Below are 220,818 nucleotides of genomic sequence, written 5' to 3'. Positions count from 1 at the left end.
AGAGGAGAGGTCAGCCTCCCCTGTGATTGCCCAACCACTCAGAAAGTGGGTGGAGCCTGTGTGCAATGTGATTCCCTGAGTGGTTGCACAATCACAGGGGACTCTGAGGCTACTTTCTTTGGATGACAGGTGAGGCTCTGCCTCCCCTAACCACACTCCCGGATGCACAAGTTATACTGCATTTAGATTCCTGTTCCCTTCAGAGAAGTGTTAATTCACAGCTCAGGCTCTCAGGCACTGTGCTGTATGAGTTCTTCACACAAGAGCCCCAAATTCCTAGTGGTGGCCGTCTGCCTGTCCACCATCATCACTGCAGTGTACAATAATATACAATACAATATAGGTATTTATATACCGCCTTTCTATGTCCTCAGATTTCTCCTCGGACTTTGTTCAAGGCGGTTTACAAAGGCAGGCAATTTAAATCCCAGTAGGGATTTTTACAATTTGAAAGAAGGCTTCTATCTTTCAAGAAACCACAACATTCAGGTGTTTCTTTCTTGGTCTGGCCGCATATTCTGGCCTCCATCCTCCCACGCTCAGAGCAGATGGAATAGCTCTGCTCAGCTTGTCAGCTGCTTCAAGGTCGCACGGTGCCAGTGGCCTCAAACTGGCGACCTTTGGATGTTATCTTCAGGCAAATGGAGGCTCTACCCTCTAGACCAGACCTCCTGCCCTACAACCTATTGGGGTATTCAAGCCATGAACTCACAAAGACTCACAGATGATGCCGTGGTTGTACAGAAGCCATCTGAACAGTGGTGTAGCGAGAGCGGGTGCAGAGCACTAAGTTTTGGGGGGAGCCTCACCACAGCATGCAAGCAGCCCCTCCCCTTGCATACCTGATGAGGCTCTGTGAGAAACTTAGTGCTTTGCACCCCCTCTAGCTACGCCATTGCATCTGAGTCTTCAAAAATGGATCGGTTGTCAGCCTGGGGTAGAGCATTCTCCCCCTTCCTCCGCCGTGGCCCTGTGAGCTATTAAATTCTCTGGTAGAAAGGCTGCTGCAGGGTTGATGTTTCCATTTCCAGCGACAGCGATCTGGATCAGATTTACTGTCCTGTCCAATAAAACAGCCATGGCAGCATCATTGCTGGTGCGGCAGGAGACAGGCAGAGTGATGTGATCGGGAGGCACCCAGAGGGTGAACAGGGAAGGAAAAAGTCCCCTAATGCCTAAAATGAAAGATGTGGACGACTCAAGGTGGGCAGCTCTCATTTTAATTGGCATTCTTGCTGTCAGAACAAATTGCAATCTTCCTGCAGATTCTGGAATAATCAACCCTCGAGGAACTCCTAGGCATGATTAGTCAGATGTATCCTTGTACTATTCTTTTTTTTTTATCAGTGTACATGGCACACATCTTACAGGAGGTGGGCGGGGGGGGGCAAGGAAGCGAGGTCACTCACTCATGGATGGTTCTCATTGCTAAGGGAGAAGTAGCACACTATAGCTCAAGGCCAGAGATCACAAGGCTCTGTGGTGTTTTAAGGTCTGCCGGCATCACTTTTGAACACGAGACACACATCAGTTTGCCTTTCTGTCATGCATTGGTCACAGGTCTCTGTAGGTTGCTCATGACTGCTTTTCCCATATGGTAAAGACAGCAATTACTGCTTTGTGTGGAATTCAAAGACAGATTGACATCTAGCCTTTTGTTTCCCTAACAGCTAAAGAAACCTCTTTAGTGGACACTGTTGGCTAGAAGGCGCTTGGCTTGTGTGAACACTGTTGGCGCACGTACCACTACTGAGATCTGTGTGACACACATATCTGCGCTGATGAGGGGTTCAAGAGAACATCTTATGCTCTGTTCACAAATAGGCACTAGAGCAGGGGTGCTCAATAGGTGGATCGCGATCTACCGGTAGATCGCGAGGCAAAATGAGTAGATCGCGGAGTGCCGACCCCCCCTTCAGGTGCCTCTGGGAGGAAACGCCGGGAGTAAGGCCCATTGTACTCAATGGGGCTTACTCCCAGGTAAGTGTGGCTAGGATTGCAGCCTCACAGCCTAATCCTAGGCATGTCTACTCAGGAGTAAGTCCTGTTATACTCAGTGGGGCTTAAGGTACACCAACATACATTGTACACTTAAATGTTATATGTTATGATGGCGCGAACATTGTAAAAAAAACTCTGGTAGATCTCCGGGGCTTGCTGGGTTTCAAAGTAGCTCTTGAGCCAAAAAAGTATGAGCACCCCTGCACTAGAGAGCCCACTGGCAGTTATTCTCCGAAGGGTCGTTGGCAAAACCACATGTGTGTATTTTCCTGGGTTGGAATCATGGGAGTCTAGTGCAGTGGTTTTCAACCAGTGTGCCATGAAAAGTCGATGGGAGTTTGGAGCACATCAGTTGAAAAATAGCTGAAAAACTCTTCTGGGTTCTGTGGCTCTGTTTCGAGGGCAACTGTCTTTAGTCACAGATTGTCTATCCCATAGTGTGGCAGATGGAATGTAGCGAGCAAGGAAGAGCAAAACAGTTGCTTTTGGGGGGAGGGGCTTGACAGGGGTAGGATGCTTTGAGATTAGGCTGTTGGCCTTCGTGTGGCTGAAGCCACCTTCGATCCTAGCCAGGCCTGTCTGATCTCTCCTTCTCAGCTCTGTCTAAACAAGCAGAGTTTACAAAAATCCCTCAACTTCCAAGGAAGCGGACCAGGTTTCAGTTGCCCTGGGAACAGCTGACCCAGGGAAGCAGGACCTGTGAAACTGTATTGAGTAGAATTTTTAAAAAATTGCATTAATGATGTGTTCACCCTCGCCACTCTCTGTGAGCCCCTTTTATGTAGAGAAGCTTGAGGCTGAGAGAGAGAAAGAGAAAAACAGAGAGAGATTTGCTTGTGGCAGCACAATAGCATCTATCAATCCTCATCTTGACTATCAATCTGCTAATCCCTGCTGGGTTATCAGTCCATAAAAATACAGAGCAGAACTCCAGATCTGGGTTCCGGACAACAGGCTACTTGCATATTACTGCAATAAAGAATTTTTGAACTCTGCTGAGCCGCCTTTCATCACCTGCTCACCCTTTCTCTCGAAGGTGAAGCAGAGACACTATTGTCACTGAATATGGGGAAAATAATCTCTTCTGGAATGCAGTTTGACCCCTGGTGCCCTCTTCATTGCAATTTCTCTTTGAGCCTGTTCCAGATAGCAGCAGCAGAAAGAGAGAGGCTGGACTCTGGTGCAGTGAAAGCAGAGAGCAGTTTGAGGATTAACTCTGTGTGTCCCAGGCGCTGATCTAACTGGGGGGAAAAAAATCAAGCTTTGCGAAACAATGACTTGGAACTGGGTGCAAAATTAGTACATAAGAACAGCCCCACTGGATCAGGCCATAGGCCCATCTAGTCCAGCTTCCTGTATCTCACAGCTGCCCACCAAATGCCCCAGGGAGCACACCAGATAACAAGAGACCTGCATCCTGGTGCCCTCCCCTGCATCTGACATAGCCCATTTCTAAAATCAGGAGGTTGCACATACACATCATGGCTTGTACCCCGTAATGGATTTTTCCTCCAGAAACTTGTCCAATCCCCATTTAAAGGTGTCCAGGCCAGATGCCGTCACCACATCCTGTGGCAAGGAGTGCCACAGACCAACCACATGCTGAGTAAAGTAATATTTTCTTTTGTCTGTCCTAACTCTCCCAACACTCAATTTTAGAGGATGTCCCCTGGTTCTGGTGTTATGTGATTAGACTGGTGAAAATATTCTTGCAACTTTAATTATCTGACAGGCAAAGCTTTGCTTGATTCTAACTCTTGGGTTGCTGTTAAAGGCCTAGCAATGGAGTCAGTAAAAACCCAACTCATTTGGGTTTTTCTCATTTAAGTTCCATTTCTGGGCTTTTCTAGAGCATCTCATTGGAAAACCACTAGTTTTCTCACAGCACCCCTCACTGTGTTTTTGCACATACCCAGTCATCGGTGCAAACAGCCCTTCCAACAGCCCAAGCATGCAGCTAGATCTCATCATGCAGCAAAATGATGGGGTGGAGTTCTGAAGTGGCAGCATGGACTATACCAGTTCAGAGTGGAGGAGGGGATGCTATTTTTAAATGCTCCTCACATAAACATGTCCTCTGTCAGAACAGTTCTGCATAGCAAAGAGAACTACTAATTTCCTACTTGTGGGATGTTTCCTCAACATAGGTGAACACTTAAAAAAAAAAAAAAAAAAGCCCCCCCCCCCCCCCCGCTGTACTGAATACTAATTCTCAGTCTGGGCACAAGGTAAGAGACACCTTCAGTCCCAATCTACATCTTCTCTGCTAAGCCACTGTTTTATGCCTGCTTCTGGCTGGTGAGCCAGAATAACCAAAGTCAATCTCACAAACCAGAAGTCTGCCCTGAGGAACCCCAGGGGGGCTGATTTAAATGGGAGGGGGGAGAGGCCAGGCTTGTTCGACTGTTCAGATAAGAATTGTGAAGTTCCTGCAGAAGTTTTTAGGTCAGAGATAATTGGGAACCTGTCGGGCTCTGCTATAAAGCATCTATTAATACGCTGGAACTATCTAGTTAAATGCCAATTATGAAGACCCATAAGCTTCCCGGCTGCAGCGTATTAATAACACAATTAAGCGTTTTGCGCTTAATGCAAATTTAAAATATTAAGCTAATCGGGTGGCAGGACAACTCCAGGAAGTGACCATTGAGCAAACTAATCTGTGACTAATGAGTGCCCCCTCCCCAATAATACTCGGGCATGGGATTTTTCCTCCACATTTGAATTGTAATGTTTGTTTGAGGGATCCGTCTCAGCTTTCCAAAGTTGGCAGTGACTCAAACTCCTAGACAGCTGTTGGGATTAGCAACCCCGAATAGTCCCTGGTCTGTGCTTCTTTCTCTGCAAGCTCCAGCTGTGAACAGCTGAATGGAACACATCTTCCCACCAGCAGTTCCTCTTGTGATATTTGAAGCGGGCACGTCCCATTTCAGCCTCTGGGGCCTGTTGCGCTGTCTGGCGGAGGTGCTCCCACTGAAATATAGGGGGCACCTCCTCAGTGCTAGGGCATTGCTCTGAAACCAGAGTCAGAGCCAAAACAACACATTCAGACGCATCACCTGGTGAAGTTCTCTTGGAGACTGTTTCCCAGTGATACAGGGAGTCTGAATGGGTGGCACTGCCATTCTCCCTCCAGCATGTGGCAAGCTGGGTGGGAAGCTTTGCTTCACAAGCCGAGCTATGCACAGCCACCTCTGGGTGCTCAGCAACCTAAAGATTTGGCTTGCGGATCTGCTTTAGGGGATCTCTCTCTCCACACGCACACACACACATACTGTTTACACATATGTACCCACACCTGTGTTGCTGCTGTAGCACTTTCGGGGGATTGATTTAGATGGGGGAAATAGCATAGCTGGGGAATCCCATTTGCCACACCCTGGGGCTTGTCTAATTTTTATTCTTTTAATTGAATCATGGCCTTCCCTCATTCCTTATGGTTTGGCCCTTAGTTGAATCCAGCTTGAAGGTTGGGTTTCAGAATAAAATGAGACAATCCCATCTGTAGTGGAATGGGATTGTGGAAAGAGAGTGGAAAGAAATCCAGGTGCCAATGCTATGAGCAAATCCTTCTAAAGATTATACCCCCTGCACATTGGTGCCTGAGACAGGCATTTCAGAAACAAACCTAGTGGTGAAATAATAATCATAAGCAAAATGATATATTGTTTGATGGTCTTTGGTGGTGCCCTAAAATTTGTGGCTTGACACTGCCTCTTAGAGTTGGCTCTTTCTCCTGACCATCTAGTTCAGCTCTGCAGAAATACAGTACTTGGGAAAGCAAGTGAAAAGTGCCAGGAATTTCTTGAACGAGAGTGATTGCTTGTCTTCCCCAAGGGAGGGCATGGCAGAAGTTGATCAAATTACTGTTTAGTTGAAAACATTGCTTAGGAAAAAGACTGTGCAGGAAGGGGAGCTGATAACAGTTTATCACTATGCACAGTGCACAGGAATTGGATGGAGAAAGCCTTTCCTTTCTCAGCCACAATGCTAGAATGGAGCAAAACAGATTGGCGATATTCACAGCAGAAATGAGAAAAGATGTCTTCATGCAAATGCATAATTTACCTATGAAACTGCCAGCCACAAGATATGGTGATGGCCATTGGTTTAGCTGGCTGTCAGAGGATATTAGTGACATTTGTGCAGGAGAAGAGGACTGTCTGTGGTTTTTAATTATGATTAGAGGTGTTTGTTTCCGGTGAGTAAGATAGGATTACAGCCTAGGGGTCCAAGCCTAACCAGGTCTACTCAGAAGTAAGACCTATTTTGTTCAATGGGACTTATTCTCAGGGACGTGTGGTTAGGATTGCAGCCTAGGTCTTGCTGAACACAATGGGCTTACTCCTAGGTAAAATAAACAAGACCATTTTCAAACACCTCTAGTTATGATGAATTTATGGAACCAAGTGTGTCTCTGGGCACTGGCTTGGGGAGGCAAAAAGGAGGGTCTGGCTGTAGTCTTCATGCCCTGATCGTGGGCTTCTTGAAGGCATTTGGTTAGGAAGCAGCAACATGCTAGACTAGATGGCCATTTGGTCCAATTAACACACCCTCCCTCCCATTGTTGCAGTGGTCTTTTTCCATCAATCCAAGTCATCATCTAAAAGTGGTTGTGAGATCTGAACCATTAAAATGGTTCACCATGTATGTATTCAGGTTGCTGGTCAGTGCACAAGGCTCAATGCACGGAAATGTGGATCACCTCACTCTTGACTGGCTGACGATCAAAAACTGTGGTCTGCCACTTGGCCGGCTAGTTTGCCATGTCCTAATGTCAACTGCTAACCCTGTTCCAAGCCACATTCTGGCATGTTCCAACAGCCATACACATCAACCCATGTAATTGTGAACCTGGCACATGTTCTAACTCCTTGGGGAGACGGAGCAATTTCCCTGCAGAAGGCACAAAAGCTTGTGAGGTCAGGGCCGGCTGGAGTCTCTCTGTGATGGGTGATCAGCCCAGGCTGACAGGTGTGAAGTTGGCAATTTTCTCTGCAAAAATAGCCAGATAAACAGGCTGGCGGTCAGAGGAGATGGAGTGGGGCGTAAAGATAACCGAGGGAATGGAAACATAAAAGACGGGCAGCTGGAGCTGATCACTCAGCCAGGTCTGTCACACAGCCGAGGGAGAGAAGAGGATTAACCCTACACTGACTGGCCCACCCACCTCAAATGGCATAAGCTGAAGGAGGGACGGATCATGGATCCAGCACCCCAACAAAGAGAGTATTCTCCTTTGGATTTCATGCCAGAAGTCAACTGGAAACCCAGTTTCAATCCTGCATTGAAAGGAAGTAGTTACTTCAAAAATTTAAGATTTTCCATGTTGCTATAAAACCATAGAGTTGGAAGGGACCCATAAGGTCATCTAGTCCATCCCTCTGCTTTTAGCAGGCAATCCTCTTAGAGCATTTCCAGCAAGTTCCTGTCACTCCTCTGCTTGAAGTTCTCCGGTGAGGAAGAATCCACTACCTCCCTCCGCAATCTGTTCTACTGCCCTGACCATAGAGTATTTCTTGATTGGTTGGATGTCCAACCAATCAAAGTTTCCATTTGCAAAACCTGTTTTATTTATGTAATGTGTGTGTGTGTGTGTGTGTGTGTGTGTGTGTGTAAAATATGCATTTTATATAAATGTATTTGTATCAGTATTTAAAACCACTTTTTTTTAATACTCCCCACCAGGGAAGAGTTTCTAGTCTGGTTTACCCCTTGTTCCTTAAAGAAGTATTTAGAAATCTGAAGTGGTGCAATCCACCTGCCACCTCAGGACTCTACCACATCATTCCGTTGCATGTGTCAACCAGACCTGAGTCAGTGTCTCAGGCTCTGTGTTTGCAACACAAGATTCCTGACTTCTAGATCTCTAGATTGTCCCTGCAGAGGCTGCAAAAGCAAGGCTGAGACTCTACTGAAAGTTAACCAGAGCTGCGAAGGCACCGAGTGACGTGAGAACAGGGGGTGGGGGGTGGGTCTGTGCCTACAGCCTCTCTCTGCTTCCCCCCCCCCCAAGTCCTTTGTTAAAACCCATTTCTGCCCAGCCCACAGGTGTACACATTTGATCCCTGTTGATATTGTGCAATGCTGGGCAGATATGGCTTAAAAAGAATGGATGCTGAGAGAAAGGCAGACACGGAGTTCCTGGGTATCCTCTCACCCTCCCCCCCAGCTGCTCTTTTGATCATGGTGAAGCTGCCTGTCACTGCCAGCATAAACCCTGATGGAAGGGAACTGAGGGGGAATGCACACCCAGGTTGCCCAGGTCCTTAACCTGCTGAACTGTGCAAGAGAGAGGCATTGTGAAGGGACAACAACACTATTGACTTTCAAAAGGGAGGGAGGACGGTGCATCTCTTACACAGGAGCCAGGATGATGTAGTGGTTGGACTTAGACCTGGAAGATTCAGGTTCAAATCCCCTCTCAGTCACGAAGCTGCCTGGGTGACCTTAGGCCAATCACTCTCTCTCAGCCTCAACCTACCTCACAGAGTTGTCGTGAGGACAAATGTAGAAGAGGAACCATGTATACCACCTGGAGCTCCTAGGAGGAAGGGCAGTATAAAAACATGAACAATAAATAAAACTGTTACCCTGCACATGCCTAATTTTGTCTGATCTCGGAAGCTAAGCAGGGTCAGGCCTGGTTAGTACTTGGATGGGAGACTGCCTGGGAATACCGGGTGCTGTAGGCTTATACCATGATCTCGGAAGCTAAGCAGGGTCAGGCCTGGTTAGTACTTGGATGGGAGACCACCTGGGAATACCGGGGGCTGTAGGCTTATACCATGATCTCGGAAGCTAAGCAGGGTCAGGCCTGGTTAGTACCTGGATGGGAGACCGCCTGGGAATACCGGGTGCTGTAGGCTTATACCATGATCTCGGAAGCTAAGCAGGGTCAGGCCTGGTTAGTACTTGGATGGGAGACCACCTGGGAATACCGGGGGCTGTAGGCTTATACCATGATCTCGGAAGCTAAGCAGGGTCAGGCCTGGTTAGTACCTGGATGGGAGACCGCCTGGGAATACCGGGTGCTGTAGGCTTATACCATGATCTCGGAAGCTAAGCAGGGTCAGGCCTGGTTAGTACTTGGATGGGAGACCGCCTGGGAATACCAGGTGCTGTAGGCTTATACCATAGTCTTTCGAGACTGAAGGTTGCCAACCAAATAGAATAACTGTGCCACCGATGTTGTGGAATTGTTGCAAAGGGGAAGGCGAGATGTGGATGGGTCTTCCTCCAGGAAAAGGGATTTGTGCCTTTTTGTAATGGGTAATGAGAGCAGCCAGGGACCACAGAAATTGCTGGGCTACCTCGCTGTCCCCGCAGCAGTCTCTATCCTGGCTGGGGGGTGGGTGGGGAAAGACTCTACTGGTGCAGGTTGGAGCCTGAACTCCATTTCAACCCAATCAGTCCAACGCTTGAAGCAAAGCAAGCATTCGCTCAAACTGTATTGTACAATTATTGTTCTTGTACATGCTTAGAATTACACGATGGTGCAACAAGGCCCTGCTGTGTAGGAGCTGCAGACGTGACTGGAGGAGCCCCCCAGCCCCTCAGCGGGAATGCCAGGAGCACACCTGTTTCGCGTTCGTTCCAGGGAAACCAAAGCTTTGCGGACACGCACTCCTGCTCCCCACCGCTCAGACAGGCTCCGTGTCCTGGTTTTATCCATCATCGTTCCGCTGCAAGCAGCAAGCCTGGGAAAATAAAGGCCAGAATTCCCTGGGGTTGCGGCGGCCAATGCCATGTGCCAAACAGCCCGGCTCTCCCTCCTGCCTCCCTCTCCTTTCCAGTTCAGAGCCCCAGCTGTGTCTTTGTTCTTCATTCTGCACTTGGCTGGCTGGGCCAAACCAGCTGTTGGCACTCAAGATTGATACCTACGGGCACCTCCTTCCTCCAAGTTTTCTGAGTCTTATCCAAATGCGATAAAGGGAATTGGCAAATTGGTGGGTGGTAGCTCTTAAAAATGACAACTAAATGAAACCTTCATGTTCAGGAGCAGACGCTGGGATGCAAAGGCAGGATAGGATGGTTGCCCTCATGAACTCTGGGCCTCCTCTAGGAGCAGCTCAAAGACAGACAGTGCTGCTCCATCAACTGTTCCATTTCTCTGCCGGAACGCCCCCCTCCATTGGCTGCTAGAGCACCTTTAGGGTGCAAGAGAGGAGTCCTCCCCAGCCCTAACTGAAGAGCCCAACAATCAAGTATGAGGCCTTCCCTGTGCCTCTAAGCCAAAGCTAGCCCCCTCCCTAAAGATACAATCACCCTTACAGACATCCAGGCTTATAGCCATGGATAGACCAATCCTCTTCCATGAATTTATTTCATCCCCTTCAAACGACATTTCAGGCTAGTGGCCATCACTTGGTGGAGACTTTCATTCATTCATTCACCATGACTGTGAAGCAGTTCAGAGGTCTGCCTTGAACCTGCTGCACCTCCACTTCACTGGGTGACCCTGACTATCATCACTGTCCACTGATGAACACTGAGCATCATTTTATAAGCCTCTGTACTCACCTTGTCCCTATACTAAAAAGCCCCCAGTGTGCCGGCCTTGCAGGAAAGGTAACTCCAGCCCCTCTGTCATTTGGATCATCCTTTCTGTCCATTTTCAGTTCAATGATTTCTGCAACTGTTTTCCCGTCTGATCTTGGAAGCTAAGCAGGGTCAGACCTGGTTAGTACTTGGATGGGAGACCGCTTGGGAATACCGGGTGCTGTAGGCTTATACCATGATCTTGGAAGCTAAGCAGGGTCAGGCCTGGTTAGTACTTGGATGGGAAACCGCTTGGGAATACCGGGTGCTGTAGGCTTATACCATGATCTCGGAAGCTAAGCAAGGTCAGGCCTGGTTAGTACTTGGATGGGAGACCGCTTGGGAATACCGGGTGCTGTAGGCTTATACCATAGTCTTTCGAGACTGAAGGTTGCCAATCATCATCTTTTTTTTTTTTTTAGCGCGGACAACTGAAGAATAAGAGAAGCCATTGCCCCCATCCCTTCCCACTTGCCCCACTGTCTCAACACAAACACCCCTTCCGCCAGTGATTTTTGTCTAACCCCAACTGGATGCAGGAAAAATTTGGTACTAAGTTCCCAAAACGAGACACACACAGCCGAATCGACTGCCTTGTTTTAAAATTCTTTATTTATAAAAAAGTACATTTTTTTTCCACAGTTGAACCACTATTTCTGTTTTAAAATTTTTATACAAGTAAAAGAGGGTGAAGCCGTCGCTTCCTCCAAATGAAAATTCCCCAAATGGCCCCAAACAAAAAGGAAAAAAAAAAGTTATTACAAAGAATGGGAAAAAAAATATAACAACAACAAAAAAAAAACATAAAGTAACTTTGAGTTCATTACATTGTTCATAATAGTCTTCTCTCTGTTTTTACAAAAGCACTGACAACACAGATTACCAAAAAAGTAGATGTTTCTCATTTTGTGTGTGTCTTTTTTTAAATTAATTTTATGCGACAATGATAATTACAGTGAGGATTGGGGTGTGGGGAGGAGAATGGGGGTGAATACAGTCATCGGAGTTGAGGAAACACATTGGGGAAAAAACAAAATAAAAACAATCCAGGTTTTCATCCTGTGTGCAACCAATCCCCGTTGAGCTATCTACACCAGTTGAGTATCTCTCCTTTGATAGTAGTTACATATACATTTAGCGACTGAGAGAACTCACGGAATGTTCTAGAAAACAGAATCCCCCCTCCCCGTTTAGCACCACGTACACAAGATCATATCCTTGTACTTTGGGTTACTTTCATCACTGTGCTCGAGTATCGACTAGGGACCCGAGATTTAAAGCAGGAACTTCAGTAAATGTAGCGCAGAGCCTTATCCGCTAAACTACTTTAGGATTGTGTAGGCTGAAGCCTCGGCACTGCCTTCAGGTGAGTGAAGTAAGAGTCTTATGCAGCATTGGCCTCTCTGATTAGCAGGCAGCACGAAGACTCAGGATTGGCCCGGCCTGATATAAATATGAATTGTACTGCAACTACCGTTTAAGTCAGGGGTTCCCAAAAGTGTGGCAGCACACTCACAGGGGCACGGCGGGATGTCCCTGGTGACCTCTTACCTGTTCTCCTGACCCTCATGAATATCTTGCAAGATCCAAGATGGTGGCTCCCAAATGTCTCCTGGGTCTCATTAAATCTTATGAGAATTGGGCATTGTCATCTTGGATCCAGTAAGATTTTGCACGATCCAAGATGGTGGTGCGTGATTGAGGAGGCTGCAGGGGCGTCGTGACCCAGGTTAAGTCAATGTCCACGACGATCTTGTGTGACAAGGTTTCGATTTGGGTGCAGCTTCCCATGAGTGTGGTGGCCCTGGCAAGCATCTACTGGGGTTCCCAATCCCAATGACTGTCCTGACAAAACGGACAGGGGCGCCGTGCATTGCCATCTGCATGTTTTAACAGTCTTGTTAATCCAAATCGTTTTTCTGTTTTGCATGATTTGAGCAAATCTCCCAGCAAATCTCTTGGAGGTTCTACCCAAGCAATGAAGGAGGGGTCTCCAGCCCCTTAAAAAACAACACAGCTCCTTCATCCCCAGAGAGTATTTTGCTTGGTTGCTCTTTGCAATCAAGCCTACCCTAAGGACTGTGTGTGTTTTCCTAGCAGAAACCCCTGGCTTTATTTTCTTCCCCTCCAATTGAATAAAAATGATTCAAAAGGAGGCAAAAAAACCAAACAAAAATCAGGCTTGACATTTAAAAATAAGAGAAGTAAAATTGCTGTGCTAAATTGCAGAGGGTAATCCCAGACTTAAATCCCATCAGAAAATGCCTGCCTGTTTTTCATTCAACCCAATCTGATTTGGTCTGCAGCACAAACCTAGCTGTTGCTGAATGGGGTGGGGGCCGAGCACAGGCGCAAGGCCATTCTCCTCCATCTTTGTCACTGATCACAAATTATTCAAATCAGAGAAATGCCTGATTTCCTTGCCTGCTAGAAAAGGGAAATGAGTTCACCCACAAAACTGGAGAATAGGTCCCTAGCATGTATGCACTGCTGAAACAGAGACGCCTGCGTTGGCTCGGTCATGTCGTGAGAATGGATGATGGCCGGATCCCAAAGGATCTCCTCTATGGAGAACTCGTGCAAGGAAAGCGCCCTACAGGTAGACCACAGCTGCGATACAAGGACATCTGCAAGAGGGATCTGAAGGCCTTAGGAGTGGACCTCAACAGGTGGGAAACCCTGGCCTCTGAGCGGCCCGCTTGGAGGCAGGCTGTGCAGCACGGCCTTTCCCAGTTTGAAGAGACACTTGGCCACCAGTCCGAGGCAAAGAGGCAAAGAAGGAAGGCCCATAGCCAGGGAGACAGACCAGGGACAGACTGCACTTGCTTCCCGGTGTGGAAGGGACTGCACTTGATCCCGGTGTGGTCATTCCCGAATCGGCCTTTTCAGCCACACTAGACGCTGTTCCAGAACCACCATTCAGAGTGCGATGCCAGAGTCTTTCGGGACTGAAGGTTGCCAACAACAAGGTCTACTGACAGCCATTTACCATAATAGCTTAATGGAACTTCCATGGACAGTGGAAGTCTACCCCTGATTACAAGATACCAGGGGACAAGTAAGAGGGGATAGTGATGGCCTTCAAGTGATGCTCATGGACTTTGTGGTGGCATTTGGCTGATTGCTGTTGGAAACAGAAAGAGGGGTCTTTGGGTTCTTCTCCCACTAACTCATGGTTGACGATAGACTATTGTTTTTAAGTGATTCGAAAGGGACATGACTGAGAGTCCACTGTCCAGACTGTACATGCAGCCTGGAGCACTGGGCTGGCGCACTAGAGAACAGAAGTGGAACTCAGGTGCGGGGAAATTCAGGTAGGTTTAGCAGAGGTGCCTATGAGGAGTTGGAAAGCAAGCAGGCAGAGAGGCCAGGGAAAAGGTAAAAATAGGGGAGAGCAAGGAAGTTGGCAAGCCCCTGGAGAGCCGCACAGAACAAGGCCAGAATCTGGGGAACCAATAGTCAGATCCAGGGGAACCAATGTATTGCTTGAGTGGGAGAAGCAATGTTACAGTCTGAAAGGGACAAAATTGTCCCAGACACGGCCATGGATATTTTATTTATTTTTATTTTATTTTTCACATTTTTATACCGCCCTTCCTCCAAAGAGCTCAAGGCGGTTTACACAGCTGCTCCTCCCCTCTTTCTTGTCCTCACAACAACCCTGTGAGGTAGGTGAGGCTGAGAGAAGGTGACTGGATACTCCAATCAGAACCCTCAGGGTCTCTTCCTGACCATTCCTGGTATTACCAACTTTTCTTCCAGGTTAGTTTTCAAGTTCAACTCACCTTACAGCCTTTTAACCCTATTCTAACCTTGGATACATTGAGAGTAAGGGGCACTGTCATCAAATGAGTCGCCTGCACTGAACAGGGGATGGGACTAGATGACCTCCAATTAAAAGCTGGCTTGCAGAAGGTTCCACTTGAGCAATGGACTGATATGAATTCTGAATGAAACCCAAAGAGGGCTCAACTGCAGGCGTTAATAAAGCGCCCATTAATTCTGCTGAAAGTCAAATTTGAAGTGAGTACAGAACAGTGTGTAGTTGATAAAGTGGCTGTAGGAATTTCACTGCCAGCTGAAATGGGTAATACTGGAAGAGCCTTTGCTGAATGTTGGCACGTTTTGGTACCTGTCAATCTTCCCAAAAGCACCTGACGTGGCAGGGCCAGGTTTGCTGCGTTGGGGTTCCGCACAAGAGAAAAGGGAGTCTCAGGGACAAAACAGCACACTGCAATGACCACAGCTGCTTCTGCTGTATTGGAACTTTGGCAGACAAAAGCCTTGATCCATGATTTTTTTTTTCTCCTTTTTTGCTGGTGTCTTATTTCATGGTATAGATTAACTGTGAATCGTTTAGCTTTGCTAATTAGGGTCCCGGGAGGGTCTGGCATCCAATTCAGGGCTGTTTAATACATGATGAATTTCCTATACAGATTATCAATGCTGCATTGAGAACAGCAGCTCCCCAACATAGCTCTGCAAGGCAGACCAAATCAAGACCTTGTTCCCCTGCTTAGGTGGGAAGCTCCTACTTTGCTGAGGGGGGTGGGTGGGTGTTGTGGCATTTTCTTGATATGCGACATTTGGGGGGGGTGCTGCTGTCATTTCCTTGATCTGGCATGGATGTCATAACCCTGATGTTACACAGCTAGGCTGAAATCCTATCTGCAACTTACCTGGGAGTAAGCCCCATTGACTACAGTGCAGCTTACATCTGAGTAAACATGCACAGGATTGGGCTCGCACAGCCTCTTGCAGGAAGAAAAGCCATTCTCCACCTTCCCAAGGTAACACCTGCTTATGCCCCAGAGCTCTCCGCTCACGTTTGTGGTCACTCATCGCTTACCACCATGCTAACTTGCTGGATGGCAGTGTTTGAGATCTTGGACACATCAGATTTCATAAAAGGGAAAACAATATCACCCTAGACTTTTAGTATCCATGGATACAGAACATGCTTAGATCAAAGAGTGGTAAGATCTACCCCCCACACCTATGCACATGCAGTATTCATGGATATTAGAGACCCGTAAAGGGTTCAAGTTTCTAGCTCTCAGGATTGCTGCAAAGGTACCTTTTGTCTTTCCCTATTTCTCACTCCTTCCTTGGCAGGCCAACAGGAAAAAAGTCCCTTCAGTCCAATTTTTTTTGAAAACCTGAGCCCCAGAAGCAGCCTAAAACAAGGCAGATCTGGGCCTATGGATACAATTTTTGGGATGGGTGCAATGTATTCAAGTTGTGAAATTTTGGCTTCTCAAATGCGGAATGTTGGGGTTTACTTTCGCCAGAACGCCAGGTCAGGTTTTGACCTCCTGCTTTCTCAAGCTGTGCCGTGCTAGGAAAGACTTTCCACCACTATGCTACTTGCGAGATGCTATGAGCACGGTGTCTATGAACACATCCTGAGTTGTCTCCAGGCATTCCACATTCACTCGATCAACAGAAATGGAAACTGTGAATTACAGTCACAAAGATTCCTGGGACCCTGGCTGATCGAGAAGTCTGATCAAGCTGAAATGATCCCTCAAAGCTCACCCCCTTGCCAAGCAGAAGAAAAGGGAGATTTTGGTGACTCTTCAGGGTGGGGTTGTTTAATTACCTACTGGAGGCAGCAAAAACACTGCTCCTGGTGGCTGCTGTTTTTCCCCAGCACCTCCTCTCTGATCAATAATATACCATTACACAGCATCCTTCCAATTGTATTCTGGGGGCAAAAATGGTGGTCCCTGCTATTTCACCCAGAAGACCCCTCGGAATGATGCTAAGTTATGACACAGTGTCATTCTTGGCCCGATTGGGGAGAGCAAAGGCACTGATCCTGTGAAGGAAGGTGACAAAAATGGATAAGTTGGGGAGGTGGCTGCTTCCAGCCGCTTTTTCATCTCCCACAGGCTTTGGTGGCTGAGAAGAGAATTTCTGCCTCAGCAGAAACACCTTGTGTGAAGCAGCCCTTGAAGATCTCTCAGTCTCTCTCAGAGCTTGAGTTAGGACCACAGGCTTCGGCCTTATACCAAGTCAGACCCAGTGGTCTATCTGGCCCTTTGTGGGCTGCTCTTGCTAGGAGTAGCTCTCTGGGGTTTCAGATGGTGCCTAGTGGACACAGTGCTAGAGAGCAAACAGGGCCATGCAACCCTCTCACAGGGTCCGGGCTATGTGAGAGGAAGCCAGGGTAGGTTCTTACTTTGCCAAACGGACATGGGAGCCTGTACAGTCAGAGCTGTGCTCCGGCTTGTGGAACGGGGTCTGTAAAACCGAACACGTAGTGGGGAGGCAGCCCCATGGAGTTCAGGGGAATTTAATCTGCAGCTGAACATGGGTGCGTCATGAGGTCCAGGCAGAAGCCCACACTCCCCTTAGAGACACCCAGGGAACCACACATTCCCTTCTGTTGGGGGAGCCTTAATAGCAGAACTACTGAAAAGGACGGAACAGGAAGAAAGTTAGGGCCAGAGGTATGACGGCGGGGAGACGAGATGTAGAGATCTGTCCCAGATCTGGCAGGGAAGGCGGCATTTTCACATTCTCTTGGGCTACTCAAAAACCTAAGGTCTGATTCACACTTGCAGGTCCACTGAGCACTTGGTGATGGACAGCTGAGCACCTGAGCAGGCTACGTTGAAAAGCACTTTTGCCTGGGGCAGTGTGAACACCCCCCCCCACCTGACCTGGGGCAACCCACCCACACGTGCAAGTCAGCTTGGTCGTGGCTCTCCAGCAGTTCAGATGGGGGCGCTGCTCAGCTCCGCTATCTGAAATCCTTGAGCAGGAGAATTTGCAAGGACTGGACCCGGGACCTTCTGCATACCACGGACCCTTCTCCAGTGGTCTTCCAGCCACAAACGTGTGCGTGTGAAACAAACCCTTACCCGTTGCTACCCCTGCTCACTGACTTGCGGCCGGGGGGGGGGAGCGGACAGGTGATAACCAGCGGAGCAGCCACGGATTCTGACCCGGCCGTGGCTGCAGCTACGTTGGGGGGCCAGGAGTCCATTTGGGCCACGCTAACTCTGTGCTCACTCTCTCTCCTTCTAGACGTGTGTGTGTGAAAAGCAAACTTGGAACAAATGCAAAGAAGTTAAACAATCCCAGGGCGCCACTCGCATGCTCATTGTGGTGGACGCCACATCCCGTTGTAATTAAAAAAAAAGAACAACAACAAAAGCCCACAGGAGGAAAATCACAACACTTGCCTTCCCGTGGGTCTCATGCACTTTCCCGCTGACTTTCAGGAGTATTCTTGTCTCGCTCAAGTCATTTGTTATGCATCTTTTTTAAAGGCAGGTGGACCGCCCTCCCCCAGCACAGTGCATTGTGGGAAAGGGCAAGATAAGCTCAAAGAGATATACAGGTACAGATACAGATATGCAACTGGGTTGAGAGCAGTGACTTATGGGTCGCTGCCTGTGCTTTTGTGCTTTGTGTCTCCACAATCCCCCCCCCCCAAAAAAAAGTTCATTGGTGTGCCTCTGGCTTGTCCCCTGCACAACGTTAAGACTACATACAAATTCCAGTGTTTTGGGGAGGGTGCAAGGAAGGGGAAACCCGAGGGTCGACAGAGACACCTTAAGACACAAACAGGAGGTGGGGGATACTATACAAGGATGGGCAGTAGTCATTAAAGCAAAGAATTTCAACACCGAAAAGCCACTCATCGATACAAACAACACTGTAGGGGACAAAAAATAAAATCGGTGGGGGGAACTTAAGCAAAGGCAAAGAAAAAGAGAAACACACCCCCACCCTCTCCCCATCCTCCCCTCCGCAGAAAGACGGATGCCAAGCAACCGGGCCTCCCCCCCGGCCTCTTCCTGGTGGCCTCGGAGCAGGGGCAGCGCTTGTGGGAAAAGTCTCTGCTGCGCCTTGCCCCCCTGCCCTGCTCCCAAGGCTGGCATGTGCATTTGTGTGCGTGCAATCGCGCCTGTTTGTGAAGACACGCGGGGCCGTGCGAGGCGGCAGCCGGCGGCCTTGGAGCACGGAGACAGGGCCTGGCAGGTGAGAGGGGCGAGAAGGAAGGGGGCGGAGCAAGCTACACATACCACTCTTTTTTGGAAATAAAAGATCCGTCGTTCTGAGAGACCATGTTCTCCGCTATGTCCAGCTGCTCGGGGTCATACTGGAAGCCGAGTGTCCTTTCGTCGTAGGCCTCAGAGCGGGCCTCGCCCTCGTCCACCGTGAAGTAAGGCCGCTTGGAGTCATCGTCGTACTTGCTGGGGCCCCCTCCCAGCTTGCGCTCCCCTCCGGCGCGGTCATCCTCCTCGTCCTCATAGCTGTTGCCCCCGAGCGGGCCGGCCTTCTTCTCGTCGTCCGAGTCGTCGGGGTACTGGAGGTTCTGGGCCATGGGCGGGTGATGCTGGGGGATGCCCGCTTTGCTGTAGCCGTTGCCGTAGACGTGCTTCTTTGTGCTGTAGTCACCCTTGAAGGTGTGACGCCGGTGCCGGAGCACCACAAAGACCACCACGGCCACCACCACGACCAACGAGACTCCGCCCACCACGCCCCCAATCACGGCTGTGGGGATGTTCGACTGCGCCACGGATGTGCCAGGTGGAGACGGGGTGTAGGGGAATTCTGGGTAGGAAAAGACAGATGGAAGGGGGAACAAGCGTCAATCTGTGAGGAACTGCCACGTCATGCTTTTAAAAATAAAAATAAAAAAACTGGGGGGAGATGAGGAGAAGGAAAAAGGGAGGGAAAAGTCAGGGGAGGGGAGGGGAGGGGAGGTGCCTGCCTACAGAAACCTTGGTGCAGAATCAGTGCTCGGCTCTATGCGTCAATTAAGTCTTGCCACTGCACACAGTCCTGGAGCATTAACTCCTCACCAGCTCAAGCAAACAGTGTCATGCGTAAGCCCAGTGCACCAGAACATCCCAACTCCAGGTTCTTCCTGCACCACATGCCTAGGTCGCCATGAATTCCCTGGAGACGTCTGCAGCTTGTGGGTCCCACAGCAGAAATGCATCAGCTCCCCAAATTCCCCCCCCCCCCCTCCAAACACTGACAATGAATTTTCACCATCAAGGTCTGCCGAACATCCACGGAAAACCAGGCAATTGACCCATTGCTGAGATGTGACAGTATCTGAGAGCTTTACACGGCATGCTATTTCATATTGGAAACATTGGATTTGATGCGCATTCAACTTAAGATTTTTTTTAAAGATGCTGATGAATTTGACTTTGCAGATTAATACCGGTGAACCTTTTTTTTTTCCTGTTTTATTGGCATCCTACTTGTGAACCAGCCGCCATAACTTGGCTGGCAGGTGTCCACCTGGGAGAAATATGTTTCCCAGGAACATGGTATACAAGCCCTTCTCTCTCCTATCGTGCAGATAACACCATATCTGATGCGGGCCGTTTCGCACAGATGCCCAATTCATGAATTTTTTTCCCCTGCAAAAGTGAAGGGGGCGGCAGCTGAGTGAATCAAGAATCCACATCGAGTGCTTGCATAACTCAAGTTGCTACCTGTGTGGTGGGAAGGAGCTGCGCTGCCCCACTCCTGCAAAAGTGTCCTTGGGTGGGTGGGAGGTCAGGCAATTAATGAAAATCGGCACCAACGCAATTAAAGAAAGGTGCTTCCAATTTATTTATTTATATTTGCATTTTTATACCTCCTTTCTTCCAAGAAGCTCAGGGTGGCGTAGCTGGTCCCTCTTTTTGTCCTCACAATGGGCCTGTGAGGTAGGTGAGGCTGAGAGAGTGTGACTGGCCCAAGATCACCCAGGAAGCTTCATAGCTAAGCAGGGGTCTTGCAGGTCTAAGTCCAACACCAGAACCACTACAGCATCCTGCTTCTCAATACAACTCTGTACCCTAACTCCGATCTTGACATCATGCGGCACTGAACATGGTAAGTTACTTATATACTGTGTGAAGAGGTGCTATTTTTTGGTCTTCCTCAAATCAACTGCCCATCAATTTTGCTGGAGTGTCCTGAGTTCTGGTGCTACAGGCAAAGGAGGGGGGAACAGACAGCCCTGCTGATCTGTCCACAATGCTCCTCATTTTACAAACCTCATTTTACAAACCTCTGCCATTCCCCTCTGGTCTGTTTCCTCCTGAAGCACCAAATCCGTGCCTCTCTTCACAGTGGTCAAAGAGAGTATTGGTTTTCCTGCTGCAAAATGGGAGGAAAAAAGCCCCCGCCTTGCCAAAGGGGGATGAAAGAGGGGGGTTTGCGACCAAGGAAGGTCACACAGTAACTCAGGACTAGGAGACAGAGCCCTGGCAATGGGCCAAAGGTATAACCATAACTGTAAATTACCCCAAGTAAACAGTGGGAAGGGGAGACAGAGAGAGCGAGAAAGGCAGAGGACATTGGTGAAGGCAGAGAGAGGGAGAGTGTTCTCTTGTCTTGGACACATCACACTTCAAAGCACACCCCGGCATCTATCACCACTAAGCCTCCCCCCTTCAGCAGAGAATGACTCATAGAATGTGGTTCACTGAAAAACCACAACACCGTCTCTGGCCCCCTTCCCAATCGCCAAGCTCTGTTCCATCAAGACTTGCAGAAGCCACCTTCTGCTCTGGGCAAAACTCAGGGCTTCATTTCATTCCAAAAGTCACTGGCCTGGGAGGCTAGGCGTACTCTCTGACCTGGAAACACTGCCTTCCAACTTCCGCGCACGGGTGGATGTGTGCCTGCCGTCTTTCGATGTGGTGAGGAAAAAATACTCTGCATATGCTCAGAAGTGTTTGTGTCTCTCACTTGTTGCAGGGCTCAGCTCACACCCCAAGTCAGGCTCTGAAGGGACAGAGCACCCTGGTTAGGAAAGTGTCCTACACGTCAGCTAAATCTTCCTGCGATGCTCACAGCAGTGAGGAAAATTCAGTGGGTGCGCATGTGTGGCATTCCCCCAGTGTTAACACCACCGAATGAGTTTGCTTTCAGCTATGGTTCTAAACCAGGGTGTTGTGTGGGAATGTGGTGCTGACATCTTATCAGGGCAGCCCCCCCCCCTGCACCATTCAGGACCTACCAAGTGGAAAGAGCGGCACACCAGACTAAGTTTGTGTTTCTTGCTCCCTGTTCAGAATGACAAAAACGTAGGACTGTCAGGTGCCTGATGTGCCATGGAACATGGCTGGCAAGCTGCACTGAGCATGGTGGGCTGTCCGCTTTGCAGGCCTGCACCACAAGGTTGTCAGGGGAGCCCCGACAGGTCAGACCAGACATCCATGTAGTCCAGCATCCAGCTTCCCACAAGAGTCCCCATGGAAAGTCCATGCATGATCTGAATACAACAGCACCCCCCCCAATACTTTTTGAGGTATGGCACCCTAAGGTATCCTTTGCAAACTGCTTTAATCAGAGGGGAAATGGAAGGTCACCACATCCCCGGTGCATCTATATTTCTCCCAGTATGCAAGTTGGGTAAAGGTCCCTGGGAGAGACAATCCTCACGCCCAGACCCTGCCCTTATCATACTTCCCATTGTTAACAGTTCAATCACAGGATATGGCTTGCTTTCACACAATCCCCTGACACTTGTGTGCTTGTCCTGTGACACCCAGTTGCCATAACACCACAACAGATCTCTCTTTCCCCCAATAGAACCTGAAAAGTATATGTGATAGGGGCAAAATCCAGATTTTATTCTCTCTTTCTCTCTTAAAAAAAGGGGAAAAAAAGAAACTATTTCTTCAGTTAGTCCCTTGGCTCTAAAGTTTCCCTTTTTTTACTGGCTTTGCTCTGAGGCTGGACATGCAGAAAGGCAGCAAGTGACATTTTTTCCCCATCACACCTCAGAGAAGAAAAAAGAAATTTATCAAATCTCTGCAAAGGCTGTTGCCTTTGTTTAACAAAACTGCTGTTTAATGCATAGGAGCCAGAGCCAGTTAGAAATCTTGCATTGTTCAGGGTTCAGTTAGAAATCTAACCTTGCATTGTTCAGGGTTCAATGACTTGAGTGTGGGACTCCAGAAAAGCTGCCCCCCCCCAATAGGGAATCCAAATGCCCCAATTCTGGCAACATATGCAGGGCAAGGGAATGCACAGAGAGAAGGATCACTATAGTTGTCTCCCCCTCCCCAATGCAGATGCTTTGAAATCAATGAAACTGATTTCAGTTGAAATCAATTGAAATCAATGCATGGCCAAGTGAATAGAGCCTGACTGAGTCACAGGAGGGCAACTCCACAAAGACATTTGAGCGAATGCACCTGGATCACGGCTATGTGTGTTCCCTATTAACTCACCCTGGATATCTTATGAGAACGGAACTAACTGGCTGTAGGTAGACTGGGGAGAAGGAAGAAGGGAAGGAACAGAGGAAGAAATAAGAGACACAGAGATTTTCAAGGAAAAGGAACAGAATGACAGGCAGAAGAGAGGAACAGTGAAAAGATATGTTCTCAACACTGCCACTTGGTGGCGGTAGAGACCAGCTCTGGACTCCAGAGTCTGGTTGGGGAGGAGACGTGCAAGCCTTTTGAGAGTTTGAAGCCCATTTGCCCTCTGAGATCTTGTGAAGTCAGCTTGCCCTTCCTCTTCATCAAAGCACAGGGTTGTTTCCTAGGGAAGCACCCCCCCCCCTTTAAGAAGAGAGTCCCAGAATGCTGAGTTCCTTTGTAAAGAACAGAAGACCATCAGGCAGTAATGAAGTTCTCCTGACCCTTCTCCCTCTCGACCAGTTTGATTCTGCAAATTCTTACTGGGAGACTGCAGGAAGATGCTTGGAAATCTATATCAGACACTGGACTGCAACTGGGATGTTAAGTGGCATGGAAGGCATGTGAGGGGGGTGGTCCTCCTGCAAGGAACATGCCTTTGTGCGTGGAGTGGTGGAGGCACTACCTCCCTGTAGCGCCAGCTCCAAGTTACAGGGCGTTCTTCTGCACGATGCCATTTCCTCGATTTTGGCAATCCACTTGCTGGATACTGCTCTGCAACCTGGATTAGTTGCAGTCGTATTGGTTATTTAACGCTCCCCCCCCCCAGGTCCCTGTCTATGGTCTGCAGGTACAGGATCAAGAATATTCTCATGTACAACCTCAGTTGCACTTGGACCCTGTCTGCTTGCCTTTCTCCATCTCCATGTCCAACAGGCCTCTCCTGCTATCTGGCCTCTCCTCAGTCATGACCACCAAGTGACACAAAGCCCCAGATCCAGCCCCCCCCCACCTCATGGTGTCTTCTTTCCATTCAGCTCTGCTGGCCACAGGTTCACCTCAGCAGCCCATAAATTACTGATCAAACTCTTTGGCTCAGGTCCCCTCCTGTCTGCTCCAGTTTACGTGGGTTTTTCTGCACATTTGCGTAGCTACAAACATGCCCTTTCTGACTTTTCTCATGGGCCTCCCGTTCCCTCGGAGGAATCCTGCATTTAGAGGCACTTCCTGCAACACAACAAGCCAGCAGGCCAGGATAGGTGCGTCTGAAGCCACTTTCTGCCGACTCAGACCGCTTGGTCCATCCAGTTCCTTACTCTTTGCTGTGTCTGGAAGCCTTAGGCAGAGAGAGAGGATCCCAGCCCTGCTACACCAGATCTTTCAACTGGAGATACTGCCAATGGACCCGACCACCTTCTCCATGCAAAACACGTACTCTCCCCTTGACTGCCCCATAAGCCAATGCACTTTCCTGGTGGACTGTGACCCAGACCTGAGCGAGGCTGTGGTCACATGAGTCCCAGGGTTCACCCACATCCTGCAGCAGGTAGCTCAGGTCAGCCTTGCCAAGAACTGCAGCCGCCTCAGAAGTTATTGGTAGAGGTGCTTTTTCTTTCGGATTTCAGTGTTTTCCAAACTTAGAAGTGCAGAAAGCGGCGTTGTGTGTTTTTATTCAAAATTTGCATTATAATTATAAATTTTAATTGCTTTAAAAGTGTACTAGGTAGGTGATATAGGGGGTGTAGTGTCAGCAGATGAATCCACATGCGACCCATGGTTACCCATGCGACCTCCCATTAAATAATAAGTAAAAACCAAAAAAGCTTTTTTTTAAAAAAAAGATTTTGGGTTTTTTTTGGTTTTAACAAAAATAAGAAGCGCAGAAAGCGGTGCTATGTGTTTATTTCCATTTTCTCCCATCTTTAGTTATTGGGGACCCCGACTTGGGAGCTTGGGAGGAACTGGCTGGCTGAGAAGCTGCGCTGGGTTCGAGGGTGTGTGCGTGAGTCAGAGCATGCGGACGCCACAGCTGAGAAACCCATTAGGAAGAAAACAATCTGGAGAGGATTAAAGTGCTGCTGTGACGGGGAAGGAAGCAGGAGCAGGGGATGGGCAAGGGCAGGGAAGGGGCTTAAAGAGAAGCCAGTCCTCGCTTGCTTTCCCCCTAGTGTCTTAACTGCTTCCATCCCCGTCCCCAATAAAAACAAGAGCTCAGGCCTGAACAGCGGCGACTCGGGGCTCCCTCCCTGCTGCCCCCCCATCCAGGGCTGGGCTCCAACAGCTGTTGCATGCAGGCCGAGCTTCCTGTCCTTGTGCCAGCAGCTCAGTCTCCTGGGGCAGCAGCTGGAAGCCAAGTGAAGAGCGGGATTGCTCTGGATTCTGCCCTGGAACTGAGCGGAGCCCCCAGCCTGCCTTTGATCCCACAAAAGCAGAAGACAATGGGGGCCTTTTCTTGCCAGCAGCCGGCCTGGGCACTGGGGGTCCCCTTGCTTAGGTTGGGAGGTTTCCAGGATCCATTCCAGGGTCCCACCTGTCGCCGACAGACAGCTGGAGAGGACACGTCAATGATGGATTTGGGGCTTTCTCCCTCTCTTCCCACGCAGCTGGAAATTAGCAGTAACGTCTCCGCACCAATGAGGAAAAATATGGTGTCTATAATCTGGGTGGTTGGCTGGGCCGGATCACACACTTATTTCTGGCACCCAGCAGAGGTTCAGGGGCAGATTTTCCAGCCACCCTGATTCTGAGCTCTTGCATCAGCAATCCCCATTTGGGACACGGAACTGTGGACCTGCTTCACATGTTAGAATTTCATACCCGAGTGAGGTTTTTTCATGTGAAGGAGGCAAGGACCGGGTGTTGTGTGAGAACATCACACAAGGATTCTTCAAGCAACAACAAAACACAATCATACATCATGAGCAGAGTTTGGTTTCCAGACCATGTTGGTTCAGTTTTATACATATACATATACTCAGAAATCCCATGAGATTTATTCTCATATAAGTGTGTACAAGGTAGAAGCCTTGGTGTGACCATGCACACATTACAAAATACCAGTGTCTTCATACACAAGTGTGGATCCTTATATAAACTATTAATGGCAGCCTTTGCTAGCTAATATTGAAGCCTGCCTGCCTGCATTCTAGTCCTCTAGTCCTCCTGCCATTTGCTTTTTCCGATACATGGATATACAAGCTCGCTTTTGGCCACTGACAAGCTTAGCCACTGAAAAAGCTAATTCTTGCCGCCGCCAGAGTCCAACATCTCCCTGCTGCAATAGCCACAAGATTGGAACCAGAGCAGGACTGGAACCTGAGGTGCCCGTCACTGTCTTCAATGTCCACCAAACACAGCTTTAGATCACCACTGGATTGGGACAGATCAGGGATCTGAGACTGGAGGCGAACCTACCAGATACAGAGGTTGTGCTAGAGCAGGCGTCTCCAAACTTTTTGGCCAGAGGGCCGCACGAAATATCTGGCGCAGTGCTGAGGGCCAGAAAAAATTTAAATATAAAATTTAAATTAAAAAAAAATTAGAGATGGAACTTAGATGAATGAATAAATGAATGAGTGGGTTCGTTCACTCAGCCTCTCTGGCCCTCTGAACACCCTCCAGATGCAATCGGAGCACAGCTCTGGTCATGTTCGGTCGAGTGGGCCAGAGGCTTTCAGGGGACAAGAGGCTGCTGCGGGCTGGACAGAGGCTTGCTGAGGGCCGCATCTGACCCCCGGGCTGGGGTTTGGAGACCCCTGTGCTAGAGCAAGGATTTCCACTGTGAAAGAGGGAGAGAAGGGGGGAAGCTCGGGCACGATGAGCCTTCCCGTGTCTAAAACCCCTGGAAGCTCACCCAGAGGTTCACAGCAGCTGCTGTCGGCATTTCAGGCGGTTACAGCCTTTGGGACAGATGCCAGACGGGTCTTAGGAATTAATCTTGCTGCTGGGTCACCTACTGCTTGTCAGTCAACCACTTCCTGGTGGGGAGGAGTGGAGGGGCTGGGGGTGGGATTCTGTCTTGCAGGCTACAAAGCCAACACGGGTCATCCAGTCTGAAACTGTTTCCATTTCAAAGTACCCAAGGTTGCTGCTGAAGGAGGGGTTGCGCTCTCTGGCCTGTCATTCATCTATCCATTCATTTGCTGAAATGTGTCACTTCCCTTCACCTTGGAAGCGAAGGGACAGGCAGCCGTCCCTGGGAAGGAGCTCTCAATGTGCTTTGCATAACAGCCCCAAGTGCAGTCCGTGAAATCTCTGGGGGATAAAAGGCCTTCAGGGAGCAAATGCTGGGCAAGACCCCTGTCTAGGATCCCAGAGAGCCACTAGCAGCCTATGCTGGGCCCAGTGGTCTAGCTTTTCTTCATGGAGAAGCCTGGTAGAGCATCTGCCCTGCTTGCAAGGGACAGGAATGAAAGATGCTTATCTGAAAACCAGCAGAATCGCTGCCAGTCAGTGCAGGAATCCTGAGTGAGCTGGACCCATGTCCTGACTCAGCACTAAGGCTGCTTCCCACATTCATTAACACACCATTTCAAAATTGTATCTCCTGGTGAGTAGTCATATTCCATTTCCAGTCTCCCACCATGTCTCAATGTCTTTTGCTATAGGCTGGAGTTTCTAGCTTGGTCCAGTTTCTTAAAATACTGGGCCAAAGTGTGCTTCAGGGCTGACCAAAACCCACTGTTAAAGGGGTTATTGACTGACTCGCTGTTGTCTCCTTGCTTAGCTCTATTCAATAAGAAAATTAGACAAATGGGTCTCGAGGAAGATCTACAAGCAGCTGCTACACTTGAGGTTTCTATCAGGCTCTTGACAACAAGACTAACTGACATAGAAAGGCAAGAGATTTTGGTTGCAGCACAAAAAAAATGTTCGCCCCTAAATTTCCATCTTAACAATACCTTTGGTCAACAACCAAAGTACCTGACCTTCTTAGAGTGCCCCTTTGCAAGGAGGGCTTTTACATTAGCCCGATGCAACGTGTTGCCTTCTAATGACCTACTTGGTAGGTTTAGAAATGCCCCGAAAGAAGAACGATTTTGCAATTGTGGCCTCAGAGAGGTAGACTCTCTTCCACACATTGTTCTGCGTTGTGCTTTTAATCAAGTGCTCAGAGACCAGCATCTCCCCTCGTTGTCAGGAAACAAAAAAGGTCTCTCTGAGATCACCTCTTTACAATTTTTGCTGGTGGGTGAATTCGAATTTGTGACCCTTCCAGTTGCTAAATTTTTACATTTGAGCAACTTGAAGCGGGCTAAGCTGCTGGTTCTAAGCAACTTGGAGTAACTGTGTAAGCAAATTGTTGTGTTTTAACCCTTATTTCTTATCTCTCTTTTAATATATACCTTCATACATGACTGTTTGGAGATATTAGTTGTAAAACTATATGCCTAATAAAGGTTTGTTGTATGTTGTATGTCTTTTGCTCCAGAGGGCTCTTTCTTATTTTGGCTTCACTGCTCCCTGACCATCACTGGCTACACACTCTGATGAGGATCGTCAGCCACTCGGAGCTGTTTTCGTGGGCTAAATCACCTACCTCTTATGCAAATAATCTATTCATTAATCATTGCCATTGACAACAAAGGCACGTAGACCCCAAACTTAAAGCTCAGTGGTTACTGAAGGGCGAGTGCGCAAACCAGCCATCTCAGCCATTTCTGCCCAGTGTTGCGCATACGCAACAGGGATCAAATGTGGGCTGGGCAAAAATGGGTTTTAATAAGGGAAGGCTGCTGCTTATTCCAAGAAGGAAAAAGCCATCATTCAGAACATCTTTTTCGTGTTCTATCGCCATGCTGCTCTGGAACATGTGACAGAACATGTGACAAAGTGACAAGTCTGCCCTGCCAGCTTCAGATGCGCTCTTGCAAGCAGGCTCCTCCCCAGACGGAGCCAAGAGGGCTTTGTAGAACGTTTTCAGTGAAAATGGTGCTTCCTAGGAGCCAAAGGGCTCTGCAAGCCCACAGACTCCATGTGCCTTTTTGGTGCTGCTGATGTTGCAGCTACTGGGAGTCCTGGGAAGTGGCAATCACCCTGTCTCCTTGCAAGAGTCTTCCAGGCAAGGGAAGGAAGCATCCCCCTTACTGACACTGGCTTCATGATTGTGCCATGAGATACAGAAGCATCAAGACACCAATCCACGATCCTTGCTGCCAAGAACTGGTGTCAAGCCCTTGCGGGCACTGGGAAACTTCAGCTGGGGCAGAAGTAGGACTCAGGACAGCGGTAGGAGCCAGGCAGGACAATAAAATAACACCCACTTGGTATCAGCAGGTTGCTGGTTCATAGCTGGACTTAATCAAGGTGCTGGTCTGGACCTTGAAGCTCTCCGTGATCTGGATCCAGGAGACCTCAAGGACTGCTGCTGCCCCTATGAGACCCTCCCCCCAGATTTAGGAGCACCCTCCCAAGTTCGACAAGCCAGACAGGCAGAAACCAGGGACAACTCTTCGGAACTCGCTCCCCAGAGAAGCCCACTAGAGCTCTACACTGGCTGAATCTCATCAGATGGGAATTCTGCAAGGTTTTTCAAGGGCATCTGCCAGGCTCCTGAGTGTGTCACTGCTGCTGGTGCCACCTTTGCCACTCTGCCCATCCATTCCCTCCTTTCCCCCAACCTCTGGAATGTCTCCCCGATTCTGTAGTATGTGAAAATAGGGGCAAAGTCGGAGCAGACACTTGATTCAGCCCCAGACATCTGCTGATCATCAACCACAGCTTGAGTTGCTTGCAGTCTAAACATGCATATCTACCCAGAAGTAAATATCCACTGAGTATTCAGTTCTGAGTCCAACAAGCTTACTTTCAGGTAGGGTTTTACAGAACTGCTGCCAGGCAGCACAACCTTAGAGATGTATATCCAGCACTAAGTCCCTTTGTCTTCCATGGAACTGACCCCAGATTAGTGTTTACACAGGATTCCGGTGTTACTCTACCAATTAAGCCAGAGAGCTTTCAGCCTTGGAGATTGCAGGTCCATCTGAAAGCAAACTGCGGTGGGGGGGGGGGGGAGAAGCATAGATTATGCTATGGGGAGAATCTGGGGCCCTGCAAGACTGCTAGCATTCCATTTGGATGTCTGAGTTGCAAAGATTTGCCTGCCGCTGACTGCGGCGCTTCAGTTGATTGCATCTGTGCGACCGTGCGTGAGTCTGAACTGCGCATGCATGAGCTCTTGTGCCCGTACATGCTTGACGGAGCGTGCTCCCCTGCAGGGCAACATGCACATCCCGGAGAAAGCCCGTGGATCCACGTGTGGGCAAAGCTGAGCCTGTCCTCAGAGTCTCCTTACCGGGTCCTTCCGACAAGCCAGCTCTAATATAGTCACACAGTGGGCTGCACGGATTCACCTCACCTGACAAATGTCCTGCAACGCCAGGAAGGCTATTACGTGAACAGATTGCAGGAATAAAATATTAAACTTCCACTTATCCATCTTTTTAATGCGCTGTAACTCTAATGCCAGATGATTCCGGCCTTTGCTCGGAGCAAATCACTGCAGAGAATGAGTCAAGCATGCATGCGCACTGGAATTGCAGGGCACTGAGCTGTGGGGTGGGAGCACATGGAGGAAGGCAGGAATTGTGGGCAGCAGGAAGACAGGGCCTCACATGCAGATATGGGTTCCTCCAATGCTTGTACCCAAATGACAGCTGATCCCTAGACGTTTTATCCATTATATGTACACACAGATTTGTGTCACACTCCTAAAACACATTCATTTTTATCCTTTTTTTAATTCCCAAATATGTTGTGAGGGTTGCTTCCAAAACCTGCAAGCTCTCTCACGCCACCTTTGAGCATCTGAAAATGATGTTCCAGACACCGTCTACTTCTGCTTCCCAGGGCAGACTGGCGGATTGGCGGGCTGAGCCGCCTTTGCTTCAAGCCGCCGTGAGAGATTTTGCGCTCTGCCAACAATGGCTAAATTGCCTGCAAGCCCCAAACAAATCTACCTGTAATCGCTGGCGAGGCAGGCTGTGCCCGCTCCATTGCGAGCCTAATAGGCCCTTGGGGAGTGCCGGATAAACATATTCCAAGGCCATGAATGATTAACAAGGATTTTACTTTGCGTATTCCGGCCTAACGAGGCAGCGGCTAATCCCCCCTCGAACCCGGCGTCTCCCGGTGAGCGCTGCGGACCTGCGCCTCCCCGCCGCCTGGGCTGTTCCCCCCTGGTGCAAGGTGCCATCAACCCATCCTAGGGAGTTCTCTGCCTTTCTGCTTAATTCTTCACCCACAATTATTCTGATTAGGAGTGTCAGCTGATCAAAGAGACTTTAATTGATTAATCATTTGCCTTTCCAACTGATGAATCCATTAACTAACCGATTAAACGGTGAAGCACATTTGCATATCACCCAAATCTCCATTTCAGGGCCCAGGCCGGATGCTGAAAGAAGCCCGAGACCGTCTGCTTTCAAATAAGCAGTGCCCAAAGAAGCATTTACAAGGAACCCTGATCGCAAATATTCCTTTCTCATGCTCTACGGACACACTGCGGAAGCAGAGCAGCCACAAGAGAACAAAGATGATTAAAATTTGCTCTCTACCAATTAAAGGACGGAGCCGTAATTGCAGAAAGTCACTACAATGGCCGCGCCACCCACCACCACTCCTCTAATTCCCACCCATTTTTGGGGCCTCCATCATTCTGCTGCGATCTTCCCTCTTTGCTCGGTGCCAGAATCTGGATGTTATATTTACATACTACACGAAGAAATACTTTATTCGGCCTCTCTGCTCTGAACCAGTCAGCTGGCTTGGGTGACCTGAGTTGTAGACAGTGGTGCAGCTCGGGGGGGGAGGGCGGGGGCTACATTGTCCTGGGTACCATGCCTTGAGGGAATGCCAACCCACATCCCGATGGTGGATCTCAAGGCAGGCAGGCCATGTGCAGACACCTTGAGCCTTAGAAGGCACTTCCAGTTTTTTGAAAGGCACTTCCAGTTTTCTGAAAGGCACTTCCAGTTTTTTGGGGGGGATGCCAAAAATTTATGTGCCCCTGGATTCCAGAGGTTCCGATTATGCTATGTGTTGTAGAAAGGCCAAGATGGAACTTTCAGCTTAAAATTATGGGGAGAAATATAGGGGAGGCAAATCCCCCCCCCCCACACACACACACCTCACATCATTCTGTGTTATCTGTTTCATAATGGTTGCAGTAGCAGTTCTCCTGTGCAGGTGGAATCCCCCCCCCCAACCCTTCTCAAAAGAATGCTATGAAGATGCTTGAAAATGAAGCATCTTTGAGAGGGGCATTCTGGAGAAAAAAATGTTCGCTGCCAGTTCAAGCTCTCTGACGCTACATTTTCACCAAAAAAATGCCTCCATGTGTCAACACTGCCCCTCCCACATATGTACCCTTGAAGAAGGGATTTTAGGGGGATTTTAGTTTGGCCCTAAGAAAGGGGAAAGAACCATTTCTATCCTTGATGTCCAACATTCTGCAAACATCCCTTCTGAATGAAACAAACACACAAAAACAACCCACTGGTGTTATTGTTGTCTTGAAGGATTTGTCTTCAGATTCACTCACTGTTGTACGAGGAATGGCTCCCAGATCCCCTGAAGCCTGGGCCCATCTTACACCCTCATCTCCCCCCTGGTTTGTGCTCTCCATCACATGAGCCCTGGAAGACTTGACAACTGGCCAAGTGCCTCATTAACCATCAGCCTGAGTGTTTGCTCTACATTGTTGAGCAAGGAGTGTGTCATTTGTACAGGGGAAGTAAAACCACTATCTTCTCACTCTCCTTGTTCCAACCCACACAAGCCCCACAGGGTCCAACTTCCATCATAAGTCATGCATCAGATACCCACTGAGCATCCCCCCCATTGAGCAAGGAGTGGCCACTGCGGATCAATATGTCTGGCCTGAATAGATGGCAAATCCAGCTTTGTAGGAGCAGGACTGCTCAACCAACAGCAGCTCTCTTCCTGCCCAGCCCTCTGGATCGTCCTGCCAAACTTTGCCCCAGGTTTCATCACCAACCCAAAAAGCCTTTGCGTATGACAATACAAAAACTTACAGCCTGGGCCAGGTGACAAATTACCTGAGAGGCAGAGAGTAAACTTAGACTTTGGAAGGTACAAGGATTTGGTGACAACAGGCCACTGTCCCACTGCCTTTCCCCTCTGAGCCTCTTCTGCTATTCACCAGAAGGCAAAACCACAACCTCCAAATGATGCTGAGGAGAGATGGTCTCCCTACTGTCCCAGCATACAACTTCTTCCCAATGATGTCACTGCATTCCCAACTGCCATTGGTTTCTAACTGCATGATGTCATTTAATTCACTTGCAGTATCATAAGAAGATTAGGTCAAAGGCCCATCTAGTTCAGCTTCCTGTATCTCACAGTGGCCCACCACATGCCCCAGGGAGTGCGCCAGATAACAAGAAGACCTGCAAGGCCTCCTGGGAATTGTAGTTTAAGAACATAAGAGCAGCCCCTCTGGATCAGGCCAAAGGCCCATCTAGTCCAGCTTCCTGTATCTCACAGTGGCCCACCACATGCCTTAGGGAGCCTACAAGACAACAGGATACCTGCATCCTCTTGCCACTCCCTTGCATCTGGCATTCAGATATAGCCTACTTCTAGGAGGTGTACACATAATAGTCCAGCTTCCTGTATCTCACAGCGGCCCACCAAATGCCCCAGGGAGCACACCAGATCACCAGAGACCTGCAAGGCTTCCTGGGAATTGTAGTTAAGAACATAAGAACAGCCTCACTGGATCAGGCCATAGGCCCATCTAGTCCAGCTTCCTGTATCTCACAGCGGCCCACCAAATGCCCCAGGGAGCACACCAGATAACAAGAGACCTGCAAGGCCTCCTGGGAATTGTAGTTAAGAACATAAGAACAGCCCCACTGGATCAGGCCAAAGGCCCATCTAGTCCAGCTTCCTGTATCTCACAGTGGCCCACCACATGCCTTAGGGAGCCTACAAGACAACAGGATACCTGCATCCTCTTGCCACTCCCTTGCATCTGGCATTCAGATATAGCCTACTTCTAGGAGGTGTACACATAATAGTTTGTAACCTGTTATGAACTTTTCCTCCAGAAATCTGTCCAATCCATCTAGGCCAGATGCCATCACCACATCCTGAAGCAAGGAGTTCCACAGATTAATGACACACTGGGTAAAGAAATTTTTTTTCTTCTTGTCCGTATCACTAACTCTTGATGTAATTTCCTTTCGCCCTTTTGTCAACTCAACCTCTTCAGAAGCCTCTCCCTTTACTTCTGGCTAGAACACATTCTTTCCCTCTCATTATAGCTTCCTACAAGGACTTGGGACCTCACTTCCTCAATGCCTATATGGCTTATTTTGTCATCCTTCTGTAGCTCACAGGAAGTTGTTCACATCCATGAGCCTATGCCCCAGGCTTCTGCAATCAGGGGTCTTGAACAACCAAGCTGACAAGTGGCAAGACAGAAAGCAAGACAACTTACTGAAACAAAACATTAACATAAAAAAACCCCTAAACCACATCCAGCCAGAACAAACAATAATATTTCCAATGCTTTGCAACAATCCCCAGGGTACCCTTTTTCCTTGTCCTTGCCCCATTCCCTTTAGTTCTCCCCCTCCCCCTCATTCATTCTCCCAGCACATAGGCCACCTTTCATGTTGTCACTGCTTACTTTGAACCAGACGTGGAAAGGAAAAAAAAAAAAGGGAAATAAGATGAAAACAAAAGCTTTGGTGAACAAAAGGCGGAAAAGCACAAGAGAGGAAATGAAGCAAGGTACTCCAGAAGAAGAGAAAAAACATGGCCAAGTGGAGTGCATACCCAGAGGTGTCAAGAGATCCCTGACTGCCTTATTGGTTTTGCCCAAGAGGAAGCGAAGACTCAAGGGGCTGATACAGAGATGGCCAAATGTGGTGCACAGCTTGATTAAGTTCCCCCCTGCAACCCAATCCCTTAGAGGTGACTTTTTGGGGATTCCTACCTGTGACATTGACTTCCACCAAGCCAGAACGTGTGCCGACAGTGTTGGTGGCCTCGCAGACGTACGTCCCGGCCAGGCTGTAGGTGACGGGTCCTTTGAAGAACAAGGTGCTGTTCTGAACCTCCACGCTGTCCGGGAGTGAACCATTCAATCTGTGGCAAAAGAATGACCTCTTGGTTAGTGATGTGTTTCTTTCTTGTGGCCAGTGAGTTCTGGCTAACTGGATGTTCTACCTGCTCCTCCAGAATCTGGTGTCACTCTGGAGACAACCCTCAAGTTGAGCCATTGACCAATGGGATGAATATTTGACAAAGGGTCCACTCCAGCAAGCCAAGAACTGCAGTTTTAACCCCACAATGCTTATTAGGATTACCTATAATGCAATGGGATTAAAAACCCGTTCACACATTTTGTTCAATGCACACGTTCTCATGACTGTCCATCTCTACATATCTACAGTGGTTCACATGTTATATCTGATATGGGTAAAAGAAGGCATGATCTTGGAAATCTGCTAGATTTCCAAGGGGCCCACCCCCCCCCCCCCACTGACTTTTAAAATGAATATGTGTACTGTCGTCCACACAGAAGGGCACATGTTTGTGCAGACACCTGGACAAGCGCACAGCATGATGCGTGAATAGCCCTTGTGTCAGTGGCGAGTCAACCCCAAACTGTTTTGAAAATGCTCTCGAACAAAGAAAAATCCAGTACATGGAGGAAAAGAATTATGCAGCTCAGTCATTTTCAATTACCAATACAAGGTAAAGCAATTACTTTCGCTAAAGCAATTGGGAAGGCCCATACATCAGTGGCAGAGTGTATGCGTAGCATGCAGAACATCCCAGGAAGCAGCTCCGCTAAAAATCTCAGGTTGCAGGGACTCAGAAAGACCTGGAGAACTGTGTTCCAAGAGCACAGTGTTATCTGGAAAGATTGGCCAGTGCACCTACCAAACCATGGGGAGCAAAGGCAATTCTCAGAGATGTTTCCCAATTTCCTTTGCACCAGCAATGCAAGAAAACATCAGTGTGATGAAAAAGCCACTCTAGGAATGAGAAGTCTTGGGGACAAAATCTCACGGAGTGAACATGGGCCCACTGGTAATCTCTACATATGTTACATTTGACATGAGTAAAAGAGGACACAGGGTTATTGAAAGGACAGGATGGGGCAAGTCACACCTGTGTGTGCCACTTTGAGCTCAACAGCGTGAGTGTGGGATGTGAGTGTGAACAGTTGTCCCTTGCCATTTGATAGAGAGAGGGCCAGACTGTCTCGGACTCTGCCTGCCCTGGTACTTGTGGATCAATCCCTTGAGGTCAAATCCTATCCAACTTGCCAGTGTTGATACAGCAGTGCCAACCGGGCATTCATAAGAACATAAGAACAGCCCCACTGGATCAGGCCATAGGCCCATCTAGTCCAGCTTCCTGTATCTCACAGCGGCCCACCAAATGCCCCAGAGAGCACACCAGATAACAAGAGACCTCATCCTGGTGCCCTCCCCTGCATCTGGCATTCTGACATAACCCATTTCTAAAATCAGGAGGTTGCGCATACACATCATGGCTTGTACCCTGTAATGGATTTTTCCTCCAGAAACTTGTCCAATCCCCTTTTAAAGGCATTCAATGCATCCTGAGGTGGTGGGGCAGTCATGGAAGCCTCCTCAAGGTAAGGGAACGTTTGTTCCCTTACCTTGGGGCTTCCCTGCATCAGTACTGGAAAGTTGGGAGAGGATTGGGCCCTTGGAGTCGTGAATCAGCTGACCACTTCTGCTTTCCAGCAACGTTTTACATAAAGCACAAACTCAAAGAAAATGTCAGGATTCCTCCCAAGGCAAAAACATAAGAGAATTTTCAAGGGAAGCACACACATTTCTATAAAGCAAGTGAAATTTCTTAGGGGGGTTTCTGTACAGTACATCCCTATCTCCAAACCCGCCTTGCTTTCTTTCATCATTCCCTCTCTTCACACATCCCCCCTCAGTCTCTCTCTCTCTCTCTCTCTCCCCCTGCGGCATCTCTCTCGCCTCCCTTGCCAGTCAACAAATCCAGTGCTGGCCTTAATTCACCTGCAAATCCCCCGGAGGCCCTTCCATGCTACAGCGGTTTTTGTCTTCTGTCTGTTTCCAGCTCCTTCACCCAAAGTATCCTCTCCCCTTTGAAATGATGTGGTCCTAGAATCACGGCCACTGAGCAGCCCCCTGGGCAAGAGGACATGGGGAAGATGCACACAGGGATGTGATGCACAGGGTAACATCAACTCTCTGCTTGGATCTTAAAATAATCTGCACAGAGGGTCAAACAGAGGCTTGGCAAGAAGAGGGTGCCACTGCTGGAGAACGCTGCTGAATTTACCCTCCACTGAGCTCATCACACAGGACTGCACGTGAAAGGCGGTTCATGTGGTAGACGAGATACACTGAGGCCATGCCGCATCACGTGGTGCTCTTGTGAACTGTCCTTTTCAGTTCTTATTCCGATCATGGTCCTTCTATGTGTTGGCATCCTTCAGTCTCGAAAGACACTGGTATCACGCTCTGAATGGTGGTTCTGGCACAGCGTCTAGTGCGGCTGCAAAGGCCGATTCGGGAGTGACAGTCCCTTCCACGCCGGGAGCAAGTGCAGACTGTCCCTGGTCTGTCTCCCTGGCGATGGGCCTTCCTGCTTTGCCTCTTTGCCTCAGACTGTTGGCCAAGTGTCTCTTCAAACTGGGAAAGGCCATGCTGCACAGCCTGCCTCCAAGCGGGCCGCACAGAGGCCAGGGGTTCCCATGTGTTGAGGTCCACTCCTAAGGCCTTCAGATTCCTCTTGCAGATGTCCTTGTATTGCAGCTGTGGTCTACCTGTAGGGCGCTTTCCGTGCACAAGTTCTCCATAGAGGAGATCCTTTGGGATCCGGCCATCATCCATTCTCACGACATGACCGAGCCAACGCAGGCGTCTCTGTTTCAGCAGTGCATACATGCTAGGGATTCCAGCTCGTTCCAGGACTGTGTTGTTAGGAACTTTGTCCTGCCAGGTGATGCCGAGGATACGTCGGAGGCAGCGCATGTGGAATGCGTTCAGTTTCCTCTCCTGTTGTGAGCAGAGAGTCCATGACTCGCTGCAGTACAGAAGTGTACTCTGGACGCAAGCTCTGTAGACCTGGATCTTGGTATGTTCCGTCAGCTTCTTGTTGGACCAGGCTCTCTTCTAAATCCGTGGTTTTCCAGATTCCTTCCAAGGGAAGTTGTGGACTGAACTTGGGGCCTTCTGCATGCAGATCAGGTGTTCCTAGCATAGGGTATGGTTCTAAAACACACCACTTCCCACAGGTTTCTCTCCAGCTACAAGTGCGTGGGGGAAGGTGCAGGGTGCAATTGGGATCAGAACTGCAGGAGGGGCAAAGTCCTAGCTCCTCCTCCACACTCTGCTATGGTTTAGCCACACTCCATGGCTGCTATTTGTAAACAAAAACACCCCTCCCCCCAACCAGGGATGTTGTGCAATTACGCCCATGTCTGATTTGGCCCCAAAAGCCACTTGGGACTCACAGGGTTATCAGAACTGTTGAGTTCAGAGCATTTCCACAGGGCTTGGGAAACGGAAGTTTGGTACCTGCACACTGTAAGAACCTCACAAAAGCCTGGCTGGATCAGGCCAAAAGCTCATCTAGTCCAGCCTCCTGTATCTCACAGGGGCCCACCAAATGCCTCAGGAAGCACTCAAGACAACAGGAGACCTGCATCCTGGTGCCCTCCCTCACACCTGGCATTCTGAGGTAGCCTACCTCTAAAGTCAGGAAGTTGCACACACCCATTAAGGCTTATAACCCGTCATGGACTGCGATACACATTTCGATTGCTAGAAAAATCTGAGAATTAGATTGCTCAGCATCTTTACCCTCAAAATGGAAGGTTCAAAGCACCCTGTCAAATGACTAAAGTACTTCTATACCACAACTGAAAACAATGTTTTGTGCACCCTTAGTCAAGCGCCCTGTTTACTCAAAAGTCTGGTTCAGAAATCATGACAAACCATGGTTTCTTGGTGCATGAACAAGCAGGCGTGACTCTGGGCTGGCGTGCACAATCCTTCTTTGTACGAAGGGAGAAAGTTAAAAACATCCCTTGGTAGTTTGTAATGAAATGACATTTCTCACTAGGTCTAGCACGGGAAACTGTGGTTTGTACAAACCATACTCGGTTTGCCAACGAGGATCACCCCAAGATCAGACTATCTGCATGTAAGAAGAAACTGTGGTTTGATAAAAGTTGCAAGTGGGGCTTCCAATCTCCTCTCCACACATATGGAGGAAGAGGGAGAACAGGAGTTGGGAACAGGCAAGCTGGAAGGGAACCTTTTGTAGAACGGTCAATCTATTCTCTTGCACAGGGAATACCACTTTAAAGAAGAAGCTAAAGCGACTCTCCGTGTTGGGAAACACCCAGGATAATTATGCTGGCATCACCCTGTCACTTTGTTGGCATAAGGATATAATTTACCCCGAAGCTTAACCTGGAACTCATTCTGCCTGCTCAATAACTTGCAGGCCTTAAAATACTGGTCGTGCCACCTTCTCTTTCAGCAAGGCCAAACATGGAGCCTTTTGAGCTTCAGTTAGATCTGTCAGCACCAGAAGGGGAGGGAGAGGGGTGGGGTGGGAATGACCTTGTCTCTTACAGACCAGGTTGGCTTGATCTGGGACACCAAGATGAGACAGAAAAGCAACTTGTCCCAGGCTTGGACCTATCTTCCCATCGGTGAAGACTGCCTGAATAAGACATTATCTGATCAGGTTTTGCCTTCAAAAGTGAACATGACTTTAAAAGCACAACAGCAACAGATCAGCAACAGTGGCCTTGGATGAAACCTGGATTGAGTAATAGAAGGGACGGGACACACAAGGTCATCTAGACCAACTCTCTGCCTACAGTAAGAAATCTCCCTTGAGCATCTCAGAGCAGGTGCCTGTTGTCTGCTTGAAGATCTCCAGTGAGGGTTATTTCACCACCTTCCTCTGCAATCCGTTCCACTGCTAAACAACCCTGACCGCCAAGAATTTTTTCCTGATGTCCAAGCAGAATCTCTTCTTTTGCAATTCGTACCCATTGGATCAAGCTCTGCTCTCACAGGCAGCTGAGAACAAAATTGTCCCTTCTTCCATATGAGGCCCATTCAGGGATTTGAAGAGTGCTATCAAATCCCCTCTCAGCTATCACATCCCCTTCTCTTCTCCAGGCTAAACAAACAAAGTTCCCTCAACTTTTCTTCCTTGTTCTCCAGCCCTCTGATCACCTTTGTTGCTCTTCTCTGAATCCACTCCAGTTTGGCTGCATCTTTCTTAAAGTGAGGTGCCCAGAAATGGACATAGGTGAGGTCCGTACTCCAGGTGAGGTCTGACCAATGTGGAATAAAGTGGAACCACAACCTTGGGATGGTTCAACAAAAGCAGGCTACAACTGCATTCCCCTTCTTCTTTTGCCTTTCAGTAAAAGTTGAAACTCTTGGAAAGCTAAACTGGTTCAAATGAATGATGGAAACTGGATTCTCTGGAGGGGAGGCAGCACTGTTGAAAAGTCAGGACAGCAATTCTGATACAGTGGCCTTTGGGATGTGCGATCCACATCGGGATTTCAGGTGACTAGGATGAAAAGGACAGGGGAAAAATGCTGAAGACCTCTTCAGAGCAACAAGTTAGAGGTGCAGCACCTAATTCCTGTCTCTTCTTACACAAAAGGAAAGGCCTGGAGCCCTTAGCACCAAGCACTGGCTATCAGCACCATCCCGTCCAGAGGCAGTTCCAGCTCAGCCACTCATAGGACAGTCCAGAATCCTCCTTGCCCAGGGACTCAGGGAACATGAGAGGGTCACTCCAGTGTTAGTCCCAGGTCTGCTGTCCTCCCTCTGCCTGCAGAGCTTGTTGCTGAGAGAGAAGAATACCAAGCACTCCATCTGTGTTGCTGGTCAATTGGACTTCAGTCAGCCTGTGGCCTACAGTACTTGCCTGACCTTTCATGTTCTTTTCTTATACTCACTTAAGGGAAGGAACATGGGTCCTTCCTCCTCTTTCCACCCAGAAGGAGCCACCCTACTGGATTCGTTCTCATAAGCAGCAGAAGTGATGGTCAACCTGTGTCTGGGTTATACCACATGAAGGGCTCACATGACTGAATGTTCCTCCATTCATCCATCCCTCCATATATGTTAGCACACTGGAAAATTGGCTGGTCAGTTATAAAGATACACTAAAACCCTTCCCACTCAGTTTTCCACAGGATATTTTTCAGAGGGAAGAGCTTTCTGCCCTAAGATCTGCCCCTTGTATTCTGGAGTGGTGCAGTCCAGTCCTTGATTTATTGGCTCCTGCACTGTGGCTGAGAGCTGGACCATTTGCCTTTGTGCCTGACTTCATCCCGTCATTCCAGGTGACGAGGCTTGTGTGTTGCTGACTGCAGATCAAGGCTGTCTGCCTGGAAACACACATGCACTAACACTCTCTCTCTCTCTCTCTCTCTCTCTCTCTCTCTCTCTCACACACACACACACACACACACAGCAGCTGGTCATGCTCTTCTAGGCAGAAACAGAGCCTCTTCAGCATCAAATTAAGTCATGAATGAGGATGAAGAGGCATTGGAAAAACAAGGAACAGCATTTTAGGATAGTTGATGTGGTGGCTGTGAAGTCCAGATAGGTTTTCCTCTGGTTAAGGTGGATTTTTTTTAGGGGGGGGTGGCAGCAGGAATGGAGCAGGTCTAAGCTCAGTTTGCAGCCTGTCACCATCATCACCCCTTGACTTAGTTCTCTCTGAAGTGATAAACATACGCTCAAGCTTTAGGTAGGGAGTCATGTGACTGAATGCTTCCAGCATTTTAAAAAAAATATTCTCGCCCATAGAAAGCTAGTGTATCAGGGAACAAACTAGGCTAGAGCCACTCTTCTGAACATTCTAGCTTCCAAAGTGCTGAATACTTGTTGTTTTTAAAAAAAAAAAAAATCCAGGAGTGTTCATTTGTATCTCCATCTGAGATAGTTTAATCTCAGTTCTAGATCTACCACCTCAGTGAGAAACAGGCTCCAATTAGAGATGGACCTCAGTATCCATGGGGGTTCTGTTCCAGTACCCTCAGTGAATACCAGAAACTGCAGATGCATTCAGATGCAATGCTGGGAGGAGCTAGGATCCTCTGTGCAACCTGGAAGTGGGTCATTCAGACCTAGAAACAGCTGCAGAGGCTGGGAAATGGCATGGTTTGACTGCGCAAAGGTAAAACAAAAAGTGATTTTGGCACTTTTTTCTTGTTAAAGCCATTTAAATTGGGATCCCAGTATCTGCTGACATCTGCAGTGAGCTAAATCCACCGTTGAAAGCATTTGGGAGTAAATTCGGTGTGGCATAGTCAGTGCGTGGAAACTTCCCCCGCTCTACTTGCTCCCCTTCTTGGATTAATGGGCAGTCAGAGTTCCTGGCACCCCACAGCTCGAAACCCCCAGCATCGTACACAGCTACTTACAGCTTCCACTGGTAGAGGGTAGCCGGTGGGTTGGCATCCGCGATGCACGTCAGCTTCACGTCCTTCCGGTTGAGATACCAGTTGCCATCAAAGCCGTCAATCCTCACTTCTGGCTCATCTGTAAGGGGAGCCACGGGAAGAATGGGGGGGAAGGATTGGGAAGGACAGGCGGGCAGGAAAAGGGGAGGATAATGGCAGAAGGGATGCGGAAGGGGAGGGATGGGGAAGGGTTTTGAGAAAAAGGATGGACAGGAGAGGAACACGTGAAGAGCAAAAGAGAATTTGTAAAGGATGGGTGAGTCAAGGAGAAAGGGAAGATAGACAGGAGGGAGGAGAGGATATGGAAGTGGACGAGAGGGGGAACAGGAGGTCATTAATATGCACCCTGGACTGCTTCATCCAGTAGCTGAATGACCTCAAGGAATGCCAGAGCAATGGACACTAATCTTAGGAAAGAACAACCAGGGGGCTGTCTAGATTCCTGCTTCCCAGTGGCCAAGCAGGTGCCTCCCAGTGGCATATCTATGGCATTCAGGGGTGCAATTTTTTTAACACCCCCCCAAGCAGGTGTTAGAGAAGCACATCCAGTTTTTTTTTGCAAAAACCAGAAGTGCCATTCTAATTTTGAGACTGTGAGTAGCCTCCCTGGGCCTTGGAAGACCTCCAAAAGGTACCCCCTGGCACTCCCCCCATGCATTGTGCTTGGGGCAATTGACCCCCCAAACCCCTCTTAGCTAAACCACTGCCCGGAGGTCCACATGTTGGTCAATCATTCTTTCCTGCCATGGCTCCCTTGCCATGGGTACTTAGAGCTGGACTGCCCCTGAAGATGGAGGTGGCACACAGCCTTGGGGACTAGCGGCCATCGACAGGCATCTCCTCCTCTGTGAATCTGTCCACTCCCCTTCCAAAATCATCCAAGATAGTGAAAACCATCACGCATCACGGTTTGGGCATGAGCCCAAGGGAGAATCCTGACACTGAAAACACGCGAGTCAAGCCATGCTCTGAAGAACGCTTGAGTCCCAACTCTGCCAGAGGTGTTCAGGCATCCCTCCACAGCCCTCCCAGCCCCTCCCACTCACACAGCACGTTGAGGGTCATGCTGTCGGTGAAGCGGTCCAGCTGATAGTTGACCACGCACACAAGCTGCTGCCGGTGGGCCTCGCGGCTCGGCAGCAAGCGGTACCGGCTGATCACTGTGATGGTGCCATTGCCGTTACGGATTTCCTGGAACTCCGCCTCCCCTTTCAGCTTGGTTTCCCAGGAGACGGTGCTGGAGGGCTTCCCGTTGGAGGACGTGCAGGTGGCCACCGAGATCTTCTCCATCTTGCCGGCCCTGGCCACGAGCGGACTGGAGGTACCCACCATCCGGTTAGTGGGTTTGGCTAAGAAGAAAAGGTCGCAAGGAGAAGGTGAGAAAGAGGGAAGATGCGTGGAGCAGTTTAGAGATTGCGCTGAGACTGGAGAAGCCCTGGGTTCGAATCCCTACTTCGCCTCACCTTGGGTTAGTCATCATTGCTCCGCCTACCGTGCAGGGCTGTTAAGAAGATAAAATGTGTGTGCGCGGGGGGGGGGTGTCATGTGCATTTTCCCAAGTTCCTTGGACTAGAGGAGAGATAGGCACATAGAAAATAAATGAACTGTCACAAGCCTGTTGTGAAGTGTCAGTCTGGTAGCCCTGGACTTATTTCCCTTGGGCCAGACCCAGGAGAGGGTCAGAACCCAAGTGGCTTCACCATCTTGCTTCAAAATACATCTTGGGATTTTGGTCTTTGCTAAGAGCCATGTAGCCAGTACTATGCAACTTACAACATTCTGCAGACACATCATGCGGACAGGGTGTGTTGCAGAATCTAGATCCACTAAAATTACATTTTTTTTAAAAAAAAGAAACAAGGTTCTAGATCTCATTGAGCTCAACATATATATTTGGCAATGTGCAAACCATGATATGAGTTCTCCAGTGAGTAAGAGTGAGCAGTTCTGTGCCCCATTCAGTTACCGGCCCTGTCCCTCTCTCAAGAACTCTAATCACTGCTTCTTCTTCTCATGCCCCATGCTTGACATCCAACAAACGTTCACTGCGACTGACAACCAAGGGAGGGCAACAGACTTTCCACCACAGAGCTGGGCCAGGGGAGCAAGGAGCAGATCAGCCCAGCATATCCCTGCCTCCGTCTCGCTCATCAGACAATTCTCTCGGGAGAATTGCTATGGTTTGGGTCTGTCCTTTGCTGCATGTCCAGAAAGGCAACAACCTTCATGCCAGGAAAACACACAACTGCACCATGTTGAAATCTGGTTCCTCCAAAGTTGCCCGAGGAACTTACCCAAGACAGTGAGGTTGAGCTGGTTCTCCCGATTGCCGGTGGGGAACGTTGCAAACTCGCAGATGTAGACGCCTTCGTCCTCCAGCTCCAGGCGTGAGAGCTTGATGGTGCCATCCTTGTTGGAGGAGTTCTGGAACTTCACCCGGTCCTTGTAAGGGTCCAGAATAGACACACCCATGTTGGGGTTGAAGATGGCCACATTCTGCTTTGAGCCATTGGTGGTCTTCTGCCAGGTGACCTGGGTAATCTTCACGTTGGGGAAGGGGTTGGCCAAAGTGCAGTGCAGGGTCACGTCCGTCCCGATGAAGCCCGAGACGGTATCGTTGACGAGCACTGTCTGAGCCCAAAGGCCTGCAATGAGAGTAAAAGGGGGGGGGGAGTCAAGCAGGAGAAGGAAACGCAATTGTGTTGTTGGAATTCCAACACATCATTTGTCGAGTTAACTCTCTTGGGAGAAGGAGGATTCCACAAGTCGTTCTAAACATGGTTCATAGCTCCATAGGTAATCCTGGGAGGCACACTATGGGAGGGTTTTCCTCTCTCCATGGATAAATGAGTTTGGGCTGCATTTCTGAGCCAGAAAGGAAACTCACTGGAGTGCACAGCAGTTTTGTGAAGTGGCTCCACAAAGTTAATAGTCCACATTTTCACTAGCCTGATTGCTGATGTATATTACTTACAGTGGGTCCACAGTATCCGTGGGAGATCCTCTCCAGGACCCTCCTGCAGATACGAAATTCTGCAAATAATGGGGGGGGGGTGGGGGTTCAGAACACCTCCAGACACAACGGGAAGTCACCGGTGCAAACCGGAAGTTGTGGTAGGATCCAAAAGGTCCTCTGTGGCCCTCCAGTCGTGGGCTCAGCGTCCACTGATTCTGAAATCCATGGAAGCTGAGCCTATGGACAAGAAAGGCCCATAAGAACAGCCCCACTGGATCAGGCCATGGGCCCATCTAGTCCAGCTTCCTTTATCTCACAGCAGCCCACCAAATGCCCCAGGGAGCACACCAGATAACAAGAGACCTGCAAGGCCTCCTGGGAATTGTAGTTTAAGAACATAAGAACAGCCCCACTGGATCAGGCCATAGGCCCATCTAGTCATAAGAACATAAGAACATAAGAACAGCCCCACTGGATCAGGCCAGAGGCCCATCTAGTCCAGCTTCCTGTATCTCACAGCGGCCCACCAAATGCCCCAGGGAGCACACCAGATAACAAGAGACCTGCAAGGCTTCCTGGGAATTGTAGTTAAGAACATAAGAACAGCCCCACTGGATCAGGCCATAGGCCCATCTAGTCCAGCTTCCTGTATCTCACAGCGGCCCACCAAATGCCCCAGGGAGCACACCAGATAACAAGAGACCTGCAAGGCCTCCTGGGAATTGTAGTTTAAGAACATAAGAGCAGCCCCACTGGATCAGGCCATAGGCCCATCTAGTCCAGCTTCCTGTATCTCACAGCGGCCCACCAAATGCCCCAGGGAGCACACCAGATAACAAGAGACCCGCAAGGCCTCCTGGGAATTGTAGTTTAAGAACATAAGAACAGCCCCACTGGATCAGGCCATGGGCCCATCTAGTCCAGCTTCCTGTATCTCACAGCGGCCCACGGTTTAGGCCCAGAGTATGTGTGCCTAAAACTGGAGAGGAACAAAATGAACCCAACAACATTTCTGTGAAATTCTCCTGCTTGGTAGCCGATACGTGAAGATTCTTACAAACAGATAAGTGGCATCTTATCTACAGGCTGGTTTGAACATGTATGTTCATCACCTGATGACTGCAGGATCAAGCAGCAACTTGTATGTGCTGATGAGCCTTCGGAGATCCAACACAGCCAGCAGAGCTGTCAGATCGTAGCACCTCTGACCTGAGGGATTTGCAGGGACAGGACTGGAACTACTCAGTACTGTGCAACCAGAGGGTGGCACATGAACATGTGAACCAGAGCCGTACATTCAGTAATCCTGAGATGGGACACCATACACTGCGCCTGCACGTGTGAACCAGGTCTACCTTATCTGCAGGTGCTGGGTTTGGGGCATGAAGCACAGCCCCAAACCCACTGTGGGTTCCTCCTACCCACTCTAGACCTTACAGTGGGATAGAAATGTATAAAATAAAGTAAAAATCCGAATGGACAATGGCTGGTGGTTCTCTGAAGGTGAAGGGATGGGTAAAGACGTTTTGGCTGGTGTCAGGATACAGGGATTTGGTGCCCCACACGGCTTGGAGATGTTCCCCATAACTAACAGCAGAAGAACGATTCACACAGAAATGTGAAAGCTGCAGAAAAGTATGTGCAACTGTACATCATTTGCATAATCTATGCAGGGTGCAAAATTTAGCTGCACGCATGTATCCCTCCCTCCCTCCCTCACACACCCCTAAATATAATCAGGAAGCCATTTATGGCATGGGGGTATCCTTGGATATGAGCTACACAGGTGACATGTTTTCAAATTCTTACATAAGAACATAAGAACAGCCCCACTGGATCAGGCCATAGGCCCATCTAGTCCAGCTTCCTGTATCTCACAGCGGCCCACCAAATGCCCCAGGGAGCGCACCAGATAACAAGAGACCTGCAAGGCCTCCTGGGAATTGTAGTTAAGAACATAAGAACAGCCCCACTGGATCAGGCCATAGGCCCATCTAGTCCAGCTTCCTGTATCTCACAGCGGCCCACCAAATGCCCCAGGGAGCACACCAGACAACAAGAAGACCTGCATCCTGGTGCCCTCCCCTGCATCTGACATGGCCCATTTCTAAAATCAGGAGGTTGCACAGACACATCATGGCTTGTAACCCGTAATGGACTTTTCCCCCAGAAACTTGTCCAATCCCCTTTTCAAGGCATCCAGGCCAGATGCCGTTACCACATCCTGTGGCAAGGAGTTCCACAGACCAACCACACGCTGAGTCAAGAAATATTTTCTTTTGTCTGTCCTAACTCTCCCAACACTCAATTTGAGTGGATGTCCCCTGCTTCTGGTGTTATGTGAGAGTGTTCTCTCTCAGCTGATGCCCTTCCTTCCATGCAAAGGAGATAAGCCTTTTGCAGAAATAATCAACACTTAAATTCAGCTTTTAAACACACAGACACACAGGGCCCCACATCTTTAGTCTAATCTACATGTTTACAGATAACACTCCAATAATTATACAGCTGGTATTTATATTTAAAACAGGGTGGGGGGAACACAACAGGGACTGCACAGGCAAGGCAGTGAACTGGAAAAGCAGGTCCTCCCAGATAGGAGAAGAAGCTTGGGGAGAGGCGGAAGGGCTGCAAGAACCAGGAAAGGAGGAACCCTGCAAGGAAGCGAACAAAGGCTGGTGGGGAAGGAGGGGCTGAGGCCACTGATGCGGGGACATGGCACAAAGGAGCGATTCTGGTTGAGCGCAGGGGCAGGAAAGCAAGGCTCTTGTTCATCCCTTTTCCACACCTACATTCCAGGGACTCTCTCCACATCAAAGAGCTTCTGCCCATCCATGACTGAGCCCTGGTGCAAGCCACACTGGGTTGTCTTTTAAGGGCAAGAAGGGGCTGGTTGGGCCCTGTGGAAAACAGGATATTGGACCCGATGGCGTCTGAGTCAGAAGGCAAGCCCTTGTGGAAGAGGGAACCTTCATGCTCAGGGGTAGTCTATTTCTAAATACCAATTCTTGGGGGACAGCAATGCAGGACGGTGGCTGGTTTTCTGCCCTCTTTGGGGGGCATCTGGATGGCCACTGTAGGGACAGCAAGCTGGACTGGGAGGGTCTTGGATCCGATACAACACACGCCCCATAGCTACACATGGCAGGCAAAGGTCAGAAGCGGGCAGGTCAGGCTGCCTTACAAGAAAACGTGTCCATTGGTACAAATTTTGATGCAGGCCCCATGGGCAGCTTCTGCAGAAGCCCAGGGCTCCCTGGGACATTCCTTGAAAACCACTGATCTAGAGTTACAAAAGAGAACAAAAACCAATTGTTGACTTGCAGTCTAGCAAAGGATATTGGGGGTGAGAAGAGGAAATGTACTTGCACAGGTTAACAATCCATCCTGCCTCTTGTGGGCCAGTTCACACATGCAGGTAAAGCTCTCCTGATTACTCAACCTTTACCCACTGAAACAAACGTCTTCTGTTCTGTGGCTGAGTGAGATACAGCACATGGATTAACAAGCACACAAGCGCGCTTGCAGGCATACAAACGCATCCCTCGGCACATCCAGGCCCAAGTGAACTGATTTGAACTCCGGCTAGGATGACTCTCCAGCTCCGCGTTCCAAGCTACCATCTGCAGAGGCCTCCTCCGCCGCTCACCTCTGCATCGCTGCTCTCAGCTGCAAGCCCAGCAAAACTCGGACAACACGCAGATGCCATCTGGTGCCCATGGCACTGCATCAGTCCTGCCTGAACCCCTGCCTGCTCCACTGAGCTTGGCCAGCTGCAGGTTGACTACACACAGAAGCTGGGTGTGAGGCCAGGGCAGCAGGGAACCACTGTCCCAGGGCTACCATTGCTGCAGGTGCTTGGAAAGGGGGGTTCTGGCCAAATTATGAATCCTCCAGCTGGGGGTTGAGGGCTGGGACACTGAGCTAGATGGCTGAGGGCTCTGATGCACGATAAGACAGATATTCTTCTCTCAGATATTTATTTCCAAGCGCTTGGACTGGCAGAGTAAGAAATGTTGTGTGTAGGATCCTCCACAACCTTCTTGCTTCCCAAGAAAAGCAATGGTTGGCAACCTTCCTTCAGTCTCGAAAGACTATGGTAGAAGCCTACAGCACCCAGTATTCCCAAGCGGTCTCCCATCCAAGTACTAACCAGGCCTGACTCTGCTTAGCTTCCGAGATCATGGTAGAAGCCTACAGCACCCAGTATTCCCAAGCGGTCTCCCATCCAAGTACTAACCAGGCCTGACTCTGCTTAGCTTCCGAGATCATGGTATAAGCCTACAGCACCCAGTATTCCCAAGCGGTCTCCCATCCAAGTACTAACCAGGCCTGACCCTGCTTAGCTTCCGAGATCATGGTAGAAGCCTACAGCACCCAGTATTCCCAGGAGGTCTCCCATCCAAGTACTAACCAGGCCTGACCCTGCTTAGCTTCCGAGATCGGGCATGTGCAGGGTAACAGTTGCTATACAAGAGGGTCAAGTGGTGCAGTGGTTAGAATGCCGGCCTGGGGGGGGAACCAGGTTCAGACTCCCCCCCAACTTAGCTATGGAGACTTTGAGGAGCCAATCCTATCCCATTTTCCAGTGCCGGTGCAGCTGTGCCAATGGGGCATGCACCGCATCCTGTGGAAGGGAGGCAGTCAGAGGCCTCCTTAAGGTAGGGGAACATTTGTTCCCTTACCTTGGGGTTGCATTGCAGCAGCACTGGTGCTGGAAAATTAGATAGGACTGGGATCTGGGTAAGTCCAAGTCTATGAGGCCAACCGCAGCAAGTCCCTCAGGTGGTGCATCTATTTTAAAGTATCTAAATCCCCTCTTTTCCCCCTCCCCAGCACTGGGGTATATTAGAGGGGGGGAAGACTGCCTCCACCCACTCACTATTGCTCTTCCACCTTCCTCATCCTGGATTTGAAAAGGGGCTAGAAGTGGAAGCCTGAAGGACAGTGCTGTTCTAGTTCACCACTTTCCTCGTCCACACTCCTCTTCCACTATTTCCTTCTCTTTCTTTCCGAACCCAGGCAGGAGGCAAAGGGGGGGGGTGACATTTGGTCCATGGTCTTAGGTTGCAGGAGGTTCTGGGTGCTCGCTGTCTTATAGTTTAACCTACCTCACAGGGCTGTTGTGCATTAGGAGGGAAAGAACCTTGCAGGTGGGTCTAGAGCTCTTAGCAGGATGACAAATACTATTACAACAGTCATAATCAAATTTTGCAGGATAAGACACATCTTGCCAAGGGAGTCAGTCAGCAAGACTAATGCAGGATTCAGTCTAACTAGTTGTGAAATTTTGAAATAATCTTTTTTTTTTTTTTTTTTTAAGTGCAGAGAGATCTGGTGGGGATACAGCAGTGGGGCTTTCAGCAAACAAGGAAGCCCCCTAGATGAGTGTTGCCAGAGACCAGAAGCACGCTGCCATTCCCTTCCCCTTTGCTAAGGAGCAAGCACTGTCTACAGCAATGCCCGCACCTGCACCAGGTGAGCGAGCGCCTGCCAGGCGTCCTGGCTCTGGAGTGCTTTGTGGCTCTCCAAGCGAGCATGTGAGAGCTTGCCGGCAAGCGGGAGCCGTCACGTAGCAGAGGGCCTGGGAACAGCCTCCCAAACAGCGCTTGCTTTGCATGTCCTCCTTGCACTCCCAGGCTTTGCAGAGATGGCGTTCAGCAGCACTGGCACCACCCCGTTTCTTGACACCTGGCCAAGCAGGCAGAGTCAAGGCGGCCACTTGGGTACAGTACCACCAAGACGCGCTGCGCTCAAGCAGGACTAGCCGCTTTGGGGCTTGGGAAAGGACATTTTCTGCTCTACATTTTATTTGTTTTAAACCCTGTCCACACTAATCTATGCAATTCCATGCTGGAGGCTGTGGGGGTGGGGACCCGGTTTTGGAGGCCATAAAAATTAAATCCAAACAGCAAAAAACCTACATTAAAGCAGCCAAGGCAGTTTACTAAAGTTACTTAAATTACTCAGTGATATTAATATAATAGTTAATAAATAAAATATTAAAAACTGTATTAATAAATACAAAAATAAAATACAGGTGTTGTTTCCCCCCCCCCCCTAAGTACTTGTTAATCACCCCAGTGCCTCTGCATTCACTGGGTAGAGCTCAAGGGGGAGGGAAGAGGTGGGCATCTTGGGCAGCCTGCTTCCCCCCATTTATTCCTGATATATCTGCTATATCCAAATATTTGGGAAGGGACCTGGAGTAATTGGAGTAGGGTAGGCACCCACAGCTCCTGCATCATCATTGCTTCAGCCCCACATAGGCAACTAGGCTCCCTGCAGAGTCTAGTCTGCAGCCAGATCTACAAGTGGTGCAGGAGAGGTTACCTTGACAAAGGCTGCCAACACAACCCACGTGCCAGCTGAGGAATGGGGCCTGCAAACAACTCATCTCTGCCAGGCTGCCTTGCACAGGCTACGTCAAGCTCTTGCATGCGCCTGCTCCGAAAACAACACATTCCACAGTTTGAGACTGGAGGGGAAAGGGAGATGAGGAATGTAACCAGCTTCCTGCTGGAAATCGAGCTTCCACCCAATGCACCCACACCATGTGGGGCTCCCTGAAGGGTAAGGTGGTAAGGGGGGGGGGCAACTAGTGTCCTGGCTTATAGGATCTGAAATCCAGGAGGGTACGTGCAAAGAAGTTAAGTCAAACTCACATGCCAAACCCCAATGGGAATCTCCAGGAAAGAGAACCACATAAATAAGAGCAAGAAGGTCTTATCGGGATCTGGGTGCACAGTTTGAATTCAAGCAAGAGAAAGACCAGACTGTTTCAGGTCTCATTCATACACACAAAGGGAAAAGCACACACTGCCTGCATTTTCTGTGTGAGCTGTCCACACCTGAGCCTGGTTCACACACACACACACACACACACACACCACAACACTTGATGATTCTACAAGTGGGATGAATGGCTGCTGAATGTGTGAATGGGTTCTACACAAATATGCTCCATTTCGAGGTATGGGAAACCTGTGGTGGCTTGTCCATACAAGCCTGCAGCCATCTTTGACGTCACAGCCACTGAGCGATCCATGAGCTCGTGTAAACTACTCTGTGTGACTAACCTCTGATGCGCTACAACTCCCTCCGCCGCTGGTGTGCTCTGTGAGTCACAAGGACAAGCCCAGAAATTGTCCCTGGGAACAGGAAAGAGGGAAAGAGCTCAACTTCCTGGAAAACTCAAAGAACCTACCCAGTGCTATGCGCGTGTGAGAATGTGCAAAGTAGAGTTCTGGAAAGAATGAGGGGACAGGCAGTTCCGCCCCCCAGCAGCATTTCTGAGCCTCCACTGGTTGTTCTTCTCCTGCCCTCGTGGGGGGGTCAACCAGCCAACAGAGCACTTAACGAAATTAGACCTGCGCATCAGAGCAATGCCAAGCCAAACTCGTCTCCTTCTCTCTGTGGTGTTCAGGGCCAAAAAGCAGCTGAGCACTAGAGACAGGTTGGTGCCAAGGTTTCATTAGTGGAGACCTCGGCCCTCCTTCCTCTGGCTTTGCATTTGAAGTGGTTTGCTTGTAGCAGGGCCTGTGCCAGGGAGATTGGCTGGTTCATGCAACTGTAGGTCTTAGGTGTGTTCAGAAGAATGCGGGCCACCCTCCTGCTGTCTGGGGTGCCAGCTGTTAAGTGTGAGGAGGGCAAAGGAGACACAAAGGGAGTTTTTTGCATGACAGTAGCTACTCTGCCCATAATGCATCCCCCCCCCCCCGCCGCCAGCAACATGTTCAGCTCTGAAAAAACTTGCACTGTCAATTTCAACCACGTCAAGCAAGGCCAGGGCAATCTTGGCAAGCGTGTTTGTTCTTTGATCCAACCTGCTAGACAAGCCTGTTCCCTTTGGAACTCATGAGCTGGGACTTCTGCAGGATGGTCGGAAGTGGCATTGGATGGACAAACAGAGACCCCTGACTTTGTGCCCAGTTGTCCTTTGGGATGAGTCACGGCGGGATACATAGCAGAAGGCCAAGCAAGGTCAGACATGCCCTCAGTGTCTGCACCAGTGATTTTCAAAGTCTCACAGCACACTGATCTCTATGATCTTCTCTATGGTCTTTGCCCCTTGTGATGTCACCTCCGGATTCCAGGGGACTTTTTTTGTGGCTCTGCTTCTAGGGCAACTATCCATAGAAATGAATTGTCTGTCAACAAGAGGAAGAGCCAGAAGGGCGAGAGGGACAGACAATTCATTTCTACGGACAGTTGCCCCAGAAACAGAGTCGCAGAACCCAGAAAGGTTTTTCAGAGATTTTCAACTGTTTTGCTCCAAACTCTTGCAACGCACCTGTGGACCTTTTACAGCACCAATAAGGCAAAGTACACCAGATGAAAATCACTGGCCCTCTGCAGTGATTCCAACCAATGCTGGCACTACAAAAAAGCATCCCAAAAGAGAAGGGTCTCCAGGGCCCCTATTATGCCCCGTCTGCTTTCCTATAGCATCTGTGGGGCCTTTCACAGCTTTGAGACACAATCAGCAAGCGTGATTTACCCCTGTCACATGACAATAAATTTGCACCCCTGGATCTGTAAATCTGTGCCTGTGCATGCTGTAATATAAAGCAAATCAAAACGAATGCGCTCCCTCCGATCTCTGAGAAACATTTTCATCTTCATAGTAATGACTGAACTGCTCAGTGCCTTCCAAGCCTGGAAAGAGATTTTCGGCAATTTTCAACCACTGTGCTCCAAGCATGCAGCACACCTGCAGAACTTTAGGGGCACACCAGACAGCCACCTAGGACAGTCACCTGACACCCACCTGCCCAGTGCTCCATTCTTTCCCTTGATCTGGCAGGTCTGCAAAAGTCTACAGATCAAGTCTGGGCTTTGCCTGGGAAACAGGTAGTCCAGACTGTGCCTACCAGGCTATTACACTCAATCCCTGCTACATTGCTCACCTGCCACCTCAGGCACTGGTCTCAGCACCTCCTGACACCTGGTTCCCACCTTACTGGTTATTCAGCTTTTCTGCAGCCTGGTATACTGGTGAGAATGTCTAACCATTTGTCCCGGGTCGCACGATAGCAGCAAGAGGGGCGTGAATTAACGTGGAGAAGCTGAAGAGCATCAATGGATTTGAAGCTCCAACCCACGACTGGTCTTTGCACTTAAAGTCCACATGATCCCAATTGTACCCTCACCACCTCCACCATGAGGACTAGGAACGCCTTCAAATGAGAGCGTATGGGGGAGGAATGCCAAGTTTCTCAGAAATTTAAATAATGGATTTCTCCCTGGATTTTGAATAGTATTTTATATACACAGAACTACGGAAGACAAAACAACCTTGGGGTTGTTCTGCTATGGAGATAAAGAAGCAAGGTTACCTACTTGCAGCGCAAGGAAGATTAGTTCTTTTTCTCCCTGCCTATCTCCAAAACCCCATTTATATTTATTTATCTTAAATACACGCTGCTTTTCTATTAAAAAAAAATGTCCCAAGCAATTTGAATGAAATAACTTTCCTTATTACAATAAACACACAGAATTCTTTTTCCATCACCAGCCTTCGCCGCATACAAGCTACCACAACTTGCATACAATGTACCGCATACAATTCGCCGCATACAATGTACCACAACTTGCATGTACAGCAAGCTGTACCATGAAAGCCACAAACAGCACAAGCACCAGGTACCTGCAGCACACCTGGCTGGGACACAGGGGTTGCGGGTCACATCCAGGGCAGAGTCAGGCCTCCATTCTTCCTTGCCATACAGTGGCATGATCGCATATTTTTGACTCTAGCGGCAAAAGGGGTCAGCTACCACTGACGTGATCGAGTGCTGAACTTATTCTCTCTCTCCCCCCACCCATGTTTACAGTTCAACTGGTTTCATGCAACTGACATTTTCCAATGCGAGCATGGAGCTCAAAGCCAGAACCCTCTGCAGTCACAGTCTAGATCAGTGCTTTTGAACCTTTTTCATCTCCTCCTCCTTCCCTACAATCCTGCCCGTGCTCTTAGATCATCTGGGGGGGGCCCTTTTGACTGTGCCGCCACGAAGAGATGTGAGAGGGGCAGCGGCCAGGAAGAGGGCCTTCTCGGTGGTGGCCCCCAAACTGTGGAATACCCTCCCCTTAGAACTGCTCCCTCGTTGCTAATGTTTCGGCGTGGACTGAAGACCTTTTTATTTCAAAAAGCTTTTAATTGTTGACAGGCTGGCTGGCGTTCTTGCTTTTTATATGAAAATCCACGGGGTTTGTTTGTCTTTAGATTTTTTAATTATTGTAAATTGTTTTTAATGATTGTTTTTAATGTTGTATTTTTTAAAGTCTGTGTAAGCCGCCTTGTGTGCCCGTTGGGCAAAAAGGTGGGGTATAAATTAAAATCATCATCATCATCATCATCTCACAACATACTGACAAGGCACTAAAATTGTCAAGGCGCACCATCAGTTTTTTTAACAACTGACAAGGCACACCATGCTGTCAATGGGGGCTTACATCCCACATTGGCCCTACTAATAAATGACCCTCTCCCAATTCTCACGGCACACCTGGGGACCATTCGTGGCACACCAGTGTGCCACGGCACAGTGGCTGAAAATGGCTGGTCTAGATGCACCGATTTCAAAAGGTTTCATTCTCTCCCACTCAAAATACCCACATCTTTGCCCTGTGACATGAAACCGGAGGCTCCCAAATTCAACAGTGCCTGGGGAGACTGCTATGAATCCCACTTCCTTAAGAATCATCACCCACACTCCTGCAGCTCAATCAACCTGGGGGATTTTTCTCAACAATTCTGTAGTATGTGAGTTTTACTTCCTCTCAACACAAATCATGAAGATTAGGATTGTCACTTTTTCTCTTTTTAAGCACAGTGCTGTTAGTCCGACGCCCCCACAGCACCTACGCAATGGTTGAAAAACACAAACCAAAATTAGCTGAGAAACAAAATATATTACTTTTTCTCTCCAGCATTGTTAATTAACATGTTGCTTTAAAAAAAAAAGAAAAAAAAAGTTCCGTAGAACTTACTGCATTTATATAGGTCTCAATAAAGTTTTTTTGGAAATAATGTTCAGGGAAGTTAGGAAAATGGGGAGGGGGAGAAGAACTGAATTATTTCATTGCAACGGCATACAACTTCACCCACAGAGCACCAAGGGTGTTCCCCCACCTGGCCACCCATATTTCCTCCTCACCACAATTCTGCCAAGAATGATGCATCATTCCAAGAGAACTGGGAGAGGGGTGGCACTCCCCACTGCTTCAGTCACTATTTTAGCCCCCAATCTTGCCACTTGGGAGTGAGGTGACATTTCAGCTTATCCTTCCTAGCTCTTTGTCCAAGTCCCTCAGACAGCCATAAAGGTGATCGGGGGGGGGGGGGGTAGACCCTCCCCTGGCAATGCTCCAGGTTGAAGCCTATGAGCAACAACTGTTCAACCAGACACTTAAGAACATAAGAACAGTCCCACTGGATCAGGCCATAGGCCCATCTAGTCCAGCTTCCTGTATTTCACAGCGGCCCACCAAATGCCCCAGGGAGCACACCAGATAACAAGAGACCTGCATCCTGGTGCCTTCCCTTGCATCCGACATAGCCCATTTCTAAAATCAGGAGGTTGCACAGACACATCATGGCTTGTAACCCGTAATGGATTTTTCCTCCAGAAACTTGTCCAATCCCCTTTTAAAGGCGTCCAGGCCAGACGCCATCACCACATCCTGTGGCAAGGAGTTCCACAGACCAACCACACGCTGAGTCAAGAAATATTTTCTTTTGTCTGTCCTGACTCTCCCAACACTCAATTTGAGTGGATGTCCCCTGGTTCTGGTGTTATGTGAGAGTGTAAAGAGCATCTCCCTATCCACTCTGTCCATCCCCTGCATAATTTTTTATGTCTCAATCATGGCCCCCTCAGGCGCCTCTTTTCTAGGGTGAAGGGGCCCAAACGCCATAGCCTTTCCTCATAAGGAAGGTGCCCCAGCCCCGTAATCATCTTAGTCGCTCTCTTTTGCACCTTTGGCACTTTCACATTATTGCTCTAACCCAGGTGTGTCAAACATAAGGCCCGGAGGCCGAATGCGGCCTGCAGAGAGCTTTTTATCCGGCCCTCAGGCTGTCAGCTGCTGAGTAGTGCTGAGGTGCTACTGCTGAAAACTGGGCTGAGGTTTTACACATGCAAATTGGGCTGTCCAGTTTCTTGAAATATGATCAAGCTTTGCATATTTTCTCTTCTGTCATTTGCAGCGAATGAGTTCCTAAATCAGAAAATCATTATTTTGGGTTATGACCTGTTTAATGACATCACCTCCTGCCTAATGACATCACTTCTGGCCCTTAGCAGGCATCATGAATGCCATTCGGCCCTTGGTACGACACAAGTTTGACAACCCTGCTCTAACCATTAAGCAAGAAAAGCTTCAGTGTGGAGTATTAGCCCTGGGCTGATCTACGCATCCTGACTTGGGGCCTCGTGTCCAGCAAACACAATGACAACCTACCCCAACACTAACCAACTTTCCAGTGCTTACTGTGACTGCCCCCCCCTCCCGCAGGATGCAGTGCACACCCCTCTGGTACGGCTGCATCAGCACTAGTTAGTTAGGATTCAGCTATGAGACTTATTTCTGAGCACAAATGCAAAGTCTGAGGCTGTGAGTGTTATAAGAGGGTCCTATACTTAAGAATATAAGAGCCCCGCTGGATCAGGCCAAAGGCCCGTGTAGTTCAGTTTCTTGTATTTCACAGTGACCCACCAAATGCCTCAGTGAGCATACAATACAACAAGATACCAGCAACCTGTTGCCTGGTCCCTTGCATCTGGCCTAAAATCAGGAGGTGCTTCTACCCATCATGGCTTGCAACCTGTGATGAACTTTTGCAAACAGTAAAAGGAAAAAGAAAAAGATGCTGACTCTTGCTGTCCAATCAACTGCGGTTGACCAGGGTGGTGACCCATAACTGACAGTGGTTGAATGCACTTTACTGTGTTAGGATCCACAGGGCCAACGAGAGGCTACAATTTTATCATTCTGCCTGGCCACCTGCCCCCACTGAGCCTCCAACAACAGGCTTTCTGTCTGCCACCCCAAGAACTTAATGATTCCTTAGTGGGCAGAAAATGTTGAACAACTGGATGTCATCAATACATTGGAATGAATCCCATTTTGCATCCTCTCCGGATTGCACCTACGACTGGATCCTGCCCCCCCCCCCCAGCACATCACTCCACCATTGCCCACTCTTGAAAGGGCTGGTTTCTTGTTGGCATCCTTCAGTTTCGGAAGACTATGGTGTCACACTCTGAATGGTGGTTCTGGAACAGAGTGTCCTCTCCAGTGCGCGAAGCCTGGGTAAAGTAGATATGGAGGATAGACTGTTACCCATGCAGCAAATCCCCCCTCTCCACGTCGCTGAAATGGTCCAACGGAAAGGCAGAGGCCAATACGGTTGGTTCCAGCGGCGTCGCAGGAGTTGCCAGAATGTGCCTGTGTTCAGCCATGAACTGCCTCAGGGACTCCGGCTCTGGATTTTGCCTCGAGGTTGACTCCTGAAGCCTTTTCCATAACTGGATGTAGCCACAAGGCAGTGGAGGTTTGGGATCAGAGTTTTCCTTCTCTCAGATGAGCTGCCTTCCCAGGCTCACAAGTTCCATCTACCTGGTGGCTGTTCAGTCGCCTCTTATGGACAAGTATAGCCAAACTGAGGGCCTATTTTTATCCCCAGCCCTCAGGTGAAAGGGCTGGTTAACTGTCCACATTTCCAATGGCCTGGATACAGCAGCTCTAAATTCAGTAGGTGCAAACCACAACTCTGAATGGGGAGGGGGCAACAGGGCTAAAGGTGTCCTGACTACCTAGGCTGGGGGGGGGCAGTACTGGTCTCTCCAAATGTCACAACCAGAAGCTAAATGCTCCAGAGTTTCTAAGCCCGACGGATGATCTCCGATCACCAGGAAAGAGGAGATTTATGCCCCCCCCCCAGCCAAGCAACAAATCAAAGCCTTTCTGTCCAAAGAAACCATGTGGGCCTAATGCCACTTTACACCACATCCCACAGGTTCAGCCTGCTGCTGATTTCTCTGATTCTCACAGAACACCTCGGCCTGCCAGCCTTCACCCCCCCCCCCCAAGGTACTGAATACAGCACTGGAACACTTCCTTGGCATCCCTGCAGTGGTGATGGCAAGAAAAGACTTGCTGATGGACAGGTCAGGGGGTGCAAAGACATTAAAAGGGTGGGAAGTGCTGGTGACACAGCCCTAGGCAAAATGGGTGCGGCTTCCTCATCAGTAAGCCGTCTCCCCCCACCCCCACATTCCCACATTCCCCACGTACCGTCATCATGACTCTTCCATGTGCTTTTTGTGGACTGCGGACTTATGGGCCAGAAAGGGAAATCAACCCATGCCTGAGTACGGCCTGAGTAATGGCACACGGAGTGGGGCGAGAGGCAGGCAGCGGGCTCTGAAGCCAGGAAAAGCTGAAGGGGGAATGTTGCAGCTGCCAGCACTGGTACACAGCCAAGGCCGCCCTTCCTTTGCTTCTGGGAAGTCTGCCATGGGGGGGGGGGGGGTTTGCTACTGATTGCTTCCCAGAGAGCCGGAAAAGAAAAAGGCACCCTTGTTTCGATGTTGCTCCCGAAAGGCGACACCCTCGCCACACCTGTGCTTCGTCGGAGGAGGCTGGGTGCCCACCAAGGCAGCGCAGTTTCCCTCTTGAGTCAGCAGTGCTCGGTGGCTCTGCCTTGTCATCTGAATCCCAAATCCTGTTCTCACGCTGCTTAGCCAGCAGGATTCAGAGGCCAAAAGGTGAGACGCGGCTGCTTGAGCAACAGGGTGGAAAGGCAGCCTTAAAATACGATGGGGAGCACTTTTGAGTAGATCGTCATCAGCACAATGGAGCCAGGGGGTGCGTGTGGGATTCCAGCGGCAAACCTCCCACCCCCACCCCCACCTGCAGGCCACTGGACCAACCTTACAGTGACACTTGCGCACCAGTTCCTGCGCTCTGTCACTTGGCAAATCCATGAAGTGTGAGCAACGGAGGCCAATGTTGTACACATGCTGGAAAGCATGGCTTGATCCTAGAAGAAAAGTCCCAGGATCCAGAGGCTGAAGGATATTGTCTGCAGAGTTTAGAGCCTACCACAGGCTTTGCGGCAGCTTCACCTACTGTACCACTGTTTCCCCTACGTCCACTAAAATTGAGTGTCAGGAGAGTTAGAACAGACCTAAGAAAATATTTCTTTACTCGGCGTGTCATTAGTCTGTGGAACTCCTTGCCACAGGATGTTGTGATGGTGCCTGGCCTAGATGCCTTTAAAGGGGGATTGCACCTGATTTCTGGAGGAAAAGTCCATCACAGTTTGCAAGCCATGAAGGGTATGTGCAACCTCCTGGTTCTAGTAGAGGGCTGCCTCAGAGTGCCAGGTGCAAGGGAGTAGCGAAAAGACGCAGGTCTCTTGTTGTTTTGTGTGCTCCCTGAGGTATGTGGTGGGACACTGTGAGCTACAGGAAGCTGGACTAGATGGGCTTTAGGCCTGATGCAGTGGCACTCCTCTTATGTATATACCGAGGACTACTGGAAAAAGGCCTGGGGGGGAAGAAGCTTTTGCTTGAACTGGCCCTGGAGGAAGAGGAAAGGCGAGGATTCTGCTGATGTAGCCTGGGAGAGGCTCTCCTGTTGTAACACAGCAAAATCCAAAGCTCAGCAAGATGTTCCCGCCACAGCCCTGACTCCCAAGGGGTTGGGCTCCACCCCATGAGTAAATCCCACAGCAAATCAGCACCATGCCTGGCCTCTGCTGGAGCCAACAGGAACTACTTTTGCAACTAATCTGGAGTACTATATATTGGCAACCTTCAGTCTCGAAAGACTAGGGTATCGCGCTCTGAAAGGAGTGAGGATGCAGTTTCAACTACCCCCCTCCCCACCCCCAGCTGTGAGTAAAACCGTTTGCGGTTATTGCTAGTTAAAACAGATCAAACAAAACCAGCTTGCAGGCGTTGGGGGACTTTGGACATTGACTTTGCTCAAACAATTCTTCTCCTTGGGCAACCAAGTCCTGGAAGCAGCCAATTCCACCAGGGCTTCTCATTTGCCTGTCACACCCGATGGACCTGCAAGAATATCCTGAGTGAAGTCTGTCCACTGAGAAATGTGGCACACTGAGCATGCCACACTTGGAGTGGTAGTGATTAATTGCTTTAAAAAAATTGATTCCATCGTTCTCTCCTTAGGGACTCCCGGCAGCTTAAAATGTGATAACAATGCACCAATACAAAAGGCATTGAAACAATAGCAGCAATAAAACAAAGGGCAGAAGCAACATCCATCAGCATGTGCAACAGATAATAAAAATGCAGAAAATGTGTTTTCTTAATCCCAGATTAAACTCTGGCAAGGAGGGAGGCAGAGAATGTCACCGTGTTGGGGGGCAGTTCTTGAGAAGGCCCCCTTGTGTGGGCCACCATCTCTAGCCCACAAGTGACAGGATACACCAAAGAGTGCTCCCTCCTCCAGATCTTATAGGACAGCAGGTTCATAGAGAAGAAGGCAGTCCTTCAATATCCTTGACCCCAAGATGTTTCAGGTAGGTAACCACCAACAGCAGAACCTCTCTGGTAGCCAAAACAGCAGGACTTGTGGGCAGCTGTGCTTAAGCATTGGCTGAACTTTCCAAAGGGTCTCCAAGGGTGACCCCATGTAAAGCACATTGCAGCAATCCAATCACAAGGTGAAAAGGGCATGGATCACTGCACTTGAGACAGAGAGGGGTGCAGTCGGCATAACTAGTGAAGGTCGCCAAAAGCACTCCAGGCCACATCTGCCACCAGACACATCCCACAACAGACCTGGATCTAGGAGAGCCCAAACTGGGAACCAGCTCCTTCATAGAGAGTGCAACTGCATCCAGGACAGGTTGGCACACCATCACTGAGTCAGCAGGTCTCTTGACCACGCATACCACTGCCTTGTTGGGTTTAATTTCACCCTGTTTGCCCAGCCCTTTGCCAACTCCAGACACCCATTCAGAACCTCCAGGCACGTCTACGTTCTTCTTCATGACTGAGCTGCTATTTTGTGTTTGCTATGTATATGACATTTGCAGTATGACAGTAAATGCCTACTTTAAATAACGATGAGGGTTCTTTATTCTTGTGGGTGAAAGTCATTGTCATGGTTAGTACTTAATCTAGAGTCAATAACCATTGAAAAAAAAGTAGTTTTTCCAACCTAGTTTGAGTTATTTTCATAACGTAGCTGTGATTTCCGTTCCACTGCAAAAGAAGTGGGTTCGCTGCTGGGTAGTTTTAATTACTGACCATCCCCAAGGACGTGTTTTGGTGTTAATACGGAAATGTGCCATACTCGGGCTCAGCCACAGTCTGTGGTAGATGTTGGGTTTGAACCCAGGCCTCAAAGAGCCATCCATAAGGCATCTCAACTTCCGAACTTCCAGCTCACCTTTCCATTCCAGGAGGCAACCAGTTCGGATTTCCATTCTGACTGCATCAAATCCAAACATCTTCCTCCCTTACTCCTGCTCCTGCCACCTAAGCTTATGGCTGAACTCTTGTCATGCAACACCTCTTCCTGCTCATAACCACTCCAACTTTCCTGCTTTGAGCAACAAAGAGATTGGAGGTTGGGTGAGAAGCCGCAAAAAAACTTCTAATCCATGAAACTAATTTGCTTCCAAAAGAAAGGAAGTCGAGACCTCACAGCTCACACTCACACACAAAACCCAATGAAAAAAACACACACACAGCCCTGAGCGGGCAGATTACAGAGGGAGCTGGAAGCTGGGAACTTGCAACACTTGGCTGTGAGAGGTGATGAGTCACCAGCAGCACAATGAAAGCATGACAAAAGCCGAAACTGTGCTGACTCAACTTCTGGGCTGGATGGCAGGGGGAAAGAGAAGAGGAGGGGGGGAACTCCTTATTCCCATCCCCTGCCTCAACTGAGCAGCCTTAAACTGTCATCATCACTTTGAGAAGGGTGTCTGGAGAGTTCTGAGATTGGGAAGAGCTTCTCTTCCATTCCCTGGGATTTGCCTGAGACTGGAACCCTGCGTATGGCCCTCTGCAATGAGACACCAATCTGTGGTCTGCGTCCTGGAGCTCTGCGTCCAGTTTGGTTTAACTCATGTTAAAAAAGGGTTCAGATATGAGGGGTGCGAGCACAGGCTGGTCAAAGGAAGTTGACTTATCCATCTTAGAGAATCAGAAGGTTATGGAGTGAAGGCAACACCACGGAAGCTTTCTAAGCCCCCCCCCCCCCATGGCTGCCAGAAGACCATGCTCGGGTAGCAGTCTACTGGGGCCATGGAAGGAAGGCCAGGAAACCAGAAATGCAATTCAGTGCACTTAAATCCCACTGAAATCGTGTCCACTTGAAACCAAGCACTGCCTCCTTGAGATCAAAGTAACCTCCGCGCACAGTTTAAGCCCATAAAGCTCGCCGATTTCAGAGTGACTTAAGTTTTGCCTGGATGGGATCCAAGGAGTTCAAGTTACAGCAGAAGAGGCTGAGATGTGATCGGAAGGGAGCGCTTCCTCCTGACTGTACAAAGAACCGTTGAGCAATGGAAAGAGGTTGGTCAAGGAGGTGGTGGCCACTCCTTTACCTGCACTCGGGTCACCTGTGTAGTTTCACAATTGGAATGTCTGTAGGCTGACCCTTGAGAAGAAACATGCTCTCCTTGAAACGCATTAGGGAACAAATGGGATCACTGCTGCACTTAGAATTTGGGGGTGGGGGTGTTGTACAGTGGGCCCTTGTTATCCATGGGGGATATGGGATTCAGTGGATACTAGAATCCGGGGGGGGGGGCAGCACGTGGCCTCCCTGTGCCTCAGAACACATCCCAGATGTGATTGGAAGTCAACAGTACAAATCAGAAGTGGCATCCAGGAAGCCCTCTGTGGCATGGTCTCAACAACCGTGGATGCTTAAATCCGCAGATGTTGGACCCATGGTTAAGAAGGGCCCACTGTACTCTAAGAAGGAGGCCTGCTGGATCAGACCAGAGGCCCGCCAGCCCAGCATACTGCTTCTCATAGAGGACAAGTCCATTACCCCAATGGGAAGCCCCTATGCAGGGCATGTAGGCAGCAGGCCCTCTCCAGCTGGCGCTCCTCAGGAAGCGGAATCCAGAGGCAGTCTGGGGAGCTCAACAGCTGGAAAGAGGGCTAGCGAGTTTTGTGCTCCCAACTCTCAACGTTCCCAAATATCCCAAACACCCCTCATTTTTCTAACAAGGGCAGTGAAATCAACAAACTGTGCTTAGGCACATGTTAACAGCAGCACGAGAACCACAGCTGAGGCACTGGGATTGGGCAGGCTGAAGAAGGTGACATGATTATTCTGAAAGTTGTCTCTACTTTGCTTCCCCCACCCCACCTTTTATCCTGGTCTGCACAGGTGAGATTAGCTACTGTGTCAATGTCTTCTCAAGCTTCCTTTGAACTGTGGCCTGCAAGACCGGTCTCGAGCATCAGTCCAGAGCCATTTCCAGGTTCCTTGTCAGTTCCCCTACCTGACTGGCTGCCTCCCTCCACAGAGGATGGCTGCTGGAAGGCAGTCCCTGCCCGTCCTATTCTGGGCCTCACCCAGAAGAATAACATGCATTTTTATTTACAGAAAGCTTTGCATCTTTCAAAAGACTTTTACACCCCCCCCCCTAAAATGAACTCATTAATCCGCCCGGCCTCTGAGAGAGACACCAAAATGCTCGTCACCCTGTTTAACAATCATGGAAACTCAACACCCAGGGAGGTGAAACTTTGCACCCCTAGGCCACCCAAGGAGTCAAGCAGGAGTCAAATCCAAAGAGCCACCCTGTTGGCTTGTGTGGATGGCCCCTCTTTGTGACCTGCAGGGATACAGGGATCAGGCAGAAAAACTTCCCAAACTTCTGGTGGATTCTGGAGATCTTTAGTGAGAAGACTGGGAATGGTGGCCGGGCTCCTTCAAACACTTGAAATTTGATTCCATCACCTCTCTGATCTCGACCTCCCACCAGACATTGCCCACACACTTCTAAGCAACCCTTTGCAGCTACCAAGTCTCATTAACTGCCAGGGAGCATAAGGTCTTTGGAGGTCCATGGAGGGGCTGATGTTGTGGGTGACCCCAAACCCTGATCATCCCAGCCAGCCCTCACATCCATGGGCATCCCTTACTGCTCCTTCCTCCCTGCTAGAGGGAAGACTCAAGACCTCCGGACAATGTCATCAACCTCCAGGAACCAGAAGCCTCTGCCATAAATCACTCTGTGGTTTGCTCACGCATTGTGCTGTTCTGTGCATTTTAATGGCAAGCCTCTTCACAAGACACCTTTGGCTACAGATATAAAATAAAAACCACACTTGCTTTAAAAAAATGAACACTGATGGTCTCTGGAACCTGGATACTGGCCTCAGGTTCATATTTCATGCTCTTCATGTGCTTCTGGGAAGTCACTGCCTACTCAGTTCCGACTATCATTGCTACAGGACACAGAACGAGGAAAAAAGGTTCAAATGGAATGCCAGAAAATAAACCCTGAAAACAATCCTCATTCTCAAGAGAGTACATTGTGTGTTTGTGTGTGTGTGTGTGCATGCGTGCGTGTGTGTTTGTTTTTTCTGCCTCAGCCCCAACATCATGCACGCCTCCCATGCTCGACAGAGGCCATGAGGAGATCCCTGAGAGCAAACTCAACCCTACAGGAAGCACTGACTGTATTTCTATCCCAAATCAAATAGGCAATTCAGGAAATAAGACCCCCAAAATGGCAGTTCTGTTTTATTTATTGACTGAGATCTCTGTATGACTTGAGGCTTGGCTGGGCACAGCGATCTCTGCATTCAGAACAAACCAAACCATCCAGCGGCTTAACATGTCAAGACAAGGCTGCACTTCCTGTTCCAAAGCTCTCGACCAGAAGCAGCCTTGCTGGAGTGTTTTACTACATGCAAGCGTGATTTGGGACATGCTGGTGGTGGAGTGTGTGATTATTGGGGGGAGGCATCTTCATGCTCAGAGTGACCTGGCTGCATAAATCGTGTTGGATGAGCTCCATACACTTTCAGCAGCTATCAATCTGGGTCTCCGAGAGCTTGCATTGGGACTGCAGCGTAGCGGAATCTTGTACCAGGAAGTGATCTGGGCAGGGACTGGGCACAGGAGAAACTCTTCTGCTGAGTCAGGCTCTTGATCTATCTAGGTCAGTGCTATCAACTTTGACAGGCAGGTTGCATCAGGACGGTCATTTGCCGTCTTTCCCGGAGATGCTGCCAAGGGATTCAGTCTGGGACGTTATATAAGCAAAGCAAGGCCTCCTCCCTAGAGAAGCTATCTCAGTAGCCGCCGGTCTTTCCAGGGTTAGGACCCACCTCAAAGGTGGGACCCAGTTCAGTATACTAGTTTTAGCATACACCCTCCCACTTCTGCTTTCTCTCCCTTTCTGGGCTGCATGTTCACTACAGATATGCTGCTTAACGATAATTTCTTCTCTGTGGGGACCAAGGGAATTGCAGTTTTTAGGGGGAAGGGAGTTTGATATCTTTCAGACATCTGAGTCCTTGTACTGATTTCCAGGGTTGGATGGGGGGGGGGGGTAGCCATTACACTTATCCTTCCTTAAGGCTATGGTACCAATGGTTCCACCCAACTTGGGTCAACCTGAGACTCACTTGGGGGGCTCCAATTCATTCGATGTAGACTGGTGCCCTAGCCAGAGATCCTGATGTGAACTGCCATAACATTATAATACTTTTTGGCATATTTTTATGAAGGGGGTGAGCTCTGGCATGGAAAGATGCTGGAACTGTGCCTAGACTGAGATCAAGTCCAGTCTTGTGTCCACCAACCACACCAACGACATCCGGTCCTAGCTACACTTGAAGCACCACCTTCCTAAGCCCCCAGCTTCCTAGGCTGCTTGGTTTCTTCCACTTTTCCTTCACTAGGTAGCTCTGGTTTTTCCCTTCTGCCTGTCTTGCAGATGAGAAAGGATGAGAACAGCTCAGACAATGGCACCCAGAGACCTACTTGCCCCACCCCACCCTTCTGTGACATCACAATGGTTGGCAACCTTCAGTCTCAAAAGACTACGGTATAAGCCTACAGCACCAGGTATTCCCAGGCGGTCTCCCATCCAAGTCACATCAGCTCAGCTTATTGCTGCTCAAGGCTTCATCATACCCACACCCTCTTAGTGCAGTAACATAAAACTGATTCCATAGAAAAAGAGAAAGACAAGGGGAATCTCATGCTTTCCCCTTACATCCATGGTTTTTAGACAGTGTTCTGGGGAACTCCATGGTGCATAAACTTCCTTGAATGTCTGCTGGCTGTTACTGATCTTCCCTTGTAATGTGGAGGTCCAGGGGAGCACTGGACATGTTCACATGTCACTCTCCAGGCACAAAGAGCAACACTGAGGCCCAGCTGATTCTTCTAGCCAAATCCCAGAATGCAGAAATATTTAAGACTTTGCCATTTAGACCAATGATAAATTTAGACCATTTAGACCAAGGTATCTAGACCAATAGGGAGGGCGTGAACAGTGGGGAGATGATATAAGTGCACAAAATTATGCACTAGATCAGGGGTGTCCAAAGTTTTTGGCAGGAGGGCCACATCATCTCTCTGACACTGTGTTGGGGGCCGGGGAAAAAATAATTAATTTACATTTTAATTTTGAATAAATTTGCTTAAGTTTACATAAATGAATATATTAAAGATGAACTTATATGAATGAATGAATGAAGGTCTTGCAATAGCTCAAGGCCTTTAAAAGGCCTTGCACAAAGCAAGGCCGGCCTTTCCTTTGCTTCTGCTACTGCATCACAGACGTGAAACAGCAAGCAGTGGAGGGAGCCCTCATCCCACAGCTCACGCAAGAGGTCAAACAGTCACCCTTATGCTGAGAGCAGTTGCGTCGGGCCAGTGCAGACTCCAACAAATCTCCGGAGGGCCAGAGGCTCATTGGAGACTGGGGGCTTCCTGAGGGCCTCATTGAGAGGCCTCAAGGGCCGCATGTGGCCCCAGGGCCGGGGTTTGGGCACCCCTGCACTAGATGGAGAAACTGAGCAGAGAAGTTTCTCCCCTTTCATAAAACTTGAACTCAAGATCATCGTACACAATAGATGGATTTGGGACAGAGGAAAAAAAATACTTCACAGGATACATAATTAGTTTCTGGAAAGCCTCTTATGCCCAAGTACTAGAAGTTCATGCCCAGGAAAAACTGAATGGGCAAATAAAATGTGGGATCTGATCAAATTGATTAAATTAACTGACTATCAAAATACTGTCCTTTCTAAACAAACTAGCTGCAGAGCAGGGAGACCAGCTATTCATTACCTGGCAAATTTTGGTAGAGTAAATGATGGTGCTGTTGGCAACCTTCAGTCTCGAAAGACTCTGGTTTCTGAATGGTGGTTCTGGCACAGTGTCTAGTGTGGCTGAAAAGGCCGATTCAGGAGTGACAATCCCTTCCACACTGGGAGCAAGTGCAGCCTGTCCCTGGTCTGTCTCCCTGGCTGTGGGCCTTCCTTCTTTGCCTCTTTGCCTCAGCCTGTTGGCCAAGTGTCTCTTCAAACTGGGAAAGGCCATGCTGCACAGCCTGCCTCCAAGCGGGCCGCTCAGAGGTTTCCCACTTGTTGAGGTCCACTCCTAAGGCCTTCAGGTGCTGGGGGCTTTATGAATGTACATACTTAGTCCATTAAGACCTAATGTCCTTCCAACATGATGACTTGTGTTAAGTCTGACCATGTTTCCTACATTTGCCTGCATATTTTCCAGTTTCGTTTTGGTTTTTTTTTAAAGCAAAAATTATGACAACAGATGGGCTGATATTTGCTGGCTCAGATGGTTTTAGGACATGAGATGCATTCATGGAGAATAAGTCTACCAGCAGCTATTAGCCATGGAGGCTAAACGGAACCTCCTTGTACAAGGACACTATACCACTGACTACCTGTTGCTGTGGTGTGACAGCAGGAGAGGTCTTTATGCTACGTGTGTGAGCTCCTCAGAGGCCTTGGTTGCTCATCACTGAAGCAAGCAAGATGTTGGACTAGATGGGCCTTTGGTCAGATCCAGCCGGGCTCTTTTTAGAGTGTGTGTTTCCTATGGCCTGCCCCCAAATCTGTGCCAGTTCTCCATGACAGATGCTTAGAGATTCCCGAGAAGACCCACTGATCTGCAAGCATTCCCTGCAGATAGAAAGTTGGAGCATCACCACTTGAGATGCCAAGAGAAATTAAACTCTTACTCTTTGTTCTAAACTCTAATGTTTGCGCTGGACCAAACCCAACGTCCTTGGGACTCATTCTGCCAAGCTGCCGCTCGGGAAAAACGTGCTCACTTGTGTGTGTGTGTTTCTCCTGAGCAGCGATTCGCCAGACAATCTTCCCAGGCTCCTGGCCCAGCCTGCTAATTATTCCAGATCCCCTTGTGAGACGCCTGCCGGGGGCACAATCCATCATTTGGAAGAGAGGAAAATTGGTAAATGGTGGTAATTTGGGGTTTGCCTAATGGGATTTTGCATGCTTAGGGTCTGAGCCAGAAGCCGTGAGTAACGGAAAGGCAGCGCAAGAAGAGAGGGCGATGGGCTGAGATCAGAGCCAGCCCTGCGGCATCGTGGTGCCCCATTATCCCCCGGAGAGACAGCTGTCTTTGCTCTCCCAGGCAGCCCGGAGCCCCAAGAGATCAACGGTGAGAAAAGCAAAGCTGAAGATGGACCAGACGGAGCTGGAATTACAGGTTGCGCCAAGTGACTCAACAAGAGCATTAGCAACTGCGTAACGCACCATCTCAGAGTAGTGTGTGTGTGTGTGTCTACATGTGTTCATGCACACAAAACACGTAAGGATGCACAACAGAGCATCACCTGCCAGTTGCGCTCTTTTCTGGCATGTGAACTCAACCTTCCACGCTGGGTGTGATCCCAACAGCACACATGGCCTAGCAACAGGCAGCAGCTCAAGGTATTTTGATGCCTGTCCTGTTAACGTTGCAGCCTCCCGTCGCGCTTGTTGATTGTAAGTCATTTCTTTGCATGGCTTCTAGCCGTGGTGACTCTGTGGACCCTCCATGTTCAGGAACAGTATACCTCTGAATACCAATCGCTGACAAATGCAACAGCAGGTGGGAGCTCTTGATTTCGTGCCTGAATTGTGGGCTTCCCGAGAGGCGCCTGGTTGTCCACCGTTTCAAACAGCATGCTGGGCTCACAGAGCAAGCCTAGGCATGTCTACTCAGAAGTAGGGCCCACTGGGTTCAATGGGGCTTACTCTTAGGGAGGTGTTACAAGATAGCAGCCTGTTACAAATAGGCTTTTTTTCAAGTTTGCAGTAGGCTGCAATCCTTATACGCACTTTTCTGGGAGTAAGCCCCACTGAATCCGGCGGGCCCTACTTCTGGGTAGACATGCATAGGCTTGCACTGCAAAAAAAGGGCATTTGGGCTGCTCCACAGGGCTTTCAAGACATCCTGACTTCTCACCCAGTTGAATGCGGTTTTTTTAAAATTCCTCTCTTTCTCCTCCCAAGTAAAGCTGTCTGGAGAGCTGGCAATGCAAAATACATTTTGTGCAGCTGAAAAGATAGGGGGTTAAAAATGGCACAGACAGCAAAACAACTTTAAAGAGAACACTAGGCAAAAGATTATCAGGTACTGAACATGGGACGGCAGCACTCACAATAATAATAACAGTATTTCAAAAATCAATAATGAACTTTGTCCTTGTCAACTTAGAAAAACCCACTGATCTGGCTCCCGAGGGAGGGGGTCTCCCCCCCCCCCATGTAATGGAAGGGCAGAGAACTGCAGGCCCTTTGCACAGTGGGAACATGTTGCCAGAGCATGGGGGGGAAAGCAAGGAAGCTAAAACACAATGCTGCAAACTTGGCATGTGCCACCCGTGGTGTGTGGCCCACACCCTCACTCATCCATAGGTCTCCCACTCTTTTCAAACCACCCTGCCCTTCTCGGTGGCGTAGCTGGAGGGGGGCAGAGCAGCTAGCTTGGCAAGTGGCCTCTGCCTTCGGAGCCATTCTCGTACGGCTCCGTCCCCCCCCCGCCAGGAATGGCTCCGAAGGGAGGGGCCACTTGCCCGCCCCGCTGAGGTTCCCCACCAGACTAGCTGCTCCGCCCCCCCTCCAGCTACTCCACCGGCCCTTCTTCCCTTACTGCCCTTTATGCCCGGAACTGCTTCCCCGAACACTTCCTTGATGCCAACCTCTTCCTTCTTTCAAATCACTCCTCTACCCCCTGTCCACTCCGTGCAGTCAGCAGCACGACCTTGGAGTCCATGTAGCCTCCCCGCAACCGACTCTAAGAGCCACTCTAAGGGTGTTGGTTCTGGGGTTGGACTTAGACCTGGAAGATCCAGGTTCAAATCCCTGCGCAGCCACAAAGCTTTCTGAATGACCTAGGCCAGTCACTGTCTCTTAGCCTCACCTACCTCACAGGGTTGTTGTGAGGAGAAAAAGCAGGGAAGGAACCATGTAGACCACCCTGAGCTCCTGGGAAGGAAGGGAGGTATTGCAAAAAAAAATGTGAAAAATAAGTATAAGAAACTTAATAATCATAGTTCTCCCCCCCCCCCATTCACCTTTTCATCCATTTCCCTCCCCTGCATTGAATTTTACATTGTATGCTCTTTGGGGCAGGGTCTCTTTTCTTACCCAGAAATAAAAGCATGTTCTTCCTCCCTATCCTTCTGTTGCCTCCTCCCACAGCACCATCAATCAAATTCAAAGGGGTATATTTCCCCCTAAATGAGTATGGGGCTGCAGCCTTAACAGGCAGATCAATCAACCAGCATTTCCTGATTCATGGTCCCAACTTGAATTTCAGTGGGTGGGGTTCAGGGCAAAACTTTGGTTCCAGAGAGCTATTGTAATAGTTGCTGAAAGTAGAACCCATTAAGGCTGACCTTTCCATCTTCATGATAAGAGGTGAACTCTGCTTATTAAATTGTAAGTCATCTCACTCTTTCTTCCATACCTCAGAAAAATAAAGTAAAATAAAGCACTTATCTTGCTGTTTTTGCACAGCGTGCAACACTGGCTGGATGCCACCCTGACCCTTTTTTCTTTACGGTTCAACCCAGACAGCGGGTTGTTTTTATTCCAGTCTCTACTTATTGGAGGAGATGCGGATAATCAACATTACAGCCTCCGCAGTGAAGCACTGAAACATGCCCCCAGCAGCCTCTCCTTCTGGGAGGACTACCTCAGAGGAGGCAGTGGGACCAGAGAAGAAACATCTCAGGACTCCACTGGAAGAAAGAACTCCCTGCACTCAGAAAGCTAGCAGATCAGGAAGAGAGTTAAAGAAGAACCTGTTTCCCCGGAATGTTAGTTTTGCATGTGTATAGACCGCTTGTTACACGGGTGGGGGGGGCACATTCCAAGATTCCATCTCCCCTCCACCCATCACCAGTGGGGCCCCTCAAAAGCTTGAGATGCTATGCAATACAATTGTGCGAGTGGGGCAGACTGTGGGTTTCAGTTCTACACGACGTGTGCCCCTTCTTTTGCTCTGCAAACCTCAAAGCTTGCTCCTAACAGAAATTAGTTTGCAAAAAAATAACTGTATCTATGTTGCTTCTGAGAAGAAAATACTTAATGATGATAATACTTCACATTTGTATAAGGTTTTTTGAGCGTAAAAACCACTCCACATGTTGAAATCCTTGTAAACTAAATATTACCCCCATACTGCAGATGCAGAAGACTGAGGCGAAGAGCGAGGACAGTGAACCCTCCCTGTCTGTGGGTCCAGCATCCACAGATTCCAGTATCTGTTGACCCCACTAGGTTGGATGGCTTCAGAGGACTTCCCAGATCAACTGAAAGTGCTTTCTGGTTGTGTCCAGGAAGAGTTATGAGGTGGAGAGAGGCTTTCCAGGTGAGATTTGAACTGGGGAAGTGCTGATTCACAGCTCAATCTCTTAGCCACTACGTGGCTTTAGCCAGGTTAAAGCCACAATATAAAGGCAGGTCATGAAGGTATGGAGGAACACATCCTGCCTCCAGAATATACAGCCACCCCATTCTCACCCTCTAAAACTCACATATTATTGTCCTTTTCCACCTCCTGTACAGAAGGCTTTTGCTCCCACTTACCCACCTGGCCAACCCGCCTCCCACGGCTCTCTGCGCACTGTTTGTATCGTTCTGATGGGTACATGGGAGATGGTTTGAAAGAACGCATGTTCCTTTTGGTTCGCCTTGTGTTTTGATGAATGCAAATCAACCTGTTCCATTTTTTTTTCCCCCAGTAGAGATGGCAGTTCCAGTGCCATTCATCCAGAAAATGTTTGCATTTTTAATTATCAATTTTAACCCCTCTCAAATGTCAAGTGGTTCTCCAGGCAGAAGGGGAGAAAGAAAGGATTCATTTGCAGGGCTTCCTTCCCTCCCCCAGAAAATTTTTCTTTGCCAAAAAAGATGGTTTGGCATGGAGGAAAAGAGAGGGTGGAAAAAATCTACTCTGCAGTGAGTTCGCCCTAAAGACTTTTATGATTAGCAATTTATGGTCCAAGCTGGGCCCATCTGGGGATGGATAAGATTTGCCAAAACTCATCTACCCTCTTAAGAAGTGCCAACCAGCCTTGAACCCTCCACTTTGTAATAAGGACACCATGGCCACCTTCCCCCCCTCGGATTTCTTACTGGTGTGAACTGCAGAACCGATAAGATCAGAGGTGGGCAACTGTTACCCTGCACATGCCTGATCTTGTCTGATCTCAGAAGCTAAGCAGAGTCAGGCCTGGTTAGTACTTGGATGGGAGACCGCCTGGGAATACGGGTGCTGTAGGCTTATACCAGGGGCGTCCAAAGTTTTTGGCAGGAGGGCCACATCATCTCTCTGACAATGTGTTGGGGGCCGGTGAAAAAATGAATTGATTTACATTTAAAATTTGAACAAATTTACATAAGTTTACATAAATGAATATATTAAAGATGATCTTATATGAATGAATGAAGGTCTTGCAATAGCTCAAGGCCTATAAAAGGCCTTGTACAAAGCAAGGCTGGCCTTTCCTTTGCTGCTGCTACTGCATCATGGACATAAAACAACAAGCAGTGGAGGGAGCCCTCATCCCACAGCTCACGCAAGAGGTCAAACAGTTGCCCTCACACTGAGAGCAGTTGCATCGGGCCAGTGTGGGCTCCAACAAATATTCAGAGGGCCAGAGGCTCATTGGAGACTGGGGTCTCCCTGAGGGCCGCACTGAGAGGCCTCAAGGGCCGCAAGTGGCCCCAGGGCCAGGGTTTGGGCACCCCTGGCTTATACCATAGTCTTTCAAGACTGAAGGTTGCCAGCCACAGAACAGAGACCCCATTAACTTCATTCTCTACTGGAAATCAGACATGCATGATGCGCAGCCTTCCATGAGAATTTCAGGAACTGGCCTATCCAGCCAGACATGATGCAGTTGGCCTGCCGTTGCCTGCATCTATCAAAAGCTCAGTACTGCTTAATTGCAAGGAAAACATTTTATCAGAGAATAAATGTTTTCTAAAAAATATTTACAGGCATTGATTTGGCAGCTGAGTTAATTGGCCCCCAGAGGGATGCTCTGCCAGTATTAATTCCGCTGCTCGGGACTTGGAGAAGGCACCTGGCGCGGACCTGACAGGTGTCTCCAAACTCTGTCAAGGTCATTGGAAGCTATTGTATTAACCAGGCATTGTACTTGGGCCACTGGTCTCCAGCCAGCTGCCTCTTCAGCTCTCAACACATCAATGGCAGAAAACAAAAAATGAAGGCAAGGTTTCATTAATTCAGGGTGGTTCAACATTCACTAACACAAACTTGCTTTTTTCATTACGGTCAGTTCTCATAATCCACTGAGATTAGACTCCTGGAAGCTTCCGTGGATACCGAATCCGCGGCTAGGGAATAAGTGATCTATGAGATCAATGGGGTTAGGTATAAGGATAGTTTACCTGCCAGAAGTAAAGATTCTCAGCAAGCCTGCAGAGTCCTTCAACACAGCACCCATGACTAGTGCGAAGCCCTTACATAAGAACATAAGAACAGCCCCACTGGATCAGGCCATAGGCCCATCTAGTCCAGCTTCCTGTATCTCACAGCGGCCCACCAAATGCCCCAGGGAGCACACCAGATAACAAGAGACCTCATCCTGGTGCCCTCCCTTGCATCTGGCATTCTGACATAGCCCATTTCTAAAATCAGGAGGTTGCGCATTACATCATGGCTTGTACCCCATAATGGATTTTTCCTCCAGAAACTTGTCCAATCCCCTTTTAAAGGCGTCTAGGCTAGATGCCAGCACCACATCCTGTGGCAAGGAGTTCCACAGACCGACCACACGCTGAGTAAAGAAATATTTTCTTTTGTCTGTCCTAACCCGCCCAACACTCAATTTTAGTGGATGTCCCCTGGTTCTGGTGTTATGTGAGAGTGTAAAGAGCATCTCCCTATTCACTCTGTCCATCCCCTGCATAATTTTGTATGTCTCAATCATGTCCCCCCTCAGGCGTCTCTTTTCTAGGCTGAAGAGGCCCAAACGCCGTAGCCTTTCCTCATAAGGAAGGTGCCCCAGTCCCGTAATCATCTTAGTCACTCTTTTTTGCACCTTTTCCATTTCCACTATGTCTTTTTTGAGATGCGGCGACCAGAACTGGACACAATACTCCAGGTGTGGCCTTACCATCGATTTGTACAACAGCATTATAATACTAGCCGTTTTGTTCTCAATACCCTTCCTAACGATCCCAAGCATAGAATTGGCCTTCTTCACTGCCGCCGCACATTGGGTCGATACTTTCATCGAACTGTCCACCACCACCCCAAGATCTCTCTCCTGATCTGTCACAGACAGCTCAGAACCCATCAGCCTATATCTAACGTTTTGATTTTTTGCCCCAATGTGCATGACTTTACACTTACTGACATTGAAGCGCATCTGCCATTTTGCTGCCCATTCTGCCAGTCTGGAGAGATCCTTCTGGAGCTCCTCACAATCACTTCTGGTCTTTACCACTCGGAAAAGTTTGGTGTCGTCTGCAAACTTAGCCACTTCACTGCTCAACCCTGTCTCCAGGTCATTTATGAAGAGGTTGAAAAGCACCGGTCCCAGGACAGATCCTTGGGGCACACCGCTTTTCACCTCTCTCCATTGTGAAAATTGCCCATTGACACCCACTCTCTGCTTCCTGGCCTCCAACCAGTTCTCAATCCACGAGAGGACCTGTCCTCTAATTCCCTGACTGTGGAGTTTTTTCAGTAGCCTTTGGTGAGGGACCGTGTCAAACGCCTTCTGAAAGTCCAGATATATAATGTCCACGGGTTCTCCCACATCCACATGCCTGTTGACCTTTTCAAAGAATTCTATAAGGTTCGTGAGGCAAGACTTACCCTTACAGAAGCCATGCTGACTCTCCCTCAGCAAGGCCTGTTCGTCTATGTGTTTTGAGATCCTATCTTTGATGAGGCATTCCACCATCTTACCCGGTATGGATGTTAGGCCTATAGTTTCCAGGGTCCCCCCTCTTTCCCTTTTTAAAAATAGGCTTGACATTTGCTATCCTCCAATCCTCTGGCACCATGGCCGTTTTGAGGGACAAGTTGCATACCTTAGTCAAGAGATCTGCAACTTCATTCTTCAATTCCTTAATAACCCTTGGGTGGATGCCATCAGGGCCCGGTGACTTATTGATCTTTAATTTATCAATGAGGTCTGAAACATCTTCTCTTTTAACCTCTATCTGACTTAACTCCTCGGTCAGGAGGGGCCGTTCGGGCAGCGGTATCTGCCCGAGGTCTTCTGCCGTGAAGACAGATGCAAAGAACTCATTTAATTTCTCTGCCATCTCTAAGTCTCCTTTTATCTCCCCTTTCCCTCCCTCACCATCCAGAGGGCCAACCGCTTCTCTGGCGGGTTTCCTGCTTCTCTGGCGGGTTTCCTGCTTTTATTATTCCCTTTAAAACACCCGTGCAAATATTCAGAAGGCCAGAAGATAACAGTGGTTTACAGGCATTCTGAAGCTTCCCCAGGCCATTTTCAAGGGCTCCGCAAAGGTGCCATTTTGAAGGAGTCAACTGCCTTCCAAGAGTCTCTGCTGGCTTCCTGATGCCGCAGTCTGCTTCAGGATGGTTACAGATGGCAGAGACCACAAATAGCCGAGAACACCCCACGAATACTGAGAGGTAAGTGGCAATCATACTCTCCATGGATAACCAAATCTGTGGGTAGCAAATCCCATGCGTAGGGAGAACTGACTGTACTTTATTCCTTGACATTCGGGGCTGCTTCATAGTCATCCCTTGATGATGACTGGTGTGTGTGCCACGGATGGTCTGAAGGAGTGCCATGAGAGTCCGGGGGGGGGGGGATTTCTTACTAGGGCCACTGAGGGATGTAAGCCCCTATAAAGTAGATTTTGCTCTCACCAAGGTGCTATGGAAAGCCAAAGGGCCACTGCCAGACTGTCTCTTGAAAGAAATACAAGAGCACAAGAACTGTAGTGCAGGCGTGTCAAACTCATTTCATACAGAGGGTCGAAGTCAGCATTCACGGTGCCAGCTGGGCTGGAAGTGATGCTACCAAGGAGGAAGTGACATCATTAAGCAGATGATGGCCAGAAATAAGCAATTTGTTCTCTCATAGAAACGCATTAGCTGCCAATGACAGAAGAGAAAATGTGCAAATCTTGTCCATATTTTCAAGATATGAGAGAGCCCAATTATCACACTGGGAGAGCCCAGTTATAACTGGAGCTGGATAAATTGCTTCCGCGGGCTTTATCCAGCCCACGGGCCTTATTTTTGACACCCCTGCTCTAGTGGATCAGACCCAGGGCCCATCTAGTCCAGCAGAAAAACCGGCCTCCCGGCTTAGAATAAAAATGGTTAATGAAGATGATGAAGATGACACAGAAGTTTCATGTACTGAAGAAATAAGGAATGGAGGGGGAAAAGCATGTATACAGGCGCACTGCTGAAAGAAAAAAAAGGCTCCTGAGAGTCGTTCAGGAGCAGCTCCAAGAAAATCTGAATAATGTTGCAAAATTCCCTGATCATCAGCAATTTTGGCATTTTGTGCCACCATGAGCTAGCTGACGGTGCAACAGGACTTGTCTCCTTGCCGGCGGTCCAAGGCTCCAGTCCTGAAACCGGCAGTGCAGTTGGCAAACGGCTTTGGCTGTCAAGCCATCAGCAGGCAGTGCTGGGAACGGCACACACCCACCCACTGGAAAAGTCTGTTCCTCGGCATTCACCACCAGCCACTTTCTCCCACAGAAAGAGCCTCTCGGCGAGAAACAACACCCAGCCAGGGAAAGTGCCCCCCCTTCCCGCCCTGCTCAGACAAAGCCAGCCCCAAAGGCAGGGGACGGTCTCCCCAAACCAGTTTGCAGCAGCCTCCAGCGTCAAAGGTGGGTCTGGCAGTGCTGCTCTCCAAACACTGCAGGAAGTGGATCGAGGGAATTCGGCACAGATCCCAAGCAATGCCGTTTCCACCTGCCATCAGTCCCGGTTGGACCGGAATCAGCTCCTTACATTCACAGAGAAAAGATACAGGATGGCCCTGAGCCCCAGGTTCAGTCCAGGAATCTCTCTTCGGTGCCAGCTCACAACCCTTCCACAGAAAAAGCCACCCCTGGCTTCCCCCCACATCAAGTCTTAAAAAGGAAGCAGCCGTGAGGTCTGTTTAAGGACCGGATGTGGGGTAAAGAGGGGGCAGCAGTCACCCTCTCCAGTTCAGCCGTAAGTGTGTGCCAGGCTCTGTATAGAACACTGACAGGCGGAACCTCCATGGACAGCGGCAGTATATAGTGGAGTGTCAGTTCCTGAGAAGAATGTATGGGACAGCTTTGTTTGCAGGCCCTTTCTGTAGGCTTCCTCATTAATCACTGCGGAGAACAGGACGATGGACTAGACCAGGGTTTGCAAAACTTGCTTAACGCCAGAGCCACGTACGATAAACTTCAGGTGTTTGAGAGCCACAGTACTTAAGAAGCATTTAAATTCTTTAAAATATTTACTCGCCACGAACATTAAATTTAAGTTTTGATCCAGTGGACTTTCAATTTATATCTGCTAATATTACTGTTAATAATAATAATAATAATAATAATAATAATAATAATAATAATAATAATAATAATAATAATAATAATAATCTGGTGCTATGTCTCCGAAACTGGACGTGTTGGGGAAAAATGGATGCCATTTTTGGAATCAGCAACCCACATTCATATCAAACCACCATAAAGTTTGGGAAAAACTTTTCTGACCCTCAATTTTGTAGGCCTGTGTTTTCAGGGGAGGAGGTGGCACTTTTCCTAAAGAGAGAGCAAAAGCAAAACTGCAGAGATATGTTTGAAGTGCATGAGTCCACTGATTTGTTTATACAGGTTGATACAGAGGAAGAATCTGAGAGTACCTGGTGGCACAGGCTGGTCTCAACCAGCATTATTTTGATCCATTTGTGTGGATTCTCCTTTTTCCAAAATATTAGGGGATTGGACAAGTTTCTGGAGGAGAAATCCATTACGGGGTACAAGCCATGATGTGTATGCGCAACCTCCTGATTTTAGAAATGGGCTATGTCAGAATGCCAGATGCAAGGGAGGGCACCAGGATGAGGTCTCTTGTTACCTGGCGTGCTCCCTGGGGCATTTGGTGGGCCGCTGTGAGATACAGGAAGCTGGACTAGATGGGCCTATGGCCTGATCCAGTGGGGCTGTTCTTATGTTCTTAACTACAATTCCCAGGAAGCCTTGCAGGTCTCTTGCTATCTGGTGTGCTCCCTGGGGCATTTGGTGGGCCGCTGTGAGATCCAGGAAGCTGGACTAGATGGGCCTAGGGCCTGATCCAGTGGGGCTGTTCTTATGTTCTTAACTACAATTCCCAGGAGGCCTTGCAGGTCTTGTTGTCTGGTGTGCTCCCTGGGGCATTTGGTGGGCCGCTGTGAGATCCAGGAAGCTGGACTAGATGGGCCTATGGCCTGATCCAGTGGGGCTGTTCTTATGTTCTTAATTAACCACATTTTATTTACCTTTTCTATTAATTGTGATGCAAAAAAGGAGTTCAGTCAACCTATTTCTGCGAGCTGCACATTATAGGTCGAAGAGCCACATGTGGCTCGCGAACCAAGTTTTGGTCACTCCTGGACTACAGGGACTTGACCCCGGCACAGAACTCCCCTTATGCAGCTACTCTGCACACTGAGCACATACAGAGTGTTTTGATGAACTTAAGCCTCAACCTTAAGCACACTCACTAGAGCAGGGGTCTTCAAACTTTTTTGTGCCACAACCCCAGTATGTGAATAAATAAAGTCTGAGACTGGGGGCCCCACTGTTGCTTCTGCCCCCTCCCAGGACCCTATCCGTCATCACCCACACCCCGCCCCTGTAATGCCCTCCCAGCACTTCACGGTAACCAAATATTCTTAGAGAGAACAGAAAAAAAGTTACAATGAAGTCAAGCATTGGTGGATCCTACCTCAGCACAATTGCTAAGAACCCGAGCAGGATTCAGAAACAATCTCCTGGTACCTGAAGGGGCACACCAGATGTCTCCCCCTTGACCTGGTGGTGCTCTAGTCCAGTGGTCTTTAACCTTTTATCCATTCTCGTAAGTTGCTGTGACCCCACAACTGAGGCTTTGTGACCCCATCGGGGTCCCAACCCCAAGGTTGAAGAACACTGAACTAGAGAGTTGTTGGCAACCTTCAGTCTCGAAAGACTCTGGTATCGCGCTCTGAAAGGTGGTTCTGGAACAGCGTCTAGTGTGGCTGAAAAGGCAGATTCGGGAGTGACAATCCCTTCCACACTGGGAGCAAGTGCAGTCTGTCTCCCTGGTGTGTCCCTGGTGTGTCCCACTGAACACTCTAGACTCAGTTCTGAATAAATGTGTGCAAGATTGTGCTGTTAACTTGTGCTTTTAACATGCTAGTTCCCATCACTGGACGGAACTTTCATCCACATCCTCACCCTTTCCTGGAATCTTTTTTTTTTAAACCCATCTTTTTATCTCACCCTCTACTGTCTCCCACCCATCCCCTTTAGAAAAGGCATGTTAATCTCACCTCCTCCCCCTTCTGCCCCCAAATTCCTCACCATTTAAGGCAAAACCCTGCCTTGCCCCCACTGCTACCCCTCCCAGATCACTTGAATTACAGGGATTTCTTTTTCTTTTTCCTCTCTGAACCGAGGTCTCCAGCCTAGCCAGGAGAGTTGTCTGCAGACAGCTGTTCGGCTTATAGGGCTGTTAAGCCATTTTAATTACCTAGGATCAGTTTTTTAAAAAAAAAGAAGCAGGCAGTGGATGAGGCAAGCCCGGCTGCCCCCAAAGGGGCCGGGATCTCTCGCTAAGAGCTGCTTGTTGATGGTCTGTTTGATTAAATTCTGACATGAGAGCCAGGGAGGCTCTGACTAGCAGCGGGGAGAACTAATCTAACAAAACCTTTGAGAGGCAGAGACAGAACGAGAGAGACCCATCTCTGAGCCTAGAGCAAGCAAAAACCTGTTTGGGGGGGGCAACAAAAAACAAACAAAGAAAAGGAGATGCTTCAGCCACAGCATTCAAGCCCAGGACTACAAATCCCCTTTTACAAAACGCCCAACAGCTGTTTAGAATTGGAGGGATTCTGGTCTCGGTCTGGCTTGTTTTGGAGAGAAAGAAAGGACAGTAGCTAATGGGTCCCTCCCATCACCGGGGATCATCTGTGCTGGCAAGAAGAGGAGACATCAGTGCAATCTTGCACCATGAAACTCAAAGCCTTGCACCATGAACAGCCAAGTTCTGAGACTGGTATAAATTAAACAAGTTTCAAGCAAATTTGCATCTATTTACACTGTGAATAATTCGCTCTGCTAATCAGGGGCAAACGGCTCCCATCCTTGCTTAGTTCCAGCAGCTGCCTTGCAATTAGTAAGTCCCCAGGATGGGTTCCAGCACTGCCAGGAAAGGACTGCGGCCAGCAAGGCTCTGAAAGGAAGAGCAGGGGAGGCAGGGCTGGGCTTGACCCTTAAGACAATGCTGCAAATCCACTCCATTACTTCTAACTGCCCCCATTTGCCTGGGACCCCTTCCTGGGAAAGCCTATTTCGTTCCCCAGGGTGACAGTGTGAACATATGTGAATGACATCTTTCCCCAGTGTGAGACTCCACATCTAAAGAAGTCACATCTATTCTCTAGTGCACATGTACTAGATGTAGACACAAGACCAATGCACAGCTTCTCATGCCTCTGTCTCGAACAACTGCATCTTGCTTGTCCCAAATCTCCTGCTAATCATTTCCATCAGATGACCCTGAGCAGGGAGAAAAAAGGATTTCTCTATCCAGCTTCTTTGTGACACACACTATCTTAGAAACCTCAATCATGCTCCCCTCCCCCCAAGCAGCAGACCCTTGCTGCACACAGCCTAATCTGCCTTGTCCGTTTCACAACCCACCACAAATTGGGTTGTGACCCACTGGTGGGGTCATGGACCCAGTTTGGGAACCGCTGACCTAGTGAGTTTGTGATCGAGCCAATACTTGAGCCTGCTAGTCCGTAGCTTATGCTCTTAACCGCTACACCAGCTGCCGTGTCTTAAAACAGTGCATCTTCCCTTAAAGTTTTCCTGGGCAGACCAACTCATCGTGTGAAGTTTTGCCACAAGGGAGGAAAAGAAACGACTGTGAAGTAACAGTTCCATCATTTCCCAGGATGTAGAGTGAACCAGATCCCGGTGCTCCGCCTGAAGAGATGCTTCCAGACCTGCAACAATGCAATCGACAAGCAAACCCCTTTGCCAGCGCCAGCTGTAATTAAAGTCCAATTAAAAATCCAAAACTTTTTAACCTGCAATTTAACAAAATTACAGAACTGCATCAATCCAATCAATTAATGTGTTTGGAGCTTAAATAAACCCATTATCTGAAGCCTGGTTTCATGCCATGAGCCAAGGCAGCGCAAACAGAAGGAGCACTTCTGATCAGCCAAACTCCTGACTGCCCCACAGTTCCCCCAGGCTGCCTGGATAAATGAAGGCACGTAAGCAGAGGAGCTGTGCTACACAAACATGTGACCAGCCCTGAGGTCGACAAACAGCCAGTACCCTGTAGGACTCTCTGCTGTCAAGGTGCTTCACAGGCTCTTGCTCATAATTCATCAAAACAATATCCGTCAGCTTGTGTGAGATGCTCCGAACACTTCGGGACATCAAAGGCACCCAAGCGCTCCTCCTCTCCCCAAGTTCCAGGATCCACCTGGTGCCAACAAGCAAACACAAAGTCTTCATGCAAACATCTGTCTGCGTACAAAGTCCCACATTAGCTCGTTTCTGCATCCACGCGCATGCAGACACCAGGCGCCCACACGTGCGAATCCATGCGGGTTCCCAGTCCAGATACTGCATGGGTTTGCAGTTATCTGATAATCCATGGGTTTGATGCTGCTGTTCCCAATCCAGATACTGCCCTTCACACCCCATTCAAGTTATGGATAAGGGGTACTTCCCCCAGCATGTCCCCCAAGGCCAGACCATTCATGAGGCCAACTGAGACACTTGCCTCAGGCAGCAGACTGGAGCGGGGTGCCCAATTCTGTCTACCCGCTCATCTTCACTACTCTTCCTCCTTCTAACTCCCTGTATTAGAAAAAAAAAGAGGTGCTCCTGCATTACTCTTCTCGCGTTTCTCTAGGCACCAAGAGGTTGCGGGCCAGCCTCAACTTCCCCTAACAATTGTTCACACTTCTCTATGAGGACCTGCCTCATGATGAGACCACTGATATTCTACGTAAACCTCCCTGCTTGCTTCCAGTTTGATGCTGAGATGACAACATGGCAGCTGCTGTAGTAGGCCAGGGTGTTAGATGAGGGTTGGGGACAACCAAGCTCCAGAGAAGTGAACCAAAATGCTCTCTGAGTGAGTTTGAACCAGTCCCCAGTCTCTCAGTCTAACTACACTGCAGGATTGTTGTAAGGATAACAGTGGGGGGGGGAGCTATGAATGCTGCCCTGAGCTCCTTCACGAAAGGGAAGGCCGCAGCATAACACATAGTGAGGCATTTCTCTTCAGACTCTCTGAAACTCCTGGCTCATATTTCAGTGTAGTCACATACTCAGCGGACTTGAGCGAGACCCAAAGGTGTTGCTAGAGGCAGCTGCACCCCAGGCAGAGATTTTATGATGTCACTTTCAGGTACTCCTACAGGAGGAGGCTGTGGTGGCTCTCGTTGAGCCTCCAAAAGGAGGACGTGGGGGGGGCAGCCAGATCGTGAAGCTGTCAAAACACGACAAAGTTGCGGCCGTTTCTGCTGTGATGCTGCTGCTTCTGCCCCCTTTGCTGCCCACATCCTGGCCGGGCCTCATACAACACTCCCTTCTGGCCTGGTACTCAGGGAGGACTGCCCCCCCACTGCCCTCTTGCTATGCCACTGGCGAGAACCAGCTCTTTCACCTCTCCCTCTGTAAAATGGGCTAAGTTAGTCTGGCTATACAAGGTTGTTGTATGAACTGATCAGTCAGCACGACAAGCTCTCTGAAATGGGGAGGGGATCAGCTGCATACAGATGAAGCCCTGGTATTAATCCCATAATTAGGCTAGGGCGAGCCTGGTTCCTTTCTTCCCCCTGCCCCACCTCTTCTCCACCAGCTTGGAAACCCTGTTACCTCGGGCCTGCCTACGTGCTTCCATCTTTTCCCCCTCCTCCCCATTCTTCCCCCCCCCAAGCATGAGGAGGGGTGCAGTTTCGATCTCATGGGACCTGGGGTCTCCCACTGCACCTCCTGGTTCCCCCTTCCCCACCCTCAAATCTTGATGCTGCTGTGGGAAGCCGCACCCTGAGCCTTTCCAGCCACAACTTGCAGGCTTTCAAGTGCTGGCTGGGCTCTGGCTGTACATGCTGGGACCTGCTGCTGCTGCTGCTACAACCTCCTCCTCCTCCACCTCCTCTAACTCCCCTTCCTTTTGGACAGGTGCGTAAACTGGCAAGGCACCCCACAAGGAGCGGCAAAGTGTGCAGTTGCCTGCCTGCCGCTTCGGCACACCACCAGGGTCCCACAAACTTTGCTTCCTCTTCCAGGGCACGTACCCCAGGATCTTTGGATGTGGGTTGACTATGTCCCTGTGCCCCATGCAGCCTCTGTGTATGTTCAATAGAGGTGGGGGGAGAAGGAGAAACCCATTTGGCTCTCCTCGCAGGACTTGCTTTTGGGCAAAGGGTGCGTCTGACCTTCCTCAGTGGTTACAGAGGTGGTGATTACTCACCGGAAGAGCAGGGTTGCCCTGCTAGATCAGACCCAAGGCCCAGCTGTTAACCACAACGACCAACCAGATGCCCAAGTGACGAGGCCACAAGCCCAGGAGTGAAGGCAAGGGCCCTCTTCCCCACCCCCACCCCAACCTGATTAACTACTTGCTCCCAAACTGAGGTTTCAGCAGCCCAATCCTTGTCTTTGTCCAGATCCAATTTGTCTCTGAACTCCCAAACCCATCATTTCATTCGGACTGCATTTTGGAAGGTGGCAAATTGCAAGACCGCAGAGTTCCAGTTCCCCAGGCAAAACTCATCCCTATGTCTCATCCACTGAACGTCAGGCACACTTTGGAGACAAGGTGGAATTGACATCCTCGGGCCCCTTCCAAACACGAATCGGAAAGAAACATTTCCCACCCTGCTCCCCCCACCATGGGCACACCTGTCAGCCAGCATTATGTGTGACTGCGCTTCTTCCTGGGTCTCCCAGAGGCTGCTGTGGTACTGTGTGCAGTTAGATCAGCAAGCTAAGCCTAGATCCTGATGGTGCCTCTCTTGGTTTAAATGAAAAGCCATTTCAGGACGCCACAAACTCTCCTTGCTTCTCCCTTCATTTCACAGCTGGTCGCTTTGTTTCCAGCAGGTCCACCAAATTTGACCTCAAAATTCATATGAATTTCAAAGGATAGGAAGAAATGTTGGCTAGGTGCCTCTGGACATTGGTCTAGCATCTAAAATGGCCCAAAAGAACACACACACACACACACACACATCCCCCCTCCCATATCATTGCTACCAGCAACAGTTTGATTTGTTTGCTTGCAAACCACTGGGTCCGAAAATCGGAGCCACTCACTACGAAAACCTCTTGGGCCAAATTAGCAGAGTCTTTATAGACATCAGGTGCAAGGATGCCACTGGACGCACAAGCCTCAGATACAGAAGGTCCCAGGTTCAACACTGCCACCTCCCACCAAAAGAGCTAGGGAACAGATGACAGGAAAGATTCTCACCCAAAGCCACAGAGTGCTCACTGGGACATTTGGTGGGCCGCTGTGAGATACAGGAAGCTGGACTAGATGGGCCTATGGCCTGATCCAGTGGGGCTGTTCTTATGTTCTTAACTACAATTCCCAGGAAGCCTTGCAGGTCTCTTGTTATGTGGTGTGCTCCCTGGGGCATTTGGTGGGCCGCTGTGAGATACAGGAAGCTGGACTAGATGGGCCTATGGCCTGATCCAGTGGGGCTGTTCTTATGTTCTTATGAGTAGGAGCAGATGCACCAATGACAGGACTCGACACAAGGTTGCCTCAGTTTCTACACCAATGATTTTCAATTACTGTGCCACATGGCACATTGGTGTGCCACAAATGGTCTGCAGGTGTGCCATGGGAGTTTGGGGGAGGGTCATTTATCAGTAGGGCCACTGGGGGATGTGAGCCCCTCGCTGGCAGTGCAGGGTGCCTTGTCAAAAAACTGATGGTGCACACTTACAATTTTAGCACCTTGTCAGTGCGCTGGGAGATGAAAAAGCTTGAAAATCACTGGTCCGCACTAGAACATTAAATAAGCTTTACACTCATTTAACTACCATGATTCTTAGGGATCTGAAGATCTACAAACAGGACAAGGATCTCTGACAAAATGTATTAATATGGGGGAATGGGATGGATGATTACAATTGTTCTCCAACTTGCAACACACCTGCAAAACTATAATCCCCAGAACTCACCTTGGAAAAACCAAAGCAATTAAACTGGTTTTAAATGGGATTCAGACTGGCAGTGTAGCAGCACACTGTATTTTAATCTGCATTCTCAAAGCAATTAAAAAGTACTCCAGGCAAGGAGCTGAGGATCAAAATATACATGGGGTGTTTGGTTAGAGAAGTATGTGAAACTGCTAAAATCAAGCAGGTCAAAACAAACGGAGTTGGATCCAGCAGATGTGGCCATTCCCCCACCCCACCCCTTCTGTAATTGCATTCTGCAGGAGGATGGAAAGGAAATTGATGAGGAAGGACAAAGAAAGGAGATGAAAGTAGCTATAGTGGGAAAGGGAGCATCTTCTGCAGACAGAAATAGGCTGGTTTGCTTTCCATTTCGCTCCTTGTGGGTAACAAATGAGGAGCAGGCAAGATGCTGCTGCTGGCACAATTCAGCGGAGGAGTTTTAGAAACCCTGAAAATAATTTGGAAAAATCAATATTCTCACTATTTTTTTCAGGCTTCTACACTGTGGGTTACTAGAGCCAAGTCCAAAAGAGTGACTTCGAGCAGAACAGGTTTAAAACGGTCACTCAGAGGGCCAATGATCTGTTGCACCCAGGGAGCCATATTTTGTCTGGACATCTTCTCTTAAAACAATCCACCTATACAGTGGTGCACTTGCACTTGCTCCCGGTGTGGAAGGGATTGTCACTCCCGAATTGGCCTTTTCAGCCACACTAGACGCTGTTCCAGAACCACCTCTCAGAGCCCGATACCAGAGTCTTTCGAGACTGAAGGTTGCCAACAAACATATACAGTAGACCCTCAGTATCTATGGAAGATCTGTTCCAGGAACCCCTGCAGATACTAAATACAGCAGAGACTGTATCAGCTTCCTGTATCTCACAGTGGCCCACCAGATACCTCAGGGAGCACACAAGACAAGAGACCTGCATCCTGGTGCCATCCCTTGCATCTGGCATTCTGAGGTATGGTCACATCTGGGAGGTTCCCCAGGTGCCTCCAGCTGCAGGTTTGGCATTCGCGGATATCCAAATCTACAGGTCTAGAGCCCAAAGATAAGGAAGGCCCAATGTACTCTGCATTTTTCATCCAAGACCCTGCTCTATGTCCCACCACCACCTGAGGTGCAGTGGGGAGGGGATGTGGGACAGGTTTTGCTCAGGGGCAGACCTCACCTGTGGACCCCTCCCCTGGGAAGTACACCTAGCCCCAACAGTGCCCATTTTTAAACAAGCAGTGAAGGTTTCTCAGTGTCATTGAGGCTTTCCTTGAATCTTTCTGGTGCTCACTGATAGTTTAGGCGGCTGCTCTCGCTGGTATCATATTTTTATTTCACTGGCTTTCATTTTGAAACATACAATCCTTCTGCTCTTTGCGATCTCATTTTGTCATAAACAGCTCTGATGAGATAGAAAGGACACACACACACGCAAAACATTTTACAGAGCAATCCTGTGTGTGTCTGCTTGGAACCAAGTTTTACTACCATGTAATCATGCAAGGTCTGCAGTCTTAACCAAACAGACTCAAGAATAAGGAATGACCAGCATACACAAGAACATATCCACACCTGAGTTGTGACAGATCGGGGATCTGACGAGCAGAATTGTGACCAAGATCTGACTGCATCACACTCATATTTTACAAGCAAGGAACATAGAGACTGAGAGATAAGCGATTAGGATGAAGCCAGCCATGACAGATTGTTATCTCAAGGGTTTGATTCTAAAAATGAAGCAGGATACAGGCTGCTTTATTTATTTATTTGCTGTTTGCTGCTGCTGGGAGGGGTTTATGCCCCCTTTTTATTGACTGATCTGTTACCTGCTAGTTTCCTTGAGTAGCTTTTGTTGTGACTGCTTGTATTTGTGTGTATGTTTAATGTTGTTGGCGGTTTCCTGACTGCAGCTTGCTGATATTTATTGCTCCACACTTTAGTGTTTTCTGTTTTTTTTCCAAGACGACTATGACATAAATCCTTAAAACAAACAAGATCATATAATATTTCAGCAGCCCAAGAAGAACATCTGTTTGGTGAGTTTCTTTTTTTAACAAAAAAGTGATTCATACGTTTCACAAATAAAACGTGGAGGATGATCTATTATTTGTAGGGACCGAGCTGAAAGTTCTCATCAAAAGTGTGTGGCTTGAAACTGGAGGGAGGGGGCAAGAGCCCTCCTCCACTCCTGACACTCACTGCCACCACCTGCTTTGTGGGGGTTCGTGGCAGCCATTTTTTTACCCAGAAGTCCCCACATTCAACTACATGATGATGTGATGTCATGGTAAGATAACTTGTGGTTTGGAAAAAGTCTGGTTGCCACTGTGTTCACACTTGCCACTACTCCCCCCCCCCAAATTCCTGGAATCACAATCAAACGCAAACTCACACTCACAAACACACATGATGCCTGGTGGCAAAATTGGCTCAGCCTTATTTGCTAAGAATTCTGTGTCAACCAGCAAACGGCTTATACACACACACACACACCACAAAAGCACAGCCTGTACCTAAGAACAGCTGGAAGTTGAAGTTGTAGCATCTCCTTTTAATGCCTGTTGTGTGACTTTTTGCAGTGAGGCAAAGGGGGAAGGGGTGCGGCGGAGCCACGGCAGGCCCTGCAAAGATACCAACCACGAGGGGAAGATGTGGTTTTCAGCATGTAAAGACACAAAGGAGACATTCCGAGAATGAAATCATCCCTTCGGCTGACCGCCTCGCATCTCCTCCTCGCTCCGCCTAGGAACAGAACAAAAGGCAGTGTTGACCCTGCAAGACATGAGCCCGGTGGAACTTCTTCGAAATGAGAAGGTGGCTTTTGAGTCCCAGACAAAAGGATAAAAGCCGGAGAGAGAAAGAGCAGGAAGAAGAGGCTGGACGCCACACTCAAGCCGCCCACACTCTGTGGCCGCACTGCTTATTCAAGGGATGCTTGGGGCAGGGGGTCCCAGAGTCTGGGAACCTGGTTGGTTACCTAGCAACCTCAGGCAGCCCAGGATTGGACAAGGGTCTCTGCTCTACCCTCCCCTCCCTCACTATTATTATTTTTTAATTATCTTTTCTAGGACAGGCTTATGGACGGCATCTGTTTGGATGTTACCACTATCTTTCCAGCCCAAAGCAACCTGGCTTGGGAAGGGGAGGGGAGGGGGGAAGGCTGTTGTGGCCTCATTTCCCCTCCCCACTGTGCAGGCACATTGCCTATGGGTGGCCTCCCTGAAACAGCTTAATCTGCCACAAAAGAAGCTTCTCAGCATTCTCCCTCCTCACTTTTTCATCTTGCCGCCTTATCAACCAACAGCTCAGCCTGCCTCCATCATGGAGTTGGGGAGAGAAACTCCATCACTCCAGAGCCCTGACCTAACAATAGCACTACCCCTTCCACCGCAGGAAGCCCCTCTGTAGAGTCACTAAGGCTAAGAGCAAAGTACTCAAGAGAAAAGATTTGGATCTTTGGGGGAAGGAAAGGAGGGAATGGGGGGGGGTCTTCACCGAGCTGCCCAAATGCACCTTGTTTATCACTGTTCTAAGTGATAAACTCTAAGAGAGCCCAAAGGCTTGGCTTCCCAAAAAGCAGCTCCCTATGAGATCAGGAACCTTGTAGATGAATTGGGAACATGGACACTGCAAGTCAGAAGGGACCCCATCACTCAGCTTGCAGGGCTTATGGCTGCCTGGAAGCCTTTGGCCTAGACCTAACTCTAGTGGGAAGGCTCTGCTGGAAACAGCGCACTGCACTCTGCATGTGCTCAGAGGGGACGCACTTCTTTTTGGCATGACCACCCATTCTGGGGCTGGGCCCCAGCGTTCAGAACAGGTTCTCGGGCTCAACCCCAGGCTCCAATTAAGTCCTCTTCTTTCCTTCCCATTCTGCAGAGGTTTCAAAGAGTTCAAGGCTCAGGAGCGGCCGGAGCGGGTTGCAACGCGTCCCTCAGTTCCCAGGCCGCTGCAAGACTCACTTCCCTCCCCCTCCCTCCCCTGCCAAGACCGGCACCAAAAAATCTTGCTCTCTCCCCCCAAGCAGGCACTCAGGTTGCCCAACCTGAAAGTGCGGCCTCCTGTCCCAACTTGCCCAGCAGAAAAAGCAGCCGCAATCCGAAATGTCAGCAAGGAAGGGAGAGGAGCCCAGGAATGCAAAGCCTGGATTGGGACCATCCTGGGTAAACAAGGAAGGAGGGTTTGTCTTGATTTGCAGAGGAATGTGCTGGCTAGTCCTTGCCTTGAAAAAATAAGCTGCAGTTCAGTCGCTGCCTCTCACCTGGGCACAGCAACACACCTGAACTGGCTCTCCCTAAGATGTCCCACTGCAGAAATCAAAACACAGCCCCATGTAAGGATGGGTACTATGGGCCTGAGGGCATCTTGCCAGGCTTATCAAACTCCTCTAGCTTCCTGAGAAACATTTTACTCAAGCAGGAGCATCCAATTTTGCTTCATGGTTCATTTCAGAGGGACTCTTGAAGACATCTTGGGGGAGGGGGGAGAGAGAGAGAACAAACACTCCCCGCCTTCCTGATGCATCACTGTAAGGCAGACAAACCTCTTGCAGATTCCCTTTAAACCCCTCAGTCACTTCGACCAAGCACCCACCTCCAAACCTGCCTTGTCATGCGGCTGTTGGAGAAATCAAGAGGTGGTGGGGTACAGTGTGAAGGTGTGAGATGAAGTCCACTTGCTGAAACTCAATGGGTTTGGTCAGGGGCTAAATGGGACACATGCACGCACTGCCCAGGGACCCCTGATGAAAGAAAATGGGGGCATGAAGGCAACAAGTCAAGAGTGGTGTGTCTGTTCCACATGGATGCAGATTATGCGGCCTACTATGGACACATCTTTTATCTTCAGGGTGGTGAGGACGTTGCAGCTGAACCAACATGCCTCGTGCACTTCCAGCACACTCATGAAGACTGCTCTGACATGGGCAATGGCTGCAAAAGCCAGCTCTCTGCATCCCACGGGCTTCCAACTGACGGATTATAGCCAAGGACTGGTCTAACTACTCCCAATGACAGTGGATCTCTAGCTGGGGAGGGTCTTTCTTTCCCTGCTACCTGAGATGCATGATGTATTAACTGGAAACAAAAAGAAATGGAACCAGGATCATAAGAATATACTCTACCATGGATCTACGGAGGAATCTGATGTCACATGCTAGGGATTTTCCTGTCCTGTCTCACATCACCAGCTGTTGGAGACAGGGAGACACTGGGCCTAGCACAATGACATCCCAGCTTCCACGGGGCCTGACTCTAGACATTCCCAGAAACACACAAAGGGACAGCAGCTTACAACGGCTTGCAGGTTTGGGTTCGAGGTGGGGCCCTCAACCAAGCGACTGAAGGCAATCACACTCTGCACACAAAGCCAGAATATGAGTAGCAGAGCTGCAGGAAAGTTTGGCCTGTGCATTTTTATTTTTTTTTGTGGTCCCAGCCAGGCCACAAGGACAAAATCGAGACTCAAGCTGATCTCACAGCAGACCTCTCTGAGCTTTGCAAGCAAAACCCCCAGGGTGTTCCTAGAACAACTCGCAAATGAAACCAAGACTGATTTATGGTGTCCACATCCAATCAAGTTATGCCATGACTCCAGCAGCATGACAAAGCTTTCTTGCCACAGGAGACATGTGCTGACCCTAGTGGTGTGGGCCAGGGGAGAACCCTCTGAAGTTTGGGGGATACTGAGATCTGATGGCCAGGCCTTTCCTGCCAAACAACCATGTCCCTAACCAGTCTCCTCCTCTCCCTGCCCAAACTCAGTCATACACCTACCCCAGATTGCACAAACATTGATGACGTTACAGTGACTAACAGGTAAACAGCAAAATGGGCAGCAAGCACAGAACTCTGAATCCTGAGAGCCTCATCTCTCTCTCTCCTTCTCCCCTTCCTAGTCACATTCCCTTTCTAGAGCAAGTTTCTAGGTCTGGTGAGTCCTGGAATAGCTCTCAGTAGTTAGGCTGGCATTCAAAGAAGATTCCAGTGGTAAAAGGGGGGACGTGAGTTCCGCGCTCTGCACAATTCCTTAGCTAGGAGAAGCACAAACACATCATGCTGAATAAGCACAGTAATGCATGTTATTCCATCTGCATAACCTAAGAATGTATGCACTGCTTGGATTGTTTTTGGTCTTACCAAGATCTAGATAGAAAAACAAGGAGAGCAGCAGATCTAATCACCTCCAGTGCCTGGAAGCCCAGGACAACACACCCCTCTTTGTTGAGAGCTTCATGGAAAAGGAAAAGGCAGGTCTTACCTTGCTCTGCCTGTTGCAAGAGAAGCCTTAATTGAGCCCCCCCCCCCCCTCCATGGCTGGCCCAAGGCTACATCCCTCTATGACTGTAAAAGCAAATATTTGCCCTCTTCCCTTCATGCTAGGGCTGCAAGCTTGACTTTCTACAGACTCTCACCCAATTTTCACTCATTTGCACAGTGATAAGCAGAGAATTAAATCATGGCTGTGGCCCGGGGAGAGAGAAAGAAGAAGGGTTGCAAGATGCACGTGGCTGACCAGACACTTTTTAATAAGAAAAGAGACAGATCTGGGAAAGGGTGGAAAGGCTCTTTGCTGGGACAGAGAGGGGAGAGCAAGCACCTGAGCCCAATGGGTGGATATGGAGAATAATGATAACGAAGAGAGAGAAAGGAACCAAGAGGTAAGCAATCTCTGCACAAGAGGGAGGGAGGCAGAGCCCAGGGGTGCGGCCAGGCACAATGGAGCTGAAAGAAAAGTGATGTAAAGATGTAAAGCCCTTGGCAGCCCTCCGCGACACACTTCCATGGGAGTCTGTCTCACTCAACAAAATGCTACTTCTTTTTTCCAGTTCCCTGGGGATTCCCACAGGTGTGTTTTTGGGCACCAACCACACTGAGCTTCCTCAATGTTACTGCAAGAGGTGCCTTCAGACCAGGCCCCGGGGAACATTCTAAAGAATAGCATCTGGTTGGGGTGGTGATGAAATCTCAGCCCTTATTCATCAGGGGAGAAGTCTGACCCTTCGCTTGCCTGCAACTTCTCTCCATCACCAGCAAGTTACTCTTCCCCCCCCCCAGTTCCAGTTTCTTCATTGTACCCGAGGAGAACAAAGTTACATTTGCAAGAGAGAGAAAACCATGTAAGACGTTCAGTCTGTAAAGGCTGAAAACAAAACAAATGAAATATTGCAATCAATACCTTGGAACGACAAAAAAAAGCTTTGACATTTCTGAACAAGGTCATTTTGTTTCCCAAATGCCGATTTCGGATTGCTGGGTCAAACCCGACAATCGGCAGTGCTATCTGAAGTTTGGTTCCCACTCCTTCCACTTCTCAAACATCAATTCCAAATAGAAATTGGAATGTCAACTGCATTTAACCTGACATTCAGATAAACTTTCAGAAAGAGAGAAAGATCTGTGGTTTTGGGCTGGCAGTCTGTCCACTTCAGAGTCTTGTGTCTGCTTATCTACACTGACATCTGACGCTGCACCGAGTCAGACCATTGGGCCATTTATCTGACGCTGCACTGAGTCAGACCATTGGGTCATCTATCTAGCCCAGTAACATCTACCTGCTCTGACTGACAACAACACTCCCAAGGTCTTTTTTCATCATGACTACCGGAGACACCAGGACCTTGAGCTGGAGCCTCCGGCATGCAAAAGGTGTGCTCTACAAAGCAAGTTGGAAGCCCCTCCCAGAGCTATGAGAATTCCAGAATCCTCTGAAACACAGTTGAAAAACCGAGAACCCAGGGGCAAAAAATACTGCAAAATTCCAGAGGGGAGCTGCATTTGTAGCGTATTATACTGTAAACTAGGGTGGAAGGAGCAGTAACGCAGCAGTAGTGCTTATGCTCTGCATGCAGAAATTCCCAGCTCCCATCCACAGCATCAGTGGCGCTGCTAGGGAGGGTAGTAGCTAAGATGGGGCAGGACCAGATTGGAGCTCTAGAACAAGAGGAAGAAATAGGAGAATGGGTGAGGGCAGTGATGTAGCTAAGGTATGTGATGGCCGGATCCCAAAGGATCTCCTCTATGGTGAACTCGTGCAAGGAAAGTGCCCTACAGGTAGACCACAGCTGCGACACAAGGACATCTGCAAGAGGGATCTGAAGGCCTTAGGAGTGGACCTCGACAGGTGGGAAACCCTGGCCTCTGAGCGGCCCGCTTGGAGGCAGGCTGTGCAGCATGGCCTTTCCCAGTTTGAAGAGACACTTGGCCAACAGTCTGAGGCAAAGAGGCAAAGAAGGAAGGTCCATAGCCAGGGAGACAGACCAGGGACAGACTGCACTTGCTCCTGGTGTGGAAGGGATTGTCACTCCCGGATTGGCATTTTCAGCCACACTAGATGCTGTGCCAGAACCACTTTTCAGAGCGCGATACCATAGTCTTTCGAGACTGAAGGTTGCCAATACAATACAATACAACGTCCCACACAGGGACACAAACATTTTTAACACACATACCCTCTGCAGCCTCCCTAGGGCTCAGAAGGTCTAGTGGAGGCCTTAGAAAGGCGCTTCCGGTTTTTGCCAACCCACACCCCCTAGGTTGGTCCAGAGGTGAAAAAAGTGGCCTTCTGAGGCCCAGGAAGGCTGCATGAAAACTGCAATTATGGACCTCACTGGGTGATGCACTCTGGGGGGGGGGGGGGGGAGAACTGACTGACACCACTACTAGCCAAAACTGTGAAAATCTTGGTATTTTTGAATTTTAATACCATCATATTGTATATCGTTCAATGGGTAATTTAATGCAGGATGCAATCAGACAAACCATGCTGAAATATCTGTAGTCTATCAAAAGTTATAGCCAAATAACCAGAAAAGGAGAACATCAACTGCCTCATGTAACAAAAAGTGGACTCAAAACTGACCAATGAGACTAAGGGTGCAATCCTAACCCCTTATGTCAGTGCTTTCCCGCTTTCCAGCACTGACATAAGGGCGAAGAAGCTACGAGGTAAGGGAACAAACATTCTGTTGCTTTCAGGAGGACTCAGGATGCAGCACATGTCCCACTGGCAGCGCTATGCCAGTGCTGGAAAGCACTGACATAAGGGGTTAGGATTGCACCCTAATTGTTCCAAGAACCAGAGGAGTGGCTACAACACAGCAGGGAACCAGTAAGGTGTTGGTATGAGTCAGCTCTCGTTTCCAGGTACCTGAGCTCATACTAGAACTCTTGTTCAGTTGTGAGAGTGCCGTCAAGTTGGTCACTGGTTTTTTGTTGATTAGTGATTTGTTGGGTGACCTATACTGTGATATATTGAAATAAATAAAATTGATGGAGGGTTGACACCAACCCTAGTGATGCCACTGCATTTAGGCTGCGTGTGATATTGTCATTTATTGTGCATGGTCTGGTAAAGGACAAGGTCCATCATGAGGGTGACACAATGAGCTCTTGCAATGAGCTCTTGTACCAGGTGATGCAAACCCTAGTGACACCTCTGTCTGCATCTCCTGTTAAAATTATATCAGGGGGCCTGAGACCCTTTGTCTGAGCCTCTGTCAGAGTAGACAACATTGGGCTACACTGGCCGATGGTAGAACTCGGGATAAAGCAGTTCCACATATGTGCCTTCTCTTGCATTGCCAGTTTTCTCACCTGCCTCCTCAATGGGGCTTTTAACAGAAGCACAATCACCCTGCTGTGAAAAGATTCACCAGTTTAACTTCTGTGACACAGGCAGCTGCTAGAGGCAATAAACAGGCCAGAGCAGCATTGACTTTGGTCAACTGGGCAGCTCCGTCTCTGACTCCCAATTTGACTGAGTATCCCATCAAACGGAACATTGGCATTTTATTCTAGGGTGAGGGGAGATCCTACATCTAAAGGGTCTCAGCCAAACCTCAATCACGTCCAATAGGAATTCAACAGAAACATAAAGCAATTCAATGGGATTTCTGGTTTGAAATCTCCTTGTAGGTTCTAAGGAAGCTCTCGCCCTCCCTTCTGCCATTTAAAATATATTGCAAACACATGCCATGCTCTCTTGGGATGCCGTTACCTTCTGGGGTCAGATCCTGCAAGCGGCCAAGCTGAGCCCAGCCAACTTTAATCAGTGGCAAGCAACAGGCCTGGACTTGCCTCTTCCCCAAGTGTGTCTGTGTTCTGTCATTCCCTTTAGAGTTAAAAAAACACAAGGCGTACACCTGAAACATTGTTCATTGTTGCCTATGCAACAATGGTGCTCAGGGAAGAGCAGAGAATGTTCCTTTTGGCCAGAGATAGCTTATTCTTGCAACTATAAAAGGGGCTACTTATCCCCTGCTGGAAATTGGCATGAGATACCCTGCAGGTGAGGAAAGGCATTCCACAAATGACAGCACCAGGGACAAAGCAGCTGCTTGGAGCCAGGATCAACCCCCCCCCCCATTCTGACTCAGGTCCCAGCGTGCCCTTCTGCAACAATGTAAACTTGTATTCAGTGTTCCTGAATGTGTGTGTGTGGGGGGGGGGGGGGTGTTCCTGAACACCCTGGCACATGCCAGAGACGATTGAGAGCACCTGGGTGCCAGTGTCACATGGAAACGATCAATTTATTTAAACTGCACCAGAGAGGAAAATCTAACCAGGTGCAGCAGGTTGGTAGGAAAAGTAGTCCCTGGCAGAATTCTCCCTTTTGTGCCTTTTCTATGAAGCTTTTGACACCACCCCCGTCATCTCCAACTAATCCTATGCACCCAAATCTAAAATAACTGCATGTTCTTCCCCTGTTTGTCATGCCCCTCCCATTTCCTCTGTTGTCCTCTTGTGTTAAATTAAAGATTGTAAGCCCATCAGGGCAGAAACCTGACTTTTCATGCCAGAGAGTTCTCTGCATCTATCCTTGGCAGTTCTTGGAGCAAGGTCTCTCAGCATGTGCAGAGAACATTTCACCCACAACAGATTAGCTATCTGGGTTTAGCAAGAAAGGATTGTAAGGCCCTTTACTGTGTGCCAAGTAATCCAGGTCTCATCTGCTGTGAGTGGGAAATCAGCCTCAGAGCTACAGAATGAGGGGTCTGACAGCCAAGCTTGCCTCCCCTGATTTGCACTACATAGGAAGATGGAGACAAAGGAGGAAGCATTATCCTCTGGAAAGCTGCTCCTCATAATAACTATAGCCAGCTCCAGCATTCCCCCCCCCCACATTGGCAGAGCATCTTCTTTATCCCACCCCCTACCCCCCAGGCTTTCTAACCACTCTGATTGAAAACCCCCTACTGACCAATGCATGTAAAGATGGACAGCAGCATCCTGAAAGCTGGGGATTGAAGTTAGCCTGAAAAAGATCTCAGTCTCCATGCTTTAAGCTTACAATTGCTAACAGCTGCCTGGCAGGGGTCAGTGAGAATCTCTCCATTCTCCAAAACTCCTCCAAGATAGGATGCAGGATTGGCTGGACCACTAAGTATTCACATTGGCCCTCTCTAAGCATACAATTGTTTCTCTGAAGTCATATGAGGCCCATTGAATCTGGGGACAAAAGACAGTAACAGGTCTTTGAATACAATTAAGCACAGGTTCCAATAAGAACAGGTCCCTGCTTAGTGGGAACTGAGCTAGTGGCATGCACCCACAATCATGTGGTTGTTCCTTGGATGCACACACAATGTTCTTCTGCTGCAACTACAGTGAAATACCTACAAACCTGCCTTTATCCAATGCTAAACGTGCAAGAGAGGAGTAAGAATTTGGGGGGAAATTCTGATCTCTAGCATGACCTGGCAAGCAATCACAACTAAAATGACTCCAATTTAAATTTATTTCAAGTGAAAGTTGAAGCAACAGAATGCATGCACCACCTTTTTCCTGTTGAAGGCAACATAAAAAAAAAACAACACAAAAAAACACCGTCATCATAAGAACTATTGCCTAAAAGAAAATTCAAACAGGAATGTCATTTGCTTCACCGATTGGCCAAAACAAATATGGTGTCTTGTTGCTCGCTGGGCACTCATAGATATCTGGTTGCAACATTTTCATGGTTGATTATGGATGTGGGAATTGCATTGAACTGCGAAGACAAGGTGCCTTTGCTAAGTCTGAGCTGCTGAACAGCTCAGATCTAAGGTTCTGCGTGCAGGATTTGAGAACAGATCTTAGACTTTAGCTCTTGGAGGGCAAGCAAACTAACTGAACTCCTTAAAGAGGCTATTTCAACAAGACTCATTCCCAAACATGTCTGATTTTCTAGCCTAAACCACTGCTTTGGAATTCTCTAAAAGTGACATGAGAACTTTCCCCTTATATATCCTCCATCCTGCCTAATGGAAACAGTGTTAATTCTCCTATTGATGACTAAATTTAAAGCTCTGCATCCCGCTTTTTTTTTTTTTTTTTTTTTTTTTTTGACAAACGGTTCTACAGGCAAACTTCTTTTCTGGATTCTGAGCTTTTAACATGAGGACAAGAAGCATCATCCCATATGACTAAATGCCCTGAAATAGCCAGTTCCTTCCAAATGGCAAAGACACATTCTCTGCCATTTTAAATGCTCAGGCTTTCCACTGATACGAAACCCATCTGCAGCCTGTTCAAAGGCTACATTTGGTATCCACTGATACTCAGCTTCCCCTGGGGGCTGGGGATAAGAATAGGCCCTCAGTTTGGCTGCACTTGTCATAAGAGGCGACTAAACAGCCATCAGGTAGATGGGACTCATCAGACTGGGAAGGCAGCTCATCTGAGAGAAGGAAAACTCTGATCCCAAACCTCCACTGCCTTGTGGCTACATCCAGTTATGGGAAAGGCTTCAGGAGTCAACCTCGAGGCAAAATCCGGAGCCAGAGTCCCTGAGGCAGTTCATTGCTGAACACAGTCACGTTCTGGCAACTCCTGCAATGCTGCTGGAACCAACCGTATTGGCTTCTGCCTTTCCACTCGACCATTTCAGCGACGTGGAGAGGGGGGATTTGCTGCATGGGTAACAGTCTATCCTCCATATCTACTTTACCCAAGCTTTGCACACTGGAGAGGACATTCTGTTCCAGAACCACTATTCAGAGCACGATACCATAGTCTTCTGAGGCTGAAGGATGCCAACAATGGATACTCAGCACACACACACACACACACACACACACACACACACACCCAGACTGAGATTCCAGTAGAAGGTATCTTCTACCTTTGCTGTGCTGGGGTGCCACGGGAGGGGGGTTTCATCTCTACAATTCTCTGAGATTGTATTGATGCATAGGAGAACAGGCAAAGAGATGAATGTCCAAAAGGCGGCAATTAGTTCTGAGACATTAATAATCACAATGAAATGAACTTTCACTTATTCACTGCATCAGATTCCTGCTCTTTGCAGGGGTTGGGGGGGGGGAGAGCTTTCTGCCCAACATAGCCCAGAAAATGCCTGGATCAGGGTAAATCATGGTCTTCTCCACCCAGCCTATGCCCAACATCTTGGTAAACTATAGCATGAAGTAGGCACTCCACAAAGCAACAATACTCCAGGTATTCCACCTCTCATTTTCTTCATGTCATTTCCTCACAGCCTGCCCATAAGCACCTAGGAGATGCTGAATGTTGCCCCTTTAAGAACATCTTTCTCTCTCCCTGCAAGCAGACCAAAGGTCATAGTTGTCCAGCCAGCAGGTACCATTTCCAATTGCAGCCAGATGCTTCAAAATATCAGCTGCTATTCACACAACACATAATTAATGTATGGAGTCTATGATCACAAGATATATGGGGACAGCCACGGGCTCAGATGCCTTTCACAGGGGATTAGACATACACATGCATGAAGGAAAGGTCTATTTATTTTCACATTTTTCTACCAACCTTCCTCCAAAGAGCTCAAGGTGGAGTACACGGTTCCCTCCTTCTGTCCTCACAACAACCCTGTAAGGTAGGTGAGGCTGTGAGATCGTGATTGGCCCAAGAACGCCCAGGAAGCTCTGTGGTCAAGCAGGAATTTGAACCTGGATCTTCCAGATCCAACTCCCAAACCGCTACACCATCTTGGCTTTCCCTGGCTATTTCCCTGCCAGCCCACCCTTTTTCCATACTCATGTGTGTTGGCATCCTTCAGTCTCCGAAGACTATGGTATTGCGCTCTGAATGGTGGTTCTGAATGGTAGCCGTCCTGGGTCCCTTTGGGGAGAAGGGCGGGATAAAAATAAAGTTTTATTATTATTATTCTGGAACAGTGTCTAGTGTGGTTGAAAAAGCTTCCACACTAGAACCTCAGATGGTATGTGTGCCCATCTGCCCATAGTTTCGGCAAGATATTTGTACCATGGACCCCCATGTCCACCCCCTGGGGCCCCAGGTCAGCAACAAGCAGTCATAGCGCTCCCTGGGAAGCAACTGCACAAAGAGGTTATGTGACTTGCCTTTCCACGGAGTGTCTTAGTGGTTGGCCTCCGCAGCAGGAAGTGGGACTGACCCCGAAACACTGTCCTTATGCCCCTACAATGGCACCTGTCAACTAGTCAAAGTATGGCAGAGATTTTAAATATCCGTTACCCCCTTTGTGGAAGGTAATGCCTCCCAGAGCAAGATGCAGGGACCAGCTCATCATTTCAAGATGGAGAGACAGGCCCTCCCCCTTGGAACTGCAGAACAACTGCTGTGGCTTCACCCCTCTCCCCTCCCCTTTTACCTCTGCTCTAAGAGAACTTGCCTTGCAGTTCCCCAACTCCAAAGATTAGTGACCATCCAAAGCCCCAGGAGGTGGTTGAGAAGCCACAGTTTACTTGACAAGCTGGCAAAGGGGCAGGGCAGAAAGTGGCTCAAAGGAGGCACCCCGGGGAATGTGGGCGGTGAACCCTGAGGCTGGACTCAAAGAGTGCAACAGAATGTCTCTTTTTTAAGCCTCTGACACCAGGACGTAGCAGCTCTAACTAGAGTTGTCACAGGGACTAAAGGATTGGAAGGAAAGGGGGCAGGAGGATTGGATAGCAGGCAAATAAGGAGCTAGACTAGAGCAGCGGTTCCCAAACTGTTGCAACCCATGATGCACCCCCATGCTACAAACACAGAATGCAGCTCCCGGAAGTTATTGGTGATTATTCCATGGCCAGTTACTTCCAGGTTCAGAGGCTGAAGCACTGCTACAGACAGACAAGGGGACCAGGATTGGGGAGGGGGGGGGAGGCTGTTCCCAGCAAGCAGAAACCATGTACTGGAGCTCTTCCAGCAGCACCAAACCTCCAGCTGCTGTTTCCAGCTGTTTCTGAGTGGCACTGCCTCCTTGCCGGGTTGCTGGTATCCTGCGACACCCTGACAAGTGCCTCACAATGCCCCAGGGTGTTACAATACACAGTTGGGGAACCGCTGGACTAGAAGAAAGCATGGAGGTGGACGAGGCAAATGATGTCTTGCTGAATGCCCCTGTGTCCAGTCCCTTTAATTCCCAGTTTATGATTTAGCCGGGGGGGGGGGGGGCACTTGATAGACTTTCTGTCTAGCTTTGTATCGCCTGACACTGGCTCTACGGAGTCTTTTTCAGTACTAGTACCTGGGAGGTACTGGGGAACCCGGGCCGCTCTCATTCAAAAGTCTGTGCACTACCCAAAAGGCAACACCTCCATCTGAGACTAACTGATCTGCTCAGTCCAGCAGTGGCACTACTGCTGGTTGCAGCTCTTTAGATTTTTAAGCTCCATTCCCAGCCCTGCCAGACGAGATCCTTTCACTGGAGATTACAAGGACTGAACCTGGTTCAAAAGTACACAAGTGAGTTAAGGGAACAGGGGGCGCAAAAATCCCCTGGCTGCAGAAATGGCGATGATCCTGCTTGCCGGCCTCTCTGGACACACCAGGAACAAGATGCTGGAAGAACAGAGCTAGCTTCTCTCAGCATCAGTCACCCACCAAACCTGATCCCTGCTGGCGGCTCTACTATCTGCACAGGTGGCCATCCTAATGCCTAGCTGCGGGTCATCAGGGGGATAAAAGGATTCCTCCTCCCCTGCCCCACCCACTCACTACAATACTCAGCCCATTGCTCACATTCAAGGAGCACAATGGGCTATAGGAGAAGATGAATAGCCCAGCAGAGCAGACTCCCAGGAGCTGGTCACAGCCTCCCTTGGAACTGGAGGACAGATAAAAGCAGAAGCAGAAAGGTTCAAATCACAGGGCAAGCTGGTGCAGCCATTTTTAGCTCCCTTAAGCATGATTTCTGGGCTTGGAAACCAAAGCACAGCACCTCTCCAAACACAGAGTTGCCAAAACACACATTTTTCTTAATTATAATTGAAGGCCTGCTTCACCCTTACACCCCCCAAAGTTTTACTGTAGAGTGTAATGAGGAAGAGGCAGCCACCCTCAGAAGAGGCTGTCTGTCACACCTCTGCGTGAGTCAGCAATCTGGGCACAGTTCCTGACTGAATGGAAGCAGGTTCAAAGGAGAAATGCAATGAACTTCCCTGGCCAGGTTTGGAACCGGATTCAGAAAATTATCTCCCCCCTCCCAAACTCAGAAACAGCTCCAATTAATCAACTTAGCCCCTGTTATGCCCCAATAATATTTGTCAGTAGTCATTTCCTTGATCTCCTGGTGCATGTGCCTGGTTCCCAGCTGTGGTAAGGTCAAAGGGTGGGAACAGGGAGACCGTCCTCCGTTGATTCTGCCAATCCACTACTACTGAAGCAGCAAGGAAATTATAAGTGGCTGGATGAACGGGGGTTTGGAGGTAGCTAAGCAGGCAGAAGAGAGGCCTTAAATCCCTCCCATCTCAGTTTAAAACCTACGTGGAAAAATAATCTTCAAGGCCACAAAGCTCACCCCATTATTATACCAAGCATTACGAGCTGTGGAAGTTTGCATTTCCAAGACAGGACATATAGAATTCGAAAACATCACAGGTTCTGAACAGTGACTCCTGAAGAGCCACACAGGCAGAGAGTGGCTAATTCTGACACCACTGCACTGAGAGTCACTGAATGAACCAATCAGACCTGACACAGGGACCCAGACTGCCGACCAGAAGCTGAGGCTCTCTGCAGGAAAGCAAGGTCAGGCCAGCTAATCAGGCAGGAGCACACTGGCACGCCCCCTCTGTGGAAGCTCTGGGCTCACAGGAACATTCCACTAATGTATGTCTTGCAGCGGATTCTTTGCGGCACAGCTTAGGAATTACTTTTTGAATGGCCCTTTTTAATACCTCTTCACAGGCCAGATGCAACTCCAGTCTCAGGAGGTACAAGTCCCAGCAGAGCTCCTACATTCTAAGCTAAATTTTTCAGGTTCCCCCCCCCTTTGTGTTTCCAAATGATGATGCCCTTGTTTTCTCCTGGGAATTATTCTTAATCAGCTTGCCTTTTATTTTATGATTTTTTTTTCTTTGTGATGGCAAGATGTGACTGTCACCCCTTCCAACAGGGAGAGAGAGAGAGAGAGAGAGAGAGAGAGAGAATGGAACAGCTGTCGAGATTTGGAAACAGCATAATAAAAGTTTGATCGTAATATTTTGCAATGCTAATTCCTTAATGTTCCATTTTGCAACATCGTCAGGCTACCGAGAACAAAGGATCTTTTGCGGGAGATTCTCATGTGCTGGGGGTGGGTGGGTAGGAAGACCAGATTTTGTTCTTGTTCGGGATCCCTGAAACCTTTGAAAAAATGATGCTTGTATTACCCTGTTGCTCCCATTCTGCTTCTGTTTGCACTGGAGAAAGCACTGGACTTGAACCAGGGAGACCCTGTTTTGAATCCTCCCAGCCATCAACTATCCTCTACAACCATCAAGTGAACAAGAGGAATGAATGTACAAAATCGCTTTATGCAGACTTTATACCATTGGTCCATCTTGTCTGAGCATCTCTGCCAGGTCTTCTTCAACCCTGCCTTCTCCCACCTTTTCAACTAGAGATCTTGCAAACTGAATCTGGGCACCTCCCACATGTGCATGGATCGGCTGGATCCTCTCCTTATTTAGCTCTTCAATAATTAACTTTGGACATTTTTTCCCCCCATCGGTGCCCAGATGGAAGGGAGGAGCAAGCCATTGCCAAGCATTACAGATGGAGCCTCAAAGCCTTCCAACTCTGCCCATGACCGAGGAAGGCCTAAACACTGCCCAACACAAGGTCCACAGGCAGCAGTGTGCCAGGCTAATCTTCTAGCAAATAGGGACATGGTTCCCCCCGTAGGCTATGCTGGCATGGAACTGGCTCAGAAGCTCGTAGAGAACTTAATCTAGCAGAAACATGGAGATTCCAATGGTGCTGCAAAGCCTAACTCAAAGAATAGCATCTAGGCAGATTCTCCCCAACTTTTATTTCAACTGAAAAGAGAGAATTCAACATGGGGGTTGCTCCCATTGCCTTGGTGAATGGTTTGGTGCCATCCACTATCTCTTTAGAATTCTCACAACCAGGCTGGGGCCAGCTTGGAATGTGTGTTAGAATGTGTAAAGAAAATATTTATTTACCCAGTGTGTGAATAATCTGTGGAATTCCTTGCCACAGGATGTGATGATTGAATATGGCACAGATGCCTTTAAAAGAGGATTGGACAGATTTCTGGAAGAAATGTCCATCACAAGTTACAAGCCATGACGATGGGTATGTATGACCTCCTGGTTTTAGAAGTAGGATACCTCGGAATGCCAGATGCAAGCGAAAAGCCACAGTGTGCAGGTCTCTTGTTGTCTGGCGTAGCTCCCCGAGACATCTGTTGGGCCACTGTGAGATACAGGAAGCTGGACTAGATGGACCTTTCGCCTGATCCAGCAGGGCTCTTCTTATGTGTGTTCTCCAATGTGTTGGTCCCTGAAATCGACTGCAGGAGATCGTGCGCAGCAGGCAGGATGCCTCACTTCATGCTCTACTGAATACTCCAGAATAAAAGGCCAAGTTCAGAACAGACTAGGAGCCCCACTTGGTCCCAAACCTGGACCTGGGCGGACAAATCCAGAGGCTTTGCACTACCCACACCTATTCCCTCCTTCAGTTTCTGAGCCTGAACTCGCACAGATGTCCAGACTTGTGGGGCTTCCATTTTTGAGGCCTAGAATTCCTTATAATGGTTACATAAGGGCACTCTAGACACGCTCACACTGCCATCTCCAGCCAGGCTGTGGGCTCAGAGCAAGGCGATTCTGCTAGAGGGCACAAGCTGGAAAGGAGAACAAACAAAAATATCCCCCAAAGGGGTCCAGAATGGTTAGCCAGCCCAATTAAAACTACTAGGCATGAATGTTCTGAATTTGCTCTGAATAGAGACCTGTATTTATCCAAAGGGAAGTCAAAAATACTTTGAAAACCCAGCCCTATTGTTATTAATAGAGTAAGAAGAGAAGAAATGGAGGAAAAGCAGAGGGAGGGAAGGAGTTTTGACCAACCAGCCGAGCCTGTTTCAGGAGCCTTATGAAAAATTTACAGCTCAATAGAGACTAGATGAAAAACCCAGTCACTTTGCATCGATTCAAGTCAGAGGGGTGAGCCTTCTCACTTAACAATCTTGGCACCTACATGTCTCTAAAGGCAGACTGGGCTCCAAGACAGTCAAAGGGTTAATTGCATATGCATCTCTTTTCTCCCCCCCCCCACCACCACCACTGACCTCTGCACACACTTTGTGTGACCAGGAAGAGGGAAAAGAAAGCACCCAACTCTGTCACATCCTTGGAATAAATTATGCAAATCGAGGACATCTGCCTGAGACAGCTTAATTTGAATATCTTGTTCTGGTTGCAAAATTGGAGATAATAAGCAAGGTTTGTGTTTTTTGTTTTTTTCCAGGAGACAGCAAGGTTGGACAAGGCCAGCCCTAGGCAGCTGGCTGCCCAAAAAGCAGTGCTGGACAAGAGGCGAGGCTCAGGAACGCTTACAGGGCATGCAAGATTTACTTCTTGAGATGTTCCTCAGCTTTTTCTGCTTCAGTTGATGGTGCCCATGCTGGAGACAGCAGAGGGCTACTGTCTTCATGCTCTTCCTGGGGGATCTCTGGAGCCACCTGCTTGGCCACTGCTGGAAGCAAGATGCTGAACTAGATGGACCTCTGGCTTGACCCAGGGAAGCATTGTTCATGGTCTGCTCTTCAAAAACGACCTTGCAAGGCAGACCAGGTTGACACAGCAACGCCAACTGGCCAGTGAGGGACCAGTCCTATGCAACTTTCCAGTGCTGATGCAGCCCCAAGGTAAGGGAACAAATGTCCCCTTACCTTGAGGAGGCCTCTATGACTGCCCCACCACCATAGGTTTCAGGGCACACCCCATTGGTACAGCTATATCAGCACTGGAAAGCTGGACAGGACTGGGCCTTCAGTTGCATAACTGAGCAAGGACTGGAACCCAGGTCAAGCCCAACACTTTACTTACTATACTCCTCCTGGTTTTTGGAAGCTGCTTCACCCTCCTCTCTAAGACAATGGGATAGGAGAGGGCAGAAGGGCAATCACATCACAAAAAAAGTTTAAGAGAGGTTAGTTCATGCCAATGGCCCTAGTTTGTTCCTCTAAGGCAGGGGTGTCCAAAGTTTTTGGCAGGAGGGTCACATAATCTCTCTGACACCTTGTCGGGGGGGGGGGATTAATTTACATTTCAAATTTGAATAAAATTTACATAAATGAATATATTAAAGATGAACTTATATGAATGAATGAAGGTCTTGCAATAGCTCAAGGCCTCTAAAAGGCCTTGCACAAAGCAAGGCTGGCCTTTCCTTTGCTGCTGCTGCTGCATCACAGACGTGAAACAACAAGCAGTGGAGGGAGCCCTCATCCCACAGCTCACGCAAGAGGCCAAACAGTCGCCCTCACGCTGAAAGCAGTTGCGTTGGGCCAGAGTGGGTTCCAACAAATCTCCGGACAGCCAGAGGCTCATTGGAGACTAGGGGCTCCCTGAGGGCTGCATAGAGAGGACTTGAGGGCCGCAAGTGTCCCCAAGGCCAGGGTTTGGGCACCCCTGCTCTAAGGAATAGGTACAGTGGTAGAGCTCCAGTTTTCCATGCAGGAATCCTCCCGGCTCAATCCTCTGCATCCCCAGGTATGGCAGAGAAAAATCCCTGCCTGAAAACCTTGAAGGCTGTTTTCAGTGAGGGGGTCACTCTGACTTAGTGCTCTGACTCCATCGAGGACATCTTCCTACATTCCTACGGGCAGAGCATCCTTGCACGTAGGCTGAAAGCCATCTGTCACCGTGCAGCAGAGGTACTCCATCCTTCCTTGCCTGCCCTCCTCCCGGCTGATTCCAGTCAAGCTGATTTAGCAAAACAGACGACTGAGAAACACAGAACATAGAAAAACAAGCAACCCGAGGCCTCTGCAGCACAAACATGATGGCATTGGGGGAAAAAAACCACTTTGTACTCTCCGAGCATCACTAAATGTACCCGGTTTGCGGCAACTTAATGTTGCTGGTTCCGGGATGCTGCTTCCATCGAAAATGCCAACATTCTTATCACCTTGATAGCTTTTTTTTTTTTTTGGTCTCTCCCCCCCCCCCCCCACACACACAAGTTCCTCCTAGGGTTTTTGCTGATGTCGTTCGATGCCCTGGAGCAAAGTGACAAAAGACAATTGTCCCTGGTCTTATTTCTAATTATGATGGCAAGCCACAAGGAAGAAAGAAAAGGCAGCTGTTCCTCTCTGATCAGGCAGGGTGCCAATGCCCAACCCTCCCACCTGAGTCCCCAAACACAGATGGGCAACCTCCCTGCCATACAGAGATCAAATAACTCGTCACTCAAAGGCAAAGATATTATCCCTTATTACTATTCGATACCAACTCCAAACAAGCACTCAGCTTCTCAGATTAAAAGCCAATTAAAGAACTTTGCTTTTCAAGGGGAAAAGGAGCCAAATTCCCCTTCTGCTGCTGCTGTTTTGTTTGGTGGGTTGTTTTTTTTTGGGGGGGGGGGCAGAGGGAATTGTCTTGCTTAAGTGCTTATTGATGAACTACTTCAAAAATAAAAATCAATCATATTATTAAAGAACAAGAGGACCAAGCAGTCTTGCATGGAGAGACTGCTTTGCTTTGGGGGAAGGAGGCCACTTGGATGGAAGGGGGAGAGAAAACAAGGGGAGGGGCATCTTGCCAACTTCCAGGCTGCTGCTGAGTGATCCTTGGCTGGACTCAGTCAAGGATGTTTTTGGTTTGCTGTGACCTTTTGCACAACACTGGCACTAAAGAGGGGGAAAAACGCACTCATAACACACAACAAAACTGCAAACATGGAGATGGGACAATTCCGGTTCATATATGTCCCGAAACCTTTTGCAAGGTATGAAGTAAGTTTATATCAAGTTTGATCACTGAGCCATCTAATCCAGGACTGGGAACCCACTGGTCAACTTTCAGGCAGTGAAAAGGGGGGTGGTATTTTGGCAATGCTTTCAAAGATGGAGGGCTAATTTACCACCAGCAGTTTGATGGTACCCCTGGTGGCAGCCCCCCACCCCAGAATGCAGAATGCACCTCCCTGAGAGGTGCTACATCATCTCAGAGGGGTTTTTTGTGGGGAATGGTCATTTGTCCCTGCCACCAAACATGGCAGTGACAAAGGGGATGAGTTTCCTCCCCCCCCCCCACTTCAAAGAAGTACAACAGACTTCACAACATCAAGTGCCATCACACCAATCCTTTGCCTCCTCTCAGACCTACTTGCATTCCTAGCAATCAATACACCTCACAGCAAAGATTCACATGCTGTACAGGTCTGGAAGGCAAAAGGTTAAGAATGAACACAGGCACACAGAAGTGAGCAACAACCAGCAAAGCTATTCCGTGCACTTTTAAGCACTCCCATTGTTTGGTGGGCCTCTTTCCTAGAAGTAATAAAGAACTGGATATCCTGAGAAACTTCAGCATTCATTCAACAAGCTGCCAAAGTTTCTAGCCCTTAGGAAGGAAGTGTCAGCAGGAACCACGGATGGTTACAATTGTGATTTATATATAGATGACAATACATTGCACTAGGCCAGGGGTGCCCAAACCCCGGCCCTGGGGCCACTTGCGTCCCTCGAGGCCTCTCAGTGCGGCCCTCAGGGAGCCCACAGTCTCCAATGAGCCTCTGGCCCTCCGGAGATTTGTTGGAGCCCACACTGGCCCGACGCAACTGCTCTCAGTGTGAGGGCGACTGTTTGACCTCTCATGTGAGCTGTGGGATGAGGGCTCCCTCCACTGCTTCTTGTTTCACATCCGTGATGCAGTAGCGGCAGCAAAGGAAAGGCCAGCCTTGCTTTGTGCAAGGCCTTTTATAGGCCTTGAGCTATTGCAAGACCTTCATTCATTCATATAAGTTCATCTTTAATATATTTGTTTGTGTAAACTTATGTAAATTTATTCAAATTTTAAATGTAAATTAATTATTTTTCCCCCCTGGCCCCCGACACAGTGTCAGAGAGACGATGCGGCCCTCCTGCCAAAAACTTTGGATACCCCTGCACTAGGCAGACAAAATGGTAAGAAGAGGGTGTTTTAATTGAACTAATTCCTTATCAGGTACAAATCGATGGTAAGGCCACACCTGGAGTATTGTGTCCAGTTCTGGTCGCCGCATCTCAAAAAAGACATAGTGGAAATGGAGAAGGTGCAAAAGAGAGCGACTAAGCTGATTACGGGGCTGGGGCACCTTCCTTATGAGGAAAGGCTACAGCGTTTGGGCCTCTTCAGCCTAGAAAAGAGACGCTTGAGGGGGGACATGATTGAGACATACAAAATTATGCAGGGGATGGACAGAGTGGATAGGGAGATGCTCTTTACACTCTCACATAATACCAGAACCAGGGGACATCCACTAAAATTGAGTGTTGGGCGGGTTAGGACAGACAAAAGAAAATATTTCTTTACTCAGCGCGTGGTCAGTCTGTGGAACTCCTTGCCACAGGATGTGGTGCTGGCGTCTAGCCTAGACGCCTTTAAAAGGGGATTGGATGAGTTTCTGGAGGAAAAATCCATTATGGGGTACAAGCCATGATGTGTATGCGCAACCTCCTGATTTTAGGAATGGGTTAAGTCAGAATGCCAGATGTAGGGGAGAGCACCAGGACGAGGTCTCTTGTTATCTGGTGCGCTCCCTGGGGCATTTGGTGGGCCGCTGTGAGATACAGGAAGCTGGACTAGATGGGCCTATGGCCTGATCCAGTGGGGCTGTTCTTATGTTCTTATGTTCTTATCATGAAGAATACAAGCTTCCAAGTCACACAGAGCTCTTACATCAAGTAGATGGAAAGGCAGCTAATTCTCCTCTGTGAAAGCAAGGAAGGTTACTGATCGATGCAAATCCCGAACTGACACGGCATATTAGTCTGTTTGGTTCCTTTTCATTTCCACCTTCTCTCGAGCTTGCATAAATCCACCACATCTAAGCTGCAAAGGCTCTAGGCAAACATACATTTTTCTCTTGCTGGCTTGTTCTCTGACAATGTTTCCACTGAGAAAGAAAAAGGATCTTTTTTCTCCTGTTTTTTTTGCTGGTCTCTGGCAGACTGTGTTACAAGCTTCTTTTGAAGAGAAACTAAATTTGCAGCCTAATCTGGCCTGACAAATGACTCTTTCAATGAAAACAAACAGAGAACAGAGAAAAACACAACCGGACAAATCCAAGTTTAGGATATAGCACGGAAACGGCAAGAAAATGGCTCCAAGTCTCACCATAGAGCGATGCAGGAAGTGGCACACCAGGGTGACCCAGAGAGGCCCACTGCTCAGGACACCTATTTGGCTTGCATACGGTCCTGGGTTCAATCCCTGGCTTCTCCAGCTATAGGATTAGGTAGCAGGCAACAGAAGGGATAGCAGTGGCTCTCAATAGGACCCCCAGGTGAAATGGGGTTGGGACATTCAAGAAACTGGTTTGGGGGCCACTTCAAGCAGGCCACGGTAAGGGCGACAAAGGGGCAACAAGAAGGCAGCTACTGCACACCACTTGGCAACCTGGGAGGCTTGGAGACACCTTTCTAGACTGAGACAATTCATTGAGAGGGAGGGATATCCAGCCACAGACCCACAAGCTCAAAGCCTCATCTGGAACCACAGGTGGTGAAAGCAAACCCAGGCCAAAAACACAAGCGTTCAACTACGTGATCCTGCTTCTCGTTGCCCGGGCACACCGTTTAGAAAACCAGGAATAATCATTCTGTGCGCTCAGGCTAGCAAGCAGGGATTGGGGGAGAAGGAGCCAGCACAGGAACCCCTTTAAAACTACTGTCCTTGCCACGCATGCTGCAGTCAGCTGATTCATGCGCCAAGCTTCAGACCCCAGAGCAGGGCAGAAGATGGCAGGGCACATCGATATAGCCAGCATCCTTCAGAAACACTGCAAGGAGCGGGGGTGGGGAGGAGGAGAAGTGATCTAGCAGTAATCCCAGCGGCCTGATGCCAGACATGTTTGTTCAGAAATAAATCCCCTCAGACAAAGGGACGCTGCCAAGCCAGAGTGCATAAGTTTACCACCTTGGTGAAAAAACTGCGATTGCATCGCAGGGTCCCAAGAAGATACTTAGGGCTGCTCGCTCCACAACCTTCCTTTTCCAAGGTTGTGGTGTGAAGTGGGCATAGCAAGTCTGCCTAAAGCTCAGAGAAGCACAACAACACAGTAGGGGCAAGCGGAAATGAGAGCTCTGTTTGCTTCAGTCAAACTGGTAAGCTCCTTGGGGGCAGAGACTTTTCTTGCTCACAAAAGCCTGCCAAGCCAGGGTCAAGGGCTGGTGTAGCTCGGCGGATAGAAGACTGAGCCAAGTAGCTGCCAGTTTGAATCTTAGCTTTATTGGGAGCTTAGCAGGCATCCTCGAGCAAGCGACACTCTCCCAGCCTCAACTGCCTGTCTGCAATATGGGGATAAACAAGACTGACTCGCATTACAGAGTCTGTAGCAAGGGTGAAGCTACTGGAGTGCTCCAAAGAGCTACGGGAAAGCTAAGCTTTCAAAAGCCACAGACACTGTTGGCTCTGAATTAACTGCTCCTCCAACAGTGAGGTGGGGCTGAATGTGCTGGGAATGCACATGTGTTTAAGGTTTGGCATGCTAACCACTGTACAACACTGCTCTCTATGGAGAAAAATGCCTCACCCACCGCAACAGGTGGACTGGCGTCCCTCGGAAGGAGAAGCAGATGTGTGTCACCCGGTCAGCTTTGTCAGGGCAGATGGGGGAAAGATGCTGGGGTGGGGGAGGGGGCCAAGGAGGAGATAAACCAGGTCACTCCAAGTGTTAGTTAGATTAACGGCTTGCTCTGTGCCCAGGAGTTCCTCTCCATGGCCAGAGCTCAAGCAGCACAACACGTGGGGTGGGGGGGGAGAAGAAAACAGCTTCATTCAGGCCCAACATCAACTGTGCTACTAAGATCAGAGTGCACAAGGAAGAGCGGATAGAGGGATGCTCTTTTCCCTCTCTCGTACAACACCAGAACCAGGAGACATCCACTAAAATTGAGCGTTGGGGAGAGTCAGAACAGACAATAGAAAATATTTCTTTAACCAGCATGTCATTAATCTGTGGGAACTCCTCGCCACAGGATGTGGTGATGGCATCTGCTGTAAATGCTTTTAAAAGGGGATCGGACAGATTTCTGGAAGAAAATTCCATCGTAGGTTGGAAGCCGTGATGGGTCTGCGCAACTTCCTGGTTTTAGAAGTAGGTTATCTCTGCATGCCCAATAAAAGAGAGAGGCAACAAGATATGGGGATATTACGGTCTTGTGTTGTCCCCAAGGCACCTGGTGGGCCTCTGTGAGATACAGGAAGCTGGACTAGATGGGTCCTTGGACTGATTCAACAGATGTTCTTAAGGAAGAAAGTTTCCCCAATCTTCATGGAAGTCCAGTTTGGGGGGAGGGGGGAATCTCAAGGATTCTCCCAGACTGTCCCTGGCTTTGGCACTTTGCCAAGTAAAGCATTGATGGGCAGTTGGAAAAGGGAGGCTTCCTTCCGTCCCGCAGCCCCAATAATCCCCCTCCCATCTTACCACCTGTTCCTTTCCACTGCAACAAACTAGACAGGAAAAAGCCCAAAGATGCCACGTTCCAGACAAACCCCAAGGAGTTAGATCACAAAGCAACACTTCAACCACAGGTCTTGCGGTCCTCCTTAATGCTAAAATTGGCTAACAGGTCTTTAAATGAAGGTCTATGCGCACAGCTGATCACATTCAAAAGGGAGGCAATGCAACCAACAGGCCAGGATGCATTAATTTCACAGTGACTTTGCTGCAGACACAGCTTCTCATTGAGCTCCAGACAGATAATGTCAGGGCCATTTACTTTTCATATTATTCCTGGTTATCAGGACCAACGGGACTCTGTGCTGCTCCGGCTTATGCACAGACACACAGAAAGTCCTGGGAGGAATATGGCATTAAGAGGTTTCTCCATTGGTTGAGACAGCAGGGACTGCTGGAATAATACAGGAACTCTGGATCAACCATCGAAGGCAACTGGTACATTCTGGGCAGGACTTCTTCAACCCACCCAGGATCAGCATACGGAACCCCCTGCCACAAGAAGTGATGCTACCTTAAACAGCTTTGAAAGGGGATTAGACAAACTGGAGAAGGACGAGCCAATTACCACCGTAGGGCAGAACAGTCACGTTCCTCTGGAGATCCAATGGGGGCCCGCAGTGCCATTCTCAGGGCTTCTGACCAGCCATGTCACAGCTCCCTATTGCCAGTGTCCACACATGGCATCCAGACTGCATGTCATCCATCCGTACATAGCCTGGGGGCTAGAAACAGGAACTGCAGCATTTAGACAGGCTAGCAGGTCTTGGGAAGGTTCCTCCTTGGTTCCAGTCCTATTTGGGATGGGTTGCTGCATTAACAGCAGCTACTGCTCCCTTCCCCCCCATTTGTCCTCACCAGGAGGAAGATGCCACCCTTCTGCACTCTCTCTCCCTGAGTTTTGAAACACCAAGGTCAAGGCCTGAGTATGTGGAGGTGAGAGGAGTACCCAGCTGGGACCTGGAGAGAGCTAATGGGAGCCACCGACCTAGCCGTCTCTGACCAAGGAGCCATCCATCACAGCCCAGCAATCCGAGAGAGCCTCCTCAAGTTTTTCCCTCCTCTGCCATAGGCGGCTGCAGGCAGATCCAGCCATCTTTGCCTGAGCTCCCGAGCATCTCTCAGAAAGGAAGGCAATGACCCCAAACAGCAGGAGCTAATAGCTTCGATCTTCTCATCACCCACAAGACAAACACAGCGGTAGACGCGCTAACCCTCTTGTTTTGCCAACTGTTCTGCCGACACAGCTCACCCAGGCAGACTCTTCCCAAGTTCCCCCCCCCCCATGTTAAAAATCAAGGACTGGATTCTTGGAGGAGGCAGTGGGAGAGTGTATTCTCCTCCTCCTCCCAGTGGGGGGAGAGCTCAACATCATGGGAAGCTGAGAACACTGCTCTGGTCAAGAAGGCCAGGTTACAAGCTGTGGTGGGTACGTGCAATGTCCTGGTTTTAGAAGCAGATAGCCTCAGAATGCCAAATGCAAAGGGATCTTATGGTCTTGTAAACCGCTTTGTGAACTTTAGTTGAAAAGCGGTATATAAATACTGTTGTTATTATTTTTGTTGTTGTTGTTGTTGTTGTGTGCTCCCCGTGACATCTGGTGGGCCACTGTGAGATACAGGAAGCTGAACTAGATGCGCCTGTGGCTTGATCCAGCAGGGTTTTTCTTATGTACTTAAGGCACTTGGTCAGGCTCTGGTCTTCATGGTCCCAGGACACAGGCTGAGCAGAGCCACCTTAATACTCCCGAACCTGCCCCTACTGGCTTCAGTGACCAGGACACTGGTGGTGTGCTTATGTTGCTCTTGTTTCCTTTGGTGCGACCTGGAGGGGCGCCTTTGCCCCCAGCAGAAAGGGGAAGTCTGATGGAGACAGCAATTAATCCAATTCAGCTCTGCTATAACTCCGCTCCAGGGTCTTTGTCCTGGATCAGAGTCTTGAAGGCCTTAGTGGATCCCCACTCCCAGCCTACCCCACACTGTTCGTCTCAGATCTCCAGAACTGGGCTCTGCTCCTCCACCAATTCCATGGCCAGGAAGCCCGGATCTTCTCTTCCTTCCCCTCTTCATCTCCTCTTATACTGATGCTAGTCCTCAGTCTCCACCAGCTGTTATCCAGAGTCCATCTGTCACCCTTGGATGGGATGACCAAAAATGCTCCTGTTGGTCAGCACAGCAGTCATCACTCTGACCATCCAATTTGCTGCCTGGCCTTTCCAACTGGTCACCTAAATTTCTGGAACTCCCACGGGTTCTTGCATCTTTCTGGTGGCCTCCAGCACCCAATTCTCAGCCACGTGGCCCAGGCATAATCACAAGAAAACTGGCAGCCTCAAGTAGCGAAACTAGCAATGCAGCCAACTGCAGCGTCTAGCTACTGTAAAACACATCCCAGGGGACCCAGAGGAAATTAACCCACCTTGGCCTCCCAATCTTCCTTTGCTGCCCCACTGCCTCCTCCAGCTCTCTCTTCCCAGATCAAAGCTGCCTCCTCTCCTTACTTTTTATAAACATCTTAAGATGAAAAGTTATCTAGCAGGTCTTTGTTCGTATCATGAGAATCCAAAAAAGGAGGAGAGAGAAACTTGTCAAGACCAGGGCAAGGGCTAACACACAAATTAAACCCCCTCCATGAAAGAAACCTCCTATTTAAATAAGCATGAAATGCTGCTTTGAGATCAAGAGTGTTATTAATCTGAGCGAAGGCCACCTTTGCTTTTACAGCACAAAATCTCCACGTTCCAAGCTGGGTTTTCATGATGACCAAGATGAAAACAGTTCTAGGAGAGGCAAATGGGAGGGCACCCAGGCCAGGTTTTCCTAGAAACTGCAGATTCCGCTGGGCTAGGATATTTCAGGAACTCAGGAGGGAACAGCCTGTTCACAGACAGCAGAGATGTGGACCCCTTCACTGGCAAAGCAGATTAAGAGGGGAATGCATGCATGCATGCATGCATGCATGCAAGCACAGACAGACAGACAGACAGACAGACAGACAGACAGACAGACAGACAGACAGACAGACAGACAGACAGACAGACAGACGAATGGGCCATTATAACAGATGCCTGAACTCTTTTCTACAGCAATTAACAGCATGATCCTAGGCATGTCTACTCAGAAGTAAGTTCCACTGAGTTCAATGGAACTTACTCCCAGATAAGGGTGCATAGGATTGCAGTTTAAGGGCCCAATCCTATCCAACTTTCCAGCACCGGTGCAACCGCAGTGCAGCCCCAGGGAAAGGGAGCAAATGTTCCCACACCTTGAGCAGGGCTCTGTGACTGCCTCCCCACTGTAGGATGCAGTTCACACCCCACTGGCACAGCTGCACTGGTCCTGGAAAACCGGATAGGATTGGGCCCTAAGGCTGCAATCCTAACCACACTTTCTGAAGAGCAAGCCCCATTGAATAAAATAGGACTTAATTTCTGAGTAGACCTGGTTAGGATTGTGCCCTTAGTGCGTAAAGCACTCTGCAAACATCACTGCCTGTGTCGTCACAAGCACCGTGCATTGATCACACTTTATATATGGGGGGACGGGACTCAAAAGACTACGATTTAGCCAATGTGATTACCAAGGCTAAGCAGTCATTTGAACACAGGCTACTTAGGTCCAAACCTACCAGAGCCCGCTGAATTGATGAGCCAGAGAAGGGTGGAAAGATGCACTGCCTGGCTCAGAGGAACATGCGGACCAAGAAGATGCACAGGGAGATAAGGGGCGGAGAAGGAAACACTCCGTGGTATGGAGGTGGGGTCAGGGTGCTGGTGGAGACATTGCTTGCATTGTCTACGTCAGCAGCTACTACAGTGCAGTGCACAAAAACCCACCCACTAACTTGTAAGTTAGTTATGTTGTTCTGGACAGAATGCTGGATTTACATCAGGAAGCCTAGTTCAAATCCCCATCAACCCTGAGGCACCCGAGTCACTTGGAGGCAAGAACCATCAATCAATCTAATCTACCTTGCAGGACTGCTGTGAAGAGGCCCAGCTATGCTGCCCTGAGCTCCCTGGAGCAACAGTGGGGATGTAAGCACACTTGAAACCAGCACCACCAAAGCTGGTATCTGTGATAACTGCAGACCAAGGCAAGATGCACAGCTTCTCAGTACAGCGTACACCCCGTCACAAGCCAATAATGGTGCCTTTGCTGGAATTCAGGCCAAGAGCGCCTCGGTCTGCCCTCCAGGGTACAAGCAAGCCCTCCGTGGACTCTGTGCCCCAGATGCTGCATCAGAGGCCCTCCCCATTTGAACTGGGATCAATAGAACTGTCAGGCTCTGCTCACTGGAATTGCAAGAGGCAGGCAGCAGTGTTTTGCCATCTCTCCTGCACACATCATAACAGAATCCAAATTCCCACCAGCTTGCTCTCTGCTGCGGAGCGCGGTGGGCGCAGAGGGAATCTTCAATTTCCAGAAAGTATGAATGTCCAAGGACTTTTCAGGAAGGCAAAGATGACTGTGAGATTGAGGAGAGTCAGAACTGACAGTACAGTTGGCCCTCAGTATATGTGGGGAGCCCATTCCCTGACTCCTGTAGATCAAATCCATGGGTCAGGTCATCAGAGAACCTCCAGGCGCGATTGGAAGTGACTTCCAATCATGTTCAAAGGTGTCATGAGGTTCAGGGAAGCCACGCACAGCTTCCCCACACCTCAGAAGACCTGCCAGAGCCTTCTGAGACACACTTTTGGTTATTTGGTAAACCAGAAGTATGTCTTAGAAGGCTCTGGCAGGTCTTCAAAGGTGCAGAGGAGGGGTGCACATGGCCTGTCCACACCTCAGGAGGCCTCCCTTCCAAATGCAACTGGAATGTTCTTCTGGACATGTCTGGGAGGTATAGTGAGGCCCTCCTGACCCAAGTTGGGTCCCGAAACTGCGGATAAGGAGAGCCAACCTCTACTTGGCTGATGGACTGTCTGATTTGGAATAGGGCAGCTTCATATGGTTGACTAAAGAGATCTGGGTCCACCAGTTGACCTAAGCAGAGCAGACATTACACAAGGTCCGCAAACGGGCAGGCAGCAAGAGGCCTCTGGACTGCAGATGTGGCCTTTGACCTTGTCTGGTTGAGCCCCTTGACCAAATGGGGTGTTCTGCCCACTGTAATCTAAGGCCTCGTCTCCAGCGACTGATCTAAGAGAGTCTGGGTTGGAAAATATACGGGACAGCTCTAGATTTAGTCATGACCACCCACAGCCCAGGCTGCCGCCATGGCAATGATCCACTCAGAGCCAAAACATCTACATACTCACACAGGATGAACACAGCCCTGAATGAGAGACACCAAGACAGCCAAAGGGCTGAAAAACTTCCCACACCTGCCCTACAAATGCCCCACCCTGCTCCAGGCAGAACGGGACATTTCGGAAGCAAGCAACAACTGCCAGCCAGGTCCAAACAACTCCAGCTGACTCACAGAGCCCAGGACAAAGGAGGCCAAGAGCCTCAACCAGCCTCTGCTAATAGCTCAGCTGCCCGACATGATTTGAGCGCAGACTGGTGGACCAGAGATCCAGGCTCCAGCCAGTGATTTGTGGGTCGTTATCCAACAGGAACAGCACAGGGGTTGAGTTACGAACACAGGAACGGTGCAGCTTCCCAGGACCGCTTGCCTCCCAGGAGACCACCCATTAAAAACTGTTTTCAATAATTAGAGTGCCTGGACAGGGAGGCTGCCTCTAATTATTCCAAGGCCCCTGCAAATAAAGGGAATAAATTCTTGAAAGGTGCCAGGCTGGATGGGCGAGAGGAAGGTTCATTTTCCACATCACTTGAAAGCAGCAATTATAAATCTTGCTGAAAGATGCACCTCCTCGGGCTAGCAATAATTTTTTAAAACTCTCGGAGAGGAGGCAGCACGGTGGGGGGAGCCATAAACACATTTTTGTAGTATTTATACTGCGGGCGAAAATTTTTATTTAAGAACACAGATAAATTTTGTACAACGCTTACAGCCTGCTGTGCAGAGACCAGAGAAGGAGGGAAGGAAAGAAGCGTAAGGGACCTCAAAGGTCATCCATCCCAGCCCCATGGAACAACCGTTGCTGGGGCTCCCTAAGACAGCACAGTCACGATGGCTGTGTTCTGAGATAGTATACCTCTGAGTACTGATTGCTGGAAAGGCAGCAGCACAGCACTAAGAGCATATATCCTGTGTGCTCAACCCCTGACATCAACAGTTACAAGACCTGAAGTAAGAGGTCTGAGAGTCTTTGCCCAAGACCTTGGACAGCTGCTGTTACTCAGAGTAGGTAATAATATACAGTATTTATATACCGCCTTTCTTGGTCTTTATTCAAGACTTTATTCAAGGCGGTTTACACAGGCAGGCTTATTAAATCCACGCAGGGATTTTTACAAATTGAAAGAAGGTTCTCTCTTTCAAGAACCACCACATTCAAGATGTTACGCTCCGATCTGGTTTAACATTCTGGCCTCCATCCTCCCACGCTCCGAGCAGATGGAACAGCTCAGCTGCAGCTTCACAGCTGCTTCAAGGTCGCACGGTGCCGGTGGCCTCGAACTGGCGACCTTGTGGATGTTAATCTTCAGGCAAATGGAGGCTCTACCCTCTAGACCAGACCTCCTGCCCTAGGTAATCCTAGGCTAGAAGGACCAATGGTCTGATTTAGCGTAAGGCACTGTCATATACAGTGTGTCCTCCTTATCCGTGGGCTTCGCATTCATGGCCTTGAGAATCCGTGGATTTGAGTCAGTGGCTGGAGGGTCTCAGAGGACCTCTTGGACATGACTGGCAGCCATCAGCATGAACCAGAAGTGCCTCCTGGGGGCCAGGAGGTTGCATGCAACTTCTGAAGGGCCGGGCACAGCTCCCAGGTAACTAACTGTGGCATGGCACCTAGTTCCCCCCGCCGCTGATTTAATTCTCCACAGAATTCAGTATCTGTGGTGGAACCTGGAACAGATTCCCATGAATACCAGATATCCCATGAATACCAATTCCCATGAATACCAAGATTCCCATGAATACCATGAATTCATGGGAATACAGATTCCCATGAATATTCCCATGAATACCAATTCCCATGAATACTGTGGAAATGGCCCACAGTCCATTCATGAGAGGCAGCAAGGTAAGAACCAAGTACGTGCTCTAGAACAATCTTGCCAAAGGACCGCTGAATTAGTTAACGGGGGAATGTTGTAAATTCTGGATGTTGCAACCCCAGAATTCATGACTGTGCAGATTTGCTGCAGCTTCGCCGTGGGAGCTGCCACCATTCCCCATTTCCATAGTTAAGTAATGATTGTGCCAGGCGTGTAATGAATAGGTTACCAGGAACAGGAATAATCAATTGCAAATTGCACAGCCCTGAGATGAGCAAGGATGGATTGGGCAACCGTGTTTGAAACCAAGCCAGGCTTTGCCAACTCCTTCAAAGCCGATCGAAATGAGTGTTGGTGAAAGGAAATGAATAAATACAAGGAAGAAATCTGCCCTGGGCACATCTCGGAAAGCGGTTCTCGGCTTCTGCCTAAAAACCAAATGCAAGCTTCCAGGCCACAAGGTTCCCTTCAAGGATTTAAGAGCCCACCACTCTCCACCAACCTCTGGCTCACTGGCTGTAGGCTTATAATCATCTGTCTGCTGGACATGGGGAAAAGCAAAAGCTATGAATTCTGAATCACTGGTTTAAATGGTGATGATCAATGTTGCAAGCAACTGTACTTAGGAGGGGTATATTATGTGCTTGGAGGAGGGACAACAAGCAACTGAGGGTTATGTGCACAAACTAAACGAACAAGTAAGCAGAAATAAAGCTGGACAGAATCGCCACCCCTTGAATCCCACACTCAGCAGAAATTTCCCAGTTTGGCAGTGCCATGCCAAATGGACACAGCCTCTCTTAAAGGGACCATCAGGTGCTGCACTCCATCAGTGAACTGCTCTGGGAGCCGAGGAGCTTCTCTTGTGGTCTCTCATCATCAACTTTTCTGTAATTCAAATCCATGAGCTCCCTGCGTTGCAAGGTTGAAAACGCAACTCAAGAATAACTCGGTACTCAGGAGTAAAGGTTCACAGGCTTTTTATTTCATTGCAAGCAATGGGCATCTCATGGGACTAATGTCTCAAAGCATGAGAGCAATTGTCAATATTAGCTGAACCCTTTATATCATTCTGAGTCCTTTGTCTGAAAATCTAGACTTTCCATGGGCTGAAAATCCGCATCATAGATGGGGCAAACTCCTAACAGGCTATAGATAACCTTAGAGGCACCTGATATGTGTGTTTCAGGTTACAGGTTTCCATCAAAGGTAAAATTAAACAATTACACATATTGAATTACAAAGTTTTCAAAAACCAGTAGGGTGTGATTCCCATCATTCATTCCAATTAAAATTAATTTGACAGGTCTTCTTACTAACCTCATTAAAAGAGATGACACAAAGTGCTTTTGCCTGGTACCACTATCTTATCTGCATACCCTTCCCTTGTGTTAATGTCGACACTGAACACCTGTGGAGGCTCTCTGCAAAACTAAAGCTTCTTGTCTTTTCTTAAGACTTTTGTGAAATCAAGCAATATTTTGGTTCCGTAAGACTTACTTCTAATGACTACAATGTCCCCATATGCAGATTACAATTTAGGGCAAAGACTATTTTGTCCCAGTTTCTGCCTATGTGTGCTCTGAAAGCAGGAAAGAATAAGGCTATAAGTGAATGCAGGCGGGCACAGTGAATGTCCTTGGCAAGACGTGTATACCTCTGCCAAGATGAGGCCTATCTTCTTCATTGCCTAGTTGCACTCTCTCTACATTCCAGAGTGTTTACACTGAAGCCTAGACAGCTTCTGTGAGAGTAACAATTTTGCTTTTAAATGAAGTCTTTTACTTTTCTAAGCTTCTGCTTTAGCAGTGTGGCTTTTAAGCTATTTACTTGAATGGCATATTACCCAGGTTGCTGTCACCCTGGTTATCCTGTCTATTCTGTCACCTTCCATCACCTGCACTGCTCTTGGTGGATATCCCCCCGTGGATACTGAATTCCTCAGATAATTAAATCCACAGCTGGAAGGTTTGGACCTCCCGGATGCAATCAGAAGACACTAGCATAAACCAGCATAAACCAGAAGACACCAGCATAAACTGGTAGCTATTTCCAATCACATCCAGGAGGTTCTCTTGAGCTTCTGCTTGGGCAGAAACAACAGGGTCAAGCCCAGTAGAAATCTGGAAAAGATCCAGGCCTGTCACCTTGGTAAGCTGCTGCCAGTCCGTGCAGTAAGTCCTTACCCAGATTCACTAATGGCCTGGTTCTGTCTACAGCAGCTTCATGTGTTTCTATGGAAGGAAGTCAAGGGGTCAGAACTGAGCTGTAGGCAACCAATAAGCAGGAACCCCCCCCCCCCACCCAAAAAAGGCAATCGTTGCAAAGTCCCAATCTGAACAAGAAGACTTTACAATCCTTCGTGTGGAAGAGAACCAATGGCCAGCCTGGAAGGCCTCTGCTCTCGGGGGAGATGTTGCAATTTCAGCTCTCCCAAGTTGTCCCACAGGGCACAGATGCCCATTTCTAGCCCTGACAAAGGATGCACTCAGGGACAGAAATCGGCTAAATCCTCCCAGTGATCCCAGCAACCGAGAGATCAAGCCTACTCCTCCTTGCACAGCACTGTTTGGGTTCTTTTCTTGGTCTCACTAGAGAGAGACACACACAGAGAGAGGATGTTGGAAGAGCTTGACAGAAAGTGAAAACTGGCTCTTGTATAGAGATGAATGCAGTTATTTTTCAACCCTCAGTTCCTGCCGTTTGCTGCGTCCCCCTCTGTGCTGTCGTGCATTGCATAAAAAGCGAAGGATTCTCAGCATCCCAGAGAGAGAGAGAGAGAGAGAGAGAGAGAGAGAGAGACTTGGCTAAAGCAACACCAACAGAGATCTAAATGCCAGGAAATAAATCCCTCAAGATCCCTCTGTGCCACGATCATCTCCTCTGGAAAGAGGCCAAGATAAACTCACCCTGTGACTCAGATCCTCATCTTTTGGAAGTGAATGCAAGTGGCGGGGGGTTTGTCAGCCACAGATGCACGGCTAGCAGGCAGCAAAAAGTGTGGCTGCCAAGTTTGGAAGCTTGCCTTGCAACTTCCTACCTTTCTGGACTATTCCACTCCAGGACGAAGCCTTCTCTGCTGCGCATGTAGGAAAGCAGAGCAATGCACTTGTCCGCAGGCCTGTCACATCCTTGCCCTGAGCAGAGGCTCAGCACCTGCCACACCAGAGGAAGGAGCTGTACAGATGTCCAAAAGTGATTGTGCCTCGGCTTTGGCTATAAATAACACGCAGCAGGGCGGCTGTGGATCCAGCACAGACCAAAGAGACGCACCGGCTTTGGGAGGGCAAAGCAAACATCTGTGCAATGCAACAGAAAGACCGAAAGCAGCACGAAGCAAAAATAAAGATCGAGTGGTGAGGAAAAAGAGGAAGTTTATGGCAAGGAAAGTACAACTCGGGCCAGAAGGCAGAGAAAACAGCAATACAGATTTGGAAACAAATGCACCTCAGTCAGCCCAAGTACACCTGCACATGTGTGCAGCTCAGATTCTAGAATGCACCTGCCCCAAAGGCAACACCCAGAAGCCTCACACGTTTTAATAGAGGGCCTCCACGGTGGCTTGCTGGCATCAGCAAGGATTTCTCGTCCCCATAACACTTCTCTCTGAAATCACTGAAAAACTGCACCCTGACATGCAGCATCAGTGTGGAAAGGACCCAGGAGCCGGACTTGTTTTATACATAACACACTGAATGTCCCAGGATTGGTGAATATCACCACTGGCATGCAATTATTGACAACCCCAAATAAATGCCACGAAACGAGAATGAGATAACTCAAGGGAGGAGCTCTGTGATGTCCATGGTGGGCGGAGACCCCGCCCCTTTGGGTGTGCCCAAGCACGGGGGGGCTTACCCGGACGATGCGCGCAGGTCGTCGTCGGAAAGAAGGACGTGAGGCAGATACAGCAGATTTGTACAGGCGGTTTACTCTGGTTAAACTCTTGACATTCATGGGGCCTGTTACGTCACAGGCCCCTTTGTTTTACATAGACTCGTGGCGTCAGCGAACAATATGCCCGTTCCCCACGCCTGCCTGACCCCTGGGGGTTTCTGGCCGGGCTCCCCGGCTGGTGCCAGTCAGCAAGAGGTATGGGTTCCCGAGGGCCGCAGTGCCGTTGTCGGGGGTCAGCTTAGCTGTCCTCAGGAGGGCCCCCTGTACCTCCGGTCTTGCCCCTTGAGCCGCTGGCCTCCAATGGGGGTCGTTGATATGGGGTCCTGGGCGTTGCAGCCTCGCCTCTCCGGTTTTCACCCCAGGGCCCCAGGCGTGTCTAGGATCAGGTGGTTCCCAGCCCCCGGCACTTCTCTCCAGGGCTGAGGTGCACAAAGTTCCCTTTGGAGCCAGGGTTGGTTGAATAAGGCCGGGGTGGCTACCCCCTCTGGCCTCCTCTGCAATCCCCCTCCCGACCGGAGAGGAGCAACCTCTCCCTAGGCTGTCCAGCCTCCTTATGAGGCTAGCCTTGTTCTGGTCCAGCCCCACCCCTTCTGCCCACGTGGCTGCTGGCTGCTCCCAGGAGGCACTAGGGCCTACTCCCAGGGAAGTGACTTGCCTGGGACCCCAGTCCTGACAGTGCTCAGGTTCTACTCCCAAGTAGGCCCTTACCCCTGAGGAGACCCCTGCTCCGGGGTGATTCCTGGCCTTCTGGGCTGGGCCTAGGTGACAAGCTCCAACTCCGATGTGGGCAGCCAGCCTTGCATGGGGAAGATCCCAGGTTCGACCTCTTCGCATCTCCAGTTAAATGAAAAAAAGAACCCCAATGGAGGCCTTGGAGACCTGCTACTTGCCAGAGTAGACAACCCTGGGCTAGGGCCACACTGGTTTCATAAGGTGGCAGCCTCATGCGTCTGGGTAGACGTTCACCACAAATTCATCAGACATTGGCTTTGAGCTCTGCTGGTGCCCAGCTGAAGATTCATCATCTAAGTGCCCGATTCATGTTGTTTTCCCCCTCTTAACCGTCTTCCTCACAAACCTCTCCTTCACCAGCAGGCAATTTGCAAATCCCACACTTACGCACTTCTTCACACCCGTTGCTGCTAATTCAAACCGAGAGGCAGAGAGGCTGGGGCTGCCACCTGGAGAGGCGGCCATCAGTAGGTCAGCCCCACTGTCTTACCAAGAGACGCATTTCCCAAGCCAAAAGATGGCTCTGTCATTTGCGTGGAGTGTGCGGAAAAAGTGCCCAGGCTGCACTGCCACCCTCCACTTACGCCAAATGGCAAATTGAGTCTCCTGGCCTTCTCAACAGACTTCATCGAACACAGCAGAACACTGGTGGAAAAGACACCAGGAAAAAACAATCTACTGTCAGGACCAGGCTGTGTCAGGGAGAATTTAGGGGAGTGGAACTGATGCATCTCTGCAAGTTGGTTGGCTTTGCGTTCCTCAAGGACACCAACAGGCTCCAGCCTTCACTTCTTACGCCATTATCTTTTTTGCACTGAGAAACTCGGGGCCAGGGGAAAGGTGCCCCAAAGACAGGAGGCTTCTAAAATTGGCTTCTAAATCTGCCTTGCCAACTGAACCAAGAAGAAAAACAGACTATCCTCCTCCCCCCCTTTGTCAGAAAAATAACAAACCTGCCTCTCTCCCTCCCCATTCATGTTTTCATGTCTATGCTCTGAGCACCATCACCAAATTTAGTTCCCAGGACCTTCTAGAGCAGGGCTTCCCAAATTCCTACAAGGGAGTTAGGTGCACCGTAAGCGTGTGCGGGAGAGGGGGCTATGCCAGTATTGCGCTGCTGGAGTCCTAGAGGGTCTGGGGAGCCCTCTGTAGGGCTCCCTATAACTCCAAACACGTAAATAAAAGGGGAAAAAACTTAAAAGGGGAAAAGTTTTTATCACGAAACCAGAAGTGCCAGGTTTTGTTTTACATGTTTGGAGGCTGCCAGTAAGTGGAAAAACCCTCTCCCGTCCCTGGCAGCAGGGGATCCTGGATAAGAAGTCCCATTAAAAAAAACCTTTCTTACCTTCCTGTAGTTGGTGGTAATGGTGACAGGAAGAACCTGGGGGTGACAGGCAGACACTCCTACAAGTGTCCACCGGATCGCCACCACCCACCTTAAGGGGAAAGGATTTTCCAAACCCCCATACCTGGGGGCCACAACCCCAAGGTTGGGAAACACTGTGATAGTTCCAGTGCAGATACACCTTATATCAACAGAGCAAATTTGCTCCTCTCGCTTGCTCACAATTCCAGCCTGCCTTCCCATGGGAAGCCTCAGAAACTGGAGCACACGGGGAAAAGGTACTACCAGAATACTTAAGTTGCAAATCTTGCAAGCTGCACAGAAGCTGAGGCTTCAGAACAGAAAGAAGAGAAACCCCTGGAGGCGACAACTCAGGGAACCAGTCAAAAGCTGCTCATCCTCACATCTGGCAACAGGGACACACTAAACCTCTGACCAGCACACAAGGCAGTGGGTGAGTCTGTGTGGCCTCGAAGCGCCATTCTCCGCCCTTCGGATTTCACACCCAAACAGACGTCCTATTGTACTCCAAGACACTCTTGTCTGTTTCGGGGAGAAGGGGCCTGATGACAGTCACCAGCTGTGGAATCCTTAGCCTGCCCCATGAGCCTTACCCTGCTACCCAAAGCCTTCCAGCTGGCAGGCCAAAGACAAAACACACCTGGGCAACTGGAGCCCACAAAAAAATCAATCAATCACAGAACTGTTGGAAGGAAGGAAGGGCCATTTCACAACATATGGAAGGCAGTGTGCACTTACATGTATGCGCGCTGAGCCAGGACTCTCAGCAGTCACACTTTACATCCCACACCACTGGCACTCAGTTTCCAGTACAAGCCCGGCAGGTTGTTGAAGAGGCCATCTAGGCTGACGTTCCAGTGGCCTGAGTGTGCTGCAAGCTGACCACGAGGGTCAATCCCTCCCTGTGCACCAGGCCCTATAAATCCTGGTCCCAGAGTGCACTCCTCAGTCTGAGCAACTCATCTCTGGTAAGAGAACTCTCCCTGAGTTTCTGCACCCTTGGATCTTGGCCCCTGCCTGGCTTGGATAACGTGCCAGCATGTGGCCTTCCTGATCCTCCTTTGCGCTACCCTGATATTTGTTCCATGCCTTGGTTTGAACCATGCTATCTGCTTCTGACTCCCCAAGCCAGCTCTCCCCGCTCCCAAGTCTCAGAGCTCAACAGCCTGGAGTCTGGTCCTTCCCAGGGCCTGAGTTTGCCACAAATCCAGCTGTGGCACCTTGGCATCTTTGCCAATCCTTCCAAATCCATTGGTCAGTGGTGGGGTGGGGTGGGAGTCAAAGACAAGGCAATACCTTTCTGAGAACCATCCCAAAAGTCATAGAACACGAGCACCAAGTTTTCAAGTTCAGCAGAACTTCTTCAGCATGGGTGAAAAGCAAAATAATGGGGGGAGAGAATATGGTAAGAATGCCCCTGTTGTCTGCAGTTTGTAACAGCAGGTGGTTTTAAAACTCCCTTAAATTAACCTCTGCTTTGTTTCACATGCAGCCTGAAAAAGAGTTTTGGAGACCACAAAGGCCTCTGCTCAGTATTCGCAACATCTTAGCTGGATTAAAGTACAGCTAAGTACTCAAAGTTGTCTCATTCTGCAGCGTTTTGTTTTAAAGTTGGCCAGCAGTTCTCAATCTTCTGACCTCACATCCTTTGTGACTTCTCAATGTAGGGCTTTCGGAAGCTGCTTCCAGGTCACACTGGGTCCACAACCCACTGCCTCACCTTGTCATGCCCCAAAATATCTTGCAGGTAGCGCAAGGCATTCTGAAGCATGACAGTGCTTTGCTGTGCAATAAGAGCGAGCTCAGGCAACCCGCCTACAGTAAAACTGGTTCCATTATAAGTTTTTCACTTAAAGTTGCAGTTTCCAACAACGTATTGACAATTTCGCGTGAGGACTTGCTGAATCTATGTTGCTCCTGGAACACTTAGGGCGCAATCCAAACCTGCGCTGGAGCAGGTAAGCCAGGAGGCTTGCGCTGCATCCAACACAGGTTTGTTGGCTGCAGCGGCTCAGCCAGGGGCAAGGGGAAGCTCTTCCCCTTACCCCTGGGTAAGGGCTGCACGCCCCAATGGGTCTCCTAGGACCTGCGCCACCTCTGGAGGTGGCGCAATTCCAAGGAGAGCGGAGCAGCTGGAAGCCGCTCCGTTCTCTCTGGGTACAGGGGTTGGGATCTGGCATAACCGCCGGGTCCCAGCCCCGCCCCTGGCTCCCTGCGCACCCGCCCATCACCCGCCCTCTGCCCACCCAGAAACGCTCCCTCCTGCCCCCACGCCTACCTTTGCTGCTTGTGCCGGCGCAAGTGCGCCGACACAAGTGGCTGTGCGGGAGCCACCGCGGAGGCTTCTGCCTGCCTCAGTGCATTGGCGCATCTGAGTGTGCCGACACGGCTCCCGCCCATGGAAGCGCAAATGTGCCTTAAGACACGTTTGTGACACTCCAGAGCCTCCTATGCTGGCGTAGCTGCTGGTTAGGATTGCGCCCTCATTTGTTCTTTAGCCAATTGTGGCACCTCAGCACCTCTTCCATTCTGATGCATGAATTTTCCAAAACCTTTTCTGTTTCATTTACAGAAAAGAAAATGCAAAAACCCTGGAGTTGCCTTCTGCCAGATGTAAGGGAGGGCACCAGGATGTAGGTCTCTTGTTATCTGGTGTGCTCCCTGGGGCATTTGGTGGGCCGCTGTGAGATACAGGCAGCTGGATTAGATGGGCCTATGGCCTGATCCAGTGGGGCTGTTCTTCTGTTCTTAACTACAATTCCCAGGAAGCCTTGCAGGTATTCTTGTTAATCTGGTGTGCTCCCTGGGGCATTTGGTGGGTCGCTGTGAGATACAGGGAGCTGGACTAGATGGGCCTATGGCCTGATCCAGTGGGGCTGTTCTTCTGTTCTTAACTACAATTCCCAGGAAGCCTTGCAGGTCTTCTTGTTAATCTGATGTGCTCCCTGGGGCATTTGGTGGGCCGCTGTGAGATACAGGAAGCTGGACTAGATGGGCCTATGGCCTGATCCAGTGGGGCTGTTCTTCTGTTCTTAACTACAATTCCCAGGAAGCCTTGCAGGTCTCTTGTTAGCTGGTGTGCTCCCTGTGGCGTTTGGTGGGCCGCTGTGAGATACAGGGAGCTGGACTAGATGGGCCTATGGCCTGATCCAGTGGGGCTGTTCTTATGACAACCAGGCACACCTTGGGGTTGACCTCAAAGGAAGAAGAGAGGCACTCAAGACTGCTCCTGCAAACCCCCCATGCTGGCATCACCACAGCTGAGATGGGCTCCACGCACGTCAGCTAATGTGCTTGAGGAAGTGAGCAGCTTTCTAGTCCTCTGTTATTTAATTAGAAAAGGAGCACGCCTCGTGCTGGGTTCCCTCAATTTCTCCTCGCTCTAATGGATTTTGCGTTACCTCATGCAGAACGGCAAACAGATGCACGAGAATGCACAGCCACCAGCCCACAGGCTTTCGGAAGCACACACAGACAGTCCTATGCACAAAAACTGCAGGCTGCAGCACCAGGTGTTGGCCCAATGGACAAGTGGAAACTGGATCCTTGGGGTCCAGATGGGGGCGCAGCTACCTGGAAAGTCAAGTAAACTGCAGAAGCCTCCAGTCTGGTGCTGAAGCTCTGTCACGAGGCATGTTGAGTCATGCAAACGGATCTACGGCGTCACTCAGGTCCGCATCCCCAGCCAAAACAAACCTAAGACCGTAAAACTACATTTGCTCACATGCAAGCCCTGCTACCCTTCCCTCTCCGCCCCTGTTGTTTCTCACACTGCAAGCTCTGTGGGGCAGAGACTGAATAGCAAGAACAGGCTGCTGCTGTTGTTGGGAGCTATTTTTTTCCTTTTTTTTTTTTCCTTACATAACCACAAAAATGAATCATTTATGAACAAATACATTCATGAAGAAGAAGAATTAAGGCAGCAAGGGACTCATTTTCACGTAGGGAGACACTGAACCAAATCTGGCCCACGTGAAAAATCAACAAAGGCTTCCATCTCAGAAATGCAACCATTGCGACAACATAGTGTAAAGGACTGGGGGGTATTTCAGATTGTCTTGGCTGCTGATATCTACTTGAAATGTCCATCCATATGGCAAAATTGATCATAGATGGTCTATCATGCTATAACTTTTTTATTATTATTATTCTTGACTGTCTATACATTTAACTAGCAACCAACCAACCAAATATTCCTGAGCAGCAGCAGACCGGTCAAGGAGGAGGATCAGGACTTGAACAATTGGAGCCAAATGGTCTTTGGCATGGAGCCAGCTCAATGCCCGGAATCTCCCAGAACTGTCCACAGGCCGTGGGTGCCACCCAGGACTGGAGCAATTGCACAAACCACCCCAGAAATTGGGGTGAAAACTATTTTGACAGAGGCTAACAAAGCCGGGTTTGAGGCATGGGGTTCCACCAACTGCAAGGGATCCCGAACAGGTCCTCCTGAACTGGGTTGTGTTCTGGAGAATCCTGGGTGAGGAGCAAAATCTGCTCAGGATCTTCGAGAGCTGCACTCACCAGACTTGTGACTGCTGCATATGGCAAAAACTGGAAAACAGTCCCCAGTCAAACCAGCACTTACCGTTCCACTGTGCAGCACACTAGAAGCCCCTCCAACCACCACTGCACAACACTCTGGGTAACTATGTCTGTAGCCCACCGTTCCAGTAGGCTTTGCACCCGGATTTCCGGGTAGATGCAACTGTGGAGAGGGTCGTGCAATGGTGGTCAAAGGGGTTTCTACTGAGCAGCATAGCTGAATGGTAAGCACCGGGGAGGAAATCAGAGTTGCGCTAGATCTGGCTTGCAGGCTGCAGTTTGGTTTAACACGGTTCTATAGGGAAGCAAAAGGGTATTGAGGTGGAGGATCCAGGGAGATGAAAGACTGAGCCAGACCTTTGATCTTCCATGTCTGGCAAGGTCTAGCCTACAGCACATCTTGGACAGGGCCTTTCTGATTATTGAATATCCAAGATTCTTTGAACCTGATGACACCAGGGATTGGATCAGTGGCCTCCTGCTTGAAAAGTACGTTCTCTGCCAGAGTGACAACACTTGCCCATGGGGAGAATTGCACAAGTCACACTAGAGTAGTTCTGGCATCTCCTGACATCTGCCAAATGTTTCTCACAAGGAGAGGCTCCTTCCAAACTCACTGTAGGAGACACCACCACGAGGACACCTCTGAATCCCTCAGTGATTAGGAGGTTGATGAGCTCCACTTGGTTCCTCTTTCCATCTCTTTCCTGCACAGCCTGCCACACTCCCCCCACTCCATTTCCCTGCCCTGGCCACCTTGGGCCTAACCCACCCACTACTCACCTTGCCACACCCTGGCAAGCCAGACATCTTGATGACACAGCACGACTGAGACTGAGCCTCTTTCTCTCCCCCTCCCCTCCCCAGGCTACAGCTGTTCCACAGAAGTGCAGCCAATGTCTGTTCCCTCCTGGCCTCCTCCACCTCTCCCTCCTTATCTCCTCTTGCTATCTAGGTTTTTATGCCACACCCCCCGCGGGGCACTATCTGGCTTATTACCCAGCCTGCATTAATCATGGCACAGGGAGAAAGGGGAAGGGAAAAAAAAGCAGACAGAGGGAGACGAGGTGCCACCGGCTAAATCAGGCATGGGAAAGCAGGTCACTTCAGAGCGAGCTCTTCTGGTTCCTCTTCTGACTCAGCTTGGGTGCAAGAAGTTGCCTGCAGGAGCCTTCAAAGCTGATTAATGGCAGCACAATATATATAATGCAGCAAACTCCCAGATTATCAAGGAAGAACAAAGCCTCGGATACAGCATCCTGACTCTGCTAAGGTCACTGGTGCTCTTATCCAATGATTTGGCACTGAGGAGAAAGGTTGCCCGCATGTTCCATCATGCCCACTGCAAACTTTTTTCCACTCCCTGCTCAAGCTCTGAATGTTCCAACTCCACCCCTGTCGCCTTGTGCAAGGATCTCAAACAAAAGTCACTGTTATCTAGGAGAGAGGAGGAGTATGCATCTTCATCGAGGAAGCTCAGGAGAGGGGCTCTGCTCTGGATCTCATATACCGGGGGGGGGGGGTGTTTGCAGAGAAAACTCACATCTTCTCCACCAGGAGTGGAAAGGAACTGCGTTCCCTGTGGGCATTTGGGGGGCACATTTGTTCAAGACTAGAGGCTGTTCCAGACATGGTAAGGGAGCAAACTCTGGTGTAAAATCCATCAGATAAGAGCACTTGTCCAATGCGCATGTTAACCGTGCTTGCTTCATTCATACATCACACTCTCACTGGGGTCAAATAGTGGACCCCAGGCTAAACCTAGTGGTTGGTGGATTCCAACACAATGGTTGGCAACCTTCAGTCTCGAAAGACTATGGTATAAGCCTACAGCACCCGGCATTCCCAGGCGGTCTCCCATCCAAGTACTAACCAGGCCTGACCCTGCTTAGCTTCCGAGATCATGGTATAAGCCTACAGCACCCGGCATTCCCAGGCGGTCTCCCATCCAAGTACTAACCAGGCCTGACCCTGCTTAGCTTCCGAGATCATGGTATAAGCCTACAGCACCCGGTATTCCCAGGCGGTCTCCCATCCAAGTACTAACCAGGCCTGACCCTGCTTAGCTTCCGAGATCATGGTATAAGCCTACAGCACCCGGTATTCCCAGGCGGTCTCCCATCCAAGTACTAACCAGGCCTGACCCTGCTTAGCTTCCGAGATCACGGTATAAGCCTACAGCACCCGGTATTCCCAGGCGGTCTCCCATCCAAGTACTAACCAGGCCTGACCCTGCTTAGCTTCCGAGATCATGGTATAAGCCTACAGCACCCGGTATTCCCAGGCGGTCTCCCATCCAAGTACTAACCAGGCCTGACCCTGCTTAGCTTCTGAGATCATGGTATAAGCCTACAGCACCCGGTATTCCCAGGCGGTCTCCCATCCAAGTACTAACCAGGCCTGAACCTGCTTAGCTTCTGAGATCATGGTATAAGCCTACAGCACCCAGTATTCCCAGGCGGTCTCCCATCCAAGTACTAACCAGGCCTGACCCTGCTTAGCTTCCAAGATAAACATTTTATGCATGTAAGTGTATGTGTGAGTGAGAGTGAGAGAGAGATTTCTCATCAACATTGGGATTGGTTGCTTTACAGAGGTGAAAATAGGGTAAGTACATGCCACAGTGAAGCTCAAATGATCTCCTTTCAAGGGCCAGTTTCTGCCAAAAAGACCCAACATCATTGTCGTGGAACCCAAGTACATTGCAAAGGAGTCTGGGACATGTACTAAGGTGTCCACTCAGTTGATGTGACCACAGCCAGGCCTATTGGAATTCAACTGTTGAATGGAAAGGGCAATGAAGACTACACTCAGCACATTCCTGTAATAGTGCACTGCACACTGACAACACAGGCAAGAGTTTTTATTTGGGGGGGGGGGGTTGATAGCCCACCATGACTGATCTTCTCACTGGGGAGCCCCAAAAGCTTCCAAGACACCTCCAAATAACCCAGAACATAGTGTGAAAACAGCCTGATTTCGAGTGATACAAAGAGAGTGAGTAACTCTCTGTAGACACACAAAAGAGATGGAAAAGTAATGTGCCTGAGTAACATATGCAAAGAGTAGGCAGGTCTCAGGCTGGCAGGAACTACTTGGGGGTTCACTAGACAGAGGCAGGAACAAATTGTGAGGTGCTGGAGAGGGGGCTGCTCAGGTGAAAAACAGTGATTCAAAGGGTGAAGTCGATTATCTGCTGCATCCAGTAACCCAGACACCTGGGTTACTTGCCTATCCAAGTACAAATCTACATCTTGAGTTAACACAGATGGAAGAGCTGAACAGAATATTTAGGTGTGGGGGACGGGCCTCCTGTTGCTGCTGCTATGAAAAAAATCAGGAGATAAACTCTTGCTGATCTACTAGTCCAGGAGTGTCCAAAGTCTTTGGCAGGAGGGCCACATCAGTTCTCTGACACTGTTTCAGGGGCCGGGGGAAAAAGGAATTAATTTACATTTAAAATTTAAATAAATTTACATAAGTTTACATAAACAAATATATTAAAGATGAACTTATATGAATGAATGAAGGTCTTGCAATAGCTCAAGGCCTATAAAAGGCCTTGCACAAAGCAAGGCTGGCCTTTCCCTTGCTGCCACTACTGCATCACAGATGTGAAACAGCAAGAAGTGGAGGGAGCCCTCGTCTCACAGCTCATGTGAGAGGTCATACAGTTGTCCTCACGCTGTGAGCAGTTGCATCAGGTCACTGTGGGCTCCAACAAATCTCTGGAGGGCCAGAGGCTCATTGGAGACTGGGGGCTTTCTGAGGGCCGCATTGAGAGGCCTTGAGGGCCACATGTGGCCCCAGGGCTGGGGTTTGGGCACCCCTGTACTAGTCAATCCAAACCTATCAGCTGCCCACTCCCCACCCCAATACAAAGCATCTCACACCATTCAAATGAGAAACAGCAATGTCTGTATTTGACACTATGGGTGCACTTCACTACGGGTGCCATAGTACAAGAACACACCTTTACACCCATGAACAGATTGCTCAGGTGCTAAATGAGCACAACGGCCTTTGCATATGCTCTTCTCACTGTCTCCACTATCTTCATCTTCCTCCCCTTGGTCTGTTGTCTTGCCGCTCTGTGAACACTGAGAAAGTAAGCTCACTGGGGCAGGGACCTGGCATCTGCCCTCCGCTTATGCTACTCTGCCAAAGCAGCAGCTCTGGATCAAGAACACTCCTCCCCCACCCTTGGCTCAGCACTGCCTTGCTCCCAGCACCGCCCCAACAGGTACACACCTCGTCATCGCTGTAGCCACATTTGATGTGTTTTAACCTCCGGTTCATCATAATAAGGGCTTAATCTGTGCCAGGGATCAGTCCTTGAACCGGTTTTAGCTGCCATTGCTTAGCCCTGAAATATGGGAAGTAATAAGAAGTAATAAATAAGGGCTGTGTCTCTGAGCATGGGTAGAGTAACTTTCCCACACCAAGGGATAAACAACGTTCACCCTTGCACTGAGGACCACTGGTTCCAGGCAGGGCTGGGAGCCAATCAGAACTCCTGCCTTTCTCTTCTTCCGCTCTCTGAAAAGAACCACTGATTGTAATTCCTTGTGGTTTGTCCAGGCCTTAAAAGAATGCTTTTACTTTGTGCCTTCCCCTAAGGCTGAGAACAGGCGACAAGCTTGAGTGTCGTTTGTAGCGGCAGCCACCACCGCTGTCTTGCAGGGTCCCTCATTTTCTTCAGGGAACCCACAGGGAAACTGAGGCCAAGACAGCCCTCTCCAAAGGCTAGGTTGCAAGTTCTAGGCTGAGCTGGGTAGCAGCTTTACCCAAATGCGACCAGAAGCTGCCTTGGGTATAAATGAAATAAATATCAGTAAATCACAGCTAACTGTTTTGCCAGAACAGCTGGGCAGTTACACACACGATGGCAAGAGTTCGTTTCCTCTTGCCCCTACTCACACCTGGGTTCTGCCACAGGGCTAGAGCATGTGCTCACATTGAAATGATGAGTAAATTCAGTTTCAGAAGTTTTCAGATGAGCCCATCACGATGGTACACAACAGCCTTGCTTTTTGTTGTACAGCCCTTTTTGGACTCAAAACTTTAAAACCTCCAACAGGTGCCCTTCTCTGGGACCCCCACCTCCAAAGATGAAGTGGGCAACAGCAATGTAGAGGAGACAGCCTTGCCTAGTAGCAGGGCTCCCATAGTTCTTCATGAAAAAAAAAAAAATGAAGGGGGCATAGATACTAGCCTCATTCAGGCACCGGTCTTTGAACGGATCATCCGTGATGGGTTGCTTTAATAATTTCTGCCACCTTACAGCTTCTGAGTATTTATTCTACTGCTCTGCATGATGCCGGCTGCACTGCTTGTCTCCATCTCTTCACCTCTTCAATTTTTCTGTCTATTTTACTATTAGAGGCCAGTGCCTAGGACTGGGGATTTCATTAGGCCTCTGTGATTATGTTATGATTTAACACACTCTTGAACGGTATTGTTGGACTGGTAGACAGATGCTTTGGCAGACTGCAGAGTAGGAGAGCAGCAAACAGAACCTTAACACAAGCAAACAAAATTAACTCCTGGGAAGCTCGACTTGGTGTCTATCAAATGAGACAAAGGACCATGTCACATACTACGTCTTTTTTTCTCCACATAAAAGCATCTTCCACAAACAAGGTTATAGTAAAATTCCAAAATGTTGGAGCTGTGCACTGCAAGTTAACTGGACTGGTTTTAGCTCATATCAAATTTTCAACCCTTTGATTCCAGGCCTGCTGCACCTTTAATTAATATGAGTGATGTCGGTTGCTAGGCATGCAAATAGGTCTGAGGTGACGATGAAGATTGGTGTAGCGGCCACCAATGGCTTCCCAAAGCAGGGGAATGCAACCAATGTCCTCTGTACAGTTCCAGGATGGGGAGCAAACATCTGGAGGGGAGATTTTCCAAGGGAAGAATTGCAGGTTCTCCAAAATACGGTGCAACACTTTCTTCTCTTTCACAGCTTTCAGACATAATCTCTCTCACTCATCCAGTAAAGTGGCTCAGGAATGAAGATACTCAGCAAAGTGGTTCAAGAATGAGGATATGCAGACTCACAGCCCAATCCTATGCATGTCTACTTAGAAGTAAATCCCTTTATGGTAAATGGGTCTTACTCCCAGGAAAGTGTGCATAGGATTGGGCTCTCACACATTTATGGGACACTAATGCAGAGAATGTGTTCAAGAATGGTGTACAGGTGTCCACTGCGTATACACGTTAAGGCAAACAGGTCTGCAGCTACACAGTATGCTATGCACAGAGTGATCAGATACAATGGAGAACAGAGTGCCTATACCTTTAACCATTGTATAGAAGAGAGAATTTTGGCAGCTGCAACTCAGCATTGAAGAGTTTAAGAAGTGGCACCTGCCAATATTTCCTTGTCTATACAAAGGTGTAGGAACTCTGTTCTCCACTGCATCTGGTCATCCTAGCTACGCATCTGAAAAAGGAACCTTTTATTTATCTTCCAAGTCTGTGCCTCGGTTCCTAGCGTACCACTGCACCTATGTCATTGTACTGGTTCCCACCAGTGAAAACACCCAAGATGCACATCCATGCATCCTTTCAGAACCAGGATGCACCTTTAACTGGCCTTCGGACTGCTTTAAGGACCACGCACTACTGTATCTCCACCTGCACCCATTTCCATGACAGGTAAATAAGAGACAGGATAATCTTTCTATCAACAGTTAAAACATCACTGCTGGCATTCCTGAATTTCCCAGTCTGGCTCCCCTCTCCAGATGCTTCACAGCCACATTAGCATCCCACATGCATCCAGGCACTGCCTTCTACAGGCTCCACAAGAGAAAGGATGTTGGCTGCACCATCGACGGCAATAACATCTGTTATGGGTTGTTAAGCTAAGCGCAGTAAGGCATATTTGTTGAACAGGGCTGAGTGTGGTTTATAGAGAGATCCTTTATCACTTTTATGGCCCCCCAAAATTACCCCTTTTATTTGCAAACAAGAAAAAAGCAAACACTGTACTAAGGAGAGGCAGGCAAACTGGATAAACAAACAGTATGTATAAAAAAAACAAACCACCATGTATCTCTGCATTGGAGCTATGTACATTAACAACATTTGAGAAAAGGCGGGGGGGAGCTTAAGATCAGCTTGCTGTTTCTATCGCAGCCTGGATGAGTCTGAGATCAGATCCATTCCCTCTAGGAAATGAGGAAAAGAAGAGAGTATCCCCTGACCTAGTGAAACCAAAAGATGAGTAATTCACTCTGAATTCTCCCACCTTCTCCCTTCCTTCCACCTGGTAAACAAGACAACTACATCAGATCTGGCACCTACATATATACACAGGCACACACAAATCATTTCATTGCTGCCTTATTGTTAACTCATGGACAGCACAGCTGCAGGATGCTGTTTTTCGGTTAGAAGTGAAGCAAGGTCTGCATTTCGTGTGCCATGTAAACACAGGCAACACAGTCACACATATTTTAACAAGAACTACAGGTGCCAAAAATGTATTTGATTTGAATGAATGGAGAATGGAGTCTAAACTCACCTGCTCTTGTGAACAGATGTGGTCTTATCTCTTTTAGAAACATCTTCACTGCCTCTCATCTTGTTCTTGAGGCCCAATTCAAGGCCGCTGGTGCTTACTTCTCAAGCCCTCAATGACTTGATGAGCCCCGATAACACGGTTCCCTGCTACCAAGTATTTCAGATCTTCTGATGTGGCCCAGCTCTGGGTTCCATCATATGGGGAGGCCAGATTATTCTCTCCTAATTGCAGGGCCTTTCCTGCAGCAGCCCCAATGCTCTCTCCCAGAAAATATCATACAATCAACTGCCTGTTGGCTTTTCGGGGGCAGGTAAAAACATCGCTCATTCGGTCAACCTTTGAAAAGTGACTGATGGAGGCTGATTTTCCCTGTGCCATCATATTTTGGAGAGGGTTGAGTGTTTTTAATATGTACATGTATCTACTGATACTCAATGGTATTTTTTTCTCCTAATGAGAATATGTGTGTGTGTTTTTAAGAATAACCTCCTGATCCAAGCTGCCACTCTCCCAAAGGCCACTACACAACTCCCCTTCTGCTAGCAAGACTGGTGACTGGGGCATTCTGAGCAACAAACAGAACTGAATTCACAACTGTAATAAAGTCTAAGAAGGTAAAGAACACACTTGCTCACAAAGTTTTCCTTGCATCTTCCAAGCCAGTTTTCTCCATTACGGTCAGCATTCAGACTAGCCATTTTCAACCACTGTGCTGTGGCACACTGGTGTGCCGCGAATGGTCCCCAGGTGTGCCGCTGGAGTTTGGTGGAGGGTCATTTATTAATAGGACCATTGGGGGATATGAGCACCCCACCAACTGCATGGTGTGCTTTGTCAATTGTCCAAAAACTGATGGTGTGCCTTGACAATTTTAGTACCTTGTCAGTGTCCCATGAGACTAAAAAGGATGAAAATCACTGATTTAGGCTGTAATGTCCTTGGGGCAGGGACCTTCCCCTTCCCTCACAGAATTATCTCATGCGCCATGCATATCCACGATGCCGAACAAATCATGAACAGAAGAAGCGAATGCCCTTCCTCGCTTTGCGCCTGTTCAATGCTCCTGACGCATATCTGCACATAGAAATTCCTACTCCAGTTTGAAATGTGTATGGGGATATCAGAAAATCTCAAAGAATGTCCCTTGAATGTCACAGATGGCTCTAAAATTCCTATTTGACATTTTGGTGACTTTTGGCAAACCCCAAGCATGTCAGCACTGAAATTTCAAAGACAAACCTGGAGCTCCGAGCAAAGGCAAAAAAAACCATTTGGTACATAAATAGCACATTTTTCCCTGCTCTTTAAAACACATGATATTCCCAGGAAGCCTGCTTGCATAATATTGATTCTTTCTCTTTGGCAAAAAAAGGGAGAGTAAAATCTCAACTCTGTGTGGATGAGTATGTGCTGCACTTCGATGATCATCTTGGAGAATAAATTTCAATTCATTCAAGTGTACAGAAGAAAAAGGCAGAAGTTGTCAGGCGCTGGACATTTTTCAGTCCAAATTTGGAGATGCCTGCTTCGTCAGGCCTCCAATGTGAGGTTCCAGACTCTGATCATTAAATAATGCTGCCCCACAGTCGCATCCCTAGAGGGTTAATTTCCTTTCAGAGGTCCTGCTAAGGCTGCTGTTGTCACCTGCGTGCTTCCAACTCAGACTGCTTCTCTCTTTCATCTCACCTCTCTTTGGAATTGCCCCTCTCCTGCCCTTCCCTTTGCTCCAACCACCAACACCCCCCATTTCTGTAGGTTTCCCCAAGTTCGCATTGGCCCACGCAGTCCTTCCCACCTCGGAGGAGCCTGCCCCCTGCTGTCCCAGCAGTGCAGCACAGAGAGCCAAGCCAGGATTCCTGCTTGCCAGCTGCCACTCCAAGTGGGCATCAAAAAGCCATCAGAGAGCAGGTCCAGGGTATCCACCACTCCCCGCCCCACTGCCCAAGCCACTCCACCAAGGGACTTTTCCCTAGGCTCAGCAGCTGCTGCCCACGGAATGAGTCACAGGTGCGGCAAAACTCAGCCACCACAGAACCCCACAAGCTGCCAGCTCTCCCAGGCAGATGCCTCCTTCGAGTGCCTCCCCTTCTCTTTGCCCACTGCAGAGGTCCCTCTCCAAAAGGCAACCTCTCCCACTGCAGCACACACCAGTGCTTTCGTACCCCTGCAAGGAAAGCTGGCACAGCGGACGGGGAGGGGGAGGAAAGCAGCACTACAAACACATACACGCGCGCTCTCTCGGGATGGCCATGGTGCCTAATGAATGGCCACAGCCCAGAGAGTTCTGTTTCCTCCAAGAAATCTGGTTTTGGTGTCCTGATTGCCTCTTCTAGGCACACCAACCAACCCGAGTGCTTTGCGACTGTTCTTTCTCCCGTGGCTCCTATCCCCCCAATCCCCCACCAGTTCCTCTGGACAGCCACCTCCTGTCTTCTTGGGAACTTGGTTGACCCACATCCAAATTAATCCACAGATTCCGGAAGAGGCAAAAGAACCAGACAGAGCCTTGTGTTGGCTCAAGGAAGGTGGCCAGAAGGCTCACTTGAGCTGGCCAAGCTAACCAGTCAGACCAGGGCACCAATCACAGAACCATGAAGGGTTCTCCAACTGCCCCCAACCAGAGGTGGATGGTGAGAAGATCCAACCTCAGGAACAGGCTGCAACCCAGTCACACTGGTGGTGATGGTGGTGGTGGAGAAAGAAGCTGAGGGTGAAAGTGACCATCAAGACCCCCCACAGCATCCCTCCGCCTACTCTGAACCAGGAGACAGTTCCTGAAGGTGGGGGGGGGCAGCTTCGCCCTCAACCACCCCTCTCCTGCAAGTGGGCATCTATCCCATCCTTGCCAGCAGGCAAAGGAGGCTGGTTGCTGGCTGTGGGTGCGATCCACGACCCTGTCTGGGAAAGGAGCTTGCAGGGATCTGGAACCCAGTACCCAAGACCTTCCCTGGCACATCACCACCAGGGTAGCTGGCCCAGCCTTCCCAGGCTGGGGGAATGCCCCAGCATCGCCTCCAGCACCAGGCACCTTCCCCTCCTCCACTTTCTCACCCATCTGGGCGCGCACACAGGCTACAATCCCAGCCACACTTTCTTGGGAGTATGCCCCATTGACTACAGTGGGACCTACTTCTGAGTAGACGCGCACAGGACCGGGCTCACACACCGCCGAGCCAAAGTGAGGGGCGATCACTCACCTGGGAGGGAGGCCAGCGCCGTCAAGCACACTCCGGCCGTCCACCAGCTGCCCAGCCAGCCCTGCTGCGCTTCCCGAGCCATCGGGGGGGTTCCTTGGAGGGGGCTGGAGCGCTCGGGAACGGAGGAATCGAACCCAGATCAGCGCAGCAGCAAAGGGGTCCACTGCGAGCAGAAAGCCCCTCGTGGGGAGAAAGTGGGGGGGAGTTAAAACCAGTGGGGGGGTGGAATCAGCGCCCAACGAAGCCGAACATCCAGCGGAGAAAGCGGACGGCGCGCACACGCCCTGGCTGGGCAGCTCCAGCGGGGGGCGGCTGGAGGGTGGGGGACGATCCAGCTGCGGGCCAGCCGCTCCCTGCGCGCAGCCGCCTTCCCCTCCGGGTGCCTGCCGCTCTCAGCGCCCACCAGGCATCCCCCGCTGGCCGCCCAGGCGCTCCGGAGCCTCGCGGGGGGCGGCGGCCGTGCGCCCTGCTCCTCCCCGGCTCCCTCAGAGGCCCCCGGAGGGCGGCCCGGCGCTCGGCGGCTCCATGGCTCTCCCAGGCTGGGCGCGCGGCCAGCGGTGCGCTCGAGACGGGGCTGCGGCGGCGGCGGGAGCCTCCCTTCGCCTGGCTCCCTCCGCGGACTCCGGGCTGCCGAGCGCAGAGGACGAGGGTGCCACCGCCGCGCGCTCTCTCGCTCTGCTCGCGCCGCGCGTGCCCGCGCCCTCCCCCGCCCCCCGGACCCGCCCCCCATGCAAAGCAGGGGGCGGCGCTGGGCTGCCACTCGGCCCCCGCCGGCAGGGGCGCCTGCGCAACGCCGCGCGCGCCCGGCTCCGGCCCCGGCACGCAGGGCGCACCGGGGGCGTAGCCGGAGGGGGGGCGCCGCTGCGCGCAGGAGGACCCTCCCCCGCCCCGTTCGGAGCCTTTCCGGCGGGCAGAAGGGAGGAGAATGCCTGGCTCCGAAGGGAGGGGCCGCTTGCACGCCCCAGGGACGCTCCCCGCAGCGCCTAGGGCTTGGCACCCCCTCCAGCTACGCCCCCGGGGCAGGATCATGGCTACAGCCCTCGAGCTAGGACAGGATCAGGGCCTCATCCCTCCCTCATCCTCCACTACACCGCCAGGACGGGATCATGGCTGCACCCCTCTAGCTACACCACCAGGCCGGGATCACAACTACGCCCCTCTAGCTACGCCACTTCCTCTCGCTCAACTATTTTCGAGCAGTGTACTGTGACACATTGGCGTGCCACGAGTGACCCAAAGGTGTGCCACAGGACTTGGGGGGTCATTTGTTAGTAGGGCCATTGGGGGATGTGAACTCCCCCACCTGCAATGTGGTGTGCCTTGTCAAGTGTCAGAAAAGTGATGGTGTACCTTGACAATTTTAGCACCTTGTCAGTGCGCCCTGAGTGTAGAGTAGCTACACCCCCTCTAGCTATGCCACTTTGCACCTCCTCTATCTACACGCCTCTTGCTATGCCACTTGCACTCCCTCTAGCTATTTCCCTCTAGTTACACCACTGCACCACCTCTAGCAATGGCTCTAGCTACACCAGCTGGACAATGCCCTTCTCCCTCCACCCCTCCCCCAATTCCCTTCTCCCCTGCATGCCCTCCTGCAGTGCTCAGTCACTGTTTTCTTGGCTTTGTTCTCAGGTCCTTCCTCCTCTTTCCTTGTCCTTCTTGTGGCTCAGCTCAATTCAGCCAAAGTTAAACCCTGTTCACTCTGATGTGAAGCCTCCGCTGCAACTCAGCCTGATTACCTGTGCCTGGCATAGAAGCACCTTCTTCTTCCCTGCCTCCCTTTCCTTTGTCCTCCTGTTGTGGCATGTGCCCTTGCAAGTCAAGGGGTGTTGTGCAGCAGCGATGGGACCTCTCCTGTAGGAGGGATTGTTACTGGCTGTGATACTTTTTTCAAAGGGACAAGAGGAAGCATCTTTGCAGGGCAGGGGGCAAGTCTAGGGGCACAAGTGAATGTCCAGGTCATTTAAAGGGCTGCCTGGGAAACAGCATGTAGCTCTTGTTCTATTAAGGCTCCAGACCTATGCAAGTTTCCCCCAAAGTCCTCCTATGAGAACATAAGACATACCCTACTGGATCAGGCACAAAGCCCATCTAGTCCAGCTTCTTGCTCCAGGGAGCACACCAGACAACAAGACACCTGCATCTTGTTGTCACATCCTTGCATCTGGCATTCATCGATAACCTACCTACTTCTAAAACCAGGAGGTTGTGTATACCCATCATGGCTTGTAACCTGCGATGGACTTTTCCTCCATAAATCTGCCCAATTCCCCTTTAAAGGCATTCAGGCCAGAAGACATCACCACATCCTGTGTCAAGGAGTTCCACAGATTAATTACACAAGAAATATTTTCTTGTGTCTTCTAACTCTCCTGACACTCAGTTTCTGAACAGAGTGCAACTTACCTGTAAGCAACAGAAGCGACTGCAGATACTGGAACTCTGTTTTTTCTATGTGGGAGGGTTATTTTTTAACCCCATTTTTTTTTAAGTTTTTATACATTTGTTTTAAAACTATGGCAACACTCTCCTAAAAATTGGGATGAAATTGTCTTTTAAATGAAGCTCAATCTGTTTCAAAATAGAAGTAAGTGACAGGAGACAAATAAGCACTGGTGGAGACACTCAAGGATGATCTTGTTTTTGTTGTAATGGGAAAAGGGTATGGTAGCAGAGCTATGTGGGGTGTCGTGATGAGCTCCTACACATTATCACTACACTGCTGTGTCAGCCTCTTGGGGCAGGCAACTATTTGACCTTAGCACAGCTCCAGGTGCATTAACGGAGCTCTATAAATAAGATCCGGTGGCATAGTTTAAAGCACGAGCTTAATGCCCACTTAAAATAATGCCCACTTATTATAATGGAGACAAAACATCATGGAGTTCAGTAGAACGTCTGCGTAAATGTACTTAAGACCGTCCAGTAGACACCAGTGGGATGTGGACTTAGAGAGGCAGCTGTCATGCTACTGTAGCAGTAAAAAAAACAAACAAAAAAAAAACCTAGAATTTGAAGCCCATCAGAGGCAAATCAATTTACTGTAGTGTAAAGTTTCATGGACCGGAGCTTGCTCCATCAAATGCAGTATCTGGTGGCATTCCAAAGTGCATGATTTTGGCTGGCTGGACCGTGCTTTCTCCCCTCAATGTCTGAGGACGAGCAGGAGAGACCCATTTGACTTGCAAGAGGAATGACTTCTCAGGAATGCGTACCAAACTTTTGATTCTGAGTGACGCGAGTACCCCCCCAGGCCGGCTCATACATGAGGCCAACTGAGGCAAGCGTCTCAGGCAGCAAATAAGCAGGGGTGCCCATCCTCATCCTCCCTCTTGACTTTCCCACCTCCTGTTGCCACTTGACCTTCTGGCCCAGGAAGATTCTGTGCTGCCCTGCGAATCTTTCCTCTGTCCAGCAGTCCTGATCTGCCTGGCTGAAGCCCCAGGGAGTCTGAAAATGCCATTTTGATCTCTTTCCCTTCCGTCATCCAAGGTGGCAAGTTCCCGGTCAGGAAGGACAGTCTCCTCCCAGTCATGCCTGTTTTTTTTTTTTTAATTATTATTATCTTTGGCAAAGATAATCACACAATAATCTCTCACAAAGAGAGTCTGGTCCAACAAGAAGCTGACGGAACATACCAAGATCCAGGTCTACAGAGCTTGCGTCCTGAGTACACTTCTGTACTCAGCAAGTCATGGACTTCTGCAGCAAGTCATGGACTCTTCGCTCACAACAGGAGAGGAAACTGAACGCTTTCCACATGGGCATCCTCGGCATCACCTGGCAGGACAAAGTTCCAAACAACACAGTCCTGGAACGAGCTGGAATCCCTAGCATGTATGCACTGCTGAAACAGAGACGCCTGCGTTGGCTCGGTCATGTCGTGAGAATGGATGATGGCCGGATTCCAAAGGATCTCCTCTATGGAGAACTCCTGCAAGGAAAGCGCCCTACAGGTAGACCACAGCTGCGATACAAGGACATCTGCAAGAGGGATCTGAAGGCCTTAGGAGTGGACCTCAACAAGTGGGAAACCCTGGCCTCTGAGTGGCCCGTTTGGAGGCAGGCTGTGCAGCATGGCCTTTCCCAGTTTGAAGAGACACTTGGTCAACAGTCTGAGGCTAAGAGGCAAAGAAGGAAGGCCCATAGCCAGGGAGACAGACCAGGGACAGACTGCACTTGCTCCCAGTGTGGAAGGGATTGTCACTCCCGAATTGGCCTTTTCAGCCACACTAGACGCTGTTCCAGAACCACTTTTCAGAGCGCGATACCAGAGTCTTTTGAGACTGAAGGTTGCCAACAGTATTATCTTTGGCAAATGCTTTTGTTCATTTCTTAGCCAACAAAACCTCAGCCACCAATTTGTACCAACTCGGGCCACGGAGACAGTGAGGCACAAAGACGTACAGAAAAACAGTCGTCACCAAGCTGGCTGCAAAGTCATGTTGATTTCAAGCACCATTAGAAGCGGCCCAGGAAGAAATCAATGACTGGCAAATAAGAAAGGCGAGAATCAGGAGGGAAGGATGTTGTCTGCACAATGGCAAATGGAAGGGGGGACAAAACAGGCTATAAAAAGATGCCTTCTGGTGTCCTTGTGACTCTCTGCTTTATCTTCTCAGTGGTTTGTTGCCGCAAGTGAACAGAAAGCTAGTAGCTGGAGAAACTAGCGCAATAGCCCAGAGCAAGAAAATTTTTGATGCTCCCCCAGAAACGCTTCCGGTTTTAGAGAATTAGGAGTGCATTTCTAAGGCCTCCGACAGAACTTCTGAGGGTCAGGAAGGCCGCCCACAGTCCCCTGGGCCTCAGAAAAGCACTCCCTTGATGCCCCCCAGGTGTGGCACCCGGGGAGGTTCTCCGCAACTCCTCCTTAGCTACACCACTCATGCCAGGGTTAGCACGAAACCAGGATTGTTTGAAAGTGAGGGTGGGCAGAAAGTAGGCCACAGCCCACCAGGAGCAAACCATGAGTGGCAGGAGATGTTGAGGACCCAAGGATGACCTTTGCGTGCCAAAGGTCCCAGGTGTCTCAAGATAGGGTTGGGAAAGGCTCCTCTCTGGAACCCTGGAGAGCTGCAGCCTCTGGGCAGACAGTGCTGCGCTAGAGGCAGTGTTGGCACCCAGCCTGCACTGCCTCCCATGATGCCCCCCTCCATTCCCTGATGGCACACTGGGCACCATCACTGCAGCATACCCTGAGGGTTCAGAGGTCATCTCGGTCTACTTGGTCCCAATACACAGCACGCTTGTGCTGTTATTTTGCATAAATCAAACAATCCAGCTTGGAAGTCAAAGCAGAACACAGATTGGGTCCTTCTCCAAACACACAGCCCTCCCCCCTTTCCAGCCTCTCATCTTCCCACCTATTCAGGACAAAGCAACACGCCTCTCTCACACCAGGAGGCCGCCCCGCCCAGCAGCCCAACCCTGTATTTTCAGCTCTGTATTTTCGATGGCAGCTGAGCTAGGTGCTAAGCGACCCAGCTGAAATTGGCTCATGACCCACCTGGTGAGTCCTGACCCACAGTTTGAGATAGGCTGCACTAGGGGGAGTGGGGGGCCTTCTGGGGCTGCACCCCTTCAGTGCCTCTTTGAAGAAGTGGGGAAGATTCCACTTCTGAGAAGACGGAGAACGGGAACTCCCTCGAAATTCAGCATTTGCTTCTCTCAGCAAGCAAGGGGGCATTTGGGTCTATGGCCAGGCCTCCATTCAACCTGGGGTTAGTTGCATCTGCAGAGCTGCCTTCCTTCCTTCCTTCCTCCTATCAACTGGGCAGACTTTCATGTGGGAGTTAGGAATGGCACAGGCAAGAGGATTTTTATTTAAAGTTCTATGAAAGCCCAGATTTAATCTCTAATGAGTTTAATTATATAATATTTATGATGCTGACATGGTCAGGGGAGGAGTGGTGATTTATTCCAAGGTGTTGGGGAGGAGGCGGAGTGAGGGGGGAATCAAGGAGCTTTTTATGCCATTTGGAGTGATCTGCTGCCTATATGATTACAGCCCTGGTTTATTTTATTGAGTATCAGGCAGTTACCATTTGCAAGTGTGCATCTAATTAATCATCAGGGTGCCTGAAGCTGGGTTTGTGTGTATGTGTTCTCTCTCTCTCTCTCTCTCTCTCTCTCTCTCTCTCCTCCAAAAGGGCGTCTTATTGTTCGTCTAAATAAATAAATAATGAGCTGTGTTCCTCCCGCACCGCACAATGTCGGCCTGATTGTCAAGCTGTGCTGGAGCGCCTACGGCTGCAACCTAAATCGACAGCAGCTGCAGATTCACATGGGGGGTAGAAAATGCTTGGTGCTTCGAAAGTCCCTCTGTCAGGTTGTGTTCTCCAGCAAAAAAAACAAAACCAAAACACTTGATGTGACCAACCCTGAAAGGAAATACACACCAAGAGAAAAAGAACATCTTATGAGCCCAAAGAATACATCCCCAAAAGGGGTTTCCTGTTGTCTCTCTCCATGAGTCATTGTTCTGGCCCTGTGTCCTTCCAATCATTCTCAGCTGAAGGGCGGGGGGGGGGGGGCATGTAATTTGCCATGCCTTGGCATCAAGTATGATCAGATCATTCAATTTGCCTTGACACATAAATCAGAGGAGTCTTCCTGTTGTGTCTCTGCAGGGTGCGATTCCAGCAAATCAGCCTCAGCTCTCATATTGTTGACGACCACTTATAACAAACTGCTATAAAATGAACTGTAAGGTAAAGGATACCTCCCTATAATACAGTGTCTTGTTCTCTTAAACAAGTCGGTGCTGCCCAGCCCCTGTTTTGGAGGATATCAAGTGTCTTCTGTTACACAGCAACCAGCAAGAGGATCAGAACTCTCCATGGGATGCCAAACCATAATAGCCCCCATGCAAAATCCATCTCAGGCTTGGATACTTGCCTTATTGTGGTGAGGAAATTGGCCGTCCCTTCTAGGCAATGTCATGCCCATGACATTCTTGAAATTGCAATTAAAGCATGAAGCAACATTGGGTTTGGGGGAAAAAACACAGGCGCACATGTGTCGATACTTGCAGATGAATGTATCTCCTGCTCGAACGCCATGTGCAGGGCATGCAAAATCACTCAGCAGCTTTTCAGTGACTGTGGCACCCCGGATGAGGGTTAACGCACTTTCATGTGCTCCACTCAGAAACGTTTGCACATGGAGGCAGAGGTGTGACTAGGATGGAACCTGAGAGGTACCTGCCCAGGGTACTATGTCAAGGGGAGTGTAAAGCAGGGGTGCCCAAACCCCGGCCCGGGGGCCACTTGCGGCCCGTGGGGAGCCGCCAAACTCCAATGAGACTGGCCCTCTAGAGACTTGCTGGAGCTCATGCTTGCCCGAAGTTAGTGCTCTCACCATGAGGGTGACTGTTCAACCTCTCGCATGAGCTGTGGGATGAGGGCTCCCTCCACTACTTGCTGTTTCCCATCTGTGATGCAGCAGTGGCAGCAAAGGAAAGGCTGGCCTTGCTTTGCACAAGGCCTTTTATAGACCTTGAGCTATTGCAAGACTTTCATTCATTCATAGAAGTTCAATCTCTAATATATTAATTTATGTAAATTTATTCAAATTTGAAGTGTAAATTAATTCTCCCCCCCCCCCGCCCCCGGCCCCTGACACAGTGTCAAAGAGATGATGTGGCCCTCCTGCCAAAAAGTTTGGACACCCCTGGTGTAAAGCAACCAACAACTCCTCCCCTGGGTAGAACCCAGAAGTAACTGCCTTGCACAGCTTATGTTTTTCTTGGAGGAGGGGGAACTTGCTGCAGCAGCTTCATGCCCCCATTCCTGCCCCTGTGGGTGCTTCCCTTTGAAGGGGGCACCCCTTCAAAGGGGAGCCTCCACTGAAGACAGAATGGTGGTGCACCAGATACAGCAATAAAAACATTAAATACCTAAAAGCAGCCAGGATAGGGCCTCAAAGGCTTTCCTAAATAAAAATGTCATCAGGCCTTGCTGGAAGGTTAGCAAAGAGGAAGGTGTTAGCAAAGAGGAAGCTGACTCAAAAGGGAGAGAATTCCATAACAATGGTGCCAACACTGAGAAGGCCCTGCTTCTGGCCGCCATCCCCCTGACTTCTCTTGATGTTGGCATAACCAACAGGGCCCTGTCTGATGACCTAAGAGAACAGACCAGATTGTATGGAAGAATGCAGTCTCTCAAGTATGCTGGTCCCAAGCTGTTTAGGACTTTAAAGGTCAATAAAGGTGTGTGAACAAGGTGCTAATTAAAGGTGCATCAGCAAAGCACCATTAGGGGGAAAGGAGGCATTCATGATTCCAAATAGACTCTCTTGGAGGCTTCTAGGGGAAGAAAGCATTTCTGCTCCCCAGGGTCGAGCAGCACTTCCGTCCTGAGGACAGCTCTGCCACTTTGTGCTGGGGGGGAGGGGGGCTGGAATAGCTGATGCTTCTGTCGCCACTGAGCCCTCCGCACTCAATTACATTACCTTGCAGTGTTTATAAACATTTGGCATCGACGCAAAGCGCCCTGTCAAACAGAATCTGAGCACCCGCCTCGCCTTTATTTTTGCTCCGTCAACTGTAAACATGCCTAATGTATCCGCGAAGCCTGGAACGGTGAATGAAAGGAGCGGCCTCAATCCACATCTGCACATATCCCTGTCTTGCAGTGAGGCAGAGCTCTGGTTCATCTGGCCCAGGACAGTCCACGTCGATCAGCAGTCCATCTCAGGCCAGAGCCCTTCCCAGCCCTCCTGCCAGGGTTGCATCTAACTCCAAGGGCTGGAGCTAGGCAGGGCTGGCCCATCCGTGAGGTCTGCTGAGACTGTTGCTCCAGGCAGCAGATTGTTGACTTCATTCTGCCCCCTGGCCTCCGCTGCTCTCCTCCTCTTCCTCTCACATCTTGGATTGGAAAAGGAAGGGAGAGACAGGGCAGAGAGTAGGGTGTGTGGAGGTGATGTGGGCTAGAGCACATCCTCTTCCTTTTTCAGTCCAGGCAGTGGGGGACAGAGTGACTGAAAGGTTCTCGGGGAGCAGGAGACAAGATCTGGTATGGCATCTCAATCTGAATGTTGGGCACCCAAGAATAAGGGCAATCTTGCAGATGGATGATAGTGGCTTTTGTTTGGTGCTCAACACAGTTGAAGTGCATGTGATTCTACTGTTTACAAGTTCTGGTGGTGCTGCTCCCCAGAATTGCCCCAAGGCCCAAACATAGGCTTTCCAGCTGCCAGGGGTGGATGTAAACACTCCTCCATGCACTACAAGTCAGAACAACAGTGGAGGTGGGGAAGAAGCAGCATTGGCCATTCATTGCCCAGTTCCCAGGCACTACAGCGGCACGTGCACACGCTTTCCAAAACGTTAGAAGAAGCACGACACTGGGGAGGGGGGGTGTCTCTCCCAGGAGTCCCCAAAAGCTGGAGTCACTGCAACTTCTGGTGATTGCTGATCGCGTGCCACTGAAGGAGAAACTGCAGCCTTAAAAGCCGGGAAGCATGCACTAAGAGGCGGATCGATGCTCAGCCCTTCAAGGCAAAGCTCTGTGAACACTGAACGTTGCCCTTTCCCCAATATTTGTATGGAAGAAAGGCCAGAGTGGTAGTACAACTGTCTAGCGCCATCTAGTGTCTGTCAGGCAGCATCTATGTGACTGGCTTTATTCCAGGTGTCCAGAATTGACCTGGACAGTAGGGAATTCAGTGGCCTTGTTAAACTGACAAGGCTTTTATCCTGGATACATGATGTGAAAAATATATCTGAGGGCCGGGAAGGAACTTCTTCTTCCCTTGGTGAGCTTCCCTGCTTTGAATCCCTCCTTGGTCCTCGGATGGATGGCAAAAATGTAGCCTGGAAAACCAGAGGGGATCTAATATTTACATTCAGACAGATAATGTTTCTAAACTTATGGTATGCTATGAACATGTAAAATGTGTCATGCACCACAGATCTAGGCTTCCACAGTGGCTGAGGAGTTGATTTACAGTGTGCCCTTGATATCAGCGGATTCCACCATCCATGAATGCAGACCCTGCACCTCAGAGGGCCTCCAGGAAGAACATAAGAACATCCCCACTGGATCAGGCCATAGGCCCATCTAGTCCAGCTTCCTGTATCTCACAGCGGCCCACCAAATGCTCCAGGGAGCACACCAGATAACAAGAGACCTGCAAGGCCTCCTGGGAATTGTAGTTAAGAACATAAGAAGAGCCCCACTGGATCAGGCCATAGGCCCATCTAGTCCAGCTTCCTGTATCTCACAGCGGCCCACCAAATGCCCCAGGGAGCACACCAGATAACAAGAGACCTGCAAGGCTTCCTGGGAATTGTAGTTAAGAACATAAGAACAGCCCCACTGGATCAGGCCATAGGCCCATCTAGTCCAGCTTCCTGTATCTCACAGCGGCCCACCAAATGCCCCAGGGAGCACACCAGATAACAAGAGACCTGCAAGGCCTCCTGGGAATTGTAAAGAACATAAGAACAGCCCCACTGGATCAGGCCACAGGCCCATCTAGTCCAGCTTCCTGTATCTTCCTGAAGTCACTTCCAGTCATGTCTGGGAGGTGTTCTGGGGCACAAGGAGACCCATGGCCCATTCCATGGGCTTCCATACACCTATAAACCACCTTCCCTATGCACCAGTCCAATACAACCAGAAGTCATGGATGCAGACCAGAAGCAGCTTCTGGTCACTCCTCCTGGAGGTCTTCTGAGGAGGCAGGGTGACCCATGGAGCGGGCCACGGGCCCGGCGCAGCCTTCTGAGGGTCCCATGCTGCCCTAACATGAGTAATTGTGGGGCTGCAACCCTGCCACCCCCCCATGGACTCCAGCATCCACGGATTGCAGTATCTCTGGAGAGTCCTGGAATGGATCCCTTGTGGATATCTCCTAGCGCCACACTGCATCGGCTCTCAATTATCCTTTCATGAGAGATAATGTGACACGCAGTCAAATACATTTCAACATATACAAGCTCAAGATGTGGGGTGTGGGGGGGAGCTCCTCTTCTAGATCCTGTACATGATCAAGACGGTCCTTGCACACAGAATCGTCCAAACAGCTGGGTATGCAGGGGATCCATCCAGTCCTAGTCATTCTTTGTGTCAAAAGGTGCTGAGCGACCTATGAAGATAAGAACGACGGCCGTTCAATGAAGATTGACTACCTAGTGATACAGTAACATGACCCCCCACCCCGCATCATCACGTCACCCCCACATCTACATGGTACACCCCCTTCCAAAAGGGCTCCATTTAAGACCCAAACAGACCCTCAAGTGCAGGTGGGCCCACCTGCAGGCAACAAGCACCCCCTCCTGCAGAAAGTCAGGGAACCATCTGGAGCACCACCGACAGGGTGTGCACCACCACCACTGTTTACTGCCTGGGTAAGTCCACATCCAGCTCTCCCCCCCCCCTTTGCAGGGCAAATGCCCTGGCTTGCCACATCTTAGCTATGCCTCTGCCTGATGTACTGTCCCCCCCCCCCAACTAAGATAAACACTAGGCAGACTCTGCTGCTACCAGTGTACAAGAGCTCCCTCTTTTACTCCCATCCATGACAACACCAGTGCTGAAACCCAGACTCTGGATTGTAGGAGGCACCGACACACAAGGCAACCAGGCAAGAACGCCCAGAAACTAGAAGTCTTGAGAAAGGTACAAGCGCAGACAAAGGCCGCAAACACAGAGCCCGCTCCAGGCAGAGAGCTCTAACCAGCTTCTGTGAAGGCCCAGGGGACGGCGGGCAGAGAAACCACACAAAGGATGAAATGAAACATGGATTCTCTCTTCACATTTCAAAGGGCATCAGAGCCCTTGGAACAAGGCGCTGGAGAAGAGTCCGTTCCTGCAGCTGCAGCTTGAAATGAATCTCACCCCAGAATTTTTCCCTCTGAATATGGATGTAGAGCCAACCTCGGATAGATATTCTTAATGAGCGGCTCAATATTGAACATTGTGATTGTATCTAATATAATCATAGGTGCTTCCCATCTCGGCAGAGCTCGGATTACCAGGGAAGGAGCTAAAGACCCCCCCTACCTTTTGTATGCCCCCTCTTAAGCTTCTGTGTTCAAAAGGTGGAAGAGGGCTATGGTTCTGCAAAAATTATACATTGTCCATAATAAAATTGGTGGAGGCAGTCTTGGATTTCATCAAAGGTCCTCCTACGTCTCACCTTTTCTCCCTTCCTTGAACTTTGGCATCTGGTTTCGATGGGGAATTTTAATATTTGATTGTGTCTTTGCAGCAGGAGGCAGAGTGCTGGACTAGCCCTGCAAACATCCAAATCCTTGCCCAGCTTGCATATTTGCTGGGTGAACATAGACGAGTCATATTCTCTTTGCCTAACCTGCTTCGCAGGGTTGTTGTGAGAATGACACAGAGAGAGGGGAGCCGTGTGCTCTGCCCTGGAAGGAAGGCCGGGTGCAAATTTGCAAGTTTGCAAATACCTTCTTCATGAACTTCCTTCTTCAGGCTTGGCACACACCAACAGAACAAAGTAGGCCCTTGTTACTAGCCCCGGAACTCCTGATATTGTTTGCCCCTATTTCTTTTACAGTAAAATAATAATAATAAAAAACTACCACCACCAAAACCACCTTGTTCCTTTCCTCTCCTCCCTGCCAAATGGCTCTATATTATCTCATCACCACTCTGTTCTTTGGCTGAGTGCTCTTTCACTCTCCACTGGGCTGGAGTCTGCACGATGCAGATCGATGAGGTGGAAAACAAAATGTCTCAACCCTTCGGCCCAGAAAAAAAGTCCTTTCTTTGCCATTCAGAGCAAGATGTGCCAAATGGGCTGACCACTAATATCTATATTTTCCAGGGCAGGTATGTGTCCCAGCCTTCTTTGTCAGCTAGGAATTTGGCGCCAGACCATAAGAATATAAGAACAGCCCCACTGGATCAGGCCATAGGCCTATCTAGTCCAGCTTCCTGTATCTCACAGCGGCCCACCAAATGCCCCAGGGAGCACACCAGATAACAAGAGACCTGCAAGGCTTCCTGGGAATTGTAGTTAAGAACATAAGAACAGCCCCACCGGATCAGGCCATAGGCCCATCTAGTCCAGCTTCCTGTATCTCACAGCGGCCCACCAAATGCCCCAGGGAGCACACCAGATAACAAGAGACCTGCATCCTGGTGCCCTCCCCTGCATCTGACATAGCCCATTTCTAAAATCAGGAGGTTGCACATACACATCATGGCTTGTAACCCATAATGGATTTTTCCTCCAGAAACTTGTCCAACCCCCTTTTAAAGGCGTCCAGGCCAGACGCCATCACCACATCCTGTGGCAAGGAGTTCCACAGACCAACCACACGCTGAGTCAAGAAATATTTTCTTTTGTCTGTTCTCTGTTTCCTGGTCTTCAACCAGTTCTCAATCTATGAGAGGACTTGTCCTCTAATTCCGACTGTGGAAGACTATCCCAGACCCTCTGCCATTCCAGGGATGGAAATAGGGACACACTTCCGACACCCATCTTCTTGTACCAAAGAGCACTCCCTGCTCTGTTTCACATTGCCAGAGGCTGTACCCAGCCTTCTTGAAGCTGTATTCATTGCCTCTGCAGTAGCATGTATCTGGGAAACCTTGCCTGCAGGGCAGGGCAACTGACCAACCAACCAGCAAGACACCCAGCCAGCCAGCCAGCCAACCAGCCAGCCAGCCAGCTGACTAACCAACCAGCAAGACAGCTAACCAGTCAGCCAGCCAGCCAGCCAGCCAGCCAGCCAACCAACTTGTTGGCATCCTTCAGTCTCGGAAGACTATGGTGTCACGCTCTGAATGGTGGTTCTGGAACAGAGTGTCCTCTCCAGTGCGCGAAGGCTGGGTAAAGTAGGTATGGAGGATAGGCTGTTACCCAAGCAGCAAATCCCCCCTCTCCACGTCGCTGAAATGGTCCAATGGAAAGGCAGAGGCCAATACGGTTGGTTCCAGCAGCGTCGCAGGGGTTGCCAGGACGTGACTGTGTTCAGCCACGAACTGCCTCAGGGACTCCGGTTCCGGATTTTGCCTCGAGGTTGACTCCTGAAGCCTTTTCCATAACTGGATGTAGCCACAAGGCAGTGGAGGTTTGGAATCAGAGTTTTCCTTCTCTCAGATGATGAGTCCCATCTACCCAGTGGCTGTTCAGTCGCCTCTTACGACAAGTACAGCCAAACTGAGGGCCTATTCTTATCCCCAGCCCCCAGGGGAAACCCAGCCAACCAACTAACCAACCAGCAAGACAGCTAACCAGCCAGCCAGCCAGCCAGCTTCCAGTTCACTGAGGAAAGATATCAAAATCAGGTCAAGAGAGGTTGCACCAGGTGACCCCTGATTTTCCCCGCTACTACCATCCTCCCATGTTAATGTGTTGTTAGATGGTATCATCAAGGCCGGCACATCCATGAGGACAACTGAAGTCGCTTCAGGCAGCGGAGGGTTGGGGAGCATTCACCTCTGTCCTCCCACCCACCTCCACTGCTCCTCCTCCTCCTCCCCACATGCCCTGGATTGTACAAGGAAGAGTGGGGCAGAGTGGAAAAAATGACAATTTTTGTGGGGGTTTTTTTTTCCCGTCAGGCAGACAAAGGGGACACAGGTTGATCTCAGACCATTTTGGGTCCAACCATAGAACTCTGTCCTGATTCCAGATTTCCCCACCTCCCCATTGCTCCAAAGCTGATGGTCTTAGAACCTCACCAGGCCCAACTTGGTGACCTCACCAGGCCCTGCCCCATAATTATCTCCCTAGTTATGCATGAACCCCCAAAACACAGAGCACACCCTCCTGTCGCTGGAGCTAAACACAGTTGTGGGCTCTCAGACACTTTGCAGAGGCACACTCTCCTGAGTAACCCCCATCTCTTCTCAGCAAGGAGAGTCAAGGGCCCCCACACTGCGTATTGCTGAAGGCTCTTCTCCATGGCTGTGTTCCTAGTCTCTGCAGCAGCCTGTTCTTGCTGCTTCAGAAGTAAACTCGGAGCCCAGTCATCACAGTTTCTTTTTAATGTAGAATTAATATGGACGCTGAGTGGCATCTTGGAGATCATGGCGGTGGATCGAGCTTTACTTACAGAATGGCGCAGTGTGAATACCTCTGCAAAGTGGGGGATTTTCTACTCATGTAAATCTACTCCTTGCCTCCAGAAGTGGTGATGGTGTTGTATTGGAATCGTGGAAGAACTGGCGAGGAGGTAGATGTGGTGTCAGCAGCGGCCCCTTTAAGGGTAAGGCCTGGGCATCCAGCAGAGTGTGCTGCACAGCTGCAGCCACTAGAAGGCAATAGGGCCCTCAGGGATATAAGGAGCACCTGAGGCAGAAAGGGTTTGTGGGTTTTGAAGGAGGGCAGGTTGGAGATAGGAGAGGAGACTGACTTGGCTTATTGAATTTGGAATCTGACTGTGGATTGTGACTGGACTTGGACTTTGGACTTGGATACCCTGACGGATTTGACTGACCTACCTGGAACCTGACCTTGGACTGTAACTTGGCTTATTGTCTCTGGACTCTGATTTGGCAACTCTAATTGATTGGATGGTTTACTTGGCATCTGTGGACTGCAACTGGACTCTGACTTTTGCTTACTGCACTGGTGAGTTGCACAAGGGGGACTGATCAGCCTTAAGCGGCACGAGGCCCATTGGATTGGGATTTGGCAGAACAGGTGTCTGGTTTATATGCCTTTAAAAGGGGATTGGACAGATTTCTAGAAGAAAAATCCATCACAGGTTACAAGGTGTGGTGGAGTTGTGCAACCTTCTGGTTTTAGAGGTAGGCTGCCTCAGAATGCCAGATGCAAGGGAGGGGCAATGGGATGCAGGTCTTGTGTGCTCCTTGAAGCATCTGGTGGGCCACCATGAGAAACAGGAAGCTGGACTAGATGGGCCTGATCCAGTGAGGCTCATCTTAAGTTCATAAGTGGGAACTCTACCTTGGAACATGCAACCTGCACATGTGAAAAGACCTTTAGGTTACATAGATAGGTAGGTATGGAGGGTAGAAGGGAAGTTTTTGTCGCACGCAAGTACCCACAACAACAGTTTCACAAAAAAAGAGTTCTCTAAAAGGCAAAGTGGGGAGTGTTGATTTTTTAAAAATGAACAAATTTCATCAATCCTGTCCTTTGTGAATCATTCTCTCCATTTTACCCTGAGGGGGAGATGTTGGGTGGCGGGGTACTTTCTGCAGAAAAAAATAAACGTATCATCTTTTGAATATGTAAGCAGGAACATTCCATCCAGTGTCTGACCTGGATGTTGAATTTATGAGATGGTAATTGGGAGGGTTTTATTCATGTATATATTCTAGGTGATTTGTGTAAGGTGTTTGACCTGGATATGGAAACTGATGTGAAGGCAATCGGGTGGTCTTATCTGCTTTATTTCTTTAAAGGCAATTTGTGTACTTGGTAGATTATGAAATTGCTTAATTAAATAACAAAAAAATGCAACAGGCAGGGGCTAGAACAGGAAAATTGGGTCATCAGACATTGGGTTTTGATTCTGTGTAAGCAAGTGCTGGGAGGTGCAAGGACAGAGAGAGAGAGAGAGAGAGAGAGAGAGAGCGCGAGTGCGAGCACCAACCCAGCTGGATAAAGCCCTCCTGTGACAGTAGAGCAGTAAGTTTAAGTAGAGTCTGTGCCATAAACAGCCACATTGATCGAGTAGATATCATAACATGTTGGGGAGGGGAATAAATTGTCCTTGGGAAGGAAGGAATCTGTCACCTGCCGAAGTGGGGATTTTGTGTGGTTCTAACCTTCTTTAAAAGTGGAGTCAGTCAATTCCCCCAAGCTGGTTTTGGAGGAGCAACTTCACTTCTCACCAAGCTCACCGAACTCCTCTGACATCAAATCCCCCTCCCTCCCACAGGGTGAGAAGTGGAACTGGAGCACAGGGGGCGTAAATCAGAAGATTGTAGGTAAGCTGCTTATGGAGGTAAAGCACCTCACACTGTTGCCTGCCGAGATTTCAGTGGTCGTTCCGAGCACAAAACGTGCCTGTCTTCATGAAATCCTACACTTGCCTAATCCACAGATTGCAGAAGGAACAGAGGTGGCCTCTTTTGTCAGCAGACCAGACTAAAATCAGCCCCAAATCTTCTCCTCCTTTTTAGGTTCATTGCCAGAAAAGCAGTGGTTTTCCCCTGTCCTTGACTGGAGTCCTTCGGGACAAACCGTGTTGAAGGATCCGTATTCTATCAAATGTTACAGTCAATTCACCTTAAAACGAAAACACAACTGCCTTATGTAACAAAAAGTGGATTTTGTTGCTCAAAACCGACCAATAAGACTGATTGTTCCGAGAGCCAATGAGGTGTTGTTATGACACAGCAGGGCAGTGGCATAGCTGGAGGGGGGACGGAGCATCCAGTCTGGCAGGGAGCAGGCAAGCGGCACCGTTTTGCTCCGTACGGCTCCGTTTTGCTCCCCCTGCCGGGAATGGCTCCGAAGGGAGGGGCCTCCCTGCTGGACTAGCTGCTCTGCCCCCCTCCAGCTAAGCCACCACAGCACGGAACCAATCAGGTATTAGTATGAGTCAATTCTCATTTCCATTTATCTGAGCTCATACTAGAATTCTGATTCTGTTGTGTGTCATCAAGTTGGCCACTGGTTTTTTGATTGTTACTGATTCATTGGGTGACCCGTACTGTTATATATATATATTTTTAAAAACCCCAACAAATAAACGTAATGGAGGTTACACCAACCCTAGAGATACCACTGCATTTAGGCTGTGTGTACAATATTGGAATTTATTCTGTATGGTCTGATAAGGGAGGAGGTCCATCATGGGGAGAGGGATGCAATGAGCTTTTGCACCAGGTGATGCAAATCCTAACGATGTCTCTGCTTACAGCTTTATTTAAACCAGCTCCAGTTCAGGCTCCTTAAAGAAGAACTGGCACTGGGAAGGCATTGGAAGTGCACATGCATTTGAAACATGAAATACATTAGCGCCAGGACTTAACTCTGAACATGTTCAGATGCACTCTTTCCCACAGTTAAGCTGCAGAGAAAGCTGGGTTTCCAAGTCAATTCTTTGGCTGGGTCCCCATGCTTTTACAAGCCGCATGACAAGGCCAAATTCAGTAAACCGGAAGCCAAGATTGCCACCTTTTCTGCTGGCCCTGCTCCTGCGCCTTCAAAATCAACTGGATATGAAGGCAGTTCGCAGGTGATGCTTTCCTTGCCATGGAGACAAATGGTGGGGAAGAGATCAGTTGTCTTCATTTCAATAAGTCAAACTGCGATTAGGGTTAGGCACAGGGGAAGAGTCTGAACCCGTGTGTTTGGAATATCAAACTCACTGGAGACAAAAGCAAACATCAGGGGCAGTGATGGACCCCAGACACATTTTAAAAGCCCAGACTCCAAGCTAAAAGTAGCCCCAGTGACCCATATGTTGCAATCCCTCTCCCCCCCTTCCCATGCTCTGTGGGGAGCAGCAGATAAAATTCATCGCTGCACTTTACAGGGGCATAAACCAAGAAATGGGAAGCAAACAGAGTCATTGAGAGGCGTAAACAGAGGGCGAGTCAAAAGGACTGTTAACCGGAGGGGCTGCGGCACATTTTGCCCTTCCATGAAGGACGTTTCACGGGTGTAGAGGAGAGAATACAAAAGAAGGGGGTTGAACGGGGTTAACAGAGGACTCTGTAGGGTACTTGAGCCCCAGAGGCTGAAAGAAAATAGATTTGTCTCCCAGAACCCTCTCTGCTGCTCTTAGCCTGTCTCTCAGAATTCCTTCTTCCACCTGGAGAAATGTCTCAATCCCTATCCAAAGCTCTCACCCTCTGTTACAGCAAGGAAGCCTCCGAATGTGCAGACATGAAATCATCACATGTTCTTCCTCCCTCTCCCCAGTCTCTGCCCCCCTTCCTTCCCTCAATCGTCTCCCTTGTGTCTATTTCTAGCATGTGATCCCTGTGGGACAGGGACCTGCCCCCTCTTCTATTGTAAAGTGCCCATGCAAGTTGATTTCGTAATCATCATCATAAGTGCTTCAAGTTTGGATCCTGGCAATCACCTGAATTCAAGCCTCATGCATAAAAATGTAGCCAAGCGACAGCAAAAAAAGAGAAAGACGCTGAAGGTACTGAAGGCAGCTGAAGAGTTGTCCTTTGCCCAGGTTCGAGATGCCAGCCTTGCTTTGCTTCCCTGGGAAGCCTGCACGGACTCCATGGCAGCTACTTTTCACCATCAAAGCAAATCACACATTGTCTCGGTTGATAAAGCTTTCTGTGACCCCCGTGGCTCTTAGGGGAGGCCGCCCACAGCTAAGTGATGGAAAATGAACTCATTAATGGCCAAGGCCTTTCCAGTCAATATAGGAAATCGATTCTGAGTGATGAAGAGACTTGTGGGAAGGGACAAAAGTTGGAACAATGTTGCCATGTACATTATGGGGGGGGGGAATGAATAATGGACTCAACACCTACTAAGAATTCTGAGACGTCTGCCAGCAAGGAAGCTTTGCTTTGTCTCCGGTGGGAGATGTTGTCCGTTTTTGCCCAGCGTACAGTGATGAGTTCGGTGGATGTCTTACATTTTGAGACTGATGTTGATTTGAAAGAATTGCATGCAAACTCCTGTTCCAGAGGACCACAGCGCCTTGTAAGGGGGCCTCTCCAGCTTTTTTAGAATTAGCGTCACGTGAAGAAATAAAAAAAGATGGTTGAACCTTCCTCTGTTTCCCCAAGCATATTTCAATGTTTCATAAACACAGAATGCCAACATTCATAGCATACGTAATGAAGTAAGATTAATAAAAATATACCGTAAATGTAACACTCCCTCCCCACTATTACAATGCAAAAAAAAAAAAGACAAGATACACAATACAAGACTGTTAAAAAGGTGGAAGCAGAGGGGGAGAAATCTGAAAATATTAACTTATTTCATTTGCTTTAACTGCTATCACTTGCCCTTGCACTCGGTTGCCTTCGCTTACCCTCAGTGATGGCAACTTGTAGTCCAATCTGAGTTTTGATTTATTGAGATCCATCATGTCATATCAGATACAGGCTGCAATCCTAACCACACTTTCCTGAGAGTAAAGCCCCATTGAACAAAATAGGACTTTCTTCTGAGTAGTCCTGGTTAGGATTGTGCCTACAGTGCTTGTGGTTTCCTGTGCAATTCTTGATTGGCTGGAATCACACACATGTCTAATTGAAGATCAGGGATGAGCAGCAGCCAATAAAATGTTGGCAACCTTCAGTCTCGAAAGACTATGGTACAAGCCTACAACACCTGGTATTCCCAAGTGGTCTCCCATCCAAGTACTAACCAGGCCTGACCCTGCTTAGCTTCCAAGATCAGACGAGATCTGGCATGTGCAGGGTAACAGTTGCTGCTAGGGTAAGCAGGATAGGACCAGGAAATGGGTATATATTCACATAATACCAGTCATTCCCCACTCCCACCCAGGAGTCATTTATACCCAAATGAACAGGTCAGTTTCCAAAATTAAAAACTGATGAACATTCACAGCAACCTCCTACATTCCCCTTATGCGATCACTAGCCTGCTTTAACACCCTTAGAAGAAAGCCCAAATTTAAGGGCTTTTCCAGGGTGAAATCACTTCTGAATGTGCAAATGTATGAAGTGCCTTGCAGGATCAGACCACCTAGTTCAGATTTTGGCTTCCAAACAGATGGCTCCTGGAATCGCACAAGTCTTGGATGGTATACTTTTGCTGAGCATGGAAGCTCTCTCTAGACAGGCACCATGGCTAAGAAGCCAGGGATAGACACAGATCTGCAACAGTGAAAAGGCCTGAGCCATCCTTCCAGCACTGAATCCAGAGCTGCAGCCACCAGTGCAGGTAAGTTTTGTGCCGAGCAGCTCAGGGGTGGGGGGGGGGGAGGGTGTGGAGGAGGAGAAATGGGGTGGGGAGCATAGGAGATCATGCCTGGGAGGGGGATGGGATTGGGGGAGGAGGTCTCTGCTAGAGGAGGAGTTAGTCCTCTTCCCAGGACTGGAAGCCCTACATGGGGTTTCTCAGACTTGCGCCAGCAATTTTGCTGGTGCAGATCTGAGTAGCCCCATTGGGCAGGCTTGGGCTTGACACAGAGAAAGGGAACAAATGTTCGCTTACCCCCAGGAGACTTCTGGCCTGCTCCTAACCCGCACTGGATACAGTGTGTGGGGTGCAGCCCTGTTAAGCTGGCTGTGGATAGGATTGAACTGTTCATAGTTTTTCTACCTGCTAGGTAGTTAAACTCAACCAGAGCAATGCTTCAGGCCTCCTGGATCCTTAGTTACCTGCTACGGTACAGGACCGTGGAAATTCTTCCTGTGTTTGGGAGAGAGGCTTTTAAAGATGTTCTCTCTCGCTTTCTCTGCATGACTTTGTCCTTGGCAGTGGAGTCTACCGGACTGTGAAGCCTGGCATAGGGGCAGATCCAAGAAAATTCAGGGCTCCTTCCCTCCCACTGATCACCGCTGCGGGAGAGAAACTTCTCCCTACTCACTTCATCAGCAGAAAACCTCACACTACAAGTCTTAACAGTGTACGGTTTTATAAATGTGCTGTGCATTCTCTCTCTCCATCTGCTCCCTGGTCACCAAATCTGCTTCATTAACGCAGCATTTTCCAAATTGCTTTTTCTGAGCCGTGGAGCGTCTCTGCCCCCTGAGGTACCACGTACTGCATCCTCCAGCAGTTTTTTTTTATTTTCCCCCTCTCTAAGAGCGCAACAAGCTTTTGGAACAGCTTTAATGAGTCTTGGGCTCTTTAGCAAGTTCATCAGCATTGTTAGAAGGGAGCAGGGAAGTGGTTAATGACCATCCCCAGAGGTTAGCACTTCAGGGTTGAGGTAATCTTGGGGAAAAGATCCTTGCCTTGAGCAATGACAGTTATGCAGGGGTCAAGAGTCAGGGTAAGGATGGAGGAGAACTGTGAAACCAAGGTGATGCCATGCCTGATATTGTCCTCTTTCACAGGCCATGTAGCACTGATTGTAGCACTGATTGCTTCAGGAGTAGCTGGCTGGGGAGGGTCTTAAGAACATAAGAACAGCCCCCCTGGATCAGGCCATAGGCCCATCTAGTCCAGCTTCCTGTATCTCACAGTGGCCCACCAAATAACCCAGGGAGCACACCAGATAACAAGAGACCTGCAAGGCTTCCTGGGAATTGTAGTTAAGAACATAAGAACACCCCCGCTGGATCAGGCCATAGGCCCATCTAGTCCAGCTTCCTGTATCTCACAGAGGCCCACCAAATATCCCAGGGAGCACACCAGATAACAAGAGACCTGCAAGGCCTCCTGGGAATTGTAGTTAAGAACACAAGAACAGCCCCACTGGATCAGGCCATAGGCCCATCTAGTCCAGCTTCCTGTATCTCACAGCGGCCCACCAAATCCCCCAGGGAGCACACCAGATAACAAGAGACCTGCAAGGCCTCCTGGGAATTGTAGTTAAGAACATAAGAACAGCCACACTGGATCAGGCCATAGGCCCATCTAGTCCAGCTTCCTGGATCTCACAGCGGCCCACCAAATGCTCCAGGGAGCACACCAGATCACAAGAGACCTGCAAGGCTTCCTGGGAATTGTAGTTAAGAACAGCCCCACTGGATCAGGCCATAGGCCCATCTAGTCCAGCTTCCTGTATCTCACAGCAGCCCACCAAATGCCCAGGGAGCACACCAGATAACAAGAGACCTGCAAGGCATTCTGGGAATTGTAGTTAAGAAAATAAGAACAGCCCCACTGGATCAGGCCATAGGCCCATCTAGTCCAGCTTCCTGTATATCACAGAGGCCCACCAAATGCCCCAGGGAGCACACCAGATAACAAGAGACCTGCAAGTCTTCCTGGGAATTGTAGTTAAGAACAGCCCCACTGGATCAGGCCATAGGCCCATCTAGTCCAGCTTCCTGTATCTCACAGAGGCCCACCAAATGCCCCAGGGAGCACACCAGATAACAAGAGACCTGCAAGGCCTCCTGGGAATTGTAGTTAAGAACATAAGAACAGCCACACTGGATCAGGCCATAGGCCCATCTAGTCCAGCTTCCTGTATCTCACAGCGGCCCACCAAATGCTCCAGGGAGCAAACCAGATCACAAGAGACCTGCAAGGCTTCCTGGGAATTGTAGTTAAGAACAGCCCCACTGGATCAGGCCATAGGCCCATCTAGTCCAGCTTCCTGTATCTCACAGCAGCCCACCAAATGCCCCAGGGAGCACACCAGATAACAAGAGACCTGCAAGGCATTCTGGGAATTGTAGTTAAGAACATAAGAACAGCCCCACTGGATCAGGCCATAGGCCCATCTAGTCCAGCTTCCTGTATCTCACAGAGGCCCACCAAATGCCCCAGGGAGCACACAAGATAACAAGAGACCTACAAGGCTTCCTGGGAATTGTAGTTAAGAACAGCCCCACTGGATCAGGCTATAGGCCCATCTAGTCCAGCTTCCTGTATCTCACAGCGGCCCACCAAATGCCCCAGGGAGCACACCAGATCACAAGAGACCTGCAAGGCTTCCTGGGAATTGTAGTTAAGAACATAAGAACAGCCCCACTGGATCAGGCCATAGGCCCATCTAGTCCAGCTTCCTGTATCTCACAGCGGCCCACCAAATGCCCAGGGAGCACATCAGATAACAACAGACCTGCATCCTGGTGCCCTCCCCTGCATCTGACATAGCCCATTTCTAAAATCAGGAGGTTGCACATACACATCATGGCTTGTAACCCATAATGGATTTTTCCTCCAGAAACGTGTCCAATCCCCTTTTAAAGTCATCCAGGCCAGATGCTGTCACCACATCCTGTGGCAAGGAGTTCCACAGACCAGCCACACACTGAGTCAAGAAATATTTTCTTTTGTCTGTTCTAACTCTCCCAACACTCAATTTTAGTAGTTGTCCCCTGGTTCTGGTGTTATGTGAGAGCGTAAAGAGCATCTCTCTATCCACTTTATCCTTCCCATGCATAATTTTGTATGTCTCAATCATGTCTTACATTGACATATAGATAGCAAAGGGATGGTCATTGTTGCCTGAGGATTTCTTTGCTGGGTAAATTAAAGATTAATAACCCATTCACACATGCCAGTCTTCAAGTCAGAAACATTTTTTTTTTAATTTAAATAATTTCTAGCCCACCTTTTCCATGTCAAAGCAAATGCCCAAAGCTCCATAATAAAATGTACAATATACACAAGCAATGAGTAAAATAATTAATGAAGCCATTTCTGCAATGCACACGGCCTCAAAACACCTCTGGATGTAACTGGAAGGCGGTTGTGATCACGTCCAGAGGTCCAGAGGATGCAGGTTTAGCACCAGCGTGGGGTCAAATCCACGGGTTCCAAACCTGTGCAAAGGGAGGACCCACTGTACCCATGTTTCTGGCTCATGCTGAGTCCTGGAGGAGTTGGATCTAGGATTCTGTGGGCAACAGGTGGCTATCTGGAAACTGTATTCTTGTTCAGTTGTACTGAATCCTTTCACAGTGACCTTTGGGCTGGGTGTTAATCTACAGAGCACCCTGTTTGGTGGAGATACGGACATGTAAAAGCAGCTCACGTTTAACTTTGAGATGGAAGAAGTCAAGATGGAATGCAAAGAAATGGGGAGGGGGCAGGAAGGAGAAGAGCAGTGATAGAGCCAGTATGTGGGGGGGGGGGGGAGAGGAGCTGAGAACAAAGTCAGGACTAAGAGAAAGGTGAGAAAGGAGAGGAAAATAATCAAGCAAGGAAGGATAGGAGTTCAGGCAGAGAGATGAAGAAAGTTAAAAAGCTCCCTTCATGTTTGACAGCAGGAAATCACAGACAGCAAGATCCTCTATCATTAATTATCACTGTGCTGAGAGCAGAGAGGAATCGGGATGCGGCGTGCGGGTGAGAGGTGGCCAAGCGAACCATTAATGATGGTGAATTTACTGGATCCAGATGCATTCTGCAGATCTGATGGGGTGACTGGCTGTGGATAAATAAATAGAGAGAGAGAGAGAGAGAGAGAGAGAGAGAGTTCAAATAGGGCTGCAAGTGTATTAATAACTCTAAACAGATCTGCAACTGATAGCTTCCATAGCTAGCTATTGGAGAGGGGTGACCTCACCCCAGCTTAGAGTGCATTGTCATGGAAAAACCATGGTGAGCTATTTCTCCAAAAGTAGCTTGGATTACTTCAGAGGCAAATCAATATTAACTCTCCCTACTGAACAGCACACAAGAGTTGTGGGCAACCCAGATGAGGAGTTACGAGCCCCCCTGATTCCGAACTTCCAGCTCCTAGACCCAAGCAGTGGAGAGCACAGGAAGAGAAAAAAAAATTCTTTGGGCAAGGATCAAGGTGCTCTTGAAACATGGCTACAAGTGGATTCCAGGCTCTGAAAATGGGGGGGGGGGAGGACTGCTCCTTTTGCCTCACGTGGGGGGCCAAAGGGAAAGTTATGAGCCCTGAGATGTAGGGCTGGATCGACCATTGGAATGGTCAAAGGTTTGGCCTGAATTGGGGTTGTGTCAGGGGGTAAAGGAGGCAAACCACCTCCCCACTTTCACAATTTGGAGAGTTGGAGGAGGCATCATTTTCAAGGGGAAACAAAAGTTGCTAGAGCTATGATTGGCTGCTGTGGTGGTCACATTGGTTCCTCTAGAATGCCTCATTCAAAGGGGTATTCTGGAAAAAGGCAGCTTCTAGCCAGCCACAGCTGTAGTGACTTCCATTCCCCTGAAAATTGCATCCATATTCTAAAGAAATTAGAACCCCCCCCCCCAGCCATTGTAAAAGGGACTGTTTGGGATCATTTCACTCGAAAGCACTGCTTGTCTCCTCCTGCCTCCACTTGGGTCATTCGTCCATGACCCCCTCATCTCTTGTAGAGCATCCTTGCAAGGGTGGGGGCCAAGCAGCCTCGATTTCCCCACCCATCTCTCCTGTCTTGTTCTTCCTTTCTTTGTGACTGCAGTCTTTCCCCTCATGATCCCAAACTTATCGGCAGGAATCAATGACCGTGTCTTGCCAGGACTCCTGAGCTCTGTCAAGAAAGACCCAGTTGAAAGTCGAGTGGATGAAGGGCTTGCCGCCTGTGAACATGTGTTCCAATTGAATTAGGCAGCATGAAACATTGCCACGTAATTAGCAACAGGTGCCCATTTCAAAAGAGAAACGGGGACAGGAGGCTTTGGAACAGCAATCCAAAACTCCTTGGCACACCAGCCAGGGGACAGATTTCAAAGGTGACTTCTGAGAGATTCCAAGCGCTTTTGAGTACATTACATCCTGGGTTCCTCCTCACCAAAGACTGGCGTTGGTCTCCATTATCTTCCTTTCCCCCTCTTCTATGGTTCCTTGTTGCTGTCAGGTCCTTTTCTTACAGACTTTCTCAAAAGATGTGGACCACAAATCCTTTCATGGACACATCATCTTGATGCCATCTTCTTTTCCGACCACTTGTCAGTTCACACTGCAAATGGAGGGACGACGACACACAACTGATTTCCTCTCTCCTGCCAATTCAGTGCAGACAGCCCTGGTGATGCTTGAGCTGCCTGTTACTTGAAAATGCTCTATGACAGTGTTTCTCAAACTGTGGGTTGGGACCCACTAGGTGGGTCACGAACTAATTTCAGGTGGGTCCTCATTCATTTCAATATTTTATTTTCAGTATACTAGAATTGATGCTACCACGTTATGTGACTACATTTGTGGAAATGTTACAGACCTGTACTTTTAACAAACTACTATGTATCTTCTTTTAACAATTATAGTAAATGGGACTTACTTCTGGTAAAGTGTGGGTAGGATTGCAGCCTAGGATTGTTAAAAATGTTCCTGCTTGATTATGTCATTTTGGGTCATGACATCACTTCCAGTGGGTCCTGACAGATTCTCATTCTAAAAAGTGGGTCCCGGTGCTAAATGTGTGAGAACCACTGCTCTGTGAGGTCTATCGTGACTCGGTTCCTGAGCTGACTGAAGTCAGATGACTCAGCAATATCCAGTGGAAGACCTGCCTCATCACTGCTGTCTAGGGCATTGGCTAGCAAGACAACATCTTTACAGCTTCCTGGTATTTGGAGATATTTCTCTCTCTGCATGAGCTTCTGGAAACAATGAGTTAGGAATGATAATTTGGTTTGGGTCCAGATGCTTGTTCAGGGAGAAGGTATGGAAAAGCCTGTGGTTTCTCAGGGGGCATTCACAGGATCACTCAATGCAGTCTAATTGCTCTTTATTTTAGCTGTTTTTGCACACACCACCAGGGTAATTAATGATCTTCTAAAGGTCATTTCAATGAAAAGCTGCACAGTCTCTAGTGAATTTTCAGGTTGTTCTGTAGCCCATGGGACTCTTCCATGTCCCAAACGAAACACACGCATTCAAAGACGGTGGTGTCCATGCAGCCTTTAGACTACACGCTCCACAATGTTGGATCGACGTGTTCACTGAGCAGCTGTCCACCACAATCCCAAGATCTCTTTCCTCTTTCATCAATGGGCAACTCAAACTCCCCACAAGATCATTTACAAACTGTAGCCATCCTCCTCCTGAACGATCTTGAGCATTTACACTCACATTGACACTCTTAGGGATAATTTAACCTGAACCAGATGCTGCCTCACTCCTGTTGACTTTCCCCCAGAGATCGGTTTCAAGGCTGCTCTCCCTTTTTTTTTTTCATTTTAGCAGGCTGGTTCCATTTCGGTTCAAGTCCATCCATCTTGTACAGGTGCAGCTGGACCCAAAACGTTCCCCAGGGCCTGACAAATCCAAACTTCTCCTCCTGCCACGACTGTCTCATCAATGTGTTGAGACTCAGCTCTCCCTGGGTGTTTTAGGGGCAGCATTTCCAAGAAGTCTGCCCTGGAAGTTCTGGCCTTCAATACCAAGCAACTTATATCTGGCTTCCAGAACCACCTGACTACACTTCATAATATATTTGGTGCTGACACGCACCAGGACAGTTTCATCTCCCTGCTCTGCCAGCCTTAATTGATGTATGATGTCCCCAGCCATTGCAACAATAGGCAAGTCACCATGCAGTTTATACAGACCTCATCCCTCCCATCTGAACACCTCCAGTTTTCTGGACTGCAAGGTGGGAAGGAAAAGGCCTCTTGAATCCAACTCAAGGTTGTCCCACATCCTCCTTCCCAGCCACATCCCTTCTGGAAGCCCCAAAACAGGGCCTAAAGGCTGTCACCCCGTCCCGTTCTTTGCTCCCAGAAATTCACTTTCAGGGATAGACAGCCTCTGAACATGGAGGTTCCATGTAGGCACCCTGACAGCAGGCCATTGCTCTCTAGGTTTCCTCAACCATCAGTGTGCTTCTCCTGCTCCCCTGATCTGTTCATTGCATTCTGTGCCTTGTGCCGCTATGTGTGTCGAGCCCTGCCCTACCTCTGCCATCTCCCCTATCCTGGGCCTCTAAGGACTCTCTGCCTGGAACCATTCAGAGGAGGAGGAGAGTGGTGTCAGCAGAAGTTGTGCGTGCTCGGATCTTTTCAGGAAGCATGAGTAAATGCCTCCGAGGGGGTGTCAGACATGGTTAGGGTGACACATGATATTTATAACAAAAGTGTGGGGGAAGGCGTCACATCACATTAGCCTGATGGCTCGGGCACTGGAGAGTCAGGGACATGCACACAGCAGGAACGTGGGTGAGCTGACTCAGGAAAGGGAAAGGAAAGGCTTTTCGGCAAAGCCATATGCGTGGCAGTCGAGACAAGAGTCTCCCTTTGGCCAACCTCCATCCATGGGAATATATTGACATCACTCTACTGCAGGGATGCGCAAACCCTGGCCCTGGGGCCACTTGCAGCCCTCGAGGTCTCTCAGTGCGGCCCCCAGGGAGCCCCCAGTCTCCAATGAGTCTCTGGCCCTCCAGAGATTTGTTGGAGCCCACACTGGCCCGACGCAACCGCTCTCAGCGTGAGGGCGACTGTTTGAGCACTCGCATGAGCTGTGGGATGAGGGCTCTATCCACTGCTTGTTGTTTCACATTTGTGATGCAGTAGCAGCAGCAAAGGAAAGGCCAGCCTTGCTTTGTGCAAGGCCTTTTATAGGCCTTGAGCTATTGAAAGACCTTCATTCATTCATATAAGTTCATCTTTCATATATTCATTTATGTAAACATATGTAAATTTATTCAAATTTTAAATGTAAATTAATTCTTTTTTTCCCCCGGCCCCCGACAGTGTCAGAGAGCTGATGTGGCCCTCCTGCCAAAAACTTTGGACACCCCTGTTCTACTGCATGGTGAATCCTGGTGCCTGTATCTGCACACCTGAAGCAGGGCAGCTTTGGTGCCTTCTCTGAAAGAATGAGGCACATTTGTGGAGCAGGAGAGGTTAGTCGACAGCTATTAGATAGTTGAATGAAGCCTCCATGGTTAGAGACAGTGTACCACTGAATCCCAGATTTGGGGGACAAACACAGGAAGTTGCCTGATACTGAGTGAAATCATTGGCCCATCCAGCCCAGGGTTGCCTACTCTGGCTGAATGGTACTGCAGGGTTTTGGATAAGGATATTCCCTGCCTCTACCAAGAGATGCTAAAGATTGAACTTGGAATCTTCTGTGGAACTTTGACATACGCATATCTCTCCCTGGTCAGGACACTATCTGTATACTGTATTGACAAAAGGGGGGGGGGGGAGAGAGGAAAATTGGTCAGTTGTTGAATGAAGCTGCAAGGCTACACCAGCTCGCTTGCTCTCTCTCTCTCTCTCTCTCTCTCTCTCTCTCTCTCTCTCTCTCACACACACACACACACACAAACACACACACACACACACACACACACACAGAGTGAGAGAGAGAGAGAGAGAGAGAGAGCGCACTGCCATCCAGTGGCAACTCTAACGTTTGTGTCACATTGCAGTGGTCACAGCAATGCCCCAAGCAGCGGGTGTGGTCATGCACCATTGCCCCATCCCAGCTGTTTTTTTTGGCTATAACTTTTGATAGAAATAACTTAGATAGATATATCTTTTAGTAGAATAGAGATTAGCTCTTAGAAAGCTCTTCAACCTCTCCAGACTGAGAGCAAAGTCCAAAGTCCAGCTGAAATGTCTGCGTGACTTCCTCTTTGCCGACGATGCAGCTGTCACTGCCCACTCTGCCAAAGATCTCCAGCAGCTCATGGATCGTTTTAGCAAGGCCTGCCAAGATTTTGGACTGACGATCAGCCTGAAGAAAACACAGGTCATGGTTCAGGATGTGGACTCACCTCCCTGCATTACAATCTCTGCGCATGAACTGGAGGTTGTCCATGACTTTGTGTACCTTGGCTCAATGATCTCCGACACTCTTTCTCTCAATACCGAGCTAAACAAACGCGTCGGTAAAGCAGCTACCACGTTTTCCAGACTCACAAAGAGAGTCTGGTCCAACAAGAAGCTGACGGAACATACCAAGATCCAGGTCTACAGAGCTTGCATCCTGAGTACACTTCTGTACTGCAGCGAGTCATGGACTCTCCGCTCACAACAGGAGAGGAAACTGAACGCTTTCCACATGCGCTGCCTCCGACGCATTCTCGGCATCATCTGGCAGGACAAAGTTCCTAACAACACAGTCCTGGAATGTGCTAGAATCCCTAGCATGTATGCACTGCTGAAACAGAGATGCCTGCGTTGGCTTGGTCATGTTGTGAGAATGGATGATGGGCGGATCCCAAAGGATGAGTTCCCTATGGAGAACTCTTGCAAGGAAAGTGCCCTACAGGTAGACCACAGCTGCGATACAAGGACATCTGCAAGAGGGATCTGAAGGCCTTAGGAGTGGACCTCAACAGGTGGGAAACCCTGGCCTCTGAGCGGGCCCGCTTGGAGGCAGGCTGTGCAGCATGGCCTTGGCCTTGTGCAGGCTTGGCCTTTCCCAGTTTGAAGAGACACTTGGCCAACAGTCTGAGGCAAAGAGGCAAAGAAGGAAGACCCATAGCCAGGGAGACAGACCAGGGACAGACTGCACTTGCTCCCAGTGTGGAAGGGATTGTCACTCCCGGATTGGCCTTTTCAGCCACACTAGACGCTGTTCCAGAAAAGAGCCTTTCAGAGCGCGATACCATAGTCTTTCGAGACTGAAGGTTGCCAATAATATAAAAGAATACAGATATTTTGACGTGGTTTGTTTCCTTGCATTCTGCATGAAATTACGCATTGAATGATATATCACATGCTGGTATTATTCAAAAATACCAAGTTTTTTAAAATCTTGGCCAGTGTCACCCCTCTGTGCTCGCCACCCGGGGCAGGCCATATCCCCTGCAACCCCCTAGCTATGCCACTGCTGCCATCCTTCCAAGGCTGTGTCACTGTTTTCCATCTCCTTCCTTGGCAATGCTGCTTTTGCTTGTGAGAAGTTGCTGCTGCTCTCCACTCCCTATCCTGTCAGGGAAGATGAAGCACCATCTGGATTAAGGCAGAGCGGTCTGGAGCAGGCATCTCTCTGCGTGGTCTCAGAGACAGAGAAATGATGGTTGGCCGAGTGGTGATCAAATGCAGGAGATGTTCCAGGGAGTGGCTAACGGGTGATGCTGATGAAGGATATAGGAGGGCTGGGAAGACACAGCTCAGCCCTTGGCCAGCTGAAGCGCATCCCAGATGGGCAGATTTTTCTTCATTAGGCACTTATGACATGTGCAAGTGTCATGGACTATTGCACAGGTAATGGATCCTCTCTGGATAGGTTTGGTGCCTCAAATGAAACTGCGGGATGTGCTTCCTCATTTCGTAGGCCCAAGAGTCCCAGAGTGAAGCAACACTTCTGTCCTGAGTTAAGGCAGAAAACATCACTTGCGTATGAAAAGGGGTGGCTTTGAGAGAGTAAGACAGGTCGAGCTTCAGTGGCACCCTCTCCGTGCAGGAGTCACTGTTCCGGACATGCTTTGTAACTGGAAACAGACAAATCCAGGGCAAGTGTTTTGTGCAGAGACTCATTCAGAAATGCAACAGGCAGCCTCCTCCATTCTACCACATCAGGAGGGACTGAGAGACCCAATTACATGTGATACAGAGGTGTCTGAGAATGATTGAAAACCCCCCCCCTCAATATTTCACAGCCCCTCCCTTGGAGGCTGATTGGAAGAAGGCAAGACCAGAGGAGTAACATAAGCAGTGATGTATCAGGAAGACTCCTGTATTGAAATTGTTTCCTATATTCATACCAGGATGTATGTACCCTGTATTGGAGGTAGGCAATTAATTCGTGCACTTGACAAATGCATGCATATCACCCACATGTTCCCCCTCACTATTCACTGTTGCAGAACAATAAATTAAGTAGAGTTGTAGCCTTTGATCAATTAATCAGTTAGATCAGTCTATTAAAAACCTTTTCGACTGTCTAGAAGGCATCCCTGCTTGATTGGGCAACACTTTAAAAATGGTTTTAAATATATGTATTTATTATTGCTAAAATAAGTATATGTACAACTTTAGTTGTTGGACAGCACCTGAGAAGAGGCATTCCTCCTTACACACAGAATGCCTCTATTAATATCATGTGAGAAGAGGGATCCCCTCCCATGTCTCCTTCTATAAGGAGGGTATATCTCTTCTAAGTCAACGCCTGTCTGCAAACAAAGATTATTCAGAACTATTGCTTTAGTCATACAAATATTTGCAAGTTTAGTTGATTAATAAAACCCATTTGATGAATTAGGTACATTTGTTTAACTGGGTGGCAGGCTCTGTAAATCATCAGCGTACACACACGCACCTCTATGCGCTCCTATGTGCCTAGGTGTGTCTATGCATGCAGAAGGAGCCTGTGTTCCCCACACCCCCCACACCCACTCCCTGCGCATATAATCTTGAATCCCAGAACAAACCTGCCAGAACACTTGTCAAGATCCTGTGGTTAATTGCTTAGGACTTAACGTTTGACAGCAGACAGCTATACATTATTGAGGACTTACAGTCATCCATTGAGAAGAGCTCATGACACTTGGTATGACACTGCAGGTTACAGATGCCAAGTTTGAAATTTCTTTCTTGCCTGCAGAGGAGGAGGGAGAAGGAGGGTGTAGGTGAGAGATGCGGTGCTCAGCTCCAGTGTATTGTATTATATTGTATTGGCAACCTTCAGTCTCGAAAGACTCTGGTATCGCGCTCTGAAAGGTGGTTCTGGCACAGTGTCTAGTGTGGCTGAAAAGGCCGATTCGGGAGTGACAGTCCCTTCCACACTGGGAGCAAGTGCAGTCTGTCCCTGGTCTGTCTCCCTGGCTATGGGCCTTCCTTCTTTGCCTCTTAGCCTCAGACTGTTGGCCAAGTGTCTCTTCAAACGGGGAGAGGCCATGCTGCACAGCCTGCCTCCAAGCGGGCCGCTCAGAGGCCAGGGTTTCCCACTTGTTGAGGTCCACTCCTAAGGCCTTCAGATCCCTCTTGCAGATGTCCTTGTATCGCAGCTCCAGTGTAATGTGATGGGATAGAGTCTGCCCCCCCCCCCAGCTGCAATGACAGCAGAAGAGCTCTCTCCTTCCCAGGGTGGCACAATTAATGTGAATGTTCTTTTTGCTTTTTTAAAAGTCTCACGAGTGCTTTGGACTCTAAAATGCTCAGGATTTTTTGCAGTCAAAGTGGTTTGGGGCCCGTAGCTCTGTGTCAGCGTGTTCTGAACTTTCCATTTAACGCAAACTCAAACACACACATCAGTGGTGCTTTGGAAATTATATCATCTAACAATGTTGTACATCTCGACAAGACTCCCTACCTGTCCACCTACTCCTGCTGAACTGCACTGCTAAGGTAAGACAAGTACCATCAGGATGCTGGGATGGGAGTAGGAAGTAGGCTTGGGAGAGCCTTCAACCTTTGGCTTCAACATTGGCTGTCAGGCAACAGCCCAGCCAATGTCCTTAGAAACAAGAAAAGGGACTATTACTACCTCCCTCCCCCCACTTTAGGAAGCTGCCAGTGCCTTTGTAATGTGAACCAATCCTCACCTTCCCCTCAGACCTATTTGCCTGCTTAGCAACCAATGTGTCTCTCACATTGGACTTGGAAGCAATGAGTCAAGATCTGAGGTGGCCACACAGAGTTGACCAAAACCCAACAGGTCTCCTTGTGCACATTCAGCTCCACCATTTGGTCGACATTCCACAAGTAAAGTTTAGAGGCTACCTCCCCAAAGACTCACCAGCCTGTAATTCTTGCCTTCTGGTAAACCTCCAATAATCTCCTTTGTTACTCCTGGAGGGACTGAAGTCCATTCTGGAAGATCCAGGAAATCAACTAGCTCCATAGTGGATCTCTGCATGACAGCTGATCCTGCTCAAACCTCTCCAAAGATTTTAGCAGGGTGTGACTAGTGGCACAGGTAGAAGGGGTGCAAATCACTAAGTTTTGCAGGTGCCCGAATGCGGTGTGCAAGTGCCCCCTCCCCTTCAGAGCCATTCTGGGCAGTGGGAGCAAAATGGAGGCAAATGTTTTGCTCTCACCACCCAGAATGGCTTCAAAGGGGAGGGGGAAGGGCTGCTTGAACACCACGTTCAAGCACCTGCAAAACTTAGTGCTTTGCACCCCCTCTAGCTACACCACTGGGTGTGACAGCCGCACATGTGCTGGAATCTGGGTCTCAGTGGCCATTCTCACTACGCAATGCTCCCTTCCTACCAGTCTCTAGAATTCAGAATAATTTCTCCCTAGAATGCTTTGAGCTAGTAATAATAAACGCCAATTTGCCAGAACACAGAACTCTTAGCACTCCCTTACCTTCTACGTAAGGACAAGAAATGAAGATTGATTGTCACAGGCACGCTACAAAGTTGTAAATTTTCTCCCTTTGCCTTCAGGCCTTTTTTTAAATCCTGTGGATTTTGTGCCAAGAACATTTCCTAGTTCTGGCTTGTTCCAGCCACTTCTCAGAAGGTGTTAGTGGTGGAAATTGCAGCGGCAAGATGTATCAGTCCTCCAGAATTTCAGTGTGCCGAGAGGACTTTCGGAAAGGCAATCTAGCATTTTGACTGCCCCTCTACTGCTAATATTTAAGAACATAAGATCATAAGAGCAACCCTGCTGGATCAGGTCATAGGCCTGTCTAGTCCAACTTACTGTATCTCACAGTGGCCCATCAAAGGCCCCAGGGAGCACCCAAGACAACAAGAGACCTGCATCCTGGTGCCCTCCTCTGCATCGCACATCTTGGCTCGCAACCCTTGATGAACTTTCCCTCCAGAAAGTTTGTCCAATCCCCTCTTAGAAGGCAGTGCTAGGGCCAGATGCCAGCGAGGCCAGGCGCTCCTGTGGCAAGGAGTTCCAGGCACAGGCCTAGACTGGGCATGCTGAGATAAAGTAAATGATTGACAGAGACCAAGCTTGACCTCTATGAGCTTGTCTTGACTATATCGCTTTGGGGAAACCGCCCAAGAGATGCTTCCGAAGTCTTCGGCACTGAATCTGGCAGGACTGTTAATCTTTGCCGCTGCAATGATGAAGATGTCTGTTGAAATGCATATAGGCAGTTTTATTCTTGAGTGTATTTGAAATATCATTGCAATGATACTGTTTCCCCAGTAACACACACTGGGCACAAGGAGCTCCCATGGTAGGAAAGTGAAATCTCCCCTCCTTTTTTTTTCTTAATGCAATCAAAACAAAGTGTCCCCAAGAACAAATCGCACCAGTGCCTTTTCCTTCTTTCTGAACTCCAGGCATCTGCGACACTGACCAGGGTGGAGCAGACCAGATTAAAGAGTTCATTTCTAGTTGCTGATTAGCATTATTTGCTGTGTACTTCTTGACCCCCACACGGGCTGGAGAAACTAGGTCAAGCTGCATCTCTCTGACATGGAAACATCAAATTGGGAAAAGCAGGCAGGGGGGAAGGGGTCGCTCATCAAGAACACATGGCCACACTCCCGAAAGAGCCACTGCTGAAGTCACCTAGGGGCATAATTAGTCAGAATGCTCTCCCCCGAGCTGTCAATCAAAGAACCCAGTGGAGCGGAATGGGCCATAGGGAGGAACACACACACAATTGTCACAGTGGGTGCTTTGGGAAGACACAGATGGAAGTTGGCATTTGGGAGGCTGCAACCTCACGACGACGCCCTGCATCTTGCAAAGCAGATGGGTGATGAAACTTGAGCAAATGAGTTCCTGAGAGGGGTGCCGGTATTCGTGCCGGAGCGGATTCTCCTGCAGAGGTTTTGCTTCCTTGCCGAAGAGCGCAAGGGCCTGCAGAAGATTGTGTTGTTGATGCCTGTTCAGAAAGGCGCCTGCAGAGATGCCACCCAAACTTCCATTTCGTGGCTCAGGAAACGGGAGGCTGTGAGACTCATCACGCTTGCCTCCAATGAATGGATAAGGATTGCAAGGAGGCAAGGACTGCAGGTCCTAAATTCTTCTCCAGCTTAGATTGTAATCCAAGTCTAGGGGTGTTGACTGGCAAATTGAGAGTTGAGAGAGGTAGGGCAGACAAAATAAAATATCTCTTTCCTCAGTGTGTAGTTGGTCTGTGGAACTCCTTGCCACAGGATATGGTGATGGCATCCTCTACTCCCCCCTTGTTTCCCTCCATCCATTCTCCGGTTGCCACTGATCTAGTTGCTACAGTAAGTTGAAAGAATGTGGTTTCCTCCTGCTGGCCTGAGGGCTGGGAATCATAGTTTTAGCAAGGGCTATTGATTTTTCCCTGTGGCTGATTTTCCGTGTAGCAGCACACCAGAGACCAGTGGGGGGGGGGGGGGCAGAGAGACCCATCCTTTTTCCTCTTCTTTTTCCTTCATCTGATTATTCCACAGGCCCAGGTCAAGGGGGGGGGGGGGGGAAGGTGTTAGCACAGTTTAAGGGCAAGCTTAATGGATGAGTGTCCTGAACAGTCTACACATAATTTATGAGCCCTGATAAACAGCAAATGGCTCTTAGCCATGCCGGCTAAGAGGAACCTCCATGTCCAGTGGCAGCATACCTGCAGATATCAGGTATGGGCAGAGAAAGAAGAACAAAAGGCATTCAACATCATGCTGGGCTTATTAGTTTCCCAGAGGCATTCCACTGGCCACTGTTACAATATGAACATGGCTTATTCTTCCTAATTTGAAACACACACATGTTCAAAAGCTCAGCTGTGATGCTTGCTCAACCAGCATCTAGCCAGGAAAGGCAGCAGAGGTGATCCTCTATCTCGTAATCTGAATTCTTCTTGGCATGGTGGCGGGAGGGCTTGTGTGTGTGTTGCAGTTCTCACCCCACAGGATGAGGAACCCAGGATGAGGAACCCTGTTATGGTCTTTGCCTGGCTTTCGGGGCTGGTGCTCACAGTGAAGAACAAAGCAAACAGCAGCCTCAGCCGGTCTCCGTCCCTGCTGCATCACATGTTCAGGGAGAGATGTCACATAGAATTAGTGTCTTTTTCCAGCAGGGTGGATGTCGCTGGCATTCTCGGTTTGGCAGCGCAAGTGGAAGGGGAGGGGAGGAAGACTCATCAGGGCATCTCTTAAGGAAGAAAACAACATGGAAAGGCAAGGGAAGGGGAGGAGGAAGTGGAGCCAGGACTGTGACGCTGGCTGGCTGGAGTTCTCAGCCCAAAGAACCTTCTGGGGCCTCCAGGACTGTCTGGGCTGTCCACACAAATCATGGTTTCCTGCACACTCACGTACATGCTGCTGTTGGATTGGCTGCTGTGATGGACTGAACCACTGTTGGGTGGTGGAGGGGAAGCCCATGGTCAAGGTCATCTGGGGCAACATCATGCTGGGCTTCCTTTGTCCACAGAGAACCTGATGAGACAAACCTAATGAGACACAGGCAGGGTGTTTGTGGCGGAGCAGCCGTCGCTCGATTGCTCCGTCCCTGACGCATTTTTGCTTCCTGTGCTGCTGAGATGCTCAGAACACTTTTCAGTTCCTGCTTTCAGTGCCAGCTGTGGCTGTGGGCAGTCAGTTCTCTCTGCCCCCTCTGGTGGTCCATAGGGGTGCACTCTCTCAGCAGGACACTGGAAATGATCAAAGGTGATCCTAATTTATGAGGCCTTGTGGACCACTTCTCAGGGTCTTGTGGACCACCTCTGGTCTGTGGACCATGTGTTGAGAACCATTGTCTTAAAACAAAGCCTTCTAAACCCAAAGCAACATCCTCAAGGCCGCAGAAGATGTAGCTGTTTGCAAAATGAGGACATGAAAATTCTGCATGAACTTCAGGGGCCCCCCTGAGTGCCAAGGAATCTCCCTAAGGAGGCACGACCAACATACCAGGTGACCAAGCCGGTCATACCCATGGCAGCATGAAGATGAGGGGGGAAAGCAAATCTGTAATTCAGTGCTCAGGCTGATGTCTCATGAAGTTCTTGATTCCAAGCGACTAGATGGTGCATTGTGTTCTGCCTTCATATTGTCAGTATCTCTGCAACACTCGCAAGACCCATTCATGGCTGTTTCTTGACATCACAGACACTGTGCAGGCAGCTAGGTTTGTAGAAGGCCATGTTCATCATTAGCAACATGAATGAAATGTCCTGGAGCAAGATATTGGAAGAGGCATTCTCTACTCTGCAAGGGAGAAGGGAGAACCCCTTTTGAGGATGGTGCATTTGTAGTTTTAATAACTACATGTATTGAAATTCTGTATACATACAATTATTATATTAATTTTAATATATACTGTACACACACTGTCGGATATAATGATTATTTAAAAAAATGCATGCATAGACTGCCCTATTAATCAGTAGCTCCTTTTTAGTCAATTGCATTTTCTTTTTTAAATTGGGCAGTCAAATCTTTTAACCAATTAAGTAGGAAATGCAGCCCTGGTTTAGCATCCCGACTCGGTGATCGTGCAGAACTCTTGTGATATGTTCCATCTCCCATTGCTTTTCCTTGTAGTCATCCCCCCTCCCCCGAAATCACAGCAAACACTGAAAGAGATCACAGAAACTCCGAAAGACCCTCGATAGATACCGGAACTCAGTCATTTTATTATGCTGCTTAGCAAAACCCCAGAGCCCTTAATAAAGTTTTGAAGAAGTGAGCGCTACACATTGCCATTGATTCTTTGTCCTGAGCTGCTGTATTCACAGAAGGGCCAATAACAATGAAAAGAGAATCACTCTTTCCTCCTCTGCTGCCCTTCTGCATGCGCAGAATTTTTGATGGGCACATTTTCAGTGCTGCAGCAATTAGAGCCTTGCAAGGAGATGAAACGGAGAGAGGGAGGCAGCATTATCAGTCCTTAGTGACCTTTTGAAAACCAGTGCTACTGGTCCATTGGGGAAAGTGTCGATATTGGTGCCCATCTAAGCCACAGACTCACTGGTTAGATCTGGAAAAAACACATTCTCCTATAAGTTAGGAGACATCCACTAAAATTGAGTGTCAGGAGAATTAGAACAGACAAAACAATATTTATTTACCCAGTGTATCATTAACTTGTGGAACTCCTTGTCACAGGATGTGGTGATTGGCCTAAATTCCTTTTAAAGTATTGACAGGTTGATGGAGGAAAAGTCGATAACAGGTTAAAAGCCAGGATGGGCATAGGAAACCCCCTGGTTTTTAGAAGTAGGGTACCTCAGAATGCCAGGTACAAGAGAGTGGCACCAGGGTGCAAGTAATGTTGTCTTGTTTGCTCCCTGAGGCCACTGTGAGATACAGGAAACTGGACTAGACGGGCCTTTGGCCTGATTCAGTGGGGCTCCTCTGATGTTAACAATCAGGGTGCTGTTCCCCACATATGATTGTCTAGAACAGTGTTTCTCCAACTGTGGGTCAGGACCCACTAGGTGGGTCCCTGTTCATTTCAATATTTTATTTTTAATATATTAGACATGATACGTGACTGCATTTGAGGAAATGTTATAGACCTGTATTTTAACAAACTACTATGTATACTCTTTTAACAATGATAGTAAAGGAAACTTACTCCTGGGTAAGTGTGGGTAGGATTGCAGCCTAGGATAGTTAATTTTCCTGCTTGATGATGTCACTTCTGATCCTGCCATCACTTCCGGTGGGTCCCGACAGATTCTCATTCTGTCCCAGTGGGTCACGGTGCTTAAATGTGTGAGAACCACTGGTCTAGAAGGTCTTCAGTTCTGTTGCCTTACATGGTTTGGCTCACTCGCTGGTTCATATGGGTCAATTTCCTGCCGCATCACGTTGGTAGCACTTCTGCTCTCTGATGTTACAAACTCAGTTCACTTCCTAACCTCACTTTCCTGGGAGTAAGTTCCATTGAACACAACCAGGTTCTGAGTAGACCTGGTTAGGATTGTGCCCTTAGACTTACTCCCAGGTAAGTGTGTATAGGATGGTGGCCTAACAGGAAGACATGACTACAGATCCAGAAGGAATCTTCTGGTCAAAGAATGAAGGGCCATCAAGTTCAGCATCCTGTTTCCCATGCCTGCACATGCCCGATCTCATCTGATCTCAGAAGCTAAGCAGGGTCAGGCCTGGTTAGTACTTGGATGGGAGACCGCCTGGGAATACCGGGCGTTGTAGGCTTATACCAGAGTCTTTCGAGACTGAAGGTTGCCAACCAACCAGAGGCCTCCTGGAAAAGCCCACAAGCTCAACTGGAGCTCCCCAGAAGCTGGTACTCAAGGCCAGGCTGCTGCTGTTGAAAATGAAGTTCATGACTGACAACAGACCAGGAGACTGGCTATGTGTGTTGCCGGCATGAAGGTTTGAAGCTGGGTTTAAGAACTCCTAGCCTAATCGTGGGAAGTCTGCTGCAAGGCTACATATATGATATACGAGGCCTCTAAAATAGCAAGCCTCTCATGCCATAGGTTCATGAGCATTGCACAAAAGAGCAAAAAGGGGGTGAAGAGCATTCAGTGGAACAATTCAGGCATGCATCCCTGCTACAGATCGATCAGAAAGCCCAGTCACGGCCCAGCGTGTGCAATGCACGGCCCGCGTTCCCTAGCAAACGCGCTCCAATCAAAAGAGATATAATTTAAAGTTGGATAAAATTTTAAATTAAGATTTGACTTGTGTCCTCAAATCAGGAAGATGAAGAGGCTTGGGTTTCCCGCATCGTTAATCTCTCCAGCTGGTGTGTGCCTCATTTAAAGTTGGAGGCTGAGGTTTCATGGAAGGAAAAAATATATATTTATCAGAATTTGTCAAAGCACTGGAGTTTTTTTTTTATTTCGACAGTACTTGGCCCCTCCTTTTCTGTGGCAACCTTTAGAGGCACGGCAGGAATGAACTCCCTGGAATGGAATCTGGAGACATCCAAGCCCAACCCCAATCTCTCAAACAAGCCACTGGGGTTCATTGTCATAGGTTTGATTTTAAGGGCACAGAGGCAGCTTGGGCTGGGAATTGCTGGGATAAAAGGCAGTGACAGCTTTTAGCCATTAGGAAAGTGATGCCCCGGCCAGCGGCTGACCAAGGTCATTCAGCACCCAGGGCCCAAAAATTTTTGGCATCCTACTAACCCTACTTAGAAAGGCACCCAGGACCTGGATCTTCAGTAGATGCTCGCCCATAGAGCTGTAGTTTCCTCTCAATCACTTGAGCACATAGATGACTTGGCCTGGAAAGACAATTGCATCTGGGAGAAACAAGAGATCTGCAAAAATGCATCAGACCCAATCTAGCTACATCAAGGTTAGGCTTGAACTTAAGACTTTCTGTAAGGAACTCAGGTGCTCTCACCTTCAGCTACAGCCTCAATCCACCATGGACTGAAGACAACAACCCATCATTCTGCATTTGGTGCTTAAAAAAAAATTCTTGCCATGGCTTGGAAACCAGTTTCTGATAAACAGGTTTGCTATCTGTAGTAAAACTTCTCAGCCCCAGATGTGGCCCTGATTAAACCTGTCCTCCAAGTCCACCTAAGCTTCTTGCTAGATTGGACCAAGGCCCGTCTAATCCAGTCTCTGGTTTCTAGCAACAGGTTGCCAGATGCTTTTGCAGGTGGGTGCAGTGGTATAACGGCTGCCAAAATAATGCAGATTAATCCACCTTGCGCAATGCTCGCGATGGGGATTTATGCACTGCAGATTTGGCATTTCCATCTTTCGGAACGCTCCGGGCCAGCCACAGTTACGCATGCATGGATGTCATGCTGTTCTCTGCCCTTGATGACTGGCAGCCGAACGGGTGATGTTCCATTGGAGGTGAAAGTTCCATCTGCGCTGGGAGATCTACCTGCGATTTGATTGATTTATTGGATATATATCTCACAAACATGACCAAGTGGCACATCAGGGCAGCCCAAGCAAAACAAAACAAAACAGTAATAAGCAATTTTTTTTTAAAATTAAAACACAGTATCAAAACATTACACATGAAATCTTTTGAAATGAAAACCCATAACTGAAACTATTTTCAAACATTAATCCTCTTTAAAAACAACAGTGCTAAAACCAGCTTTAGTTAAACACACACATTATATCCACAGTGTTTCAACACTGGTGTAATCGGTCCCCATTCTGTAGACAGCTTCCACCTGACTATCCAGGGGAAACACCAAATCTGGGACATCTAGACTGCACATCTGGTCCATCAAGAGGAGTGGGATCCCATCCAGAATAAGCGAGCCACCAATTCCCAGATCATTGGGGCTCTCTGCCATTCCTATCGAGATCTTGTCTATGGACCGAGGGGTCGGTTCATTCAACCCACCTGCAGTTTGTCGCTGCTGGTTTATTCAGACCTTCTGCAATCCCACTTGATCCTACTGGGAAAGGAAAACAGGGCTCAAGGCACGCTGATGGCACTTTACACTCCAAATCTGCAGACAACCTCTTTTAGCAAATGCGTGCTGTCACCGAATCGCATTTGGCATCTATAAGCCTGAACAAGTCTAGAAGAATCTCCCAGGACTAAACTCACAGTCTTGAGTTTTGGGCAGAGCTGCAGTGTGATCTGGACAACTCCAGGGGCCAAATCACTACTAAATGACACCTGTCACCCCAGCCCAGCCACACAACCCAGAACGACACCATGGGCCAGCAGTACTGAAAATGAAGGCGAGGTCCTGAAGAGCCAACAGGGTCACATTCACTGGGATGAATGCCCCATTTCCTCCCTACTTTTTGGCCTATCTTCCCTTATTTTTGGAGATCTAGGGGCACAATCCAACCCAACTTTCCAGCGCCTAGGCCAGGCGCCTAGGCCAAACACTCAAAGAGCCATTTGGACCCATTTTCTGGAGGAAAAAAAACTTTAGGAGCCACAAAACCCTTTTGACATCTAAAATGAAGATAATACTGCATATATAGTTTTTTTTTTTTTTACCTTTATGCTTTTATAGGTCCCATTTTTATAATGTAGCCCCTCTTGTAGCTTTTAGTTAGTTTTGTCATACATTCTTGTCCTGTGTTTTCAGACACCTGGTCCTCTATGGTGTTTTGCCTGATTCCAAGGCCATTCTCTGCCTGGAGAATTATGCCCTCTTTAAGCAAATTAGCTCCCCTTCTCCCCCCCCCCCCCAAATGACCCTGCTTCTGCCCTGCAAACCTGCTGGACCCCACCTCCAGGGTAGCTCGCCTGTTCAACCTGCAGAGGTCCTCTCTCCTGCCAGCAGCCTCCCACTACTACAGCAGACCCTGGGTCATCAGCAGGTCTTGGGCACAGCAGCCACACTTCAAACTCCAGTGTCTCCAGCAGTCCGTCAGTCACAAAGTCAGTCAGAGTATCCAGGGCAGAGTCCAAAGTCAATAAGCCAAGTCACAGTCCAAGGTCAGATTCCAAAGTATATTGGCAACCTTCAGTCTCGAAAGACTATGGTATTGCGCTCTGAAAGGTGGTTCTGGCACAGCGTCTAGTGTGGCTGAAAAGGCCAATCCGGGAGTGACAATCCCTTCCACACCGGGAGCAAGTGCAGTCTGTCCCTGGTCTGTCTCCCTGGCTATGGGCCTTCCTTCTTTGCCTCTTAGCCTCAGACTGTTGGCAAAGTGTCTCTTCAAACTGGGAAAGGCCATGCTGCACAGCCTGCCTCCAAGCGGGCCGCTCAGAGGCCAGGGTTTCCCACTTGTTGAGGTCCATCCCTAAGGCCTTCAGATCCCTCTTGCAGATGTCCTTGTATCGCAGCTGTGGTCTACCTGTAGGGCGCTTTCCTTGCACGAGTTCTCCATAGAGGAGATCCTTTGGGATCCGGCCATCATCCATTCTCACGACATGACCAAGCCAACGCAGGCGTCTCTGTTTCAGCAGTGAATACATGCTAGGGATTCCAGCACGTTCCAGGACTGTGTTGTTTGGAACTTTGTCCTGCCAGGTGATGCCGAGGATGCGTCGGAGGCAGCGCATGTGGAAAGCGCTCAGTTTCCTCTCCTGTTGTGGGCGAAGAGTCCATGACTCGCTGCAGTACAGAAGTGTACTCAGGACGCAAGCTCTGTAGACCTGGATCTTGGTATGTTCCGTCAGCTTCTTGTTGGACCAGACTCTCTTTGTGAGTCTGGAAAACGTGGTAGCTGCTTTACCGATGCGCCTGTTTAGCTCGGCATCGAGAGAATGAGTGTCGGAGATCGTTGAGCCAAGGTACACAAAGTCATGGACAACCTCCAGTTCATGCTCAGAGATTGTAATGCAGGGAGGTGAGTCCACATCCTGAACCATGACCTGTGTTTTCTTCAGGCTGATTGTCAGTCCAAAATCTTGGCAGGCCTTGCTAAAACGATCCATGAGCTGCTGGAGATCTTTGGCAGAGTGGGTAGTGACAGCTGCATCGTCGGCAAAGAGGAAGTCACGCAGACATTTCAGCTGGACTTTGGATTTTGCTCTCAGTCTGGAGAGGTTGAAGAGCTTTCCGTCTGATCTGGTCCGGAGATAGATGCCTTCTGTTGCAGTTCCAAAGGCCTGCTTCAGCAGGACAGCGAAGAAAATCCCAAACAAGGTTGGTGCAAGAACACAGCCCTGCTTCACTCCGCTTCGGATGTCAAAAGGGTCTGATGTGGAGCCATCGAAGACAACAGTGCCCTTCATGTCCTTGTGGAAGGATCTGATGATGCTGAGGAGCCTGGGTGGACATCCAATCTTGGGGAGAATCTTGAAGAGGCCGTCTCTGCTGACCAGGTCGAAAGCCTTTGTGAGATCTATGAAGGCTATCTCCAAGAGACTCTATGTTGGGGCTTTGTGTTGAAGAATGTGTTGCTGACACAGAGACCGTGATGACAGCAAAACTCTAGCAGACGTTGGCCATTTTCGTTCATCCTCCCAGTGCCAAACTGACCTAAGCAAGTGGGCCATGAACTGTTATCAGCACCAACTCTAGCATTGAAATCGCCGAGGATGAACAATGGCTCTTTTACAGGGATTTTCTTGACAGTGGTGGCCAGGTCATCATAGAATTTGTCTTTGGCTTCTGCTGGAGACGACAGAGTCGGTGCATAAGCACTGATGAGAGTGATAGGTCCTGCTGATGACTGGAGCTGCAGGGACAAAATTCTTTCACTTCCCACAGTAGGTGGGATGATGGATTTCAGCAGGGTATTTCTGACCGCAAAGCCAACGCCATGTTCCCTGGTTTCGTTTGGTGGTTTTCCCTGCCAGAAAAATGAGAAATTTCTCTCCTTGACAGATCCGGAATCTGGCAGCCTAGTCTCTTGAAGGGCGACGATGTCCATCTGCAGTCTGCTCAGCTCCATGTCGATGACAGCTGTTTTGCGTGCGTCGTCTATTTCTTGCAGGTCATCAGAGAAGCCAGGTGTCATTGTCCTAACGTTCCAGGTGCCCAGCTTTAGGGCAGTAGTTTTCTGTTTTCTGTTGCATGGTGCAGAGTTGTCGATCCGCTTGTCGGTTTTCACCCTAAACCCCATGCACCCCATGAGGTTAACGGACCGTGGCGAGGCAACACCTTACTGGCTGGGGACTGCCCAGCTTAAGGCGGGCGGTAGCTGCCCAATGAGATGCAATGATCTCTCCCACCGTCGGAAGCAGCCCCTGGCGTCATGCTCTACGCCAATCGAGCAAAGACTTATAACCGGTAAACTGCTGCTTCCCGTGTTGTGCCGACGCCGTATGGCGAAGTTGGAGTGTCCTCTCCAGTGCGCGAAGCCTGGGTAAAGAAGGTATGGAGGATAGGCTGTTACCCATGCAGCAAATCCCCCCTCTCCACGTCGCTGGAATGGTCCAATGGAAAGGCAGAAGCCAATACGGTTGGTTCCAGCGGCGTCGCAGGAGTTGCCAGAACGTGACTGTGTTCAGCCATGAACTGCCTAAGGGACTCCGGCTCCTGATTTTGCCTCGAGGTTGACTCCTGAAGCCTTTTCCAGAACTGGATGTAGCCACAAGGCAGTGGAGGTTTGGGATCAGAGTTTCCTTCTCTTAGATGAGCTGCCTTCCTAGGCTGACGAGTCCCATCTACCCGGTGGCTGTTTAGTCGCCTCTTACGACAAGTACAGCCAAACTGAGGGCCTATTCTTGGCCCCCAGCCCCCAGGGATTCCAAAGTAAGCCAGTCAAATCAGTCAGAGTAGCCAAGTCAATAAGGCAAGTTAGTCTCCTCTCCAACCTGCACTCCTTCTCCAACCCACACACCCCTCTTCCTGCCTCAGGTGCTCCTTATATCCCTGAGGGCCCTATTGCCTTCAAGTGGCTGCAGCTGTGCAGCACACTCTGCTGGATGCCCAGGCCTTACCCTCAAAGGGGCCACTGCTGACACCACATCTACCTCCTCACCAGATCTTCCAGGATTCCAATACTTATGTTGGTTATGACATCTGCTTATCTTACATGAATACTAAAGAACTCCCCCCACCTTCCAGAGGCACCCTGCTGGAAGGAAGAAAGGACACAGACTCCAGAGGTGGGGAAGAGAAGAAGCCAGAGCTGGGGGGGAGGGGAGCCACAGGCCAGCTTCTGCCCTGCCTGCCTGTCCTCCCTCACTCAGGCTGCAACCCTCTCCACACTATCCTGGGAGTAAGCCCCATTGGCTACAATGGGACTTCTGAGCAGACAAGTTGGTTGGAGCTCTCAGGTTGCAGTCCTCTCCACACTTTCCTGGGAGGAAGCCTCACTGACTACTTGTGAGTAGACCTGCATAGGAGGGGGCTGAGGCTGCAGCCCTCCACACCTTCCTGGGAGGAAGCCCCACTGACTACAGCAGGGCTTACTTGTGAGTAGACCTGCACAGGAGGAGGCTGAGGCTACAGCCCTCAACACCTTCCTGGGTGTAGCCCAGGGACTACATTGGGGCTTACTCTCGAACAGACCTTCGTGGGCTCCCACTCATCCATCCTTGTGCTTGGCCTTGAGCAAGCTCCAAGACTGCCATCCCAGGCACCCTTTCCTAGGAGTAAGCTTCATCTGCTGTAATGGGGCTTACTACTGAGTAGACACACAGGATGCCTCCTCTGCTGTGGAGGAAAAGCCTCTCCTGGCACTGTGGGGACCTGCTCAGGGAAAGGTGGGCTGCAAGGGCTGAGGAGGAGGGTGTCCTGCTGTAGAGTTGGGGAAGGGAAAAACAGGGAGCTTAAGCCTGCAGAGCAGGCAAAATTGAAAAGGGAAACCAATGCGGGGCAGGTGGGGTGAAGGGAGAGGAGGGCAGTGAGCTCAGGGGGCGGAGAGAAGCAGCCTGCCCTCCCAACACAGATGCCTCCTGTTACCCCCTTTGCCATTTTCACCAGAGGAGCCACAGCAGACGGCTGAAAGAGTCACATGTTGCCAACCCCTGACCTAGGCAGTCACAATTCAGCCCCAAACTAGGGGACCAAACATTCCCTTATCTTGAGGAGGCCTCCATGACTTCTGCCCCACCATAAGATATAACGCATGCCCCATTGGCACAACTGCCTCAGCACTGGAAAGATGGATAGGATTGGGTTCCTTACCCCCAGAAGTTTCTAGGCTGACTCAGCACCCTAAAAGCTCCTGGGACATCATCCTGCAGTAGGCATTGCCCATTCCCCAAACAGCCACATGAGGTTGGGTGTGTGTTGCTCTTTCTTTGTGTCTGGGCTTTCCCCAGAAACAGTCGCTCCCAGCAAAGCCTCCTACTGAGGTTACCACATCTACTCCAACTGAGCAATCAGACCCTCCTGTCTAGGTGAAGGGGTGAGTTGGAATGGCCTGGTGATTTTCTCTCATCCATTCAAGGAACCCTAGGCCTAACCTAAGATTAAGCTCAAGGACGCTTTCATGAGTTTGCCATTAGAACCAGCTGCTGGCTTGCAGAAAGCACACCCACTTACCCCACCCGAACCCTACAGGTACAGAAAACCAGCATTCCTGGTACAATGTTAGCAGCTACCAATAGAGCCTGTACTCTTACTTGACATGCTTGGGGAATTAATTTTGTTTTGCTTACTCTTTTCACTCAGAGCCACCCTGTAAATTTCCCTGGCGGGGCTGTTGAGGGTTATGTGCTTTCCTCTTCAGTGGCTCCTGCATTTCTCCTGCTGAGCAGAACTAGTTACAGCCTTCAATTTGATCAAGTTATTTTCCTTTAACTCAGTGGTTCTCAAACTTTTAACAGTGGGACCCACTTTTTAGAATGTGAATCTGTAGGGACTCACTGGAAGTGATGTCACAACTGGAATTGACATAATGAAGCAGGAAAATTTTTAACAATCCTAGGCTGCAATCTTACCCACGTTTACCCAGGAGTAAGTTCCATTTACTATAATTGTTAAAAGCATATACAGAGTAGTTTGTTCAAAGTACATCTGTAACATTTCCCCAAATGCAGTCATATGCCATGACAGCATCAAGTCTAACATATTCAAAATAATAATAATAATAATAATAATAATAATAATAATAATAACTTTATTTCTACCCCGCCTTTCTCCCCGAAGGGACTCAAGGCAGCTTACAACATATTAAAAACAATTTAAAAACAAATAAAAACATATTAACACATACTAAAAACAGCAGTCAGAGTAAAAATAGGTAAAAAGAGCATAGAGCAGCAGCAAGTCATAAAAGAATCAGGCCTGTAAAAAAAAATATTAAAAGATGTTAAAAAGATGTTAAAAGGCCAAGAACTCAGAAGGCCTGTTTAAACAGAAGGGTCTTCAGGCCTTGCCGAAAGGTCTCAAGAGAGGGAGCCATTCTTAAGTCAAGGGGAAGGGAGTTCCATAGCGTTGGTGCCACTACTGAGAAGGCCCTATTTCTTGCTGCCGCCCCACGTACCTCCCTAGGTGGCAGCACTTGTCAAAAGGCCTTCTCTGATGACCTGAGAGGGCGAGCCGGTGATAAATAAAATAGTGAAATGAATGGGAGCCCATCTGAAATTGGTTTGTGACCCACCTAGTGTGTCCTGACCTACAGTCTGAGAAACACTGCTTCACCCCATCAAGCCAAGTACAGGCATTTTTCAACAACCTGCTTGTCCCCATCCCTTCCTCATTTTAATTCCTTTTCCATTGGGGTTTAAAGAAAACTGACTCTATTTTGACTTCTCGCCTGCATGGTCCATATTCATGAGCAATTCATGGAGTTGTCACATTTGATCGCTCCTGGGTGGGACTGCAATTTGTATTCAAACAAGAATCACAGGGTTCTGTGCTCTCCTGGCAGGGGAAGGTATTCCTCAAGTGACCCACCCCTGGCTGGTTTCCTTAGCCTGGGATAGTGGCAGTGGACAGATCTACTGATTTTCCTTCTATTCAGCTGCTAACCACGTAAACCCAGGTAGCAGAGAACAGAAAGGGGTGCACTGAGCACTAACTGCTAGACCTTTTGGTCAAACGGTGTTTGCCTTGATTGTCTCCTGATAGAGGTCCTCCCCCCTCAGCAGCTGACAGTGCACTCCTGTGCATCTACTCAGAAGTAAGTCCCGATATGCTCAATGAACTTACTCCCAGGAAAGTATTCATAGGATTGCAATCTGGAGGCCCAATCCTATCCAACTTTCTAGCGCCAGTGCAGCTGCAATGAAGCCCCAAGGTAAGGGAATGAATGTTCCCATGCTTTGAGGAAGGCTCTGTGACTGCCTCCCCACCACAGAATGTAGCGCATGCCCCATTGGCATGGCTACACCAGCACTGGAAAACCGGTTAGGACTGGGCCCTAAGTCAGTTTCCATTACAAAACCAGATTTGAGACCAGACTGATCAGGATGGTGCATTCACACACACAAGTCATGAAGTGAGACTCCTGCATCTCAGAACCAGCCCTCTCTCTTTTGTGAGCCTGGGCGCAGTTTCTGCATGACTTCGCCTCAGCTGTGTTCAATTTCATTCCAACAGCCAATATCTTAATGCGTGGAAGCTGTAGACAAATGTCTCTGATAAGAAAATTTAGAGCTATCTAAATCCAATTCAGCCTGATCTGGATTCTTAATTATATCATTTGAACTCCTTCCAAGTTAATCTACCAAAACTCTTAACTCCTCCTGAATCATCTAAGGAGACGTCTTATCTAACTTTCTGGTACCTTTTGCTGAGCCGGCTCTGTATGAAATATTTAATGGCATCATACTTTACTTCTGAAGATAAAGATACTGGATTTCGAGATAAGATAGTGCATGAGTATGCAGAGGTAGGATGGGGCATGAGGACTACCTCCTTGTTCTCCTCTGGGAAGAAGCTTTGCCCCCAAAGCCATGGAGCCAAGATTCCAATGACTGCATCAAATCCAGTATACATAAAGATTTCACATGGGTTTCAGGGGTGGGGGGCAAAGTCTCTGATGTCGGATGGGAACATTGTGGCTTTCAGCCTGTGGAACTTCCTGCCATGTGTTCACTCTAGCAGTGTTCCACAAGAACAAGACAAGTTTTCTGATATGACAATGTGGTTTGGCTCTCTAGTTTGGATGCTATTGCTGCCATTGTATCATGTTTCTTTCCTTTTTTTAAATCTATATGATCTCTTATGTTTAAAAGAGTCAGAGTCTAAACCACCTCAAGTCTTTCCATGCACTTAGTCTGTGGAACTCCTTGCCATAGGATGTAGTGATGGCATCTGGCCTAGACGCCTTTAAAGGGGATTGGACAGATTTCTAGAAGAAAGGTCCATTACAGGTTATAAGCTGTGATGAGCTTGTATAATCTCCTGCTTTTAGAAGTAGGTTGTCTTTGAATGCTGGGTACAAGGAAGTGGCAACAAGATGAAGGTATCTTATATGGTCCCCGAGGCATCTGGTGGGCCACTGTGAGATACAGGAAGCTGGACTAGATGGGTCTTTGGCCTGATCCAGCAAGGCTCTTCTTATGTACTTCACCCCACCAAGAAACCTGCATTTAAAAGTACAACTCTACATTGGAGTCACTACAGGTCTGGGATTCCAACACAACACTATAGAGTTGGATCAGTAGATTGATCCAGTAGATCAGTAATAGAATTGGATCAGTAGATCCAATTCTGATTCAACACTGATTCAACAGCAAGCAATGAATACCCCTATTTCACAGATGGGAAACACTGAGGCTAAGATGTGATTAGCCATGGCACAGATTTTTTCAAAAAAATATTTGCAATATTTCCCCTGCTATTGCAAAAGGGTTTGTAGTTTGAAATCTTGGCCATTTGACTGCACATCACCTAAAGATCCACCCATATATTGTGATCTAGTATTAGACCCTTCCTCGGTCTAATGCGCTTTAAGTGTGCTCAATATAATTATGAACATTGCCATTTCTCATGGGGGAGGGAGCATCGGAGGCTGGTGGGCTATCCGCCTCTTCTTCATCAGTGGCAGTGATTGGGGTTGGTGGGGGCAGAGATGGGGAGAGTCAGCCCTCGCCTTCCCGACGTGCAATCACAGAGCCCTTGGCCCCCCATGTTAATCATGCTCTCCTTTGTGTGAAGCCAGGCCCTTCTGATCAATCAGAACATTGAAGTTTTGTTATAAAAATGTAAATGCGGCGCTCAATGAATCTTTTCTTCTGCCTCCAAAAAACGCTCCTGGCCCCGCTCGCTCGCTGACACGTGCGCAGACAAAAGCAGGAGCCGGCGGCTGATAAGGCTGAGCGAGATCCAGACGTGGCGGCATCATTGATGGGCCAGCCACAGGGTCCCCTCCCCCCCATCACCCTCCCCATCGTCTGATTACTGTTTTGTGCGCCTGCGTCTTCTTTTCCAGATTGGCACAGCGCTGCGTCTGTGCCGAGATGCAGGGATGTGATTTGGGGAGGGGTGGGCTGGGGTGGGGGGAAGAGAGAGAGAGAGAGAGAGACGGAACTCTCCCTTGATTATGCTTCTAAAAATAAGAGATGAGGCTGGTGGCACAAATGTTGTTCTCAAGGAAACATCTTCATTTGCGTCTCCCCCGGCCCCCCCGTTGGCAAATGACGTCTCAATTGCATCAGATGCGAATGCTGAAGGAGAAAGAAAATCATAAAAATGGTTCCGAAAGAACCAGGGAGTCGCAGAGCAGAGCCTTGACGAGAAGCAACTCCCCACCCCATGACTCAGAAGGAACAGAAGGGAACTAGACCTGAAATCGGACATTTCAATGTGTCTCTTGCCAAAACTGGTTCCATGTTGGGCTTATTGTGCATGAGGATGGCCAGCTCTCCACAGCGTGGCCTGAAGCAGTGGTGTAGCTAGAGGGAGTGCAAAGCACTACGTTTTGTGGGGAGCCTCAGCATGGCATGCAAGCAGACCCTCCCCCTCCCCTTTGGAACCGTTCTGGGTGGTGGGAGCAAAGCAGAGGTGAATGTCCAGAAGGCCTCCTTGGAACACTCCCAAAAGGCAGACGCCTCCATTTTGCTCTAGCATCCCAGAATGGCTCCAAGGGGGAGAGAGGGGGCCACTTGCAAGCTGTGCTGAGGCTTCCTGCAAAACTTAGTGCTTTGCACCCCCTCTAGCTATGCCACTGGCCTGGATTTTCCAGGAGCGGGCACAGATCTCCAGGTGACTATAGAAAGCAATCTTGAAGAGATTCACAAGGCATATCCGGCTTAGGCTGCATCACACAATTTTCACAATTTTGGTCACTAGCGTTAAGCTCAGCTTGTTGCCCCCTAAACCTTGATGCCCGGTGCAACTGCTACCCCCTGCACCCCCTTAGCTATGCCGCTGGCAGGATGTACAGGGTGTCTAGCCTAATATTTCACCAGCTCCCTGAAGGTAGAGTGGGAGGAGGAGGTGGACATGATGCTGGGGAACCAGAGGAAGTTGAGTATTTGAGACTGCTTTGGATACACATACTTGAGTTTGGTGACAACAGGGCATGGGGACCAAGTCACAGTGCAAAGGCTTCTGGGAAAAGGTGGTTAAACCAACCTGCATACTCAGTTTCAAAATTTGGGAAAAGCAATAGGAACTCATGTATTTTGGAGGAAACATGAGAGGGTTTTCAGCAGAATTTGGCTCCCTTTGTGCTGTTTTGGCCATGGCTTTTTTGAGGTCACGGAATTCGCATCCACAAAATGACTGGTTTGGATCCCATTCTTCTGAAGAGCTGCAGAGGTCAGGAAGGGTCCCCACTGAGGACTTGCAAAAAGAATTTGGCTTCTTAAATGTTCCATCTGGAGCACATTGGCCTTTTCCAGCTTCCTGAGACTCTGACAAAAACGAGGCCAAGAGCTGTCTTGGGAACGTTGACAGCTTCATCAGTCGCTCTGCTGTGTTTTGCTGATGAGTCATTCAAAGCTTCCCATGCCAGTGGCTGGAGCGGCTTGATCTCGCTTTGCCAAAGAGCATCAGTGTGCAGTAACCCAGCAAGCAGCATGACAATGTGCCCAGGAGAACCCACTGATGTCTCGTGACTGCCACTCCAAGTGAGAAGGAGAGACCTGACGGGCCAGACCAAAGACCCATCTAGGCCATCGGTGGCCACCCAGGAACTTCCAGGAAGTCCACAAGGCAAGATCTGCCCTTCCTGGAAATCCCTGCAGCTTCCTGTTGTCGTCCCCCAGCAATACTGCTGCCATTCCAGCACCTCCAGTGCTCATCATTGTGGCTGTGGTAGGAGGGCAGAGTCACGGCGAGCAATAAGGTGACCTCTGGATGGTGGGGGAGGGAAAGGGGAGATAAAAGGAGACTTAGAGATGGCAGAGAAATTAAATGAGTTCTTTGCATCTGTCTTCACGGCAGAAGACCTCGGGCAGATACCGCTGCCCGAACAGCCCCTCCTGACCGAGGAGTTAAGTCAGATAGAGGTTGAAAGAGAAGATGTTTCAGACCTCATTGATAAATTAAAGATCAATAAGTCACCGGGCCCTGATGGCATACACCCAAGGGTTATTAAGGAATTGAAGAATGAAGTTGCAGATCTCTTGACTAAGGTATGCAACTTGTCCCTCAAAACGGCCACGGTGCCAGAAGATTGGAGGATAGCAAATGTCACACCTATTTTTAAAAAGGGAAAGAGGGGGGACCTGGGAAACTATAGGCCGGTCAGCCTAACATCCATACCGGGTAAGATGGTGGAATGCCTCATCAAAGATAGGATCTCAAAACACATAGACGAACAGGCCTTGCTGAGGGAGAGTCAGCATGGCTTCTGTAAGGGTAAGTCTTGCCTCACAAACCTTATAGAATTCTTTGAAAAGGTCAACAGGCACGTGGATGCGGGAGAACCCGTAGACATTATATATCTGGACTTTCAGAAGGCGTTCGACACGGTCCCTCACCAAAGGCTACTGAAAAAACTCCACAGTCAGGGAATTAGAGGACAGGTCCTCTCGTGGATTGAGAACTGGTTGGAGGCCAGGAAGCAGAGAGTGGGTGTCAGTGGGCAATTTTCACAATGGAGAGAGGTGAAAAGCGGTGTGCCCCAAGGATCTGTCCTGGGACCGGTGCTCTTCAACCTCTTCATAAATGACCTGGAGACAGGGTTGAGCAGTAAGGTGGCTAAGTTGGCAGACGACACCAAACTTTTCCGAGTGGTGAAGACCAGAAGTGATTGTGAGGAGCTCCAGAAGGATCTCTCCAGACTGGCAGAATGGGCAGCAAAATGGCAGATGCACTTCAATGTCAGTAAGTGTAAAGTCATGCACATTGGGGCAAAAAATCAAAACTTTAGATATAGGCTGATGGGTTCTGATCTGTCTGTGACAGATCAGGAGAGAGATCTTGGGGTGGTGGTGGACACATCGATGAAAGTGTTGACTCAGTGTGCGGTGGCAGTAAAGAAGGCCAATTCTATGCTTGGGATCATTAGGAAAGGTATTGAGAACAAAACGGCTAATATTATAATACCATTGTATAAATCGATGGTAAGGCCACACCTGGAGTATTGTGTCCACTTCTGGTCGCCACATCTCAAAAAAGACATAGTGGAAATGGAAAAGGTGCAAAAAAGAGCGACTAAGATTGTTACTGGGCTGGGGCACCTTCCTTATGAGGAAAGGCTACGGCGTTTGGGCCTCTTCAGCCTAGAAAAGAGGCGCCTGAGGGGGGACATGATTGAGACATACAAAATTATGCAAGGCATGGACAGAGTGGATAGAGAGATGCTCTTTACACTCTCACATAACACCAGAACAAGGGGACATCCACTCAAATTGAGTGTTGGGAGAGTTAGAACAGACAAAAGAAAATATTTCTTTACTCAGCGTGTGGTTGGTCTGTGGAACTCCTTGCCACAGGATGTGATGATGGCATCTGGCCTGGACGCCTTTAAAAGGGAATTAGACAAGTTTCTAGAGGAAAAATCCATTACGGGTTACAAGCCATGATGTGTATGTGCAACCTCCTGATTTTAGAAATGGGCTATGTCAGAATGCCAGTGCAAGGGAGGGCACCAGGATGAGGTCTCTTGTTATCTGGTGTGCTTCCTGGGGCATTTGGTGGGCCGCTGTGAGATACAGGAAGCTGGACTAGATGGGCCTATGACCTGATCCAGTTCTTATGTTCTTATGTGATTGGAGCACACAGTGAAGTTGTTAGGAGGGCGGTGAACTGGGACAGGACCACCCTACCAATGGACACTTGACTTCCCTCCTTTGCTGGACTTTCTGGCTGGCTCAACAGGGTCTGGATGCAACGCTACTGCTTTGGTGCGTTTGCTATATTTTGACTTTTATTTTTTTCTTTCATTGTATTTTTAAACACATTTTTCTTCTGAGCTGCCCTGAATTTGTGAAGAAAGGTGAGGTGTACAGCTTTTGAAAATTCAGCAATAGTTTTTTAAAAAAACAATCCTTTTTTGAGGGTAAAGCAGATAGAACATGACTTTTATGCGTCAGGAACTCTCAATGTCTTTCACTTTTCAATTAACTACAAGGGAGAAGGGAGTTTGGATCAGGGCTATGCCAGAGGAGGGGGAGGGGTGGAACCTAACCTTTTGCCCCATGTTTCAGCATGCCCCAGTTCAAACTGTCCCCCAAAGTACTATTAACTATGGAGAAGACAACTCTTGAGTACTGCTTTTGTGCCAGGAAGTTTTCCCCCCAAGGATTTGAGGTGTGACATTTGGATCAGGCACAGGGGAAAGTGTTAATTCCCCCTCTCCTCTCCCCCATTATGTATTGGCAACCTTCAGTCTCGAAAGACTATGGTATCGCGCTCTGAAAGGTGGTTCTGGTTCTGGGTGGTTCTCCCCCATACACACACCATATCGATAGATTCTGAACTTGCCATCTCTGGTCTCCTCTGACGGATACAGGCTCTCCAGGATGGTGACAGAGAACATAATAAGAGCCCTGTTGGATCAGGCTAAAGATCCAACTGGCCCAGCTTCCTACATCTCACAGTGCCCCACCAGATGCTTCAGGGAGCATACCAGTCAACGAATTTCCAGCATCTTGTTGACACTCCCTTGCATGCATCTGGCATTCTGAGATAGCCTAAAACCAGAAGGTTGCATTGTACCATCATGGTTTGTCATCTGTGATGACATGTCCTCCATAAAGCTGTCCAATTCCCCTTTAAAGGCATCTAAGCCAGATGCCATCACCACATCCTGTGGCAAGGAGTTCCACAGATTAATTAAATGCTGGATCTATCCACTCTTTCCATCCCCTGCATAATTTTGTGTGTCTCAACCTCAGGCATCTTTTTTCTCAAGGTATTTTGTGTTTGTTTTTTTCCTACAGGCATTTGTCTTCACCTGCTTCCTAATCCTTCTAATTGAAGGTAATAATAATAATAATAATAATAATAATAATAATAATAATAATAATAATAATAAACTTTATTTATATCCCGCCCTTCTCCCCAAAGGGACCCAGGGCGGCTCACAACATATTAAAAACTGATTAAAAACATAATATAACCACAAATAAAAACATATTAAAACACATTAACATATACCCATAAAAACCATAGTCAGATAAAAAGTCAGATAAAAAGAGCAAAACATAGCAAATCAGAGGAATCAGGCCTGTAAAAATACTAAAAGATACAGAAAAGATGTTTAAAAAGGCCATGCACTCAGAAGGCTTCTTTAAACAAAAAAGTCTTCAGGCCTCGCCGAAAAGTCTCAAGAGAGGGAGCCATTCTCAAGTCAAGGGGAAGGGAGTTCCATAGCGTTGGTGCCTCTACTGAGAAGGTCCTATTTCTAGCCGCCGCCCCACGTATCTCCCTAGGCGGCAGCACTTGTAAAAAGGCCTTCTCTGATGACCTAAGAGGATGAGCCGGATTGTACGGAAGTAGGCGATCTCTGAGATACCCTGGCCCAGAGCAGTATAGGGTTTTAAAGGTCAAAACCAGCACCTTGAAGATGCCAGGAATTCAAACCTGCATGGAAACCATATGCTCTACGCTATGGTGACTCGCTACCCACTAGCCTCTTCTGCCTCCTCACTCATCCCCACCCTCCTGCAGTTCAGGGGGATGGAATGAATGGAAAAATACCAAGAACTTTCCAGCATAAAATGAAGCCTTGCCCTGTTATGGCCAGCTGAGAACTCTGCTTCCGAGAGGCCCGATTGATCTCAGTCATGCTCCAGGTATTCAAGGCCCTATGCCGGAGCAGCTTGTTCCTCAGTGTGCTCTTTTTCTACTTGCAAGAGTGACAGGCTCCTCCAACCCTCCAGGAGATGGTTAGAGAAACTAATTGCACCTGCAAAAGTGCTGACGGAGTCAACCTCTGTCCTCCCTGCTTGTAATTGCTATTGACCTGGTGCTCTGCAGCCTGGAGGTGCTCAGATCCAATCCCCACCTCTCCTTTCCTATTCTGCTTTCCTCCGTGGCAGTTCCTATCGGCTTCTCCTGGATCAATGTCCCTCGGAACACTGCTCCCAGTCCATGCTGAGCAAAGAGGAGTGGCAAGGGTCATTTTTTATACCACACACCTCCAGGCTGCACTGCAGAGATCTGAGAGCAATTCTGGGAGGAGGCTTTTGCCCATCAAGCAGTTCTGTGAAAAGTCCAGGGACTCGGAACCTGTGGTAAAACTCAGGAACTTTTCACTGTCTTGCTTGTGGCTGGATTGGAAAACTTGGGGCCCGATCTCCTCCAACTTTCCAGCACCGATGCAGCCGCAATGCGGTTTCCTACCAATTCCATATAAATACTGCTAAAGGTGACCTTTTAACAGACAAAAACCAAAAAGAAAAATGGTAGGTGAGAGAAGATTACAGCCTATTATCTTAGACATTTCTTTCTTTCTACGCAGATGCATAAAATCACATCCCCGCCGGATGTGCATTGTGTCTTCCCCATCATCGCCACAGTGCTGACATTTTAGTGAGGCTTTGAAGACATTTTCTTGGGTGCGCATTTTCTACGTGGCGCATAGCATCATAGGTGCGTCCTCTTACAGATTCATTCCCGAGCCCCGTCGCTGTAGCGAAACCAGTTCAGCGTTGAGTTGGTGGCTGGCTAGGAAGCACATGCATGCTGCCAAGTTCCAACGTGAAACAAAGACAGGATACGCATGTAAGAAAACAGAAAGGCTTTTGTAAATATACGGTTATTGAGTAATTGTGGCTGTGCACATTTATATACTTTTGATCTTCACCCATGAATGTTGCCATTCCCAAATCAAACCCTTTACACAGTTCAAATAAAGCTCTTTTGTTTGCACACTCATTTTCCTGTTTGCAGAGAACATAGCAGGAGGAGTTGATACCACTGAAGGAAACTGACCTGAATGCATTTATAGGGGGTAGAAAATGCCACTTACCCTGCCCTGGTCTATTGGTTTCAGAGGTAACATCCTTCCTAGCTCAGTTGGCTTTCCTGTAGCTCCCTCCTTTGGCCAGATTTGGGTGGTATCACTCAAGCTGAACTGCTACCTGCTGAATTTCTTGGGCCTGCCATCAGCCTGCTTCTTGCCACGGGAGAGCCAAGGTTAGGGCATCTTGTAGTTGACTCTGCTTGGCATGATGTAGTGGTTAGAGCAGACATTTTCAACCGGTGTGCCAGGAAAGATCTGCAGGTTGTGCCTTGGGAGTTTGGAGCACAGGGTTTGCAAATCACTGAAAAAATTCTTCTGGGTTCTGCAGCTTTGTTTCTAGGGCAACTGTCTGTAGTAACAGACAGCCAATGGAAGAAGAAGGACAATTTGTTACATGGACAGTTGCCCGAAAAACAGAAGAGTTTCTTGGAAGCAGGAAGTGACATGACAAGAGGTGAAGACTGCAGAGAAGACTATAGAGAAGAAAAATGTGGGTTAGAGGAGGTGGGTTAAATGTGGGTTGGGCAGGAGGTCTGGTCTAGAGGGTAGAGCCTCCATTTGCCTGAAGATAACATCCACAAGGTCGCCAGTTTGAGGCCACTGGCACCGTGCGACCTTGAAGCAGCTGACAAGCTGAAGCTGAACTATTCCATCAGCTCTCCCATCTGTCCTGGGACCGGTGCTTTTCAACTTCTTCATAAATGACCTGGAGACAGGGGTGAGCAGTGAGGTTGCAAAGTTTGCAGACGACACCAAACTTTTCCGAGTGGTGAAGACCAGAAGTGATTGTGAGGAGCTCCAGAAGGATCTCTCCAGACTGGCAGAATGGGCAGCAAAATGGCAGATGCGCTTCAATGTCAGTAACTGTAAAGTCATGTACATTGGGGCAAAAAATCAAAACTTTAGATATAGGCTGATGGGTTCTGAGCTGTCTGTGACAGATCAGGAGAGAGATCTTGGGGTGGTGGTGGACACATCGATGAAAGTGTTGACTCAGTGTGCGGTGGCAGTAAAGAAGGCCAATTCTACGCTTGGGATCATTAGGAAAGGTATTGAGAACAAAACGGCTAGTATTATAATGCCGTTGTACAAATCTATGGTAAGGCCACACCTGGAGTATTGTGTCCACTTCTGGTCACCACATCTCAAAAAAGACATTGTGGAAATGGAAAAGGTGCAAAAGAGAGCGACTAAGATTGTTACTGGGCTGGGGCACCTTCCTTATGAGGAAAGGCTACGGCGTTTGGGCCTCTTCAGCCTAGAAAAGAGACGCCTGAGGGGGGACATGATTGAGACATACAAAATTATGCAGGGGATGGACAGAGTGGATAGGGAGATGCTCTTTACACTCTCACATAACACCAGAACCAGGGGACATCCACTCAAATTGAGTGTTGGGAGAGTTAGAACAGACAAGAGAAAATATTCCTTTACTCAGCGTGTGGTCGGTCTGTGGAACTCCTTGCCACGGGATGTGGTGACGGCATCTGGCCTGGACGCCTTTAAAAGGGGATTGGACAAGTTTCTGGAGGAAAAATCCATTACGGGGTACAAGCCATGATGTGTATGCGCAACCTCCTGATTTTAGAAATGGGTTATGTCAGAATGCCAGATGCAAGGGAGGGCACCAGGATGCAGGTCTCTTGTTATCTGGTGTGCTCCCTGGGGCATTTGGTGGGCCGCTGTGAGATACAGGAAGCTGGACTAGATGGGCCTATGGCCTGATCCAGTGGGGCTGTTCTTGTGTTCTGAGCGTGGGAGGATGGAGGCCAGAATGTGAAACCAGATCAGATAGAAACACCTGAATGTTGTGGTTCTTGAAAGAAAGAACCTTCTTTCATTTGTAAAAATCCCTACGGGGATTTAAATAAGCCTGCCTATGTAAACCACCCTGAATAAAGTCTAGAATAAAGACCAAGAAAAGCAGTATATAAATACCTGTATTATTATTATTATTATTATTATTATTATTATTATTATTATTATTATTATAGAGTGTCAGACTATGAGTGGGAAGAGTTCAAATTCCCTTTCAGCCATGAAGCTCAATGGGTGACCTTGGGCTAGTCACATTCTCTTGGTCAAACATACCTCACAAGATAGTTGTGAGATGAAATGAAGGCAAGATGAGTATGGCACCCTGAGCTCCACGAGGAAGAGTGGGGTCATCAATAACAATTACGTAACTTAGGTATCAAGATAATTCTTCAGCTACCTTGCCAGCGCTGAAAACAGTGTCAGCCAGTGGTGCCTCCTAAATACATTGGAAGTGGAGTCTTTCATTTTATTTTTTTTTACTCCCTTTACGCTCTTAAAACCTAATTTCCATCTCACCTCCGGAACACACCAAGGACCAAATTAATGAAAACGCCAACTTGTGAGAAGACAGGCTTTCTCTGCTTAATAAGGTGGAGGATGGGGGACCCACAGACAGCCACTAAAATCAATTTATGAATCACTTTTCAAAGTTTATTTTTAAATCTATGTCCACTGAGCTCTAATACAAAGAAAGCATAAATCCCTCCCAGCACAGTGAACTTGGAATGAACCCGTGAGCAGGGTTTAATAAATATGCCTCACTCCAAACACAATCTGCTAATCTGATCGAGCCTTTCAATTAGCATCGCAGAAATGAAGTCTCTGATTGAGAAGATGATGAGTGTCCAATTGGATACAGGGGAAGCCTCAATTCCAGGACTTCCAGAGAATTAATGGAAAGAGGGGTGTCCCCCCCCCCCCCCATATTCAGACACGTCATCCCCTACCTGCAGCCTGAAATGGCATCGTCCCGGGAAGACTGTACCACACGATATTTTGGATCACAATGTTTGGCTTGTATGGCAGAGAAGGGGGAACGGATGACGGACCTGTCACCAGGAGAAGTATGCTCTAAAGAGCAGTATTGTCCATCAGCGAGGGGGCAGTCAAGTGATAATGTATTGCCAGTGTTAATGTGTGGAGAGGCAGAGGAGCAAATCTTCCTTTGCTTGGTTTGTGTGATGCTGCTTTCTACCTCTTCTTCATGTAGATTTTATTTATTAGTACTTACATATAATCACATTGATGTTGCTCTTTTTTTCTCTGTAAGGTAGGCGCAAGGTGGTTCAGGACCAGTGTTGGTTCTGGCTTTTAGGAGCCACTGGGGCACTAGCCCTTTAAGAGCCTCCAAAGACCAGCCAATTATGGGCTATCCTTCTAACCTCAAACAAGTCTTGCTGCTGCATTCTGGAGCAATGAAAGTTTCCCAACAGTCTTCGAGGGCAGCCCCAGGTAGACTGCATGAGAGCATCTGGTGCATGGGAATGACTGTGGCCACAACTGGAGAATCTGGAGTAACCCACACAACCCTCAGGCTGTGACTCGGTGACTTCAAGCTCTGCCTTGAAGGCAGGAAGAGCATCATGAATAGTGACATTGAGTCCTGACTTATTGCATCCAGTCTCAGGGGATGCTCTGGAAACAGTGGGAGAAAGCTGAGCTCTCCAAGTCACTCTTCCATATTGTTAAGCAGCCTGCTGAATTCTCCTGCAGGAAAGATCCAAGCCCAGAGACCCAGGGAGTGGCTGTATTTGCTTTTCCAGAGTCCAAGTTCATAGATAAGGCAACACCTGCTGTCCCTTCTCATAAACCACTGAATGGAAGCTACCACAACAGGGGTGGTTCTTGGGCAACCATGTTCAGGCAATTACCTTTGGCAGGTGTAGCGAAGGTTTTACCCCCTCTCACATGCTTTCTTCTACCCTTCCTTTGCAGACTGACGAGACCCTTGTGACTTTGTGGTTTGTGCTTTGCACCCACCCTCTCTACCCTTCCTGGAAGTGGAGGCATTTCTATAAAATGTATGAAAATTGCAACTACATAAGAACAGCTCCGCTGGATCAGGACATAGGCCCATCTAGTCCAGCTTCCTATATCTCACAGCAGCCCACCAAATGCCCCAGGGAGCAGCCAGATAACAAGATGACCTGCAAGACCTCCTGGGAATTGTAGTTTAAGAACATAAGAACAGCCCCACTGGATCAGGACATAGCCCCATCTAGTCCAGCTTCCTGTATCTCACAGCGGCCCACCAAATGCCCCAGGGAGCACACCAGATAACAAGAGACCTGCAAGGCCTCCTGGGAATTGTAGTTAAGAACATAAGAACAGCCCCGCTGGATCAGGCCATAGGCCCATCTAGTCCAGCTTCCTATATCTCACAGCAGCCCACCAAATGCCCCAGGGAGCACACCAGATAACAAGAGACCTGCATCCTGGTGCCCTCCCTTGCATCTGGCATTCTGATGTAGCCCATTTCTAAAATCAGCAGTATGCACATACACATCATGGCTTGTGGCCCATGTTAACTAGGCTGCATGTGGGGGGGGGGGGCAGGATTAGGGCCCAATCCTCAAGACTGGCTTTAAACCAATTGTACCTATTTCTCCCACTTGGGCCTCATGCCTCCCACACTAGGGTAATCTAGTCTTGTATGCCATTTTATAGTAAAATGTGCCTAGATCTGTTTGGTCCATTATCTCACAGGCATTTTTAAGTGCACATTTTGATTGCCTTCCATTCTACCACAGAGATTTCAAGTCCATCATACATTTTACGTACATCTAGACCATTCTACAGACCTTGGCTGTGAACCTGGGACCTGGCAAAGAAATGCTTCCAGTTGGGCCCTGCAGCTCCTAACTACCAGCCTTGCCATTCCTATCCAACTTTCCAGCACCAATGCAATGCAGCCCCAAGGTAAGGGAACAAACATTCCCTTACCTTGAGGAGGCCTCTGTAACTGCCCCCCCCCACCACAGAAAGCAGTGCGCACCTTGCTGGCATGGCTGCATCAGCGCTGGAAAGTTGAATAGGACTGGGTTTCTATTTGTACATATTCTTTGCAAGATCCTCAGGCTGGTTAACTGAAGGAAGAATGTTAAAAAGTTATTTACAAGCTGGGGTTTTATAATTCTTTTTTTTCCTTCTTCCCTTTAAAGCTCCAGTACACATCATTCACTTGAACATGGGCGCCCCTGATTAGAAGTGGCAGGCTGCATGCATATTTTGACACGGCATACATTGTGTGAGTTACTTAGCCATAGCCTGTTGCCAAGTTTCAAGGTTCATTGTGCCCATCTCCACTCGAGAACCTTTCAAATGTTTTCCGTGCCGGCACTGCTCAGAAAATAAGAGCGTGTGTGTGTGGCCGGGTTGGGGGGGGGAGAGTGGGGGGGGGGAGAATGTTGCCTAGGGAAAACTCATTTAATTATTTTTGTCTTTCATTTCCAAGTCTTTTCTTTGAGCACCTGTCCTCCGGTTCCTGCTTCTGTACACCGTCAATCATTCTGCCACAGTGTAAATAACACACAGTGGCCGTTAGGGAAAGCTCTGTTACCAAGTCCTGGTTCATTTACAATGCAACAAAAAAAAAACCCCAAAATTAAAAAATGGTGATGATGACTAGAAAACCACCAGGGAATGCCATGTTGTCCAGGATTTGTCAAGGCAGTCCCAAAAAATCACCATCACCTCTGGAATACACAGCCCTACAAAGGCAGGGGAACAGGTTAAAATGAAGTACACATAAAAGGAAACCAGCTGTGGCGATGGACTACTTTAGACACAGGCTCCAGTGGCAGATTGAGGCCCACTTGGGCCTGCAGAGGAAGCCAGGCTCACTCAAAGTCTAAGAACATAAGAACAGCCCCACTGGATCAGACCACAGGCCCATCTAGTCCAGCTTCCTGTATCTCACAGCGGCCCACCAAATGCCCCAGGGAGCGCACCAGATAACAAGAGACCTGCATCCTGGTGCCCTCCCTTGCATCTGGCATTCTGACATAACCCATTTCTAAAATCAGGAGGATTTGTACGTGTACATCATGGCTTATAACCTGTAATGGATTTTTCCTCCAGAAACTTGTCCAATCCCCTTTTAAAGGCCAGTCGCCATCACCACATCCTGTGGCAAAGAGTTCCACAGACCGACCACACGCTGAGTAAAGAAATATTTTCTTTTGTCTGTTCTAACTCTCCCAACACTCAATTTGAGTGGATGTCCCCTGGTTCTGGTGTTTTGTGAGAGTATAAAGAGCATCTCCCTATCCACTCTCTCCATCCCCTGCATAATTTTGTATGTCTCAATCATGTCCCCCATGTGTACAGAAAGTAAGGACTTTGGAGCTTGGGCCATCCAGGTTTGGAACCGCTCCTTGGCATGTGCTTCTCATGTTTGAAGTGCCCACTGCAGGTGTGGGAGGGGGCTGGTAAGCAAATCGAAGGGCAGACCTGTGCGGTTCCCGTTGGCCCACAAAACCCTGAAGCCAGATATACCCTGAAGCCTGAGGTCTCTCTGCTCCTCATCTGCATGACCTCCTCTGAATGGACTCACAAACACGGCGCATGGCCAGGTCAGTTACCATGTTCCGAAACCAATGCGCCCTGACTCCTGAGGATGCAAGGAGACCTTTTGCAGAGCTGGCATGCGAAAGGGGTATGGGAATTAGTTGTGGCTCACCCGCGATAGTGGTGGTGCAATAAATAAAAATCAAGAGCTTGGCTGCTGAGGGGAAAATAGGTTCAGAGGTCCATACAGCTCAGGTGCACATTGCGATGCAACGGCACAAGTTGTTGCTTCTTGACACTGAGTCTCATGTTCAGAAGCATAAGTAGAAGCCCTGGTACCCAGGGCAATGATGTCACAAGACATTGTGATGTCACTTCTAGGTTCTTCCCCAGAAGAAGAGGCGCTGGTGGCTTTGTGCCTCCCGTATCTTCTCCTGTGGAGGCTGAAGGGACATCCCTTTCAAGGGGGAACTTCCACAGGTGAAGGAATGGGGTACAAAGCTTCCACAGTGAGCTCCCTCTCCTTTGGGAGAACCATAAGCAGAACAAGGCAGTCACTTCTGGGTTCTCCCCAGAAGAGGCACTGGTGGTTATGCTCCCCCCCCGGTGTAGTGTCTGGGGCAGGCGCCCCTCAGTTTCCACCCTCGTTACACCTCTGCTCAAGTTCCAAACTCCTCAGGAGAAAGGTGGGGGTTGCGAATGAGCAATGGCAGGCACACCCACCACACGAGAAAGCAGTGGGGACGCCTGCAACATGGAGATCACCTGTCCCCCCCCTTGCGGGCCAGCTGCCAATCAGCCTCTCTGCCATGGAGCATGAAGCAGAAGTCACTATCGCTCCCTCCCGTCTCCACCCGAGATGCCTCCCCCTCCCGGCTGCCAACTAATTGCCAGAGAATGGCACTACCCAGGCGCTGTCAAGGCTTTTCCAGTCCATTACGCAGGTGGGTTTCTGTCCCACAAAGTCGGCGGCGTCCCTTCATTTTTCATCTTTGGCTGCTGGCGGATGAAACAATGCCAGGAAGATGGAAAGGAAAACAGAGAGATTTATCCAAGTCGTCACTGGAGATGGGAGCTGACAGGCTCTGTAATGTTACATGCTCAATACAAAAAGGAAGATCATTGTCTTGCTGAGTGCCAGGGAATCCTTTGTCAGAGCCTCTTGTGTTCATGCCACTCTCAACCTAATGGAATGCCCCTCGCGGCCTCCCACCTCGCAGGGGATTCTCTCAGCCGCAGGAAATGTTGGTGCCTGTCCCAGGTCACCCTGCAGACCAGAGTTTGCTTAGGGGAACCTGGTGCAGAAAAGGCATTTTCTCCGGCCTTGCAGCTCTGTGTGGAAGAGGTCTTCTGCTGTGGAATGGGATATCTCCGACTTGGAATGGGGAGATGAAGGTTCAGATCCCTGCACAGATACGTAGCCGACTGCGTGACCCACTGAGCCACCCAGTCACCAACTCCCATCGCCACCTACCTCGCAGGGCTGTTGGGAGGACAAACGTCTGTAGATGAACATCGGTCAGTCTGAGTTCAGGCACACCTTTCTCTCATCCCTTGCTAGCTGCATCTTTAGCTAGAAAGCATGCTGGGGTTTGAACCTGAGACCATCTACATGCACAGCAGGAGCTGTGGCACCTCTCCAACCATTAGGCAACACTGCCTCACCTCAAGGGAAGACTGACACACAAACATCAAATAATAAGAGGTTACCAAAATCCCCCACCCAGAGGCATAACTAGGGCAGAGCCCCAGATGCTATGCCAAGGGAGGGGGGTGCAAGGCCATCACTTCTGGGTTCTCCCCAAAGGAGGAGGTGCTGGCAACTTTGTGCCCCCATTCCTTCTTCTGTGGAGGCACCCCCAAAGGGAATGTGAGAGAAGGAATGAGAAGCTGCCTATCCGCTTCCTCCAGGGATAACCCGGAAATGACATCACTCTTCCAGGAACCGGGGCTTCTAGTTACACCTCTGCCCCCTAGTTACACCTCTGCCCCACCCACCACTACACAGCTGCAGCCTTGCAACTCATATTCGAGTCTCACTAGATAGAACCAATAGAGAAGGACTGCGGTGGAGAGAGAGTGCATCTTAGGTGCAGCTCAGGTAAGTCTCAGGAACAAGGGATGCCAGGAGGTCTGGGGAAGAACCTTCAAAGGAGCTTTTGTGGCTGGGACTCACTCTGATGGGTTGGATCCTGAGCTCATTCAGTGTAGTCTGGGGGCTTCGCACATAGAAAGGTGTCCAGGTCAGTGGGAGAGCCTTGATTGCCCCACTTAGTCACACTGGCCTAGGGCTAACATCATTGTTGGCAACCTTCAGTCTCGAAAGACTCTGGTATTGCACTCTGAATGGTGGTTCTGGAACAGCGTCTAGTGTGGCTGGAAAGGCCAATCCGGGAGTGACAATCCCTTCCACACTGGGAGCAAGTGCAGTCTGTCCCTGGTCTGTCTCCCTGGCTATGGGCCTTCCTTCTTTGCCTCTTTGCCTCAGACTGTTGGCCAAGTGTCTCTTCAAACTGGGAAAGGCCGTGCTGCACAGCCTGCCTCCAAGCGGGCCGCTCAAAGGCCAGGGTTTCCCACCTGTTGAGGTCCACTCCTAAGGCCTTCAGATCCCTCTTGCAGATGTCCTTGTGTCGCAGCTGTGGTCTACCTGTAGGGCGCTTTCCTTGCACGAGTTCTCCATAGAGGAGATCCTTTGGGATCCGGCCATCATCCATTCTCACGACATGACTGAGCCAATGCAGGCTTCTCTGTTTCAGCAGTGCATGCATGCTAGGGATTCCAGCACGTTCCAGGACTGTGTTGTTTGGAACTTTGTCCTGCCAGGTGATGTCCTGCCAGGTGGATGCATTTGCGTTGTCCGGGCCTAGGGCTAACAGGAGAGAGCAAAGTGGCCAAGGAAGGGGAGGGATACAGGGACACCTGGGCAATCAGACAGTTGCGCCTCTCATCCAAGGTGTCAGGTATCGGGATTTGGGTGCAAGGTGGGTGACACCCCCATACGCACAGTTTTCTTTATCTGGGCACCGACAGATAACACATGGAAGGAGGGGAATAAGTTGAGTAGGGGGGAACCACAGGGTTCATGCCCCTGCAGTTTTGTACAACTGCTAATTGAGGATTGAAGGGGAGAGAGGTTTTCACCTCCCCCAGACTCTTGCTTTTTCCTGCTCAGTTTCTCTCTGCCTCCCTTATCTTTGCCCAGCCGGTGTAAAACGCCCCCACCTGCTGTTCTGCAAGCACGCGGCTTGGTGTTTGTGCTGCCGAGGGACTAGGAAGGCCGCGTTCTCCGACTGACTGACAACCTGCCTGATACAGTCTCTCCATCTTCCCATTCCCCCCACCAGACAGGCACCCTATCATCACGGCAACACCGTCTCTGTCCTGGAGAGATAAACCCATCACTCTCAGCCGGCGCGCGGAGCAGGTGTTTTGCTTGGGCACAGATTTCTCCTTTCTCCCCCTTCCCACCAGCCCCCCTCTCTTCCCCAGCTGCTAATCGCTCTCTGTGGCATTGCTCATCTTGTTCCAACATTGTGCGACACCCCCAGTGGGCCATCCCCTGAGTCAGCAGAATCTGGGGCGGGGGGGGGGGGGAGAGCTTGGGCATGTAGCTGTTGCAACCAGCGAAAACAGGGAATGGATTCTGAATCCCAGAAGTGACTTCTTAAGAGCTTGTAGGGAAAATGCTCTCTCTCTGAAGAGTTGCTGAGTCCTCATTTCCCTCCATGGAGAGAGAGAGAGAGAGAGAGAGAGAGAGAGAGAGAGAGAGAGAGAGAGCCCCCTTATTGATGCTTGGAACCCAGGTGTCAAGGAGCAAGAATTGCATTACCCAAATGAACAGGTTTCTGACACTTGTAGGCTGCTTCTTTACTCAAAAGCAAGCCCCATTGGTTTCAGCTGAATTTATAAAGCATATATTTTCAGGATGCACGGATTTCAGGGTCCCATTTGAACCCATTTCCATGAATTGTGAAATGGAATAAATGGAACGAATGGCAAAGAGTGCGGGTTCTGCTTCTGGAATCCTCGTTTGTGGCCATTGATTATTGTTATTTACAGACCCACAGTGACATAGCTAAGGGCATGCAGGGGGGAGTGCCTTTTGGAGGCCTCTAAGACACCCTCACAAGCATGGTACCCAGGGCTTCAGCAGGCATCCAGTGCTCCCTCTAAGATACGGGGGTGTGAAAAATATTGGGGAAGGGTCTGGCGGGTACTAAACATTTTTGTACTCCCGAGTGGTAGAGAGCTACACCAGTACCACTTGATCCTATGAAACCCTAATCTCCAAACTAGGTGCCCATGCTGAGGAACATGTCATTGGAAAAAGGTGCAGGGGCGACTTGCCATGTCTTGCCTTGTCCTGCTTCTGCCCCACCTGCTTGCTCAGTCTGTGTTACCCTGCACATGCCCAATCTCGTCTGATCTCGGAAGCTAAGCAGGGTCAGGCCTGGTTAGTACTTGGATGGGAGACCGCCTGGGAATACCGGGTGCTGTCGGCTTATACCATAGTCTTTCGAGACTGAAGGTTGCCAACTATCTCCCTATACCAGGGGTGCTCAATAGGTGGATCGCGATCTACCGGTAGATCGCGAGGCAAAATGAGTAGATCGCGGAGCCCTGTCTCTCCAAACCAGGGGTGCTCAATAAGTCGATCGCGATCTACCAGTTGATTGCCAGGCAAAATGAGTGGATCGCAGGCTTCTCTCCTGTCCACGCATTCCTGGGAGTGAGCTCCCTGGGAGTGAAGCAGCCCTGGGAGTGAGCCCCATTGACTCTGCTGGGGTGACTTGTGAGTAGAGCTGGAGAGGAGCCGCTGGCAGGCTTCTCTCCTGTCCACGCATCCCTGGGAGTGAGCCCCGTTGACTCTCCTGGGGATGACTTACCTTTCCCCTGTTTTTGCACTGGTATGTATGGCGATCTGCCCCCCCCCCCCACTTTCATCTGTTGGTTCTGTGTGCAAGGGGTTTTGCACTGGTCTTGCTGTGATGTCTATATAAAGATATTCCCTCCCACACACCTTTCCCTTCTTTTTGCACTGGTCTGTATAGAGATCTGCTCCCCCTCCCCACTTGTATTGGAATCAAGGAAGATCTGGTGAGGAGGTAGGCTGTGGTGTCAGCAGTGGCCCCTTTAAGGGTAAGGCCTGGGCATCCAGCAGAGTGTGCTGCACAGCTGCAGCCACTTGAAGGCAATAGGGCCCTCAGGGATATAAGAGCACCTGAGGCAGGAAGGGCTCCACTTATTTATGTGAGTCAGCCTTTTCCTACATGAAGATCTTTAAGTCCAAGTACCGTTCCACCATGACTGATGAACATTTGGAAGTGTGCTTGAAGCTGGCTGTCAGCAGCTACTGTCCGGGCTATGCATCCTTGGCTGATTCACTTCAGTGCAAGTCATCAAAGTAAACTCAAGTAATTACAAAAAATGTTGTGTTGTGCAATATTGTATCAGGGGCTTCTGCTGAATTAAAATCAGCAGCCTGTCCCTGCTTGCCCTTGCGCTGGTGCCGCTGGGAACCGAAAAGAGCTTTGCAAAGTCAGGTATGAGGTAATTTTACAAATTATGTTGTGTTGTGCAATATTGGCTCATGCGGTTATGCAAGGTACACCAACATACATTGTACACATAAATGTTATATGTTATGATGGCGCGAACATTGTAAAAAAACTCTGGTAGATCTCTGGGCCTTGCTGGGTTTCAAAGTAGCTCTCGAGCCAAAAAAGTGTGAGCACCCCTGCCCTATACTGAACACTATCTCCTGATCTTGTCTGATCTCGGAAGCTAAGCAGGGTCAGACCTGGTTAGTACTTGGATGGGAGACCTCCTGGGAATACCGGGTGTTGTAGGCTTATACCATAGTCTTTCGAGACTGAAGGTTGCCAACCAACCTCCTGCCTTGGGTCCTTGGCCTGAACGTGCTGGAACTAGAGATGGAGGAACTAATTAATTAAGAGAGCTTCAGGGGTTCAGCTCCTGGTTAACTTTGAACGGACAGGAGGGTTGGGCTTGCCCTGAGCCATCTCCATCACCCCCCCCCCAGCTCCACTGGGGCTGGGGTTGTCACAGCAGAAGTGATTTGCAATCAATCAGTACGACAACTTCTTGCAAAGCCTTGTTGATTGATGCACACTTGCTTGCACTCTGCACAAATCCCCCAAGCGCTTTTGATACGAGTTAAAGCCGCGGTTCTCAAGTGTTTCCATTTCTGGAGCCCCTTACACCACTAAACAGGGTCTTGCCGACATGTGTGCCAAATCTCAAGGAGCCCCAGAGCGCCAGTACACGCATGGATTCGTGCAGCACTGAACAGGTGGCAGTCGCTGATGGTGTGCTTGTGGTGACCCTAGGGTTCCAGAGCTCCTAGGAGTGCACTTTGAGAAACTCTGAGTTAAGGAATGCTTCTGCATCCCTTGTTGGTACCACAATGCCCAGTTGTCGCTAAAGCTTGCAGTGGATCATAAGAACATCAGAAGAGCCCTGCTGGATCAGACCAAAGGACCATTTAGTCCAGCTTCCTATATCTCACAGTGGCCCACCAAATGCCTCCAGAAGTACACAAGACAATAAGACACCTGCATCCTGTTGTCATTCTCTTGTACCTGGCACTCCGAGTTAAAACCAGGAAGTTGCATGTACCCATCACGGTTTGTAACTGTCACGGTTTTCTTCTATAAATCTGCCCAGTCCCCTTTTAAAGGCATCTTTTCCAGACACCATCACTACATCCTGTGGCAAGGAGTTCCACAGGACCCCGCATGAACACACACACGGTTCTTTGGATTTTTGGAGAGGCAATCAACAGATGACAGGAGAATTCAAAGGACTTCTAACGTTTACTCGTTTGCAAACGGGACCTCCACACACACGTGGAGGACCCCAAAGGATTACAATGATGCAGGTTTTATACGGTCTTTTTAGATAGGGGAGGGGGACAAGAGGACACAAAGAGAGAAAAAATATCCAGGGGAAAATAACATACAGGTAGACACACAAACAACATTTGGCATGTTATCAGTACAGGATGTTGACCTGAGGATGACAATTCAATACACATCGGCAGTTTGTTTACAGAGATATCCGTTAGAGGGGGTCTGGCACTCGGACTCATCCCTTTTACCCTAACCTTTTTATCCTCATTTGTTGATTGCCCTTATCTATGACCTTTCTGTTCACCCTTGGAGGCCCATACCACAGTTAACTGGTTCTCTGAGAGGGATAGCTTTTTTGGTCAGAGAAGAGCCTTATGGGTGAACTGGGCATCTTGGGATATTTCCATATTGTGAGCTGGGCATATTGATATCACACAGACTACTTACGCGCTGGGTAAAGAAATATTTTTTTTTTCCTCTGGGTCTCTGAACTTGCCCAAAATCTGAGACAAAGTGACCATTTTGGAGTCAATGCAGGTACACTCATGAGATCTTGTGAGTGACTCAGCATGTTGTGGTTGAATGCGCTTGCAGTTCAAACTCAGGTTGGGTTTGAGAGACCCACACCCAATGGCTGCTCAGGTCAACCTCACCATTTTGTGCAAATAATTCCAAATTTCCGACATGTGCTAGCCATGGTCACCCTATCCTCTGAAGAACAGATTGGCAACAACCAGGATCAACTTCTGGAACAGGTCACAAATGAACTCCTCCATCTGTCTCACAACAGTGCAACCAACTGCTATGCTGTGTTGATACTCTTCTCCCTGCATTAGATGGTTGGCTTTGAATAGTGCCAGCTACGGCCAAGCTTGATAAATCAAAGTGCTGACAACATTCGCCCCCCTTCCCTTTTCATGAGTTTTTAATTTTCTCTGGACTTTCCTTGAGCAATTTCCAAAGAGTACACTTTCTATCTCCCTATGCAAATGCTGAGAGCAAATATGTTCCAAGACTCCCAAAGATGGATCTGTACATCATTAGGTACCTGCAACTCCTAACAAAATAGGTCCTGACAATTTCTGAAGACCTTCTGCTGTTCTCGGAACACAGTTCTTGATTTTAGCAGATGGAAGTCTAAGGAGGCGGTTTCTAGGCTTGGAGACTCCCCATAGATAAGTGGAGGTGGGGAAGAACATAATGGCAGGTGCTGATTTCAATCTGGAGAACCTGATCCAACCTAACCGACAATGCGCTTGAGTTTTACAAACCCAAGTCACGTTTCGTTTCTCCTTATAGATAAATACACTTGAATTTCACATCTGTGTGGGAACTTGAATAGGGATCTAATTGATTGCACTCAGTTTGCTTGGCTTTCAATTCACAATTCACAATGAATAAATTTGCTGTTTGTGGAGTCGAGGCTGGTAATCTTCAGTAATAATGACAACATATTTGAACCACTCCACGTCTGTCTACTTTCTCATCCTGCATTGCTTCACCGGTGTGGGTGGTTTGGAAAGCTGAAAGAGCGGGTAAAGTTAGTATACAATGTTGGGGGAATGTGTGGCCTTTCAGTTGGGAAACAGGCCCCCCTCAATGCTGCTCCCTCTTTAGGAACAGGAGAGTGTCATTGCTTTCCCCTGATTTAAGGAGACATCAATGCCTTTGTGACATCTGCAGCTATTACACCAATCCCCACCCTCCCTTCAGATCTATTTGCACCTCTAGCACCAATTCTCTGTATCTGTTCCTACTGTTTGCAGTGCTTGTTGCCTGTGAGCCATAAATTTGTTCTCACCTTAGAAGGAGAGGAGGACTCAATGCCTGAAATCTACGAGCTGTCTCAAAATATATAGGCCTACAAAATTGAGGGTCGGAAAAGTTTTCCCCAAACTTTATGGTGGTTTGTTATGAATTTGGGGTGCCGATTCCAAAAATGGCATCCGTTTTGCCCTATCACGTCAAGTTTGGGAGATATAATATAGCCTCATTAGTGAATGGTTCAAGCAGCTTCCTCATGAGGAAGCCTACACCATGGCTTCCTCATGAGGAAGCTGCTTGAACCATTCACTAAAGAGACTATGCCGTGTCTCCAAAACTAGATGTGATAGGGCAAAACGGATGCTATTTTTGGAATCGGCACCCCAAAGATACCCAGGAATTGGTGTAAAGTTTAAGGAAGCAAAATGTGTGTTGGCCTGTGATATTGGTCACTTCTCTGTGACAGGCTAGATGTGGCACCAGGTGTTTTTTCTTCTTCTCAGTAGTATGCTCTCCTGTGATATTTAATGTCAGGGATTCTGCAGCAAGATAAGAGAGTGTTCTCTCTTCCTTCCCTTTCCTGTCTGCTCTGCACTCCAGTTCTCCTGAATTCCCCTTTCGCTAAGATAATTCCTCAAATTAATTGTGAAATGACACCATTCACCGTTTGCCTGAACATTCTTTTCATTTGCATCTCGTTCCCCTTGCACATCACTAATAGATCTGTATGCATTGACAAAACATTCCATCATGACGGGATCAGATGTACCATTACACCAAGATTCTTTCTGGAGGGTGTTTTGCCAATGAATGCACCCACCCCCCTGTGCATTGATAAAGCATTTTTTTAAAAAGAATTTTGACACAACTGTGTGCATAATCATGTCACATTTTCTTTGTTCCCTGGTTTGATCAATGTACACAAGTGCACATGTGCTTTGGGAAACCTGCACAAAGTCAACCCTGAAACAATCACACGTGTGTGATGTCATCATGATTACCTTTCTGCTGTGGTACCAATGCACACACTGGTAATTAAAGGAGGTGGGGTGCAAGGCTTGAACAAACACATAGAACAAAATGCTACAGAAAAACCGCAGTCGTTTAAAGTATTCCAAAATAATTTTTAAAAGCCAAACAATGATAAATTCCTAACTCCTAATAAATTCCTAATTCCTAACTTTCCATTGTGTATTTAAATTTCACCAGTTAGTTTGGAAGTCCAAAATCTGGGGAGAAATTCACAGGAGAATTTTGGAAGCATCCACAATCCACATCTGTGCTCCTGCCTTGGTAATTACATTTCCAGAGTTCCTCTGGCATAAGAATTGCAATTACAATCTCAAATCATCCTTCAACCTTGCCCAGGTGTCCCCCCCTTCACAATACTAAATAGTCAGAGGCAGTCCAAGAACTCTCCACTCCACCTGCTCTTCGGAAGCAGCCATGGCTAGGACAAAGTTTCCCATCGCTTTTGGCGCAAGCCATCAATTACCCTCAACTCCTTAGAGATGCAACCCCATTTTCACACAATTTAATGACTCCATCCTGCCTGGTGAGAGTCTCGCTTCAATGAATCTGGGCTGCTTTGCCTTGCAAAGTGTGAGCTGGCTGTGTCGACAACAGCTGTGTGTGTGTGTGTGTGTTTGGAGGGGGAGATCTGTGATGTACAATTGTAAATTGATTACAAAGAGGGCCAACCTGATCATATATGGAGGCAGAACCTTTCTCCAGCTCAGGCAACCTCCCACTTGCGTGAATCAAGGAGATGATCTCCGACCCCTTAGAGAGCTGCTCTACTTACAGAAACAGCAGGTAGATTGATATATCATGGTTGCAAGTGCAGCAATCTGCAGCAACCCCCCCCCCTTCCATCCCATAAGAACATAAGAACAGCCCCACTGGATCATGCCATCAGCCCATCTAGTCCAGCTTCCTGTATCCCACAGCGGCCCACCAAATGCCCCAGGGAGCACACCAGATAACAAGAGACCTGCAAGGCTTCCTGGGAATTGTAGTTAAGAACATAAGAACAGCCCCGCTGGATCAGGCCATAGGCCCATCTAGTCCAGCTTCCTGTATCTCACAGCGGCCTACCAAATGCCCCAGGGAGCACACCAGATAACAAGAGACCTGCAAGGCTTTCTGGGAATTGTAGTTAAGAACATAAGAACAGCCCCACTGGCTCAGGCCATAGGCCCATCTAGTCCAGCTTCCTGTATCTCACAGCGGCCCACCAAATGCCCCAGGGAGCACACCAGATAACGAGACCTGCAAGGCTTCCTGGGAATTGTAGTTTAAGAACATAAGAACAGCCCCACTGGATCAGGCCACGGGCCCATCTAGTCCAGCTTCCTGTATCCCACAGTGGCCCACCAAATGCCCAGGGAGCACACCAGATAACAAGAGACCTCATCCTGGTGCCCTCCCTTGCATCTGGCATTCTGACATAGCCCATTTCTAAAACCAGGAGGTTGCGCATACACATCACGGCTTGTACCCTGTAATGGACTTTTCCTCCAGAAACCTGTCCAATCCCCTTTTAAAGGCGTCCACACCAGATGCCATCACCACATCCTGTGGCAAGGAGTTCCACAGACCAACCACACGCTGAGTAAAGAAATATTTTCTTTCGTCTGTTCTCCTAACACTCAATTTTAGTGGATGTCCCCTGGTTCTGGTGTTATGTGAGAGTGTAAAGAGCATCTCCCTATCCACTCTGTCCATCCCCTCCATAATTTTGTATGTCTCAATCATGTCCCCCCTCAGGCGCCTCTTTTCTAGGCTGAAGAGGCCCAAACGCTGTAGCCATTCCTCATAAGGAAGGTGCCCCAGCCCAGCAGTCATCTTAGTTGCCCTTTTTTGCACCTTTTCCATTTCCACTATATCCTTTTTGAGATGTGGCGACCAGAACTGGACACAATACTCCAGGTGTGGCCTTACCATCGATCTGTACAACGGCATTATAATATTAGCCGTTTTGTTCTCAATATTTTTCCTAATGATCCCAAGCGTAGAATTGGCCTTCTTCACTGCCGCCGCACATTGGGTCGACACTTTCATCGACGTGTCCACCACCACCCCAAGATCTCTCTCCTGATCTGTCACAGACAGCTCGGAATCCATCAGCCTATATGTGAAGTTTTGATTTTTTGCCCCAATGTGCATGACTTTACACTTACTGACATTGAAGTGCATCTGCCATTTTGCTGCCCATTCTGCCAGTCTGGAGAGATCCTTCTGGAGCTCCTCACAATCACAATCCCAACTTTCTGCCCTCTGCTAGTCATTTTGCATGGCTAAATGCTATTCCTGAATTCACAACCAAAGGCTGGAGAAGAATGAACAATCTTTTCTTTGGAGTATCTGACAAAACAGCAGTGAGCTTCCTGGCCCACTCCCCCTTCTTGCTATAGTCCTGCCTATCTGCACCAGTCTGGTGTGCTCCCTGGTCTGGTGTGCTTTATTTGGTGTGCTCCCTTGGGCATTTGGTGGGCCACTATGGGTGCAATCCTAACCCCTTATGTCAGTGCTTTCCAGCACTGGCATAGCGGTGCCAATGGGACATGTGCTGCATCCTGCAGTTGGGTATCACTCACGGAGGCCTCCTCAAAGTAAGGGAATGTTTGTTCCCTTACCTCAGAGCTGCATTGCCCTTATGTCAGTACTGGAAAGCACTGACATAAGGGGTTAGGTTTCTGCCCTATGAGATACAAGAAGCTGGACATCCACTAAAATTGAGTGTTGGGAGAGTTAGAACAGACAAAAGAAAATATTTCTTTACTCAGCGTGTGGTTGGTCTGTGGAACTCTTTGCCACAGGATGTGGTGATGGCGACTGGCCTGGACGCCTTTAAAACGGGATTGGACAAGTATCTGGAGGAAAAATCCATTACGGGGTACAAGCCATGATGTGTATGCGCAACCTCCTGATTTTAGAAATGGGCTATGTCAGAAGGCCAGATGCAAGGGAGGGCACCAGGATGCAGGTCTCTTGTTATCTGGTGTGCTCCCTGGGGCATTTGTTGGGCCGCTGTGAGATACAGGAAGCTGGACTAGATGGGCCTATGGCCTGATCCAGTGGGACTGTTCTTATGTTCTTATGACTAGATGGGCCTATGGCCTGATTCAGTGGGGCTGTTCTTATGTTCAGTCCTCAGATGTCCTCCCAATTGCCCCTTGGTCACCAGCCTACTGTTCCTAGGGTTGCCTTCCCCCTTCTTTTGGGCAAGACTAAGCCTGCTGTCCTACATGCTCCACAGTTCAAATTCTGCACCAAGAAAAACTGAATTCTGCAATGACAGCATAAGTTTACAGAATTCAAACCCAGGCTTTAACAGCTCCCCACAGAATGGAAGAATCCGCTTCAGCCCAGCTGCAGCTTTAGATGTGTTCCCAGACAGGCTATGTATATACCTGAGCATGAGAAAGCTCTTTGAGATGAGAAAGCTCTTTGGCTTGTGCAATTCAGAGCTGAAGAGTCACCCCGGCTAATAATTGCACCGTGCCTGCCAAGCCTTGATTTCCGGCCCATTCCTTGTAGATCAGGCAGGCCAAGATGCAGATGCACTCAGTCAGCCAGCATTAGGGAAGGAGGGCCAGGTTCCGCCAAGTCTCTGTGTTGGCTTCCGAGCCCTATTGAACATTTTCGCTTTCCAGGGATGGCAGCTACCAGCAAGGCGGCTGTGAGAAAGAGCTGGCAAAGCACACCGAATCTGGGATACGTTCCCAGCTGGAGGTGCAGCAAGGATTTGCATGT

At 49.0% G+C, this 220,818-nt stretch overlaps 1 protein-coding gene and 2 pseudogenes across 1 annotated transcript; 1 reads left to right on the top strand and 2 right to left on the bottom strand.

The window, feature by feature from the left end:
• Positions 1 to 18,571: 18,571 nt before the first annotated feature.
• Positions 18,572 to 142,381, bottom strand: NECTIN1 (nectin cell adhesion molecule 1). The gene is made up of 6 exons (XM_066639609.1): positions 142,300 to 142,381; positions 44,463 to 44,813; positions 43,215 to 43,517; positions 42,130 to 42,247; positions 34,627 to 34,778; positions 18,572 to 19,113 (listed from the first exon to the last, which is right to left on the bottom strand). The coding sequence occupies exons 1-6, from the start codon at positions 142,379 to 142,381 to the stop codon at positions 18,572 to 18,574; spliced, it is 1,548 nt and encodes a 515-aa protein (XP_066495706.1).
• A 20,126-nt stretch (positions 142,382 to 162,507) lies between these two features.
• On the bottom strand, positions 162,508 to 162,624 carry LOC136662720 (5S ribosomal RNA; annotated as a pseudogene).
• A 49,186-nt stretch (positions 162,625 to 211,810) lies between these two features.
• On the top strand, positions 211,811 to 211,926 carry LOC136662835 (5S ribosomal RNA; annotated as a pseudogene).
• The last annotated feature ends 8,892 nt before the right edge of the window (positions 211,927 to 220,818 follow it).

Source organism: Tiliqua scincoides, chromosome 11 (assembly GCF_035046505.1).
Source record: "Tiliqua scincoides isolate rTilSci1 chromosome 11, rTilSci1.hap2, whole genome shotgun sequence".
Lineage (NCBI taxonomy): Eukaryota > Metazoa > Chordata > Lepidosauria > Squamata > Scincidae > Tiliqua > Tiliqua scincoides.
The sequence above is the reverse complement of the archived record's forward strand: the minus strand, read 5'-3'. Positions and strand labels throughout refer to the sequence as shown.

Coding starts and splice junctions, on each gene's coding strand:
- NECTIN1 (XM_066639609.1), bottom strand. CDS start 142,381: ATGGCTCGGGAAGCGCAGCAGGGCTGGCTGGGCAGCTGGTGGACGGCC. Junction 44,814..142,299: donor GGCGCTGGCCTCCCTCCCAG/GTGAGTGATCGC, acceptor CTCTCATTGCAG/GCCTTTGGGCTCAGACAGTG. Junction 43,518..44,462: donor GCTCAACCTCACTGTCTTGG/GTAAGTTCCTCG, acceptor TTTTCTTCTTAG/CCAAACCCACTAACCGGATG.